The following is a 288,358-nucleotide window of genomic DNA, read 5'->3' as shown; positions in this document are numbered from 1 at the left end:
ATTGAATGGCGGTGGAGGCTCGAAGGGCCGAATGGCCTACTCCTGCACCTAATTTCTATGTCTATGTTTCTATATGTATATAAAGGAAAGCAAGGCATCGATTCTGTAAAGATTGCAATAACAACGACTGTACCAGGACACTCTCTGGATGAAGAGAACACAATTTATAGCAGTACCACTATTTGCTGATACCTTGTGTATAATTACTGAAGTGCAAATATCTAGAGCTCCTGTGAATTTTATGCAAAAAGCTCTGATTGATCATTGTAATTCGAAGTACAAATTCAGAACTTTAATTTCAGTTTAGTTTAGATTATTTTAGTTTATTGTCACGTGTACTGAGGTACAGTGAATTGTTGCGTGCTAACCAGTCAGCAGAAAGACAGTACATGATTACAATTGAGCCATCCACAGTGTACAGATACAGTATAAAGGGAATAATGGGAATAATGTTTAGTGCAAGATAATGCCAGTCAAGTCCGATCAAAGATAATCTGAGGACCTTCAATGACGTCAATACTAGATCAGAACTACTCTCTAGTTATGGTAGGATAGTTCAGTTGCCTGACAATAGCTGGGAAGAAACTGTCCTTGAATCTGAAGGTGTGCATATTCACACTTCTATAAGCGGGAGTGGCCAGTGTGTGACTCGTCCTTGGTGATGCTGCTGGCCTTGCCGAGGCAGCGTGAGGTATAAATGGTGTCAATTCAAGGGAGGTCAGTGTGTAAAATGGTGGTCAGTAAAATATTATTTAAATAATTCACTGTGCATCTGATATCTTTGGAACCTAACTAATTATATTGCTTAGAACGGCATTAAAACTCATTAAATGGTTACATTGTATGGTAAAAATCAATTGGTGTATTCTCCAACCCTGTTTAAAATTGAATCGATATTTACTATCATTCCAGAAATCCTGTAGTTTTGTAAAATCTCAGATTATGTATTCACCGTTTAATAGTAGTGATCATCCAAAATTATAGAGGATTGCATCATTATTTGTAACTAGTTCTTACTAGACTAAGTGGGACCTGTTGGGTCCCATGTTCACACGGGAGGGCTGGTCCCCCAACACAATATTCCACCTCTCCACCAATTCCAATATTGGCAGCCAGTTGGGGGGGGGGGGGTTACCTGAGGGCTGGTATGGACATTGTGGGCCGAATGGATTCTTGGGCTGGCAGCTCAGTCACTGACAACCAAACACACACACACACACACACACACCAACACACACCCACACACACACACAAACACACACACGCACACACACACACACACACACACACACACACATACACACACACACACACACACACACACACATATACACACACACACACACACATAGACACACACACACACACACACACACAGACACACACACACACACACACACACACACACACACACACTCACTGATCTCAAGGATTTTTAAACACTCATAACTTTTTTATTTTTCACCGATGGAAAAAAATCCTTGGAGCCTGCTCAGCGGAGGTGGATTGTGAGTAAGATGGCCAAAAATCATAGCGATATATGGTAGCATTTTTTCTAAAATCAATATACAGCGCAGACAGGAAGTGGTCAAGATGAGACGTTTAATTATATAGATGCACTGATTTGAATCCAATTATCTTGTATTCTAATGTAATCTCAGTTAAGAGGGATACCATTTCTCTTTTTATTTCACAGTTATGCCTAGAAATTAGACATCATCCAATGAGAATTCACTGAATGGGTGCTGAAGCCAAATCTGAAATCTTGACATCCTCACATCCAAGAAATCTTTTTTAAAGTTTACTCCCTCTTGTCCCACTTATGCACCTTTTTCGACCACCTTTGCAGGTCGCCGAAAAATTTCACCATGTTGAAAATCCAGCCGCGACCAGAACAAGGTAAGATTCTTGGGGCGACATGTCGCTGGTAGGTCGCCTGTATGGTCGTGAGTCGTCTCCTCAGTCGCCCAAAGAGTCGTAGCGTCTTTCTGGTCGTTGCTGGATTTTCAACATGTTGAACATTTTCGGCGACCTGCAACGACCTATGATGGGTGCCGGCAGTCGCCGAAAAAGTCGCGCAAGTGGGACAGGCCCATTATGGGCAGAATTTGACGGAACTTAAGACAGAGAAACGTGAGGTGTTGTATTTTGGGAAGTCTAACCAGGGCAGGGATGTGTTGCAGAGCAGAGGGACCAAGCAGTACAGGTATATCTATCTATCTATATATCTATAAAACTCTGGGGCCATCCGACCGACTGCCAACCGGCGCCCTTCCTGCCTTTCGATTCGTGCCCGATACTCGCAGATGTCCAATCGGAATGGCCGATGCTCGCAGATGTCCAATCGGAATGGATTCATTTGCATGTACGGCTGCCGGCTGCATTTCTTCCTTTGATTCATTGCCACGCCCAATCCAGACGCTCAATCTCCGAGATCTTTTCCATTTCGGTAGAGATTTCGCTTTTCTTTCTAAGTATCCGCTCCACATTACATTTTGTCGTGTTGAAGTGCACGTTTTTAATCAAATCCTTCTCCCCCCCCTCCACCCCCAAGTATTTCAAAAAGAAACTGGCTTCTCCATTTACATGCCAGCTTCCAACACACTTCGAAACAAAGTTGCAAGACAGGAACATTCTGAACCTTTCACTGCTGCAGCAGGCAGGGGAGGTGCAATTGGATTTTTTTTTTAATCCACTGCTGAGGGAGGCAGGGCATTGCTGGAATCTTACTTTTGGGAACGGCTTCAGTTCCATTGGAGGAGACGGGTGCATGGTGGAATATTGGGTTGGGGGATCACACCATTGGGGGAGCAGACCCAACGGGTCTGCACTTGGTCTAGTAGTTCATTGAAAATGGCATCACAGGTAGATAGGGTAGTGAAAAACACCTTTGGCACATCAGTCAGAGTATTGAGTATAGAGGTTGAAAGGTTATGTTGCAGTTGTGTAAGATGTTGGTGAGGCCACTTTTAGAGTATTGTGTTCAGTTTTGGTCACCATGTTATAAGAAAGATACTGTCAAGCTGGAAAGAATGCAAGGCTGTTGCCAGGACTCGAGGGCTTGCGCTATAGGGAAAGGTTGAGCAAGCTTATACTTTATTCCTTGGAGGACAGGAGCAAAGATCGTAGAGGGACAAGATAGACCACTCCTTCGAAATTCAATGGGCTGACGTGTAGTACGCAACGGAACGTCACGGCCGCCATTTGTTACAGCGACACTCGACTTCCGGTATTCCACCCGCTGTGATTCAAAGCAAAGATTATAGAGCTCCGCTATAATCTTTGATCCAAAGCAAAGATCCTCAAGTATCTTGTAGCGGGAACAGACCCCTCCTTTGTGTAGTTTCCCTTGCATTGTATTGCTTTAACACACACTGCAAAAAATTAAATTTAACGTATATATATTTAATATATTTATATGAATGTGTGTCTGTGTGTGAGAGGCAAGTTAGAGATAATAGTTTATTCTCATGTATCAGAAACAACTTTGATTTAAATCATCACTATTAATTTATTTGTCTTTTAAGATGATATACATAAACCATAAAGGCAATTATATATATAATTATATAGTAATAATAAATATATGCATATATATATATTTATACACACACATATATACACACACATACACAAATGCACATACATATTGATACGTTTATATGCATACATATATACACATATATAAACATATATATATATATACACATACGTATATACACACATATACATGCATATATACACATACATGCATATATACACATACATATATATTTATATATATTATCATTTTCCAACGATCAATAGATTTACGATCAGCTCCTGTGGATTGGAGGATAGTTAATGCTATCCCACTTTTCAAGAAAGGAGCGTGAGAGAAAACGGAAAATTACAGACCAGTTAGCCCGACTTTGGTGGTGTGAAAGATGCTGGAGTCAATTATTAAAGATGCAATAATGGGGCATTTGGATAGCAGTAAAAGGATCTGTCCAAGTCAACATGGATTTATGAAAGGAAAATCATGTTTGACTAATCTTCTGGATTTTTTTGCCACAAGGCTTGGTGTTGGGGCTGCAACTGTTTACCATATATATTAATGATTTTGAAAAGGGAATTAGGAGCAAAACTAATGCATACATACCTACATATGTACCCATGCGCTGCTGTGACCCGAGCCCCAGAGATTCGGAGGCTCCAACCGCAGGCCTGGCAGACAGTAATATCGGAGCCTGCGGGTCCCTGCTGGGAGACCGCTTTTCGGGGCTTCCGCAACGGCAAATTATTCCGCCCGAGTAGCGGGGGTCGAGGATGACCTGGAGCGGGGCCTTACATCATCGCCCGGCGTGGCTTAAATGGCTGCGGCACTTTTCTAGCGCACGCCGGGGGCTCCAACAACCTCTATGAGGTTCAAGTGACAAATAAATTGTATTGTGTATTGTGTATATTTAAATTAATCTGGCAAGTTGGTCAAATAACATGGGCACCTTCTTGCTTTTTTTGCGACATGGATTTTTTAAATGTGAATGTCTCATATCAACACATTTGTGGGTCAACAGTATTTTGTATCAACCCCCACAATTTCAAATAATTCTCAATTGAACTTCTTAAACAGGAAAACATTTTTTATTTACATTTTTATGTGTGGCTGTCAAGGTAGCTGTGTAGACTGTAATTATGAGACTGCCGGGCAGTATCACTGTGAATGGTGGTGGCTGTGTGTTTTAATGCAAGTGTGAAAAGGAGAGTAAATTTAAAGAGACAATGTGAGAACCATCAGGGTTTCATCCAGGAACCAATTTAAAGGCAAGTTTCCATCAATTACAGTATTTTAATTGAAAATCTTACTCTTAATATTCTTCCTAATTAGGCTTTTTGTGTTCCCTCTTGAACGTTGTGTCTCCCAGAGCCTCTGGGGAGGTTCTGGAGATACAATAACCCAATTTTGAGGCAAATAACCATCTTTAAAAATGCCTTTAATTCTACATTCTCCGAGGATGCTGGATGCCGCGACAATCTCTTGCAACATGTACAGAAAGGCAGTCAGCTGCAAAAAGATCAAAGAGAGGAAAGAGTATGGAAGGGAAAGGCTTTTCAGAATCATAATCAGATTTTATTTTCCAAGTATGTTTTGCAATATACGAGGAATTTCATTGGCCAGGTCAGTCATACAATTAAAAGCAACAGCACTCAAAAACACATTTTAATACGGACATTCACCAAAGTGACTCCTACACATTCCTCACTGTGATGGAAGGCGAAATAAAGTTCAAGTCCCTTCCTTTTGTTCTTCCTCGGTCGGGGGCCTCAAGCCCCCCGTTCAAACTCCGTTCAATGGTGAACTCCTCTTGGTCTCCAGGCCTATAGTGCTGCACAAATCACTGCACCACATGCATCTATTTATTCATTTTTCACATGGTTCATATGCAGCTGGATATTAACTTGCTGACATGGAAAGAGATGCAGTGAGCATTCAATAGTTCAGACTTCTGTGCGAATTAAGGGACTGCTTGATGGGCTGAGGGTAATCGAGATTGGCTGATTGTCATTCTTTTGCAAGAACTGATGGAAGTTCTTATGGAAAAGCTGATGAATTGACTACGGGATGAGCTGGTGGGCTCGAGGATTGCTGGATGAGTGTTTTTAGAAATATAGAAAATAGGTGCAGGAGGAGGCCATTTGGCACTTCGACCCAACACCGCCATTCATTGTGATCATGGCTGATCAGCCCCAATCGATAACCCATGCCTGCCTTCTCCCCATACCCCTTGATTCCACTAGCCCCTAGAGATCTATCTAACTCTCTCTTAAATCCACCCAGTGATTTGGCCTCCACTGCCCTCTGTGGCAGGGAATTCCACAAATTCACAACTCTCTGGGTGAAAAAGTTTTTTCTCACCTCAGTCTTAAATGGCCTCCCCTTTGTTCTAAGACTGTGGCCCCTGGTTCTGGACTCGCCCAACATTGGGAACATTTTTCCTGTATCTAGCTTGTTCAGTCCTTTTATTCATTTAGAGATGTTTCTATAAGATCCCCTTGCATCTAACAAGAGGGTTTTATTGTCATGTAGAACAATTTTCCTGCATCTAGCTTGTCCCAGATAGAACAATTAAATTCTTACTTTCAGCAGCACAACAGAATCTGTAAACATAGTACACTGTAAACAATATGATAAGATCCCCCCTCATCCTTCTAAACTCCAGTGAATACAAGCCTAGTCTTTTAAATCTTTCCTCATGACAGTTCTGTTAGGTTATTTGATGGTTAGGACAGGTTTAGAGGGGTATGGGCCAAATGCAGGCATGTATCGCCATTTGCATTAGTTTTGTGCAGTTAACAAATCACAATTTCACACAATGTACATAAGACGGCAGTTATTTGACAAATACTCTGCAGTTCGGTGCAGGAGATCTTGTCGATGAGTATTCTGGACCCACTGTTGACATCTGAAATTACAGGAGATATCATTTAGGATTAACTAATAAGAAGAAAGATGATCATAACTACATGCCTGAACAATGGATGATATATCACTTAAATGCAATTGTTTTCAGTTGTGTGGAGATCTGTATGTTGAAGATGTATTTTGCCTCTAATATGTCAATTTACCTTAAATGTAGAAGAGCTTATTAAAATCTTCTTACAAAGACCATTAAGTATTTTCTTTCTATCCTCTTTTGGACCCAAGGCATAGCAGAGCTGCCAACTCTCACGAAGAGGTAAGGGAGGGAGAGAGGGAAGGGAGGGAGATCGAGAGAAGAGAGGGAGAGAGAGAGATCGAGAGAAAAGAGGGGAGAGAGAGATCGAAAGAGAGGGGAGACAGAAGAGAGGGAGAAGGGGGAGAGGGAGATGGGGAGAGGGAGATGGGGAGAGGGAGAAGGGGAAAAGGGGGGAGAAAAGGGGGGAGAGGGAGAAGGGGGAGAGGGAGAAGGGGGACAGGGAGATGGGGGAGAGGGAGAAGGGGGAGAGGGAGTGGAACGATAGCACATTATAACGCGCAGCCGTCCCATTCCGACCAAAGATTATAAAGCAGAGCTGCTCTTGTATCTTTGATTGCGGCCGCCGCCGCCTAACCCCCCGACCCACCATTGCACCCAAAGATGATAGAGCAGAGTTGTATAATATTTGAATGGGCGGGCTTGTGATCACGGCGGGCTTGTGATCTTTGCTTGTGATGTCTCGACAATTCGAGGGATATAATAGGTAACAGCCGCCGCATTCTCGGACACGAATCTGAGCTCGAAAAATCCCGTGGCCACTGGGCCTAATGTGTCCGCAGGCCATATTTTGGAAATAAATCCCTTACAAGAACAAAACCTAAAATGTACAGAAGTGTTAAAACTGTCTTTATTATTATGGTAAGTAAAGATCTATTAAACATAAGTCTAATAACTTTATAATGTACCGACAAACCCATTTCCCAATGGCTGTTGATGGGAGAACAGAAAATAACATTTTCACGACAGAATATCGACTGAAAATTATAATAATATATTCTTACCTTTCTTTTTTATTGGGGAACCTAAAGAATGACAGCTCTGGTCGTTTAGATTTACGATTAGAACAGTTGATAGCGGAGCAGTGAGATGTAGATTTAGCTGAGGACGCCATTACAGCCCAATAAATGCTTAACAATATGGCGTCGACGGTCACACACGTCATACTACGCGTTTTTCGAGGAGTGGTCTATCTTGTCCCTCTACGATCTTTGGACAGGAGGGTGAGGTGTGTCTTATAGAACTATACAAAATCATAATTGTGTAAATCCAGAGTCTTCCCAAAGTAGGGGAATCGAGGACCAGGGGACCTAGGCTTGAGGTGAGGGGGGGGGGGAGATTTAATAGGATCCTCAGGGTAGCTTTTTCACACAAAGGGTGGTGGGTGCCTGGAACGCACTGTCGGGAATGGTGGTGGATGCAGATGTAATTACGAGGCTTATAAACTGGTGGCGCAGTGGTAGAGTTCCTGCCTTACAGTGCTTGCAGCGCCGGAGACCCGGGTTCGATCCCAACTACGGGTGCTGTCTGTATGGAGTTTGTAGGCTCTCCCCATGACCGCATGGGTTTTCTTAGAGTTCTTTGGTTTCCTTCACACTGATATAAATGTAAAATTGTCCCTTGTAGGATAGTGTTAATGTGCGGGATTTCTAAACTAAACTAAGATGGGCACATGGACTTGCAGGAAATGGAGAGTTATGGATTTTATGCAGGCAGATGAGATTAGTTTAATGTACCATCATGTTCGGCACAGACATTGTGAGCTGAAGGGCCTGCTCCTGTGCTGTAATGTTCTATATTATTTTTAAAAATTACCTTATGACCTTTCTTCCTCATAGTGAGCAGAGCTATTAAATGAATAGGCTTATGATTCTTGCACTGGCCCGACCAGCTGCCTGATCCTTGAGCAGTTTAAATGGTGAGTGGGTAGGAAGGAACTTCTTCTTATCGAGTCCACATCACTTCTCGGTATCTGCATACAATGGTGTCGTGCTTCTTGTGATTCTTGTGCTTCTTGTGCGTAGTGGTGGAAACAGGGCCGCGACGTGAACGCTCTTTCCTTGGCCCCAGTAAGGAACTGCAGATGCTGGTTTAAACCGAAGTTGGACACAAAAAGCTGGAGTAACTCACCGGGACAGGCAGCATCTATGGGGAGAAGGAACGGGTGATGTTTCGGCTCGAGACCCTTCTTCATACTGGTTAGCAACTTGGGTGGGGGAGGGATAGAGAGAGAGCAAAAGCCGGGGCTACCTGAAGTGAGAGAAATCAACATTCATACCACTGGGCTGTGAGCTGCCCAAGCAAAATATGAGATGCTGATCCTCCAATTTGTGTTCAGCCTCACTCTGACAGTGGAGGAGACTGAGGACAGAAAAATCTGTGTAGGAATGGGAAGGAGAATGAAAGTGTCCAGCAACCGGGAGATCAGGTAGGTGATACTGTATGGAACATGTGACAAAGGCCAACACTGGGTTTGTGGCTGTGAAGAGTTCAAGTCAAGTCAAGTCAAGTTTATTTGTCACATACACATACGAGATGTGCAGTGAAATGAAAGTGGCAATGCTCGCGGACTTTTGTGCAAAAGACAAACAACAAAACAACCAAACAAATTATAAACACAATCATAACACACATATTCCTTTACATAATAAATAATGGAAGGAAAAACGTTCAGTAGAGTTAGTCCCTGGTGAGAAAGGCGTTTACAGTCCGAGAGTTCTTTGGAATTCTGAGATATTTACTAATTATTAAAATGGAGCATATTTAAAATATTTGAAATGATAAGTGAACTAAAATGCCTAAAATAATCAATTAAAAGGATTAGAGCAGGGCAAATTATATACAAAAAGTAGCATAGCTTTCCCATTGACAACTCCGACAACCTCCTGTTGAATTAGTGAAGCCATGGACTCTACAACATGCCTGACTTGGTGCAGGAGGATGCAAGAAGGATTCCCCCATGTGGAGGAGTCAACTTTCAGAATCTGTCAGGTAGATCCAGTTGTGTGTCTGTATGCAACTCCCTGGCATATTGTCACAATAGGAAATTGTATATTTTTATGTATGAGAAAAAAAAAGGATTCTACTGTCATTACAGGCAATTGAACCATCCTACAACATCCTGAGAGCAGTCCGGACCTGCTATCTACCTCATCGAGGATCCTCCGACTATCTTTGATCGGACTTTACTGGGTTTACCTTGCACTAAACGTTATTCCCTTCTCATGTACAGACACAAAAAGCTGAAGTAACTCAGCGGGTCAAACAGCATCTCTGGAGAAAAGGAATAGGTGACGTTTCGGGTCGAGACACCACCACCTATTCCTTTTCCCCAGATGCTGCCTGACCCGCTGAGTTACTCCAGCCTTTTGTGTCTATCTTTGGTTTAAACCAAGAATCTGTAGTTCCTTCCTACACAACCCTTATCATGTATCTATATCGTGAATGGCTCGGTTGTAATTATATACCATATTTCCGCTGATTGGTTAGCTCGCAACAAATCCTTTTCACTGTACCTCGGTGCACGTGACAATAATCCTCGTCGTGGCGATCCCTTGAGGTCGACGATGATGGTCTACTTTCTGTTGTTTTTATGGACTCTCACGTGGCTCATGAGTCCAATTCTGGCTTTGCCGCTCACAGAACGAAGACGCCTGTGCGTGTGTTTGTTTAACGTGTACTTGATGTCGCACTCCAAGAAGCACACGGTCCTTCACAAAATCAATCAACTCATTCCAATGGCAAGGGAACCAAGACGATTGGAGCTGATAGATCTGTTGCAGCCTTCATCCGCCTTCACAGCCATTGAGTTCAAGATAACTTTGTCCACCGTTGAGGTCTTGTAGGTTGGATTGTTCTTAGTCTGGACCCTCGTCCTCGACCTTACCGCCATGGGTGGCCCTACCAGAAGCTGGTGCTTCCGACGGCATCGCTTTCAGAATCACAGGTTCACCACGGCAAGGTAAACAATCTGAAGAGGACTGAATAATATACACATGTTCAATGTATATAAAGTGCATGTGAATTTGTTTTGATGGAAATGTGTAAAATGTGCATGCAAGCAGTTATAATTAGCATGACATTAGTAAGTTTAGCTTTTTCTAAACACCTGGCATCTTTCTTGTTCCTGTTTAACTTAAACAAAGGCAGGCACCAAAGTTCATTTATAATTTAATCAGTTGAACTTCTCTTGTTGCAGGAAATGTCAGGATACACGTGACGGCAAGAATCAAATAATTCCCAACTCCTATTGCATCAGTTCTGGCCTCTGGTGATTTGGCTGGAAGTTAGTTGACTTGTGTGTTTAATATGTTTTTGCTCCCAGTTTTTGCTTGATGGCTCTCTATCTCTGTAAAATCCTCTCCAAGAGCATGGTATGAATCTTAATGAAACATGGGGATCATAGGCTGGCTCAACAGTAGGTCTGCTGTCACCGTTGTGGACGTTGCAGACTCAATGTATGTATATGGACAGTAGGCTGATCTCATGGTGACCATATAAGTTCATAAGTGATAGGAGTAGAATTAGGCCATTCCACCCATCAAGTCTACTCCACCATTCAATCATGGCAGATCTATCTCTCCCTCCAAACCCCATGCTCCTGCCTTCTCCCCATAACCCCTGACACCCGTACTGATCAAGAATCTACCCATCACTGCCTTAACAATATCCATCGACGGCCTCTGCAGCCTCCTGTGGCAAAGAATTCCACAGATTCACCACCCTGTGACTAAAGAAATTCCCAAAAATGCACTCATGTTTAGGCACAGCTGTTTTTGCTAAATCAATTGCTGTTCACGTTGCCAATCCACTCAGCATACTTTTACTGGGCTAGTGGGGTGTTGGCTATGGACAAGTTAACAGGCTTTCCAATGTGGCTGCTGGTAGGACTTGTAAATACATGCACCCTTGCTCAATTATAAACACCACAGTGCCAACGTTTATGGCCTCGGTCCTTATTGCACCATTTATTGAATGGGGCTGGGGCATGATGACTCTGCATGGCTCTCCAGAAGAGGGTCTATTACATGCGTGTATAGTAGATTTGACTGGATATAACAGACAATAGACAATAGGTGCAGGAGTAGGCCATTTGGCCCTTTGAGCCAGCACCAGCCATTCACTGTGATCATGGCTGATCATCCTCAATCAGTATCCCGTTCCTGCCTTCTCTCCATGTCTCTTGACTCCAGTATCTTTAAGAGCTCTATCTAACTCTCTCTTGAAAGCATCCAGAGAATTGGTCTCCACTGCCTTCTGAGGCAGAGAATTCCACAGATTCACAACACTCTGGGTGAAAAAGATTTCCCTCATCTTGAGATGCCGAAGCAGTTCACTATATCTCAGTACACATGACATTAAATAAACGAAACTCAGAATAATTGAACAAATAATTCATCAAAGTAATTGATTCATAATGTTTAATAAGCAGATTCAAAGCAACTGAAGAGAGGTTTCGACCCGAAACATCACCTATTCCTTTATTCATTTTTTTGTGTCTATATTCACAGCAATTTTGTGTGTGTTCCAAAGAAGGGTCTTTGTGTAGCTGTCCTTATAAAATTGAAGAGTTATGTATCTTAGTAGCTTATTACATTTGTCAAGTCAATACAGTATAGAATCAGGAATAAATAATGACATCCACTTTCTAAATGCAACAAAATAATGATGCATGTAATTTTTAAATTATTTTCCTGTCCTGTTTATAAGACTAAACAAAGGTTAATGTTTGAAAAAACAGGATACAGAAAATTCTGACTTAAATTGATGAACCAGATTAAGCTCCATCTGCTGCTTTTGACAGAATACGCACAGCATTTAGCAAGCGAAGAATTCAGTTTCCAATTCCATTTAATCTTTCCCACTCAGGAAGTTATTCTTGTGTGTATGTTTCCACAAATATTGCTATCTGTAAAACTTCATAGTTTGAACAATGCCGTTTAATTTGACTTGTTTCCTTTCCACAATCCCAAAGTCTGAAAAAACAAAGATGACAATGTTACGGGAACTCCCTCCATTGGAGCCTATACTGGGCTGGCTGATTCCTGACATGATGTTCAGTAATGCTCTGGCCCCTTCTGTATCACAAATGCCACCGTTATTGGGAGGAAATGAGTATTTTGTGGAATTGTTTCATTTTCTTTGTCGGATCAGAAAAATTACCGGTTTGCCTGCACAAGAAAGTTAGAAGTGAATTAACCACTTATACTTTCAGTAACACCCACAATTCATAATTTCGAATGTACAGAAATTTGAAGACGCAAGGATAGGACAGGTTTGGAGGGATATTGACCGAACGCGGGCAGGTGGGACTAGTGTAGCTGGGACATGTTGGCCAGTGTGGGCAACTTGGGCCGAAGGGCCTGTTTGCATGTTGTAACACTCTATGACTCTATATACATTTCTATATATTAAAACTCTGTGTGTGTGTGTGTGTGTGTTTGTGGGTGTCAGATTGGCCTTTGATTCCTTGGTCCACCAAACCCACATATTGAAACTCCGTGCTTTCTTCCATTTCGCTAGCTAATTCACTTTTACATTCACTCATGCACTCCTCAAAACACTTGGACATTTTTATGTACAAGTTTTTTAAATATAATACTCCACCCCCCCCCCGGCGTGTCAGAAGCGCCGAGGATGCGAGGCCTCCCAGTTTGTGATGGGGCCGCTTTCACAGACTTTACCGTCAGCGGCACGGACAACTTTGGATCCAGCAGCAGAGTCGCTCCGTTATGCATTCATTCCACAGTGAGTTCAGTTCGGTAACAATACGCCCCCCTCCCCCCCAATAGAGACCACAGGGGCAACTTTCACTCAGAGAGTTGTCTATATCTGGAATGAGCTGCCAGTGGAAGCTATAGAGGCGAATACAATTCCCATTTGCATAAGGTCATAAGTGATATGAGCAGGATTAGGCCATTCACCCATTAAGTCTACACCATTCTATCTCTCCCTCCTAACCCCATTCTCCTGATTTCTCCCCATAATCCTTGCCACCCATACTAGTCAAGAATCTATCTATCTCTTTCTTAAAATTATCCATTGACTTTGCCTCCACGCCTTCTGTGGCAATGAGTTCCACAGATTTACCACCCTCTGACCAAATAAAATCCTCCTCATCTCCTTCCTAAAGGAATGTCCTTTAATTCTGAGGCTATGACTTCTAGTCCTAGAGTTTCCCACTGGTGGAAACATCCTCTCCACATCCACTCTATCCAAGCCTAATATCCAAGCTTTGTTTAAAAAGATATTTGGACAAATATCGATGGGTTTAGAGGGATGTAGGTCAAAATGCAGGAAATGGGATTAGCCCAATATGATCAGCATAGACAGAGACGGCCCAATGATCTGATTCCATGCTCTACTGCTCTATGACAATGTAACGAGGAGGACACACAAAGATGACTTGTGTGACTGGGTAATCATAGAACATTAAACAGTACAGCACATGAACAAGCCCTTCGGCCCATAATGAATGAATGAATGAATGAATACGTTTAAAAGGAATTTGCCTTGGTGCTCCGCTCGCAAGTAACAACACGACATACAGTAAACAATTAAGAATAAAACACAAAATATTAAAACATTAAGGATAAAACATTATAGTTTAAACATGTGAATTAAATAAATTTCCAGAGCAAAAGGAGGCTACAGACTTTTGGTTATTGAGTAGAGCTACTGCTCGTGGAAAAAAGCTGTTTTTATGTCCGGCTGTGGCAGCTTTGACAGTCCGGAGTTGCCTTCCAGAGGGAAGTGATTCAAAGAGTTTGTGGCCAGGGTGAGAGGAGTCAGAGATGATCGTACCTGCTCGTTTCTGTCCTAAACATGATGCCAACACCAACTTTTATCTGCCTGCACATAATCCATATCCCTTCATTCCCTGCATATCCAAGTGCTTGTCCAAAAGTCTCTTAAATGCCACTGTTGAATCTGCATCTATCACCACCCCTGAAGGTGCGTTCCAGGCACTCACCACCATCTGTGTAAAAAAAACACGCCCTCCATATATCTCCTTTAAACTTTGCCCCGCTCACTTTAAAGCCAAGCCCTCTCATTTAATTCTTGAAAAAACTTCTCTGGGAGTCTACCCTATCTATCTTCTACTTTAGTTTAAAGATACAGTGCGGAAACAGGCCCTTCGGTCAAACCGAGTCCGCACCGACCAGCGATCCCTGCACATTAACACCATCCTACACACACTAGTGACAATTTTACATTTACACCAAGCCAATTCACCTACAAACCTGTACGTCTTTGGAGTGTGGGAGGAAACCAAAGATCTCTGAGAAAACCCACGGAGTCACGGGGAGAGGGTACAAACTCCGTACAGACAGCACCCTTGGTCGGGATCGAACCCGGGTCTCTGATGCCGCGAGGCAGCAACTCTGCCTCTTTGAAAGCGCTAAAAGTGTTTGCCATGTTGGTTGTTGTGAGTGGATACACTTATTCATTCCATTGACTTTTATTTCCACTACAGCATGAGGAAATGTGGTTAAACTGCTTCCACTTGTCATGTTGTGCTCTACAAATGGCGCCTGGTGAAACAACAAAGCAGCCTGTTGCCAGAGAATAGCATTTTGCCAATTCATTAGGTGAAGCAGAGCCAACATCGAATGTTTAACCTGGTCACCTTTGAGTAGTGTTGTAACAAGTTCAAAATAAGGTCCTTTGGAGGACCATTGATTTTGCAAAATGATATTTAATCTCCAATTTATTTTCAGGATAAAAATAACTTTCTCCACCCTGGGAAGCAAGTTGCTTCTGAAAGTCAGCAGTAGGAAACACCTGGTTTATTTTCCTTTCAGATTTCATCATATAGTGATTTTTTTCTATTATATAATGTGAGTTACCAGTTCTTGTGGTGTGATTTCCCCACCCTCACCAACCCTGCCCAAACCCTCCAGTCTCCAAATAAGCTCTGAACTACGTAGACTTGGACATCGGTTTTGGCTTTTTGCACTATTATTGTTTGTTTGACTTTTATGTGTACGTATGTGTGTAGATATATATCTATATTACTAAAAGTCTGTTCTTGACCGGTTTTGGCCATCTGTGCTGTGATTTCCGAGAGAACGCCGCCACCTACGGCCGTCATTTTTGGCCACCTTGCTCAGAGCCCCCCTCCGCCATATGTGTGCCAAGGAGTTTTCCCGTCGATGAAAAATGACAGAGATATTAATGATTTTACAAAATTTCCCATTCTCTCTGCTGCCCCTGCTGCTCAACTCAATGTAAGTGTGCCTTAGTGGTACTAAAAACGTTTGCAGAATATGTTCTTTCTTGGTTCTAAAATGTTTTGCAAAAAGTAAGTCTCCTTTGTGGTTCTAACAATGTTTGCAGAATGTGTATTTTTGGTTGCTAAAAGTGTCTTTTTGGTTCTACCCCCTTGCAGATGTCTCTCTCTCCCCCTAAAATGTTTTTTTATTCCCCCTCTCCTCCCCCCCTCTCCCCTCCCCCCTGCTCTCCCCCCCTCTCCTCTCCTCCCCCCCCCCCTCCCCCCTCCCCTCCCCTCCTCCTCTCCCCCCCTTTCCTCTCCCCCTCTTTCCTCTCCCCCCCCCTCTCTCCTCCCCCCCCTCTCCTCTCCTCTCCTCCTCCCCTCTCCCTCTCCTTTTCTCTCCATCCTCCTCATATCTCCCCTCTCCTCTCCCACTCCCCCTCTCCTCCCCCCTCCCCCTCTCTCTCTCTCTCCCTCTCCCTCTCTCCCCCCTCCTCTCCCCCCCTCCCTCCCCCTCTCTCTCTCTCCCCTCTTTCCCCCCCCCTCCCCCTCCCCTCCATCCGCTCTCCCCCACCATTCCTCCCCTAAATCCCCTCCCCTCCACACACACCCCTACCTCCTTCCCACCCTCCTCTCCCCCCCTCCCTGCTCCCCACCTCTCCCCCTCTCCCCTCTTAGCACACCCCTCTCTCTCCCCCTCTTTCCTCTCTCTCCCCCCTCTCTCTCTCTCTCTCTCCTCTCTCTCCCTCTCTCTCTCCCCCCTCTCCCCCTCTCTCTCCCCCCTCTCCCTCCCCCTCCCCCCCCCTCCCTCCCCCCCCCCCCCCCTCTCCTTTCTTCCCTTATCCCCTTCTCTCTCCCGGCTCCCCACCCTCCCTCCCTCCCCTAAACCCCCTCCCCTCCACCCTCCCCCCTCCCTCCCCCTCCCCCTGCTCCCCACCTCACTCCCCCTATCAGCCCCCCCTCTCTCTCCCCCTCACTCTCACCCCCTCTCTCCTCCTCCCCCCCTCACCCACCCTCCCTCTTATCCTCCTCTCCTCCCCCCCTATCCCTCTTGTCCCTCTCTCTGGGTCTCTGTCTCTGTCTCTGTCTCTTTCTCTGTCTCTGTCTCTGTCTCTGTCTCTGTCTCTGTCTCTGTCTCTGTCTCTGTCTCTGCCCCTTCTATCCCTCTCTGCCCTCACTCTGGGTCTCCCTCCCTGTCCCCCCCCCCCCCCCCCCCCCTCCCCCCCCCCCCCCCCCCCCCCCCCCCCCCCCCCCCCCCCCCCCCCCCCCCCCCCCCCCCCCCCCACTCTCTAGATGTGACTGCAAGTTGGGGGCTATGCGTCAGTAGATAGGGTGGTTATGGGGTAAAAGGAGCAAATTAATAATATTAATATAATATCAAGGGGGTAATTAGCGTGAGTGCGGGGGGGATAGTTAGTGTGTGTGTTGTTTACAGTGTACTATGTTTACATATTCCGTTGTGCTTCTGTCATTGTTCTATCTGGGACATATCACAATAAAACCATTTTTTGTGCCTTCCACCACAGTGATGAATGCTGTGGTGGATTCACTGGGAAACGTCTTTTCATTTTGCACTGTACTTGTTGCTTGCAAGATGACAATAAAGGTTGATTGATTGATTGATTGATTGATTGGATGTTTGTGTAAATCAGTTTTTTTTTAAAATTGTGTATAGTGTGTTATTTTTTATTGTACCGCTGCTGGCAAATTCATTTCAGTGACGAATAAAACTTGATTGATTGAAAATACTCTTGACTCTTGTCTCGTGACACTTGAGTCAAATGCTCTGCTTCTTGTCAAGTCCCCCACCATTCAGTGGCCCAGGTAGACCGGCAATTTTCATCTGAGTTGGATCCCTGCCAGCAGAGGTTGCCCACCAGTGTGTGAGCCAGCAGAAATGTCTCTTTGAGGCTGGCCAAGGAACCAGCGGCTGGGTTTGGTAGTTGTGGGCTCTGTCAGTGGTGAGCGACTCGGCTGGAGTGGCCACCCTCCGATCTGAAGTGAAGGCCAAGAGTGGGCCGGCCATGTGGCAGTAATTGCCATCAGCAGGTCAGACACTCCAACCCAATCCAGCCGTCAACTAGTCAAGATGCAGCAGATGTCTGAAAGGGAATTGCTTCCGGGAAAGCAGCAAGGAAAAGCCAGATCAATCCAGAAATACCAAAAGCAGGATGAGGGTCCTTGCAAACAGCATCCATGGATATCTCTGACCCCGATAAGAATAAAAGCACATGCCCCGGGATCTAAAAAAATGCAAAGGTAACAATTGCAGCAAAAGTAAGAAGTATCTTGGCTGAGAATTCTCAGCAACCTTGCAGCAGAGTTGCTGGGGGAATTGGATTTGAATGTATCGGATGCACCATTTCTATTGTAAGCTGTTGGTCCACACTGTTAGTTGTTTTGGTTCAAGTGGCATTCATAATCCACCCCTTTGCTTTTGATTCAGGGTAGCACAGTGGCACAGCGGCACAATGGCACAACCGGTGGAGCTGCTGCCTCACAGCGCCCGAGTCCCAGGTTCAACCCTGACCTCAAGTACCGTCTGTATGGAGTTTGAGCATTCTCCCTGTGACCATGTGGGTTCCCATCAGGTTCCCTGGTTTTCTCGCGCATCCCAGAGACGTGCGGGTTAATTCTCCGGTTCGTATGCTGTATGTTTCAACCAGGTTTGTGTGACTTTTGTATTTAATTCTGGTGCTCCACATCTGCCTCCTGCTTCCCGTCGAGCCCAGGCTGCACCAGAAGATGAGGAGGAACAATTACTGCTGGAGATTTGTTATAACATGGTAGGTTCAGTCACTGACGAGGTACAGTTTAGATGTGACACTTTTAAACTCCGGAAGGTAGCCGGTTCGAATCCCGCTTGGAGTGCATACTGTCGTTGTGTCCTTGGGGCAAGACACTTCATCCACCTTTGCCTGTGTGTAAATGTAATGTAATTATGTGAAGCACTTTGGGGTCAATGCAAGTTGACTAAAAATGTGCTATATAAATAAGATTATTATTAATATTATTATTATTATTATTATTATTATAACATGTAAAATAATTGAAAACTCGTGTAAAATAAACACATTCTTGTATAAAATGGATTGTTAAAGTCATAGGCCAGGAGCAACATAGATAATAAAGTACACACCACATTTCTATATCTCAGCCTGATTTTCTTCAGGCATCTGATGAAATGCCAAATGACACTTTTGTTGTCCACCGTCATTTTGTGGAATGTGAACACACTTGAGGTTCTTTCTCAACATCAGTAGAATTTTCACACCACACATGCAACTCCTGGTAGCATGCACAATAAAATTGCACTTTGTATCATCTCTCGTGATGTCAAAGAGTCATGCAGCACAGAGCAGGCTCTTCACCCAACTTGGCCTTTCCAACCAAGATGTCCCATCTGAGCTAGTCCCATTTGCCCGCATTTGGTCCTTATCCCTCTAAACCTTTCCTATCCATGTGCCTGTCCAAGTGTCTTTTAAATATTGTTATTGGGCCTATCTTACCTACCTCCTCTGGCAGCTCATCTCATATAAAGGGATCTCATATAAAGTGGCTAAGGGGCTTTACATCTCATATAAAGTGGCTAAAGGGATCAGGGGGTATGGAGAGAAGGCAGGTACAGGATACTGAGTTGGATGATCAGCCATGATCATATTGAATGGTGGTGCAGGCTCGAAGGGCCGAATGGCCTACTCCTGCACCTAATTTCAATGTTTCTATGTTTCTATACCCACCATCCTCTGTATTAAAAAGTTGCCTATTAAAATTCCTATTAAATCTTTGTCCTCTCACTACTACTACTACTACTACTGTGAGTTCCAAAACTCTGTGCATTCACCCTAACTATTCGCCTTGTGATTTTATACGTCTTTATAAGATCACCCCTGGGCCTCCAGAGTTCCAAGGAATAAAGTCCTAGCCTGGCCAACCTCTCCTCTTAGCTCAGCCCCTCATGTTCTGCCAACTACCTCGTAAATCTTCTCTGCGCCCTTTTCAGCCTAATGACATTGGCCTTTAGTTTTTTAATTAATTGATAAGATATGAGCACCATTTGCAAGGCCAACATTTATTGTCTATCTCTTACTGTCATCATTATCAAGACCATTTTTGTATTCAAAATGGGTTAAGTTATGTTGTTGGATGATTAGTTCAAAGTTTTGAATTAACTATCCGGTAATATAACCATTGTTAAATTCATCAAACAGCGTTAGCCACGGGAAGATTGTGAGCTTCTTGGTACATATTGTTCAGGATCACATTAATGTACAGGTCGTGCTTTCAGGTATTGTGCTGCAGAGGAACATTTGGCTTAATTTATCATTTAGCTGGTTAAATGCTAACAGCAGAGGTATTTTAATTCCCGTGCTTTTTCCAGAACCCTATTTAGTTCATCAATACTGCAATCAGCAAAGACCAGAAGATCCTAGAGTCAGTTCCAAACAAGTTGGCTGATTGTAGCAGCAGTAGCAAGGCAAGAATCTAGAATGCCTCTTTGTCGGGTACGTTGAACAATCCTTGTTCAATACGTACCAGGGCCCCATCCCCGACCTCTATCTCCGTTACATTGACGACTGCTTTGGGGCCACGTCCTGCACCTACACACAACTGACTGACTTCATCCACTTCACCACCAACTTCCATCCGGCACTCCAATACACCTGGACCATTTCCGACACTTCCCTACCATTCCTTGACCTCACCATCTCCATCACAGGGGACAGACTCCTGACCGACATACATTACAAACCCACTGACTCACATGGCTATCTGGACTACACGTCTTCCCACCCTGCCCCCTGTAAAGACTCCATCCCCTACTCCCAATTCCTCCGCCTACAACGCATCTGTTCCCAGGATGAGACGTTCCATACCAGGGCATCGGAAATGTCCTCGTTCTTCAGGGAACGGGGATTCCCCTCCGCCACCATAGATGAGGCTCGCACCAGGGTCTCATCCATACCCCGCAACACTGCTCTCTCTCCCCATCCCTGCACTCGCAACAAGGGCAGAGTCCCCCTGGTCCTCACCTTTCACCCCACCAGCCGGCAAATACAACACATAATCCTCCGCCATTTCCGCCACCTCCAACGTGACCCCACCACTCGCCACATCTTCCCATCTCCCCCCATGTCTGCCTTCCGCAAAGACCGCTCCCTCCGCAACTCCCTTGTCAATTCTTCCCTTCCCTCCCGTACCACCCCCTCCCCGGGCACTTTCCGTTGCAACCGCAAGAAATGCAACACCTGTCCCTTCACCTCCCCCCTCGACTCCATTCAAGGACCCAAGCAGTCGTTCCAGGTGCGACAAAGGTTCACCTGTATCTCCTCCAACCTCATCTACTGCATCCGCTGCTCTAGGTGTCAGCTGATTTACATCGGGGAGACTAAGCGTAGGTTGGGCGATCGTTTCGCCGAACACCTCCGCTCAGTCCGCAATAACCTACCTGACCTCCCGGTGGCTCAGCACTTCAACTCCCCCTCCCATTCCCAATCCGACCTCTCTGTCCTGGGTCTCCTCCATTGCCAGAGTGAGCAACACCGGAAATTGGAGGAACAGCACCTCATATTCCGCCTGGGGACCTTGCGTCCGGATGGCATTAACATTGAATTCTCCCAATTTTGCTAGCCCTTGCTGTCTCCTCCCCTTCCTTAACCCTCTAGCTGTCTCCTCCCACCCTCCCATCCGCCCGCCCTCGGGCTCCTCCTCCTCCCTTTTTCCTTCCTTCTCCCCCCCACCCCCCATTAGTCTGAAGAAGGGTTTTGGCCCGAAACGTTGCCTATTTCCTTCGCTCCATAGATGCTGCTGCACCCGCTGAGTTTCTCCAGCAATTTTGTGTACTTTCGATCTTCCAGCATCTGCAGTTCCTTCTTGAACACAAGAATCCAGAGTGTTTTGTTGTCATGTGTCCCAGATAGAACAATGAAATTCTTACTTGCTGCAGCACAACAGAATATGTAAATGTAGTACACTGTAAACAATATAATAAAAGAGAGAGGAAATAAAGTTTAGTGTGTGTATATATTCACGTACTCACAAATACACAAAAAACATCAATATTTCGGTAAAATGTCCTATTTGCAGTCACTGCTTCAGCACAAATAAAGCATCGACATCAGTGAGCGACTGGGACGAAGGGAATTGATGACTAATCTTGAGTCACTGCCTTAAAGAAGGGAAGGGTACATTTAAAATAAGTAAACTTAGAAATAAAAGTTTCCAATGTGCTAATTGGACAATGTCTTAATGTGTCGTTCAACCCATCAGAAGGAACTTAAAGTACTGACCCGACATTAGGTCAATGTTTGTGGTGACAATCAGTGGAAGATACATCAGCATCTTTTCAAACCATTGATCCACATTACACACAAAGAGTTCTTGTTCTGCATCTTTTCTTGCATTTCATTGTTTGCACAGATATACCCTGCTGTGTAGCCAGCAATATTAGAACCTGTCAAAAGATTATGATCACAATGAACAAACAGTTTCAGAGCTCACTGTTAGTTATTAGGTGTGGAGATTGCTGTGATATCTCTGTTTTAATGGTGTTGTATCTGGTATCCGAGATTACTCCAGTCATTATTTCACCTTGTTGTATATAATGGGCCTATTATGAACTGCCTCCACCCACACTAAAGACTTATACGCTGTGTAACTACTCCCTTTATTTAATACCTCTTCTGTACTTTATATGGCAGTAACTCTTTCAGATTACACATGAAGTACTGCACCTGGTGTCCTTCAACTTCCTGCAAGATTAAAAATTAAAAAGAACAAGAGTCAATAGGTTTCTCTAGCTGCTGATTTGAAGACAGAATAAAAGGGCTAGTTGACAAGAGTACGTTACTAAGATAGCAAGTAAACGACAGATAACGCATATCAGTTAATGTTGGAAAGAAATTGCTTCCATTTATTGTAGGGGGCAGCAAATTCATAAAAATAATATTCCTTTTGCATGGCAAAGTTCAAGATTTATGTTTACATGTGCACCAGTCTGAAAATATAGGGCAGAAGAAACATGATGAAAATTCTGAACTGTATCAAAATAAGTCAAACCTTGTATTTGCCGGCCACAGAAAACTAGGTTCTGTGGTGAGCTGCTTATAGATGGGTTGCAATAATAGTTTTTGTTTGCTTTTTACAAGATACAAGATACAAGATACAATTTATTTGTCATTTGGACCCCTTGAGGTCCAAACGAAATGACGTTTCTGCAGCCATACATTACAAACAAATAGACCCAGGACACAACATAATTTACATAAACATCCATCACATTGCTGTGATGGAGGGGCAAAAAAACTTATCTCTCCACTGCACTCCCCCCCCCCTCCCCCCCCCGATGTCAGAGTCAAAGTCAAAGCCCCCGGCTGGCGATGGCGATTGTCCCGCGGTCATTAAAGCCACGCCGGGTGATGCAAGGTCGCACACCGGGTTCTTGATGTTAGAGCCCCCGGCGTGCGCTTGCAGAGTCCCGCGGCCATTCCAAGCTGCGCGGGGCGGTTCTGTAAGGCCCCGCTCCAGGAGCTCTTCGACCCTGCAACTCGGGCGGGAGAAGTTGCCGTTGCGGGAGCCCTGAAAAGCGGTCTCCCTCCAGGGACCCGCGGGCTCCCGGTGCCGCCGTCCGCCAGACCCGCAGTTGCAGCCTCCGAATCTCCGGAGGTCGGGCCGCAGCAGCGCTCCACCACCGCTCCACCCGCTCTGGACTCGGCCAGCTCCGCGACGGTGAGGTGAGTCGTCGGCACCAGAGCCCCCGGTCTTCCTGTTGGAGGCCGCTCCTCGTTGCAGCCCCAACGACAACAGAGACCCGACAAAGAAAAGGTCGGGTCTCCCGTGCAGGGAGAGATTTAAAAGTTACCCCCTCTCTCCCACCCCACGCCCGCCCCCCCCAACAAAAAATAACAAAAACTACATAAAAACATAAACAAAAAATAATTAAAACGCAGACGGGCTGCAGAGGCCGCTGCTGACGAGAGTCGCGCCGCCTACCTACATTTTAATTTATTTGAAAATGTTCACTTATATTTCACTACACTAGGCAAGCTAAATGCTTTCAGTCTGTTTATCTGTCCACTTCCCTTTTAAAACTAAATAACTTTATCACCAAAAGCCAACATACCTGTTTATTTTAGGTCAAACAATGCTCTAAACAGTGAACATAACATCATTTAGCGGTAATGGCTTAAATACTAACAGAACATAATTTTTTAAATGCTTAGTTTTAAAAGCACCACATCCCTCATTGTTTATCTAATAGAACCTTATCAGTTAATAACTTCACAAAACGCAACAACATTTTGTGTGTTGTGAAAAAAGTAACTGTTAATTGCAACACTTCAAACGTTTAAAGTTGATTATCTCTTACAGATACACATATGGCTTGCTATTTCCTGTAACAACTGTGTTGAAAAATGTTTAGATTCCAGTGACTTAGGATTTCACAATAGTGTTCAAACGTTTGAAGGGCCACTGTGTTGCGCAGCACATACTGTAGATGTGTGGCCGGCTTTGCTCTTCACCCAGTCAGCCTTCAGCACTCCAAACAATGAGTCCTAGCCTGCCCAACCTCTCCCTATAGCTCAGGCCCTCAAATTCTGGCCACATCTTCGTAAATCTTCCCTGCACTCTTTCCAGCTTCAAGCCATCCTTATTATACTTCTCTCTCAACTTTGTCTCCAGTTATCAGTTGTAGCTCAGTGTTATGCCCCTGTCCCACTTAGGAAACCTGAACGGAAACCTCTGGAGACTGCGCCCCACCCAAGGTTTCCGTACGGTTCCCGGAGGTTTTTGTCAGTCTCCCTACCTGCTTCCACTACCTGCAACCTCCGGCAACCTCCGGGAACCGCACGGAAACCTAGGGCGGGGCGCAAAGTCTCCAGAGTTTTCCGTTCAGGTTTCCTAAGTGGCACAGGGGCACTAGCCCTCAATCAGAGGTTGTGAGTTCAAGGTGCACTCCAGAGAGAGATGAGCATAGAATCAAAGCAGATAAATAAGCCCAGTAGCATCATGGGGATAGCTACCGTGCCAAAGATGCCGCCCTTTGGGTGAAACGTTGAACTGGACCAGATGTAAAAACAATCCATGGCACTGTTTTGAAGAAGAACATGGTAGTTCACCACGATGGCTCAGTGTCTTTGCTCAATCCTTATCTCACAATAAACATCACTAAGAAAGGAATATGGGAATATTAGTGGGGCAGCACAGCTGCTAGAGCCAATACTAATGCTAAATGCATTTCGTTGTCTCTGTACTGTACACTGACAATGACAATTAAAATTGAATCTGAATCTGAATCTGAATCTGAATCTGAATACTGCTTCATTGACCCAGGTTCAGCTTTGAATTTGGGTGCTGTCTATGTGGAGTTTTCAAACTTGCCCTGTGAACGCACGGGCCTCCAATGGGCTGCTCTGGCTTCCTTCCATATACCAATGATGTGTGTACCGGTAAGTTAATTGATCAATGTAAAAGTGGTAGAAGTCTTGGAGAGGGATAGGTTGCAGGGAACATTATTGGGGGAATGAGATTGCTCTGCTAGCTGGTATTGGCCATGGGCTGAACTGCCTCCTTCTACATCATAAGAAAATATGGAAATATGAGGAGCAGCCTAGTTACCATCACTAATCTGTTTGCCATTATTATATAATCACACACACTATATTTCCAGTTCCATTTGCCAGCCCTGTCTACATACCCTTCCTGAGTCATAAGTGAAGGTGACAAGGTCCCTCGTAAAAAGACACAAAATGCTGGAGTAACTCAGTGGGTCAGACAGCATCTCTGGAGAAAATAAATAGGTGATGTTTCGGTTCAAGACCCCTCTGAAACACGTCTGAAGAAGGGTCTCGACCCGAAACGTCACCTATTCCTTCTCTCCAGAGATGCTGCCTGTCCTGCTGAGCTACTCCAGCATTTTGTGTCTATCATCGGTTTAAACTAACATCTCCCGTTCCTTCCTTCACACAAGGTCCTTCGTAACGTACTGTACGTAGATTGACGTCTTCTGATGTCTTTGGGCAGAGATGGTTATTCTAGTGAATACCAACAGGAGAGAGGGGATGCATCAGCTTTATCAATGACAGGAGAGAAATGCATCTGGAACTCAGAAGGAGCCATCGACATTTCATTTTAATTTTTCTGTGGGCCTTGAGGAAAGGGGTACTGAGTCTTAGCTCCATATTTGAGTTTAGGTGCCATTATTTTACTCGGGGCCACACGTTCAGTGATATTAGTTGTTTTCAAACGTTTTCTGTCATATTTACATTTTTTTAGAGTGTACCTTTGCTGTTCAGTATCTCACCATGTAATGACATAATCTCAGGACATTATGAAAGCAGTGAATTGTCACATGTACCTAGGGTATGTTGGGACAGTGAGAAGTGTTGTTTTGCATACATCCTAGGCAGTACACAAGTGGCAACACATGTTGGTGCTGACATAGTTACAAACGTACAGAACAGCCGCCACATGTGGAAGTACCACCCTTCCCCCCCCCCCCCCCCCCCCCCCCCGCGCCAGTTCCTCCTTTGTTCTCAACGTCCCCCTACATGCTGGGTCCCCCATTGTTATCGGTAACCCTCAGTCCAGTCCCCCCATTGCTCTCGTCTACCTTATGCCCCCGTCCCACTTAGGAAACCTGAACGGAAACCTCTGGAGACTTTGCGCCCCACCCAAGGTTTCCGTGCGGTTCCCGGAGGTTTTTGTCAGTCTCCCTACCTGCTTCCACTACCTGCAACCTCCGGCAACCACCTGCAACTTCCGGGAACCGCACGGAAACCTTGGGTGGGGTGCAAATTGTCCAGAGGTGTCCGTTCAGGTTTCCTAAGTGGGACAGGGGCATAACTCTCAGTCCCACCTCGCTCTCGATGGCACAATGGCCGTTGGCGCAGGTGGCTCGGGGCCAACTTGGAGTCGGCGGTGGGTGAACGGGGCCTGTCGGGTGGGTCCTCAATCATCATCATGTTTGACCTCGTTGGGTTAGCCGGGCCTGTTTACCTTGAGAGGGCCTGCCCGCTGTTTGCCTGGAGTACCTTGCTCAGTTTAGTTTAGTTTAGAGATACAGCTTGGAAACAAGCCCTGCGGCCCACCAAGTCCACACCGATCAGTGATCACCTGTTTTAAAAATACCAAATGACTTGTCTTCCACCGCCATCTGTGTCAATGAATTCCACAGATTCACCACCCACTGGCTGAAGAAATTCCTCCTCATCTTCTGTCTAAAGGTACGTCCTTTTATTCTGAGGCTGTGCCCTCTGGTCGGGGATATCCCACAAGTGGAAACATCCTCTCCACATCACACTACCACTATCCTGCACTCTCGGTACAATTTATAATCTCTACTGAAGCCAATTAACCTACAAGTACGCCTTTGGATTGTGGGAGGTAAGCAGAGTACCCAGGAAAAAACCACGCAGTCACGGGAGACGTACAAACTCCGTACAGACAAGCACCCGTAGTCAAGATCCAACCCAGGTGCCTGGCTCTGTAAGGTAGCAACTCTGCCGTTGTGCCACCGTGCCACCTAAAAGCTCCCCTGAGCAAGACACTTGACCTTATGTAGGCACAACATGCTGGAGAAACTCAGCGGGTGAGGCAGCATCTATGGAGAGAAGGAATTGGCGATGTTTCTGGTTGAGAACCTTCTTCTGACTGATGTCAGGGGAGGGGGGAGGACAAAGAAAGAAAGTGGGCAGAGGGAGTGGGGACGAGTGGGAGGACTGGGAATGGAGAGGGGAAGGAGGAAGGGCTATCTGAAGTTAGAAAAGTCAATGTTCAAACTGCTGGGGTGTAAACTACCCATGAAAAATATGAGGTGCTGTTCCTCCAATTTGCGCTGGGCCTCACTCTGGCAATGGAGGAGGCCCAGGACAGAAAGGTCAGATTGGAAATGGGAGGGGGGGGGTTGAAGTACTGAGCCACCGGGAGATCAGCTTAATTAAGACGGACTGAGCGGAGGTGTTCAGCGAAACGATCGCCAAGCCTGCGCTTGGTCTCGCCGATGTAGAGAAGTTGACACCTGGAACAGCGGATGCAGTAGATGAGGTTGGTGGAGGTGCAAGTGAATCTCTGCCTCACCCAGTAAAGGTGAGGCAGAAGTCCTCTTGCACCTCCTCCAACTTCATCTACTGCCCCTCATGTCCATTCCTAACCTTATACCTCAGTCTTGCTTCCCTTCATTAATCCACTGTCATTTGCTTAGTGGCATCGAAGTAACAATTTACTTATTTCATCTGCCTTCAGATTTTTAATGATGGAGAGGAACGGTGCCACATTATCCCACACTAATGATGAATGTAATTTATATCTGTGACTTTGTGGTCCCAGCCTGCTCCGAGCCGAAGATCAGCTAATTTGATCGAACCTGACCCAGGTTGCTCACCAGCCCAAACAAGCCTGATTCATCAGCATGACATGTTTGCACTGTATATTGTTTGCTGTATTCATTAAAACTTATGCAATACTTGGGGAAATGAATCAACTTAATGAGAACATCTAAACGAGCCTGTTCCGAGTTAATGAATTTGTGACTGAACTTGTACAAACAATGAAGAACTTGGCACTGGGGAAATCCATTGCTGATTTTAATGAATACTAGACCAAGTGCAGACCCGTTGGGTCTGTTCCTCCAACGCAAGGTTGCGGGGGGGGGGGGGGGGGGGGGGTGAGGGGCGGCATCACAAGCACTAACCACCCCTTCACATGCTAACCACCCCCCTTGATATTATATTAATATTATTAATTTGCTCCTTTTACAGCATAACCGCCCTATCCACTGACGCATAGCCCCCAACTCACAGGCACGTCTTTTACCCCATAGAACCGGCCTATCTACTGAAGCATAGCCCTCAACTCGCAGGCGCATCTAGAGAGGGGAAGGGAGGGGGGGGGGTAGAGAGTGAGGGCAAATAGAGAAGGGGGGAGAGAGGAGAGAGAGAGAGGGAGAGAGAGAGGGAGGAGAGAGAGAGAGAGAGAGAGAGAGAGAGAGGGGAGAGAGAGGAGGGGAGGGAGAGCGGGGGAGAGGGGGGAGGGAGAGGAGAGGAGGGGAGGGAGGGGGAGAGGAAGGGGGAGAGGTAAGGGGGAGAGGGTGGGGTAGAGGGAGGGAGGGAGGGAGGGAGGGAGGGAGGGAGGGAGGGAGGGAGGGGATGGAGGGATAGGAAGGGGGGAGAGGGGGGAGAGAGGGAGGAGGGAGAGGGAGGAGGGGGGGGACAGGGAGGGGGGAACAGAGAGGGGGGAGCATGGAGGGGGACACAGGGGGGGGGACAGGGGGGGGGGAGGGGGGGAGGGGGAGGGGGGACAGGGAGGGGGGGACAGGAATGGAGGGAACAGGGGGAGGGGGGGAACGGCCTCGCTGGGCTGGTCCCGACATCGCGCGGGGCTCCAAAAATCTTGCACATGCGCATTGAGGGTGTACACAGCATCTCGACGGGCGTACGGAGCGTCTTGATGTCGTACGCCTAGCGCATGGCATTGCGCGATGACGTCACCGCCCGACGCCGTGCGACAACTAAATTCAGGCGGCCCGCCTCCTGCCCAGCTGATTGGTGAGTATGATGTCGGGACCATACGCCTTTGCGGTTCGAAGTGGGACCGGCCTCGAGCGGCCGTACGCCTCAAGCGACCACGTTTGGTCGTGAGTGGGCGGGCGGGCGTGGGAGCTGCTGGAGGCGTGGCGCAAGCGTGCTTCGAGCGGGAGGGGGGGGGGAATGGAGGAGAACTGGACTGCCAAATGAAGAGAGAGAGAGAAGCAGCTTGGATTGGTCGGCATGTGGGCATTGTGACATCAGAGCTGGTAAGAGCCATTCAGATCTTAAAATTTGAGTTTTGTTTGAGTTTTTTGATCAATTTTACTCAAAATCTGGGGAAATAATTGACCAAGGAGTGGATGTGCGAATGTAAACGTAAAATCGCTAGTGAAATGGTAAAAATGTCGGCGTTTCTGCGTGTGGTTTTGGCGGAATGACGAATCAAATGCAAAACGCCGTACAACCACACACCCACATAGTTTTAAAAGTATATAGATGTGATAAGATACATTGAAATAATTTCAGCTGTTGAAGGGAAAACAATGCTACATCACCCTTGCCTTACTTGCCTGAAACCCTGGCTCCTTCACATTATTTCCAGTTTTATTAATATTGTTATGACCTTTGCTCCTATTAATATTTTTAACTTGCTTTTCCCAAACTGCAAATGCAGGGAAATGCAATGCAATGGCGATCCCTGTCACATAGTGATCCCCCAGTGTCAGGATCCTGCACGCTAATCATACATTAGGATTATTATTTCACTGATTTACGTTAATTAGGAGGTATGGGAAAAGTCAGTTAATCCACAGCCTGATTACAGTAAACCCTCGTTATTGCAGACCTCTTCATACCGTTTTTTGGTTATAGGGACTGAATCTTTTCAGAACGCAGGCTGCTAATTAAGGGCCTGTCCCACTATAAAAGTTTACCCAAGAGCTCTCCCGAGTTTAAAAAAAAATCAAACTCGTGGTAAGTACGTAGAATGTAGGTATTGGGTACGTCAGAGCTCGGGACGTCTCTTAGCGGCTTGTAATGCTAACGGCAGGTACTCGAGAAACGCGGTAAGCTCGTGAAGTTTTTTCAACATGTTGAAAAACGTCCACGAGAGCCCCGAGTACCTACGAGCGGCTATTACCGTAATTCTCCGAGTTTGAATCAGGGGAAACTTGAATTACTTCGTACAGTGGGACAGGCCCTTTACACTGCAGAGACCATTGAAATTGACAAGGCATTGATATTGACAAGGTGTTGATAATGACAAGGCACTGAAATTGACAAGGCGTTGATATTGACAAGCTTTTGAAATTTACAAGGCCATTAAAATTGACTAGCAATTCCTTCGATCGGCATTATTAAACAATGTAATAAACAGCCTTTACTATTTTTAGCTTGCAGGTTCGTGTCTTTGGAAGGTGAAACGGCGTTAATGTTTAAGGTCGATATCCGTTCACCCTGAACTCCGGATGGGCAGTTGGTTGTGGGAATCTCACTTACAGTGGGACAGGGTTTCCTCACGCCATTACACCACCACCACAACCTCAAAGACCTCCTGCTTTGCTCTCAGTCTCTGACTGCAAGAATCGGCAGCAGGGGCAGTGGTTATTGCCGTTCTCTGGGTGCTCTGGACAAGCTGTTGCCGGGTGACCATCTGGTACTGCCACGCTCCTCGTGGTGAGGGAGGTCCCACTGGGCTCACAGTGGGACCTCCCTTACTGATGGTTACTGATGGGGGAGCAACCCCTTACTCGGTTATAGCAGATATAACGGCAATAATGGACAGCATCCCACCCCCCTCGCCCCCCCCCCCCGTGGCCCGTTATAACGAGGCTCACTGTTTTTGGAAGTGCTGATGGTTTGACACTTGCTCGCGAGATGCTGTTTAACAGGCTCCTTTTAAAATCTGACTCCCATCCCCACTCCCCCACCACCTCCCTGTTTCTATGCTTCCTCAAACTTCACAGGTGCATCATCACTACTAAAGTCCTGAGTATGCTGGATTATCGATTTGTTACTGTACTCCCAACATGTGATTGCTTTGCCTCAAAGGGCCTACAGTCCCTCTGTATTATTGGGGCCAAATACTCAAATGGTCGGTGATGTTTAAAAATAAAATGAGTACTTTTATTCTTTGCTCACTATTTGCCATTCCCACAGGCATCTACTCATATCCACTACCCAGTATTCCATACCTTCTGATGGAAACCTAACTGGTACACAAGCCATTTAGATTCATAGAGTGTGGAAACAGGCCTTTCGGCCCAACTTGACACATGTCCCAGCTATACTAGTCCCACCTGTCAGCATTTGGTCCATATCCCTCCAAACCTGTCTATCCATGTACCTGTCTAACTGCTTCTTAAATGTGGGGATAGTCCCAGCCTCAACTACCTCCTCTGGCAGCTTGTTCTATAAATCCACCACCCTCAGATCCCTATTATATATTTTCCCTGCTAGATAGAAACATAGACATAGAAACATAGAAATTAGGTGCAGGAGTAGGCCATTCGGCCCTTCGAGCCTGCACCACCATTCAATATGATCATGGCAGTATAGACACATTTGCCAAATCGCAGGTGATGCTCAATAATAATATAAATGAACAGATCAGACCTTGCTGATGTGTGAGTCTTCTTATGTGTCCATTCATGCAGTAGCTTGCATAATGTACAGCCACTGGGCAGTGGACACCTAATTGGCCCCATGCCATTATATATTTTCTCTGCATGCACATGTTGCTGAAACCAACACAATGCCACTCCCATTCTAAGCTATTCTTCCGCTGAGCCTGTAAATCTGCGGAACTATTTATTTACCCTCCAATCTGCCCACAGTTTAACCAGCGCTTCGTGATAAATCCACCTTCCCTTCTCTTTCTCAAAAATAATTTTGTCAAAGATCTCATTAAAATTGTCCTTAAAAGTTTCTCCCCTCACTCTTCCTGTTAGTAGCACACTCGCCTCAAAATCAGAGGATTCTAGGTTCAATTCTTACTCCAGAAACATTGGTACAAATGTGCAGACTGACACTTTGGTGTGGTAGAAATGTGTCGGAAGGAACTGCAGATGCTGGTTTACACCAAAGATAGACACAAAATGCTGGAATAACTCAGCGGGACAGGTAGCATCTCTAGATAAAAGGAATGGGTGATGTTTCGGGTCAAAACCCTTGTTCTGAAGAAGGGTCTTGACCCGAAACGTCACCCATTCCTTCTATCCAGAGATGCTGCCTGTCCCGCTGAGTTACTCCAGCGTTTTGTGTCTAAGTTCAGTGCAGTACTTGGGAACAGCTGCATTGTTGGAAGGGTCATCGTTGGGGAAACATTTACACAAGGCTCTTCACATTTCTAAAGTGTACAACACTACACTCTGTGGATGTGCATGGTATCCCTAATGGCAGAGTCAACGTTACAGTGTTTTAATGCCCATGTGTCGATGTCAGGAGATCCCAGAGGCTATTGTTGGAGAATTTGACTGTATAGACTCTGCCGGAGTCACAGAAACCTGGCCCAATGTACTCCCGAATAAATATACAGCACTGATCTTTTACAATCAAGGTTTATGATCTAGTGTGCACTTTCTTGTGAGAATTTCTTTCATTTAAGCAATACCAACTGCCAGGTTATGGTGTCGGCATAACTTGATAAACTACAGTATGTTGCATTGCAATCTACACTTCATGCGAGAGCCTTGTATTCCTTCCAGTAAATTTCCACTAGCATTTTGTTTTGAGTTGAAATGCACTTTGAATGATTTCTTTTTTCTTCATTCCAAAAGGATTGGGATAATTTAGTTAGTGCTTTTTATTAAGTTTCATGACTTGTTTTGGATTTGTTCACAAGAAAAAATATTTGTAATCTGTAAATTTAATTTTCTTTAATAAAAATGTTCTGGATATTGTGCAATCTTTCAGTGTAAGCTTCAACCGCCAGCATCGGTATACTCAATTAAATCATAACCACATTCTCATGGTTTAGTTTAGTTTAGAGATGGTGGTGGAGAATTTGTGTGGTGGCTGGTGACGAGGTGCATTCAAACCGGAATCTCCTTGCATGATTAAAAATAAAGTGCTTAAACAGCAGAGGAAATTGTTCTGAGTGTACAGTATATAATTCAGTAGACAACCAGGCTGATTAATAAAAGTGTAGAGCAGATGTGAAAAGGAAATAAAAGGCACAAATAAGGTGTAAATTAGCAAATTACCTAAAGAGGAATAAAAGTTATTTCGCAAATATTTACAAGTTTGATGGGTTCAGTCACACATGCAACCTGATAGTTTTGGAACATTAACAAACATGAATACACTGCTCTCATCTAAACCATTGGTATAGTCTGGAAATACCCCAGCTGTCCACACACATCCTCATGGTATCCTCCTCCTCCTCTTTCTTCTTAATAGTCCGTCAGGATCAAGCATGACTTGGTTCCACTCTGGCTATTGCCCAGGCCCATGTGGGAACTGCAGATGAGGCAGAATATGCCTGATAGGCGGGGAGATGAGTAGTTTGTGAGGTGGTGCGCACTTTCGGCCTTTTACATGAACCTGAGATCCCGAATGCCATCTCGGATGTTGCTTCTCCACTTTGAGCACTGATACGCCAGAGATTCTGAGGAGTCAGCCGAAGCCATGTTTTTCAAGGAGGATTGTGCACATCTTAGAATTATTTCCCTCTATTAGCCTGGTATCCACTTCCCCATACCATTTCAAGCAAGGTGAAACCACCACAAAACCACACAAAACACCACATACAGTTCAGTAGACATTCAGTGTGTTCAGTTGATTCACAGCTCAGTTGTGACCTCTCCCTCCCCCATTATACAGAGACTGAGCCACACCCACACTTCCGGGTTTTATAATTCCTCCCCCTTCCACTGGAAAAGGTATGGCCTTCATGGTGTGATTGACAGGAGAGAGATTCTCAACATTTTTAAAACACTAACAACCATTAGCAGTGCATTTTTACTTCAATAGCAGTGCATTTTTACTTCAATAGCAGTGCATTTTTCTTCAAACCAACCTTATTTTCATTTTCAAACAACATTAAGGGCACTCACAGTCGAGTAGACATGCGTTCAGTGTTATTCAGAGCTCAGAGAGACGTGATGGCTTCCTCCATCTTGCAGAGACTGAGCGAGGCACACCACTTTCTGGTTTTATAGTCCCTCCCCCTCCCTCCAGCAGGGGCAGCAGAGAGAATGGCAAATTATTTAAAACCATTAATATCTCTCTGATTTTTCATCGATGGGAAAAATCCTCTGGTCCCGGAAGGCAGAGGGGCGCTCTGAGCGGTGTGGCCAAAAATGACGACCGTAGGTGGCGACGTTCTCTCGGAAATCGCAGCACAGCGAGCCAAAAGTGGTCAAGATCAGACTTTTAGTAATATAGATTCCTCTATGCCATTGCTATTTAAGTACCTGTCCAAATTCCTTTTTTATCATCTCCTTTGGCAGCTTGTTCAAGGTAACCATCGCTCTCCATGGATAACAAAATGGATAACATCCTCCATGTACTTGCCCACGCATTCAACGTGTCTATGTTGCATGGAGCTTCTCTGCATCCACCTCGTAACTCACAATCGCACTATGTTTTGTGTTTTTTTTTAATTTTATAGATACAGCACTGAATCAGGCCCTTCGGCCCACCGAGTCTGTGCTGACCAGTGATCCCCATACACCAACACTATCCTACACACACGATGGACAATTTACAATTTTACCAAGCCAATTAACCTACAAACCTGGACATCTTTGTAGCGTGGGAGGTAGATTTGCCAAACACAATTTCCCTTTCATAAACCTATGTTGACTTTGTCTAATCCTGTGTATATTTCCAAAGTCTTCTGCTATTGCATCCTTTATAAAAAAAACATCCCTTTAAATAGCATTTTCCTCACTGCTGATGTTAGGTTAACCAGTCTGTAATTCCAATCTCCTTCCTTTTGTACATAATAACGCTACATTTGTTACTCCAATCTGCAGGAATTGTTCCAAAATCTACAGATCCAATATGTCTATGGCCACTCCTTGTCATATCTGAGATGTAGAATATCAGGCTCTGGGGATTTACCAGCTTTCAGTGTCATTAATTTCTCTGGAATTTTTCTTTTACTATTAATAATTTCCTTTCGTTAGTTTCTGGTTTCCTGGAATGTCTGGAAATGTAGTTACGTTCTTTTCTGTGAACACAGAACAAAAGTACTTGTTTAATTGCTCAGTCAATTCTTTGTTCCTCATTGTGCATTCTGCATCTGACTCCAAGGAATCTATTGGATAGGAAGGAACTGCAGATGCTGGTTTACACCGTAGATAGACACAAAATGCTGGGACAGGCAGCATCTCTGGAGGGAAAGAATGGGTCGAGTCGCCTGAAGAAACATCTCGACCTGAAACATCACCCATTCCTTCTCGCCAGAGATGCTGCCTGTCCCACTGAGTTACTCCAACATTTTGTTTTCTATCCTCTGTTTGACTGCACTATATATTTTCTTTTTACCTACTGATAGAAGCTTTTTGATCCAATTATACGTTCTTTACAGGTTGCCCCTCATACACCCTGCTCACAATCAAACCCTTTTGCTGAATCTTATAAACTGCTCCCTATTCTCAGTCCTGCAACTTCTCTGGCAACATCATTTGCTTCCTCTTTGGACTTAAAAACATGCAGAATTTATTTTGCAAGGGGGTTTCTTTACACATGTTTGACCCGATCTATGGAACTTCAGTCACCAATGATAACTTAAAAAGCAAATTCCAAACTAATGCATCCCTCTGTAGCCACCTCTTGTAAAATATAAGGTAGTTCTTTCTTAAACATCTTTTAAAATATAGGTGTGTCTGAATATAATAAATGGAAACGCAAGATCAGGCATTCAATAAGATCTTGGCTCAACTTTTCCCTTGGTGCCATTTTCCTGCACAAGCTTCATATTTGTTCTCACATATTTAACAATAATTATATATCTGAGCCTCCATAGCTCTCTTGTGTGCCATGAAATTCAAAGATTAACCAGCCTCATGGCGAAGACATTTCAACAAAGGTGGACCTGGCGTGAGGATACTGTGTAACTCTGGGTGCCCTTTTTGTGGTGACTATTTGCTTACCGCGGGTATAAATGCAAGCAAAGAATTTCACGGTGACTTGTCACATGTTACAATGAAGTATTCATTCATTCAATCATTCATTCAATCATCCATTCATTCATTCATTCATTCATTCATTCATTCATTCATTCATTCGATCATTCATTCATGCATTCATTCATTCAATCATACATTCATGCATACATTCATTCATTCATTCATGCATTCATTCAATCAGCCATTCATTCATTCATTCAATCATTGATTCATGCATTCAATCATTCATTCATTCATTCATTCATTCATTCATTCATCATTCATTCATTCATTCATTTGATACATTCAAGCAATCAATCATACATTCATTCATTCATTCATTCATTCATACATTCATTCATTCATTCATTCATTCATACATTCATTCATTCATTCATTCATTTATACATTCAAGCAATCAATCATACATTCATTCATTTATACATTCATTCATTTAATCATGCATTAATTAATTCATTCATTCATTCATTCATTTATACATTCAATCAATCAATCATTAATTCATTCATTTATACATTCATTCATTTAATCATCATTCATTCATGCATTCAATCATACATTCATTCATTCATGCATTCATTCATTCATTTAGCTCTGTTTTGAATGAAGAAAACTACAATCTGGATTCACCACCTCTATCCTGTCAAGCACCTTAAAAACATTACACGTTTCAATACCATCTCTCATTCTTCTGAACAGGTGAGAGTGGAGCCTTAACGGCCTGTCCCACTTGGCCGCCATTTGAGCGTAATTTACGCAACATCATTTACGCGTCACGACTTATGACGCGTGTGTCATGACATGCACGTGATGTGCGCATGATGCGCATTACGTGTACATGGAGCGTGGTGACATAGGCAGTGATGCGCGATCGCCCGCGGCTCCCCAGGATTTTGGGATCTACAAAATCTTCGCGCGCCATCTACGTGACACGCAAATGAGGCCCAAGTGGGACAGGCCCTTTAGTCTGTTGACTCTCTCCTCATATGCCAAACCCAAAAACCAGGAATGGACCTTGTAAGGCAACACCGGAGATTGCAGATACTATAATCTGAAACAGAAAGCAACGAACTTCTGGAGGAACGCAACACATCAGGCAGCATCTGTGAGGATGGAAGGGCAGTCGGTGTTTAGGACGGTGACCATGAATCAGGACTACTTCTCTAGTCCATCCACATAAATAAAGCAGCTCATCCCAGAGTGATTTTGCTACATCTCTACCCCACTCACTCCAAATCCTTCATATTTTTCGGAATGTATGGTATCCCGAACTGGACACACTTTTTCCAATTAGGTTAAATTTGGTTTACTTTAGTTTAGTTTATTATCGTCACATGTACCAAGGTACGGAGAAGAGCCTTATTGTTGCGTGCTATCTGGTCAGCGAAAAGATTGCAATCAAGCCGTCCACAGTGTACAGATATAGGATAAAGACAATAACGTCTAGTACAACATAGTCCAATACAGTCTGATTAAAGATTGTGCAAAGGCTGATGCGAGTCTGGACCGCTCTCTAACTGGTGAGAGGATGGTTCAGTTGCCTGATAACAGCTGGAAAGGAACTGTCCCTGAATCTGGAGGCATGTGTTTGCAAACTTCTGTACCTCTTGCCTGAAGGAAGAAGGGAGAAGAGGGAGAGACTGGTCCTTGATTATGCTGCTGGCCTTCAAAATAAAATGGCAACATAAAATGTAGATGGAATCGACGGAAGGGAGGATGGTTCGTGTGATGATCTCAGCTACATCTACAGTTCTCTACAATTTCTTGTGGTCTTGGATGGGGCTGTTCCCAAACCAGGCTGTGATGCTTCCTGATCAATTGTAGAAGTTAGAGAAAGTTCTTGGGGATATGCTTAACCTCCTAACCTTTGTAAGGAATTAGAGATATTGGTCTGCTTTCTTGGCCATGCTTCGATGGCTGGTCCAGGACAAATAGCTGGAGATAGTTATTTTTAAGAATTTGAAGCTTTCAACCATCTCCACTTTGGCACCGTCAATGTATGTGTGAGTACTGCTTTGCTTCCCAAAATCAATCACTGTCTCCTTAGTCTTTCTGACATTGAGCAAGAGGTTGGTGTCTTGGCACCAGGTTACGAGTTTCCCGATCTCCTTCCTGTACTCCATATCATCATTATTTTCAAGAGAGAGCTAGATAGGACTCTTAAAGATAGCGGAGTCAGGGGATATGGGGAGAAGGCAGGAATGGGGTACTGATTGTGGATGATCATCCATGATCACAGTGAATGGCGATGCTGGCTCGAAGGGCTGAATGGCCTACTCCTGCACCTATTGTAAAACAAATGTTTTGATCTCTGACCCACTATAATGGTGTTGTCTGCAAATTTGTAAATTGAGTTGGATTGGCTGCACAGAAATGAGTGTATAATAATGTTCTATAATGATTCATCACATCTGCGTGTAAGTTGAGAGAATTAATTTAAATGGATGAACTAGAGAAGCAGTCCTGATGCAGGGTCTCAGCCTGAAACGTCGACCATTCTTTTGCCTCCACTGCAACAAAGATTTGTTTTAGTTCAGATTGGTAAAACGTATACCTAATAAATCTGCCTGGAGATAAAACCAAATCTGGTTTATACTGTAATATACTGTAGTTTCGATATAATAATAATAATAATAATAATAAATTTTATTCATGGGTGCCTTTCAAGAGTCTCAAGGACACCTTACAAAAAATTTAGCAGGTAGAGGAAAAACATGTAAGGGGAATGAAATAAATAGTAGAGACATGACTATAGAGACAAAGATATACTGTGCTTTGCCCAATCTGGATGATGAAACACACAATCAGGAAGTTGTGTTTAAGTTGTATCCCATGTAGATTTAGGGAATGATACAATTATACAATTTATTTGTTGTCATTTGAACCTCATTGAGATTCAAACAAAATTTGGTTTCTGCAGTCATGCACACAAGAAAAAGAACCAAGACACAACACAATTTACACAAACATCCATCACAGTGAATCTCCTCCTCACTGTGATGGAAGGCAGTGCCGGATTTACGTATAAGCTAAACAAGCTATAGCTTAGGGCCCCCACTTTCTAGGGGGCCCCCCGAAAAAATTGATGGGCCTCGAGGTCTAGGGGGGCCTCCGGCCAAGGCAGAACACCTACCGTTCAACTCTGGGCGGCCCCCCTCTCTATCTCTCTCTCTCCATCTCCCCCCGCTATCCGTGTCCGGGCCGCCGGGCTCCGCTCGCTCCTCATCCGCCGGCACGGCAGGCAGCCTTGCACATGCGCACAACCACGGCCAGCACATCATCGGCCGCCCTGCGCATGCGCACTGCAACGGCAACTGGTCGGCGCTGGGCACTTTCTCCCTCGCTTTGAATTGTGGGAGATTTGGCCGCCATGGCTGGCCGGTCGTTGGGGGCCTCACAAGTGGAACAGCTTACGGCCTCTCTTCATCTAAATCTGGCACTGATGGAAGGCAAAGTCTTATCTCTTCCCCGCACTCCTCATTCTCCTCCCGATGTCAAAGTCAAAGCCCCCGGCGGGCGATGGTAAATAAGCCCCCGCGCCGGACGATGCAAGGTCTCGCTCCGGGTCTTGATGTTAAAGCCCCCTGCGGGAATAAAGAACCAAATCCACGCTAGTCCGGCATACCTCAGGGAATTAAAGTTCACAAACAGTTCAGAAACTGATTAACCATCAAAACCTGCAAGGAAATCAGGAAGACTCCAGAAAAGGGGTTACAAACGCAAGTTTATAGTTGTTGTTCATCAAATGTTTTCATCAATCAGTCTCGAACCGAAACATCACCTATTGCTTCGCTCCAGAGATGCTGCCTTGCCCACTGAGTTTCTCCAGCCTATCCAAGTCACCTTGCAGTCTCCTAGCTGTGAGGAGGATGCTAGGAGACTGCAAGGTGACTTGGATAGGCTGGGTGAGTGGGCAAATGTTTGGCAGATGCAGTATAATGTGGATAAATGTGAGGTTATCCATTTGGTGGCAAAAACAGGAAAGCAGACTATTATCTAAATGGTGGCCGACTAGGAAAAGGGGAGATGCAGCGAGACCTGGGTGTCATGGTACACCAGTCATTGAAAGTAGGCATGCAGGTGCAGCAGGCAGTGAAGAAAGTGAATGGTATGTTAGCTTTCATAGCAAAATGATTTGAGTATAGGAGCAGGGAGGTTCTACTGCAGTTGTACAGGGTCTTGGTGAGACCACACCTGGAGTATTGCGTACAGTTTTGGTCTCCAAATCTGAGGAAGGACATTATTGCCGTAGAGGGAGTGCAGAGACGGTTCACCAGACTGATTCCTGGGATGTCAGTACTGTCTTATGAAGAAAGACTGGATAGACTTGGTTTATACTCTCTAGAATTTAGGAGATTGAGAGGGGATCTTATAGAAACGTACAAAATTCTTAAGGGGTTGGACTGGCTAGATGCAAGAAGATTGCTCCCGATGTTGGGGAAGTCCAGGACAAGGGGTCACAGCTTAAGGATAAGGGGGAAATCCTTTAAAACCGAGATGAGAAGAACTTTTTTCACACAGAGAGTGGTGAATCTCTGGAACTCTCTGCCGCAGAGGGTAGTCGAGGCCAGTTCATTGGCTATATTTAAGAGGGAGTTAGATGTAGCCCTTGTGGCTAAGGGGATCAGGGGGTATGGAGAGAAGGCAGGTACGGGGTACTGAGTTGGATGATCAGCCATGATCATATTGAATGGCGGTGCAGGCTCGAAGGGCCGAATGGCCTACTCCTGCACCTAATTTCTATGTTTCTATGTTTCCAGCATTTTTGTCTATCATCAATGAGTAAGTTACTTATATTTCACGGTTACTTTAAAATAAATGCAAGCAGTATAGTGTGTCCATGGACACAGTTTTCTCTGTGCTTCTTTGGGTGTTCTATTGTAATCCCAATTAGACAAGACGGATGTGTCATGTGTCTGCTTTTCATTCAAGGTAGTAATGCCACTTAAGATGCATACAGTATCAAATATTTCATGAATCAATGTCTTACTCTCATAGGTCAAGGCATTGAGTATAAGTCATGAAGTAGCTTTCGAGGACTTTGGGCAGGCCACATTTTGCGTATTGCAAGCAGTTCTGGTCACCCCATTATGTGTAGGATGTAGAGGCTGTGGAAAGTTAGGAAATACACAATGAATGGTAGATATGGAGCTGGGTAGAGCATGAGAGAGAGGGACCTTGGTGTCCACAAATCTTTTGTTCAGTGGATAATGTAGTTAATGTGCCATGAAGATTATTCCCCTTTAATAAAGAGGTATAGAATGTGAGAGCAGGGAGATTTGATTCTCAGTCATAGAGTGATACAGTGTGGAAACAGGCCCGTTGGCCCAACCTGCCCACACTGGCCAACAAGGTTGTGCTGGAGTTGTATGAAATGTCACTTAAACAGTTAGAATATCTCTTCTTCCCGCTCTCCATCCCTCCTCCACCCGTCAATGTAGCAGCTTCAAAGCCATCTTGTTGAGTCTCATTGTCTATAACTCATTTTCACCCAGCTCACAGCTAACAATGGCTCTTTTCCTTCATCATCGTTAATTTTTTACATATCTTTCATCCATTTGTTCTATATCGCTCTAGACCACCCTTATATCTCTTGTTTCCCTTTCCCCTGACTCTCAGTCTGAAGAAGGGTCTTGACCCAAATCGTCACCCATTCCTTTTCTCCAGTGATGCTGTCATGACCCGCTGAGTTACTCCAGCTTTTTGTGTCTATCTTCAGTTAGAATATCGTACTTCAGAGAGGATGTGATAACACTATTCATTATTAGGAGCATTTGGCTCGGTTAAGATAGTGTACTTTGAAACAAAAGAGATTATACGGTGCATTAAATGTGGTGTATGCATTTATGTTGGACATGGGAAGAGTGAATCAGGAAGATCTGTATCAACAACCAGTGTGATAAATAATGAAGTGGTAAAGATTTAAACAAATTAGTTGAAAGGGAGTCGAGAACAATAGTTTTCAGTGTAAGTGTGGTGAATGCAGAACCCTTCATTGTGTAAAACATATCAGCATAAGCTCCAGATGTGTTGGAAACTATACTGTGAGCGATAGAGAGCTGGGAAAGTGATCCGAATAAATACTTTTTGGCCAAATAAAGAGAATGGGTCTCCTTCAGACTGATGGAGTAAAGGGCCTGTCCCACTTACGCGACCTTTACAGGCGACTGCTGGCACCCGTGATAGGTCGCCGAGATTTTCAACATGTTGAAAATTCAGCGGCGACCAGAAAGACTCTGGAGACCTCTGATGACCATAGGAGACCTCTCACAACTGTACAGGCTGTGTGGTTCTGAGAGGTCTCCTACAGTCATGAGAGGTCACCTGCGACATGTCTCCAGGGGTCGGTCGCCTGAATGGTCCTGAGAGGTCTCCTATGGTTGAGAGAGGTCTCCAAAGAGTCGTAGCGTCTTTCTGGTTGCCACTGAACTTTCAACATGTTGAAAATTTCGGCGACCTATCACAGGTGCCGGCAGTCGCCTGTAAAGGTTGTGTGAGTGGGTCAGGCCCTTAAGGGGTAGAAAGGGGGGGGGGGGGGGAGAGGGTTGAATGGCAGATGCGCAGTGACAAAGGCTAGAGAGGAAAAGGTGAAAGAATGATTGGCAGATGCGCAGTGACAAAGGCTAGTCAAGAGGCTCATCTCCCATTCCCCCATTTCCCTTTTACCTCCTCTTTCCCTTCCCCCAAAGAAGATGCATATCCTCTAGAATGTCAGGTAAGTACACCTCACTCTTTAACCCCGCCGCACCTTGGCGTGCACCCACTTCTCCCACGTCTCTAGTCAATCTGCTTCTTTCCCCTCCTCCATTTGCTCATCTCCCATTCCCCCATATTTCCCTTTTACCTCCTCTCTTTCCCTTCCCCCATCCTTTTCCGCACATATTCCTCCCTCTGGCATATCCTCTATATCCTCTATATCCACCCCTCTCCTCATCCATATCCACCTCTCATATATATTCACCCTCTCCTCATTCATATCCACCTCTCCTCATGTATATCCATCCCTCTCCTCCCCTATATCCACCCCTCTCCACATATATCCACCCATTACTTGCCAGGCTTTACGCCACCTCTTTTCCAGCTTTCTGTTCGTTAAACCATCAGTGTGAAGAAGGGTGCCAACCCAAAATGCCATCTGTCCATAGCCTCCACAGGCAGCACGCCAGACCTACTGAGTTCCCCCAGCTTTTCGTTGTTTACTCAATATTCCAGCATCTATAGTTTCATCTATCTCCGTGATGGTCATAAATTTCCACAATAGAACAAACTCTCCCCTGCTCAAACACGCCTTTGTATGCTACTGCATATTCCCCAAAGCCCTCGCCACAGATAGGAACTACTTTTCCTTAACCTTTCACTCTCTTCGCTATCCCTCCTCCTCCACAGATGACCTTCTGTAGAACCATTCCCTGGAACCAAGTTTGTTTCACTTTTCATAATGAGTTTCTTTCTCACATTTTTCCCCTGTTGGGCTTCCATGAAACGCTTGGGACATTTCACTACATTAAAGATATTTTATAAATGTTTGCCTCCAAGAGATAGGAGAGGTGTAGGGGCTAAGGGGATCAGAGGGTATGGAGAGAAGGCAGGTACGGGATACTGAGTTGGATGATCAGCCATGATCATATTGAATGGCGGTGCAGGCTCGAAGGGCCGAATGGCCTACTCCTGCACCTAATTTCTATGTTTCTATGTTTCTATGTGTATGGCTTCCTTACAGCATTGCAATCTGATATCAGAGTTAATTGATATAAACTGAAAGATATATAGTTGGGGCCGGGGTAGAACCATTTATTAATTGTTTAGTCACCTACTATCTTTCTTAGCAGACAGTTTATGTTGGCAAGAAATGTGCTGTCCTTTTCCTGTGAATGATAAACACTGAGAGAAACCTGTTGTGTTTCACAAATTACTAATCCATTCAACTCTTGGCAGGAAGCTCTGGCCATGTAAAGGCCAACAAACTTCAAAGAAGAGCAACTTTGAGCAATCTTTGTTGTTACACGGCAGGCATTCTGTGAACACTGTACGTGTGTTAATGAGCCAAGTTGAAGGGACTTTGTCTGTTTTTAACACTCACTATTGAATGCGTGTTTCCTGATTGAAAGAAAACTTGATTTACCACATTAGTTTCTACATAGGTTGACAATAACGTTTTTTTTTAAACCACGGTCAGGTCAACTTATCTGAAATACATAGACAACCTTGTTAAAAATAAGAGAATTGCATCTTTCCCATGTCATTTACAACCTGCTAACTATGAGAATATGATTTGAAATACGTAGTTGAAAAATAAACGCTTTAATTTTAGTTTTAGATACAGCTCAGAAACAGGCCCTTCGGCCCACCGGGTCCGCGCCGTCCGGCGATCCCTGTACTTTAACACTATCCTACACCCACTAAGGGCAATTTTTTACATTTACCAAGCCAATTAACCTCCAAACCTGGACATCTTTGGAGTGTGGGAGAAAACCGAAGATCTCGGGGAAAACCGAGATTTTCGGCAGCAACTCTACCGCTGCACCACCGTGACCGCAAAATTTAGGCCCTATTTTAAGGCCTAAATCTGCTGCCATTTCATACCACTCTTCACAGTGTTCTACTGGGTTATTAAAACAAAATGCAACCACATCCCAACTTATTTGTGTTATCTGAGTATTTTATCCTACATTGTTTGTTATCCTACATGATAACTTTTAAAATATACTGTTCAGTTTAGTTTCAAGAGACGGCGCGGAAACAGGCCCTTCGGCCCACCGAGTCCGCACTGACCAGCGATCCCAACACACTAACACTATCTTACACACATCAGGGACAATTTTACATTTATGTCAAGCCAATTAACCTACAAACCTGTACGTCTTTGGGGAATGGGAGGAGACCAAAGATCCTGGAGAAAACACACGCATTTCAAGGGGAGAACGTACAAATACCGTACAGACAAGCACCTAGGTGACAAGTGGTGACTCTGAATCTCTTCACCAGAATGAGCTTGGGTGAATTAGGGCTGGGCCAGTCAGTTCTCCACAGTATGAATGAATACAAATAACAAATGAATTAAGACTTGTTGCTTTTGAGTTAGAGACAGGGTAAGGTATTTGTCTGGGCTTGCAGCAAACAGTTGATGATACTCCTAACAATGGCTGTTTATTCAAAACACAGTATTAAAATTGCAAAAGAAACTGAACTCAAGGGCAAGGGCAAGATTGCTTTACCAAAGGGACACGAGGGACATAGACATAGAAACATAGAAAATTGGTGCAGGAGTAGGCCATTCGGCCCTTCGAGCCTGCACCGCCATTCAATATGATCATGGCTGATCATCAAACTCAGTATCCTGTACCTGCCTTCTCTCCATACCCCCTGATCCCTTTAGCCACAAGGGCCACATATAACTCCCTCTTAAATATAGCCAATGAACTGGCCTCAACTACCTGCTGTGGCAGAGAATTCCAGAGATTCACCACTCTCTGTGTGAAAAATGTTTTCCTCATCTCGGTCCTAAACGGTTTCCCCCTTATCCTTAAACTGTGGCTAATGTGTGCTTGGTTTCACCGAGACATGGTGTACCCCCAGCTCTCCAGACTTGGCCCTCCACCCTGATGGTTACTTCATCTATTACATGGGCTTCACAGCAACGTTCAGAAAAGGGAGAGGCAGCATCATCTGCCTCATGATAAACTCATGAGTGTAGTTCCCATAGTGCATTCAGTTGAACGCACTACTCTCTGCAGAGTCTTCTTGTCCTGGGCAGAGCAGTTCCCAAACCAGATTGTGATGTTTCCGGACAAGATGCTTTCTACAGCCGCTGAGTAGAAGTATTGAAGGATCCTCAGAGAGACTCTCAATTTACTCAGCTGCCTGAGGTGGTAAAGGCGCTGCCTTGCCTTTCTTACCAGTGTGGCAGCGAGTGATGTCCATGTCAGATCCTCTGTGATGTAGACGCCCAATGAAGTGCTGTCCCTTCTACCTCCCAGGGAATTCACCCCCATCATCATGATGGCAGTGTACATCACACCCAGGCATGTATTTGACTAACATTTGAGGAACCATGTGCCCACCATGTCAGCCCGGGTCTTCAATAAGGTTAGCTTGAAGCCGACACTTACAAACTACCATCAATGTGTGTTGTGCAGCACCAGAGGATAAACATTCCCCGCTACTGCCATTATACCATCGAGAGATGTTTATCACTTCACTCCCCACCCACACTTTGGTGAATCAGACCTGCTGGCTGTGCTTACTCCTGTGAATGGGCAGAAACTGAGGAGTGCAACTCCAGCAAAGGAGATTGTACTGAGCTGGTCAAGTGAGGCAGAGGTGTAACATGGCGACAGATTGGACTCTGTGGACTGGACAATGTTCAAGGACTCAGCAACAGACCTGAACAAAAATGCTATGGTTGTTACTGACTTCACAAGGAAACGTGTGGAGGAGAGTGTTACAACCAATACCATCTGAGTGTTCATTGACCAGAAAGTTTGGATCAGCTGCGAGATCCACAATCTACTGAGGACCAGATCTCGCATGTTCAAGTCTTGTGCTCCAGACCCATGCAAGAAGTCCAGAATGACCTCCAGAATCCATCACGGGAACAAAAGACACATGGTCTAAACCAGAAGCTCAAGTGGACACTCGGGTACTGTGGCATTGTGGCACTGTGGCACTGTGGCACTGTGGCACTGTGGCACTGTTGCACTGTGGCACTGTTGCACTGTGGCACTGTGGTACTATTGGACTGTGGCACTGTGGTACTATTGGACTGTGGCACTGTGGCACTGTTGCACTGTGGCACTGTTGCACTGTGGCACTGTGGTACTATTGGACTGTGGCACTGTTGTACTGTTGCACTGTGGCACTATTGGACTGTGGCACTGTTGCACTGTTGCACTGTTGCACTGTGGCACTGTTGGACTGTGGCACTGTGGCACTGTGGCACTGTTGCACTGTGGTACTGTTGCACTGTTGCACTGTTGCACTGTGGTACTGACTGTGGCACTGTTGCACTGTTGCACTGTTGCACTGTTGCACTGTGGCACTGTTGCACTGTGGCACTGTGGCACTGTTGCACTGTGGCACTGTGGTACTGTTGCACTGTGGCACTGTGGCACTGTGGCACTGTTGCACTGTGGCACTGCACTGTTGCACTGTTGCACTGTGGCACTGTGGCACTGTGGCACTGTTGCACTGTGGCACTGTGGTACTGTTGCACTGTGGCACTGTGGTACACTGTGGCACTGTTGCACTGTGGCACTGTTGCACTGTGGCACTGTGGCACTGTTGCACTGTTGCACTGTGGCACTGTTGCACTGTGGCACTGTGGTGGCACTGCACTGTGGCACTGTGGCACTGTGGCACTGTTGCACTGTTGCACTGTGGCACTGTTGCACTGTGCACTGTGGCACTGTTGCACTGTGGCACTGTTGCACTGTGGCACTGTGGCACTGTTGCACTGTGGCACTGTTGCACTGTGGCACTGTGGCACTGTTGCACTGTGGCACTGTGGCACTGTGGCACTGTTGCACTGTTGCACTGTGGCACTGTTGCACTGTGGCACTGTGGCACTGTTGCACTGTGGCACTGTTGCACTGTGGCACACTGTTGCACTGTGGCACTGTGGCACTGTTGCACTGTGGCACTGTGGCACTGTTGCACTGTGGCACTGTGGTACTGTTGCACTGTGGCACTGTTGCACTGTGGCACTGTGGCACTGTTGCACTGTGGCACTGTTGCACTGTGGCACTGTTGCACTGTGGCACTGTTGCACTGTGGCACTGTTGCACTGTGGCACTGTTGCACTGTGGTACTATTGCACTGTGGCACTGTTGCACTGTGGCACTGTTGCACTGTGGCACTGTTGCACTGTTGCACTGTGGCACTGTTGTACTGTTGCACTGTGGTACTATTGCACTGTGGCACTGTTGCACTGTTGCACTGTTGCACTGTGGCACTGTTGCACTGTGGCACTGTTGCACTGTGGCACTGTTGCACTGTGGCACTGTTGTACTGTTGCACTGTGGTACTATTGGACTGTGGCACTGTTGCACTGTTGTACTGTTGCACTGTGGCACTGTTGCACTGTGGCACTGTTGCACTGTGGCACTGTTGCACTGCACTGTGGCACTGTTGTACTGTTGCACTGTGGCACTGTTGCACTGTGGCACTGTGGCACTGTTGCACTGTGGCACTGTTGCACTGTGGCACTGTTGCACTGTGGCACTGTTGCACTGTGGCACTGTTGCACTGTGGCACTGTTGCACTGTGGCACTGTTGCACTGTGGCACTGTTGCACTGTGGCACTGTTGCACTGTGGCACTGTGGCACTGTTGCACTGTGGTACACTGTGGCACTGTTGCACTGTGGCACTGTGGCACTGTTGCACTGTGGCACTGTTGCACTGTGGCACTGTTGCACTGTGGCACACTGCACTGTGGCACTGTGGCACTGTTGCACTGTGGCACTGTGGCACTGTTGCACTGTTGCACTGTGGTACTGTGCACTGTGGCACTGCACTGTGGCACTGTGGCACTGTGGCACTGTGGCACTGTGGCACTGTGGCACTGTTGCACTGTGGCACTGTGGCACTGTTGCACTGTTGCACTGTGGCACTGTTGCACACTGTGGCACTGTGGCACTGTTGCACTGTGGCACTGTGGCACTGTGGCACTGTGGCACTGTGGCACTGTGGCACTGTTGCACTGTGGCACTGTGGCACTGTTGCACTGTGGCACTGTGGCACTGTTGCACTGTTGCACTGTGGCACTGTGGCACTGTGGCACTGTGGCACTGTTGCACTGTGGCACTGTGGCTGTTGCACTGTGGCACTGTTGTACTGTTGCACTGTGGCACTGTGGCACTGTTGCACTGTTGCACTGTGGCACTGTTGCACTGTGGCACTGTTGCACTGTGGCACTGTGGCACTGTGGCACTGTTGCACTGTGGCACTGTTGCACTGTGGCACTGTGGCACTGTGGCACTGTGGCACTGTGGCACTGTTGCACTGTGGCACTGTGGCACTGTGGCACTGTTGCACTGTGGCACTGTTGCACTGTGGCACTGTTGCACTGTGGCAGGGGTTAAATGATGTACACCATCATTTCCTACAAGGTGAAATTGAGTGGCTTATGCGACAGTGACACATCACTCCCAGAGGAACTCAATGCTTTCTACAGTCACCGATGTACCTTCACTAACCTCCACAGCCCATGATGAACATGTAATCTCAATCACCAACATCAGAAAATCCTTCCTGAGAGTGAACCCTTGGAAAGCGTGCGGCCCTGATGGTGCATCTCACTGCGTTCTCAGAATCAGCTCAGACCAACTGGCTGGTGTTTCCATAGATATCTTCAACCTCTCACAAAGGCGGTCTGAAGTGCCCACCTGTTTTGAAAGGACATCCATAAAACCAGTGCCCAAGAGGAGCAAGGTGACATGCCCGCCCCAATGACTGCTGTTGGTGGCACTCACGTGCAATATGAAGCAGTGCTTGGAGAAACCGGCTATAATTATCATCAACTTGTGGCAAAAACGGGAAAGCAGAATATTATCTAAATGGTGGCCGATTGGGAAAGGGGGAGATGCAGCGAGACCTGGGTGTCATGGTACACCAGTCATTGAAGGTAGGCATGCAGGTGCAGCAGGCAGTAAAGAAAGCGAATGGTATGTTAGCTTTCATTGCAAAAGGATTTGAGTATAGGAGCAGGGAAGTTCTACTGCAGTTGTACAGGATCTTGGTGAGACCACACCTGGAGTATTGCGTACAGTTTTGGTCTCCAAATCTGAGGAAAGACATTATTGCCATAGAGGGAGTGCAGAGACAGTTCACCAGACTGATTCCTGGGATGTCAGGACTGTCTTATAAAGAAAGACTGGATAGACTTGGTTTATACTCTCTAGAATTTAGAAGATTGAGAGGGGATCTTATAGAAACTTACAAAATTCTTAAGGGGTTGGACAGGCTAGATGCAGGAAGATTGTTCCCGATGTTGGGGAAGTCCAGGACAAGGGGTCACAGCTTAAGGATAAGGGGGAAATCCTTTAAAACCGAGATGAGAAGAACTTTTTTCACACAGAGAGTGGTGAATCTCTGGAACTCTCTGCCACAGAGGGTAGTTGAGGCCAGTTCATTGGCTATATTTAAGAGGGAGTTAGATGTGGCCCTTGTGGCCAAGGGGATCAGAGGGTATGGAGAGAAGGCAGGTACGGGATACTGAGTTGGATGATCAGCCATGATCATACTGAATGGCGGTGCAGGCTCGAAGGGCCGAATGGCCTACTCCTGCACCTAATTTCTATGTTTCTATGTAACCTCTCCCTCAGAACTGACCTGGACCCATTTCAATTGACCTGCCGTCACAATGGGTCAACGGTGTACTTGCATTGGCTGGCTCTTCATCCAGGCTGTTGTTCTTTGACTTCATCTCCGCATTCAACACAATCAACCTCTCCAAACTCATCGTCCAACTTTGTTGTATTTAATTTTTTTATTATTGGAGATAGGTACATGATCTATTACATCTATTACATCATTATTACATCATTTTTAAACTTTGTAAACTTCCTCCATGTGCGCGGGGCACTTGGCTTTGTTATTGCAGAAGTCAATCAGTACATAATGGCCACAACACCTGGTCATCGCTGACCATTAGCATATGGGCATCAAGTGCACGTGGCCTGTGTGCTCTGTCCCTGCTCTACTCGCTCTGTACACACGACTGTATCAGAATTCACAACTCCAATGCCATCATTGCATTCATGCTGAGTACTGTTTGCACTTGGGATGATACCACTGTCGTTGAAGGGAGGAACATCAATAATGCACTTTGGTTTGTTTTATGTGGGGGGAGGGGGACGGGGAATCGCTTACCTTCCCGGAGATGTGATTGATTTTCGGATCACATTCTCCGGACTCTGCGGCCTACCATCACTGGGGCAGGAAGCCTCACCGCGGGGCGCAGACTTAACATCGGAGCGGATCCCTTGCCTGGGATCGCTCCCACCGCGGCCTGCGGACTTACCATCAAGGGCTCGTACACGGGAGAGGCTAGTCGGGAGCTCCAACGCCGCAGAAGGTTCAACCAGTGCTGACGCGAGGTTCAATCGCCCGGCGCGGGGGAGCTGACAATCCCCTGATGCGGGAGCTGAACGCCTCGACGTGGAGGGCCCGAACGCCGCCGGCCACGGGAGTTAAGACCGTCCCGTCAACGGAGGGCTCGAGGCCCATGACCGAGGGAGAACAAAATAACTTTATTTCGCCTTCCATCACAGTGAGGAATGTGTAGGAGTCACTGTGGTGGATGTTCATGTTAAAATGTGTTTTTGAGTCTTGTTGCTTTTAATTGTATGACTGACCTGGCCAATACAATTCCTCGTATGTTGCAAAACATACTTGGCAAATTAAATCTGATTCTGATTCTGATTCTGATCTTCTTGTGTCACAGTCTGCCCTCTCCTCATTCTCATCCACTTCACCTCCCAGTACTTTTCCACTGGTCCCTCCTTCTCCTCACCTGCCTGCTTGCCACTCCCCTATCATCAGCCCAACTCTCCTCACCTGTTGCACTCAGTTGCCTCTGATCACCAATTAACCCGGTATATAGACTCTCCTCACCGTTCACACAGTGCCAGATTGTTCTCAGCATTCATGCAAGACTCTCCAGCGATTTCCCGACTGCCTACATGGATTCGAACCTGCCTGCCCCTGACCATTCCGTCCTGTCGTCTTCCCGGATATCACCTCAGCCTTCTGTCCCTGACCACGGCCTTCGTCCCGTACCTCCTGGTTTCTGTCTGCCTCTCTCCTGGGCTGTTTGGTGTATCCCTGCAATGGCTCCTCGACTTCCTGCCTGGCAGCGACTCTCCCTTCGTCTGTCCCTCGCTGGTTTGTTTGCATCGTGTGTTGGATCTCCTGGTTACCGGACCTTCCGTTACCCTGACTACGTCTCCTGCCTACCCCTCTTCGGAACCCTCGCTCAATCCTGAGCCTCTGTGTGAGTACGGTGTACCCATTCCTGTGTTACTACTCTGTGTTACGGTATCGTAATTAAGTTCATTACCAATTATACCTGCCTGATTCTGTGCTGCTATTGGGTCCAAGCTGTGTCCGTTACATCTTGACTAACATCAGAACAATAATCTTGCTTTCAACGTTCATGAGATCAAGGAGCTGATTGTTGACTCCAGCGACTCCAAATGCTGAAGGATCCTCTTTGGTGAGAGTCAATAGCTACAGGTTGCTGGCATATGCATCTCCACCAATCTGTTCCGGACCCAGCACAATGATACAATCACAAAGATAGCTCACCGACACAGAGTAGACGATGGGCCGAATGGCCTAATTCTACTCCTACCCCTTATGACACCTCTACTTCCTCAGACATTGGAGGAGATTCAGCATCTTACTGCATACTATTAAGCTTCTATAAGTGTACAATGAAGAGCATTGCGACTCGTTGCATCGCTGCCCCATCCAGAAACTTAAATACTCAAGGACAAAGGCAGCTGCAAAGTGTGGTGGACATTGCCCAGTCCATCACAGGTATTGACTTCCCCTTCATTGAAGTGATCTACAGGCAGCGCTGCTTCAAAAAGACGGCTAATAGCAACAAAGACCCACACCACCCTGGCCATGCTGTCTACTCCTTGCTACCACCAAGAAGGTGACAGAGAACGTTTACCTCCAGGTTCAAGAACAGTTTATTCCCATCCAGCACCAGGTATCATGAACACTCCACACAACTGCAACCAGAGCCCAACCTCAACCATGGCAACTCTACTGAATGACAGCAGATTTTGCACTACTATTAGTGTTGCCAACTTTCTCACTCCCAAATAGGAACAAAAGGTCAAAATAAAGGACAAAATCCCGACGGCAATTCGTTGACCGACTCGGCCGTGGCTGGGTGAATGATGAGTTGGCCCGGGTGCTGGACTGCACGCAAAGCCCAGCCAGCGGGCCAGCTGAGGAGTTTTGGCCTGGGCCGTGGGACGTCATGCGCAAAGACCGGCGCCCCGTCCAACTCGTGAACCGATGATCGGCCATGAGAAGGAGGGGTGGTGGTGTCGGCGGTAAGCGAAGGTTCGAAGGTCAGACAGCTGGCTGGGCTGCCGGCCAACGGGGCCACGGGCGAGGTGCTGCTGCTGCACTCCATGGGCTGCACAACGTCGGGACGGGGGAGGAGGGGCTGGACGCGATGCTGTGATCCGACAATCCCCTCGACCCGAGTAGTAGCAGTCAAATATGGGACAAGGGCGGTCATGTATGGGACAAACCAATTTCAAGTCAAGTCAAGTTTTATTCATCACATTGCACATAAAGTACAGTGATATGAATTTGCCAGCAGCGGTACAATAAGAAAAAGAACACACAATAAAAATTTAACATAATCATCCACCACAGCATTCATCACTGTGGTGGAAGGCACAAAGTTTGGTCAGTTCTCCTCCATTTTCCCACGTGGTTGGGACCACAACCCTCTGCAGTCACCGCTGCAGGCATCCACGGCTCCAAGGTGGTGTAGGCCGCAGGCATGTGGTCGAAGATCTAAAGTCCCCACCGCGCCGCAGCTAGAGGCACCGCAGACGGCAGGGCCGGCGGTCGGAGCTCTTCTCCAGGGATCCCCAGCAAGGGACCCCGCTCCGGATGGTAAGTCCCCGCCGCACCCGTGGTTAGAAATAGGCCGCTGGCCAGCGGTCGGAGCTCTTCTCCAGGGATCCCCAGCAAGGGATCCCGCTCCGGTTGGTAAGTCCCCGCCGCACCCCTGGCCGGCGGTCGGAGCTCTTCTCCTCCGGGGTCCCCAACGAGGGATCCCAGGCTCCGGAAGCCATGCCAGCTGGAGCTCCGCAGACCGCGGCTTCAGGCTCACCCGCTCCGCAATGACAGAGTCCGCGCTGCGCCAGCTGCTGATGCCCTGGGCGCGTCTCCGGGAAAGGCCGCACCGATCCTCTATGTTAGCCCACTTTAGTCCAATATACGGGATGTCTGGGCTAATACGGGACACTTGGCAACCCGAGCCACTATAGTTGGTTTCTGCACCTTGGTGATCTTTTACTGTTTACTTAGAATAACTGATAATCCATTGTACATTGATTTGTTGCTGTTGTCATCGCATGTGCCCATAAAGCTTCAGCAAGTATGAATATCTGATACATACCCGATGCATTCGACAAATAAACACTTCTGTCTTGTGACCTGATAAAAGAAATGGCAGAAACATCCACCAATGTAACCAGATTAGTTTTGTCTGTAAAACTGGGGTTTGAGAATTGCTGCATCTAAATGTTGAGGATCATTTCCATCCAGATTACGTGTGGTCAACAGGTTTGAATAGTCATGAAATTACTCATTCAAGCTTCCTCTGTCTTGCAATTGTATCTTCTGTACACGTTGTCTTTAATGACATGCCTCCTTACCAAAATTGCTGCTCCCTTCCAACTAAAGATTGCTTCATTCGTCATTCGACCGAATTCTATAAACTCACTTGGTGGCTTGTGAGGATCATGTGACATAAATGTACTTTGACACAATCAGTTCCACAGGAAAGGGCAAGGCTATTGTATAAGCATGTCTTGTTTACGAGTGATGCCATTGAGAATGATACACATGATTGTTGCTGTTTCACAAACCAACATGCACCGGCGGGCCAGAGCTGTCACCTCACCCGAGTTCCAGGCTCAGCACCAGGCCTGCAGCATCCACGCTGCAGACTCCATCACCATGTGGTCTGACTCTCCTGGGTTCTACTGCTCCCCCCCCCCCCCCCCCACCTCCTACAGGAAACCTCAGTAATAATCCCACTGGGTCTTGCCCTTCCCCCACGTTTAACTCTATTATCCCTTCTGCTCCTCACTCATATACTCCTTCTCAGCTCCCCCCCCCTCTCTGAATTCCCATCATCGCCCCACAATACCTTGCCTAGACCTCCGTCCACCCCTCTGACCCCAACGCTCACCCTTGTCTTGTTTTAGCCATCCCTCAACCTCACTTTCTCCAACTTAGAATGGTCTGTCCTCAACAGAGGCCTCATCTTTCTTCCCCTCCGCCTCCACCTCAAGGAGATGTGGACTAGCCGTGGCATGGAGCTTTTCTTCTGTCACCTCCGCCTCTGTGCCTTTCTCTCTGGGTAGGAGTCCTCACCACCCAGTGCTGACCCCTTCTCCCGTCTCCTCTGGCCCTCCTCCTCTTGGACTCCCCAGACGGCCTTCTACCCTCTTTAGACCTTTTCTTCTTCTTCTTGCTTATGTTGTGCACAACCTAATAGGGCTGTCCCACTGTACAAGCTAATTCAAGAGTTCTCCTGAGTTTCCCCTAATTCGAACTCGGAGAATTACGGTAATAGCTGCTCGTAGGTACTCTTCACGAGTCTTCCTGAGCTTACCACGTTTCCCGAGTACCTGCCGTTAGCATTACAAGCCGCTAAGAGACGTCCCGAGCTCCGATGTACCGCTACATACATTCTACGTGCTTCCACAAGTTTGATTTTTTTTTAACTCGGGGGAGCTCTTGAATTACCTCGTACAGTGGGACAGCCCCATAAAGTTGTAGGACAACTTGTTCTATTTGATTGTGCACGTCAGGTTGATTGCATTCGTCGAAACAGGGCGGACCACGTGAAGGTTGCAATCTCCCACCCCTATAGACCTTTTCTTTTAACTATTCCAAAGAGTTCCGACCCAAAATGTCCCCTATTTTTTTTCTTTCTCCAGTGACCCTCCCTGGCCGGCTGAATTACTCCAGCATTTTGTGCCTATCTTCACATTAATAGCCGCAGGATTGCCTGTTTAAACAGGCACACGGTGCATGGTTGTAGATCATCAAGGACATTGGTGGAGAAGTCAGTGATATTTATAGTTCTAGGCTGTGCTACAGGAATGTTTTAAAAACAAAATAGATCTTCTGAGCAAAAGACTGTGTTCTACTGACTAATGATGACAATGTTGGGTACTCTTTGATCTCCCAGCTTATTGATGAATCTCTGCATATGATGCCGTATCGCCCTATTAAGTCCAACAATTTAAAAAAAACATGCATCAGACAAGCAATACAACAAAAGTATAGGAAATGCCAAATAAGGAACAAAAGTGATCTTGTTCAAGCTCAAAGGTTTCATTCTTACTTGGAGCACAGATGTTTGAAATCTACCCTCAGCGTTTGCCATGGTAGTAGATGATTTCAAGTTGTTTTATATATAAAATAAAATATCAACAAAATCATGAAATCAAGGGATACTAGAACGTTTAGCCCATCAGGGGTTTTGGATTTTTAATCTTTTTAGTGAGAAAATACAGTGACAATAATAATGGGTGAATGGTGTGTTTAATAGAACAGACTTGTCCCTTTCAAGTGTTGCTGCAATCACAAGTTTAGGATGTGTTATCACAGGCAGCCTGTGCAGGAAACTCTGTCTATCATTTCCTCCCAGTTGCATTTGCTTTGGGACACAAAGAAGCACCATTAGATTATTATCTGAAAACATACCTCTGTGCAGTCAGCTCATCAAAGCTCCTTGCTTCTAGTAGAACCAGAATATGGGATTGCAACCATGTCATTATATTTACGATCAGAAAAAGACTAAATGGAAGGAGACTGGTTTATTCCACTGTTATTACTGTGGCATACAAAATGATACACATGTGGTGCCACCCGGTGGGTAGGCCACTTACTATGTGAACCCTCGGCAGTCGGGGGTAGGGTCACGTGACTGGGTAATGGCGGGAAGGAGTTGTCACGAGGTTTAGGGGTGTGCCCTAGTATAAGTATAGAGCCCTGGGTCAGCCTTCCCCCATTCGTGTGTGTGTGTGTTGTTCTCTTCACTTCGACAATAAAGACCTCTTTGATTCCCCACACGTGGCTCGCTTATTCTCCCGCCATACACCAAAGAATATTAAACAAACCAACAAATAACAGTATAGCTCGGCATCCGTTCTGTCCCTGAAGATGGGTCCCAACCAGAAACATCACCTATCCATGTTCTCCAGAGATGCTGCCTGACCTGCTGAGTTACTCCAGCACTTTGTTGGTAAATCGGCATCTGCAGTTCTTTGTTTCTACTATTCAAACGTTAGTCAGCTAACTACGTTAAAATATGAGAAATATCCTTTGATAATGGCCATGACCATGGCCAGTGGTTCAAATTTCCCATTGGCTAAATCATCTGACCAAAACGAGTGGTCCATATGAAAAAAATCCATGTTAAAAATTCCACCTTCTAAAGTGCAACTAAAGCAGCAAACAGTTTGAAGAAGGGTCCCAACCCAAAATATCACCCCCCCTTTTCCCCCCAGAGGTGCTGCCTGGCCTGCTGAGTTATTCCAGCACTTTGTGTCTATCTTCGGTATAAACCAGCATCTACAGTTGCTTTCTACACATCAACAAGTTTCATATAAGTTACAACTAAAGCCTGCTTTATCTTAGACATAACTCAGTAAATAATCCAAAGAACAAAAGTTGTGATATGAAAAAAATAACAATGTGTCGGAAGGAACTGCAGATGCTGGTTTACACCAAAGATAGACATGAAATGCTGGAGTAACTCAGCGGGACAGGCAGCATCTCTGGATAGAAGGAATGAGCGATGTTTCGGGTCAAGACCCTTCTTCAGACTCTTCAGATTTCTTCAGAGCCTGAAGAAGTCTCGACCCAAGACATCATCCATTCCTTCTCTCCAGAGATGCTGCCTGTCCCGCTGAGTTACTCCAGCATTGTGTGTCTATCTTCACAATTGACACATTACCACAAAACTTACCAATGAGCTCAGACGTTCCATTTCCAACATGTTCAACAACATTCACCCACACAGGATTCCCAAGTACCCCAGTGATGACTTTTGTTTCATCCCATGAGATTGGGGTCATGTTATCTGTGCCTAGAAACATGAGACATTGCAACACAATTACAACTCCTCGAAGATCCTTGTCCTCACACTCCGTTAAGGTGATCATCCTACTACAAGGTGTGAAGGTTTGTTGAGTAACAACGTTATTAGATTTGAAAGAGACACCTCCTTTCACATTCTGAGTGGAGGCCAATTCAACTGGTGAAAGACCTGCCAACAATGTACGATCACAAACTGAAACAATTTACAAATATAACACAAATAATGATAAGGAAATGTCATTATCGCATCATTAACACATCAATGATATTATTTGCTCCAAGGAATCCAAATACAAGGTTAGTCTACTGAGAAGTACAATTGAAAACGCAGGCAGCAAGATAAATTGTCCACTTCTCCAATTGAGGGATGAATATCCCATTAACTAGTTCTCTGTGGATTTCAAAATTCACCAAGAATGAATATTTGGCACATTTATTTTAGTTTAGTTTATTTTATGAGACACAGCGTGGAAACAGGCCATTTGGCCCACTGTGTCCATTTCAAAGAGCATTCCCCGCACACTAACACTGTCCTACACACAATAGGAACAATTTACAATTTACATTTATACCAAGCCAACTAGCTTAAAAACCTGTACGTCTTTGGAGTGTGGGAGGAAACCAGAGATCCCGGAGAAAACCAACGCAGGTCACGGGGAGAACGTACAAACTCCGTACAGACAAGCACCCATAGTTAGGATCGAACCCGGATCTCTGGCGCTGTCAGGTGGAAACTCTACCACTGCGCCACCGTGCCACCCTTATGTCGCCCACATGCTGTTGAAAACCTCTGAACCTAGTATTTTTATTTTGAATGCAGGCCTTAGGTCAGCATGCATGGAGTCTCTGAGTGAAAACTGTCCCATAGGTGGAATTACTGAATATTAGATTTAATTAAAATGGCAGATTTTGGCAAATTTCTGTGAGTTATTTACTGAATAAGAATAAGCGAATATACCAATACAAGTTTCTATCATCTGTTCTGAACTAAGTCATAACGTTTAATCATTCGAAACAAGATTTTAAACTTGATTGAAGATATTATTTCTTGTTGGTTGTCAAACAATCTATTACCCAATAATGCCTGTCACAAATTGTGTACATAATTAATGGCGTTTTTGCATGTACCAATACTTAAACTGCGAGAAATAACTCATCGTACTTTGCAAAAGATGCTGAGCCCCAGGAATGACCTTGGACACTAACTCTTGCTTCCCCTATAATCCCCCATAACCGTCATTAATAGGAATCTGCATCAACCCTGCACTGAAACTGCACTGAAACAGCTGATAATTCCACCACCCCACGAAAAACCAGGTCAAAAAAGCTGCCCAATAAAAGTTTGAGAATGACATCATTCCCTATTATTTTTCCATTTACAACCATATTACAACATAAATATTAAAAAAACAAAGTGCATCCAAATGAAATGTAAAGTCTTGGACAAAGACTGATGTTCCCAATTTGCCACTAACTGTCACCAAGCTGTGTCTGAAGGTTAATTTTGTTCTAATGCATTTTATGAGTCGCTGATAAAACACTCACTCTAGACACAGGGGGAAAGCACCAGCCACTTTTAACTTGCTAATAACTGATGTCTTTGTTTTGGGGGCAGGTATATGGAATAGATTGCTGCACATTTAGCTCCATGTGAGATAGAGAAGTCTCATATAAATCTCAGAAGGCTTTCCTTCTCCTTGTTTAACAGCTTATTTTTGACATAGCCCAGCTATAAAACGAGTCCTTTAAGCAATCAATGCATTGTGGCAGAAAATCCCTCAATTACCATAACTCAAAGTAAAGTTAAACATTTTAGCTCGGAACCAACCCCTAATCCAGTGGAACCTATTCCTTACTTAATACAATTCTATTGCCAACAAACAGATGTTTGAGAACTCACTAAAGCAGGAGAAGTATTGTATAACTATCCGTAAGGGCCCATAAATATTGTCTGGATCGCATTAGCACTTTGAATGATTTTATGGTTAAATATTTGTTAGGCGCTTCCTAGTATCACAAGGCAATTAAAATGATTGAATTCTCTGATTCCTGTCCAACTCCTCTTTCAGACTTAGTGTTTTCCTTTTTGCAGATGCCATCTATAATTTGAAACAAAACTATCTTCCTTGTTTCTATTGAATGGATTTGACAGTTCACAGTGATGCAGTAAATTGCAGAGACAATTAGAAGCTTTTAAACATAGTGAAGGAAAGCCCTTTGAGATTTATATGAAACCTCTCAATTTCACTATAGACCTAATCAATTTAGAGTTTGCTTTAAATGCATCAAGTGGTCTTTGAATGTCAAATTGTTTTTGAAATTGGATTGATACATTTTAAATGCTTTGGATTCTAAAGAATGCAACTTTTTACCCCGTACTTAATTTCTATAAGAAAGAGGCAATGTTACTGGAACTGCTCAGGTAAACTGGAGTTTATTGTCATATGCACACGTAAAATGAGGTTAGGGTTGCCAACTTTCTCACCCCCAAATAAGGGACAAAAGGTCAAAATCAGGGACAGCAATTCGTTGACCAACTCGGCGGTTGCTGGGTGAATGATGAGTTGGCCTGGATGCTGGACTGCACACAAAGCCCAGCCGACAGGTAGGAGTTTTGACCCGGGCACCGGACTTTGCTCACTACAACGTCCAGCGTCGCACACAAAGTCCAGCGCCCCTTCCAAATCATGAACCGATGATCGACCATGAGAAGGAGCAGTGGTGGTGTCGGCGGTAAGCGAAGGTCCGAAGATCGGCCAGCTGGCCAGGCTGCCCACCAACGGTGCCACGGGCGAGGCTCTGCTGCTGCACTCCATGGGCTGCACTACGTCGGGCCGGGTGCGGCGCTCCGACCCGACAGTGCCCTCGACCCGAGTGGTAGCAGTCAAATACGGGACAAGGGCGGTCCCGTACGGGGCAAACCAATTTAGCCCAATATACGGGATGTCCCGGCTAATACGGGGCAGTTGTCAACCCTAGATGAGGTACATGTCCAGAATCACAAGCACATAGACTCAGACAATACATAGAAACATACATCATACGTAAATGCTACACGGCAGTGAGAAGAAAAAGACAATGAAAGAATCAGAACACATGGGTAACAAGGTAGACACCAAATGCAGGAGTAAGTCAGTGGGACAGGCAGCATCTCTGGAGAGAAGGAATGGGTGACATCTGCAGAGTTCTGTTGTTTGGGTAGGATTAGGGTAGTGCAGGTCAATTCAAGAACCTCAAGCTCCTGTACTTTTGTACAGGCCCTTGTATTGTACTTCCGGTGGCGCTGGTGCCAGCAGCCTCCACCTACAGCCCGGTATCTTTTTGTTTTTTTGTTTATTTAGTTATGTTGATGTGTGTTTTTTGGTGTTTATATGTGGGGGAAGAGGGCACGGTGCACCGTCCTTCAGCCGCTTCTGGTTAGGCATTGCCTCAGTCGCGCCCCCCCCCCCCCCCTCCCCCCACAGCGGCCTACCTACCTGGATTGGCGCGGATCCTGCCGGGATCGACCGGAGCTAGCAGCGGCGGCGGGACAGCGCTGGAACATCGCGGGGCTGGCGATGCCTTACCGGAGGTCGCCGTCTGGAGCCCGGAATGCTGGACCTGCTGCACCAACATCCTGGAGCTGCGGTTTGCGGAGCTCCCAACGCGGGCGGCGCTGATGGACAGCGCGGGGTCCTGTGACTCTGCCCAGCTCGGCCTGCGGACTCAGGAGCTGCAGACTCCGGCAGCGGGAGGCGGCTGATCAGGAGGTCCGGGCCGCTGAGGAGGAGGATGCTCACCGTCGGGGTTCGGCGTCGGCATTCCACCAGCCCGGCATGAGGGCCTGAACATCGGGCCACCCGGGGCGGCGACTACGGGTGCTCGGAAGGCCCCAACCACGGATGAACACGAAGGGGAGGCTGGCTGGACTATGGTGCCTTCCTCACCTGGGTGCCATTTATGTTATGTTGTGTTGTGGACTTTCTGTGTTTGTGCTTTTTTTATAATTTAATTTCAATTTTATTTTTAATATGTTTTATTATTATTTATTTATTATTTATTTATTCTTTTTTATGATTTTATGATACTGCCTGTAAGGGAAATTCATTTCGTTGTCTCAAATTGAGACAATGACAATAAATTTGAATACAATACAATACAATACAATACAATCCTGTATCTCCTGCCTTGCCCCAGATGGTGAGTATCATTCATGTCAGATGCCACTTTCTTTAGGCAGTGCCTCATGTAGATCATTTAATAACTGTGCATGTAAGGAACCAGTCTAAGTCACCACTCTCTGCTTCCTCTTAGATTCCTGTTTATTGGCATTGCTGTTCCAGGCCATGAGGCAACTATGGTTCTATATATATATATGGCAAATATAAGGTTCTATATCTCTCCACATCACCGTCTCTCTCTCTCATTTCCCTTTCCTCTGACTCTAGTCTGAAGAAGGGTCTCAACCCAAAACGTCACTCATTCCTTCTCTCCAGAGATGCTACCTGTTCCACTGAGTTACTCCAGCATTTTGTGTCCATCTTCAGTTTAAACCAGTATCTGCAGTTCCTTCCTACACATGATTCAATTAATGTTAATTTAAAACCCGCGTTGGTTTCTTCATTGTGTTAGAATCTGAAGATTGGTTCAGAAACATTTTTTGAAGCAGGTCTCAGTTTTTGCAAATATATATATATATACTTACAAGGCTGTCTGATTAGTCAATTCAAAAGCAGAAAGTCACCGTTTGAATCTCGAAGGGTGTTAATCACTCAAGGAAATTGTTCACTTTGGGGGTGAATCTCATATCAGTTCCTCATTTAATGCAGAAACAAAGGTTGGCAGCAAGAGGAAGACGCTCTGACATAAATTCAACTGACAAGTATGAATCACACCCTTGCTAGCTAAATTTATACCATAAAACAACATTGGAGAAATTTGGTGGATTATGCAGTATATGTGGATGGAAATGCACAGTCAACATTTCAGGTTGACACCCTACCTTTGGATTGACACAAAATATTATGTATTTGCTCCAGAATCCAGCATTGGCAGTCCCTGTGCAGCCAGATATATATCTTTGACATCAGCTTTACGGAAAGCTGTGGTTTGCTTTAAGTAATTCTCTGCAGTTGAAGAGGATGTATAACATAATGTGACAAATGGCAGGCAGCTTACAATATAAAAGTGCATAAGAAGGTCCAAATATAATACTTTGCCTACAATGATGTACATCACAGGGACATTGATGCAACCACCTGTGTTTATTTAAATCAAGCACCATTTTCCTTTGCATTTTCTTAGACTGTCGTAATTGTAATTAATCTATTAGCCAAATATGTAAAAACATACAAGGAATTTGATTAGCCATTCGGTCATACCAAAAAAGCAACAAGACCACACACAACGACGTAAAAATTAACATAAACATCCACCACCCACCCCTCACATAACACAAAACTAACGATACACTAAAACATACATTTAACAGCAGACTAAAAACAACTAAAGAAGAAAAGGACCAGACAGACTATTGGCGAGGCTGCCATCGTACGACGCCATCCATTCACGTAATGTATCCTGCAGCATATCATCAACTATGCCATCATATTACACCCAGCTTTAATGCATGGACAAAACCTCGGATATTAGTGACGGGATGCACAGTCAAACATATCAGTGTCACACTTGATTCTACTGAACACACCTTTCATTTACGTGAAGAAAACACCTCACAATTGTCAGCTGGGTTCAGTTGGGCACAGCCTGGCCTCTGTATCGGAGGTTTATGGACTCGGGCTCAAATCCCATTCCTTAGTCCAATACTGAGGTAATGCTCTTCTATAGGTTCTGCTGTTTCTGAGATGTTTAACTTGGATCATTTTTTCCTTTCAACTGACAATAAAAAATTCCAATGTACTTCCTTATGAGCAATTCTTTGATTACCATTACCAGAAAAACTAGCCGTTAATCTCATTCTTATGTGAGAACTTCCTTTAGCAAATTACCTCCTAATATGTCTACAAAATGTTACTTCCAGCAAAATGCTTTGCATCATTTTCACACTTAAGTGCCAATATAGGTAACATTGGTAAGTGTAAGGCTGAGTCTTGACCCAAGAACCTGCTAACTTAGAAGCATAAGACAAAATATTTAAGGCAATTGATGAAACTGATGCAGATTTAACACATTCAAGCAATGAAGAGAGATTTCGGGACTTAATATGAAAAAGAATCATCAGCAAGAGAGATATTATTAAAGTATCTCTTTAAGCTTTAAATTGATAGTTAAATTGCTTGCGAAAAATATACTTGAGCCGACCCCAAAATCTAGAGTCATGGAACATGATTGAAAGAAGAAAGAAGGATAGAATAGGGGGTGCACTCATCACTTCCCACCTAAAGCACCCACTCCTCGGGTACTTTCCTCTGCAGCTGCAGGAGATGTACCACCTGTGCCTATACATCCTTCCTCACATCCATTCATGGACCCCAGCAGTCCTTCCAGGTGAGACAGCATCCATGTACACATCCTCAAACCTCATCTACTGCATCCGGTGCTCCTGATGTGGCCTCCTTTACATCGGCGAAACCAAGTCTCGACTCAGTGAACATTTTGCCGGACACTTGCGCTCAGTCTGCCACAAGTGACGTGCGGTGAGGTCGATGGCTGGGGAGGCATTGGCTAGTATCTGTGGCCCGGCCCTCCCTGTATTGATCACCGCGTCTCCCCGAAGAGAGGGAGAGGTGGAGCCATGGCTGGGTGGGTGGGAGAGAGAAAGGAGAGAGAGAGGAGAGAGAGAAGAGAGAGAGAGAAGGGAGAGAGGAACGACGGCACGTTATAACCCGCAGCCGTCCCATTCTGACCGCCGCCGAACCCCCCACCGCACCATTGCACCCTTCTTCATGGTGGCCCAGTGATGTCTCGGCTCTGACAATTCGAGGGACCTAACCAGTAACAACACTAAGAGCAGCCCCGGGCCGCCACGTTCCCTGACTCGAATCTGAGCTTGAAAGATCTCGTGATGGGCCTGATGTGTCCCGCGGGCCATATTTTGGAAACTCCTGCCTTACAAGAACAAAAGCAGAAACGTACAGAATATACAAAAATCAATCAATCAATCAATCAAAAATCAATCAATCAAAAATCAATCAATCAATCACTTTATGTGCAAGTGAAATGAATTTGCCAGCAGTGGTACAATGAAAAAAGAACACACAAAACCACAATAAAAATTTAACACAAACATCCACCACAGCATTCATCACTGTGGTGGAAGGCACAAAATTTGGCCAGTCATCCTCCATTTTCCCCCGTGGTAGGACCTCAACCCTCCGCAGCCATCGTTTTGGGCGTCCAGATGAGTAGACAAGGTAAAAAGTCCAGGTAAGTCCAGAATCAGCTCTTCCCCACCGGAGACCGCGGCTTCAGGTTGGTGTAGGCCGCAGGCCGGCAGTCGAAGATTTAAAGTTTCCGCCGTGCCGCAGGCCGCAGGGCCGGCGGTCAAAGCTCCCCTCCAGGGATCCCCGCCGTTGTAAGTCCCCGCCGCGCCCGCAGTAGAAGTTGGCTGCGGGCCGGTGGTTGGAGCTTCTTCTTCTCCCGGGTCCCCAACGAGGGATCCCAGGCTGCGGACGCCACGCCAGCTGGAGCTCTGCAGACCGCGGCTTCAGGCTGCCACGGGCCAGAGAACGGAGCGCTCCCCTCCGGCAAGCCCCGGTGACGGCTCGCCCGCTCCATACCGAGAGTCCACGCTGCGCCCGCCGCTGAAGCCCCGGGCGCGTCTCCGGGAAAGGCCGCTCCGATCCTTGTTGTTAGTCCACGGGGGAGGCGACATGGAAAAAGTTGCCTCTCCATTGAGGAGGCGACCGAAGCGATTTCCCCCTTACCCCCCCACACCACCCCCCACCACACAGGGAAACATTAAAAACATACATTTGAACACTAAAAAATTAAAAAAGCAGAACAAAACTGACACGCTGCTGGCAGGGCTTGCAGCGCCCCCCACCGATCTATGATGACTTTATTATTGTGATAAGTATAGATCTATTTTTTAAAAATCTAATAACTTTCTAATGTACCGATAAAGCCTACCTTCCCAATGACCGTTTAATTGCCGATGGCGTATCGTGCTCTGCTCTATGATCTTTGGTCAGCGCTGCCAGCGTTGGAATGCAGTGGTGCGCCGCCGCTGCTGAAGCTGGCTAACGTGGAGGGAGAGTGAGGTAGCATCAATTACGTGGGCTGAGCCTACGTAATTGACGCTCGCTCTTCCTCCACTGGGCTCAAAACACGCCCCCTTGTGAGGCAGATGTGATCGCTGCCTCCCCTGGTGCTTTTTCATTGCAGTTTTATGTGAGACCAGCGAACCTAAATCTAATATATTTATATGTGAAATAAGTTACCTGGAGTATGGAAGGTGAGGACATGTAATGAAGGGGTTTACAAACATTACATTGGTGACATACATAGAGATAGTAACAGGCACACACTTATTGCCCGCGCTTTATGCAGTTTCTGAGGGGTTGCGCAATCAGAGGGGAGGCTCAGCTCGTAATTGCCTCACCTCTTATTTCTCCCTGTATTTGCAGTGGAGCTGCCCAAATTTGGCGATTTTGACTATAAAAAATGATTAGATTCATATAGAAATGACATTTATAACACAGATCAGGGGAAAAATCTTAATATGTATTTTATTTTATTATTATTTTTTAAAAAACTTTTCTCAACAGCTATTTTCATTGGGGGTTTGACAGATGAGGCTCTACCTCCCCTGACCGCACGTCCCTGGTCTGCCAAGGCCTGCTGGATCTCGGGGTTGTCAACCATTTTAATTCCCCTTCCCATTCCCATACTGACCTTTCTGTCCTGGGCCTCCTCCATTGCCAGAGTGATGTCACACACAAACTGGAAGAACAACACCTCATATCCCGCTTACAACCTAATGGTATGAATATTAAGTGGGAAGGAAAGAAGGGTCTCGACCCGAAACATCACCAATTCCTTCTCTCCAGAGTGGTAAGGGAGTGACTGAGGGTAGGGGATAGGAGATGGAGGGAGAGGTGAGGCAGGGAGTGGAGGAGGAGAGGGGAGAGAAGAGGGAGGGTGAAGAGGAAGGGAAGGGAGTGTTGGGGGGTGAGGGGAAATGAGCCGCGCCTGCGCAGTTGTGGGCTATGGGTGAGTGGTGCAATATTGCGTTGGGGGAACGGGTTGTGTTGGGGAATGGGTGAGTGGTGGAATATTGCGTTGGGTGAACGCGGCCTAACGGGTCCCACTTGGTGTAGTATGACAATAAAACACTCTTGACTCATGAATGATTCTGCGCAGAGAGTGAGGAATACATGTGATGATTTACATACGGAAACAGTAAAACAGATACTGTAAGCAGTTCATAGCAGATGTCTGAGATATTGGGCAATAGCGGGCTGATCATTTTTAAGTTCAATTCATATCCAAGTCTGAAAAAGGGTCTCGACCCGAAACGTCACATATTCCTTCTCTCCAGAAATGCTGCCTGTCCCGTGGAGTTTTTGTCTATCTTCGGTTTACACCAGCATCTGCAGTTCCTTTCTACACATGTATTTTGATACTATGTTTTCCAAAGTTCATGTCTGAGACCATGATTACTGTCTGTGCCAGAGCTGGAGAAATGAGCACCTGGAAGTATTAAACATTTTCCCTTTCAAAAGTGACTTTTACCAGCATCAATAAATCAATTGTTCAATGTTGCAAATTTATATTTAGAAACGTGGTCTGCACAAATTGATTACATTACATTTCTTCCTACATTAGTCAGTGAAAAAAACAAATTCTTGGTAATCCTGAGATTGTGAACGTGGCTAGTTACTTCCATCATGTTCTTTAAAAATATTAGTAAAGGAAATACTACCAATGAATTCAGGTTAGGTTTAGATATCCTCCTGAACTAATATTTAATTACAGCGCCATCTGCTGCAATGGGCAGAGCATCTCAGAAGTGTTGTAAGACTTATTGGAACATAAAAAATATTGAGTTCCTTGTTTGCAAGGTGCCAATTAGTTTGTGTGTTTGATAATGACTCCAGACGTAAATAAATATATAGGATTTGCTACATCACGAGGGGGGAGCCAGATCAAACTTCCTAATCTTTCCAGTGACAAGGAACACAATGAGTTCTGCTCTAAACCCATTCAAGTACGACAGGAGCCGCTCAATACTATTCTGATAATCAAATGTCTTTCATTCACTTTTGATCATAGCCCAAGATTTGTCCAGCAGAGGCTTTTAGCAAGCACAGAGTGGCTCCAACATGCCTATGTTTACATAACTCGCACACCAATGTATGGTTAGTCCAAGGATTTTGTTAGACAAGTAAAACCTGTCAGAGACAGCAAATAAACACTGTGGATGTTCTTTCTTTGTTTGGTAAGTAATAGTGCTTTATGCTGTGTTAAGTAGACTTTTAACTGCCAATTAGAGGTCAGCTGATCATGACTTTGTTGCAGTTTTGATACCAGAAAAGACAAAACTTTAGCAATTATGACATATTAATAATCATTCTGTACTATTGAAAATTAACTGGTTTAAGTAATAAACACTTTTAGCATTGAACTGTAACAGACGCAAAAATGATCAAAACATTGTGGCTTTGTCTCACTGCACCATTTATGAAACCAGTGTAGGAAGGAACTGTAGATGCTGGTGGACACATGAAGATAGACACAAAATGCTGGAGTTATTCTGTGGACTGAAGAAGGGTCTCGACCTGAAACATCTCCCGTTCCTTCTATTCAGAGATGCTGCCTGTCCCGTTGAGTTACTCCAGAATTTTGTGTCGATCTTCATATTTATGAAACCAGACTTCCTCACATGGCATCAGATGATGCTTTTGTATAAACAAAGTCATATTTTGGTGCCACATAACAGTCACCTATAATATAATAATGGCAGCTCAGTCACTTAGGGCTGGTGGGCTGGCAGCTCAGTCACTCAGGCCTGGTAGGCTGGCAGATCAATCACTCAGGCCTGGTGGGCTGGCAGCTCACTTACTCAGGCCTAGGGCTGGTGGGCTGGCAGCTCAGTCACTCAGGGCTGGTGGGCTGGCAGCTCAGTCACTCAGGGCTGGTGGGCTGGCAGATCAGTCGCTCAGGGCTGGTGGGCTGGCAGTTCACTCACGGCTTTTCCTTGGAATTCCATTTCAAGCAGAATGCAGGCCACCAAATTCAATTTCATAGCATTTCAAGCAAGGTGCAGGCCACAAAATTCAATTTCATAGCATTTCAAACAGAGTTCAGGCCAGCAAATTCAATTTCATAGCATTTCAAGCAAAGTGCAGGACAGCAACTTCAATTTCATAGCATTTCAAGCAGAATGCAGGCCACCAAATTCAATTTCAAAGCATTTCAAGCAGAGTGCAGGCGAGCAAATTCAATTTCATAGCATTTAAAGCAGAGTGCAGGCCACCAAATTGCCAAACAAATAATTGCATTGTCATTAAGGGATAACAAATCATTTATTGCAAGTACATTGCAGACTCAAAGTTCAGTAGATTCACAGCTTAGAATCACAGTTGTGTAGTCTCCCTCGCGATCTTCCAGAGTGACCGACTCACGTCCAGGCATCCGGGGTTTTATAATCCGCTGATCTCAAGATTTTTTAAACACTCATAACTTTTTTTATTATTCATCGATCGGAGAAATTCTCGGGGCTGCCTCAGCGGAGGAGAACTGTGAGTAAGATGGCCAAAAATCCCAGCGATACAGGGTAGCTTTTTTTCTAAAATCAATATACAGCGCAGACAGGAAGTGGTCAAGATGAGACTTTTAGTTATATTGATGTGCAACAGAATGTATTTCGTTTTGTGAAGAGAGGATGGGTGATATTCCTGGCCACATCCCTGTAAATCTTCCCTGCACTCTTTTCAGCTTAATGTCATCTTTCCTATAGTAGGATGACCAAAACTGAACACAATCTCCAATTGCAGCCTCAGCAACATAACATAATGTCCCAACTATAGTCAAGTCAAGTCAAGTCACATTTATTTATATAGCACATTTAAAAAACAACTCTCGTTGTCCAAAGTGCTTTACATTTGTTATAAGAATAGTATAAACAAACAAACTACATACATATATACATATAGCCCTCGCTCAGTGGATGTCAGGAAAGGCTTGGGAGTATAGATAAGTTTTTAGTCTTGACTTAAAGGAGTCGATGGAGGGGGCAGTTCTGATGGGAAAGGGGATGCTGTTCCACAGTCTAGGAGCTGCAACCACAAAGGCGCGGTCGCCCCTGAGCTTATGCCCAGACCGCGGGATATTCAGCAGCCCCAAGTCGGCCGATCTGAGGGACCTGGAGGTGGAGTGGTGGGTGAGAAGACTTTTAATGTAGGAGGGGGAAAGCCCATTGAGGGCTTTGTAGACATAGAGGAGGGTCTTGAAATGTATACGGAACCGCACAGGGAGCCAGTGGAGAGAGGCCAGGATCGGGGTGATGTGGTCCCTTTGTCGGGTGCCCGTCAGGAGTCTCGCTGCGGCGTTTTGGACCAGTTGCAGGCGGGACAGGGAAGATTGGCTGATGCCAGTGTAAAGAGAGTTGCAGTAATCTAGGCGGGAGGAGATAAATGTGTGGATGATCTTTTCGAGGTCATCAAAGTGGAGGAACTGCTTTATTTTAGCTATCATCTGAAGCTGAAAGAAGCTAGCTTTTACCACGGCATTGACTTGTTTGTCAATTTCAATGCTGAGTCAAATATCACGCCAAGATTTTTGACGTGAGGTTTGAGTAGTGGGGTAAAGCTTCCAAGGCTGCCAGTTATCATTTTGATTGAGTCCGAGGGGCCGATAGAGGCGGTGGTGTGCCTTCCTACTGTTCACTGTGAAACTCCTGCACTGATAGTGCCCTGACCAGCTATAAAGGCCAGCTTGCCAAAGGCCTTCTTCACCTCCCTATCCACCTATGTGGATAAATGTGAGGTTATCCATTTTGGTGGCAAAAACGGGAAAGCAGATTATTATCTAAATGGTGGCCGATTGGGAAAGGGGGAGATGCAGTGAGACCTGGGTGTCATGGTACACCAGTCATTGAAGGTAGGCATGCAGGTGCAGCAGGCAGTAAAGAAAGCGAATGGCATGTTGGCTTTCATAGCAAGAGGATTTGAGTATAGGAGCAGGGAGGTTCTACTGCAGTTGTACAGGGTCTTGGTGAGACCACACCTGGAGTATTGCGTGCAGTTTTGGTCTCCAAATCTGAGGAAGGACATTATTGCCATAGAGGGAGTGCAGAGAAGGTTCACCAGACTGATTCCTGGGATGTCAGGACTGTCTTATGAAGAAAGACTGGATAGACTTGGTTTATACTCTCTAGAATTTAGGAGATTGAGAGGGGATCTTATAGAAACGTACAAAATTCTTAAGGGGTTGGACAGGCTAGATGCAGGAAGATTGTTCCCGATGTTAGGGAAGTCCAGGTCAAGGGGTCACAGCTTAAGGATAAGGGGGAAATCCTTTAAAACCGAGATGAGAAGAACTTTTTTCACACAGAGAGTGGTGAATCTCTGGAACTCTCTGCCACAGAGGGGTAGTTGAGGCCAGTTCATTGGCTATATTTAGAGGGAGTTAGATGTGGCCCTTGTGGCTAAGGGGATCAGGGGGTATGGAGAGAAGGCAGGTACGGGATACTGAGTTGGATGATCAGCCATGATCATATTGAATGGCGGTGCAGGCTCGAAGGGCCGAATGGCCTACTCCTGCACCTAATTTCTATGTTTCTATGTTTCTATGTTTCTATGTTTCTTTGTTTCTATGATGCCACATTCAAGGAACTATAGTATGTAGTTGTTGCCCTAAGTGCCTCTGTTCTACAACACCTCCCCGTGCTCTAATTGAGTTTGAGTCTGAGTTTGAGCTGAGCTTAGTTTATTGTCATTACAATGAAATGAGGTACGGTGAAAACGTTTGTTGCGTGCTAAGCAGTCAGCGGAAACACAAAACATGATTACAATCGAGCAATCCACAGTGTACAGATAGATGATAAAGGGAATAACATGAATAACATTTAGTACAAGAGAAGGGTTTCGGCCCGAAACGTCGCCTATTTCCTTCGCTCCATAGATGCTGCTGCACCCGCTGAGTTTCTCCAGCATTTTTGTGTACCTTAGTACAAGATAAAGTTCTGTTAAGCCAAGTAGGGTCTGGGGATCTCCAATGAGGTATATAGTAGCTCTGGACTGCTCTCTAGTTGTTGGTAGGATGGTTCAATTGCCTGATAAAAGCTGGGAAGAAACTGTCCCCGAATCTGGAGGTGTTCGTTTTCACACGTCCATACCTCTTGCCTGATGGGACAGGTCAGACGAGGGAGTGGCCAGGGTGTGACATCCTTGATTATGCTGCTGGCCTTGCCGAGGCATTGTGAGGTGTAAAGAATGTTAATGCAAGGGAGGTTTGTTTGTGTGATGGTCTGGGCTACGTCCACAATTCTCTGCAAATTATTGTGGGCTTGGGTGGAACTGTTCCCAAACCAACGATGCATCCCGATTAAATGCTTTCTACGATGCATCTGTAGAAGTTGGTGAGAGTTGTTGGGGACATGCCAAACTTCCGAATCCTTCTAAGGAAGTAGAGGTGATGGTGTGCCTTCCTGCTGTTCACTGTGAAACTCCGATAGTGATTTGCCTTCTAAAAGTGCAATACGTCACCTTTCTGCAAATGTTACTCCATTTGCCATACCGAGCTGATCAATATCCCGTTGTAATTCTTCACAGCTTTCTTCACTGTCTGTAATACCACCTATTTTAGTGTTCTTAAACTGTATTTAGTTTGGCTTAGTTTAATTTAGATTAGTATAGTTTAGATTAGATTAGTTTAGTTTAGTTTAGTTTAGTTTAGAGTTTAGTTACACAGCATGGAAACAGGCCCTTCGGCCTATGAGGCCACCGATCACCCGTTCATTCTAATTCAATGCTATCCCACTTTCACATCCACTCCTTACACACTAGGGGCAAATTAGAAAGGCCAATTAACATTCAGACCTGCATGTCTTTGGGATATGGAAGGAAACTGGAGCACCTGGTTGAATCCTTAACCATGTGTCAAGAGGACTGTGAGCATCTACCGTCAATATCTTGCACACCTTCTATTCTCCAAAAAAAAGGTCTCAGCCCATCCAACTTTTCCCTTTAACTCTAGCCTGCAAGCCCAGATAACAAACTGGTGAATTTCTTTTGTACCCTTCCCGACTTATTAACGTCCTTCCTATGGACAGGCGGCCAAAACTGCACACAGTGGTACCAAATGTGGTTTCACCAGTGAATGGTACAGCTGCATCATGATGTCCCAATTTTTGTATTCACGACCTTTCCCAATGGAAGGCAAGCATACCAAATGCCTTCTTCACCGCACTACCGCCCTGACTTCCAACATTTAGGGAGCATGTACCTATACTCCCAGATCTCTCTGCTCTTCAACACTCTCCAGGGCTCTACCATTTACTGTGCAGCACATACCAAATGCAAAACCTCGGAGTGGCTGGGCTTGTATACTCTGGAGTTTAGAAGGATGAGAGGGCATCTTATTGAAACGTATAAGATTTTTTAGGGTTTGGACACGCTAGAGGCTGGAAACATGTTCCCGATGTTGGGGGAGTCCAGAACCAGGGGCCACAGTTTAAGAATAAGGGGTGAGCCATTTAGAACGGAGTCGAGGAAACACTTATTCTTACAGAGAGTTGTGAGTCTGTGAAATTCTCTGCCTCAGAGGGCGGTGGAGGCCGATTCTTTGGATGCTTTCAATAGAGAGATAGAATTAGCTCTTAAAGATAGCGGAGTCAGGGGATATGGGGAGAAGGCAGGAACGGGGGAAGGGGGAGAGGGAGAGAGGGAGGGAGGGAGAGAGGGAGAGGGAGAGAGAGGGAGAGGGAGAGGGAGAGAGGGAGAGGGAGAGAGGGAGAGGGAGAGGGAGAGGGTAGAGGGAGGGAGGGAGGGAGGGAGAGAGAGAGGGAGGGGGGGAGAGAGGAGGGAGAGGGAGAGGGAGAGAGTGGGAGAGAGGGAGGGAGAGGGAGAGAGAGATCCCTGCTAGCTGTGTTGAGGGAGTCGGAGAGTTTCAAGGGAGACAGAGACTGGAAGAGTTAACCAAGACTAGGCTGACGGGAAGAAGCCCCAGCAGCCAGCACCTTGACCGAGTGGCCTTTGCAAGCCTGAGATACCAGCACCTTTTCTTGCCCACAGACAACGAGGGACAACACTTACACACAGAGGAAAGACTTACGCAGAGATAACACAGTATAACGCAGAGACTGCCAGCACCTTTTCTTCAAGCCCAAGGGAGTGTCGTCAGGATAAGCCTGAGACTGCCAGCGCCTCCTCTTGGGGCAAGGATGGACTACAGGGAGAATCCTGAGATCACCACATGTCCTCCTTTAAGACTAGGACTGAGCTGCGGAGACAAGCCCAAGACCGGCAGTGCCACCACACATGCACCCTGATGATGAGGCACAGCGCCCCCATGTGGTCCAGGGCTTTCTTCTCTCTGCAAATATAAAGTACCACCTGAGTTGAACCTGACTGGGCTTATATATTCACTGGAATTTAGAAGGATGAGACAAAGTCGTATAGAAACATATAGGATTCTTAAGGGGTTGGACAGGGTAGATGCAGGGAAAATGTTCCCGATGTTGGCGGAGTCCAGAACCAGGTGTCACAGTTTAAGAATAAGGGGTGAGATTTAGGACTTTTCCACCCAGAGAGTTGTGAATCCGTGGAATTCTCTGCCACAGAAGGCAGTGGAGGCCGATTCACTGGATGTTTTCAAGAGAGAGTTAGATATAGCCTTTAAGGCAAACGGCACTCAAGGGATATGGGGAGACAGCATAGATGGTGTACTGATTTTGGATGATCAGCCATGATCAAATTGAATGGCTCAAATGGCTTACTCCTGCACATATTTTCCGTGTTTTTAATTCCATGAGTTCACCCTACTGAGAGTGCCGGTGTGCACACAGCCGAATCCGGTACTGTTCCCAGTGTCACAGCAGCAAGAGGTTAACAATGTTCAGCCACGGACTCAACAGTGACAAGTAAATTTGTATCTAAATGCCAAGATCCAGCAAGAGAGTCTAATTAACTACTTTTTAAATTCAATCCTTATGGGCCTGCCCCACGTAGGCGACTTTTTAGGCGACTGTAGTCGCCACATGTTCGCGGGTGGTTGCCGGGGAGTCGCCTTCATGGTCGTGAGGAGTTCCCGCATTCTGGGAACTAGTCGCGGCCTCATTATGGTCGCCGTGAATTTTTCAACATGTTGTGAAATTAGCGGTGACTAAAACGAAGCCGCCATGGAGAGTAGCGAGAATTATCGTACTGTAGGTGGATCGGCAGGAGGTCGAAGGTTCTCGTAGGTTGTAGCCGGTGCTGACCAGTGAATTTCATTGGCTCATTGGGAAAATAAAGGTAAGCAGTAGTTTTCAGAACCAAGGGTAACCGACTGGTAATCTTAATGAGAATGAGATACACAGCCGTGTATCTTTGACTTCTTTAAAGTTGTCTCCACTCCTTCTCCCCCCCTCCTCGCCCCCCCCCTCTTTTATAGGACTTATGTGACCCTTCCCGTACACTGTGCTTTCACCGTCTTAATTACAGCGCCAACCTTCCTGTTCATCGCGGTGTGTGTCTGTATCACATTGGGTTTACATCGTGTGAATTTCACTGAGACAGCGCTCCCCCCGCTTGCCCTGTCCCCCGCCTGCATAACGGGTCTGGTGAAGGAAGCGTGTGTGTGTGTGTGTGTGTGTGTGTGTGTGTGTGTGTGTGTGTGTGTGTGTGTGTGTGTGTGTGTGTGTGTGTGTGTGTGTGTGTGTGTGTGTGTGTGTGTGTGTGTGTGTGACAGTCACCAGTGTGTTCACTCTGACAGCAGTCGCCTGAAAACCCACCTAAGTGGGACACGCCCATTAGTTAACTTTGGTTTAAAGATCAGTGAAATTCGGCCCATCGAGTCCATGCTGACCAGCGATCCCTGTACACTAGCACTATGCCACACAATAGAGACAATTTACAATTTTTACCAAAGCCAATTAACCTACAAACCTGTACGTCTTTGAAGTGCAGGAGGAAACGGAGATCCCGGGGAAAACCCATACGGTCACGGGGAGAACGTACAAACTCCGTACAAATAGCACCTGTAGTCAGGATCGAACCTGGGTCTGTGGCACTGTAAGGCGGCAACTCTGGCCCTGTTGCGTCCCTCTTTCTCTTTGCCATCAATGATGTAGATAGAGTGACAGAGAAGCCGTAATGTATGCGAGCCTTCATCAGTCTGCGCATGAAGTATTAAAGGCAGGAAGTTGTGTTGCAGCTTTATAACATTTTGGTTTGGCCTCATTTGGAGCATTGCATGGTGTTCTGGTTACCATATGACAGCAAGGATGCGGAGGCTTTGAGGAGGGTGAGAGGTTCACCAGGACACTGCCTAGATTAGATGATCTCTGCAGAAGGCTGAGAGGGGTGGAGATGGAAAACTGTGACTAGTGGTGGGATCCCGTTGGAAGTGGCGAAAAGTGTCGGAGGATAATATGTTGTATGTGACGGCTGAAGGGGTGGAAGGGGAGGACTAGGGGGACTGTCCCTGTGGCGACTAGGGGCAGATGGAGCAAGGGCGGAGCTGCAAAGTACCAAGGAGACACGTGTGAGGGCCTTATCTGTGATGGAACAAGGTGCGACCATTCCCCTCAGCAACTCACTGTCAACTCATCCCTTCCCATCCAAACTACCCCCTCCTCAGGGACCTCCTCCCCAGGTACCTCCTCCCTCGACTCTATCCCGGGAGCCCGAGTCAACGTGAGGCAGAGGTTCACTTGAACCTCCTCCAACCTCATCTGATGTATCTGATGTTCAAGATGTGGACTCTTATACATCGGTGAGACCAAACGTAGACTGGATGATCATTTCGCTGAACACCTTCGCTCAGTCCGCCTGGACTTACCTGTTCACCCGGTTGCTAAACACTTCTTTCCCATTCCCACACTGACTTTTCTGTCCTAGGCCTCCTCCATTGTCAGTGAGAGGCTTAAGACAAATTTGAGGAACAGCATCTCATATTTCGCTTGGGCAGCTTACAACCCACTTTTGATTTCTCTAACTTCAAGTAACCCCTGCATTCCCACTCTCTCCATCCCTCCCCCACCAGCTTTTCTCTCTCACCGACCTAAAAGCCTGTTCCCTTTATTATTGTTACTTTTTTGCATATCTTTCATTCATTTGTCCTATATCTCTCTACATCACCTTCATATCTCTTGTTTCCCTTTCCTGTGACTTTCAGTATGAAGATGGGTCTCGACCCGAAACATCACCCATTCCTTCTCTCCAGAGATGCTGCCTGTCCCGCTGAGCTACTCCAGCATGTTGTGCCTATCCTCGGATTAAACCAGCATCTGCAGTTTCTTCCAGCACAGGTCCCAAGGGTCTCATCTGCATTGGACATAAATGGTAAGTTTAGATTTATAACACCCAAAGCTAATTTAAGACTGGTGCCTGTGGTGAGCCAATGACCTGTACGTTTCAATAGTAGGGTACAAAGCTGTGATCCTTGTCATTTTACTTTCTTGATCGGCCCCATTGACCAAAGCATTTTTCTTACATTTCACTTAATTAAAGTAGGGCTGGCTGCCAATCCTTTGAATGATAGCACTTTATAATACCAGATACAATCTGCTTGGTTAAAAGCCAGACAAAACCTGGACTTCTTGATGGCATAAACTATTGTGATATGTGTTATCGTGTGGCAATTCTTGTGGTTGGTACTTCTTTCATGATATTAATGAAATACTATTTGAATGCAGACTGAGTGATTTTCAATGATAAACTGTTGCCTTATTAATGTAAGGGATCAAGGGAACAAAGTGAATTTAAGGAGAGTATCAAATCCTGTAGGGGATTGTGATTACAACTATAAAGGTCTGTTTGCACTTCCTCGCTATTACTCTGGTAAAATAACTAAACAGGTAAGTATTTGGATTTGGTATAGATTATCCAATTACGACAAAAATTGGAATAGTTGCAATTAAGAGGCAGTATAGTACAAAACAAACCCACTAGAAAATCCTGACACAGGGAGAACGTGAAAACTCCACACAGACAGCAGCTGTAGTCAGGATCAAACCCAGGGCACAGGCTCAGTAATGGGCCTGTCCCACTTAGGTGATTTTTTAGGCGACTACAGGCGACTAGGCTGTTGCCACATGGTCGCCGGGGTGTCGCCTGTACGGTCGTGAGTCTTCTCTCTCCTCAGTCGCCCAAAGAGTCGTAGCGTCTTTCTGGTTGCCGCTGGATTTTCAACATGTTGAAACATTTTCGGAGACAGTCGGCGACAGTGGGTTTGACGCCAATGAGCGTAGCTTGACTTCTCCTGTCGTAGTTGTCGCCAAGTTAACGTAGGTTGTCGCCAGTTGCTGACTTCGTTTTTTTTTTGTTGGTAAAGAAATGATTCTATTTCAAATTTTATGTCGAAGGGGGGGTCCAGTCGTCAGTTTTTCAGCGACCTGCTATGACTATGACAGTCGTCCGCAGTCGCCTAAAAATAGCCTAAGTGGGACAGTCCCATTAGGCAGCAACTCTACCACTGCACCACTGTGGTGCCCAAATGTAGTCATGTAGAATAAACAGCAGATACATTACATAGTCCATCAGCCCACCGACAGCAATGTGATGATGAGTTGAAGGTCTATTTTAGTGAAGTTGAGATTGCTAGGGGTAATTGCCCTCCACTTTATTGTGATGATGTTGTGGAATACTTATACATCTCTTCAAGACTTACCATTATTAGCCAAACATCTCTCGGTCTTTACCATCAGAGGTTTGATGATTCTACCACAATGAATGAACAAATAATCCATGTAGACAATATGACAATAGACAATAGGTGTAGGAGTAGGCCATTTGGCCCTTCGAGCCAGCACCGCCATTTAAAGTGATCATGACTGATCATCCACAATCAGTACCCCGTTCCTGCCTTCTCCCCACATCCCCTGACTCCGCTATTTTTAAGAGCCCTATCTAGTTCTCTCTTGAAAGCATCCAGAGAACCCACCTCCACTGCCCTCGGAGGCAGAGAATTCCACAGACTCACCACTTTCTGTGAGAAAAAGTGTTTCCTTGTCTCTGTTCCAAATGGCTTACTCCTTATTCTTAAACTGGTGCCCCAGGTTCTGGACTCCCCCAACATCGGGATCATGTTTCCTGCCTCTAGCGTGTCCAAACCCTTAACAATCTTATATGTTTCAATGAGATCCCCTCTCATCCTAAACTCCAGAGTGTACAAGCCCAGCTGCTGCATTCTCTCAGCATATGACAGTCCCGCCATCCTGGGAATTAACCTTGTAAACCTACGCTGCACTCCCTCAATAGCAAGAATGTCCTTCCTCAAATTAGGGGACCAAAACTGTACACAATATTCCAGGTGTGGTCTCACTAGGGCTCTGTACAACTGCAGAAGGACCTCTTTGCTCCTTTTTTTTTTAAATTTATTGTTTGGATTTTTGTATGTAATTTATGCGCCTCGTGTTAGTTGTATGTTCTGTTGTTCTGCCTGTTTTATGATGTCTTGCTTGTTTTCGTTTTTTTCTGTACAGCACTTTGGTCAGCTTTGGTTGTTTTTAAGGTGCTTAACAAATAAAGTTATTATTATTATTATTATTATTATTATATTCTATTCCTCTTGTTATAAAGGCCAACATGCCATTCGCTTTCTTCACTGCCTGCTGTACCTGCATGCTTACTTTCATAGACTGATGTACAAGGACGCCCAGATCCCGTTTTACTTCCCCTTTTCCCAACTTGACGCCATTTAGATAGTAATGTACTCCTGGATGGCTGATCTGATCAGTTGGGTTACCATGCAGAACAAAGTTTTTCACTGTACCTTGGTGCATGTGGCAATGATAAACATAAACATACCATTGCTGGGGAACATTTAAAGTTGTTGAATTAAAGGTGTGTGCTCCTTCACCAATCCAGTTGATGAAATCAAAGATGTTTGTAACATCATGCTTAGTTCCTGGCGCTCCTTGTGCATCATGGTGCTCCTTGCATTTCTCTTGGAGTTGTTGCACTGTGAAGATCATGTCCACAGTGCCTCTAGATGGATGAAATCCACTTTGTGTTTCGGAGAACAACCCTGAGGAGCAGTTTTGTGGACACCCGTGATGACTGTCACCAATACACAGAGCAGACAATCCCTCTGTGCAACAACAGTTGATTTGGAATTTGTTTTGCATGAATCTCTGTAGCCTCCTGTGGTCATATTTTGCTATACATCCTCAAAGATTCTTAATTTGTAATGAAGTGCCTTGGGATATGTTGTGGACACCTATTCCTTTGAGCACAGGATGATGAGAGGTGATCTTATAGAGGTGTATAAAAACACGAGGGGAATAGATTGGGTAAATACACAGAGTCTCTTGCCCAGAGTAGGTGAATTGAGGTCATAGGTTTAAAGTGCAGAGGAAAAGATTCAATAACAATCTGAGAGGTAACTTTAATAGGAATCTGAGAGGTAACCTTTTCACAAAAAGGGTGGTGAGTGTATAGAGCAAGTTTCTAGAGGAAGTAGTTGAGGGAGGGACTATCCCAATGTTTAACAAACAGTTTGACAGATACAAGGATTGGGCAGGTTTGGAGGGATATGGGCCAAACTTGGGCAGATGGGCCCAGTGTAGCTGGGACATGTTGGCCAGTGTGGGCAAGTTGGGCCTGTTTCCATACTGTATCACTCTATGATTCTATGACACAAATAATGTGCTGTGTAAAGATAAGATCTTTAATTCTCCTGTTTCTTTTTTATTTTTTTTATTTTTATTTGAAGTACAATAATTTACAGTCATACACACCACATATATCTTATTACATTTGTTGTACCCCTTCATTTTTTGAGCGTTAAGAAAGAGAAATAAAAGAAGTGAGAAAGAGTCGTGAAAGTGCAGGAAAGTGTTGGAAAAAGAAAGCCCATTAGAGAGAGAGAGTTAGAGAAGAAAGTTAAGAAATAGACCCTAGAAAAGAAAGAAAGAAAGAGAAACATCGCTCTATTATAAAAAAACTCTGCAAAAAGGGATATACCAACCATATTTTTCATCCCCCGTTACCAGATCCTGGCACTATTTATTTTTTAAATTATTGTTACACCTTATGCTTATAATAAGCTCATAAATGCAGACCACGTCTTTTGGAAGTGGTCTGCTTTGCCTCCTAGGAGGAGTCTCATATCTTCCAGGTGTAGTGTTTTGAATATGTTTGATATCCACATTTTTATTGTTGGTATTGGAGCGTTTTTCCAGAATTTGAGTACAGGTGCACAACCTTTCATCCGACGATCCAAATAACGAAAACCTCCGAATAGCAACATTTTTTCGGTCCTTGAAGAAAGGTCCTTGAAAACGTTCACCGAGGGCGGCCCGCAGAGGTGACAGCGGAACCTCCGGTCGGTCCTCGAAGAAAGGGGAACTAAATCCCCATTCATAAAAGAGGTGAGGGTATATTGCGCGGGAGGGTTAATAATTGACAATATGCTGCTACCTGCCCGCTGAGTTAAAAAGTTCCCACGGTAGACACGATACACAGTGTATCGTGAGTCTTGCGTGGGAACATTTTAACTCAGCGTGCAGGCAGCAGCAAATTGTCGCTCCCTTCAGTTTCACCCCACCTACACCCCTCTGCTTCCCGGCCATGTGTGTGACCCCTTCCCTCCCCTCTCCAGCACCCTGCTCATTGCACTGGCGTGGGGGCTTTGTACTGTCTTCACGACGGCGATGGCTGCAGGTCAGTGCAGTCACCGGAGACGTCAGGACCAATTGGACGTCGACCACCAGGCCCACCGCAAGCACAGAGATCCCAGAGACCCACAGCCAGCAGCAGCCCAGCCCAGCCCCGCTCCAACTTCTTCTGCCGGGATCAAGGCGCAAACTCGCGACCTTGCGGATATGAGCCGAGCACTCTACCACTGAGCCAGCCATTAAAATCTACGCAAAAAAAATTCCATTCCGAAGACCGACAAATTCTGAATTACGAAAGGTGTCTGGTCCCAAGGCTTTCGGATAAAAGGTTGTGCACCTGTATAAGCTTTTTTCCCGTTATTAGCCCGTAATTAAATACATTCTTTTGAAACACGTTTAGTTCAGGGCTACCTTCCGTTATTCCAAAAATAATCCATTCTGCTTTCGGTATCAGTTTTATTTTAAATAATTTTGTGAAAATTTCAAATATTTCGTTCCAGAATTTTGGGATTTTTATACAAAAAACAAAAGAGTGCGCTATGGTAGCTTCTTGAGACATTTATCACAAATGGGTGAGATGTTAGGGAAAAGTTTATTTATTTTGGTTTTTGAATAGTATAGTCTATGTAATGTTTTGAATTGAATTAGAGTATGTCTTATGTTGATCGAGCAATTCTGTTTCATGCCATAATTACCTATTGTCTTATAATTTAGCTTCCCTGCTTCAGTTTTTACCCCCAGTCCACTGCCTCACTGCTGACTTACTCTGCCCTACATTCACTTCTCATTTGTTTGCTGTTGTCCTCATTCCCATCTCTGCCCCTTCATTCATATATGTCTCACTCTTTTTCCCACTGACTCTTCATTTCTCATGCTCGCCCTCATGAGCTTTTATATTTCATCTGTCACATTGTCATTCCAGGGAGCTGAAGTGGAAAGTGTGGGCATCCAAGGATGTACTTCAATGCAATGGAAAGAGTATACAAGCCGTGAACCCATTCAACAGGCAACAGTGGTAAGGGGTGAGGTGGCCTATGCTCCAGACATGAAGTTGGACAAATATTGATTTACTCTCTGTGAGCAAGTGGGCAGACCAGAGAGCATTTGGGATGCATAATGAGCAAACTAAGCTATAAAATCCTTAGAGCCTGGCTGAGCATGCAGCAACACAAGTCACAAAGGACTAAAAGGTACTCATTGTGGTAGGCAGGTGTTAGCCAAATGAACTTGGAGGTATTTGCGGGCAGTTCAGACTAACAGCTCGGCAGAGGAGCATACATGCAGTTAGGTTTAGGAAGGATATAGGTCGGGTGCGGGCAAGTGGAACTAGCTCAGTTAGGCAACTGTGTTAGGATGGATGGGTTGGGCCGGGCCTACAGGTCTGGAGAGCTCTAAGACCATAACTGAGTGAAAAGATGACCAAGAGCAGAATCAAGAAGGCATGCAAATGGCAAGGGGAAAGCACTAAGGCTGGATAGAGAAAATCAGTTCAGTTCAGTTTAGTTTATTGCCACTTGTACCGAAGTACAGTGAAAAGCTTTTGTTGCATGCTACCCAATGCATGATTACAATCGAGCCATTCACAGTGTACAGATACATGATAAGGGAATAACGTTTAGTGCAAGGTAAAGACAGCAATGTCTGATCAAAGATAGTCCGAGGGTCACTAATGAGGTAGATAGTAGTTCAGAACGGCTCTCTACTTGTGGTAGGATGGTTCAGTTGCCTGGTAACAGCTGGGAAGGAATTGTCAGGTGCGTGTTTTAACACTTCTATACCTTTTGCTCGATTGGGGAGGGAAGAAGAGGGAGTGGCCAGGGTGCGACTCATCCTTGATTATGCTGCTGGCCTTGCCGAGGCAGCGTGATGTATAAATGGAGTCAATGGAAGGGAGATCGGTTTGTGTGATGGTGTGGTCTTCTTGACCAGACCACTGCTAAGCAAAGATTGCAAGAGGAGCAGGAATTCTAAATGTTAGATGAGTTGGAATATAAGCAGATAGCCAAAACTCACTAGGTTCATGTTCTCTAGTGCACTGGATATCTCACACATAAACACAACAAGTATGTTGAACATCATGGTAGTTGAGGAAACCAAGAAATGAGACAGGGTCTGGGTTGAAACTCAGTAATGATATGCATATTCTAGACTGGGAAGAGAGAGGTCTGTATGGTTGGGAGGTGGTTGTAGTGATTAAATAATGGCTGAAAAATTCAAAGTTCTTCATAAGGGTAGAGCACGGCAGATAGGTTGTAAAGTGTATGTGAATGGGCAAGGCTAAACTGCTGCTGTAAGGGCAGGGAAATAACAGGGGACATTGGGGAATAAAGAACAGATTGGGTCGGACGGCTTAGGTGAAATTGTAGTTCAGTTCAAACCTGCCACTGTTAACTGAGAAAATAACAGAAGAATCACTCGCTTAATGGTTCTGGCAGCTGAAGAACTCTAAACCAAATTTAAACTGTGGTTCCAACAAAACAGGAAAATGGCAATCACCAACGAATATGAACAATATTCCAACTGAGGGTTAGTCAATCAGTTCAGTTCACATCCTGTCTGATGAATCAGCAGAAAGTTCAGGAAGTCAAAATACATTGTTCTGCTCCCAGCTCAGCAGCTTTCTTAGAGAATGTTTGCTGCCGTGGAAGTCACGTAAGAGGCTAAACGTGCACAGCTCTTTCATTTGGTTCACTAGATTTTCATTTTGTCGCTGACAACAATTAATGTCAAAGGAGAAGAAAATGTTGCAGAATTAAAAAAACAAAAAAAGTAGCTCTCTTTTGCTCTGCAATCCATTGCTCGTGCTATTTTTCACTCCACAACTGATAGCTCGTGTTATTTTTTCAATCCTCAGTGAAAAGTCATAAAAAAGTAATGAGTCATGTAGTATAGAGCATAGAACAGCATTGCACAGGAACAGGCACTTTGGCCCACAATGTGCATGCTGAACATAACGGCAAGTTAATCTAATCTCCTCTGCGGGTGAGGATGTTGTTTGTAGATTTTAGTTCTGCATTCAATACCATCATCCCTAGCAGAATGGTGGACAAACTGTCTGACCTGGGTGTTAATGCCAACACATGCAGACGGATCAAGGACTTCTTAACAGATCGTCCACGGACTGTCAGGATGGGGTCCAATCACTCCCCATTCCTGACGCTCAGCACAGGAGCGCCACAAGGTTGTGTGCTGAGTCCTATCTTATACACAATATACACCCATGACTGCACACCAATACACTGCACAAACTGGATCATCAAGTTTGCAGATGACACGACTGTGGTGGGACTGATAAATAACAACGACGAGTCTGCCTACAGAGATGAAGTCCAAAAACTGACTGTCTGGTGCACCAACAATAACCTGGTACTCAACCCAACCAAAACAAAAGAACTGGTTGTTGACTTCAGGAGGAGGAGAGAGGAACCTGCTCCTCTCTACATTAAAGGAGACATGGTGGAGAGTCACTGACTGAATATACATCTCCCAGGCCCTCAAATGGACAATGAACACAGTCACTCTCGTGAAGAAGTCACAGCAGCCGCTGTATTTCCTGAGGTAAAAATAGTTTTTCTACCCATGTGCGATAAAAGAACTTAACTCTAACAGAGAACACTGGGGGAAGCACAATATAATTTGGGGTGCAAGATAATGCACAATATTCTTTTAAAATATTTTTAATACATATTTATTATTTTCTTTACTGATCTTGTGTATATGTGAGTCAATGGCTGTTGTGATTTGTTCTTTTAAAATCTTTTATCCTGTGTCTTCTATGTACACACCGAAGGAGATGTAATGGAATTTCGTTGTACAGTTGTTGTGCAATGACAATAAACATATTCTATTCTATTGCATTTGATCTATATCCGTTCATTTTCTGCATATCCATTGGTCTATCTAAAAGCCTCTGAAATGCCACTGTCGTATCTGTTTCACTCTCACCCCACTGGAAGTGTGTTACACACCACACGCACTGTGTACAGAAACTTGTCCAGCACACCTCCATTAAACTTTGCCCCTCTCACCTTAAAGCTATGGCCTCTAGTCATTGACATTTCCATACTGGGAAATAGGTTCTGGCTGTCCACCCTATTAATGTCTCTTATATATTCATATAGTTCTATTAAGTCTCCTCTCAACCTGCAACGTTCTAGTGAAATAATCAATATTTGTCCAACTTCTCCCTATAGCCTATACCCTTTAACCCAGGCAAGATTCTAGTAAACCCTTTATGTACCCTCTCCAAAGCCTCCGTATCCTTCCTGTAATGGGCAACCAGAACTGCATGTAATACTCCAAATGTGGTCCAAGTCCTCTAAAGCTGCAGTATTATTTTCCTGACTCTTATACACAATGCCCCAGCCAGTGAATGCAAGCATACCATATTCCTTCTTTATCATTCTATTCACTGGTGTTGCCACTTTGAAGGACGTATGGACTTGGAGCCCAAGATCCCTCTTTACATCAATGCTGTGAAGGGTCTTGCTATTAACTGTCACATTACATTCGACCACCCAAAGTTCAATATCTCACAACTGCTCACATTAACATTCCTCCATCCATTTCTGTAGCCTACCCCTTAATTATATCCAACTGTGCAGGTTGATGTCTTGTCTCGCTGTCCGCAACTCCACCAATTTTGGTGTTGGCTGCAAACTTACAAACTTTTGCAACATTTGAATTAGGAGCAGGGTTAACCATTTGGCCCGTTGAGCCTGCTCCACTATTCAATAAGTGGGACTTATTGTCATCTCAACGTTGCATTCCTGCCTACTTCAGGGAACCTATTGCCCTTTTGCTTATCAACAATGCCTAATGTAGCCTTACAACTATTCAATTAACCTGTTTTCTCTACCTTTTGAGAAAGAGAGTTCAAAGATTCAAAAGCCTCTCGAACATAAAAATTGGTTTCATATCTGTCTTAAATTGATGACTGCTTATTTTCAAAAATCACCCCCTAATTCTTGATTTTCTCAGTGCAATATGGGTTGCAGCAGACTGTATACAAAGAAATGTTGGATTGGCTATAATTAGTCAAATTACATTTCCATTTAGCATGAACCTTTTGATCAGTGCTGAATATGGATTCTGAGTTATATGCCTATCAGAAGGAACCCAATCCCATAGTCAATTCAACATTTTCTTACTTATTTTGAAAAGAAGTTGAAATATAATAACATCGCTGCCAATATGGGTCAATTCTGCAGAAGAGCATACTTTGGAGCAAGGCAATTCTGCAGATGTTGGTAGTTTTAGTGAAAAATCAACTGCTGAAGAATCAAAGAAGAATCTTTGACTTATCTAATCTCTTGATTGTTCCCAGTTAGGTGCGTTGCATGACTTTCCTTGAAAGGAAATCAGACATTGCATTTAATATATCTATAACACTTAATTTTCCTTCCTGACATATGATAAACATATGATACATGTTCCACCAAGAAGCAGTATCGAACACCACAGGAGATCCTTCTTCCCTGTGGTTATCAAACTGTACAACTCCTCCCCCATCGGTCATTGGGTAGACTGACTCCCCTCCCCACCCGTCTCCAATCTTCGCACATCCCCAATCTTTTCTACTTGTCACTTCAATTTCATGTGTCATGTATTTTGTGTTTTATGACTGTGAGAACAATTTCCCTCCTGGGATAAATAAAGTTTTATTGTATCATCTCGTATCGTATCGCTCAGCTTCTTTTTTTAATGATGTCAGCAGACTGTTTTTCATATCTTTAATATCACCTTACAGGGGGGGGGGAAAGCTTATTATGTAAATATTTTTCAATTTTGCAGTATGGGTATTTCATTTGTTCTTTCAATTCAGTTGGAGTCAAGGACCAGACACATGATAGAAGCAATGGGAAAGGTGCAGGAAAAACATAGAAACATAGAAACATAGAAATTAGGTGCAGGAGTAGGCCATTCGGCCCTTCGAACCTGCACCGCCATTCAATATGATCATGGCTGATCATCCAACTCAGTATCCTGTACCTGCCTTCTCTCCATACCCCCTGATCCCTTTAGCCACAAGGGCCACATCTAACTCCCTCCCTAAGGAAGTTACCAAGAATTCAGTCCCACATATAAATTAAGGACCACATGTATTTGTATAAAACCAGAGATCTTTGCAACATGAGGAGGCCACAATAAAGTGCAAGTCATAAAACTGTAGATGGTAGAAATCTGAAATATTAACAGATAATGTTGGAATCCCTCAACAGGTCAGGCAGCAAATGTAGAAATAGAAAAATAATTGTATGTTTCAGGTCAAAGTCAGAAATAAGAATGTCCATTGTCCCCAACTAATGCACACAGAATATGTAACTTTTCTCATCCCTATTTTCTCTCTCTTTGCGTGAATGATCTGCATGACGTGGAAGACTTGTATCAGGGGTGCTGATCTCTCCCCCATTCTGGCATGCAATCAAGCAGTGGCAGATGATGTACTATTACCCCAAATCCCAGATCTGTTCTTTTCCTGGCACAACTCGATGTTGGAAATCATGCTGTCTTCACAGTTCAAGAGTTGATGGTAGGCATCTTGCCACATAAACATAAGGGGCATAGATAAGGGGAATAGCCACAATCTTAAATCAATAAAACTGGAGGAGTAAGGTTTAAAATGAAAGGGGAAGTAATTTAAAAGGCACTTGGAGGAACTTTTTCACACAGAGGGTGTTGCATAGATGGAATAAATTGCCAGAGGAAGTGGTACAGACAAATTCACTTGGACAAGTAAATGAATAGGAAAGGTTTAAGAGGAACATGCAGGCTGGGTACAGGCACAAAAAGCTGGAGAAACTCAGCGGGTTAAGCAACTTGGAGCGAAGGAAAACAATGTTTCGCCGATGTTGGGGAAGGGTTTCGGCCCGGCCTATTTCCTTCGCTCCATAGATGCTGCTGGTTTTCCACTGTGTAACCAAGAAGGAAAGGGTAGAGGAATTTTAAGACTGAGATGAGGTTAGCTCATTTAGGTTTGGTCAACAATGTTCTAGAGAGTTGTGAATCTGTGGAATTACTCTAAGAATAAGGGGAAGGCCATTTAGGGAGGCCTTTTCACCCGAGAGTTGTGAATCTTTTGGAATTCTCTGCATCAGAGAGTGGAGATTCAGCTCTTAGAGCTAAAGGAATCAGCTCTTAAGGGATCAAGGGGCTTTGGGGGAGAAAAGCAGAAACAGGGTACTAATTTTAGATGATTAGCCATGATCATATTGAATGGCGGTGCTGGCTCGAAGGGTGGAATAGCCTTCTCCAGCACCTATTTTTCGATGTTTTCTATGTTTTCTAACATGGATGAGTTGGGCTGAAGGGCCTGTTTCAATGCTGTTAAACCCTATGTCAAACAAGGTGGATTGGTGGAGAACCTGTGAGAGTCCTAAGATATGAGAGGTCAGGATGCAGCAAGTTGACACAATTAGGTGAAAAAGAGGAATAATCCTATTATACAATATTTCCTATATTTGATGTGTAGTGAAGATGCCAGCAATTTTAAGACAATCTCATCTTTCATCGGCACTGCCCTTGGCTTTGGGTGTCCTCAAAAGACTGGAAACAATTAAGCAGGAGCTGGACAAAGTAATGGTGATCCTAATATTGGTATCTGTTACACTCACAAATATACACCATTATCATGAGCATTATTGAAAACAAGACCTGTCAAAGGGCGGTGCCTTACAATGCTATGTAAGGTGATGAAGTGTGGATGGCCGTTGGCTCGCTAGGAGCTCATCCGCCCTTTGACAGGTCTTGTTTTTGGTCCTTTACACCATTAACAACCTACAATCCATCATCTTACATAGAAACATAGAAATTAGGTGCAGGAGTAGGCCATTCGGCCCTTCGAGCCTGCACCGCCATTCAATATGATCATGGCTGATCATCCAACTCAGTATCCCGTACCTGCCTGCTCTCCATACCCTCTGATCCCCTTAGCCACAAGGGCCACATCTAACTCCCTCTTAAATATAGCCAATGAACTGGCATCGACTACCCTCTGCGGCAGAGAGTTCCAGAGATTCACCACTCTCTGTGTGAAAAAAGTTCTTCTCATCTCGGTTTTAAAGGATTTCCCCCTTATCCTTAAGCTGTGACCCCTTGTCCTGGACTTCCCCAGTCCAGACTTCTCAGAAATAATCATTAGGTGAAAGAACAATGATTGGAGATTGAGCATTTACGGACCCGGGCCGAAACCCTTGACCCCTGGTTACTTATTGTTCTTATTGTTTGCATTTACAAGTCATGCACAGAATTTGGAAACACAACACTCCAATTTAGGATGAATGTACATAATGAAGATCAGCAGTTGGTCTGTGGATTCATTTTTACAACAGTTAGTATAAACAAGACTAGATGAGAGAATTTATCATGCTCTAAGTAGAACATCACATAAGGATGCAGGGCAATTTTGCTCTGCTCCTGTTAACGTGTTTTCCTGGTTCCGACATGATTCCAAACATCTCCTTCATTTTTCATTGCGGTTCCTCAGTTATAATCAATGTCTTTCACTTGTCATAGAACACACAAAAGTACAGTGCTGGAACAGGCCCTTTGGAACACAATGTCTCCACCGAAAATGATACCAATTTGCACCTTGATACTCACATGGGTCTTATCTTTTGTTGCATGCTTTCCCTTTACATTTGACCTCCCAAAGTACAACACCTCACAGGTCCTGTTTAACCTCTATCTACCATTTCTTCTCCCATATTTCCAACTGATCTACATCCTGCTGTATCTTTTGACAACATTCCTCGCTATCCATAACTCCATCAATTTCTGATTTATTTGGAAACTTAGGAACAACCTACCTATATAATCCTTCAAATTACTTATGAATGTTGCAAACAACATTGGTTACAGCACTGATCCCTCCAGGATACCACTGGTCACAAACCTCCAGTCAAAAAACACTCTTCTCCACCACTACCCTCTGATTTCTATGGCCAAGCTCATTTTGAATCTAATGCTGCCACATTCTTCTGTAGGAATAGAAAAGTCTTTGAACAAAGTTAAAAAATGGTTCAAGCTTTTTATGAATCTATTTTATCGTCTGCACCTTAGAATAATGTGCAGAGATTGCACCATGCTGAGTACCAAGAATCATTACAGTATCAATGACCAAAGATTGGGCAGCGGTAGCATTGCTGCCGTTTAGCATCAGAGACCTTGGTTCGATCCTGACTATGGGTGCTGTCTGTACGGAGTTTGTACGTTCTCCCCATGACCTGCTTGGGTTTTCTCCGGGTGCTCCAGTTTCCTCTCACACTCCAAAGACATATAGGCTTTTAGGTAACTTGACGATATAAATGTAAAATTGTCTCTAGTTTGTGTAGGATAGTGTTAATGCATGGGGATCGCTGGTCGGTGCGGACTCGGGCCGAAGGGCCTGTTTCCGCGCTGTATCTCTAAACTAAACTAAAGTAGACCAGCCCACTGAGTTTCTGCTGCGTTTTAATGTGAGTCACTTGGTTACAAAAGCTGAATATTGTTTCCATACGATAAGAAGAAAAATCCTCCTAGCACTAGATTTTTCCAAAAAGTTATGTGGTTTTGTTTTCTCCATCTGTTAAATAAACTTTCTGAGTGAACTGACTTTGTTTGGTCAACACTTAACAATTCCCCTGCCCCCCTCCAACTGGTGCAGTGTTGTAAGTTAGATGCTCTGATTCTTTAATATTAGAACATTATTTTCTGGTTGATAAACATTTAGCAAATGTTGAACCCTTCAATATGCTATATGTGTGGCAGTGGCAGATTTGTTTCTTCATCAGAAAGAATGTAGTTAATGCTAAATATATAATTAACACATCTAGCACTTTGTCCTACTTCCTGAAGGAAGTATACTAGTTTAGAAAAGTTTGCATTTTACACGGTGGATTTTGGAATTTAGAAGATTATTGCTTTGCGTGATTGCCAATAAATATGTTGCAACAATCTTAGGTCCCTGTGTTGCAAAATGAGGTGGTGGAGGGGTGTAGTTCATCATTGTGATTCTGTTAACGGATACTCTTTAAGCTGTTTTCCAATTCTTTGGCTGCTGTGTGTCTGTAGATAAGTGTAAGCTGGGGAAAAGGTCAGCAAAACTCTGCAAACGGGAACAGCATTAACACAATATACGACTGCAACTAACAGATATCAGTGTGTTCCTTATTCTGAAGAATAAATCAAAAGAACTAAGTGCTTCCTTTACACGGCCTATTGTTAATAGTGTTAACTTTGACAGTTCCTGTATGAGTTTTTATGAAATGAGTTGTCATTGAATTTGCATTGCATTATCGGGGTTTTCAGATAAATTGTTGAGTTTGTTAAGTATAGACTGCTAGATTGTTAATTAAAGTGGTATTGGTTTTCAACAAAATCCAGATAGCAGGGTGCCAAATGGACAAGAAAAGCTAAGTGTCGTATCCAAATATTTTTTTTAAATTTATATATATATTTTTTTAAAGCTGTCAAAAAAGTAGGGTGTAATTCTTTGTTTTATTTTTATGTGTTCCCTTGGACAAAGGAAGACAAGTTTCTATTCTGCATCTGTAGACTCTGAAGGAGCAGATGAATCCTGTGTGGAGAAACTGAGTCTATTTCACAGATGCAGGAGGTGAATGGTGAAATGGGCAAGTAGGAAGTTTGGGAGGTGGAGACCTTATTTTCGCCATTTAAACTGACCTTCTGTGCTAATGTACAGACGCAATGTTCTCAAAGCCATCCCAAATACTTATCTTCTTCTTTCTGTGGAATCATAGAACATAGAACAGCACAAGAACAGGCCCTTCAGCCCACAATGTCCATGCCCAACATGGTGCAAAGTGAAACTAATCTTCTCTGCTTGCACATGATCTATATTCTTTAATTCCCTGCATATTCATGTGCCTAGCTAAAAGCATTTTAAATGCCACTATTGTATCTGACCCCCCCACATACACACACTGCTGGCAGTGCAATCCAGGCAACCACCATTTTGGGTGTAAAAACAAATACCCCATGCATCTCCTTTAAACTTTGCTTCCCTCATCTTAAAACCATGTCCTTCATCCACAACACACTGCATGCAAAAACTTGTCCTGCATATCTATACAACTAAAAGTCTCATCTTGACCACTTCCTGTATGCGCTGTATATTGATTTTAGAAAATAACGCTACCATATATCACTATGATTTTTGGCCATCTTACACACAGTCCTCTGAGGCAACCCCGAGAATTTTTCAGATCGATGAAAAATAAAAAAGTTATGAGTGTTTAAAAAATCTTGGAATCGGCTCTTGCCTGTCAATCACCACAATAAAAGGAGCGCCCCTTCCGGGGGGGGCAGGACTATAATACCCCAGATGCCTGTATGTGAGTCAGTCACTCTGGAAGATTGCAAGGGAGACTACACAACTGTGATTCTAAGCTGTGAATCAACTGAACTGTGAGTCCGCAATGTACTTGCAATAAATGATTTGTTAGCCCTTAATGACAATGCAATGAGTTATTTGGCAATTTGGTGGCCTGCACTCTGCTTGAAATGCTATGAAATTGAATTTGGTGGCCTGCACTCTGCTTGAAATGCAATTAAATTGAATTTGCTGGCCTGCACTCTGCTTGAAATGCTATGATATTGAATTTGGTGGCTTACACTCCGCTTGAAATGCTATTAAATTGAATTTTCTGGCCTGCATTCTGCTTGAAATGCTATGAAACTGAATTTGCGCTACCATTTTTGCGCAATATAAAAACAAAGCAAACCGGAAGAAGACAAGATGATAGTTATAGTTAGATAAATATAGATAGATAGATGGTTGGACAAAGGCCTGAGGTGAAAAGACACAATGTGTAAGATAAGGATAGAAGATTTACAAATTGTGGTGCTGGAGGAAGGAATATAGGTGAAAGGAGACAGGACAGGGAGAAGGGAGCAATTGGTGTAAATCCAGTTGGTGCATAGGTTCAAGTTCAAGTCAGTTTATTGTCATGTGTCCCTGATCGGACAATGAAATTCTTGCTTTGCTTCAGCACAACAGAACATAAAAGGCATTTACAAAACACATGAATAAATAAACGGAATAAATAAACTGAATAAATAAACTAGGGAAGAGAGGATATAGGAAACTAAATAAGAGGAGTCAAAGGAGAAGTTGTTGAGGGTGAGGACCAGCTCCACTAGGCGGAGTAGAGTGTTAGTAGAGGGAAATTGGATCGTTCTGTGGTCGAGGAAAAAAAAGAGGGCTTTAAGGCGGGAAAAGGAGATGTAGAGTGACTGAACATCCATTATAGAGATGATGGAATGGAGGCTCGGAAAGCGGAAGTCATTAAAGAGACGAAGGGCATGTGAGGTATCTTGGACATAGGTCGGGAGAGATTGGACCAAGGGGGATAGGATGGAGTCGAGATACGTGGAAATCATTTCCATGGGACAGGACCACCTGGCAATATGTAAAGTTTTGTTCAAAAACGTTGAGAGCTGGGTGAGAGGAATATTTATTTACTAGACTAAGTCGGACCCGTTGGGTCCCATGTTCACCTGGGAGGGCTGGTCCCCCATCGCAATATTCCACCTCTCCATCAATTCCAATATTGGTGGCCAGTGGGGAGGGGGGGGGGTGCTTTCTGGAGCGCTGGCTTGGATGTTGTGGGTCGAAGGGAATGGTTTCCAGAGGGATAGTATGGACATTGGGGGCTGATGGATTATTGGGCTGGCAGCTCAGTCACTCAGGCCTGGTGGGCTGGCAGCTCAGTCACTCAGGGCTGGTGGGCTGGCAGCTCAGTCACTCAGGGCTGGTGGGCTGGCAGCTCAGTCACTCAGGGCTGGTAGGCTGGCTGTTCACTCACGGCTAGTCCTTGAAATTCCATTTCAAGCAGAGTACATGCTACCACATTCAATTTAATAGTATTTCAAGCAGTGCAGGCCACTACATTAAATTTCATATCATTTCAAGCAAAATGCAGGCCACCGCATTCAGTTTCATATCATTTCAAGCAAAATGCAGGCCACCGCATTCAGTTTCGTAGCATTTCAGGCAGAGTGCAGGCCACCACATTCGGTTTTGTAGCATTTCAGGCAGAGTGCAGGCCATCACATTCAGTTTCATAGCATTTCAGGCAGAGTGCAGGTCACCACATTCACTTTCATAGCGTTTCAGGCATAGTGCAGGCCACCACATTCACTTTCATAGCATTTCAGGCAGTGCTGGCCACCACATTCAGTTTCATAGCGTTTCAAGAAGAGTGTAGGCCACCACATTCAATTTCATAGCGTTTCAAGCAGAGTGCAGGCCACCACATTCAATTTCATAGCATTTCAAGCAGAGTGCAGGCCACCACATTCAATTTCATAGCATTTCAAGCAGAGTGCAGGCCACCAAATTGCCAAACAACTCATTGCATTGTCATTAAGGGCTAACAAATCATTTATTGCAAGTAGATTGCAGACTCGCAGTTCAGTTGATTCATAGTTCAAATTTAAGCAAAATTTAAGCAAGACGGCTCTTAGCGAGCGGCAGTGAGTGAGTGGCCTTGTGAGGGAAGTGCCCTGTGAGTAAAGTGTGAGTCTTTGGCTCGAGAGTCTTTGGCTCGAGAGTCTTCAGCGAGGAGGCTGAGGAGAAGAGACCACACAATAAGCTTGAGAGGTAGAGACGAAAGAAGGAGATGTCAGGCAAGCTGATTCAGTGTGATGCTTGCAGTATGTGGGAGGTCACGGACACCGAGATACAGCACGGTAACCAGCTTCTTGACCCACCATTTTTGAGCCAGTCATCAATCGCCCATTTTACACAAATCCAACATTATCCCTAGCTTTTATTTAAATTACATTGTAATCAACTCCCTCGCCCCCCCCCCCCCCCCCCCCCCACCCCCACCCCCACCCCCACACCACCCACCCAGATTCTACTCCCCCCTTTCACAAACTAAGGCAAAAATGTGTTGGAAGGAGCTGCAGATGCTGGTTTAAACTGAAGATAGACACAAAAAGCTGGAGTAACTCAGCAGGTCAGTCAGCATCTCTGGAGGAAAGGATTAGGTGACGTTGCGGGTCGAGATTCTTCTTCAGACCTCAGACCCTATTCCTTTTCCTTTCCCATTCCCTATTCCTTTTTTCCTGAGATGCGGCCTGACCCGCTGAGTTACTCCAGCTTTTTGTGTCTATCTACAAACTAAAGTATTCATTCAGCGGGCAATTGATCTGGAATGCCGCAGATCTCTGGGATGTGGTAGAAACCCCACGCAGTCACAGAAAGAATATGCAAATTCCACACACTCTGCATCCATGAACAGGTTTGAACCCAAGGCACCAACTCTACTGGCTGCGTCATTTGCCTTTCGGGATTGCCCTCTTTGCTCAGTGATGGTACTAGCGTGCTAATTTCAGTGACCATTGAACTTTCCCACCCACAGTATGTTCTGCGGCTTTGATACCCTTAATGTTTCTTGCAAATGGCGTGCAGCAGCATTGAGGAGAGCATTCATCAGCTGGGAGGAGGGGAAGGAAGGCAGAGTCCGCAGGAGATTTTCTTGCCTTGATGTTTCATCGAGTCTGTATGGAGAACTTCTGGGAGACACTCTGTCCCAAACATAACCGGTGCCAATTATACTATGCCGAATATACCCGGGATTGTGAACGAGAACATTGACTGAAGGGTATAATGATGTGACTATGATCATTCAAGACAGCTGCGTGACTAGTCTGCAGGATAGCTCTCCCTGTTACAGCATGTCCGCAGATACTTGTGAGATGGTCTTTGCATGGTTGATTAAACTGATGTGCATTTGTTGAATGTTATAATTTGTGTTAGGAAAACGTAATTGTCAATTGTTTTAATGAAATATGGAACTGGCTAAATGGATGCATGGTCTCACTTGCTTTAATTGTTATGATCAAGACCTACTTCAAGTACTCGAGCCCTAAGTCTGGACTGTTAACAGCTACTAATACAGAACTGTGCTGTCAAAAAGGCCACCTTCCAGATGAAATGTGAAACCAAACTTGACTCTGCTATTCTGTCAGCTGCGGAAAATGCCACAGATTAAAAGTCCATTACGACGTTGTTATTTGTGGGATCTTAAGCGCAAATTGGCTGCAGCAGTTCTTACACTACAAAAGTACTTAATTTTTCTGAAGAGGTTTGAACTTCCTGACGCTCTATTTCACAGCAAATATTTTTTAGGTTGACACATAGCCCACAATAATTGAGACGTCGTGCTTTCCATTTGGCACAATTTCAGCTTTGGCTCTGGGTCTTCTATTCTCCAACACATGGCTTGGAATTTCCCGCAAACTTAATACGTGAAAAGAATAGTGTTACAAAACTCGATAGTGATGGTGAAAGTTAAATCGCTGGCTGTTTTCTACGCCAAAAGTGTATTTTTTTCGGAGAAATTCTCTTAATCGCTATTTTGGACACTATTCGGGAGCTTTCGATATAATTTATTGATACTTCGCTGTTCAAGAAAACAATTAACAATATTTAATTTCGGAAGAAAGTGCAAGTTGTTTGGTTGCATTGTAAAAGGTTAATCAGATGGAGTGTGAAATATGATAGTCTTTAAATAACTACGCTAAAAATAAGTAATCCACAGCCACCTCTTGCTGATGAGATGATCGATTGCAACAATTGCTCCTCTCTCTCTCTCTCTCCCGCATAGAAGAACCATGACGATGAGTTTCGCTGTTTCGTGCACCACCTTTTTTTGTTGATGGCTTCTGTTGGATCAGAGATAAAATCACCGGGACCGCAGCCGTTTAGAACGATGACCCAGCCAACTAGATCAGTTCTCTCCAACTCTCCGAAGGACGAAAATCAAATTTATGAAAATGTGTTTTCGGAGATCGAAATACTGGAATTGCCTCTTGGCACAAGTTTGCGGTAGGTAACGTGATTATTATTGTTAAAACCGTTTGGCAGTGTTTGGTATTGGGTAAAGGCATGCAAAGTATGTCGACCCACTCTAACACTAGACTTGCATTACACTGCAATGTTATTCCAAATGTGAAAGTCTAAATTTGTCCAGTTTAGCAGTCGCGTGACATCTAAATTAAATTCTCACTTACACAATAAGAAGTAGGAAAGTGTTTATTAAACAACGTCGTGGTTCCAAAATCGTTTGCGAATCGATATATCTTTTAAGTGGATAATGATTGTACATATGTGTTGGTTAATAGTGGATCCCGTGATCTAACGGCGGCCAAATTTGATCGAACTGTTCCAAGATAACCATCTGATGTCTCAACATCTGGAGAACAATTCTCATTTCAAACGTTTTCCTTCACATTCCCCCTTTGTGATATTTGTCTAGTTTATTTGTTGAGTTTTGAGTTTATACTGATTGTACCCATGTGTTTCACTCGCGTCACTATATGCGATATCCAGTAGGAGAGTACCTTCAAGACTTGGACAATAAATAAGTTAATATATTAATTCAACGATATCCCCGTATGAGCCCAAGTCCCCACGAGAAGTTCAAGTTGTTGATTTCAATATGACGACCAATCCTAGAGGAAATTTGGTCATTTGCCTAACAGTTTTGCTACAATCCTCTTGGATGTAAAATGTTGAGTTTCATAGATATTTATCTGTATGCGAAATTAAATAAAAGCTCCTCTGTTTCATTGTATATTAGATATTTGACAACTATATTTGATTAAAAAAATAACAATCCGGTTTGGATTTCAACCAAATTGCAGACGCGAAAAGATAGTCTCTTGGTCATTGCAGTATTCGTTCTCCGATGTTATCTCCCAGGACCACGTTTAAACTTAAAGATGGAAAATATAAGTTTCCACTTATTCAGTATCCCGTTTAGCAAATATGACCCATTTTAATTAAAAATAATAAACCGCTGGAAGCACACAAGTGGCAGAGAATCACGTGTGTGTTTTAAAGTCGCAAAAGAGGGAGAGGATAGAATTTGTGAGAGGATGCTGATCAAAGATAGTGGGTAGCAATTGCTTTTATAAAAAGGCAGAGGCGTTGAAAGATGGAAGAATGGTACAGGACAAGGGGTCACAGCTTAAGGATTAGGGGGAAATCCTTTAAAACCGAGATGAGAAGAACCTTTTTCACACAGAGAGTGGTGAATCTCTGGAACTCTCTGCCACAGAGGGTAGTCGAGGCCAGTTCATTGGCTATATTTAAGAGGGAGTTAGATGTGGCCCTTGTGGCTAAGGGGCTCAGAGGGTATGGAGAGAAGGCAGGTACGGGATACTGAGTTGGATGATCAGCCATGATCATATTGAATGGCGGTGCAGGCTCGAAGGGCCAAATGGCCTACTCTTGCACCTAATTTCTATGTTTCTATGTTAACAAAGGCTAGTAGTTGGGTGACATGGTCAATCTCAATATTAAGTCCAGAGGGTTACAATGTATGAACTTCATACATTGTAAATAGAGACCACTTTCCTTGGGTACTGGAGAAATGCTGGACGCCAATAGTAGAGGGTCCATGATAGGAAAGGGATGGAGAATTGATGACAGTTGGAAGCATAGGGTTGTCCTTGTGGGCTGAATGGGGTGTTCTGAAAAGTGGGCATCCACTTTGCATTTTTTTGTCTGCAATGTGGAGGAGATAACATTGTGAATACAGAATGGAATACATAAATTGGATGAACTGTGGGTGAATTTTTGCATTGTCTCAATGGACAGTTTAGATGGCCAAATGATGCAAAGAGAATAGGTAAAAGGGCAGTTGTTGAATCTCCTGCAGTTGCATGGGAGAGTGCCATGGGAATGTGGTTCTTGGAGGCAAGTGGACTAGAGCTATGCAGAGAGAATGGTCTTGGAATTTTGAAAGGAGATGAGAGGATGTGTTTGAAATCTCATTACAGGTGGAAACATCGATGGATAATGATATTTTCATTATGGAAGCTAGTGGTGTAGAGGCGACTTGATCCTTGTTCTGACTGGGAATAGAGGGTGAGAAAATGAGCCTTGTCAACCGTGGTAGAGGGAAGCTACAATAAAGGAGGTTTGCTATTATTCTGAATGTCACTGACTTCATTACCTCAGGAGACTTTATTTCTTCCTGCTTTGACTATTCTTTCTTTGTTCGTCCCTTCTCGCATGCATCCGTACACCTGAGGAGCTCCGCCATCTTGACTATTTCCTGCATCCGACTGGTTTGTTTTCCAAATGGATGCCTGGTCCTTTTGTACTTCCATGCCACATCTGGTTCTGGCATTAGAGGTCTTGTCATTAAAGTAGATTTGATGGAGAGATTGGGGGATTGGAATTTGAGTCCTTGAAGTTTGATGGGAGGAGATGTGGTTAAAATAGTTGAGATTTGATTCCTTATAGTGGGTATTGGTGCTAATCTATCCCTTGAGATACAATAATGGTGTTTGAGGCTTTTGGGTAGGCACATGGATATGGAGGGATCATAGGCAAGCAGATGAGATTTACACAAAATACCAGAGTAACTCAGCGGGGCAGGCAGCATCTCTAGATAGAAGGAATGGGTGATGTTTTGCATCACGGGCCTTCTTCTGAAGAAGGATCTCGACCCAAAACGTCACCCATTCTGTCTCTGCTCCCACTCTTTCTCTGCTGTGATGCTGCTGTCCTGAGTTACTCCAGCATTTTGTGTCTATCTTCGGTTTAAACCAGCATCTGCAGTTCCTTCCTACACAGATGAGATTCATCTTGGCATCGTGTTCAGAAGGGCCTGTTCCTGTGCCATACTTTCTATGTTTTGTTGCAGAATAAGGACGAGTCTGATATATACCAGCTAAATGTGAGAATGGTTGGAATTGTCAGCCAATTGAGTTACAATTGAGTTTTGTATGAATGAAGCAAGGACTACGAATGCAGTTGATTAATGTAATGGTGAAAGTTTAGTAGGGGGCTTAAAGACTGAGACAAGACCTCTCTGATGAAGAGACACTTGTAGCTTTACCCTTATGAGTTCCCAAAGTTACACCCCTGATTTGTAGAAGGTGAATGGAGTTGAAGTATCTCAATAGAAGAATAAACTCAACAGGGTGTGTTCAAGAAAAGTTAAAGGCTTTTGGATTATCTTGAAATGGCATGCGGATATAGAGGGAATAGACATTCACTGTGAAGATAAGCCAGCTGGGAACAGGAGACCATTAGAAGTAGAGGGTATTGGATGTGTATTAGAATAGTCAATAGAGAAATAAACACGTTTTGTAGAGTACAAGCAATTTGAAAGGGGCGTACCATGACATGAATGCTAGATGTCACCAGTCCACTCCCTGTGGTCCATTATAACAAGGGTTTACTGTTAAAAAGGTGAGGCTATGTGTGAAGTATTGGGACCAATCTTTCATTACACCACAAGCTAATTTATGATCTTGACAGTTATTGAGAAAAGTGCTAATCAGATGCCAGGATTTTACTTTTCACGGATAAATCCTTTGAAGAGGATTATCTGGGCCCACTTGAATGCATCACTGCTTATTCAATAGAATAGATGCCATATTAACAAAAATACTGAAATGCGGTTTCATCAAGAAGAATGAGAGTGTTCATGATTTAACTACATCTGCAGTTAGGCTTATACGGTGCTAATATCTGATTCATCATATTAGCACTGGCGAACACGGATAGGTGACATCAGGACCCTTCTTCAGACTGATTCAGCCTAATGTGTTACTCCAGCACTTTGCAGCTGTTGTTGTGGCTCATGTTGTAGCTCCTGACAGTGCTTTTTTCAGGCCGCTGCCAATGATAAGACGTGCTTGGTCACCATGTGGCACCAGCCCCTCGAACCAGCTGCCACTTCCAAGGTGGAGTATGTCGGCGAATCCAGGGGAGAAGTTGGAGGGGAGGGGCTCAGAGGACAGAGTTATGAGAGGAGGTGGTGGCTGCTATGGTCGAGCAGGGAGCGGACAAAGCAACAGCTGACAGGCAGAAGCACCGAGTGTGTCCTGTCGGTGGCGGCGGCCTGAAGATAGCGCTGTTGGTCAGTGGCTACAACGTGAGCTGCAACACTAGCCACATCAACCAGACCATTAACTCAACCATAGAAACAAAGAACTGCAGGTGCTGGTTTATACCACAGATAGACACAAAGTGCTGGAGTAACTCAACAGGACAGGCAGCATCTCTGAAGAGAAAGAATGGGTGACATTTAGAGTTGGGTCCCAACCCAAAACGTCGCACAACATTTTTCTCCAGAGGTGCTCCCTGTCCCGTTGAGTTACTCCAGCACTTTGTGTCTATCTGTGGTATAAACCAGCACCTGCAGCTCTTTGTTTCTATAGTTTAGTTGGTGTTTGTAGTTTTTAAGAGCCTGATGGTTGTTGGGAAGAAGCTGTTCCTGAACCTGTAGGTCATGGTTTCAGACACCTACAGTATATCATTTTCCTGATGGCAGGAGTGAAATAGAGCATGGCTGGAGTAGTGTGGGTCCATGATGATTCAGATTCAGATTCAGATTCAATTTAATGTCATTGTCAGTGTACAGTACAGAGACAACGAAATGCATTTAGCATCTCCCTTGAAGAGCGACATAGCAAACGATTTGAATAAATAATAATAAGTGTCCGGGGGGTGGGGGGGGGGGGGGTGATTGGCAGTCACCGAGGCACGTTGTTGAGTAGAGTGACAGCCGCCGGAAAGAAGCTGTTCCTCAACCTGCTGGTTCGGCAACGGAGAGACCTGTAGCGCCTCCCGGATGGTAGGAGGGTAAACAGTCCATGGTTGGGGTGAGAGCATCATGATGATGCTGGCTGCCTTTTGTAGGCAGAGCTTCCGAAAGAACCCTTTGATTGCGGGGAGATCAGAATCTGTGATGGACCAAATGGTGTCCTCCACATTTTGTAATCTCCTTAGTTCCTGGGTGCTCGAGTTGCCAAACCAGGCCATGATGCAGCCAGTCAATAAGCTCTCTAACATGCACCTGTAGAGAAGTTCGCTTTCGAAAGTTGACTTTCTTTGTGATTGGATCATTATGTAGGCCCAAGACTGATCTTTAGAGATGTGAACGCACAGGAACTTGAAGTTGTTGACTCTCTCCATCGCCGACTTGTTGACGAGGACAGGCTCGTGGATTCTCAGCCTTCTTCTTGTGAAGATAGTCACAGTGACTATCAAATGTGTCTTTTGGAGAAACTCCTGGCACACCTCAGCTCTGTTTTCAAGGGCTGCTACCTCTTCGACAAAATTCTTAAGGGGTTGGACAGGCTAGATGCAGGGAGATTATTCCCGATGTTGGGGAAGTCCAGAACTAGGGGTCACAGTTTAAGGATAAGAGGGAAGTCTTTTAGGACCGAGATGAGAAAATCATTTTTTACACAAAGAGTGGTGAATCTGTGGAAATCTCTGCCACAGTAGGTAGTTGAGGCCAGTTCATTGGCTATATTTAAGAGGGAGTTAGATGTGGCCCTTGTGGCTAAAGGGATCAGGGGGTATGGAGAGAAGGCAGGGATGGGATACTGAGTTGGATGATCAGCCATGATCATATCGAATGGCGGTGCAGGCTCGAAGGGCCGAATGGCCTACTCCTACACCTATTTTCTATGTTTCTATGTTTCTATAAATCTGAATAAATTTTCATAATATCATAACTGCTGCAATTCACTGCAATGGTTATAAGAAAAACTGAAGCAGAATTGATGGATAATTATTTGTTTCAAATTTAAAGGCAATAAACATGTTAGTAATTCAAGTTGTATGCACTGTGTATGCCTGATTCACCATATGATGTCAAGACGTTGGGTTACATCTGGATTGCCTCCTCCGCTGAGAGAGTGTGAGGCCCAAACCAAATTGGAGGAACAGCACCACATATTCTACTTGGGCAACTTACACCCCAGCGATATGAATATTGATTTAGACGATCAGTCCAAAGGTAACATATTGAATGGCGGTGCAGGGCCGAATGGCCTACACCTGCACCTATTTTTTATGTTTCTATGTTTGTATGTAACCAAGCTGCCTTTCCACCATGTGGTAGACACAAAATGCTTGAGTAACTCAGCGGGACAGGCAGCATTTCTGGAGAGAAAGAATGGGTAATGTTTCGGGTTGAGAGCCTTCTTCAGACTGAGAGTCGGGGAGAGGGAGACTAGAGAAATGCAAGGTGTGAAAACGTCTGATCAAAGCAGAGGTTGTTCAAGGAAATGTAGAATGGTTCATTGGAAGCTGAGGGGATGGTGACAAGGAGGCATACAATCAGTAAAATTAACCGGGAGGACAGGTGAAAATAGTCAGAGAACTATGGTTAGTGGGGAGGGATGGAGAGAGAGGGAAAGTAAGGGTTACATGAGGCTAGAGTAGTCAATAATCATTGCGCTGGGGTGCAAGCTTCCCTAGCGAAATATGAGGTGCTGTTCCTCCAATTTATGTTGGGCCTCACACACTGACAGGACAGGAAGGTCAGTCAGTGTCTCTTTCCACCAGGTGACACGCATGTTAAGTATTATTTATATTCCGTGCATGTGTGGATTCGTATGCAACGTGGAGGATGACCATCGCGCCACCGAGCGGCGACAGAGGAACAAAAAAAAAACAACTAGACCGAAGAGGAAAACCCCCCCCCCCGAGATATTTGATGTTGCTGCAGGTTGCAGCAATGAGGGAAGTGCGAGCGCGTGGGCGGGGCGGGGGTTACGCGCATTGTCGGGAGCGAGCTGTGGTGGGGGCGTGCACGCGCATTGTCGGGAGCGGTGGGGGCGTGCACGCGCATTGTCGGGAGCGAGCGGTGGTGGAGCGTGCACGCGCATTGTCGGGAGCGAGCGGTGGTGGGGGCGTGCGCGCGCATTGTCGGGAGCGAGCGGTGGTGGGGGCGTGCACGCGCTGCGCGGGGTGGGCGCGGGCAGGAGAGTGAACGCGCCCGAGGTCCCGTAACCAGAGGGGGCGTCTCCTCGGTGACGGCGGCCGGGGAAGGCAGGCAGACAGGGCAGGGAGGCAGGGCCGGCGTGAGCCGTTAGGTGCGGTTCCCCGCCCAGCACCAGCACCAGCCCCAGCCCCAGCCCAGCTGCAAGATGGCAGAGGGCGAGGGGCCGGAGACGACCACGGAACACGAGCGGATCCTGCAGGAGATCGAGAGCACGGACGCGGCCTGTGTGGGCCCCACACTCAGGCAAGTGACGGCGCTGCAGGTGGCGGGGCCAGAGTAGCGGCCCACACACCACACACACACCAGGCCCCGGCCCCGGTCCCTGTCCCTGTTGCCGGCACCGGCTCTGCGCCCACACACACCACACACACACCACACACACCAGGCCCCGGCCCCTGTCCCTGTTGCCGGCACCGACTCTGCGCCCACACACACCGCTCTACATGTTCCAATATTTCACCGTTTGAAGGCCGCTCGGTGGCCACTTGCACTCGTAGTGAGTGAGTGTAAACATCGACTCGCAAGGTGACTGTCACACAAGCCTGCCTCTAACAGGATGTCGGACACTGCGCTATACCCATTAATGTAGGCTGACACTACATCACCACACAATAGGACTTCATCCACTCGCCTAGTGTCACCGGCAAGTTGAAATAAATACAGTCAATGCTGGAAATTCTCAGCAGGTCGGATAGCCTGTGGGTAGGTGTGAGGGCTGTGGATGCTGGGGAGAAGGAGAGATTCGTTGTGTTTCAGTTCTATGACCTCTTCAGAATAAATATTTCCTGCTTTTTGTGCTTTTCAAATTTCCAGCGATTTTTCCTACACAGGCTTCCTACAATGTCAATGTTCCGATGAAGGGTCTCGACTCGAAACATCACATATTCCTATTCTCCAGAGATGCTTGCTGACACGCTGAGTTCCAACATTTTGTGTCTATCTTCAGTGTAAGCCTGCATCTGCAGTTCCTTTTTACACAATGTGGCACTCCATAGTGCAAATGTCCCAGGTTACAAGTAAAATTAACCTACAATTGTGCACTATCTTTTGATAGTACACAATTGATGGAGAAACACTGGGTTTGTTTGCAGTTCCATCTCAAGTCGTTTTGAGGAATTAATGGTTGGTACTTTTCTATGATGGGACTTTGAGCCCAACCTGTTTGTTCTTGTAGCAGTGTTTGAGGTTTATCTGGGCAAGTGTGAGGTGTTGCAAGGGGAATGTGACAGTTAATGACAGGACACATAACAGAATATGTCTGTAGCTGAGATGGACATTTCTGTGGCAACACAAGTAGGTAGTGATCAAGAATGCGCATGAGAGGCTTGCCTTCATCGGTTGGAGAATTGAGTATAAGAATCAAACTAAGTTGAAGCTTTATAGAATTTTGATTAGTTTGCATTTGAGTATTGTGTAGGACGGAACTGCAGATGCTGGTTTAAACTGAAGATAGACACACAAAGCTGGAGTAACTCAGCAGGTCAGACAGTATATCTGGAGAAAAGGAATAGGTGAAGAAGGGTCTTGAGCTTAAATGTCACCTATTCTTTTTCTCCAGAGGTGCTGTCTGATCTGACAATAGACAATAGGTGCAGGAGTAGGCCATTCAGCCCTTCGAGACAGCACCGTCATTCAATGCGATCATGGCTGATCATCCCCAATCAGTACCCCGTTCCTGCCTTTTCCCCATATCCCCTGACTCCGCTATTTTTAAGAGCCCTATCGAGCTCTCTCTTGAAAGCATCCAGAGAACCTGCCTCCACCGCCCTCAGAGGCAGAGAATTCCACAGACTCGCCACTCTCTGTGAGAAGAAGTGTTTCCTCGTCTCCGTTCTAAATGGCTTACTCCTTATTCTCCTTACTCCAGTATCTCCTCTGCTGAGATATTCCAGCTTTGTGTGTCTATTTTGACTATTGTGTACAGTTCAGTGGTGCCACATTACAGAAAGATGTGTAAGCGTTGGAAAGGGTGTGGAAGAGGTTATCAGGATGCTGCCTGAATTAGAGGGCGTTAGCTATAAGGTGAATAGAAACCAAGAACTACCGATGCTGGTTTATACCACAGATAGACACAAAGTGCTTGAGTTTTGGGATGGGACTCTTCAGACTGCTGGTCTGAAAGAGAGGTTGGACAAACTTGAATTGTGTTCTCTGGAGCATCAGAGGCTGAAGGAAGACCTGATAGAAGAATATAAAACAAAGAGAAGCATAGGTCGGTTAGATAATAGGATCATTTTTTCTGAGGGTGGAAAAGTAAATAACTAAAGGGCATAATGTTTAATGGAGATGTGTGGGGCAAGTTTTTTTATAATTGTAGGTGTCTGGGATGCAATGTCATGGGTGTTGGTAGAATTAGATTAAGTACTGTAGCAGGCTTTCAGATTGGCACATGAATAAGCAGAGAATGGAGAGAGTTAAAGAGGGAACTGCAGATGCTGGAGAATCGAAGGTTACACAGAAAAGCTGGAGAAACTCAGCGGGTGCAGCAGCATCTATGGAGCGAAGGAAATAGGCAACGTTTCGGGCCGAAACCCTTCTTCAGACTGATCAGGGGTGGGGGTGGGTGGGGACAAGAAAGGGAAAAGGAGGAGTAGCCGGAAGGCTGGAGGGTGGGAGGAGACAGCAGGGGAGCTGAGGAAGGGGAGGAGACAGCAACGACTAACAGAATTGGGAGAAGTCGATGTTCATGCCCCCGGGGTGCAGACTCCCCAAACGGAATATGAGGTGCTGTTCCTCCAATTTCCGGTGCTGCTCGCTGTGGCCATGGAGGAGACCCAGGACAGAGAGGTCGGAGACGGAGTGGGAGGGGGAGTTGAAGTGCTGAGCCACCGGGAGGTCAGCTAGGTTATTGCGGACCGAGCGGAGGTGTTCGGCGAAACGATCGCCCAACCTCCGCTTGGTCTCACCGATATAGATCTGCTGACATCTAGAGCAGCGGACGCAATAGATGAGGTTGGAAGAGATGCAGGTAAACCTCTGTCGCACCTGGAACGATTGCTTGGGTCCCTGAAAGGAGTTGAGGGGGGAGGTAAAGGGACAAGTGTTGCATCTGCTGCGGCCGCAAGGGAAAGTGCCCGGGGAGGGGGTGGACCGAGAGGGAAGGGAAGAATTGACAAGGGAGTTATGGAGGGAGCGGTCTTTGCGGAAGGCAGATAGGGGGGGAGATGGGAAGATGTGGCCAGTAGTGGGGTCACGTTGGAGGTGGCGAAACTGACGGAGGATTATTTTTTGTATGTGATGGCTGGTGGGGTGAAAGGTGAGGACTAGGGGGACTCGGCCCTTGTTGCGAGTGCGGGGATGGGGAGAGAGAGCAGTGTTGCGGGGTATGGAAGAGACCCTGGTGCGAGCCTCATTTATGGTGGAGGAGGGGAACCCCCGTTCCCTGAATAGTGAGGACATTTCAGATGTCCTGGTGTGGAACGCCTCATCCGTGGAGCAGATACGGCGTAGACGGAGGAATTGGGAGTAGGGGATGGAGTCCTTACAGGAAGCAGGGTGGGAAGAAGTGTAGTCCAGATAGCCATGGAGAATGGAGAGATATGGAGCATGTGCAGACAGAAGGAGTTGGTTTCATTTAGAATAGTTCAATACATGCATTTGGCTGAAGGGCTTGTTCTGCATTGTACTGCTGCCTGTCCTGCTGTTGTATTATCTTCTGCATTGTACTGCTGCCTGTCCCGCTGAGTTACTCCAGCATTTTGTGTTTACCTGCGTTGTACTATGTTCATTCAGGGTCACACCGGAAGTCTCCTATCTACAGTCAGAGTAGCAGGGTGGGTGTTACATAATGTGGCATTATCCATCTTTCACACAGTCTGTTATCCAGCAGATAGATATTGTTTGCTGCGTACTTTCAACAAGGCTGTGCATTTTCTCCCAGTTGTGCAGGATGACACGTGTCTAGCACATGAGACGACATGAGAAATTGGATATGCCACACAAATGTGTTAAAGGGAATTATGATTTTAACTCTATATGTGGGTGTTGTATCATGTTTCAAAGGAGTATCTTGTGTCATTAATACTAATTTTTGAGCTTTTTTGAGGGTAGTTTAATTATAGAATCTGGTGATACATAATTGCTGCAAGAATATTGAATATTAATGACTTTTTACTATAAAGTGTACACAGTAATGTAATAGATCAGCATACTAAACCTTCATGTCGATTATTACTGTTCCAATTCTCGTGCTATTTAACGTCTACAAACCAAAAATCTGCAATATCATGACAGATTCAAATGAGTGTACACCAGGGTCCAATGAAATTCCTTGAGCACTTAACTCGGTGTAAACAGTATACATATAGTAGTGATAAATACATGATATCTGAAAACATCATCATGGTCTTGATATCACAAAAAATGCCATTTTCTTTAATGGAACTGATTGCATTTTTTCTATTTCTAATTTGTATGTAAGAGTCAGTGATTTGGTCCTCTGCAATCTGTACTTTGAAGAAATTTCAGCTGCAATATGGGAAAAAATGAGTGAATTACTGAAAACAGGATGTTTGTAAACATGCTGTAAAATACTTTAAATGTATTGCAGGTGACCCAAGTGTTACAGCTGTTTGGTTTATGGAAGTTCCTCCTTGCACAATTCGTAAGTCATAGCGTCATACAGTGTGGAAATAGGCCCTTAGGCCCAACGCCACACCGACCAACATATCCCATCTCTTCTAATCCGACCTGCCTGCATTTGGCTCGTATCCCTCTAAAGTGATCTTTCAATTTAATGTCCTTGGAAGAGTATACTCTATGGGCTGAATGGCCTAATTCTACTCTTATAACTTGTGAACTAGTGTACAGTTATCCAATCGAAGTGCCTGCCCAAATGTTTCTTGAATATTGTGATAGTACCTGCCGCAACTACCACCTCTGGTTATTCGTCCCATATATTATACCTACAATCTTTTGTGTAAAACAAAAGATGTGCATCTGGGTTTTATTGAATATTTCTTTCCACCACCCCCGCCCCTCCTCCTACTTCTCCTCACCTTAAACCTAAGTTCTCTGGTTGTAATTCTCCTATTCTGGGTAAAAGGCTCTGTGCATTTACAATATCCCTCTCTTTATCTTGTACACCTCTAAGATCACCCCTCATCCTTGTACGTTCCAAGGAATAAAGTCCTAGCCTGCTAAACATTTCCCTATAGCTCAGGCTCTAACATCCTGGCAACATACTTGTGAATCTTCAATATCAGGAATAGGGTCTCGACCCAAAACGTTGCCTATTTCCTTCGCTCCATAGATGCTGCCTCACCCGCTGAGTTTCTCCAGCATTTTTGTCTATCTTCGATTTTCCAGCATCTACAGTTCCTTCTTAAACGTGAATCTTCTCTGCACTCTTTCCATGACATTAATGACAGGATTAATGCACGTAAGGCTGCTGGCCCTGACTGCATCTCCGGGCGCGTCCTCAGGGCCTGTGCTGCGCAGCTGACAGACGTCTGGGCCGACATCTTCAACCTGTCACTTGCTCAAGCAGTTGTCCCCACGTGCCTTAAAACCACCTCCATCGTGCCAGTGCAAAAACACTCCACTGCGGCAAGCCACAACGACTTCCGCCCGGTTGCACTTACTCCCATCATCACCAAGTGCTTCAAGAGGCTGGTCCTGGCACACCTCAAAGGCTGACGGGGGGGGGGGGGGGGGGGGGGGGAGGAACAAGAAAGGAAAAAGGAGGAGGAGGGGCCCGAAGGCTGGGGGATGGGAGGAGACAGCAGGAGGGCAGAGGAAGGGGAGGAGACGGCAAGGACTAACAAAATTGGGAGAATTCAATGTTCATGCCCCCAGGATGCAGACTCTCCAAGCGGAATATGAGGCGCTGTTCCTCCAATTGGTGTCTCTCCCCTTCCTCAGCCCTCCTGCTGTCTCCTCCCATCCCCCAGCCTTCGGGCTCTGCCTCCTTTTTCCTTTCTTCTCCCCACCCCAACCCCCCATCAGTCTGAAGAAGGGTTTCGGCCCGAAACGTTGCCTATTTCCTTCGCTCCATAGATGCTGCTGCACCCGCTGAGTTTCTCCAGCTTTTATGTGTACCTTTGATTTTCCAGCATCTGCAGTTCCTTCCTAAACACCTCAAAGGCTGCCTACCTCCCACACTGGACCCCTATCAGTTAGCCGACTGCAAAAACAGGAGTATGGAGGATGCCATCTCAACGGCACTTCACTCCGCCCTCTCCCACCTCGACAACAGAGACACCTACGTGAGAATGCTGTTCATCGATAAAAGCTCAGCATTTAACACCATTATCCCCTCAAAACTGATCACCAAACTCAGCGACCTGGGCATCGACCCCTCCCTCTGCAACTGGATACTGGACTTTCTAACTAACAGACCCCAGTCTGTTAGGTCAGACAACCACACTTCTTCAACCCTCACCCTGAACACTGTGTGCTGAGCCCCCTCCTCTACTCCCTCTTCACCTACGACTGCACACCTGTACATGGTACTAACACCATCATCAAGTATGCAGATGATACAACGGTGATTGGCCTCATCAGCGACAACGATGATTCGGCCTATAGAGAGGAGGTCCAGCTCCTAGCTGCATGGTGCGCTGACAACAACCTGGCCCTTAACTCCTAGAAGACCAAGGAGCTCATTGTGGACTTCAGAAGGTCCAGGGGCGGCACGCACACCCCCATCCATATTAACGGGATGGAGGTGGAACGTGTTTCCAGCTTCAGGTTTCAGGGGGTCAACATCTCTGATGACCTCTCTTGGACCCACAATACCTCAGCACTGGTCAAGAAGGCTCACCAGCGTCTCTTCTTCCTGAGGAGACTAAAGAAGGTCCATCTGTCTCCTCAGATTCTGGTGAACTTCTACTGCTGCACCATCGAGAGCATCCTTACCAACTGTATCACAGTGTGGTATGGCAACTGCCCTGTCTCCAACCGGAAGGCATTGCAGAGGGTGGTGAAAATTGCCCAACGCATCACCGGCTCCTCACTCCCCTCCATTGAGTCTGTCCAAAGCAAGCGTTGTCTGCGAAGGGCGCGCAGCATCGTCAAGGACTGCTCTCACCCCAACCACAGACTGTTTACCCTCCTCCCATCCGGGAGGCGGTACAGGTCTCTCCATTGCCGGACCAGCAGGTTCAGGAACAGCTTCTTCCCTGCGGCTGTTACACTACTTAACTCTGCACCTTGGTGATTGCCAGTTAACCCCCCCCCCCCCCGGACCCCCCCCCCTCCTTCCCTACTGTTTGTACATATATATATTTTACTGTTCATTATTCTATGTTCGTTCTTCTGGGTGAGATGCTTACTGCATTTTGTTGTTTCTGTATTGTACACTGCACAATGACAATAAAGATTGAATCTGAATCTGATCATTATTAAATAAATTTGAGATGCAGAATAAAATTTGCCCCTGTGTAATTTTTGTGGGGAGAAATAAACCATCAGGTTATATTTTTCAACTCTCATTTCTTGATGCATGCGCAGGCGATGTGGTTTTGCATTACAGTAAAAGCGATGTGGTCTGTTCTTTGAAATGCAAACTACTCCTGTGGGGATTACCTGTACATTAGATCGGACTATTCAGTGGTGTACTAGGCACATTATGTGGGTTAGTGAACACTGTTGCATTTAGCTAATGTTTAGGTAGATTGTAATTTCTTCAGTGCTTCAAGATATTATGGGCATTAAGTCTTGGTACACAAGATCATTTTACATTCTACAATGTTTAATATGTTAGCCTCTTTCCTCTTATTTTTAATTGATACATTTTGTTAAAATCTCTCAATCAAATTTTTTCTCCAAAGATAGATATAAGAAGCTGGAGTAACTCGGCAGGACAGACAGCATCTTTGGAGAGAAGGAATAGGATTTATTTCCTCCATATTGTTTTTTGCATGTGAATCAGAGTATCGCATTCATTAATGCTGCTTCAACCCAATTTGGTTCAGGAGATAGATAGTTGTGTGTGCCCCTGTTCATCCAGCATCCAACTGTCCATTGGGAATACTTTAATGTAGTTGTCTAGTCAACACAGCAAGAGTGTCTCTGCCATGTGCTTGGAATCTTAGATAGAGCTCTTCAAGATAGCGGAGTCAAGGGATATGGGGAGAAGGCAGGAACGGGGTACTGATTGTGGATGATCAGCCATGATCACAGTGAATGGCATTGCTGGCTCGAAGGGTCGAATGGCCTACCCCGCACCTATTGTCTATTGAACTGATGTCTTACTGTGCCAGAACACAAGCAATCCATATTTTCGTTGGATTTTTGAGGGCCTCTTTCTTGGAGGTTGGTGGCAAGTGCTGTTACTTTGCAGTTGTTTTCAAAGATACCATGTTGATGGGACTAGGGGAGATTATGTGTTCGGCACGGACTAGAAGGGTTGAGATGGCCTGTTTCCGTGCTGTAATTGTTATATGGTTATATGGTTATATATATGGTTGATGAACATATCCATGTTCTCCAGATATGCCATGTTCTCCAGCAGCCTAATCCGCTGAGATACTCCAGTATTTCGTATCTCAGCTATTGTTTTAAATTCGTTGGTTCATCTTATTTCCAAAGATGCAAAAGCTGAAGGCTGGAAATTAAATTGAAAGGTTTATAATGCCAATGGTGAACTATCGAGCAGTAATTCAAGCTGGTAACAATGAAACTGCCCTTTAATGTTGGGATTTGCACATCCTGGATCAGGCTCTGCAATGTGTAGGAAAGAACTGCAGATGCTGGTTTAAATTGAAGGTAGACACAAAATGCTGGAGTAACTCAGCGGGACAGGCAGCATCCCTGGAGAGAAGGAATGGGTGACATTTTGGGTCTGTCTGAAGAAGGGTCTCGACCCAAAACGTCACGCATTCTTTCTCTCTAGGGATGCTGCCTGTCCCGCTGAGTTACTCCAGCATTTTGTGTCTACCTTCAGTCTGCAATGTTCACCATTGTTCATATTCATAAACTCTGTTTGGTTCAAGAGATGCAGATGCATGCCTTGTACAAACAGAAGTTCAATGAGCTGCAGAGGAAACTGTTCTTTTGATTTGCAAAGTCCAACTCAATTGCGCATGATAAATCTGCAGGATAGGAAAAGTGCACTAACTGGTTCACTGCTTACATTAAATTGGGACATGAAGTAATCTCACTGTGTGTTTTGGGATAAACTACAACAGACAATGAGCACAATTGGGCCAGATCTTTCTAGACCTAGCCCTGCCACTTGCAAGTGTCGCCTCCCTCCCTAGATGTGGCAGTATGCCCCTCCATCTTATGCAATTGGGTAGCAATTGCTTGTGCCTTGGTTTTAAACAGCAAGCTGCTTGAGCCACTATTCTTGGCTGACCCCAACAGAGTGTGACAGAGGCAAAGCTGGGGGCAGACCAAAGTTTATATCAAAGCATCAATTCATTTTTGTTTTTTAAATGTTTCTGATATTTGGAGATGTTAAAATATGGACAAGGTTTTAAACAAAATATTGCTATGCCTTTATAAATTATTGTAGCAAAACATATTCTAACAATGTTAATTTCTTAGATAAAACATTGCTTTATAATTTGCAGACTGGGAATGTAAAATTAATCCAATCCCATGCTATGATGGACATAATGCAGCATAATAGAGAATTCTTTTATACAACCCACCATTCATTCCTTATGTAAGAATAATGGGGATTACACTTTTGGATATTTGTCAACAACTTGGGACATTGAGGTCAGCAATTGTGTTTGCAAAATTAAATTTGTACACCCTACTCACACAGGACTATAAATGAGTTGCCCTGTGACTGATTCAACATGATATTAAAGGATATTAAAAGATTTTCTGGCTTTTTTCAAAGCAACTCTGGCACACCCACATTCTTGCCCACACCAGGTTGCATCTAGATTTCTTCTACCATTTGTTCATTTTCTTAAAACAGGCTTACAGCCTTTCCCTTCCAGGGTATACTCAAACAGGTTTGCATTGTTGCAATGTTGATAGTGTGGCAGTAAATTTAGATTCTCAGAAAAAGTCATGTGGTAATGACCAAATAATCTATGTTAATAATAAGCTTAGCAAAATCACTGTCCTGCTTGTCTTTGAAGAAATGGAAGCTGTATATATCTTTTTTATTACCGTGAAAAGAACTGCTGAGGCCTCCATCGATGTTTTGATGAGAAGGTGCCATTTTTGACAATCAGTGTTCCAATGTTATTCAGCAGCCCAAATGTTGTCATTGGAGTGCCAGCGGCACAGAAGTACAACTGTGCATAGATCAGGTGCTGATGCAGCTGATCTTTGTTCTGGTTGTTAGACTTGGCACAATTCTGGGGATTGGAGACCAGTCTTGCTGAGCTGAGGGCCTGAATATTTGTTGTCATCGCTTTAAACCAACCAAGGCAATTGAATGGGTTCCCTTTTATTGTACTTTTAAATTAAAAAATCTCAGCTGTATTTAAATGTCTCTGATTATCAGCCAATTTAAAGGAGCTGAAACTGTTTTGTCTCCTGAGGTGTAATCATCATCTGACTGCCATACCATTTTGAGGGTGGCTGCAGCAAAAAGGCCTCAAATTTGATTAGACCTAAAGGGACGTGAACATTTTGTCAAATTGCATGGGTGTCATGAGGGTTGAACAGGCTGGCTCATTGAAAGGTTATCCAGAAAAGGATAAGTAAACGTAGCTTCACCACAGACTCTTTTCTTAAACCAATCTGGATTTTAACAGTACGTGCAATATTACCTGTTTATCTGCCTTTAGCACTTGCACCCCCTCCTCTTGTTTGCTGACCCAGCTTCCCCAGCCTGATTCTAGATACTGCCTGTGTTTCTAAATTCCAACCATCTGGGTCACTTAATTTTCTTCCACTAAAGCTGTTCACCTTTTCTACCTGGCCTATTTTTATTTGATGTTGTTAATGGCTTTTGGCCCTGTGGTAACATTCCTTCCCATTTTTAAGTTTGCCATCCTTGTGCTGCTTAAAATATTCCCTCAACCCCATGTCCTTGCAAATGATAGCCCAGCTCCAATCTTTCTTGCTTCGAGGACTTTAAAAAAGAATGCAATTGCCCCCTTCCCCTCCTGTTCAGCTAAAAACCTGCTGGAAGGACTGAGTGTTCCTCGATTGCAACTTTGCAAGCTGGGCCAGCAAGGGTTTTAGCTGCTAAATTTTTCTTAAACTTGAATTTCTAAAGTTAAACATTATGAATAACTTGTAAAATATAACATCAATCTGAACGAAATGTGACACAAACGACCACAGGACAATGGTAAGTAAGGTGGTACAAGAGTTTTAACTCTATCACGTATCGTTTTAGCGTAGGTCACACACATATACGCGCTTAGGTAGATCGAAACAAACAAGATGAGAGTTTTAGTAATATACCACACTAACCCGTGGGGGACCACGGGGGGTGGGGTGGTAGGAGAGGAAATGTGCATGTGGGCTGGAGGGGTTTGTGTGGGGGGGGGGGGGGAGGAGGAGGGATGTGGGGGGGGGGGGGTGGTTTGGGCGGGGTGTGTGAGAGGGAGTGAGATTTTGGGAGGGGGTGGTTTGGGGGAGGGGTGGGTGTAGGGGGTGTAGAGTGGGGTGGAGGCGTGGGCAGGGGGGGTTGTGGGGGAGGGGTTTGTGTGGGGGGGGGGGGAGGTTGTGTGTGGGGGTTGTGGGGGAGAGGGGTTGGGGAGGGGGGTGTGTGGGCATTGTGGGTGGTGGGGGGGGGGAGGGCTATGTGGCATTATGGGGGGGAGGCGCATGTGTGGGAGGGTTGTAGGGGGGTGTGGGTGGGGGGGGGATTGTGTTTGGCAGGGGGGATCGGGGGTTGTGTGGGCAGGGGAGGGGAGGAGAGGGTGGTGTGGGCAAGGTAGGGATTGTGGGAGGGGGGTATGTGTGGACGGGAGGGGTGGGGGAAGGGGTGTGTGGGGGGTGTGTTTGGCAGGGGGGTTTTGGGGATAGGGGTGTGTGTGGGCAGGGGGAGGGGTGTGTGGAAGAGGGGTGTGTGTGGGTGGGGGACGGGTGTGGGGGTGGTGGGAGGGGTGGAGGGGGCAGGGGGAGGGGTGAGGGGGCAGGGGGGAGAGAGCTCGGAGAAAAGACGGGGAAGAGCCATGGGGGCGAGGGGAGTATCACGGGGAGGGGGGCAGGAGCCAGCGAGGGGGACCAGAGGGGAAGGGGTTGGGGGTGCGATGTGGACTCACAGTGGGCTCTGGTCGCTTCGCTGGTCGTTCTCCGCCGAGAATCTCCACTTTCAGTTTGGCGACATCGGCGCCATCTCCGGTGCTGTGTGGGCTGGGTCGGGACGGGGCGGGCCAGCTCATCCAGAGCTTTTCGCAGCTGCAGTAAAGACACTGGGGGTGGGGGGGGAGGGGGGAGAGCTCGGGGTGTGTGTGGGCAGGGGGAGGGTTGTGAGGGGTGTGTGGAAGGGAGGGGTGTGGGAGCGATGGGTGTGTGGGGGGGAGAAACCTTGGAGAAAGGACGGGCGAAGAGCCTTGGGGAGAGTGCGGTATTACTGGGGAGGGGGGCAGGAGCCCGTGAGGGGGACCAGAGGGGAAGTGGTTGGGGGGAGCAATTGGGACTCGCATCTGGCGCTGGTCATTCTTCTCCACACGGCTTGTGGACTCCCGGTGATTAACAGCAAAGATAACTAGCGGGTGTCGGAAGCGGAGTTACCTTCATGATGACTGACAGGCGAGAAGACCAATCTGTTGATCTCACGATTTTTTAAACCTACATAACTTTAGTAATCTTCCACTGATCGGAACAAAACTTGGTGGCTTGGAGCAGAGGAGAATGGCGAGTAATCCTAGCAATATAGTGTAGCGTTTTTGCGCACATTTATATACAACGCAGACGGGCGCTCACTACTTTTTCTCTGTTGCCAGCCGGGTAACCTTGGCAGCTTTTTAGGCTGCCAAATGACAGTTTAGGTTGTCATTTAAGACGGCTTGCATGACGCGTGTGATAATGTGCTCTGACGAAGTGCGTAGTTACCAGTCGGAATTATGCTCAATGAAGCATTCGCATATTATTTCTGCTTCAGATAAAGTCACAAACTAAACATATTCACCAATCAAGACATGATATATACCACAATGCCATGCAGCAAAATTATAATATAGTATATACATTATCTCAACTCGTCTTACACGTTGCAATGAATGCAATTTCTATTATTTCTTTCCACTTCCAAACAAAAATGTGGTTGGATTATTCAGCGTATGATTAACCTCGGTAAGACCAAGGTTGGCACAACACCTCCACTCAGTTCGCAATAACCAACCTGATCTCCCGGTGGCTCAGCACTTCAACTCCCCCTCCCATTCCGAATCAGACCTTTCTGTCCTGGGCCACCTCCATGGCCAGCATAAGGCCCACTGTAAATTGGAGGAACAGTACCTCATATTTCGCTTGGCTAGTTTACACCCCAGCGGTATGAACATTGGCTTCTCCAATTTCAGGTAGTCCCTGCTTTCTCATCGCCTTCCCAGCTCTCCCTCAGCCCACTGTCTCCGCCTCTTCCTCACTTCTTCCCGCCCCCCCCCCACCCTGAAGAAGGGTCTCGACCCAAAACGTCGCCTATTTCCTTCGCTCCATAGATGCTGCCTCATCCGCTGAGTTTCTCCAGCATTTTTATCTACCTATTCACACAAGTTCTGTTATCCCACTTTCCTCACCCACTCCCTACACATGAGGGGCAATTTTACAGAGACAAGTTAACCTACAAAGCCAATGCATCTTTGGGATGTGGGAGGAAACCCACACGCTTGCAGGGAGAATGTGCAAATTCAACACAGACAGTGCCCGAGGACAGGATCGAACACAGATCTCTGGCGTGTGAGGCAGCAAGTCCACCATCTATGCCACTATATTTTGTTTTCCAACACACAAAAAATTATACGTTGATAACTTTGGTTACTAAAAAAAAAGAAACTATCCATTTTCAGTCTTAAATCACTAAGTGACGCTATGCCCCCCTTTACAGCTACTGTATGTTTTAATTCAGTTCAAGACTATGGGACAGTACATTGGCCATAAAGTTGCTGCCTAAAAGTGACAGAGACCCGGAATTGATCCTGAATATGGGTGCTGTCTGTATGGAGTTTGCTCCTTTTCCCTTTGATCGCATGGTTTTTCTCCGGGTGCTCTTGTTTCCTTCCACATTCAAAACTAAATATTTTCCTTTTGTCCAGAGATTCTGTCTGACCTGTTGAGTTACTCCAGCTTTTTGTGTCTATCTTCGGTTTAAAGCAGCATCTACAGTTCCTTCCTACACGCACACGCACTTATATATTCATATTTAAATATACACTGTTTTGTTTTCTCGTTCATAATATTGTTTACAGAGTACCATGCTTACAAATTCTGTTGCGCTGCTGCAAGTAAGGATTTCATTGTCCTAACTGGGACGTGAGAGAATAAAACACTCTTGACTCTTGACTTGCGTCACTAATGTGTGGGATAGAACTAGTGTACGGGTGATTGGTGGTCGGCATGGACTCTGTGGGCCGAAGGGCCTGTTTCCACACTGTATCTTTAAATTAAACTAAAAACACTAAAACCAGAGGAAATCTAAAGAAGGGTCTCTACCAGAAACGTCACCCAATTTCTTCTATCCAGAGATGCTGGCTGCTCCATGGAGTTCCCCTATACAATTAAAGCATAGAATAGTATCTTCACCCTCCCATAATTACCCAACCAGATGCAACTAAATTTAAGATAGCTCTTTTTTTCCAATAACCCTTTTTTGCTTAATTCCAAGTCAAAAGAGTTTTATTGTCATGTGTTCCACATAGGACAATGAAATTCTTATTTGCTGCAGCAGAACAGAATATATAAACATAATACAGAACAGGAGATAAAAGTTCAGTGTGTCTATATACCACAGACCTTATATATACACAATAAATAAACAGATAAAGTGCAATATGCTGTTATTTTTCAGAGTTTGGTGGTGGAGGGTCCACCGGTTTAAATTCCATTTGGAATATTTTTGGAGGACCAGGAAACCAAGAAGCAAGAGTTACTCCAGGAAGTTGCTCCAGGGAGTTATTCTGTGTTGGATTTCAGCGGTCGTGGCGAGGCGGCGACTGGACAGCAACGGCGGCCAGATCTCCCACAATGCAAAGGAAGGGAGAAAGACCAGTTGCCGTGGCAGTGCGCGTGTGCAGGGTGGCACATACGCACAGTCATGGCAGATGATGTGCTGGCCATGGTTGTGCGCATGTACAGGGAGAGGATGTACAGGCAGTGCACATGTGCAAGGTGGCCGGCCGTGCCGGCGGATGAGGAGCGGGCGGAGAGCAGAGAATGGAGAACCGGCGGCCCGGACATAGATACGGATGGCGGGCGGAGACGGAGAGTGACAGAGAGAGAGATAGAGAGGAGGGTCCGCTTAGAGTTGAATGATAGGTGTCCCGGGTGCTTGCCAAGCTGGGCAAAATGGCACAGCTTCTAGGTGACCATTGGCACCTGGGCAACTGTTAATTTTGAGTCCTGAAGGTGAGAGTTTTAGTAATAGTATAGATAGATATACTAGACCAAGTGGCCCATTGGGTCCCTGTCATACGGGAGGCCTGGTCTCCCAATGCAATATTCCACCACTCACCCATAGCCCCCACAGGAGGCCTGATCCCCCAACGTAACCCGTTCCCCAACGCAATTTTCCACCACTCACCGATAGTCCCCACGGGACGCCGGATCCCCAAACGCAAACCCGTTCTCCAAGGCAATATTCCACCACTCACCCATTTCCCAAACGCAACCAGTTTCCCCAACGCGATATTCAATCACTCACCCATAGCCCCCAACTGCACAGGAGCTGCTCATTTCGCCTTATTCACCCTCCCTCATTTTTAAACTTAAAAAAAAATGCAATTGCACTTGGTAGCCAGCAGAACTCAAGTGCACTGACTTTAAAAAAAAAATGCATTTGCACTTGCTAGAGCTAGCAGGACTTGTGTACTTGCATAGCAACAATGTTGCAAGCAGGGCTACAATCCCATTGTGACGTCATAGCTGTAAGCACAGGGAGGACATTTTTCTCAAATTGGGGTTTTGTAAATCTAAAAATGTCAATAACGTGAAATATAACATTAATCTGAATAATAGTTGACACAAACAACCACAGGACAATTGTGATTAAGGTGGTGCAAAAATGTTACTGCTATAATTTTGGCGTAATTTCAGGATCACATGGGATCACATAGATAGATAGAAACAAGCAAGACGAGAGTTTTAGTAATATACTAGACCAAATGGGACCCATTGGGCCCCTGTCACACGGGGAGGCCTGGTCCCCCAACGTAACCCGTTCCCTAACGCAATATTCCACCACTCGCCCATAGCCGACAACTGCGCAGGGGCTGCTCATTTTGCCTTATTCACATTCCCTCACTTTTAAACTTAAAAAATACAATTGCACTTGCTGGTTTTTTTTTTTATATATTTTTTTGTAGTATGTTTTAAAGTATGTTTTTAATGTTCCTCTGTGCGTTTTGTGTAGGGGGGTGGTGTGGGGGGGTAAGGGGGAAACCGCTTCGGTCGCCTCCTCCATGGAGAGGCGACTTTTTCCAGGTCGCCTCCCCCGTGGCCTAACAACAAGGATCGGCGCGGCCTTTCCCGGAGACGCGCCCGGGGCTTCAGCGGCGGGCGCAGCGCGGACTCTCGGCATGGATGGGGGAGCCCTCGCTGGGGCTCGCCGGAGGGAAGCGCTCCGTTTTGCTGGCCCGCGGCAGCCTGAAGCCGCGGTCTGCAGAGCTCCAGCTGGCGCAGCGTCTGCAGCCCGGGATCTCACGTTGGGGACCCGGGCAGTAGAAGAAGCTTCCACCGCCGGCTCGCGGCCAACTTCTACCGCGTGCGTGGTGGCGACTTACCATCAGGAGCGGGGTCCCTCGCCGAGGATCCCTGGGGGGGAGCTTCGTCTTTCACTTGCACTTTATAAAACCGTGTTGTATTGTATGGTATTGTAGCTAGCAGAACTCAGTGTACTGTGACTTTAACAAAAAAAGCATTTGCACTTGCTAGGAGTAGCAGGACTCGGGGTACTTGGATAGCAACAATGTTGCGAGCAGGGCTACAATCCCATTGTGACGTCACAGCTGTAAGCACAAGGAATAAGCCCCCCCAATTTTTTGACATTTTTGAACATTTTGATTAACTTAAAAAAATATTGCATGAATTTTTCAGATAAGACGATTTCGGAGTCCACAGGATAAATCTCTACATAAAAATAGGTGCAGGAGTAGGCCATTCGGCCCTTCGAGCCTGCACCGCCATTCAATATGATTATGGCTGATCATCCAACTCGGTATCCTGTACCTGCCTTCTCTCCATACCCCCTGATCCCTTTAGCCACAAGAGCCACATCTAACTCCCTCTTAAATATAGCCAATGAACTGGCCTCAACTACCTTCTGTGGCAGAGATTTCCAGAGATTCACCACTCTCTGTGTGAAAAATGTTTTTCTCATCTCGGTCCTAAAATATTTCCCCCTTATCGTTAAACTGTGATTCGATTATTTTCAAGAGTCAAGAGTTTTATTGTCCTGTGTCCCAGATAGGACAATAAAATTCTTGCTTGCTGCAGCGCAACAGAATATGTAAACTTAATACAGAACAGGAGATAAAGTTCAGTGTGTCTATATACCATATATATACACCATAATAAACAGATAAAGTGTAATAGGCTGTTATTGTCCAGAGTTTGTTTGATGGCGAGTTTAATAGCCTGATGACTGTGGGCAAGATGCTGTTCCTGAACCTGGATGTTCCAGATTTCAAGCTCCTGTACCTTCTTCCCGATGGCAACAGAGAGATGTGTGGCCAGGATGGTGTGGGTCTTTGATGATGTTGGCAGGCTTTTTGAGGCAGCGACTGCGATAGGTCCCATCGATGGTGGGGAGGTCAGAGCCGATGATGAACTGGGCAGTGGTCACAACTTTCTTCTGCAATCTTTTCCGCTCCTGGATGTTCAAGTTACCGAACCAAGCCACGATGCAACCAGTCAGTATGCTCTCTACCGTGCACTTGTAGAAGTTCGAGAGAGTCCTCCTTGACATACCGACTCTCTGTAATCTTCTCAGGAAGTAGAGACGTTGATGTGCCTTCTTTATAATTGCATCAGTGTGCTGGGACCATGAAAGATCTTCGGAAATATGTATGCCCAGGAATTTGAGGTTCTTGAATTTGAATTTGAAGATGGATGATTCCTGTGTAGTTTTTACAGTATAAAATGTCTGTACAAACAAAATATTTCTGCAATGGATACTTGAGGCATAACATTATTATGGTACTCTTTTAAGATAAATGCTGTCCTGACATAGCTATTTCCAACTCTGTGTGAAGAAGGATTCCAATCGATTTACTCCACAAATGCTGCCAGACCAGCTGTCCTACTCCAGCACTTTGTTTTGCTGAAGATTCCAGCATCTGCAGTCCCTCGTATCTCCAGAACTATTTACACTTTGATTACTACCCTCTAAGGCCCAAAAATCAAATCTCTCAATGGGGATGGGATTATGTTTCTCATTCAGCTGTATTTAAATTGTTGTTTTAGCATGTGAATTATTCACATGAAAGTACCCTTTGTTTCATGTAGTGAAAAAAAGAAGCTTTGTGCATTAAAAAAAAAACTAGACTTGGAGAGATGGCAATGTGCAGAGAACAATACGTAGGTAATGTTTCACTAACTCTAACCAGGACATAAATGGAGCTGTTTTGAAGTTAGCAGAAATGAGAGGGCATATTCTAACTTTTTTTTACGCTTTTTCATTTATTTTAGTAATTGCATGTATACAACACTCTGAGCAGTTTACTGGCTCATGTTATATGATTATTCAGTGTTTGCACAAGGCACGAAATATAACCTCATTTTCATGTACTTGAGAATGGGGCTCATTGTGTTCATTTTATCATTGTTGATATTCAGTGGTGTAATGAAGTGCTTTTAAAATAAACTACCCTTTGTATTTACAAAGAATGGAGGTTGCAACCATTCTCAAAGATGACATGTTCTTTTTTAACTGGAAGGCTAATAATGTAAGTGTAATTTATCTTGCATCACCTTTGAGCTGTTCTTTGAAGAAATTCTACTGTGAAATTCACCAACAATACAATTTGTGGATTATGCATAGTAGAGGTGCACGAATAAAAAACAGGAAGTCATTTTTTCCCTCTAACAAATTTAGCAATATGCAGGGCACAATATGTATTGCTTTCCTTGAGAATGCAGAGGTTTAGTATGAGATTGAATTAATGGATTGTTAGTTACAAAGAACAGACATTCTTGCATTTTACCTTTTAGAGGAATTTCAATATTTTGCCGTACCCTAATTTCCCAAATACAGTTTTGCAATTTTTTTTACTTATAATGCTTTCTACACCTTTTTTTAATAGTTAAAATGAAACATGAGAATTATTTGCCACAAAGCTTTTTGTTTTATTGTCAGTCTGCAATTAAACAACTATTGTAAACATGAGGCCATCTCTTCCATAAATTCAGTGACCTGTAGCTCTTGGAAGTCCTTCACAGACTAAATACAGGAGTTAAAAGACTTTAAGCCCAATTCAAGCCCTATGCAGAAAATACCTTACTTAAAAATAAATGGCAACAATCTGTTTTTTAAATTACTACAAGATTTGTTCAAGAGGCACTATATTCAAAATACCTTTTCCATAACTCCTTGCAAAAAGCAGGTCATTTTGGTTCACCAAGTCTATACCACCTCAAAAGCAATCCCATTCCTCCAATCCTTTATCACCTGTAATCTATTCTCCTCACATGCCCTCCATTCAACTCCCTTCTGATACTGCTATTCAGCTATATGCTCGGGGCAACTTACAGTGGCTAATGAACTTACTAACCTGGATGTCTTTGGGACGATACTGGAGGAAATGTATATGGTCACAGCATGCGTGGTGCTGGAGGACAGCATTGAACCTGACTTGCTGAATCGAAGCCACGGCTTGACAAATTGTATCACTGCTGCTCATTTGATTACTCAATGTAAACAGAAACAAACATTTGTTTGAATTTGCCTTTGTCTCAATGATTTGAATGCTTAATTTAGCAATGTTACAAAATTTTGAGATTTAAAAAATCAAGTCTGCAATTTATCACATCAGATAAAGCATAACAATAAGTTTAATTTCACACCTAATTCACTTTCATATCTCAAGTAATAAAAAAGTTATGGCCATTTTCATACTCGGAAATTAGCATCTTGTTCCCTATTGATTTTCTATGGACATAACAAAAAAGCTGTGATCGTGGACAGTCAAAAGCCCATAACCTTCTTAAAAATTAAGAGAACTGAATGAAATTTTCAGTTATCATAGATTGAAGCATTCTGAAACAAATATAAAATAATCTTACTTGGATGACCTGAAATGAAAGCATATAATTAGTTAGTTACCCAATTGTAGCTAATTTCAAACTTCAATTACTAGATCTAAACATCTATCCATTTCTTAATAAATGATTAACATTTTTAAATAGCCCAAGTGTCCAAATAATATTCACAAATAATTCACAATAAAACATGATTTTTAAATCTCATTTACATCAATTTATAGGCCAAATGGAAGGAATTTAGTGTTCATTTGCTGTAAATTAAAGTCAATTTAAATCGGCTTTCTAGTGGGTTCCTGTGAACGCGCTGGTTTAGAACGTTCATATTGCGCTGGATTTGTGCCCTCAAGTGCCCAGAAAAATACTGCGGGATATAAAGAGCCCAAAATGAACTACTCGCTATAGAAAACATAATATACAGGGTTATATACAAGCCCCATTTAATGTAAAAATAAGGTACATACCTTTAATTGTTTGCTTTATAAAACCCTGGGGCTGCGAGAGGTTGCGGGTTGAGAGTGTGATTTTTAAACTACTATAACTATTATACAAGGCCATAAAAACTAATAATACCTTTTGCGACGGGGTCTTTCAGCGATTTTCCGTTAATGATTTACTAGGCTGAACATTTTCGATTGCAACAGCCTAGTAAAAATCGTGTTTTAAACCCGCCCCCTCTAAACAGCGCCAAAATCGCGCACACGGGGTAGGGCAGATGCTCAGCCACGATTCAGGTAGGTTTTGTAACATACCTACTTAATTTAGTTTTTAAGTTTCCCTTTTACTTTGCTCTTTGAGTTTTGAACCTCCTAAGGTTGCTTCTAAAATAACATGCCTCGGGACTAAAATTCCAGGTTTCTTTAATACTCAATATATCTATACTTGCGGCTCTTCGTTTGAACTGCCAACTGTATTGAAATGACTTTACATGAGGACACCTATATTCAAGATACTTTCTGACCAGAAAAGTGTAACCTGGGATTTATAATATGATTCTGGATTGTACAGTGTTTTCATTAACTCTAACTCAAAATTGGATGTTTCTGCTATCGACACAGCTAGGCTGCAGGGTCTTTCAACTTTAGTCATTTCAACACTTGCCTAGTATTTAATCTTATTCTATATCTGGTATTTTACGCTTTTTATTAAAATTCATCTTCCTTGGTCTTGTTCTTTCAAATTTTGACCAACTATTTACACCCAGGTCCTCTTGCTTTTGCACCTCCAGACACTATAATTTTTTAATTGGTCTGGTTCTAGCTTTGCCACAGAATCATGGCCACCATTTTCATTGTAGCACTGAGGATGTTTTGCTTTGAGATCTGCAGATTTTCAGATGAGTCAGTATTTTCCTTTGTTTTAAGATAAGATCACAAGATATTTAATCATAGCGCAGCAATACAACATTTGTCAATACTGCTTTGGTTATCTCTCCTCAATGTTGAATAAGTTGTTCACCCAAGATCTTGTGCTTGTGAATTTATGTTGTTAGATATTTAAGTTGCTGCAGATGCTGGTTTAAATCAAAGGTAGCCATAAAATGCTGGAGTAACTCAGCGGGACAGGCAGCCTCTCTGGAGAGAAGGAATGGGCGACGTTTCGGTTCGAGACCCTTCTTCAGACTGATGTCAGGGGAGTGGGCGGGATAAAGATAATTTTGAAAGCAATTTTTTTTTTCCCGGACTTCAACTATATTTATGTCAAAGCCTTAAGCCTCTGTATGAAGAGCTGTGCCTTCAAAAGTACTTTGTTGGTATAACAGTTATTTGGAATGTCCTGAAAGGCAGTAAGTACATTTTGTTTTTCTCCAATTATTTTCCCCAATTTTTATTTTTGTGCTGCCAATTTAGATTAAAGTCGTAATGGGATAATTCATCAAAGTAACAAGTAGATATGAAGAAACTAGCGTCTAATCACAAACTTCTTTGAACCGAATCCAGCCCTTCAATACAATCGTGTAGTACATTTGTCAGATTGTTCAAATATTTTATCAAATTGAATACATTAGTCTACCTTTTATACTTTACTGGACTTCAATATGTTTATCTCTTTGTGGCATCTTGTCATGGTCCTAGCATTCAAAATAAAATTGTGCTGGCGGAAACTCAACTACTTTAAAAATGTGTTTTGTGAAAAGTAGAGGAAGATTATCGTGCACTACAATTCTCCATCTGCACCATGGCTTAAGTAAGCAACAAGTAATAAGAAAAAAATACAGAGAAACGGGAGATCAGGCAGTATCTGTGGATAAATAAACATTTAATATTTCCGGTTTGAGACCTTTTGTCAGATTGTAGGTACTTTTCTAATCTTTTCTGATTTGGGTTTCATTATTTTCCCGCTATTGATCACATGTCTAATGATCCTCTATAACTTGATCAGTTTCTAATCCCTTTCTAAATATAGGTAATGTTTGCAAGCACCAATCTTGCAAACTAATACCCAACAAAACTTTCATTGATCCAACCAATATCTGGCAGATTTCCTTTATGAAATCCTTCAGCAAAGTGGCATATTTGTTTTGAGATGTTGATGTGAATTCATGTTATGACATATAATTCAGTATATAATTTGGACAGTCACATTTGAGAGTTCCAAGAAATAGGAAAGAGAACGAGGAAGGAATAAAGATTGGAATAGAAATCGAAATAGTAGAACATGTTCATTTTGATAAGAGAACACAGAAGAAAAGACACAAAGTAACTCAGTGGATCAGGCAGCATCTCTGGAGAACATGGCTAGGTGATGTTTTGGGTCAGGATCCTTCTTCAAACTGATTGTGGGGGTGGGAGAGAAAGGGGGGGGGGGGGGGGGGGGGGGGGGGGGGGAGGACCAACCTGGCAGGTAATAGGCTGATACAGGTGAGGAGGGTTTTTTGGTATAACCATATAACAATTACAGCACGGAAACAGGCTATCTCGGCCCTACAAGTCCGTGCCGAACAATTATTTTCCCTTAGTCCCACCTGCCTGCACTCATACCATAACCCTCCATTCCCTTCTCATCCATATGCCATCCAATTTATTTTTAAATGATACCAACGAACCAGCCTCCACCACTTCCACTGGAAACTCATTCCACACCGCTACCACTCTCTGAGTAAAGAAGTTCCCCCTCATGTTACCCCTAAACTTCTGTCCCTTAATTCTGAAGTCATGTCCTTTTGTTTGAATCTTCCCTATTCTCAAAGGGAAAAGCTTATCCACATCAACTCTGTCTGTCCCTCTCATCATTTTAAAGACCTCTATCGTCCCCCCTTAACCTTCTGCGCTCCAGAGAATAAAGACCTAACTTATTCAACCTTTCTCTGTAACTTAGTTGTTGAAATCCAGGCAACATTCTAGTAAATCTCTTCTGTACTCTCTCTATTTTGTTGACATCCTTCCTATAATTGGGCGACCAAAATTGTACACCATACTCCAGATTTGGTCTCACCAATGCCTTGTACAATTTTAACATTACATCCCAGCTTCTATACTCAATGCTCTGATTTATAAAGGCTAGCATACCAAAAGCTTTCTTTACCACCCTATCTATATGAGATTCCACCTTCAAGGAACTATGCATCCAAGATCCCTCTGTTCAACTGCATTCTTCATTTCCCTACCATTTACCATGTACGTCCTATTTTGATTTGTCCTGCCAAGGTGTAGCACCTCACATTTATCAGCATTAAACTCCATCTGCCATCTTTCAGCCCATTCTTCCAAATGGCCTAAATCACTCTGTAGACTTTGGAAATCCTCTTCATTATCCACAACACCCCCTATCTTGGTATCATCTGCATACTTACTAATCCAATTTACCACACCTTCATCCAGATCATTGATGTACATGACAAACAACAAAGGACCCAACACAGATCCCTGAGGCACCCCACTAGTCACCTGCCTCCAACCCGACAAACAGCCATCCACCATTACCCTCTGGCGTCTCCCATTCAGCCACTGTTGAATCCATCTTGCTACTCCTGCATTTATACCCAACAGTTGAACCTTCTTAACCAACCTTCCATGAGGAACCTTGTCAAAGGCCTTACTAAAGTCCATATAGACAACATCCACTGCTTTACCCTCGTCAATTTCCCTAGTAACCTCTTAAAAAAAATTCAAGAAGATTAGTCAAACATGACCTTCCAGGCACAAATCCATGTTGACTGTTCCTAATCAGACCCTGTTTATCCAGATGCTTATATATATATTATCTCTAAGTATCTTTTCCATTAATTTGCCCACCACTGAAGTCAAACTAACAGGTCTATAATTGCTAGGTTTACTCTTAGAACCCTTTTTAAACAATGGACCAACATGTGCAGTACGCCAATCCTCGGGGACTATTCCCGTTTCTAATGACATTTGAAATATTTCTGTCATAGCCCCGGCTATTTCTACACTAACTTCCCTCAATGTCCTAGGGAATATCCTGTCAGGACCTGGAGACTTATCCACTTTTATATTTTTCAAAAGTGTCAGTACTTCTTTTACTTTAAAACTCATAGTATCCATAGCTACTCTACTAGTTTCCCTTACCTCACATAATTCAATATCCTTCTCCTTGGTGAATACCGAAGAAAAGAAATTGTTCAATATCTCCCCCATCTCTTTTGGCTCTGCAGATAGCTGTCCACTCTGTCTCTCCAATGGACCAATTTTATCCCTCGTTATCCAAACATTGCCTATTTGATAGGCAGATGTTTTGACAAAGGCCAGAGATAGATAGACAGAAGGTGTGAGACAAAAGGATTGAACTGTTGCAAATTGTGAAGTTAGAGGAAAGAATGTAGGTGGAAGGGGAGGGGAGAAATAAGTGCGAACTCAGGTGTGGCGCAAGGGAGAAGCACGGTGGAAAGAAGGGAGGGGGTTTATATCAGAGAAGGAGGGGGAGGGTGATGTAGTTACTAAAATTGGAGAATGTAATGTTCTAAGAGTCAATTTAATTGTCATTTGGACCCCTGGAGGTCCAAACGAAATGCCGTTTCTGCAGCCATACATTACACACAAATAGACCCCAGACACAACATAATTACATTTAACATAAACATCCATCACATAACTGTGATGGAAGGCCAAAAAAACTTATCTCTCCACTGCACTCTCCCCCCGCCGATGTCAGAGTCAAAGTCAAAGCCCCCGGCTGGCGATGGCGATTGTCCCGCGGCCATTGAAGCCACGCCGGGTGGTGCGAGGTCGCACACCGGGTCTTGGTGTTGGAGCCCCCGGTGTGTGCTCGCAAAGTCCCGCGGCCGTTCCAGCCGCGCGGGGCAATGGTGTTAGGCCCCGCTCCAGGAGCTCTTCGACCCCACAACACGGGCGGGAGAAGTCGCCGTTGCAGGAGCCCCGAAAAGCAGTCTCCCTCCAGGGAGCCGCGCGGGGTCGTCCGAGCCGTCCGCAGACCCGCAGTAGCAGCCTCCGACTCAGCAGCAGCAGCGGCATCGGCAGCAGCAGCAGCAGCAGCGGCAGCGGCAGCGCTCCTCCACCGCTCCACCCGCTCCGGTCTCGGCCAGCTCCGCGACGGCAACGGTAAGTCGGCACCAGAGTCCCCGGCTTCTTCCCGTTGGAGGCCGCTCCTCGTTGCGGCCTCAACGACACCTGAGACCCGACGAGAAAAGGTCGGGTCTCCAGTGCAGGGAGAGATTCAAAAGTTTCCCCCCCCCTCCCACCCCACCCCCATCCCCCCCCACACACACACACCCCAACATAAAATAACAAAAACTACATAAAAACACAGACAAAAAATAATAAAAACGCGGACAGGCTGCAGAGGCCGCTGCTGGCCAGAGCCGCGCCGCCGAAACGTTGCCTATTTCCTTCGCTCCATAGATGCTGCTGCACCTGCTGAGTTTCTCAAACATTTTTGTGTAATGTTCATACTGTTGGTTGTAGGCTATCCACATGGAATATGAGGTTGGGTTCCTCCAGTTTGCTTGTGGCCTTGTTTTGCCAGATTGAGGAAGCACAGGCCAGAAAGGTTGGTATGGGAATGGGAAAAAGAGATAAAATGGTTAGAAGGTGGGAGATCCAGTATAAGGAGGTTGCCATGCCTTCATTTGACTTTGCCAATGTACAGGAACATATCGGGAACACCAGAAGCAGTAGATGCGTTTAGACATGGGGCACGTGAATGTGTCTCGCTTAGAAGGACTACTGGGGTCCCTGGATGGAAGCGAGAGAGGAGAGGAATAGGGACATCTGTTACATCTCCTGCAGTTGCAGGAGAAAATACATGGGGAAGGGATGATTTGGGTGGGAAGGGATGAGTGAACCAAGGTGTTGTGAAGGGAACAGTCTCTGCAGAATACAGAAAGGAGTGGGGATGGAAAGATGTGACTGGTAGTGGGATCACTGAAGTGACCGCATGTTGGAGGATGAAGTGTTAGATGCGGTGGCTGGTGGTGTGAAAGGTGAGGTCCAGTTAAACTCTACCCTTGTTCCATCTGTCCTTGTTCTTTTTTAGTTTGGTGTTAAAGCATGGAACTGGGTCCCTAGCCCCAGCTGCTCCATGCCGACCTGCGATTACCCATACACTAGTTTTATCCCACCCACTAGGGACAATCTAAAGAAGCCAATTGACCTACAAACCTGCATGTGTTTTGAATATGGGGAGAAACCAGAGCCCCTGGAGAAAACCTATGTGGTCACAGGGAGAATGTGGAAACTCTATTCAGACAGCGCCTGTAGTGAAGATCGAACCCTTGGGCGGATATCCTGGTGGGGGACAATCCCCCCCCATGTTTTGTGAAACATGTATTTATACGTTACCCGCAGCAGCCATAAGCAAACCGCAATCAGTTCCCATCCGACCGTGCGCTGTGGAGTTGCGGCCACATGCATGGCCAGCTCGCTCAGACTCTGAAAATAATTAAACATAGGAACATAGAAACATAGAAATTAGGTGCAGGAGTAGGCCATTCGGCCCTTCGAGCCTGCACCGCCATTCAATATGATCATGGCTGATCATCCAACTCAGTATGGAAGTTAGATGGGAGTTAGATGGGAGTCAGTAAGGGAGTTAGATGTGGCCCTTGTGGCCAAGGGGATCAGAGGGTATGGAGAGAAGGCAGGTACGGGATACTGAGTTGGATGATCAGCCATGATCATATTGAATGGCGGTGCAGGCTCGAAGGGCCGAATGGCCTACTCCTGCACCTAATTTCTATGTTTCTATGTTTCTAAGTATCCCGTACCTGCCTTCTCGCCATACCTCCTGATCCCCTTAGCCACAAGGGCCACATCTAACTCCCTCTTAAATATAGCCAATGAACTGGCCTCAACCTCTGTGGCAGAGAGTTCCAGAGATTCACCACTCTCTGTGTGAAAAACGTTCTTCTCATCTCGGTTTTAAAGGATTTCCCCCTTATCCTTAAGCTGTGACCCCTTGTCCTGGACTTCCCTAACATCGGGAACAATCTTCCTGCATCTAGCCTGTCCAACCCCTTAAGAATTTTGTAAGTTTCTATAAGATCCCCTCTCAATCTCCTAAACTCTAGAGAGTATAAACCAAGTCTATCCAGTCTTTCTTCATAAGAAAGTCCTGACATCCCAGGAATCAGTCTGGTGAACCGTCTCTGCACTCCCTCTATGGCAATAATGTCCTTCCTCAGATTTGGAGACCAAAACTGTACGCAATACTCCAGGTGTGGTCTAACCAAGACCCTGTACAACTGCAGTAGAACCTCCCTGCTCCTATACTCAAATCCTTTTGCTATGAAAGCTAACATACCATTCGCTTTCTTTACTGCCTGCTGCACCTGCATGCCTACCTTCAATGACTGGTGTACCATGACACCCAGGTCTCGCTGCATCTCCCCCTTTCCCAATCGGCCACCATTTAGATAATAGTCTGCTTTTCCGTTTTTGCCACCAAAATGGATAACCTCACATTTATCCACATTATACTGCATCTGCCAAACATTTGCCCACTCACCCAGCCTATCCAAGTCACCTTGCAGTCTCCTAGCATCCTCCTCACAGCTAACACTGCCCCCCAGCTTAGTGTCATCCGCAAACTTGGAGATATTGCCTTCAATTCCCTCATCCAGATCATTAATATATATTGTAAATAGCTGGGGTCCCAGCACTGAGCCTTGCGGTACCCCACTAGTCACTGCAATGCCGTGCTGGGTGATGAAAGGCCCCGTGAACGGGCTGATTCAAGCCCCATGATTTGGGGCGGAAGAAGCTGCTGTTGTTGCTGGAGCTCCCGAAAGTCGGTCACCAACCAGGGACCTGCGAGCTCCCGATGTCTCCATCCCCAGGCTCTGTGATTGGAGCCCTCAAGGTCAATTCCGGTTGGAGGCCGCCAGCTCCTAGATGTTAGGCCTCAGCGCAAATATATATCTGTTAATTTACACCACTTTTGGCCTTCTTTCACAGTCTCTCAAGTTTTTCTCAGGCACCAGGATCGTTATAGTAAGATGCGTGTGTGTGGTGTGTGTGTGTGGGAGGAGATAAAAATTGTTAGTTGTCATGCACACTTATCATCGGGCCACCAGGAAATTGCGTGTCCCACCCCGGCCCCATGATTTCAAAGCGATTTCCGCACATGCCTGTGTGCTGTTTTACAGTAATATCTGATGCTCTTTATATCTTTCCAGATTATTTTGAGTTGGCTGCAGGAAGGGTAGGTGGTAATTATGGCCAATTTAGATTTATTCTGTTTTATTCAGGCTGGTCACAGCTGGGTAATTAATGTTTGGGTAGAGATCTGCGCTGAAATGGTTTAAGTGGCCATGGCTAGTTTTAGAACACATTTTTCGGTAGTACAAACAGAATGTTATTTACTTCAAGCACCTTCTGTGTAGTTCTTAGCCATTCCTTAATATTGGTTACTGGTCAGTATGATAATGAGGAAATACAGAGGCTGACATTGTTCAATCATCAGTCCCTCAAACTGTAATTGCTTGTATCTTTCTCATTTTGTACTCATTTGTTGGAATTAACCATTGCTGAGGTACTTTCATGTGTTATTAGCTCTTTTTGTTGGCTACCAGAGTTGATGAGTATGTGGGTGGACTATAAAGCTTTCAACTTATTGGTCATGGAATTACTTGACTCCTTTTTAATGGCTCCTTCTGGTCTAGTTCCAGCAGGTTGGTGTTTTTGGCTACTTTTGGTCCTAACTTTGGCAGCTATTCAATATACTCTTTTTGAACCATGGTTAGAGCTCTAATTTGGCTGAAAGAGAAGACAGTGAGATCAGTGTGGGGAATATCAGTTTAGTTTTTAGTTTTGATATTGCCATGTCCTCCAAGCTACAGTGAAAAGCTTTTGTTAATACTCGGTTGCTGAGAAAGTCGAGAGGAGATTGCAAGGGCCTTGACAAATCTTTGTGTCCTCTCCAGCTAGAGGATGTATAGGCAATATTATTATTTTGTTTAAGAATGGAAGTAGAGATATTCCATGAAATTATTGAAGCTAATGGCGAACATTCTTTGATTTGTGATTTACTCTCATTTGAATGAAAATAAGCTAATTAAGGGCTATGAAAATGGTTTTGTTCATGCCTTATGAACTTGATTGAGTTTTCTGAGGAGAGACAAAGGTAATTGATGGGGGTAGGGCAGTGGATGTTTTCTACATCGACCTCTGTGCTGGAGTTGCGGACAGTGAATAAGGATGTCAAAATTTACAGTGGGATAAAGATCAGCTGTAGAAGAGGGTGGAGAAATAACAGATGGAGCTTGTTCTGAGCAAGGGTGAGGTGTTTTTGACTTTGGAATGTCGATTATAAAGAAAAAGTATAGTTAATGCATTAACGGCATACTGAAAGTAGCAACACAAGTAGATAGACGGGTAAAGGGGGTTAATGGTGTACATGCCTTCATCTGTGGGGTATTGTGTATAAAAGTCAAGGAGGCAATATTGCAGCTTTATAGGACTTTGATTCGGCCACATTGAGAGTATTGTGTGCAGATATGATCACCCTATTACAGGAAGGATGAGAAAGTCTTTGGTGGTGGCATGGAGGAGATTTGCTACAGAGGAGGTTGGATGCACTTAAATTGTGGAATGTTAAAGGCTGCGGGGTGACCTGGTAGGAATATATATAATTGAGAAGGAGCGTTCTGGGTAGATTGTTAGAAACCTTTTCCTGGGGTGGGAATGTCAATAACTGGAGAGCATAGCTTTAAGATGAGAGGGTCAAAATGTAAAGATGTGCGGGGCAAATGTTTGTTATTGGTGTGTACTTGGAACATGCTGCTAGGGGTGGTGGTCCTGGAGGAGGCAGATGATGGTGGTGTTTTAGGAGGCATTTAGATAGGCACATGGGTATGCAGGGAATGGAGGGATATGGATCGTGCAAGCAGGGGAGATTAGTTTGACCTGGCATCATGTTTGGAAAGGACATTGAGAGTTTAAGGACCTGTTTCTGTTATGTACCGGTCTGCTCTATGATCAGTCGGGACAAGAGCTACAGATTGTGGTGGAATATGGAGCTGCACGCCGTGGTTAAAAAATACCAGACGGAGTATCTCATGCCTTTCTCATGATGTCTCAGTCTTTTAACAAAGCCAACCTGAAGAAATCGCTCCCTAACTACCAGCGGTACGTGTCCTGCAGCACCAGAGGATCAAACACCCTCGACCACTGTTATTCCACCATCAGAGGGATGCCTATCTTTCCAACCCTTGGCTTTACGTTGGAAAATCTAACCACTTGGCTGTGCTCCGTCCTGCTTATAGGCAGCGACTCAACAGCGTACCCCCACTGAGTTGGTCAGGAGAGGAAGAGGAACAACTCCGAGACTGCTTGGAGCCAGTAGATTGGACAATCATCAATGACCTGAATGAATACGCCGCAGTTGTTGCTGACTTCTTCTGAGAACCAGTTCTCGGGCATTCATCTCTGGCGACACAGATTTGTACAAGAGGTCCAGGTATGATGTTGATAAGACCATCAAAAGAGCCAGAAGGGATTTGTGCTCTAAACTCCAGGAGATGGACATTTGGCAGCTGTGGCAGGGTTACCTCGTCATCACTTCCTACAAGGCAAAACAAGAGGGCAGCTTAAGAAATGGCGAAACATCACTCCCAGATGAGACAAACGCTCTACAAACGCTTTGATAAGGATAACACAAATGTGCCTTCAAGGGCCCCTACTGCCTGCCCCTTGCATTACAATCTTAGTCACAAAAGCCAACGTCATAAGCACAGGAACGAAGAAGATCACAAAAAGTGATGAATACTGCCAATTCCATCACAGGCATTTACACCCTCCCCCCTCCCCCCCCTACCAGCCAAGGGATCTATAGGAGTTACTGCCTCAAAAAGCAGCCAGCATCATCAGAGACCCACTCTACCCTAGCTACACTGATTTTGCACCAGCAATTGGGAGGAAGGTATAGGAACCTGAAACCTGCAATGCCCAGGAGCAGCTTCATCCCAACAGCCATCAGACTATCAAACACTGCAACCTTCAACTATACTCTGAACTACATAGACTTGGGGACATTGTTTTTGTCTTTGCACTATTATTATTTTTGTTTTTTTACATACTGAACAACTTTGTTGTAATGTTTAAGAAAGAACTGCTGAAGCTGGAAAAATAGAAGGTAGACAAAAAAAAGCTGGACTAACTCAGCAGGTGAGGCAGCATCTACGGAGTGAAGGAATAGGTGACGTTTCAGGTCGCCTGAAGAAGGATCTTGACCGAAACGTCGCCTATTCCTTTGCTCCATAGATGCTGCCTCACCCGCTGGGTTTCTCCAGAGTTTGCGTATGTTGCTGCAAGTAAAAATTTAATTGATCAGTTTTGGGACATATGACAATGAAACACTCTTGACTCTTACATTTTGTTGACGGCTCGTATCCAGTTTTGAGCTGGTTGGTCTGAAAAATGTTATTTATCACATTTGTATATCACGTAGCATGAAGAGTAGTCAGGCCTATAAACATTATAGAAGTCCGATGCACCTGCAGGTAGTTTTCAGGATGAAATATAGGTATGTTCCTCAATTACCGATACTTCCTGAAATCAACAAAATTATTGGTTAGGGTATGAGCAGCTACCTTTACTATCGTACGGGTGAAGAGATAATTGATAAACATAATACAAGTTATAAAAACATTAACAGTATCCTATTTTGAAACATTGTTCCTCCAACTTAAAATGAACATTGCCCCCTGGTTCATTAGTTTGTCTTTGAGAAAGGAAATCTGACTCCTTACTTAGGGTGACCCTAAGCAATATAGCAAGTAACCACCATTTAAAATTATACCAAATATTAAATATAAACTTAAGAATCAACATCAACAGACATAAGCATCTGGATATTTCTGCCAAATCCAAGTCTCACAGACGTCAAGCAGCAAGCTGACAAAATCACACGCTCAGTGCAATTCCATTGGATAGACATTGTAAACAACTCCTTCACAACCCCGAGTTTTGCACTGACAGATATAAATAATGGCTGCAGCTGAGAAGGGAAGTGGCCTGAACCCCTCACTGTTGCACTCCCAAGATTCTCCCAATTACATTTGGCTGCTTTTTTTTCTCCTCTTAATGCATTTTCCCCGTATACCACACTTTGAAGCAGTACAGGATGGCAAGGACATAAAATGTACCGTATGTAGATAACTTTAGTTTCTATCACCAAGAGTCGGTTAGCAGAACCACCAGTGGTAAGCACCCACCAAATTGCTGCTGGACTGAGGTGTTGAACTAATGTCAAATTGTTCATTGATGATGGCGAGCAACCACTGGTTTAAGAGTAGAATTCTACTTTCCCTCATCATGTTTTCCCCTCTTGGCTGTACGTGTTGCATTAAGGCTATTCTACAGATGCACCATAGAAAGCATACTGTTGCGTTGCATCAATTTGGTTTGGCAACAGCTCTGCCTGAGACTGCAATAAATTGTAGAGTTCTAGATGTAGTCCAACCCAGCACACAGACAAGACTTTCCACCATTGATTCCATCTACACTTTATGCCGTTTTTTTTAAAATCTTTGATCCCATTAGGCAAAAGGTATAGATTGTTGAAAGCTTGCACCACCAGACTTGAACATCTTCTTCTCTGTTCCTAGGCTTTTAAATGATCCTTCCATAAGCTAAGGTATTGTCCAATTCACCTCTACCCCATTGTATACATTGGACTTTGTCAATGGAACGGATGAGCTACAATTCTCAGAACTATATTCTACACTCTCTGCATGTTCCTCTTTGCTCTCCCAATTGTTCAAGTTTAAATTGATTGTATTTATGTATAGCACTAACTGATGCAAAAAAAAGGTTTTGGATGGTACATCAGTACACATGACACTAATAAACCTAAACCTAGACCTTCTTGCTATTCTAAAATCATTTGGTGTGGGATTAAATAAGTTTTTGGGCACTGTACATTAAAAGCTAATCCCCGTAAAACAACTGGGGAAGATATACTGATTAACTGGCCAACTTGGGTGACATTTGGAAACTTCCAGACTAAAGATTTGCATAGTTGTTAATAGATTAACACAGCTAATTACTTTAAAAATAAACATATGAAAACTTGCATATTTTTAGATTAGAACTGTGGAGTCCACGCTGACCAGCGATCACCTTGTACACTAACACTATCCTACACACTCGGGACAATTAGAATTTTTACTGAAGCCAATTAACTTATAAACCTGTACGCCTTTGGAGTGTGGGAGGAAAGTGGAGCATCCAGAGAAAACCTACGTGGCCACGGAGACTTTTCTTCTCTGCTTCCAAGCTCCACTCCCAAATCCCCAACCCCAGTAATTTGTTTTCAGTTTTTAGTTAATCAACTGTGACCACAGTGACACCACCAGAAACATTTTGAGTTTCTAGTCACAATATTAATGTCTGATCTTTTATGAATTTGTTTGTCTGATATGTTGTCGGCATAATCTCCATTGCAAACATTAGCCCTGTGGTTTGTAAATTTACAAATCAATTGAAAGCAAAAAGGACCACTATAAAAACACAGGATAGCTTCTAGTATCTAACTAACCCAAGGCAAATCTCTTGCCCCAACATAACACTAGTAAGTTTGCAGTTGCAAAGAACAGGTTAGGATATTGATTGACTGTGTAAAATAAAGTAATGAAGTTCCTTTTTCATGGAAATCAACCAGGTATTTCAGCAGGATAACTCTCTGGCTACCTGAATGAGGTTTCTGCTGATCTTTCAGTGACTGCAGTTCTCCCTGTTTCACCACAACTGCTTGCCACTTCCTCACCAGCAGAAATACCAAGAAGCATCTGCGGCGCCATGTTTCTTCATAGAAGCACAAGTTGATGATCTTTTCATAATTCCAAATGTGGTGGCAATTATCAGTCTTCTCTTGAGACCAGAGCTTCATAAAATGTGCATAACGTATTTGAGAAAATTACTTTTGGCCTAATTACTAACTTTGGAATAACATGCATTCTTATAACGGTCCCTCCTTGATTTGAAATGTTTACAGTCACCATACTTGAATGCTAAGGGAGCCCTCTAGTGGCATGGAATTATGAAGCATACACTTTGAAAGTTACAGATCTTGACTTATGAACAGCTTGGGCATACAAAGGAGTGTTTGGGATATGGGCAGGATGGATTTGCCAGTTGCTGTGAATCTGCAGGCATCCTTTCACATGTAGAAACAATTTTTCAGAGCCGCATTTCTGATTTGCAGTTACAAACCATTTCACAGGAATGAAAGCCTGCAGGAACCTGGCAATCAATACCTGTACTTCAGACTGGTAGTAGGGATTGGTATTTTAAAATTGCATATGCACTTCTTTGCTGTGTATCTCTGACTAAAACATGTTATTTTTTCCTGCCATTGATGGTGGTGCTGTACAGTAGTGTTAAAAATAAAATGTAATTAGAAAATGTTCAAGCTTTTAATGTCCGATTTGAAGAGATTAATTAAGACGTGCTCCTAATTGTCATTAAAATATGTTGAGTGTACCATTACTGTTGGTTGATGGTTCTGCAACATTATCTCCTTGTGTTCCGATTGTAAAACTTTGTAAATCCTCATTAATCATGGTACATTTGAACTTCTCCACTCCCTGTTGGCACAGTGCAAACTTCTTGTTCCATCAAAGAATGGTGATCCCTATTCGTCACCTTTGCTCCAGAATGCATTGTCCCTTTTCGTTATTACTTTCTACTTTACTTGTCTTTACCTGACCCTGCATTCTACACCTGTAGCTCTTCCTTTATCCTGTTCCATAATGTCATTACCCTTGCCTTTCTCATAGTCTCTGTCACTTAGCAGAACAAATGAGGAGGCAGTTATGACCAGAGAAAGACACAAGTTGGAGTTAAAAATGAATAATCTTTCATGGGCGTGGAATGTGAGCGCCAGTGTTGGCTTTTTTTTTTTTTTTTAAATTCAATTTATTCTCATTGCACTTTTCAGTGCAACAAAATGGTTTAGCCTGCAGTCATAACATAGAATAAATAACAAACACTCAACACAGTTTAAGTCCCAAAGTCATTGTCTATTCCCTCCTTGCTCTCCCTCTGCGCTGAGGCAATCCAAGCCTCCGATGTTGTGACCCCGCCGGGTGATGGTAGGCAAGTCCCGTGGCTGAATCCGTGCTCCGCAAACGGGCCGGTTCAAACTCCGCGGCCCGGGGTGGTCGAAGCTGCCGAAGCTGCCGCCCTCCAGTCCAGCGGACGCAGCTGTAGTTGTGGGAGCTCCGGAAAACAGAACTCGAGCTCCCGATGATGTCGTCCACTGGCCCGCGGCCGAGCCTCCGAGGCTCGGAAGTTGGGTCGCACCGCAACCACAGCCCGTTGGTAAGTCCTGGCCGAAGTCGGTCGCAGTTGGAGGCCAGCTGCGCGATAGGCCTCAGCGCAGACGGACACAGAGACGGGGGATACGGCAAGAGAGGTCACATCCCCACCCCCCCCGGAAGGAAGAGTCAAGAAACATGTTACACCCACCCCCCCCCCCACACTTACACAACTAAATAAACCGAAATAAACTGTAAAAACGGGACAAGAGAAAACAAAAAACAGAAAAGACAAACCGACTGCAGGCGAGCCGTAGCTGCAAGGCAGCTGGGTGTGCAAATGGAAAAATGTGTAGGAAAATGTAAGTTGAGAAAATACAAATGGTTGGGCTCGCTAATGGACAGAAGAAACCAGGTGAGGATAAAATTGGAATTAATTTTAAGTGGTGTGCATGACATTCAGAACAGGCAGAGGGCGCTAACAAATCATGTATGAGAAGTGTTGCTGCATTAGATTGTTGGCAGGTCCGTAAGACAGTTGTGAAGAAAGAATAATGTGCAGATGGAATGAACTTGAGCAGAGAGAGAGAGAAGAGAGAAGAGAGAGAGAGAGAGAGCAGGGTAGTTCTATTATAAGTATTGATTCTTAACTGTTTGTTAAACATTGCATTTCAAATCTTGCAAAGGTCATTCAACCCATTCAGGCAGAACTTCAAAATTTATATTCCATCATTGTCAAAAGATCTTCAGTTCTGTAAGTTAATCAAAAATAATGCACTTAACAAATTGATACTATTTGTCTCTTGTTAGCCCAAACTTTTTGGGCGTCACTGATTTCAACCCTATTTCAAGTTTACTTTCAGCTCGTTATCCATTAATAATGTTCCTCCATTTTTCTTGGATTCATAACAACGATATTCTTCGATCTATTTGAGCTGTTTTGAGCTTGGCATTAGATTTGTGCATTTTCAAATGTGCACTGAACATTATTCATAAGCAACTGCTCCATGTTCTGAAGGAGAGTCTCAGTCCGAAACGTCACCTATGCATGTGTATGATGTAACTGCGGATGCTGGTTTAAACCGAAGATAGACCCAAAATGCTGGAGTACCTCAGCGGACAGACAGCATCTCTGGAGACCCGAAAGATCACCAATTCCTTCTCTCCAGAGATGCTGCCTGTCCCGCTGAGTTACTCAAGCACTTTGTGCCTAACGTCACCTGTACATATTCACCAGAGATGATGCCTGACCTTCTGAGTTACTCCAACACTGTGTCCTTTTGCTCTGTGTCAAGTTGTTTTGTTTCATTCTGATAATAACTGATGCAACAGAATCAGGCTATTTTATTAGTACTAATCTACGTTCATTCAATTTATTGGTTTGCAAGAAGATTATTAAGGTTGAGATTTTGATGGGTTTTAACAGCAGTTCAATGGCAAGCCATGAACATTTACCCATGAAAGTGCTAGAAAACCTGGAATAAGTAATGTGCATGTGAATGTCATGAACTTGCCGCATTACATGGGGTGATTATGTTCATAGACAAAGGTGCAATCACAGTAATGTGAGGCCGTGTAATCTGCATGAATCAAGAAATGCGAGTAGAAGGAAAAAAATGTGTGAGAAAGAACTGCAGATGCTGGTTTACATTAAAAGTAGACACAAAATGCTGGAGTAACTCAGCGGGTGAGGCAGCATCTTTGGAGAACAAAAATGGTGTATAAATTCTGAGAATTTCAGAGAACCTATTTGTTTTAGTGTAGACTTAGCATCTTAAGGGAGAAATTTATGATCAAGCAAAAGTTGTATTTTGTTGCAAACATTTTTAGAATTTCATTTTAGGTCATCTGAAATGCTTTAAATTTTAATATCCTTGACTTTTAATGTATAGAGGATACTAGGCCGTTTTGATATAATGCAAAGCTGGTCTATGGACTTTGCCTTCTGTCAATTGTCCTCTTGGCCAGAGGAAATTATAAATTAATTAGTTGCAGGACTACAGGGAAACAATGTGAGGGAGAATAGTTTTGATAGGATTGCGTACCTTGGAGTTGGCACAGGCTCGATGAGTTGAATTAGTGTTCTGTGTTGTAATAAATATGTTACAGTATGTTATATTTTGTAGGCTTTTACTTGCACATCCACATCCAGTGCCTTATCAGTTGGTGTACGCTTCTCTTAGCCAGTTTTGATTTGGAGAAACATGCGTGTAAGTGTTAGAGTGCTTTCCTTGGCAGCATGAGTGGGTCATTCACCTGAAAGAATAAAACACAAGGAGATTTAATCGGCACTAAAGCACTACACAAAAAAGAAGATTTTTGAATATTTATATTTTTCGATCGATGTTTGTAAATGGTCAATGCATATATGTAAAGAGTGGCTATTGTAATAATAATGGAAAGGACTCATGCCATGTAAATGAATGAGTAGTGGCCAATTTCCTTGCTGTGCCACTGCTATCATTAACATTTTTCACTAGATGGAGCCATGAACATAACCTGCCTAATTTTCTGGTGGTGATTCTTGAGATAAGTACCAGTAAATTTACTCAAACTTATTTTTCATTGTTAGCCAAAAAAAAAAATTTGTTCAGTGTGAAGAAGCATCCTGACCCGAAAAGGCACTCATCATTTTTCTACAGAGATGCTGCCTGAGCCGCTGGGTTACTCCAGCACTGTGTCTATCTTCGGTATTATAGCAGCATCTGCAGTTCCTTACTACAGAAAATTGTTTGTGATTGGCGTACATTTTTGTTTTGATAGATCTGTATATGATGACCAGCCCAACGCACATAAACGGTTTATGGAAAAACTTGAAGCCCGCATTCGGAATCACGACCGGGAAATTGAAAAAATGTGCAACTTTCACCATCAGGGTTTTGTTGATGCTATAACAGAACTGCTTAAAGTGAGGTCAGATGCAGGAAAACTCAAGGTATGTTTTTAAAAAAAAATCATTGAGTGAGAAAGAACAATTGAACTTCAAATACATTTTTCTGACTGTAAACAATGCTGCAAATCTTTTATGTAACATTATATATCACATTATAATTGTGACCGTGACTGCTACAATTGCACCTTTAACACTTGCCATCATAAACTCTTCCAAAGTTCAAAGTGTGATCCTTCTTTCTTGCTTGCTACTGCTCCCTCACAATTCATAGAAACATAGAAAATAGGTGCAGGAGTAGGCCATTCGGCCCTTCGAGCCTGCACCGCCATTCAATATGATCATGGCTGATCATCCAACTCAGTATCCTGTACCTGCCTTCTCTCCATACCCCCTAATCCTTTTAGCCACAAAGCCACAATTCCATCTGCAAAATACCTAATATCCATGGGTATCTTTCCTGAAATGTTATGTTTGAATTACTCCAATCAGACTTCACCCTCTGCAATCAAAGTTAGTTGCCATCCTTCAAAGCGGCCATTTTCCCCCAGGATGTCGTCTGCACACCAAAGCTCGCGTTTGGCGCCAAACTTGACCCGAAACGACCCACGGTCAACCCAGGTCTGTACTACTGTCGCGGCTGCCTCCTCCCCGGAGACCGGGGAGACACTTAAACATCTGTAAATCATTGCTTAAATGTTAGTCAGTTAGTTTGGAGGGCTTTTATGTGAAGGGGGGGTGAAGGGGTAAACTTTAATTCTTAGTCCCCTACCTGGTCGGAGAGGCGGGGAGCGGTCAATGCCTTACCGGGTCGCCGTGCAGTAAGCTCCGCAGCGCTGTGGCCGCCAACTCCAAGCTGGGGCTGCGGGCGGCGCCGGTTGTAGCTCCGATCCCGGCAACTCTACCCCTGGCTGCACAGCGCTCCAAATCCACCGCCGCCCGCGGCCGGACGCCCGCAGCCCCAGCTCCGCGAATGTTGGGAGTCGGCGGCGTCGCAGCGCTGGGATACCAGCGGGGAGCGGGCAATGCCTTACCGGGTCGCCGTGCGGTAAGCTCCGGAGCGCTGTAGCCGCCGACTCCCAACATTCGTGGAGCTGGGACTGCGGGCATCCGGCCGCGGGCGGCGCTGGATTTGGAGCGCCGCGCAGACAAGGGTAGAGTTGCCGGGGTCGGAGCTCCAACCGGCGCCGCCCGCGGCCGGACGGAGCCCCCAGCTCCGCGATGTTGGGAGTCGCTGACCAGGTAGGGGACTAAGAATTAAAGTTTCCCCCTTCACACCCCACCACCACCCCATAAAATCCCTCCAAACTAACTGACTAACATTTATGCAATGATTTACAATGATTCCCCGGTCTCCGGGGAGGAGGCAGCAGCTCCAGACTTTTCAGGCCGCCCGCGCTACCTACCTAATCTACGGTAAAAATCTTCAATTCGGAAATCCGAAAATGTCCGAAATCCGACAAGTGTCTGGTCCCAAGGCTTTCGGATAAAAGGTTGTGCACCTGTACTAGCATCACTCTCTATCCTTCCACTATCTCTAAATTGCCAGACTACTTCTCTGAAAACCATTGCTGAATATTAAGAGAAGCAGTTGGAACCTTCACAAATTGTTCCTTAATCATTCTCCTCTCTGGCAATATTTTAACACTGACTGTTCACAACCTTGGTACCACATTTGAAATTGAAGTTCAAACAATGTGTGTCATCTAAAACATTACTATTTTTTCCCCAGCATGCATCAAAAATCTTACTTTCCCGTCATTTAAAATCCACCCATGTCCTTGAATTTGTCTATCCCTGCAATCTTTCAAATATCTTGCATTTTAATTTGAACCTTTAACATCCTCATTTACATTTAACACAGTATTGTCAATTGATGGCCAAATCTTAATATCTTTAACCTAGCAAAACAAAAAAGTATTTTGATTTTCTAATGCACATAATTTTGAAACTGATATGAAACGTTGGATCTTATTCAGTGTTTAATTTCTAGATGTTATTTTTTTAGGTTCAGGTCACTGATACTAATCGACGGCTTCAAGATGCAGGAAAAGATGTAAGCATGAATATTAGTATTTTTCTGTGAGTATTTTTCACTAGTTTTAAAAATGTACCGGTAATGTGGAATATGGTAATTGTTATTTTTAAGGTGATTAACCAAAGTGAAGAGGTAATTCGATGTAGAGTACATCAGAGGAACATTGCCATTACAGTCGAGAAGCTTCAACTTTGTCTTCCTGGTGAGTAAGGCTAATTGCAAAATGCAGTGAATTTTAATAAAAGAGGAATACATAGGCTTGACATATGTGGAGTCTTTTCGAAAATAGCCAAACATGGTACTGAATTTGAAAAGAAAAATAGTTATAAATTAAAAGTCAGTATTCTCACCTGTTCAAATTGAAGTTTGGTTACATCCTATTATGCAACAGTTATTTTCATTTAGAAATTTGACTTGTAGCAGAGGTGAAGGAAGCCAATTTAAAACAATTCCATTTAAGTGTGTATATATTGAGAATTGTGTACCAGATTTGTAAATTATTCCTGCATTACAATATATAATAATCATGCATCATAAAAAGTATTATTAAATGCTTCAGTGTATATTTCATCCAGCTGTTTTCTCCCTTTTTGGTTTCTGCAGATTCAGTTGTATCGCATCTTTGAGGACATTCAATTAAAAGGAATCTGGGAGATGCATAGGGTTAGGAAACCATGCGTAAACTTGAGACATTGTTAGAAAATGATCGTTAAACCTTGGGTGATATGATTTGGTTTTTTTTTGGTTTTGAAGCAGATGGAATGTGGTTCATTTGGAGCTGAATTAGGCCATTCGGCCCTTCAGGCCTACTCTGCCATTCAATCATAGCTGATCTATCTTTTCCTCTCAACCCCATTCTCCCGCCTTTGCCCCATAACCCCTCACACCAATGTTTTCTGGATTTTAGGGGTGGGTGCATCATCAGTTGCCGGAAAATCGGTGTTCAACCTGTTTTGCCCATATCCTCGTCCTGTAGTTTCATGAGTGTTTCGGTTTGCACCTGAAATAATGTTTGTGGCATTCTAATATGAAGATGTATGGGAGAAAGCAAATGTATTGGAAAATGTGAAGTTCACACTTTCACTGAGTTAAACGATTTGATTTTTAAAGGGCCTGGTGCCACTGGCATACATTTACAATGAGATTTCTGAAAATTGGAATGGGCCCACCTGGCAGGGAGAAGACTCCAGTCAAAAGTGGCTATGGACGTGAAGATGTGAAATGGAGCTTGATATGTTGTGCTGATCCCAGTTCATTGTATTAAGACATGCAGGGGAATGGGCTGTGGTTGAAGACTAAACCTTTGAGATTTGAATGCTCTGGCAAAGAGAAAATGTGCTCTGAGTGGATTGAAAATACATCAAGGACTAAATTTGGAAGGAGAAAAGGGTTCAAAGGAAAGTGAAGGAGAAGTAAAGATTGGAATTGTTGATATTAAAAGTTGCTAAAGCTTGGTATCCTTACACCAAATTTGGTTGTGGTTCTACGATAAATGAATACAATGTGCTGGTGTTGCCTGTTTATCATCAGTTTATTTTTATATATTAAACATTTACAGTCAGACAGAGGAATGGGTGCAAAATTTAGCAGTTGGTGGATACCTGAAATAAAAGTGGAAAATTCAGTCCAGACAGACTCCGGAATTCCTGCTTAATAACTCTTTGTCAGAAGAGCAAATGGTAAACTCCATATCCTAAATATTGAAGTACAGTTCTAAGAATTGTTGAATTCTGTTTTGGCCAAATTGTGTCCAGTTCAGTTCAATTAAACAAAAGGTTCATTAAAAAAACTCCACCATATTTACCTTATCAATTTTGTCTGAAAAATGGTACCTTTAAGTCTCCTCTTGGTGTTACCATTATAATTGGTATTAAAATTGTGTGATAATGGGAAGAGAAATGCAGAAAATTACAACAAAACTACATTGCAAAAGTGAGAAGAGGGCATAGACTCCAACTCCAGGGTGAATTTGTGATTAATAACAAATTCTTCTCACAGTAATCAATACATTGAATGAATTGTTGGATGGAATACAAGAAATTAAAAGCATGATCAATTTATAAACATTTATCCTCCATCAAGCTTTAAAATAAAAGTTCAATATCCTTTCTAACTTCATTTCTAGCTTCCAGTGAAGGTGGTGGAGGCAGGTTTGTTTTTATCATTTAAAAATAAATTGGATAGTTATATGGACGGGAAAGGAATTGAGGGTTTTGGTCTGAACGCAGGTATATGGGACTAGGGGAGAATACGTGTTCGGCACGGACCAGAAGGGTCGAGATGCCCTGTTTCCGTGCTGTAATTGTTATCTTTGAATATCTTTCTATTTAGAAAAAAATAATAATCTGGGCTATTTCACTTTCTGCATCAAAATTGACCTGATCCTGGAAAATGGTGTCATTGTGAAAACAAGTAAACGGTTGCTAATTTAATTGTAGATTTCATCTAAATTTAAGATTCTGGACCACAATTTAATCGTTATTTGAAATTGCAGTTACTTTACTGTCTACCCTGATATGATTCATGCATATTCAGTATTTTACAAGAATTAGAGATCTGTTTGGCTTTTTAGTCCATTCTTTATTTTACTGCAGCCCCAAATTTTTTTTCAACTGTGAACTATCCACACTTGCAACGTCTTCCCAACAACCATCAGGCTCTTGAAAACTAAAAACACCAACAAAACTACCAACTGTTTTGGTTGCACTAGGGATTTCAGGCTTTTATTTGGCACTTATTTAAAATGTATTGAACATATTTTGTTTATTGTGTTTTCTATGAGTATTGTGTTTAAAGACCTGTATTGCTGCTGCTAGCAAGAATTTCATTGTTCCCCTTGTGGAACGTATGTCAATTAAACACCAAACACCAAATAAATACAAATGTGCCCTTATGCAGTGTCATTTTCCTGGAAAACTAGCTGAATTTCTGATGGCAACACCATTAGCAGCTTCTGGGAAAGACTTGGTAACCATTTTAACTCTTCCCATTCCCATACTGACCCTTCTGTCCTGGCCTCCTCAATGGCCAGAGTGAGGCCACACACAATCTGGAGGAACATTTTGCAATTTGATTGGGTAACTTACAACCCAGTGGTATGAATATTGAATTCTCCAATTTTAGGTAACTACATATTCCACCCCCACACTCTCTTTCCCCTCCCCTTTGGCCCAGCCAGGCATGCACCTAAATATCCCCTCCCCTTCCAGCTTCACTATTCACAACTCTTCAATTTTTTTATCTCGTACCTGTCTTTTCATCCAGTGTGTAGGAAGGAATTGTAGATGCTGGGTTAAACCGAAGATAGACACAAAAATCTGGAGAAACTCAGTGGATCAGACAGCATCTCTGAAGAAAAGGAAAAGGTTGAGACCCATCTTCAAACAATGCCTTTGTCCAACCATCTGCCTATCAAAAATCTCACCACTCCTGTATCAATCAAATACCTCATTCCTTCCAGCTCTACCCCCCCCCCACACTACAATCGTCTGAAGAAGAGTCCTAACCTGAAACATAACCTGTCCATGTTCTCGCAAAATGGCGGTTTACCTGCTGAGTTACTCGACGCACTTTGTCTTTTTTTGTAAACCAGCAGTTAGGTCCAAACTTGATTGCTGATTATTCCATGTGCTTAACAATTAATTCATAATTACATCTCTGGTCTTTCATTTATTGACCAATTTGTAGAACAAGCACATACATGTAGAAAGAAAAAATTGCAACGCCATCATGAGCTATTTGATAACGCTTTCACAGTTTCAGGTGTCTAATTTATGGCTGTTTGTGGCATGCCCTTTCCTAATTCAATACCTGCATGGACATTAGAATGGATTGCAACTAGAATTTTAATAGTTGCCATTATCTTTCCCTTTTAATATTCACAGGCTTCCATTTTATTTTTAAGCTGCCGTCCAATAAATCTTCATGAAAAGGTGCAACGGTTGCACTTTCAATGCAATTTATTTGAGATGATTCTAAATATACCAACATCTGTTTTTCTTTTCCTGGTTCCTGCTAATAACAGTTAAGAACCAGGTGTGAAGCGCAAAGGTCAGCAATGAAAATATACAAGCTACTTGGAAATGTTGACCACTCCCAAGAAAAGGGGGGCAAAAAACATTCAAAATAAATCTTGCAACTTCCTTAAGGGGGTAAATTGTTTGCCATCTGTGCATTTGTGTTTTGCTGCAAGAATCTTTGACCTGTTAATTTTCAAAATCTGTACTTGCCTTTTTGTAAAGGAACATTTTGTAAAGCAAAATATTTGATGGAAAGAATAGAAATATAATTTTAAGCAAAATTGTATAGATTACTGATATGCTTTTTCTTTGCAGGTTGTACGTTGGCCATTTTTATTAACTATTCTTCAACAATCATTTTCTATTTGAATATTTTGTCCAGTTTCAGGATATCTGACACAAATTTTCATACATCTCATACAAATGGGCTGCTCTTGCCCTTATTAACATGTTTGTAAATCAGATTTTCCAATTATTTTTCAAAAAGGGACGTAAAAATTCATCTAACCTGTGCAGTAATAATAATAATAATAATAATAATAACTTTATTAATCCCCTTTTTAGGGGAAATTCAGACGTCCTTGCAGCACACTAATAAAAATGCAACATAACATTAAGGAAGAAATTTAACATTAAAAACATAAAAACATTCCCCCACAATGGTTCCCACTGTGGGGGAAGGCACAAAGTCCAGTCCCCATCCTCTTGTCCACCTATAGTTGGGCCTATTGAGGCATCCGCAGTTGCCGCTCCGTTGGCCCAGTGTCCCAGGCCCACTCACCGGGTGATGGCGCCCCGTCGTCGGGAGAACCCTCTCAGCAGCTCGGGATACCTGGAACGGCCGCTTCCTTACCGGAGACCGCGGCTTTCTAAGCCAACAGGCTGTGCTGGACAGAGCTCCACCACTGGCGATCTCAGCGAGAGATCCCAGGCTCCCGATGTAAAGTTCAGCGCTGCCACCCACGGCTGGCTGTTCCACAGACCGCAGCTCCGCGATGTTCAATCGGCAGGTCCCAGTTCCAGCGCGGCAAGGCATCGCCCGCTCCGCGATAGCGCTCCAGCGCTGTGCCGCCACGAAGCCGAGGTTCTGGCCGGTCCCCTCAGGAAACGCCGCTCCAGGCCCCGCTGGTAGGCCGCGAGGACCGGTCGAAGGTGCTGCTTGGAGGAAAGCAGCCTCTCCGACCAGGTAGGGACTTAGAAAAGCAGTTTCCCCTTCCCCCCCCCCCCCCCCCCCCCCACCTCTACACATAAAAAGATTAGACCCCCAAGTAACACACTTTTAACGTTCTAAAACAATTTAAAAAAGTGAAAAAAACGGACAGCTGCAGGACAGGCAGCCATACAGGACATAAGCCATACAGTAACTTGACCTAGTGTCATCCAAATAAATCTTCCACTGTTACAATTTGCAATTCAAAAAAGTATCAAATAGTAATCTCACTCACCCGCTGAGTTTCGCCAGCATTTTTATCCACCTTCGATTTTCCAGCATCTGCAGTTACTTCTTAAACAAATACTAATAATTAGTTGGTTACACAAAAAAGCTTCCAGCAGGTGCAGCAGCATCTATGGAGCGATTCAAAAAAGTTTCGGCCCGAAACGTTGCCTATTAATCATCATGCTGCTGCCCGCTGAGTTTCGCCAGCATTTTTGTCCACCTTCGATTTTCCAGCATCTGCAGTTACTTCTTAAACAAATACTAATAATTAGTTGCTTTTTTCACTAAGGCCAAGGTTGGCTGAAGATGCATGTTGTTTTCCATGGATCATGAAGGACTGCAGATGTTAGAATTTTGAGCAAAAAAAATGGCGTTGTAGTAACTAAACAGTCCCAACCTGAAACATCACCTATCGATTCCCTCCACAGATGCTTCCTGACTTGGTGTGTTACTCCAGTGCTTTGTGCTTTGCTCGTGCATTTAATTGCCTTGTCTTGGTCCTCTTTTGCTGTAGTTGCAATGCATTTGAAAGCCAAATTAATGAGTGTTATTATGAGTATAACTTTTTCATCATGTGGCCTTTTGGATTTGAAATATTCAAATTTAGCGAGCAGCGTGATATTTGCTGCAGAGAAAAAACGTGTTCTTGTAATGTGGAGATTCCTCAATGGCCCTCATACATTGGAAAGACTTAATATCATGTGTTCTGATACTTGTTGTTTTGTATAGTTTGAACATTTTTGTTCTGAACTGGTTATTATGTTAAGAAATATTAACTTATTCTTCATCTCTCTGCTTTTTAGTGCTAGAAATGTACAGCAAAGTGAGAGAACAGATGAAGTCCAAAAGGTAGTTTGTATGTCTATGCACTATATCATTTTACAGTTCACCTCCCTATCATCTGTTTCTTTCTGATTCCATGTTTGAACAATAAGATTTTGTTTGAACTATTAATTTGCTGCATATTTTTTTTGTAAATATGGTTTGTTTCTCCCAAGTGCACATTTGTGTTTAGTTGTCATGGGACTCTTTTAGTGTGCAGATTTTAAAGATTGTTGAGTGGTTATCCTTGGGTGATGTTTTTTATATGCGGCATCTTAAGTTGCCATGAATGATGAATTAGGTCCACCACTTTTCCTGAATATCCAATGCTATTATCTGAGCAATATAGCCCTTGATCAATGCTAATACTAAATGTAGGAATAAAAGATGTTTCTCACATTAGCAACGTGATCAATGGCGATTGGTACTCGAGTTCCAATTATTTATAATATCAACAATTTGACTGGAGACCAAATTACATATTTCCAAGTTTACTGCTAATAGCAAAACTAACCAGGATTGAAAATGGTGAAGTTGATGCAAACTTCTTCCCCAAGGGGGATAATAGGAAGCTAAGCGGGTGGGTGAGAATGACTGATGAAATATTAGGAACATTCAAGGTCATCCAGTTCGGTGTCCCAAATAGAAGAGAAGAATATTGGAATCTTTAAATATTGGCATACTAGGAAAATGCTGATGTTCAAACTTGGGTGTTCTGGTGTTGGCCTTTATTACAGGAGGAATACTGTAAAAAGGCCACATTACAATTAGAAAGGGCCTTAATGAGACTGCAACAAGAGTACGGTGCCTTAAAGCCATGTGGTGTGCAATGAAAATTCACAAGACTGATTCCTAGGATGGTGCGTTAGCTTTGGGAGGAGAGAGTGAGTAGACATGGCCCGTACCTCTTGAGTTTAGAAGAATGAGAAGTTATCGCATTGAAACGTACAAAATTCCTACAGGTCTCGACAGGGTGGATGTTGCGGATGTTTCTTCCTGGCTGTAGAGTTGTAAAACTAGGTATGGGGTGAGGAGAAGTTTCTTCATGCAGAGGGTGGTGAAGCGTGGATTTCTACCCCCAGAGTGCCTCAAAGACTCTGTCACTATGTTATTTTCGAGGAGAGAGATATTTGCGGGTATTAAATAAATCATTGTATATAAGGCTAGAGCAGCATAAAGAGTTCAAGTAGTAGATCAGTCATGATTTTGATAAATGTAAGAAGTTTTGAAGAGCCATGTGACATGCTTAGTAATGTTCATAAGTGATATGCCTGGATTAAAAGTGGCCAGTAAATGGTGACTAAGGTTGCGAGTAAACTTGCATTCTTTGAGGCTCATTTTTTAAATCTGATTAATCAAATTTCAAGGTACTTTCACATGGTGTTGAAGCAAGTCGTAAGATTAGAAACCACTTCATGCCTCTGGCTCACAGTGTCAAACTTTGTTGACCAATTACAAATTGATTGATAACAATATAAAGCAGGCAATTATGGTGGATCATAATGAAATAAGAACTCTGTCATAACGATGGAAAAACACGTTACATCGTGGAACTTGCTACTGTCAAATATTTCTATCTGCTTGAAGAAGATTGCTGTACTGCCTAATCAGTGCTTTGTAAAACCATTTCCTGAATAGTGAGCATGGTTGTAAACCTTGACAACATTAATAATTGTAAGTAATTATTTCATGAGTTTGGTCCTTGGCTGACTGTGTCAGAGACATTTGCTGACCAACTCACTGGCACTTGCAGTAGTCCTCTTTTAGCAACATGGTATTAACAGTTTACCTTTGTATCTATTGATGACAAGTCTCTGATGGACTTTTGTTTTTATCTGAGAAAGTATACCAAGTGCCTGGCAAAGGTGGAATAAACATTAGGCGGGAATGATATGGAACTCTGGCAATATAACCCACATTATGATGTGTATCAGTAGAATCCTTTATAAAAATTTGAAGTGGTTTACTGCCATACAAAACATGCTGTTCTTTCAACCGCCCCCCCCCCCCCACTATCCCAGAGGTGTGGAAAATTGGGTACGATTCAAATTGATTAGTCTCGTTTTAGTATATTCATACCGTTTTTATGTTGCGTAGTGGACAAACACGCAATTACAAGATGCAAATGTATAATTGTTGTATAAATCAAACGGCAAAATTGATAGTGCAAATTGAATGCCTGAATCATTAATTCATTGCTGTAAGAAACCATCCATATGAACTTGAGAATAATGTTTATCTGCGATGGTTTTTCTCTTCATTATCCCAACCCAAGTGTAAAGGTCGTTATGGAGGTTCCTTGCAATGCCAGATTCTGTCAGAAATCTGAATTATTTATAAACCAGAATGTTAAAGAAAAATCACTACCTCGTTCACACCTTTCCAATTTTTTTTTATTGTCTCATTAATTGTTTCATATTAATCATAGTGACAAAATCAGTATGGCTTTAAAATGTGTTTCATTTCAGCATTTTCTATTAATGCTACTTAGGATATCTGAATTGAGTTTTATTTTAGTTAACAAAGGCTGAAGGACTTTGTAATTTCTTAACTAAATAAACCTTCAATTTGCTTTGGTCTTTTCAAATTAAAGCTAGTTTTATTTAATTTCATATGTAACACTGGAAGGCAAGACTTCAATGCAACTGGGTTTTTTATTAGTTTTGATGCATGTTAAGAATAAGCTTTACTTTGCAATTTTGCATTTGAACCTGTGTTCAAAAATCCTTTTACGCAAAGTATTAAGAAATAATGCACTGCAAATAATGTATAAAACGTCACGTTTCATGATGCTAGAATATATTTTGGTCTATGCTTTTTCAATGACACTTTAATCAATATTTAAGACTTGGATGACAATATTGGTTTACATTAAAATATCAAGTTTGACTTAATGTCAGTGAAGTCTGTCACAATTTTGACATTCTGAGTGGGTCTAAAATGTATTGAATCGTGCCCTCCCCCAATGTTGCTTTGCCTCTTTCATTCCTACTTTTTTGGGTATTCATTTAGTTTCATTGTGCTAAACACACGTAAAATTTTCAAATTCATTTTAATGCCTAGCCTGCAGTTTACAAAGTAAAAATAAACCGGCGGGACCATTCAGAACCATTGGGTTATTACCTACTTGCGAAAAAAGGACACTTCTGTAATGATTTACAAAGTATCCTGAATATCATTAGAATCACAAGGCCATATGGGTTATTTTTCGTTGACTGATCAATCAGAGCACATTATAAACTAATTTTAAAATTAAACAGGTGTTCTCCCTCGTCACATTACAAATGTTTCTGCATTCATTAATATACCGAGTTCCGTATAATGCATGCTATACTAAATGACACAGCTGCGCTTCACTAATAGATCAAACTACATGATTTAATGAGACCACAATTCAGTATATTAAGCAATGATCATGTAATAATTTTCTGCGATATTAATCACCATGATTGCCTTTTGAAACATTGCAACAAACATCATATTGTTTTGTTGGTTTTGTTGAATTGAAACTCCACATTGAATTATAGGAAACTGCTTCATCCCCATCTTGTGTGTACAGCAGCAAATAACAAAATTACTTCAACAGCATTTACCATGCTGCTAGAAGGACAATCGGGGGGGTGTCAGCTCCCCCGCGCCGGGGGCGATCGAACCTCGCGTTGGGGCTGGTCGATACTTCCGCAACGTTGGAGCTTCCCGACTAGCCTCCTCCGAGACTGCAAGCTTTTGATGGTAAGTCCGCGGTGGCTGCGGTGGGAGCGATCCCAGTCAAGGGATCAACTCGGATGATAAATCCGCGCCCCGCGATAGGGCTCAAAGTCAGTCCGAGGAGGCTTCCAGCTCTATTGATGGAAGGCCGCAGAGCGCGTCGGAGAATGTGATCCGAAAATTAATCGCATCTCCGGCAAGGTAAGAACTTGAAAAAAAGTTTCCTCCGATCCCCTCCCCCCCCACCTCCACATAAAACAAACCGAAGAACATTAAAACAAACTTTTAACACACTAAAAAATAACAAAAATAATGAAAAAAGGAACAGACTGCCGGTAGGGCAGCCATCACCCCGCCAACAATACTTCTTGTTGCTACTTTGAGAGCAATTTGCATGGACATCAAATGCTAAACATGCTAACAAAAAAGTGCAACTTTCAGACACTGGAAACTATATTTGGAAAGCTGGGCTTCTGTGGAAATATCTTGGTTTTCTGCATATTCTTATGGAACATGTCTGATTTAAATGGTCTACTTTCTAATGTGATTGTTACATTTGTGCTTGTGTTTAAACATGTATTTATCTAATGTGCCCAGAAAATGTGCATTGTCCTGAAAGCAGTGTAGTTCAGGCCACTCTGTTCGCTCATTTTGAGTTGTAAAATTAAAGCTTTTCTGAAAATTTTTTTGAGAGGACGGGAATAATATGGAGATGGTAAAAGGTGCTGAAAAGATAAATCTATGTTTAAAAAAAAAAAAAAATTAAGTTTCAAGAGTAAGTTAAGAAACAAGTTTGAATTTTAGACACAACATAAACATGTGTCTCTCGGGAAGGATTTTGGAATCATTGACCTTTTGGAGGCATTTTCCATTCTAATGAATTGACCAAATAACATGACATTATTGTTCTGATTAACAGTCACCTATTGTAGACTGACAATGTTCTGAAGACTTGATTACAAATTTTATATTTAAAGTTAGAGGTGAACTTTTTAAACTGGCGTGAAACTGCTGCAGAATGGAGATTATATTCACTGAGGTGGCCAGATGAATTGGTGAACAGGATAGCGAGAAGGATTTAGATTTGTCGTTTTCTCCCTATTCTATCTCTGTTCTCACCACCATGTATCGGTTCGGAATGTTTGAGTCTTTCTGATAGCAAGGTTGACCAACGCTGTTTTTTAAAAGCTCTACAGGTCGTTTACTTAAGGTCTAGTCAGGAGGAGTAGTTGCCTGCTGCATCCAATTTCATGTGGGCACTGCACATTGGATTTAAAAGCCATGACTTCAATGGAGTGTGTTTATCGCCAAGTTGCTGCACCTTTGCTTTTTTTGTGGTGGTTCAAATCAGATTCGTACAGAATTGTTGTAATTTATTGAACGATTCTCGGCAATAATGTGATATGTCTGGTCATGCACAAAATGAACATTGGAAAGTGGGGAATTCCTTTTGGCTGTTCCACATCTCCAGTGGAAGTAGCTGTCAAACTGGCTTGCATGCATTTAGTGATACCTTGCACTGTGGAGAAGCCTGCAATCCATGTGACATTTGCTGCTGCTGCTGGACAGTAGGGAATGAAACTTTGTCATCTAACTAGGAACATAATCCATAAATAACCTTGCATGTGCTGCAGTGCAAAAACATTGCTAATATCTTCAGAACCACCCTGAAGGATTGCAACGGCCAAAAAAATCATGTCCCCTAAACCTTATTGGCAAACTAATCCTTGCTTTGCTAAAAATAAATGACAAGCTCTAGAGTGGATATTATTTCTGAAGGGCATTTGCTCTTATGATGTTTCTTGCTAAAAAGTTCTTAAAAGAATAATCTACATTGTATGAATTGCTGCTTCTTTAGAAGCATCTATATGAAGAGTCGGAAGTGTTTAACCGTTATATTTACCAACAACAGAACAATGAAATTCATTCTGGCTGCAGCTTAACAGGCCTGTAAACCCAATAACATACTATATAGTAAAAAATACAATAAATTAGTAATAATACGAGGCAACCATAATAGTGCAAAAAAAAGTCTTGCCTAGCCCATTTTCCTCCTAGCTTACTTATCCTGTTCTCTTTCTTCTAGCTTATTCCCTTATTCCTCCTCTTTGCCTCCGTCTGCATACATTCTGTCATACATGACTCACTGTGAAAAATGTCTCGTGGGACATTGTGGCCTCAGAACAACTGTGTTCAGACGCTTCAAGTCGAGATGGTTTTTCAGCACCTGGCACACCAGACTTTGTAAACTTTAGCAGCTTTCAAGAACTCTAGAAAGTACCAAATCCTTTTAGAATCATAACAACAGTTAGTAGAAATCAATCATCACAAGACTGCAAGTAGTTGAAAATCCTTTTATAAATATTGCTGCTGGGGTGGGATGCTGCTGCTGCCATTGTGACTCTGTTCAGCTGTGCACAATAATAAGAAAACATGAGCTTTGAGCTCCAATTTAGTAGCAGTGGTATTATATAAGCACTGTATGGTGATTGATGTAACAATCTCCCGATTCTGCATGTTCCCGGTGGCCGTTAGCAGAGAAAACTATTCTAAATATGGTGGGTACACAATTTATTACACAAACTCTAAACACATGCGTCAATTACCACAAGACCAATTTAGCAGTACATTGTCCAAAAATAGGCTGCATTAAAGTTCAAATTTGTGGCCCCAATATAAATGCTGATGCCATTAACTACTATTACTCATTTATACGTGTGGCTTCTCCAAAAAAAAGTAACAAGGTCAATAATATTCTAAAACCTTGTAGCCCAATGGGAGCCTATTACGACTCACATTAATGAAGTACATTCATTTAAAATAAAACCTGTAAGTGAGCAATATATAAACTTGTCAGTCATTAAAAAGTCATTATGAAGCTGACATAAAGATTTAGTAACATCAGGTTAGAGAGTCACTTGGGTTAATGGTTTATGATAAAATATATGAATTATTCATAACAAATGCTGAACTCAAGCAGTGGAGTTAACAAAGTGATGAATCCTCTTTAGAAAGAACTGGTACTGTTTTTTTCAATTGGATTAATTGGTTAGTTTTATACAAATATATCAATTCTAAAAATGTATCATGGATGAACGGATTAGAAAACATTTTGTTTTGGTTTCAATGTCCACAGGATGGAAACTTGATCGTTTTTGATTCGTGCATGTCCATCTTTATTGTATCATCTTCAGTCTTGAGTAGCATTAATCTTAAGATTAAAGTGCATGTACAATGACCTGAATTTTGTTTGAGTAAAAGCTGCACATGAATCACCCAAGGTATATTGAGTATCTATATTAAATCATTGTTCATAGTTTTTCTAGATAAAATGATTGTGATGAATGTCTTTGGCAACAATAAATACATGAACATTTGTGGAGGGTATTATTTTGGCATAGCTCGAACTGAGAGCTTTATGCTGGGCTTTGGATTTTCTGTGCCAAAAAAAATGACTATTTATTTTGAACCTTTGGACTGCAGTTGACCTCTAAATGAAAAAGGCCTCAATATTTTATGAGAACAAATGTTAAAAGGCCAAGGTCTTGTTCTACAGACACATACTGTAATTAGAGAGGGGTTGCCGAATGGATTTGAATGGATTATACATGAACGTTGATCTCAAAGTCTGGCCTTTCCAGATGATCTAACTGCAAAGATAAGCTGATAAATATAATTTCAATAAAACTGTTTATTTGACTTTGATGCTATTATAAATATATCTTCTTAAAACTGTATTGTGTTGCAATTTAGGCTTTGCATATTTAAAAATGTGATAAGGGCATAACCTGATAAACCGCCCTTATCACATTTTCTATTCATATTAGACAAAATAAGCTGCCTCAAAGTACATGAGATCCAGTACCATAAGGGATACAAATTCCTCATTTGAACTCAAAGCCTAGGCTTATGATCATCATATCATAAAGGCTACTATTATAAGTAAGTCCAAGCTGTTCAAAAGTACTGTACTGGCATACAGGTTTACTGAATATTCTGAATGTGAAACGCTGCTTGCATATTATTGCACTGTTAGCATAGAAGAGAAGTGTTTATTTAACTGTTTTCACCATGGCTTGCTCTTTTTTTTTTATAAACAAAATATCAAAATACTTTTAAAAGAAAGCCTAAATGTACTGTGTATTGTCGGGGAGAATGGAAAGAAATAATTAAATGCCATTTTGAGGTTTCTTAAAATGTTGCAACATTCTTACATCCATATAGTAGCAATGTTACAAAATTTTGAGATTTAAAAAATCAAGTCTGCAATTTATCCCATCAGATAAAGCATAAAAAGAAGTTTAATTTGACATCTAATTCACTTTCATATCTCAAGTATTTAAAAAGTTATGGCCATTTTCATACTCGGAAATTAGCATCTTGTTCCCTATTGATTTTCTATGGACATAACAAAAAAGCTGTGATCGTGGACAGTCAAAAGCACATAACTTTCTTAAAAATTAAGAGAACTGAATGAAATTTTCAGTTATCATAGATTGAAGCATTCTGAAACAAATATGAAATAATCTTACTTGGATGACCTGAAATAGTAAGATTAAACGAGTACTTACCAGTACGAAGTTTGATCTGTATTTTATGAGGAGTTACGGTGAGGGATTAAGTGAAGACCCCAGCTCCAGTGCGCAGGTGCGGCATACTTCGAAGCAGCGGTGTGAAATCACAGAATAGACACAATATTTGAAGTAAGATAGTAAAGATCACGAGACATCAATTTACTAGTTCGATCTGTATAATGAGGGTGGGAGCGGCGGGCACTTAATCCCTCACCGTAACTCCTCATAAAATACAGATCAAACTTCGTACTGGTAAGTACTCGTTTAATCTTACTATTTTACTTCGGAGTCACGTGAGTGATTCCGTGAAGACTTCAAAGGTCTGTGATTTCAAACCGTGTAACAGTTTTTATTTCACTCACTGCCGAAGTTTATGAGGGAGGAAGTGTTATCGTAATCTACCAGTGGATCTGCTTTCAAAAGAAACAGAAAGGTATTTGTTAACAATAACAACATAAAAGAGCTCCTCTGAGCTTAAATTAATATTGCAGTTTGTAATATTCTCCTGCAATTAAATCAGGTTTATCAACGGTTTATAATAAAAAATGTTCTGAACGCGGTTCCCTTGACCATTCTGCTGTATTGAAAATGTGGTCAACCGGGATGTCCATTCGTTCAGCCGCTGATACCAATGCTGCCCTAGTGGAATGGGATTAAATGTATTATTATCTATTCCGGCAGCTTTCAGTACCTGTTTGAGCCACCTTGGAGTGGTTTGGCTCGTACCCCGTCTTGGGTTACTGTGGTTGACCCATAGGCTTTCCTCTCCCTCTAAGATAGTGGGTTGTGTCTATATATAGTAGTAAATGGGTCACCACACTCAACCTGGACTCTGGTGGGTGGGCCCGGAATCCCACCAGTGAATCGGGCGTTCCTGGTCCATATAGCCATATAACGATTACAGCACGGAAAACACAGGCGATCTCGACCCTGCTAGTTCGTGCCGAATCCATATACCTGCGAGTTAGATTTTACCAGACCTAAATATGAACTTGATGCGTCTGGGGTAATCACCATGTATCCAGTCTAGTTTATGGAGTGACCGGACTCTTTGAGCGTGTACGAGAGCCATAAGCATGAGCCTTTTTTTAAAACATAGATAAGCAAGCTGAGGGATCTGGCTGGTGCCATTCTCTGAGGTATGTCAATATCACACCAAGATCCCATACATGGGTATATACCTGGGTGTTTGGGGCTTATATTATAGTTGCCCTTCATAAGTTTACCTTCAGTGGATGGGATCCCATGCTCTGCTGACATGCGGTTTTAGATAAGCAGATAAGGCGCTCCATGCTGTATTTACGGCACTGTAACTCACCTTTTAGTCATGGTGTAGATGTTCCAGGAACTCCAATACGTCAGTGGTTGAATAGTTCGTTGTCCCTGCGTCGTATTTTACCCATGTTAGCTTTTAGTGACTGTTCGCAGGGATGCCGACATGGTGGTAATGGTTCCTTTGGATAATCCCAGTCCCTGGTTAGGTCTATTCAAACCTGCACCCAGGAGTTTGATGTTCCCCTGGCATGGGTGGCTTATGCCTGATACTGGGTTGAGTCAGCAACCATGGTCCACTAGGGAAATCCATAGGTGACTCGCCCACCGTGTCGTGATGAACTGGGAACCATGGCTGTAGGCCGGTCGGGCACGTTCAATATCTCGGAGACAGATCCCATCTGTACTGCGAAGTGCCCGACTGATGAGGCAGAAGGGAGGAAGGCAAAGCAGAAATTCCCCCTTCCACCGTATAGGCATCTATCGCTGCCTCTAATCTGGTTCCTAAGTCACATACATGGGTTACTGGTGATTCCGTCTTGTGCAACCAAATTGATATCTGGCTTTCAAACTGCTTAATAAACTTAGCAGATATTTTGGGTTATGACATCTATTCAATGTAATCATAAATTTTACCCCGTGACATGGTGTCTCCCACTGTGTTCTAGCTTCCTAGGACATAGGCAGCTGATAGTTAAAATGTCTTTTGACACACCATTGCCAGATTTGTTTGACCAATTTGTTGCACAATAATGATTATTATGCTCCCCATATGGTTGATATAAGCCACCACCATAGTATTATCAATCCGTAACCACATATGTACGTGCTGCATTTGAAATGCATATGCTTTTTAGCCCAATAGGCGATCACCAATCCCAAGAAGTTGATGCCCGGTATGTGTAGTAACGATGTTTGTGAATTGGTCCATCTGTTACCTGTGCTGGATATGGAGTTTAGTTGCTCCCCAGCCTAAAGTACTGGCATTGGTTTTTAAAATAACCAAGTTGGGATTGGTGATGATAATAGGGCTGAAAACTATGCCAAATATATGTCTGCCCACCACCTTAATTGTGATATAGCTTCAGTGGGTACATTCATGATTTGATTATAGTGACCCAAGTATCTTGGCAAAGTAACAATCATGTGGACGGAATTATTATTGAAGCCCAGATACTCCTTGGTAGTAACGCTTCAATACTGGTTTATCTGGGCGTGGGATGAACCTCAGCTTTAGGGAGCTGTTTCGTAGCTAGAACTGCTCCACAGCTAATTCCTTTGTATCCCCTAATATGAGGATATCATCCAATGTGTGCCATTATTATATTTGTTTTTCTTAATATTTTCATGGCCATTTATAATAGTTTAGGGCTGAGGTTTAGACCATATGAAATGCTATATGCTCCCATGGTTGCCCTAACCGGATATCCATGATCCAGGTAAATATATTTAGGTATCTATAATGATCCTAGTGTAATGGTATAAGATAGTTAGCATCTCCCATATCAATGCTCCCCATAGGTATCCTAGGGAGATTAGATGTCTGGCAGTTTGAAAAACTCCACCTCCATCTTAAAGTGGATATACTCAACAGATTTATTTAGTGATATTAGATCAATGATGATGCTACATTCATCATCTTTTATAGTTTTGGTGAATATATTCGATACAAATTCCAATCCGTTTAGTAATGTGCCTGTTTAGTTCAGCTTGCCTTCTCACTTCTCTTTTCTTAGAGGGAGAAACAGCCCTTTGGGCGCATTGCTGAACTGGCAGTAAAATGCCCAATTTGAATTCGTTTTTATCCTCTAATGCTGTTGAGTATATTTTGGTTATTTGTGACAGCATCCCATGCTTAGCCCACTCCCCATGCAGTTAGTAGAACACCCTTGTTTTAGTGTAAACTGGGAGGAACCAGACTACCTACCTCCATGCTTGTTGTTTTTCATGAAGGCGTAGTTTGCTGGTATGCTGGTGCTGTCGGTGGGGCGGCGCATCTTCCCACGGCTCCGCTCTGGGCCCCGTCTAAAAAGAACTATGGGGGATCTGCAGCGGTCACCAGGCTTTCACCAGTCCTTGTTTGATATTGCTGGTGGATGCTGAGGGGTGCTGCCAGCTGGGTGTTGGATGTGATGTCCTGCTCGTCCCATAGCCTGCTCCCTCTTCCCCGCAGCAGCGGTTTGCATAGCCCCATATATTCGGGGTTGCGGGCAGGTCTATATGCACCATCGTTCAGTCGAGTATCCCAAATATGGGAACATCTTAGGCGTCAGCACCAAAGGCGAGCAAAAGGTGGTAACATCTTGACCTTCTGTAGAATTCGCTGCTTGTCTGTGAGTCTACGAGACCCAGCTGCCTGCGGATTTGCCTCTGGAAAGGCCTGTTCCTGCAGGGCTTTTGTTGGGAAGATGGTCGCGTGGAGGAGCCATGTAGTGGCCCACGACACCCAGTGGCTCTTCCTGATCCTGCTCCCCTGGCATACTGCTGTTCTCGTCCGCCTGCCCAGCGCTTAAGCCAGCCCAGCCCTGGCCTCCTTAGCCCATAAAAAAGGAGCATAAAGGATGCGCTAAATGGGAGGAGGCAAAGCACTCCACTCCGCTGTTGCATCAATCCCTCGACAAGGGAGATGGCTAGTGCAATAGCACTGGGGTAGGAGTCAGCTCCCTTGGCATTCAGCCAGTGCCCCTTTACACCGGCGGCACAGGGAGCGGCTCGGTGTCGAGTGAGCGGGAGCATTGAAATAGCTCCACCGCTACCGGTGGCTGCCTCCCAGATAAGGACCCTCGTGTGGAGTTGGGCAGGCAGTCCTTCTCCTGGAGGTGAACTTCATGACCTCCTCTGGCTTGGGGAGACAGACATACTTATTTTTGCCTTCTCCAACCTGTTCCAGCTTGGAGGAAGATGGCTCCTGTAGAACCTGTAAATTGGTAAGATTTTTGTCTTACCTGTATGTAGAGGCTGCCTGCCGTTTTCCAGGCGGCGTTGTGGCGGTTCCCGGGCGGCGATTCTCCTGGTCAGGAGTCTGCAGGGCTGCCGGTCGGGTTTTTTTTTTTTTTTTTTTTTTTAATTTCCCGCCGGTCCGCGGCTGTACGGAACAGCTGTTCAGCGGACCGGCATAGCGCAGCTCCTAGCAGCGGTCCGCAGCGTTAGCGGTCCGGGTGGCACCTTTTCCCCGTCACTGTCGGCCCCACGCTGGAGTCGAAACGGGGCCCGCTCACCATGCCTCACTTTGCTCCCCCTGGAGCAAAAATCACAAGGCCCGATTAAGGTAAGTACTTACCTCTCGTCCCTGGATGCGGGAGCTAGCCCGACTCCCGCTGGCTGCGTTCTGCACGCTGTGCGTAATGCCGCACCTGCGCACTGGAGCTGGGGTCTTCACGGAATCACTCACGTGACTCCGAAGTAAAATTAAAGCATATAATTAGTTAGTTACCCAATTGTAGCTAATTTCAAACTTTAATTACTAGATCTAAACATCTATCCATTTCTTAATAAATGATTAACATTTTTAAATAGCCTAAGTGTCCAAATAATATTCACAAATAATTCACGATAAAACATGATTTTTAAATCTCATTTACATTAATTTATAGGCCAAATGGAAGGAATTTAGTGTTCAACTGCTGTAAATTAAAGTTCATTTAAATAAACCCTTCTAGTGGGATCCTGTGAACGCGCTGGTTTAGAACGTTCACATTGCGGTAGATTTGTGCCCTCAAATGCCCAGAAAAATACTGCGGGATATAATGGGGCCCAAATTAGCTACTCGCAACATTAAACTTTGTATAAAGGGATCTTAAGAAGCCCTTTTTAATGTATAAATAAACAGCCTACCTTCTGTTGTCTGCTGTATGAGACCCTGCCGGTTGCCGGCGGTCGCGGGTTTAGAGGTTAATTTTTAAACTACTATAATAATTACATAAAAGTAATAATAGCTAATGCGACGGAATCTTCCAGCGATTTTTCGTTAATAATTAACTAGGCTGAACATCCTCGATTTGAACAGCCTAGGGAAAATCGCGTTTTAAACCCGCCCCCCTCTAAACGGCGCCAAAATCGCGCACACGGGCTGGGACAGATTTTCAGCGACGCTTCAGGTAGGCTTTGCAACATACCTACATATAGAAAAACATAGAAACATAGAAAAATAGGTGCAGGAATAGGCCATTCGACCCTTCGAGCCAGCACCGCCATTCAATATGATCATGAATGATCATCTAAAATTAATACCCCGTTCCTGCTTTTTTTCCCCATATCCCTTGATTCCTTTAGCCCCAAGAGCTAAATCTAACTCTACTCAGTTGCCTGAGAAATGGGAAAATGATGATGAAACGCTACAGGAATTGTTCCTGGGGTGCATGCCTACTCTGACTACTACCAGGTAGATGTTACAGCTCCAGGGCACTTCAGAAGACATTATGTATTTATTTTGATGATATTGCCAATGCCCATAGTCAGTCCTGACTGCAACATTCAGAATTCTATCATCAGTGATTGCAAGAAAAGAGACCAATATCTATGGACCCATTAAAAACAAAATCCATTGTACAAAATTGTGCACTTCAAACTCAGTTTCTTAACATATGTGCATCTAAACATAAATAATCATCATGTACATATTATGATTATCTGAGTAGAACTTTAAAAAAAAAACATGATGTCTCAAGAAATTAATTCAAATGTTTATGATTTGAAAGCATGTTCTATTATTCAAGTTTAGTGCTAATTTTCTAATTTTAGGACTGAATATTCTGATAAATCTTGAATGTTGTGTACTAAAGTCAGGGTGAAAGACGGAACTGAAAACAAAAAAGGAAAATTCAAGCCCTATGTACAATGTAATCGATAAACTCATGAAGCGTGCAATGAGTTGAGGACATATTTAAACCTAGTGAAAAAATGTTTTACCATTTCATTATAGAAATGCTATTTGGTGCACCAAACATGAATTTCATACAAACATTTACATATTTGTTTTTATTTCAGATATTATTCTGCTTTGAAAACTATGGAACTGCTAGAAAATACCTATCTTCCCCAAGTTTATCAGTATCGTTTCTGTCAGATCATGACTGAAAATATTCCCAGACTGCGAGAAGAGATCAAGGAAATTTCAATGTCAGATTTGAAAGATTTCTTGGAAAGTATTCGGAAGCACTCTGATAAAATAGGGGAAATGGCCATGAAACAAGTGAGAAATATCAAATTTAGTTTCTTAAGCTGTTTTGAACTAGTACTTACCATATAAACATTCTGTGGCGTGATATGTTATGAATTAACATTCTAACTAAACAGTGAATAACCAGTTCAGAGATGTCAATTTTGATTGAATAGGAATATTTTCCAGGGAAACAATGGAAACACAGACCTCTCAATTTGTAGCTCATCGGTTTTGGGTGGGGTGGGGTGATACTAATTGGGGTTGTGGCTGATGAATTCAATAATTTGTTCTTCTGCATCATGCAGTTATTCTTCTTGTCATACATTTGCTGCCATTAGGTGTTCACTCTTGTGGTTCAGTGCCAGTTAATGTATCCAAAAAATGTCCAACATTATTGGAAAGGAAAATGAAGACTAAATTTATTTGTATTTTTAGATTGTTGACTTGAGCAAGGGTTCAAAACCACAATTCTTGTTTTTGTATTAATGAAAGTTGAGGTCAAGAATTGTTTTTGATCCTTTCCCCCTCTCATCCCACCCTAGATAGACACTTCTCATGAAAAGGGTTGTATTTCTTCCTAGGATGAAGATGTATTTTAAGAAAAAAATGCTTCCTTTTTGGCTGCTTTTGAAAATTCTTTGTTGTAAATAACAGCTCACCCACCTTGATGCAGTCAGTGATGCTGGTCTCCATGGGGTCCTTCATATTGATGTCTAACAACCGACATGAGTAAAGGGAAAATCCGTGCAATACAAAATCACTTGATGGACATTTTTCCTTTACATCAGTGGGCCAGTGAGCACTCCACTGTTTCTCCACTGTGCAAAATCTAGGCCCATGAATTTTAAAGTGTGGGTAAATTGGAATGATTTATAATCTGGAAAGATATTGGATAATATGTGTAGAAAATGTTTTGAGGTATAGATGATGATGATGAATTTTGTTTTCTAAAGCAGTTCTGTTTGGAATATTCAGTTGTGTTTTATTAATGATCCACAGTCACAGCAGCAGAGAATCTTCAATCGTGTTGTGAAGAAGCAAACGCATAATGGCAATGAAAAGTTGTATGCTGCCAGTGGTGCATTTTTAGGACACTTCGATACAGCAACACCAGAGCAGTTACAGGATGAGGAAGAAGAATATGAAGAGGAGGTAATTTTAACAGCCACTCCATGTTTAAATAGTATATTAAATTAATTATTTGACCTACTCTACGTAGTATAATTGTAATGAGAATTGACTTTTTCTTAATTGGTTTGTCGAGCTTAGAAATATGTGAGATAGAGACTCTGACCTCTGGTTTTGCCCAGGGAGAGAAATAAAGGGCAAGTAGTTGGGGAGGGAAAAGAGGAGAAATGTCTTCACTAGGGATACTGTGTCTTTGGAATTCTCTATCCCAGAGTGCTGCGGAGGCTGAATTATCGATGGCATTTAAAGCATAAAATGATCTATTTCTGGAAAAGAAGATTAGGCTCAAGGGGCTGAGGGATGTAGTCTGATTTCTTCTATTACGTTCAGTTTCATTGGACCTATATGAAGTAGTATGTTTAAAAGCTTGGGTTTCTTTTCCTCCTGCAAATTTGGTGAAAAGCCTTGGATAAAGGTTGGTGTAAATGCTTTATTCTGTAACAGTAAGTCACAGAGCTATGTGAATGTCCTAATCTTTGCTTTGATCTGAATATCGTTATCAGAAAGATTTGATTATTTATAAAGTAATATTGTAATGTAATTTGATTGGCGAGCTTTACCTATTGAAAGCTCAGTACTGATCTTTCTGGAGATCTGTGATGAGAAATTGACCAATTTAAAATGATAGTGGATTCTGGAGTCAAGTGTTTGTTTATTATCGGTACCAACAACAGAACAATGAAATTCTTGCTGCAGCTTAACAGGCTCATAAACGCAATAACACATATAATATATAATACAATTGCAATTTTCAAAAAATACAAAAAACATAACCCGTAATACTAGGTAACCAAAATACAATATTTTAAAAGAAAATCAAAAACTAAGTCCATATGAGATCATAATTGCTGAGGTTAGTATTGCATAGTGTTCAATGGTCTGATGGTTGTTGGGGCAAAGCTGTTCTGGAACCTGGTGGTTATGGTTTTCAGGCTCCTGTACCTTCCCGATGGTAGGAGCGAAATGAGAGAGTGACCAGGGTGGCGTGGGGGTCTTTGATATTAGCAGCCTTTTTATGGCTGCATCTTCTATAGATTGCTTTAAATGGTGGAAAGGTCAGTGCCTGTGATGGACCAGGCAGTATCTTTCGCCATTTGTAGTCTCTTGGTTTCTAGGTGTTCAAGTGGCCAAACCAGGCTGTGATGTGATGCAATATGTTCAACATAAATGTTTGATTGTTGATAAATTCTTTGCCATACATGTTCCCTGCAGGTTCTCACTGCCCAAGATCTTGTTGATTTCTCCCCTGTTTACAGATGTCTGCATATATACACCATTTTGGTAAGTGTTTTTGGTTCCCAGTATTTCTGTGTGTAAAGTTAAGTAGACCTTTGTGCATCATCTGAGAATAAAAATTGGTTACACTTGGCTAACATGATGTTCAATTGTAAATCCACATCCTGAACAGTTTTTAAAAAAAAAAAAGACATATGGCGTTTAATCCGAGAAAGTGTGAGTCTCGCACTTTAGGAAGTCGAGTGTAAATGGAAAATATATAGTCAATGACAAGATATTTAACAACATTGATGTACGGTGGGATATTAGGGACCGTCAATAACTCCCTGAAAGTGGCAACACAAGTAGATAGTGATAAAGAAGGCACATAGTATTCTGAAGAAAAGTCTCGACCCGAAAGGTTGCCTATTCCTTCTCTCCGTAGATGCTGCCTCACCCGCTGAGTTTCTCCGGCATTTTTTGTCTACCTTCAATTGTTCCAGCATCTGCAGTTCTTTCATAGTATGCTTGCCTTCGTTGGTTGGGGTATTGAATATGAGAGTTAGGAAGTCGGTGAGAGACGGTGCTCGAGAAGGCCTTCATCAGTAAGGGTATTGAGTATAGAAGTTAGGATGTAATGTTACAGTTGTAGAAGACGTTGGTGTGGCTGCAGTTGGAGTATTCTGTTCAGTTTTGATCGCCCAGCTGTAGGAAGGATGTTGTTAAGCTGGAAAGAGTGCAGAGAATATATTTACAAAGATGTTGCTAGGACTTGATGGCCTGAGCTATAGGGAGAGGTTGGGAAAGCTAAGACTTTATTTCTTGGAGCACAGGAGGAGGAGGGGTGATCTTATAGAGGTGCATAGGATCATGAGGAGAATAGATAGGGTAGAAATAGACTGGGTAAATGCGTGGAGTTTTTCACCCAGAGTTGGGGAATCAACAACCAGAGAATATGGGTTTAAGGTGAGAGGGGAAAGATTTCATCGGAACCTGAGGGACGACCTTTACCACAGAGTGTGGTGGATATATGGAACGAGCTACCAAAGGAGGCAGTTGAGGCTGTAACATTTTATTTGGACAGGTACATGGATAGGAAAGGTTTAGAGGGATATGGGCCAAACATGGGCAGGTGGGACTAGTGTAGATGGGACATCCCGGTCAGTATGAGTAAGTTGGGCCGGATGGCCTGTTTCCTTGCAGTGTGACCCAATGACTCTAAGTGATGCAGCAATTTTATAGTACATCGGTCAGGCTGCATTTGCTATATTGCGAGGAGTTCTGGTCACCGCTTTACAAGTGTGCAGGGACCAGAACAATGCCTGGATTAGTTGGTATTAGGTACAGGGCGTACTTGGATTGTTTTCTCTGGGATGCTTGAAGTTGAGGGGAAACAATATAAAATTATTATGTGAGGCATGGGTAGATGTTGGGTAGGGTCGAAGGGTCAATAGTGGGAACCTACTTCCCAAGAGGGAAATATTAAATACTAACGGGCGTAGCTTTATGGTGAGAGAAGCAGAGTTTTAAGGAGACGTGTACATCGAGTATTTTTAACATAGAGAATGGTGAGTGCCTGGGAAACACTGCCAGGAAAGGTGGTAGAGGCAGATTTGATTGTGTTATTTAATGGCCTTTTGGATAGGCACATTGATATGCAGGAAATGGAAGGATACTGATTATGTGCAGACAGATAAAAGTTGGTCTTGTCATCATGTTCGGCATAGACATTGTGGGCCAAGGGGCGTGTTCCTGTTCTGTACTGTTCAGTGTTTTAAACCAAACTGCCTTGCAAGTAGTCATGATGATCCTAGGTTTATTCAATGCTCATTCTAAATTGATCGTAGTCAGAGTAATGTCGGTCAGAGTGATGATAGATATTGCATTTGGTTGAGGTGTAGTGGAATTGTATGGGAAGGAAAAAGTTTGGAATAAAATTAATTGATGCTGAGAAAAATAGAGCCAGCAACTAATTGCTGGCTTTTATACGAGTCATTCTGTTTGACCAGCTTGTTTGAGTTTTCTTTTCGTTTTTAAAATTTTATAAATGATCATTTACTGCTTATGTATATAAGAATGTGGTCATGAGCTAACATTTGGAACGGATGCAGTATTTCTGGTGATGGTACTGTCACATTGTTGTCAAATATAGTTCAAGATCTGGACCCAGTGGCAATTAAGTCATGAACATGATGGGATGAATCTTGGAAGGGAACATAGCTGTTATTGCGTTTAAGAAAAAACTGCAGATGTGGGAAAATCGAAGCAATTTCCTTCGCTCCATAGATGCTGCTGCACCCACTGAGTTTCTCCAGCATTTTTGTCTACCGTAGCTGTTATTACTGTGTGTCTGCTGACCTTTGGGAGGGTTTATAGAGTAGTCCTACGAGAATAGCATGCAGAATTAATGACTTCAGGTATACGGAGAAACCATAGAGATTTGAGGTTCCTCCTTGCAGTGCAGTTAAAATAAGATTTATTGAGGATTATCAAAGTTGTCAAGTTTTAGCATGTGAGTTAGTAGAAACTGTTTCTAAGGACAAAAGCATTGGGAGCCACAGGATCTAGATTAGATATAAGGTAATTGACACAAAGAAAATATTTATGTAATGAGCTGGTATCTTCCAGTAAACACTACCTGTAGGGGTACATGCAGCAGATAACTAACAGTAGAACATTAAATCAACATTTGAGGTGGAAAGCATGTGAGAAGCAAAACAAGACGAAAGTGATTAAGAGTATAGCTAGTTCAAGTGTGAGCACTACATGCAATATGACCTTCTATGCTATATTAGATTTTGTTTCCTGATGATAATTGATAACAAATAATTTAGTTATAGGATTATCCAGTCCCTTGGGACAGAGTGCTGTTTCCACACCGATTCTGTACATTCTGAGGTGACTGATGTTGTTCGAGACGCAGACTCTATCAATGCTAGGTCAGGTGAAACTTGATTTAGAAAAGGTCAAGGGATAATTGTGAGGCAGCTATTTATACTGGACTTGTGTGTGTTTCTGATGCATGAGTGGGAAAGAACTGTAGATGCTGGTTTAGATTGAAGATAGACACAAAATGCTGGAGCAACTCAGCATCCCTGGAGAGAAGGAACGGGCGACGCTTCGGGTCGAGACCCTTCAGACTGATCTGTCTGAAGATGGGTCTCGACCCGAAGTGTCGCCCGTTTCTTCTTCCCTGGGATGATGCCTGTCCCACATGAACTTAATGTTCTAAATAGAATCCCAAACACTGCAGTTCTGCTTTAGCAGTAATATCCAAGGAGACAGTGGGAATGTTACAATGTTTCAGTGTCTTTGAGTGCATCTATTTATCTTTTTCCTCTTTCTGATACATTATTCCGAGGTGTCACAGGAAGAGTGTATCTGTTTAGACTGAGCATAACTACAATAGAACATGGGAAAATTGGTTTGTGACAATATTAATATTGGTTCACTTATCGCTGCCATTTATTAAGAGTATTTTGCAAAGAACATTTGTGTACAGAAACAAAGAACTGCGGATGCAGGTTAATACACAAAAGGACACAGTGCTGGAGTAACTCAGCAGGACAGGCAGCACCTCTGGAGAACATGGATGGGTAACTTTTCGAGTTAAGACCTTTCTTTAGACTGTCCTTTCAGCATTTGTATACAGTTTGTCCAGTTTGTTGCAAGTACTCCAGGTCCGAGAAGCATACTGGAGGCATGAATTATTGTTGCTAGTAGAGCATGAGGTTTGGCTCTTGGGGTCTTGATCTTTAAACTAAATTCAATATTAACAAATCGGAAATTGCATTAGTAATATGGGTAAATGGGACTAGCTTAGATAAGGCATCTTGGTGGGCATAGCGTATTTTGGCTACAAGGCCTGTTCCTGTGCTGTATCATTATATGACCATATACCAATGTACAAGGAAGTATACAGGGCAGTGTAGTGAATGCACTGTGGACAACACAGTGGCAAAGTTGGTAGAACTGCTGTCTCTCGGCAACAGAAACCTGGGTTTGATCCTGATCTCGGGTGCTGTCTGTGTGAAGTTTGCACGTTCGCCCTGTGACTGTGTTGGATTCCTCCGAGTGCTCCACTTACCTTGCATGTCCAAAAGATATGCAGGTTTGCAGGTTAATTGGCTTCTGTAAAATTGCCCCGAGTGTTTAGGAAATCGATGAGACAGTGGGATAATATAGAACTAATGTGAATGGGTGATCAGTGGTTGACATGGGTCATGTTTTCTGTTTCTGTGCTATATTTCTAAACTACTCAACAATATTCCCCAAAATTCCAATATACCTTCACTGAACAATAGAAAGAGGTTAGGACAAATTATAATTTAACAATTAACATTTTCAGAAAATTTAATATATTAAAATATATAATAATACTAGACTAAGTGGGACCCGTTGGGTCCCAGCATTACACGGGAGGGCTGGTCTCCGATGCAATATTCTACCTCTCCACCAATTCCAATATTGCTCGCCAGTGGGGGGGGGGCTGTCTGTTGAGCTAGTATGGGTGTTGTGGGCCGAAGGTACTGGTTTCCAGTGGGCTAGTATAGACACTGTGGGCCGAATGGATTCTTGGGCTGGCATCCAACTGTTGCAACGATTTTAAAAGCCAAGCCAAGGCAAACTATTGGGCTGCAGCCACCTGACAACCAAAATTCATTTTGTGAACACAAACTTTTTAAAAAGGCGAGGCAAACAATTGGGCTGCAGCCACCCGACAACCAAAATTCATTTTGTGAACACAAACTTTTTAAAAAGGCGAGGCAAACAATTGGGCTACAGCCACCTGCAAAATTCATTTTGTGAACACAATTAAAAAAGGCGAGGCAAACAATTCGGCTGCAGCCACTTTAGAGCCGCATCGAGGGGACTCACCGTGGAGTAGACATGCGTTCAGTGTTATTCGCAGCTCAGAGATCCGTGACCCTCTCGCTTCCTGGGTCTGGCAGAGACTGAGTGAGGCACTACACTTCCGGGTTTTATAGTCCCTCCCCCTGCCGCCAGCGAGGGTAGCAGAGAGAATGGGGAATTTTTTTTAAACAGTAATATCTCTCTGATTTTTCATTGATGGGAAAAATCCTCTGGTCCCGGAAGGCGGAGGGGGGCTCTGAACGAGGTGGCCGAAAATGACGGCCGTTGGTGGCGGCGTTCTCTCAGAAATCGTAGCACAGTGGGCCAAAAGCGGTCAAGATCAGACTTTTAGTAATAATATAGATATTAAATTAATTTTTGAAAATTAAGTTATTTGTAAGTTTTTTTTAATAGGGTGATCGTGAAACTTTTGAAAACTATTACAGAAGACAGCGAAGGAAGCAAGCAGGACTGGTATTACAGCCACAGTCAAATATGGTAATGTTCAGAACAATGGTTAATTAGTTGCACATTCTTTTGTGTTTGATATGGTTAAGACTATTTGCTAAAATATCTGTTCTGTTCTCCTATTTGTACTAGAATGAAACTGTTGAAGGCTACAGAAAGTATTTTAACCAGATTGTTGGGTAAGCCCTTCTGTCCTATTAAGGCTTTATTTATACACTTTCCTCATAGGGCAAGTGACTTCTAAAAAAAAGTAATGCCTTGCGATGTTAAAACAGTCGCAGCTTCTGTATGTAGTCTTGCTATGAAGATAGTTGACACTGTCAAAAATCTTGATATAGCAAGTCACTTTTACAGTACCCATTTTTATAAATGTATATAAAATGTATAAAAATAAGTTTATTCATGTCTAATGTTCTTCAGTAATATTTGTATTACTTTTTGTCCTCTGATTTTAGATTTTTTGTGGTGGAAGATCACATTTTACATGCAACACAAGGGTTGGTGACCAGAGCATTTACTGATGAACTCTGGAACATGGCACTTTCAAAAATAATTGCTGTTTTAAGAACCCATTCAGTAAGTTATTTGCAACGTTTATCGGCACTTTTAATTGATAAAAGTGTATTAATAACCAGGGTCTCGGAAGAAGGGTCATGCAAATTGAGACGCTGTTTGGAATCTCCTGCTCCAAATTCAAAGTCAAGTTGCTTTAGTTTGGACTTAATCGCATCAGTAATTTACATCACTGCATGTATCATTGTTTCTGCAATCATAATTTGGAGATTTAAAATCTTATTGCCATACATAACTTACTTACATACTTACTGCCTATTATGCCTCCTTCCATATGGGGCAGCAACAAAGGTCCTCCACTCCTGTCTGTTCTGGGCTAGCTTCTGGACACTACCCCAGGTCAGGTCCTTTCCTAACATCTGTTGATAGCCCTGGAAGTCCATCACGCCCAGTAGTGTTGATTCCTTCAGTTGCTGTTTCCGTAACATATTTGTTTTATGAGACAGGGTTGTTAGCCCTGTGCTCAAGCTCCAACCTGGAGGACCAGTGGATCGCTCTTCGTCTCGCCTCCACATTATTGGTAATCAATTCAAACAAGATCTTTCAGCATCCCTGAAAGGTTAAACGCATTATTGTGTTTGCCAGCCACATGACGTGTACTACCTTGCACTGAACGCTATTCCCTTATCATGTGTGTGTACACTGAAAATGGCTGAATTGTAATCATGTTTTGTCTTTTTGCTGACTGGTTAGCAGGCAGCAAAAGTTTTTCACTGTACCTTGGTACACGTGACAATACACGAAACTAAAGTATATTTATTCACTGTGTATACCAGCACCTATTTGTCTACAAAAAGGCACTGGTGGGGACATTATGCAGTCATAGTTAATAAAATGCCATATAGTCAATAAAATGCATTGCAAAATATCTGTTGGTCAACATGAAATCACCAAATGAACAGGTTTCTTTATTTTTAAGAAAGAACTGCAGATGCTAGAAAAATTGAAGGTAGACAAAAATGCTGGAGGAACTCAGCGGGTAAGGCAGCATCTATGGAGAGAAGGAATAGGCGACGTTTCAAATAGGCGACTGAAGAAGGGTCTCGACCCGAAACGTCGCCTATTCCTTCTCTCCATAGATGCTGCCTCACCCACTGAGTTCCTTCAGCATTTTTGTCTACCTTGGGTTCTTTATTTAATCTGTCAATTGCAATAAAATATTAGAATCAGATCATTTAACTCACTTGGTTTTGCTACTTAAATTAACATCAACTTCATAATTACAAATTGAGCTATTAATTCTTGAATGAAAATAATTAAGTCATTTGTGCTTGAGCCATGACACGGAATATTGCCAAGAGGCAGGTGAAAAGACTTAGCCAGCTATGTGTATTCAGTGGCTTGAACAAGAGACACAAAATCTAATATCAGATGAAATCTTCACAAACCTGTTGGAACTCAGGAGGTTGCCTCTTTGATTACTGTAATTGACTGCAACTGTAGGAGGGCGATGTGTCCACTATTTGTAGTACCCATGTTCATTGACAAGTATGTGTCAAATAAATGAATGATTATGCCTCCTGTCTTTGACTTTTTTTGTAATTAAAAGTTACTTGTATTTGGGAGAGGGCCTGCCATGCTTTTGTTTATCTCAGCAGAATTGGGATTTAAGTCACAGCTGGGGGCTATTTGCATAATCTTTTAGTGATTTACAATTGACTGGCTTCCAAACATGCTTTTAGTTTGGGAGTTTAGAATATGCAGAGTTAATCTGCTGTTATTGTTACAATCTGTCCTCATTAGTCCTAACTGACCTCTTCATTAGCTCAGATTGAATAGTTCATTAATGAAAGCACGACCAGGAAAGGTTCCTAATTATCATTCTAAACACTCAGTTTCCAAAATACACCCCAACAGCGAAACCAGCAGTGTTCACTTTTTGCAGCACTTTAAGATCTTTTCTTTAGAGACATTATGTAGTCCATAAAAAGCACAAAGTAAAAGACAGATATCTATTGAGGTCAAAATGGTATTTTTAAGTTAAATTAAATGTTTTTTTTTCCTATTTAATATGTCAATTACAATAAAATATTACATCGAATTGGATCATTCATCTTGTCTTGTTTTTGCTATTTCCCATTCTCAAATTAATGCTAACTACAAACTGAGTGATTAATTGTAGAATTAAAATTAATCAAATGAAAATATACCAAATGTTGAAAATATTGAAATTGAATCAAAAAATGCTGGAACGCTCATGAGACAGTTCCAAGAGAGAGCGAAACACACTGGTTGATGCTTTTGTGTAAAATGCCCTTGAAATAAGTGGATTATTCTATAAATATAAAACATATTTTTGGAATAAGTGGATTATTCTATAAATATAAAAAATATTTGAATCGTGAAATGATAATACAATCTGGGGTAACCCACCTTTTCCCCCATTTATTATTGTTAATTTTGAAGTAATCTTGTTCAATTTTACTTTTGTTAAAGTATCATTGTGGTTAGTTATTTTTTATTTTCTGTTATGTTAGAAATAATTAATTATTATGATTTTTATACATATGTATTAAATATTTTAAATAAACTGATGTATGATGTGAAGAAAAATTCCATTTAGAAATGTATTGCTGATAAAAACATAACAGCTGCTATAAATGATATGCACATTTATGTATTTATATTCTCGAGTTAAAATGCACATCTATGCAGATGGCTAATTATAACTATCTTTAACATTGTCGTCCTAGTCCTATTGCACTGATCCTGACCTTGTTTTGGAGTTGAAAAACGTAATTGTCGTTTATGCTGACACTTTACAAGTAGGTATTAGTTTGTTAAGATTAACTTCACCTTCTGTCCTAAATTGTATTAAATTCGTTATCTCTGGACATCACGGTGGCATAACGGTAGAGCTACTGCCTTACAGCACCAGGGACCCGGGTTCTATCCTGACTACGGATGCTGTCTGTACAAAGTTTGTACGTTCTTCCCGTGACCTGCGTGGGTTTTCTGAGATCATCAGTTTCATCCCACACTCCAAAGACGTACAGATTTTAGGTTGATTGGCTTGGTATAAATGTAAAAAAATGTCCCTAATGTGTGTAAGGATGGCATTAGTGTGCGGGGATCGCTGGTCGGCGTGAACTCAGCAGACCAATGGGCCTGTTTCCGTGCTATATCTCTAAAAATAAAAAATAAAACTAAATTAGACAATGAATCTCAATGTATAATGAGAAAACCTTGTGGATTCCAAAAGGATGAAAACAAAAAGTAAATGAGTGTTTCCATGCTAGAACATTCTATATTGGAGTTGTAATAATTGAGAATTACCAGGAATAGAGTCATTATTATTGCAATTTGTCAGCAGAATAATAGTTGACGTGTACATGGTAGAATATCGATAAGGAATACAGGAAAGAAGAGACAAGAAAGTGGTGATGGATGTTGCAACAGGCGAGGGAGCAAATGTTGATACAGGTTAAAGGTGCTAATATTCAAGTTGCATTTTATGCTGCTTAACAGTAGGGCAGACAATTTGAGAGCATCAGAAATGGCAAATAGCATTCAAGTCTGGGGGTAAATCATATGTTGTATATAAAATAAGTTTCTTAATTTAATTTAGTTTTAGATACAGCGCGGAAACAGGCCCTTCGACACACCAAATCCGCCCTGACCCCGCACACTAACACAATCCTACACAGACTGGGGACAATTTACAAATTTACCTAGCCAATTAGCCTACAAACCTATGCATCTTTGGAGTGTGGGAGGAAACCCACGCAGGTCACGGGCACAACTCCATACACACAGCACCCGTAGTCAGGATTGAATCCAAGTCTCTGGCGCTGTAGAGCAGCAACTCTACCACAGCACCACCCATGCCACCGCTGGTGAGGTTTTACAACTGTATTGGTAAAGATATTGGAATCATTTACTTTTTATAGGTTTTTGTACTTTATAATCTTGTGTATACAATTGAGCCAAAATCTCATGCTTACATTAAAACATAACGCTTAACTTTGCTACTTGATACAAAATATCCTATGCTAACTTAAACTGATCAAAGCAAAAATTCACATGGAACTTAAAATACCGGAATGCAAGTACCATCTGTTCTGGCTGTATTGAATATAGAATGTATAGACCCAGTTTCGCAGATAGATAAAAAGAGTAAATTAACTATGAAATATGGTGCTGAATCATGGCTATAATGACTGATTGATTTCTGAATACATTTCTGGAATTACTTTCACCATATAGTTATACATAGGAAGGTGAACAACTATTTTAAAACCCTGGCTTGGGGATCTTACAAACTATTTTTGAGTCATTCATGACTAGAAAGACACGGATTCCAGAAATCTTTCCCAATCGATCTTGCAAAAATACATCCTCATTTTTTCCTGTTAACAATTGCATCCATCTTACTGATATTCTTTTTAGCAAAATGTATCTCTTCGCCCTTTTCAAAGCTAAATGTCATTTATGGTGTCGCAACATATCCAGCAGCGTATTCTCTCATGGCCTAGTGCTGTCCTCTGTAGGGTTGGCAATGATTTTGTGTTTACTGCAAATGTTGTTGGTTCTTGAACATTCAACCCCAAGTTGTTAATTTATATCATGTAAAGAAGTGGTCCAGCTCTGATGTCTTGGCAGCACAGCTGTCTAACTTGTTAGATGACCATTCAGTATGACTATATTTTCTGTCACTAAGTTGATTTCTTATTGTGCTACTACCTTTGGCTTCAGACTTTCTGACTAACCTATTATATGCCACACTTTTATTTGGAAGTCTGTATAGACCATGTCAATAATTATTCATAAGCATGGCTGGACCAAAGCTTGTTTTGTGAACTAGACATAAATGTTATGCCTGTCTTAATTTGTTTGCCATGAGATTGTATTATCCCATTCTTTCAATTCCCTTGGATAAAATGACCTTTCCTTTAATAGAATTCCCTGACAGCCCAAATCTGTCCTCTCATCTTTCAAATGTTTCCAGAGTATGGTTTACCTAAACACAATTGAAAGATTTGTACTCTTGAGAAATGAAGCCAAACTCTTGCCACAGTTTAGCAATGTTCACAAAGTAGAGTTGTATCTTCAAATGCGTTCTCATGATATTTAACCAATTCACGTGAACAAGGGTTTTTGCTACTTTTTGTATGGGTATTCCATTTAATGCAGTTTGCTCCCAATATTGTTGACGTAGCCTCTTTATTCCTGTTCTCACCAGGATTCAGAGGTAGCATAAAAACCAATGAACCTGACGTGACTTCAGCTGTAAACCTATACATAGGGGGAAAAAAAAAAATTTTTTGCAATACAATTTAAATTCCTAAAATTTTGTGAATTTTCTCATGTTTCACTACAACAAAATGAATTTTTTGTTGTTTATTTTTATTAATTTTTATTGTTGCTTCTCAGATAATATTCATGTTCTTGATTTTTTTTTTAGGGTTATGGATTTTCTGTGAGCAGACTTTTTGATCTATTACTTGAAATTCGGGATCAATATAATGAAACTTTATTAAAGAAATGGGCAGTGGTGTTTAGGTTGGTGTTATTTTATGTTAAAAAAATTGTGATCACACGGATGTAAATGGATGTGTTACCATTATTACAAATCCTCAAACTTGAAGGAATAACTGTTTACTTACTATCCCCACAAGATAGAGTTCGAGGCTCTAGTGAATTGCTCAGCTCCTGACACCACAAAGCCTTTCTTCTGTCTGTTAGGCATGATAGGTGCAATGGAATACTCTCCACTTGCTTGAATGAGTGCAGCTCAAAAAACACTCAATGCTCAATAATCAAAGCACCCAACCCGAATACTGCCACATTTACTTGCATCACCTGTACTATACCTGCAAATTACAGGTTATGGAGGCAGTACGCCTGCAAAATGCATTGGAACATGCTCGTAAATCCATGGCTGCCATGTAGCGGAGAAGTTGAAAGAGTATGAGGACACTACCACCTGTAATGCTCTTGCTGAACCTAGGAACTTCATTAAAGACTGCAATAGTTATGTAAGGTGGCTCCTCATCACCTTGTTTAAATCAATTGGGATGGGATCATAATGCTTGTCAGTGAGCCACACGTTCTGTAGATTGATGCTGATATACTTTCTGTAGATTGATGCTGATACAGGAGTTAAAAAAATGGCATCCATTATTTAATCTCCCTTCCCAAATTAAATTGTTACTTTTGATTTTTATAGAAAAACATTGAATTATTCCATTAATCAAATTATGAATGCTGTCAAATTATTCTGTACAGTTTATTCGATCTGAGTGTGATGCTGCTTCACTGGAGTTGTTATCATCTTTTCAACAGAGCAATTTTTGAATCTGACAACTACAGTCCAATTCCTGCAGCAAATGAAGAGGAATACAGAATGATAATTAGTCGATTTCCATTTCATGACACAGAGCTTGAAAAGGTCTGTAACTTTGTTATAATCTTAAAGAGTATCTTATTGATGACAGTGGTTTTATTACGATTTGCTTATTCTGCAAATTTTGCTTTGTGGTATTGTTAACTTTTCATTAAAGTTAAATATTAAATTAAATTAAAGATTCATTAAAGATCACCAGGTGAGATCTTGCACAATTCCAGAAGGAAAATCTGTGATTTTTTGCAATATTGCAACACTTGCATTTAACACTTCTTAGAATGCAATTTACTTTGTTTAACATATCTAACAATGTAATGTGCTGGGTGCCGAATATTTGTGAAATATTTTGAACTGCATTTAATTTAAAGGAATAACTTTATGAAGTAAATTATAATATATTTTCAGGTATCTGCATTCTCCAGTGAGGGTCAGAGTTCCAAATCAATTGTTTTCTGTTTCCTTGCATTCCCATTTTTTTAATTGCTAAATGCATCAGGTTGATTTGGCGATGGGATTTTCCTGTCACTTTTAACTCCTCTGTAAGTTTAATAGTATCCTTCTGAGAAGTTGTGCCTCATTTTACTACAGATACAAATGTAAAATTACGCATCTTTAACTGAAGGAAATATTAAGTTTTTAGGTTGGGTTAATTATATCAAAATTACATCAGACATTTTGTTTGCATTTTGTTCCAACGTTCATGTTCAAGGAATCACTCAATATAAAAGTACTTGCTTTTAATGTTTATAATACCATATGAATCTAAAACATGTGCATTGAATTGTTACAACCATTTTCTCTCTTTTCATAGCAACCTTTTCCAAAGAGGTTTCCAGTATCTATGTCAGTTCCTGAGATCTACAAAGAGTTCAAGGAATTCATTTATGCAAGCCTTAAATTTTCTGAGTCTCTTCATCGCAGGTGATCATAAGATAGCTCAAATGCAAAAGTCATATCTCATAGAAAGTTGAAACAGCTCTTGCAGTTTTAGGTTTGTTATAAATATAAATCACATTCGAATAGGAAATAATTATAATACATGAATTTTTAATGCAAAATACTTCTCTTTCATATGTTTTGTCAATTGCAATTTCAAAGTAGTTACCTCGGCGTTTTTATCACAATACCTATATTTGATATGTTCCGCACAAACCTCCTGCCTCTGGTTGAGAAAGCCGAAAGAGACTTTGACTGCTGGTCAGTTTTACCGTTATCCCTCGCGGCCCGGATAAATCTGGTCGAGATGGTCATCCTACCCAAATTCCTGTACCTTTTCCAGCATGTTCCTATATTTATCAATAAATCTTTTTTTGATAAATTAGAAAGGAGAATATCTAAATTTTTATGGGGTAGCAAACCGGCCAGAATTCGAAAGACGGTACTACAGTCTCCTAAGAGTGACGGCGGTTTGGCACTTCCTGACTTTAGGCGATACTACTGGGCTGCTAACTTGCAAAAAATCCTGTACTGGATGAATGATGATTGCGACCACCTACCGACCTGGGTACACATGGAAAAGGCGAGTTCACATCTCCCGTTGCGGTCTGTCCTATGCTCTCAACTCCCCCTTTCTATAACATCTGCGGGTGCAGGCCCAATTGCGTCCCTCTCGCTCAAGATATGGAGTCAACTTAGGAAAAACTTTGGTTTACAAGGCCCTTCCATCTTGACCCCACTGCTTAAAAATCACATCTTTAAACCTTCAAGTACAGACCACGCATTCAAAACCTGGCATAGCAACGGTACCAGTAGTATCAAAAACCTATACAAGGATGGCATTTTTTCGTCTTTTGCGGAGCTTTCGTCCAACTATAGCCTCCCAAACTCCCACCTTTTTAGTTTTTTCCAGATTAGGGATTTTGTGAAGAAGATATTCCCCCATTTCCCAAATCGTCCCCCTGAAACCCTGACCGATTCCATCCTAGCTCTAGATCCCAACCGGAAGAAATGCATCTCTTTTTTGTACAACTTGTTAGGGTCGGTTATATTGAAACCTCATACCTCATTAAAAGCTGTATGGGAGGGCGAGCTGAATATGAAACTAACAGACCAGCAATGGGACTCTGCCTTGGATTTGATCCATTCTTCCTCCATATGTGCCCGTCATGGCCTAATCCAATGCAAAGTCCTTCACAAAGTCCACTACACAAACGCAAGATTATCTAGAATATACCCCGCTGTTAAAGACACCTGCAACAGATGCAATCAATCCCCTGCCAACCAATTGTCATATGTTTTGGTCTTGCCCTAAGCTAGCAACCTTTTGGAGGAGTGCTTTCGACGTGCTAAGCAGAGCCTATGGCCAGACTATTCCTCCAAACCCACTGTCAGCTATTTTTGGTATTCCTCCCAACACCAACCTCTCTGTTGCGTTGAAGCGGGTCCTGGCTTTTACAACCTTGTTAGCCCGGAGACTGATCTTGCTTAACTGGAGGCTTACCTGTCCCCCGACACACGCCCGCTGGATCAAGGAGGTGCTCTACAACTTAAAGCTTGAAAAACTTTGGTTCTCTCTCAAAGGCTCTACCAAGACATTCCTAGATACATTGAACCCTTTCCTGGAACTTGTTAACTCTCTTAACTTGTTTCTGGACTCGGAAGAGGACTGAGTGCCCTCTATCACTGCTCTGTCTTATTGCAGCTGCTATCCCCTCAACCCCTCCCCCTCCCCCCCCCCACTTTTTTTTTTTTTTTTTTTTTTTTCTTATCGTATTTGTGTGGATGTGTACGTATGTGAGTGTTGTTTGTGCCCGGGTGGCGAGGATGGGTAAGGGCAAGGGTAAGGGTTTTGAGGGTCGTTTACATACTGTTGTACAATTATGTCCTGACTATCACTGTCTGTTATCATTGTATGTATGCAAATTGCTGTTAAATTCAAAATTCAAATAAAAAGATTTAAATTAAAGTAGAATCTTTACATTTTTAAATGTATTCTGAGTACTTATTTAGATTTTTTCCCCCTCGCCCCTCCCCCTCAGTCTGAAGAAGAGAACATGGATGGGCCCACTGTTGCCCATCCAAGTTCTCCAGAGATGCTGCCTGGCCTGCTAAGTTACTCTAGCACTTTTTCTTTGCAAACCTGCACCTGCAGTTCCTTGTGTCTAACTATACAAAATTGTTTACAACACTGCCAACTGTTTATTTTCCTGTATTATATGCACTCATTTACATGAAGGCAGTTGAATGAATCACTTCATTGTTGTACAGAGCAATATGACACAATCTCTACATTGAATCAGTAGAGATGATTATAAATCAAGTGCTCTTTGGATCCCAAACACACTGTTAAGGCACAATATGTCAATGTTTTATCATGAAATTTCTAATGTAACAAATTATTATGAAATCCCTTTCACTTGGCATTTTTTACTGATTATATCTTGCATATATTTTTATTTTGATTCTCAGTTCAACAGAAATAGATGATATGCTCAGAAAATCTACCAATTTACTACTGACTCGAACTTTGAGTGGATGTTTGCAAAACCTGATCAAGAAACAGCACATAGGTTTGACTGAGGTATGTATTTGGCACCTAGAACAACTAGTGTTTGAAAGTGATTCATGTAAAATGGTGTATGCGGACCATGGACATTAAATGAGTGAGGTGAAATAGCATTCACTGGGGTACAGTATAAGTAATAACTGTGCACGTTTAACTCTTACTGGAGCACCTATCCACTTGAAAAATAAACAATGGAACCATAATTAGACACAAAGCTGGAGTAAGTCAGCAGTACAGGCAGCAACTTTGGAGAGGAATGGGTGACATTTCGGGTCGAGACACTTCTTCAAACTGGTTAGGGATAGGGGAAACGAGATGTAGATGGTGTTGTGGAGAGATAAAGAACAATGAATGAAAGATACGCAAAAAAGTAACGATGATAAAGGAAACAGGCCATTGTTAACTGTAGGGTGAAAATGAGAAGCTGGTGTGACTCGGGTGGGGGATGGATAGAGAGAGGGAACTATAATTGGCAGCAGTATTCAGTAAATGACCAAAGAATTAATTCACTACTTCTTAATTTCTAATGACTTCATTCTTAAATGATATGAAGGATCCTTAAAACCCAGCCTACCTCTGCAAATCCTTGGTCTAAACTGGTATCACAAACCAATAACAGGAAGAAATATTAAATTCAGTCAAACACTTGTACAATCCACACTTAAGCCCAGTGGTTGCAAATTTGAGTCTTAATAATTACAATTACTCAAGTCGCATGGAGCTACTAATTCTGTAATTAGCCGGTCCCTGCACTGGTTATCAATTGTACCTTGACATAACATCTTTTCATGGACCAACTGTTTTTGACTGTGCATCTTTGACAATTAAATTCTTAGCAAAGATTTTTTTTTAAATTGCTATTATGTAAAGAGTACTAAATTAACAAAAAACTATTTGTTGAAAATAAGTTTCACCAGCTCTTGTATTCAGTGTTTTGGTGGGGCTGGGTGAGGGGATTTTTAATGTGCAAAAACAATCTAGTGACAGATGGAATATTAAGATGTTTTTTCTTCCATGTCATAGAAAGCCAATTGGGTCTATGCCAACTTTTAGCACAACCTCTCCAATGCTGTTCCCCCAATTATTTCCTGATAAGCTGCCCTCTGTCACATGTGCATCACTCTTCCCTTCCTCCTTGCACTTCAGTTCTCCTGCCACTTACCAGCAATTTACAGTAGCCAATTTCTCGACCAACTGGCACGTCTTTGCAAGAACGGAACTCACTATCAAAACATGGAGGGGACGGGGGACACAATTTTTTGACATGCGCACACTCACACACGCACGCGCGAGGCTTCGGAGGCTCAATCCAGCGCTAAATGCAGCTCAACTGCCTGTCTCACCGGGTTAACCAACAGCCCTGTCTGGACTGACGGGATACCAGCGCTGCTTTTCCACGCTGGCCATATTTCCCGCAAGCCCAGGCAGGTTAACCTGGCGGGGATGTCGCCCATCTCTCAAAACATGGGGGGGGGGGGGGATTATCCCCTATGGCCCCCCCGGGTTTTCCGCCCCTGCGTCTTTGGAATGTGGGAGGAAACTGTAGCACTGCGGGGAAGCTCATGAAGTTATGGGGAGCAAATGTAAGCTCCACACAGCACCTGGGGGCAGGATTGAACCAGGATCCCCAGAGCTCCGAGACAGTTCCTCTAACCTGTCTGCCCCCAAATGTAATTTGTTCTGCAATATCTTAATATCAAATCCTGCATAAGCTCGTAAAACACTAATTTTTGAATGGGTAAAAACCTTGCTTCCACAGTATTCAGAATTAGAGGTTAACAAAAAAAATATGTACTCCAGTTTGAAAATGCTTCGGTGGATCTTTTAATATCAATAAGAGAAAATAACATTATTTCTGCTGTGCACTTCCCCCAGGTCTCATGCATGCCAGATATTGGAGAACCATTCCAAATATTGTTGTGAGACAAATTTGCATTTCCCTGATCAACAGCAATGTTGCCCTCAAAGTACTTTCGGAATGTTACTCATGAGAAGTTAGGAATGAAGTTAGCTTATTTAGCTATGATAGCACTTGCCACTCCAACCTCTTTCTAATCACTTTTAGCATCTCTTATTATCATTCACCTCTGACCACTGGCTGCCATCTCAAGTGATCTTGGATATTGTTGACAAGTAATCTTGGACACACATATTTTTTTTAAATTCATCCTGATAACTTTCTAATGCTCAAAGGATGCAGTTATTAATCTATCTCATGCAAGTAATTGTAGTTCTGTATCAGATACAGCTAGAGTGGAGAAAGCATTGTCTAAGCTCTGCTCTTTTGTGCCAATATTAATTACATCCCGTCCCTTTCACTGCCCTGCCCATGCACCCACACCCTTTTCTGGATTTATTTCCCCTCATACCTTGGAGTGAGGGGAAATAATCTTTTCCATAAAATGTTCTTCCCACTCTCAATCTTACACTCAACCAGCTGACTATCCAACTGCTCTTACTAGCCCCCCCCAATAAAAAACTACCTATTACAAGACCCTTATCTATTCTCCTTTTCCTTCCATAGCTTTTAAATGTAGCATCGCCTTATTGTGCTTTAGTCTTTACAATTTCAAGCTTGAACAAGGACACAGCATTTGATTAAACCAAATCTGTTACAGTTAGCATTATCAGTGACTCTAATCATGGTATCCTATCCCACTTGACACCCTTAACCTATCCGCAGTCTTCACATTCTTGGCATATGCCGCTCCATTGTCCAGCAGAATGAAATTCCAGTCGATTTCCAGCCAGTTCTGGAAAATCTGCCAACAAATCATGAGCCCTGCCTATTGCTAATCTATATGCAGCTCCCTTAAGGGCCTGTCCCACCAGCATGCGACTGCATGCGGTGAGCGCAACCTAACGTGGTCGCTTGAGCCGTACTGCCTCGCGGGGCCGGTCCCACTTCGATCGCCGGAGCCGTATGGAGTTGTGCGGGGCTGGTCCCGACATCGCGCGGGGCTCCGAAAAACTGACACTGTCCAAAAATCCCGCGCGGCAACTGCCTGTTGGCCCGCAGCCGCATTGAGGCCGTACGCAGCGTCTCGAAGCCGTACGCAGCGTCTTGACGGTGTATGCCTTGTGCGAAGTGTTGCGCGATGACGTCGCCGCCCGGCGTGCCGTTGTGTGATGACGTAACCACCCGACGCCGTGCAACGTCCAAATTCAGTCGGCACGCCTCCGGCCCAGCTGATTGGTGAGTATGATGTTGGGACCAGCCCCGCACAACTCCAGACGGCTCCGCGGTTGGAAGTGGGACCGGCCCCGCGAGGCCGTATGCCTCAAGCCACCACGTTTGGTCGCGCTCGTTGCATGCAGTCACATGCTGGTGGGACAGGCCCTTAAGTGCCATCATCTGGGTGCAGGATGTTTGTGATGTTGAGCTCCACCTCACCTTTCACTACTTTCCTGTTTAAGAAGGAACTGCAGATGCTGGAAAATCGAAGGTAGACAAAAATGCTGTTCCAGCGAGCGCATTACAGGTAGTGGTGTCCTCATACTATTCCAACTTCTCCGCTACATGGATTTAAGAGCATGCTGTAAATGCAGCTTCAGCAATTAGTTCCAATGCATTTTGCAGGTGTACTGCCTCCGCAACCTGTACTTTGCCTCACCCGCTGCGTTTCTCCAGCATTTTTGACGACCTTTCTGTTGTTGACCTGCATCTGATAATCCTGTCTCAGATGCGTCTTTATTTTTTCATGTTAATCATTGGGAAGGGTGATGTCAGTTAATTTACTCAATGCACCATTGGCAACTACGCATTTGCTCCAAGCACCAGAATTTCCTCTCTGGTCTGCCCATGCATTCACTTACATCATCTTTCAAATCTGAACAAAGGCCCTAAATAAAGACCAGTTAGAGTCATAGAGTTGTACAACACGGAAACAGACCCTTCAACCTTACTCATCCACGTCACCCAAGATGCCTCATCTGAACTTGTCCCATTTGCCCAGGTTTGCCTATATTCCTGCAAAACCTTTCCTATTCATGTACCTGTCCGAGTGTCTTTTAAATGGTATTATAATACCTACCTCAACTACCTCCTCTGGTAGCTCGTTCCATATACCCACCCTCTGTGGAAAAAGTTGCTGCTCAGGTTTCTAGTAACTCTTTTTCCTCGCAACTTAAACCTATGTTGTTCTTTATTCCCCTACTCTGGGTTAAAGTCTCTGCATTTATCCTATCTATTCTCATTTTTTATACACCTCTATAAGATTGCCCATTAGCCTCCAGGGCTTTATGGACTCAAGGCCTAGGCTGCCCAAACTCTCCCTGGAGCTCAAGCCCTCGAATCCTGGCAACATCCTCATAAATCTTATCTGCACTTTTCCCAGCATGATGGCATCTTTCTTATAGCAGGGTGACCAAAACTGAACATAATACTCCAAATACAGCCACAATATTGTGGTACAATTTGTATTTAAATGTGTATACAATTATCATTTAACAGCAAAACATATGGCAGTTCAGATCCCATCTTCACCATCCATCAAGTACAAGAGAGAATCTTTGAACAGCTATTGTAAATCTATACAAGGAATAACTGAGCCATAAAAATAGGGAAGTTACAATTATTTTCTTGCATTTTAATATCTGGGTCTCTCCAAAATTGCAGTGATTTTTTTTTAAAGTCTATACATTGTGTTTGCTAAGCAGTTAAATAATTGTTGTACATGGGTCTAGTGTGCTGCAATCTAGTAAATGTCTAATAAATAACCCTTGTTATTTGAAATAATAATAATAGTTTGCAAGGCACTTTTATAGAAGTTGCCCAGAATGAAATGCACCAATTTAGGGTAGTGCCAGGAAATGTTAACTACCAAAAGGTGTAAGCAAAGTTTCACTGGAAATATTTTTTGCATGTTGTAGCTTGTACAAATCATCATAAATACAACACATCTGGAGCAGGCCTGTAAATACCTTGAAGACTTTATAACAAATATAACCAATGTTTCCCCTGAAACTGTGCATACCACGCGACTTTATGGCCTATCCACATTCAAGGTATGTGCAGTATGGATGTGTTAAGCAATCCGTATTCAGAAATTGACCCTGTAATTACCGTAGTCATGTATGCAACAGTTATTTTAGTAGCTTCAATAGTTTTGTCTGTGCCTATGCAGTGTAGGATCATTAAAGGAGCTTGATCGGTCTGAACATTCTCTGGCTATATGAAACCTGGTGGAAAAAATATTGATAAATTTGAAAAATCTATTAGGTCATAAACCATTTCATAAACCTTTACGATATTTGATCATTCTATGTCACAGAATTGTAAATAGTTCATATACTATGTTTAAAGATTCAAGATTCAATTTAATTGTCATTTGGACCCCTTGAGGTCCAAATGAAATGCCGTTTCTTATTAGCTTATTTTCTAATTGTAATAGAATCATAAGTATGCTTTGATCCCAAAGATGCATGTATGTGGTAATTAAATTACTTAGGGCTAAATCGTGAGCAGAAAAATTAACTTATTCTTTTCATAGATGCTGTCAGTGTTCAGAATTTCCTGTTTTTATTTCAGATTTACAGCATCTGCAGCTTTTTTTGATTATCATAAAATAGTTTATGTTGTGTTTTGTCTGCGTGTATATTGGAGAAATTTGTATAAAAATAGTTAAAGTTTAGAACATTTTAAATATTTGGATTGAGTAAGCCTTGCGACGGGTAACAAGAAAGTATCAGTTAATTCAAATGATTGTTTAATGCAGGATGCTAGACATGCAGCAGAAGGAGAAATCTATACAAAACTCAACCATAAAATTGACGAATTCATACAACTAGCTGATTATGAATGGACTATGACAGAACCCAATGGTCGAGCCAGTGGTTATTTAATGGATCTTATCAATTTTCTCCGAAGCACTTTTCAAGTTTTTACACATTTGCCTGTGAGTATCAAGTATGTATGGAAATACTAACATGTGTGCATGTTTTTATTGTTTTAAAGTATTTTTTAGGTCCTTAAACTGGCAACATTTCCCTCTATTATTCATGTCTATAGTTTTTAAGACCTTTTGTAGATACTTTTTCATTTCAATGCAATTTTCTTTCCAAGTGGCTTCCTTGTGGGCCTCGATGCACAAGCTGAGAAGCAAACATGCTTCATAACTCCAATTAGTTCTGCAGGTGGCGCTAATCCAGTTTAAAACAAACAAAAAAGATTTTAACAATAGGTCTCAATAAATTGCTCTGGCTTTGACAATCAAACAAAATAACCCTCAAAATAAGAATTCCCTTCTCTTCACAGTGCAGCAGAATTGATGGAATTCAAATGTTGAATTTTGCTATCTAATTTACGGCATAATTCTCTCATAACTAAGTATGATTGGAATATGATTAGTGCACAATTATGACCATTCTTGAAGTGGATTGATGTGGACATTCTATGCTTTTGTAATGTGAAGATGTCCATCCAGCAGCTGATCTTAATAGTAATGGTATGATTTTGCTTTACAAATTAATTTAACTATTATTGGTGTTCACACTTCTCTCTGCGCATGTTTACATTTGATTTTTTTTGTTTTGATTTCCTTGCTGGGTTCCTTCTCAGAATAACGTCAGTCACCACGCAGCAATGTCGGTGAGTAGCTGAAGAAAGCATGCACGTCTGAAGGCTATGAACTGACTAGGATTGTTGCTCAAGTCCAGTAGCCTTCATATCAATTTAATCAGCAACTAAACTTGTCCTTTCCCCAGTAATGGCTGTGCATATTCTGTTTAGAACAAATCAACGGGATTAAAATAGGCAGGAACTGATTAACAGTAACATTCTGTGATAGAATAGTCTTTAATATGCATCACTGACTACTTCAATAGTCATTAGTAGTTTATAACAGAATTAACCCCGCAAAAGATTCTATAATCATTTCATATATTTTTCCGCTTAATGTATCTCAGCAGTGGTTGCCTGCAAAAATTCAGGCAAATTTGAAAATATAATTGCAGTGGAGCCTTTTATTGCTTGGTGATCTCTGTGTAACATCTTCGTTATCATATTTTCATAACACTTGGGAGGTCATTTGGTCCATCAAGTTTATGCTAGCTGTCGGAGCACTCATCAATCCTAATCCAGCACATCTCCCTGCAATTTATTCTGTTTCATGGGCCCCTCAACTCTTGATTCTCCTGCTACAGACCTAGCCCAAGAACAACTTGCAGTAGCTAAAAGACAATGTACATTTATGATGCGACATATCAAGGAGGTGCAATTTTTCGCATTTGTATGTCAATAGAATACCAATGACATTGCATTTATTTTCATTTGAAACATTTATCTTACAAATATGACTGTTCTAATACAGACAAAAAGGCCAGGAATTTGTTGGACTTTACTGCTTTAATATGGAGCTACTGATACTACCCATGTACATGTGTGCGTGTTATGTGAGGCCCATTTAAATGCAAATGCCCCAAGCTTACTGGTCAAGCTCTGCCGGCAATCTCATTGATTCGAACAGCGAAGCAGGAGGTCCTTGCATTTTTGCAGTATGTTCTGGGAATTTACCTTGGTAGACCTATGAATCTAGACATTTGAATCTAGACATTTGAATGAGTTTGTGTAAATACATGGAAGAAAAGTGAGAATTATTATTTAAGTCTTTAAATATTTTATTTGTTGCTGAATATAGAGATCATCTGAAAGGTGGGGTGGGGGGGGGGGGGGGGGGGGGTGAAAGAACTTGACCGCTTTGACACACTGCAAAGATTATAGCAGTTCTTAGACATATGTTAGGCATATCTTAGACAAATGACAAATAAATTGAATTGAATTGAATTGAATATGTTGGTATTTTCTAGACTAGTTTTGTGGATGGAGCTTGTTCTGCTTGTGCCTGCCTGTTTGAGGCCCATTTTGCATTCAAAGCCATGGCACTCTGCTTCCGTTTGGGAAGCAAGATCAGCCCTATGGATCCAAACTTGGCAAGTTTGGCCCTAGTGAAAATGTGGCAATTGTGGATAGCAAGCCTTACCTAACAAAATCAGGGGTGTAATGATATCATCACTTTGTACTGGTGTGATTGAGCAACATATGGTCATCATTCAACACTCCTGTGTTTTAAGATATTAATAAATTCTATTAACTTGGTTGTTGATTTTTATCAATTATTGGTCTGTATATTCTCAGTATTCACAATGTACAGGTTAATAGAAAAATGTTTTTTACAAGTAACAATTTCATTATATTCGAAGAACGTGATGAAGTGGATAGTTCTGTAAATTTATTCCATCTTTTGAAAGAAATTATGTTGTCTTGTAGGTTGTAGATCAGGGGGGGGGGGGGGGGGGGGGGGGGGGGGGGGGGGGGGGTCCTGATCGAAATTTAGAAACTTATGAGAGGCATGGATAGAGTAGGCCTTTTTTCCCAGGCTGAAAATGTCAAATAAAGGAAGGCATAGCTATAAGGATACAAGGGAAAAGTTTAACGGAGATGTTTTGTTTTTACACAGAATAGTGGATCCCTGGAATGTGGTGGTTAATAGGGATGTTTAAGAGATGAATGGAGGGATATGGAACTCGTGTGGATACAATGCATTAGTTTAAGTTGGATCCTGTTCGGCTGAGGGACCTATTCCTGCACTGTACTGTTTGATTTATTCCCATCGGAATTCTGAATAAAAAGTAAATACTTGTATTCAAGATGCACCTCTTTTTCAATGCTTCCCTGAATCTTTTCCAAACTTCACGGCCCTTCAATGTTTTGGACCTAATGATCGAATGAGAATACCTTCGATCAAAGTCAATTGAAGATTTTGTGCCTTCCATGCTTTATGCTCATCCCATGTTTGGTTGTTATGCTTCTGTTTGCTTCATTTTTCTCCTGTTCTCCCCACTTTCCCCCATTTTGCAAACTGTTTTATTTGGCTATATTATTATAAAAAAATATTATTTGACTGCTGCGTGCGACATGACTAAAATGCCTTTTCACATAATAATGAAATTTGGAGAACTTGCACAAAATGTAAAACATCAGTTTAGAGCAAATATCTGTGATGAAGAATAAATTGAAAAAATGTGCTGGTCTTGGAATCAATTATCAGTAGAACTGTGGGAGGAGGACAACAGTGCTTTCGTGAATTAGAAGAGGGGGATTGCGTTCCATGAATCAGAAGAGGGGAAATTGATGTTGGAGGCTGGTCAAATTGAGAACATCTGTTGTATAGATTTTCAGCCAGAATTACACCCTTGTACCACAATGTCTTCAATGCCTACGCCAGTTCTGAATCCAAACAACCATTGTGCATCCCATGCAGCTTAATCTTGTGGCTCAGCCTACCATGAGGAACATTATGGAATGCTTTACAAAAATCCATGTGCACACCATCCACTGCTTTCCACTCATTGATCAACTTCTGAACATTAAAAAAAACAAGTTCGTAAAACACAAATTTTTGACTATTTATGCCCTCTTCACAGAAGGGTCTTTGATGGCTTCAGTTTTTCTTATTCCCAATTTGAGAATATAACGTAATCTTGAAAACTATTTATCTGAAACATTCAAGTGAGGTGAAATGTATTTTGATCATGGCTAGGTCAATTGAAAATACAAACTTATTTTTTGGTTATGGTGTAACTATTTAAAGCATTTTAAGATAATCTTGTAGGCAACATTATTAAATGCAAATCTTTGAAAGTTAACTGACTTGATGAGAAATGGTTGTGAATTATGCTGTCATTCATTCATGGTGAATCCTGTCCAGCAGATACCTTTTTGTACAAGAAACATGGTTTTTCCATTAGAAAAGCAGCAACTGCCATTTAGTTAATATGGAGACACCCTAAAGTTATTGCTTGATATTGAGTATATGAGTAAGTTGGCAGGGAAAAAGATTTCATTTTGTAATTTTTTTTTCTCTAAGAGCATTACTAGTTCCACTACAAAAGATGCAACAAAGATAGATAAATGAAGCAAAGCTAACGCAACTGATAGGAATGGATCTGCATAGCAATGTCTATTGTGTTATTTGAATTCTTGTAGTAAAATAAGATTTGAAGTAATATGTTGCTTGATGGTCTACTTTAGCAAATTAGACAACCAAGTATGCAGTAACATGAGAGAATTCAGAAATCGTTCGTTAGACACAACGGGACAGACAGGCAGCATCTCTGGAGAGAAGGAATGGGTGACGTTTCGTGTCGAGACTCTTCTTCAGATTGAGAGTCGGGGGAGAGGGAAATTGGAGGTACAAAGAGAATGTACGGTATAAAAACGACAGGTCAAGGCAGACGATGGTCAAGGAAATGTAGAATGGTTCATTGTTGGCTGAGGGCAACGTGACAACGAGGTATACAAACATTAAAATTAATAACGTGGACAGTGAAGCTAGTGAAAGAACTAGGGTGGGGGAGGGATGGAGAGAGGTAGGTAATTATCAAAGCAAGGTTACTTGAAGTTAAATAAATCAAAATTCATACTGCTGGTTTGTGAGCTGTCCATGCGAAATATGAGGTGCTGTTCCTCCAATTTGCGTTTGGCTTCTCTCTGACAGTGGAGGAGGCCCAGGATAGAAAGGTCTGTATGGGAAGGGGAGTTAAAGTCTATCTTCGGTGTAAACCAGCAATTGCAGTTCCTTCCTACACAAGAAATCTTTGTTTTCACAAATCTTAGCATACCAATAATTCAGCCTTGTTAATAGACTGACGCGAGGGAGGGGTAAGGTTTACATTGTAACCCTAACTTGTATATAAAGCGATGTTTGATCAGATTTCATTTGCCAATTTGTATGACTGGGATGGTGTGTAAACACATTGTCAGAAATCTCTTGAAATTCAGGTCAAGTGTGAATTGTGCATAAATTGTTTCCCCACCCCTAAACTCCCACCACCATTTCTCATACAAACTAGTGAAAAGTAAACAGTGCGTGCCGATTGAAATTAACTTCTTTAATGTTTTAGGACGAGAGTTGCCTTTCATAGTCTGTTGTCAGTTATAACAATCCTAATGCGCAGTTCACGTTGGTAAATATCATAAAAATGAGTAACATTGTAAATTTTAATTCAGGTAGCTAATTATAAAAACTTTTTGTTGGTAGCTAATCCAGGATACCTTAAAGTACCTGCAACAGAATGTACTGGAAGCTGGTTTTGCAGACTTTTTAGTTTAAAAATAAAAAGCCTGATTACATATTAAATTGAAACTAGTAGACTATTTAAAGAAAAACTTGTGACACCTGTAATGCTATTAACAGATACTTTTTATAGTTATAAGTGCAATACATAAGTTGTATTAATTCCACCTGACTGATGCATAAAATAAAATAAATAGCTGCCATTTATATTCAGCAGTACTAGAACCGAAATGCAGTAGAAATAGTGAATAGGAACATGTTAATCTGATCAATTACAGATTAATGAAATTAAAGATTGTGGTTGTGCTTGCGCTGGTGCTCTTTTTAAGGGATGAGAATCACTACAGTTTCTTTGTTCGTTTCTTCTGAATGCACAGTTGATAGGAAGACATGAAGCAACACTTACCATTTTGCCTCCAAAGACTGTCACTCAATGGCCCACATGGGTTGGCAGGAGAATGGGCTTTGTTACTAATTGTACCAAATGTCATGTCATGCAGTTTTTGAGTGGCACTTCATGGCAGGGAGGATAGATGCATTTGTCTTTGGCTAGTTAATTGTATCCCTTGTCTTATCCTGACACTGGGCCTTTGACTCGTAAGTGGTTCGATGCAAAGCAAATTAGTAGATTATAGTCATATTTCCAATTTGGTAAGCACCAACTTTGGGGATGGAAGCTCATAAATCATAATGCCTAACACTAAATGGAACGATGAAAGCTGTTTTTCAGATGGCTAATGCAGATGAGGTATTCAAAGCTGGTGATCTGCTGTGCAAAGATGTGTACACCAAACCCAAAGGGAATCTTAAAGCAATTTTGTAGCAACTATTCTTAAGAAATCTGTACATGTAAGCATCTGTGTCTACTAAAAGATACTGAGTTAATTACTTTTATTCTAACAGTTTTGCAATTCAGTTGTGATTCAGCAGTACATTTTCATTGAATGCAGAAAATTGTCCTGTCATTCAATTTGCCTTTGACCTGGTCATTTGATTAGTTGATGAATTGAGAAACTATGATGAGATTATTTTTTAACAATTTCTCAATTACCAACCTAATTTCTTGGCAAATGGATACTTTGATGTGGTGAATTGTTGTTGTAGTAACCAGTCATTATTCTAAGTTAAAATTCCTAATTTTTTTGTTACCAAGTTGTTATTGATGGCTTCTCTTTGAATCATTCTGTCATGGTTGGAACATTCTTTTGTGAGTAAGGAAGCACTATGAATTTAGCCGTAAAATGATATTCAAGGTAAACCTAAATATTTGTTTTGTTCCTCATGTGTTAATTGCTAATGATTTAGGTTGAGCATTTAGTTTAAATCATTTGACTACCCACCACTTCAGGAAAGCTATTTTCCTGGATCAACCAGTTTTATTTTGGTAAAAACTTTTTGTTGGTAGCTAATCCAGGATACCTTAAGTACCTGCAACAGAATGTACTGGAACCTGGTTTTGCAGACTTTTTAGTTTAAAAATAAAAAGCCTGATTACATATTAAATTGAAACTAGTAGACTATTTAAAGAAAAACTTGTGACATCTGTAATGCTATTAACAGATACTTTTTACAGTTATAAGTGCAATACATAAGTTGTATTAATTCCACCTGACTGATGCATAAAATAAAATAAATAGCTGCCATTTATATTCAGCAGTACTAGAACCGAAATGCAGTAGAAATAGTGAATAGGAACATGTTAATCTGATCAATTACAGATTAATGAAATTAAAGATTGTGGTTGTGCTTGTGCTGGTGCTCTTTTTAAGGGATGAGAATCACTACAGTTTCTTTGTTCGTTTCTTCTGAATGCACAGTTGATAGGAAGACATGAAGCAACACTTACCATTTTGCCTCCAAAGACTGTCACTCAATAGCCCACATGGGTTGGCAGGAGAATGGGCTTTGTTACTAATTGTACCAAATGTCACGTCATGCAGTTTTTGAGTGGCACTTCATGGCAGGGAGGATAGATGCATTTGTCTTTGGCTAGTTAATTGTATCCCTTGTCTTATCCTGACACGGGCCTTTGACTCGTAAGTGGTTCGATGCAAAGCAAATTAGTAGATTATAGTCATATTTCCAATTTGGTAAGCACCAACTTTGGGGATGGAAGCTCATAAATCATAATGCCTAACACTAAATGGAACGATGAAAGCTGTTTTTCAGATGGCTAATGCAGATGAGGTATTCAAAGCTGGTGATCTGCTGTGCAAAGATGTGTACACCAAACCCAAAGGGAATCTTAAAGCAATTTTGTAGCAACTATTCTTAAGAAATCTGTACATGTAAGCATCTGTGTCTACTAAAAGATACTGAGTTAATTACTTTTATTCTAACAGTTTTGCAATTCAGTTGTGATTCAGCAGTACATTTTCATTGAATGCAGAAAATTGTCCTGTCATTCAATTTGCTTTTGACCTGGTCATTTGATTAGTTGATGAATTGAGAAACTATGATGAGATTATTTTTTAACAATTTCTCAATTACCAACCTAATTTCTTGGCAAATGGATACTTTGATGTGGTGAATTGTTGTTGTAGTAACCAGTCATTATTCTAAGTTAAAATTCCTAATTTTTTTGTTACCAAGTTGTTATTGATGGCTTCTCTTTGAATCATTCTGTCATGGTTGGAACATTCTTTTGTGAGTAAGGAAGCACTATGAATTTAGCCGTAAAATGATATTCAAGGTAAACCTAAATATTTGTTTTGTTCCTCATGTGTTAATTGCTAATGATTTAGGTTGAGCATTTAGTTTAAATCATTTGACTACCCACCACTTCAGGAAAGCTATTTTCCTGGATCAACCAGTTTTAATTTTGGCTTACAAATGATCTTCCAATTAATAAATTTAAATATTAATGCTACTTAAACAATGATAACAGCTTTGAAAATGGACAATGAACACAATGCTATTCTATATAAAACAGAATTATTTTATAATTCCTTGATTCCTTGTGCATTCTAATTTTGAGTTTTATTCGTTTTATTGGATATAGATGTCATGGGTTTATTGCTATTCCCTAATTGCCCTCAAGAAGGGGGTGGTGAGCCACCATCATTATCAATATAGTTCAATGTATACTTCCAAATGCTCTTTATTAGAATAGTGTAGGGATTTTTTTTTTGTTGCATTAAACTTTGATCTTTCCAATCTTAACAAATAGTTTAACTCTAAACGTATCACATATTATACTCTTCCACCTGGACTTAATTTGTTGATATGTTTGCATCTGAACCTAACCGCTACAGAGCAAAACATATTTAATGTAACATTTTATTTAATTACACAAAGGTGAGACTTCATGGAATTTACTTACCTGATCCCTTTTTGAGGTGTTTGGAAATATTTTTCGACACCAGTGTTCTGAATTAGACTTGGGCCCCTTTGCTGGGATTGTGAAAGGAGAACTGATCAGAAAATGGTTCTTGGGTTCCACTTTGGAGCTCCCTCTGAAATGACCACAATAAGTAATGGGCTGACAGTTTATGGCCTTGCAGGCTCTTTCTGGCATGAGTATGTAATGTGAGATACTTAGAGAAAGTCTTGGTTTGTTTAATTTTTATCTGTAGAGTAGCCACCTGCTTGGAGTATGCGTTTGGGTTTTTCAGTCTATAAAAAGTAAATCTAAATAGATGCAGCAACAAGATTCCTACATATTGAACAGTTGTATTGATTAAATATCTTTTGTAATAAATGGGCCAACATATTTTATGTTGGAACCTGGGGCTAATCTTGTTTCATGGCATACCAGTTTTAAATCAATTGAAGATTGTTTATTCCCATAATAAAATGCATATTACTTTGAAAATCTAGCTTTCTGCTATTGCATACAAATGTTATGTCAGAAATACATGAGAGGAAAATAGTTTTTGGTTTCTACTTTGGAGTTTCTTCTGAAGTGAAATGTGTTATTGGGATTGTCACAAAGCGTTTCAACTTTATATTATGTGCATGTTCTGCTTGCAGTATGTGATCATCGGAGAGATTTTCAAGCTGGGACGCCGTGCAATAGTTTTTGTTTTCTTTTGTCCACATTATTAAACTAATGCTGGTGCCTTTCATGCAGCTTGTAGCATCTTTATAATTAAGATTGACACTGTTTGACTGCTTCTGTGGCCTCCCATTATTCATGTTTTTTTCACCCCTAACAATGTCTTGCTTACTACAGCAAGAATCAACTGCAGTGCCTTTCTCTCAGCTTTAACTTATTTTTTGCATGGGATCATGTGCATCATGTCCATGTTTCTGCAAATCGCTACCTGAATCTGTTCAATCAATTTTCCATTCCAGACAAGCACAAAAATAGCATCATCCAATGTCATGAAAACCATTGTCTGGAGGTCTTTCTTCATACCCTGTCTGGTTCTCGGAGTTCTCCTTAAAGCCTATAATTTTAAGCAAGCCTTTAGCCACCTATCTTAATCTTTTTGCTTTTACTCGCAGCATGGTCGACACAAGGTCCTAGGAGGTCTTTGTAAGTCTCCTTCATGCTCGAGAGTAGTCCCCGCGTACTCAAGGCCTCAGCTAGGTCGCGGCGTATTTTTCAACATGTTGAAAAATCCCCGAGAGTAAAAAAAGGTCGCCATAGGTTTAGACGAAGTAGGTTTAGACAAAGTAGGTCGTAGTAGGTCGGCATGTTATTCGTAGGTAATCGAGGGTAGTCGAAGGTAATCAAAGGTAGTTATTGCTAGTCTTCATCGTCGAAGGAGGTCTTCAACATGACACTTTTTCAAACTCTCCTAAACTCTTCTAAACTCGCCAATTAGGTCGCCGCAGTGGGACAGCCCCTTTACCGTACACTGTGCTAGCTGTCTTAATTACAGCGCCAACCTTCCTGTTCATCAGTCTGTAGAAGGGTCTCGACCCGAAATGTCAACCATTCCTTCGCTCCATAGATGATGCCTTACCCACTGAGTTTCTCCAGCATTTTTGTCTACCTTCCTGTTCATCGCGGTCACCTTGGCTTTGCACCGTGTGAATTTCAGACAGCGCTCCTCCCGCTTGCCCTGGCCCCCGCCTTTGGTGTGTGTGTGTGTGTGTGTGTGTGTGTGTGTGTGTGTGTGTGTGTGTGTGTGTGTGTGTGTGTGTGTGTGTGTGTGTGTGTGTGTGTGTGTGTGTGTGTGTGTGTGTGTGTGTGTGTGTGTGTGTGTGTGTGTGTGTGTGTGTGTGTGTGGTGTGTGTGTGTGTGTGTGTGTGTGTGTGTGTGTGTGTGTGTGTGTGTGTGTGTGTGTGTGTGTTCCACTCTGACAGTCGCCATTCCAGTTCCCGCTTTTCCAGGCGACTGCTGCCAACTTGACAGTCCGCTGAAAATCGCCTAAGTGGGACACACCCATAAGTGTGCGGGGATCGTTGGTCAGCGTGGACTCGGTGTGCTGAAGGGCCTGTTTCAGCGCTGTATCTCTAAACTGAACTAAATAAAGGTTGCATGGTAAGATTAATTATCTACCTGATGTGGCACAGTTTCCAGGAGCCCGCATTTATGTCTGGGATTAAAAGCAACATGAATGGAATAGACGGTTTTTGCTTTAGCAGGATGGCATGCCTGCCGTGATCGCATCTGGATGTGAAAACAGTGAGACGGTGTTTCTTTTCTCTTCCTTTTTGTGCTTTACGATATCATCGATACGTTCTTTGCCTTTAAAAACTCATGGAATTCCATGTGGAATCTCTTTGCTGCTGAATGTGCTGAGACAATATTGGACTTAAAACATTAGTCCTTCAATGAATCTCACCACCAACTTCCTGCCAATGTGATCTGGCTGAGATTGTATATCCTAATATATTGATCTGATTAGTCTGAATCTTACTGCAATGTTGAACAGTGAGCCAAAGTAAAAGCTTTTAATCTCTAGTACCATTTGTAGAATGGAGCTCTTGAGAAAGTATATTTTGTGAGTTCAGAGCGCATTCTATTTCCTAATGAATGGAACCTCGCTTAGCATTCTGTAGCGAGTATATGTAAATTAATTAACCTTTGCTTCAAGTATTTAAATATTATAAATAATATAGTTGAAGCTGCAAAATAGCACAATTGAATATTATGCATTTTCTCAGCTTCTTTGGTTGCTGTTGCTTTTGAGACAGAGTGTGGAATGTGAGGAGGACCTCTTAGTTTAGCTGGGGAATGAGATTGAGCTTCAATGATGGTGGAATGACTAAAAAGGACAGGCAGCATCTGTGGAGAACGTGGATAGTTGATGTTTCGAGACCCTTCTACCTTGGGAGAATGTCTGATGTTTTCAAAGGTTTCAAAGGTCTTTATTGTCACATGTACCAATACAGTGATACACGATGATTCAAAAATTGGCTATGTGGTTTACGGGGAGGAAGAAGACTGAATATCAAGAAGGTGTAGATGGTGTGCTCATTTGGGCAAATGTAGTGAATGAAATTTAATCCAGAAAGATTTTACATCGAGAAAATGTATCAAGGACAAGGAATATATACATTAAATGGTGGGATATTGAGAAGCGTGAAAGAACATGTGGCTCTTGGGGTGTATGTCCACAGATATGTGAAGATATAGGAGAAGGAAAATTAGTAAAAAGGAATACATATCAGTTCAGGCATAGTATGTCAGAACTCATTTACAATGCTTGTAAGACTATTGGGTATTGTGCAGAGTCCTGGAAACACATTACAAGAAAGATGTGACTCGGGTGGAAAGGGTGCAGGGGAGATTTGCATTGTTGATGGGACACAACTTTAAAACAATAATTGTGAGGAATGAGTAGCTGAGGGAACAATTTATTGATTTGTTCAAAATTAAGGCTTAGAATAAACAAATGGGAAGGAAATATTTCTCTCAGCACAGATGTCAAAAACAAGCGTGGAGACTCCATGTTGTGTAATCAGGCCAAAAGTTTGTTTTTTGTGACTCTTCCTTTTGTTCTCTTTGGACACCAGTTTTTTCCTTTTTGCTAAATTGTGCAGCACATGCAATGGGGTCTCCATGTCTGTTTGACGTACTACATTGCACCCGTGGTTGATGTTGACAACGTCTCATTTTCAGGAATCCAACAACATTCTCCACATCTATACTCGTACCTTCATCGCTATAATTTAATGGCCTGGGATGTTTGGGGCATGAACAAAAGTATATGGGAGTTCCCTTGAGGCAATATAGAAGACTGAACTCTAAGAATGAATGTGATGTAGGGGTTGCATTTACAGTGGCTTGCAAAAGTTTTCATACCCCTGGAACTTTTCCACATTTTATCACGTTACAACCACAAACGTAAATGTATTTTATTGGGATTTTATGTGATAGACCAACACAAAGTGGCGCATAATTGTGAAGTGGAAGGAAAATGATACATGGTTTTCACATTTTTTTACAAATAAAAAACTGAAAAGTGTGGCGTGCAAAAGTATTCAGCCCCCTTTACTCTGATACCCCTAAATAAAATCCAGTGCAACCAATTGCCTTCAGAAGTCACCTAATTAGTAAATAGAGTCCACTTGTGTGTAATCTAATCTCAGTATAAATACAGCTGTTCTGTGAAGGCCTCAGAGGTTTGTTGGAGAAGGAAACAAGGGGTTCCAGAACAAGGGGTCATAGTTTAAGGATAAGGGGGAAATCTTTTGGGACCGAGATGAGGAAAACTTTTTTCACACAGAGAGTGGCGAATCTCTGGAATTCTCTGCCGCAGAAGGTAGTTGAGGCCAGTTCATTGGCTATATTTAAGAGGGAGTTAGATGTGGCCCTTGTGGCTAAAGGGATCAGGGGGTATGGAGAGAAGGCAGGAACAGGATACTGAGTTGGATGATCAGCCATGATCATATTGAATGGCGGTGTAGGCTCGAAGGGCCGAATGGCCTACTCCTGCTTTTCTATGTTTCTATTAGTGAACAAACAGCATCATGAAGTCCAAGGAACACACCAGACAGGTCAGGGATAAAGTTGTGGAGAAGTTTAAAGCAGGGTTAGGTTATAAAAAAATATCCCAAGCTTTGAATATCTCATGGAGCACTGTTCAATCCATCATCCGAAAATGTAAAGAGTATGGCACAACTGCAAACCTACCAAGACATGGCCGTCCACCTAAACTGACAGGCCGGGCAAGGAGAGCATTGATCAGAGAAGCAGCCAAGAGGCCCATGGTAACTCTGGAGGAGCTGCAGAGATCCACAGCTCAGGTGGGAGAATCTGTCCACAGGACAACTATTAGTTGTGCACTCCACAAATCGGTCCTTTATGGAAGAGTGGCAAGAAGAAAGCCATTGTTGAAAAAAAGCCCTAAGTAGTCCCGTTTGCAGTTTGCCACAAGCCATGTGGGGGACGCAGCAAACATGTGGAGGAAGGTGCTCTGGTCAGATGAGACCAAAATTGAAGTTTTTGGTCTAAATGCAAAACGCTATGTGTGGCGGAAAACTAACACTGCACATCACCCTGAACACACCATCCCTACTGTGAAACATGGTGGTGGCAGCATCATGCTGTGGGGATGCTTTTCTTCAGCAGGGACAGGGAAGCTGGTCGGAGTTGATGGGAAGATGGATGGAGCCAATACAGGGCAATCTTGGAAGAAAACCTGTTAGAGTCTGCAAAAGACTTGAGACTGGGGCTGAGGTTCACCTTCCAGCAGGACAACGACCCTAAACATACAGCCAGAGCTACAATGGAATGGTTTAGATCAAAGCATATTCATGTGTTAGAATGGCCCAGTCAAAGTCCAGACCTAAATCCAATTGAGAATCTCTGGCAAGACTTGAAAATTGCTGTTCACAGACGCTCTCCATCCAATCTGACTGAGCTTGAGCTATTTTGCAAAAAAGAATGGGCAAAAATGTCAGTCTCTAGATGTGCAAAGCTGGTAGAGACATACCCCAAAAGACTTGCAGCTGTAATTGCAGCGAAAGGTGGTTCTACAAATTATTGACTGAGGGGGGCTGAATACTTTTACACGCCACACTTTTCAGTTTTTTATTGGTAAAAAAATTTGAAAACCATGTATCATTTTCCTTCCACTTCACAACTATGCACCATTTTGTGTTGGTCTATCACATAAAATCCCAATAAAATACATTTTACGTTTGTAGTTGTAATGTGACAAAATGTGGAAAAGTTCAAGGGGTATGAAAACTTTTGCAAGCCACTGTACATTGCATCCACCAATTGAACAGAGGGCACATGCTCGGCTGCAGATCGTTCCCTACAACCTCAGTTATTACAGTCTTAGGAAGCCAGAGCCTGCAAACATACTGTTCATTCCAAAGGTCCTGTTGCAAGCTGGTATTTCTGAAGACAATGTACACAAGGCCTTTGCAGACAGACGTTTTTGTGCGTTCTTCCGGGAGTCCCAACACTTCCCGAAGCCTCCAGTGTAATCACTGAGGCACATATCTGCAAACAAAGTACTCCCTGATAGTTTGAAGACACATTGTGGACTTTGGAAGTATTTGTGAAGTATTCAGACAGTTTGAAGCTGCCTCGTGAGATGCCGTGAGTTTAAATTGAGGACCCCAAGAACACCACTTAGTTCATTTAGTTTGCCCTATGACTGTTTTCTGGACGAACTACAGTTCATGTTGAAAGAGGCTGAACTGTATATTCCACTATGATTGATCTCATTAGGTGCGCATTTAACTGCAGGAAAATGTAAGATGCACTAACATGGTGCACTAGCATGCCTGGAGGTACCTGGTCCAGAAATTACGGCTAATGCATTTGGAGCAAAGCTAATTTTTGAATCCCGTAGTATTGCTTCCAAAAGAAAAGCTGAACCAACTTTCTAGGCTTTCTTATTGACACTTGGTAGGATTAATTGCCTACCTTCCAAAATAGTGTTGAGTTCTTTGTCTGTCACCCAACAGCATCTTCAACTTGTGTCCCATACCATAACTTGCATTGTCCACTGTACAGTTTTGCCGTGACAAGTTGTGAAGAACAAGATCTTATTCTTTGAAATAAAATATTTTGTTGCTTCCAATGTGCAGTACAATTTTCCCAAATGATAATCATAACAGTGATATTACAATAATTTCAAATAATTCTACATTTTATAAATTGAATGTTGGAATTTTGGTTGACAACCTATTAATCTGCTTATGCAGTTATTACATTACATAGACAGAAAAATAGGACATGGAGCTGATTTGATGGAGCAGTATGTTATACTGAAATGCAGTACTTATTCCATTAAATTAAAATGACATTTCCATTAGGTATCTCAAACCTATTACTCTGTAATTAAATGAAATGCGGCCATTGATTTTTTTTTTCAGCTTCCTTTTCTCGTTCATATTGTTATTGCTTGGGGAGCAGAACTGTTCATCTTCCAATGTGATTAACATGAGGGTTTGAGAACTCCAGGGCATGCTCGTTTCGAATTGTATCTTGTACTTTTGTTTATCAATTTACGTCAAAATGTTTTGTGTTGCCTCTGATATAAAATGACCTCAGCCTAAAAGGAAGTGACATCCCTGATGGAGTCTAGTATTGAAGTGAAATGCATTAAAAGGCACTTAGATTAACTTTTGTGATTTCCTTCACATTAATTGCGTATATAGAGGCTTGTGATTCCAATGTGCATCAAAAAGATTGGCATAAGGGTTTTAAATTGTAACATGACAGATGTGATTAACCAGGTCTGAGAATAAGAGTGAAACGCTTTTAAAAGCTATGACACAATTGGAACCACTTCTCAATAAGGTGGAGTGATGCCTTAAGAAACTAAGGGGGAAATCTTTACAAGGAAGCAATTATAACTATGCAGCTTCATGGCCTTTCATAATCGCATACATATGTTAACTTTTATAACTATGCACTCGTTGCATTTTATAGATTTTCAGCTGTTGTGTGTTGTATGCTTTCACTGCATTTTGATGGCAAAATAAAAATTACAAATGTATTATTTCTCACAAGTCTAGTATCTTGAACTGGGGGGATATGGTATCAGGATAGGGAATCAATTTGTCCTCGAACCTGCCTAAAGTTTCAAAACTGTAGCCTTTCAAATTACGTTATTGTACATTTTAATTTTAATTTTTGAGCAAAATAATATGTACCCTTCTCCACCCACTCAGTAGACCATTGCTGTGCTTTCATGTCTCAAGATTTAGGAGAGAAAAAATGCTTGCTGTTGCCCTGTTTCTGTCCGCTGATTTTTTTGGGGGGTGTTTTATTAATAAAATGGCGTGGGGGAGGGAAATTATTTGCAGTGTGCAAACAACTAATAAAACACTTGGTGTGATATAATTGTTACTCTTGATGCATTAAAATTAATGCAGTAGCTCACTTTTGGCATTGAAACAAAGTAGAAATTTACTTTCCTCTCCATTGCTCCGTATATTCAACCAACTGATTGCTGTAAAATCGTAACAAGCATGGTTTGCTACTGTGAGAAATCCAAGTCTTTTCTGCCTAAATTAGCAAGTTAATTGTTAACTTTGCCACAATGGTTATGCAATTACATAGATGGTGTGTTTCATCTAGAGGGAGTATTTGTGAGGTTTTGAACTATAGAATTATGCATGTTCTAGGGGGTTTGTTCTAAAAAATACATTGATCATGACTACATGTATTTAATTTTAATAAAACAGCATATTGTCTGCATCAGAGCTGGAAGAATTGATAGAAACAAATCCAAAGCTAATTCAGAATAAATATTTTCATTTTTACAAAGTAATTTTAACATCAGGTAATGTTTCTGATTATTTGAGAAGATCATTAGCACTAATTGTTAGTGACGTGAACTACTACTCTTTTTCTCTGTTATTTACACACAACATTGTAGAAGTAGTTATGTTGCCGATTGTAGCAGATTGAACTATAAACCTGGTGTAAAAATCTATTTCATTTGGGGCCAAGAAGAATTCATTCCAGCTCTGCTTTATTTATCCGTGTGGCATTCTGCCTTGTCTCTCCACTTCCCATATTAAGTGGATAGTGTAGTGGTATGACAATGTATTGCATGTTTATAATGACCCCAACGTTATTGTTCATCAATAGTTTATACAGCTGTTACATTAGATATTTTAGAAAATATGCATATGCTCATTGTGGCATTGAGGAAAAGTTCAAAGCTAATTTCATAGTTTAGGAATGTGTGTGCTTTATTTTGTAATTATTAATTCCTCACAAATCTATTACCACAAATATGTTCTAGCAATAGTTGTGAAACTGGTAACAATGTGCAATAGAAAATTAACTTTGATTATAGAATTATTATATTCTATAATTTAGTGGAAATCGTATCTTATTTGTGTGCTTAATAGTAAATGTTAAAGTGCATTCTAAAATTGATAGTACCTGCTTAAATGTATACAGTAAAGTTTTGGTCATATAACATCTTAACACATCAGACGTTCTCAGTCTATGGGGAAAGTAGCATTGCCTTAAGTTGCTATACTTCATGCATATGCATTCAGCCTTGCATTTGCATCTATGTGCATACAGAAACAGTGTGCATTATCACTGCTGCTAACAGTCAAATCATGAACTATCCATGATTTTTACCTTTCCAAACGGGACATAAATCACAATTCAATAATCCACCGAGAACAGGATCCCACCGCTAACTACACCTGCCCATCTCCACCCCTTTCTGCTGTACCACAGAGACCATTCCCTCCACAACTCCCTGGTCAACTCATCCATTCCTAAACAAACCACCCAGGTACTTTCCCCTGTAACCACAGAAGATGCAACTCCTGTCCCTATACCTCCTCCCTCAATGCCATCCAAAGACCTTTGAGGTGAGGAAGAGGTTCAACCTCATCTACTGTATCTGCTCTTCCAGGTGGGGATTCCTATATATCGGTGAGCCCAAGCATAGGCTCGGCAATCGTTTCGCTGAACACCTTTGCTCAGTCCGCATGGGCCTATGCGAACTGCCAGTTGCTAAACACTTTTAACTCACTCTCCCATTCCCACACTGACCTTTCTGTCCTGAGCCACTTCCACTGTCAGGGTGAGGCAGTTATCATGGGTGACTTTAATCTACATATAGATTGGGCCAACCAAATTGGTAGCAGCGCTGAGGAGGGGGATTTCCTGGAATGTATACGGGATGATTTTAAACCAATATGTAGAAGAACTGACTAGACAGGCCATCCTAGACTGGGTATTGTGTAATGAGGAAGGATTAGTTAGCAGTGACAGGATCAGTCAAAGTCAGCATGGATTTATGAAGGTGAAATCATGCTTGACTAATTTTTTGAACTTTTTGAGGAAGTAGCAAGTAGAATGGATAAGGGAGGGCCAGTGGATGTGTATCTGCCTTTGACAAGGTCCCACACAAGAGATTAGTGTGCAAAATTAGAGCACATAGTATTGGAGGTAGAGTATTGACATTGGTAGAGAACTGGTTGGCAGCCAGGAAGCAAAGAGGAGGAATTAACGGGTCCTTTTCAGAATGGCAGGCAGTGACTAGTGGGGTGCAGCTAGGCTTGGTGCTGGGACCCCAGTTGTTTACAATATATATTAACGATTTAGACAAGGGAATTAAATGTGACATTGTCCAGGTTTGAGGTTGACACAAAGCTGGGTGGCAGTGTGAGCTGCGATGAGGATGCTATGAGGCTGCAGGTTGACTTGGATAGGTTGGGTGAGTGGGCAGATGCAGTATAATGTGGATAAATGGGAGGTTATCGACTTTGGTGGCAAGAACAGGAATTCAGATGGTGTCAGGTGATTGGTGCCAGATTAGGAAAAGGGGAGGTGCAACAACACCTGGGTGTGCTTGTATATCAGTCACTGAAAGTAAGCATGCAGTTACAACAGGCAGTGAAGAAAGCTAATTGGTCTTCATTGCGAGCGGATTTGAGTTTAGGAGCAAGAGGTCCTACTGCAATTGTACAGGGGCCTGGTGAGACCGCACCTGGAGTATTGTGTGCAATTTTTGTCTTCTAATTTGGGGAAGGACATTATTGCTCTTGAGGGAGTGCAGCGTAGTTTCACCAGGTTAATTCCCGGGATGGCGGGTCTGATATATGATGAAACAATGGGTCGACTGGACGTGTATTCACTGGAATTTAGAAGGATTAGAGGGGATAGTGTAGAAACATAAAAAATTCTAAAAGGATTGGACAGGCTAGATGCAGGAAAAATGTTCCCGATGTTAGGGGAGTCCAGAACAAGGCGTCACAGTTCAAGAATAAGGGGTATGCCATTTAGGACTGAGATGAGGAAAAACGTTTTCACCCAGAGAGTTGTGAATCTGGAATTCTCTGCCACAGAAGGCAGTGGTGGCCAATTCAATGGATGTATTCAAGAGCGAGTTAGATTTAGCTCTAAGGGCTAAAGTAATTAAGGGATATGGGGGGGGAAAGCAGGAACGGTTACTGATTTAAGATGATCCTCCATGATCATATTGAATGGTGGTGCAGGCTCAAAGGGCCGAATGGCCTACTCCTGCACGTATTTTTCTCTGTTTCCGAATGCTAATAGGAGGTACAGCACCTCATATTTTGCTTAGGCAGTTGACAACCCAGCGGTATGAATATTGATTTCTCTAACTTCAAGTAACCCTTGCTTTTCCACTCTCTGTCCTTCCCCCACCCTAGTGCTAGTTTCACTGTCCATCTGATTAATTTTACCGATGTATGCCTCGTTGTCACCTTCCCCTCAGCCAACAATGAACCGTTCTACATTTCCTTGAACATTCTCTGCTTTGATCTGCCCTTTTCACCACTTAAATTCACTTTTTGTCCTTCCATATCTTCAGTTTCCCTTTCCTCTAACTGTCTGAAGAAGGTTTTTGACATGGAAAAGTCACCCATGTCTTCTCTCCAGAGATGCTGCCTGTCCCGCTGAGTTACTCCAGCTTTTTGTATCTATCTCCAATTCATTTGTTATTTTGCCAACCCAGCTTATAGATTTAAAGTTTTTGGCCACCACTGGCAATTATCCCCAGCAATGAATTTTTTTTTCAAAATGTAAGTCAATGTTATGTCGGATCTATAACAAAAGCCAATGAGGATATCATGTAAATTAAAGGTATCTGAGCTTGAAGACCCTAAGCATTGTTTATGCAACTGTACTTTGCCTCGTGTTGATTTTGAACAATGTCTTGCTTTTTCCAGGGAAAGGTAGCCCAAACAGCATGCATGTCGGCCTGTAAACACCTATCCACCTCTATGATGCAAATGCTTCTGGATACTGATGTGAAGCAGATAAGCATGGGAGCCATTCAGCAATTCAACCTCGATGTTATTCAATGTGAATGTAAGTAGAACTCCTGGCGTACTTTAAATGAACAAGTAATCTTCACTTTGAAAATCCTATCAAAATTAATTCATGCCAATAATACGAGTACAGGTGTACAACCTTTTATCCGAACGCTTTGGGACCAGACACTTCTCGGATTTTGGAATTTTTCGAATTTCCGAATGGAAGATTTCTAGCATAGATTAGGTAGGTAGCGCGGGTGGCTTGAAAAGTCTGGAGCGGTTGCCTCCTCCCCGGAGACCGGGGAATCATTGTAAATCATTCCTTAAATGTTAGTCAGTTAGTTTGGAGGGATTTTATGTGGTGGGGGGGGGGTGAAGGGGGAAACTTTAATTCTTAGTCCCCTACCTGGTCGGAGAGGTGGGGTGCGGGCAATGCCTTACCGGGTCGCCGTGCAGTAAGCTCCGGAGCGCTGTGGCCGCCGACTCCCAACATCGCTGGGGCTGCGGGCGTCCGGCCGCGGGCGGCGCCGGTTGGAGCTCCGACCCCGGTGAACTCTACCCCTGGCTGCGCGGCGCTCCAAATCCAGCGTCGCCCGCGGCCGGACGCCCGCAGCCCCAGCTCCGCGATGTTGGGAGTCGATCGCAGCGCAGCGCTGGGATACCAGCGGGGAGCGGTCAATGCCTTACCGGGTCGCCGTGCGGTAAGCTCCGGAGCGCTGTGGCCGCCGACACACAACATCGCGGAGCTGGGGCTGCGGGCATCCGGCCGCAGGCCACGCTGGATTTGCAGTGCCGCGCAGCCAGGGGTAGAGTTGCCGGGGCCGGGGTCGGAGCTACAACCGGCGCCGCCCGCGGCCGGACGCCCGCAACCCCCAGCTCCGCGATGTTGGGAGTCGGCGGCCACAGCGCTCCGGAGCTTATTGCTCGGCGACCCGGTAAGGCATTGCCCGCTCCCCGCCTCTCCGACCAGGTAGGGGACTAAGAATTAAAGTGTCCCCCTTCACCCCCCCCTCCCCCCACCACATTAAATCCCTCCAAACTAACTGACTAACATTTAAGCAATGATTTACAATGATTCCCCGGTCTCTGGGGAGGAGGCAGCCGCTTTTCGGTTTCCGGAACTCTGGATAAAAGGTTGAGCACCTGTATATGTGTTAACGTTTACTGCATAGACTCACCAATGACTGAGCATTTGCCATGCTGCAGCATTATTAACCTAAAGTAATGTAATATAGTTTATTCATTTGTTGCAAAACTAAACATTGCTGTAAATGCAGACTACAGTTAGTTTCCTGTATTGGAAAGATTTTCGATTTTGAATAAATAGGACGAGGTTGACGATCGTAATGGAGGGGGGGAAATTAAAAATAATTGTGTGCCCATTCCTGTCTATTTATTCTTGTTTCTCTGCTTTTGAAGACCCTTGTTGATCAATATGTATACCAGAGTTTATCCTTTATTCTGTTTGTATATGAAGTTTTTTATCACACGCTGTAAGCTTCTCCTTGCTCTGTGGATACTGTTCATTTTGCCAGTGTATTTTTGTACTACCAAGTACATATATATTAGTAGCAATTAGCGCAAAGGTTTAAGTTCCAGAAGTAAGTGCTCAGAATGAGGTGTTTTGAATTTGGAATAATTTATTAGTGCCTGCATCCTTGATGACAATGTTGGGATTTGACCCTTTGAATAAGCGCCAGTTCGAAGTCCTAATGTAGCTCGACAGCGAGTTCCGTTATCCAGCATCTCGCCACAACTTTAATGTGTTTATTTGAAACGGAATCACACACAGCATTGAATTTGCCTTCCTTACCTCCGATTTGTCTTGCAAATTAACTTTTTGGGAGTCCTACACCAGCACTCCCAAGTCCTTTTGCACCTCCGATTTCTGGATTCTCTCCATTTATAGAATAATCTGCGCCCTTATTCTTATTACCAAAATGCATGACTATCCACTTTGCTGCACTGAATTTAATCTGCCACTTCTTTGCCCTCTCTCCTAACCGGTACAAGTCCTTCTGCAGAGTCCTTTGTTCCTCTACACAGCCTGCCTCTCCACCTATCTTAGCATCTTCTGCAAACTTGGCCTTATCCCCTTATCCAAATCATTAATATACAACGTGAAGAGAAGTAGCCCCAGCACGACCCTTCCTGAACTCCACTGGTCACTGGCAGCCAACCTGAGAAAGCGCCTTTTATTACAATTCTTTGCTTTCTGCCATCCAGCCAATTCGCTATCCGTGCTAGTATCTTCCCTTTAATATCATGGGCTCTCATCTTCCCTAGCAACCTGATGTGCAGCACCTTATCGAAGGCCTTCTAAAAATCGGGTTGTAAAACCGCCAGGTTTGTAAGTGAAATATGAGGTGCTTAGAAACATATGTGCTCTACTTCCAATTTGCATGTGGCCTCACTCTGACCATGGAGGAGGCCCAAGATGGAAAGGTCTGAATCAAAGACCCTATAGCGAGCAAGATAGATCACTCAATGAAAAAGACGTAGTACGGTCATGGGCAGATTCATGGGTAATTTTCGGCCCCATTTCCGTAACCGGCTTCTGTCTCCGCGCCAAAGATCCCATATTGAAGCAAAGATACTAGTGCGGAGACGGAAGCCAGTAATGGAACCAATCTCGTAAAAATAAAATTTCTTTGGTAAAAATCTTCTCCTCATTTTCAGAATTATAATTTATTAACACAAACTGTTCCCCCGCAACGTTGATTACACTGCGGGTCGGGTTACTGAAATGGATGAAAAAAATGCCCACGTTCTGCTCCGTTTAGTACTACACGTCAGCCCATTGCATTTAGCAAGAGTGGTCCATCTTGCTCCGTATAGGATCTTTGGTCTGAATGGGAATGGGAGTTAAAATGTTAGGCAACCGGGAGTTCACATAGACCAAGGTCGACTGAGTGTCTGTTCAGCGAAACGATCAGCAAGTCTACTCTTGGTCTCGCTGAACGTTCATTTCTCTAATTTCAAGCTTGAACGTTGAATTCTCTAATTTTAAGTAACTCCTGGATTCCTTCCCTCCCCCCCATCTCCGCCCTAAAAGTCCTACTAGTTCCACTGTTCTCATCCTCATATCCCTGTCGTTAACATATCTTCACCAGCCAACAATAGCCCATAATGGACTCCACCCTTTCTGAGGTCATTTGTTACCAGCCCTGTTTTGTTCTGGCCTTCTCTATCTTTCAATATGAAGAAGGGTTCCAACCCTTCATGTCACCGATTTCTTTTCACCAGTGATGCTGTCTGACCCGCTGAGTTACTGTAGCATTTTGTGTCTATCTTTGGTTTAAACCAGCATTTTCAGTTTCTTCATACACATGTGCAGTTCCTACCCACACAAACCAGTGATTCTTTGCAGTGAATTGTGGTCAACGGTGAGGATGTCCTATTCCAAGCTCAGTCATGCTGATCAAAGTTTAAAAGGTTTCTCGTTGGTCATCAGAATCCCCTTGCGCTGCTGATCAGTGAAAACATATAAAACTTGATATCCAGGTGCTCAAAGGTTTCAAAGGTCTTTTATTGACACATGCACCAATTAAGGTACAGTGATATGCGAAATACTATACAGCCATACGGGAGATAAAAAGCAACAAGACACACAACTACATAAAAGTTAACATAAACATCCACCACAGCGAATTCCCCACATTCCTCACTGTGATGGAAGGCAAAAAAGGGCATAACACGAAGGAAGTGTCCACGTTATTATTCTCATCTAGTCCATTCTGCTGACCAAGGAATCATTGTGTTCACCTGTTGGAGCCACTGAGTCATCATTCATTGTGATCTTGAACAAGTAAGGTACATCTAACTACCTGTACTATGACTACTTCAGAGCCCTTATCTCCACTCTGGCCCAAGGTCACTGCAGTGATAAAATGATAGTTACTTCTGGGCCTTTCTACTTCCATGGCTCAATGACTACTGACAGATGGCACTAACATCTGTGGTGAGATTGATTATGGTGCAGATCAACTCCTACCTTAGTACTGACCTTAACCCACCACAATTGCTTTTCCCAGCAATCATCAGGCCATTGAACACTACACAACACTAACGCCCGCAACCATGATCTCTGAATTTTGTCTGTGGTTGCATTTGATATTTAGTCTGCACTATTATGTTTACCAAGCATTACAGTTGTATTACTTTATTGCATTTTTTGATTATTATATATTATCTGTGTTATTGTGTTTACAGGCCTGTTAGGCAAGCAAGAATTTCATAGTTCTGTTGTCAGTGCATCTGTGGACTCTGTGGTCAGACTTTTGAATGTCATGTTATCCTCCTCCTGCACATGGTCTCTGCGTGCTTCTAATATAGAAAAAAATGGAGCTTGGTGCCTTCTCTAATGCCCCTTCTCAATTTTGAGGTGTCACTAGCCTCTAATTCCCATGTGTCGAGCCTTGATGTTGGGCATATTGGACATGGGAATAGACATTAACACTATGGCTTGCCTATCTGGCAAATGGATTTTGAGCATTTTACAACCACCTTATTGTTGATGCATCTCCTCCAGTACTTTGAGATGCTGTTGTAGCTAACTGTGTATCTGAACTATAGACAAGGATTGGAATCACTGCTGCTTGGTACACCATGAGCTCTGTTCCATGATTGATGTCTTGGTCTTCAGGCACGCTCTTTCTGCTGACTGAGGAAAAGTGCATTGGAGGTGGCCAATGAATTTTGTGATTGATGTCTGCCTTTGCTGAAAAGTAGCTTCCAGATTGAGAAAGTGATTCAAATTCTCCCGTTTCTTGTAACCCTTAATTGGCAGTAGTTGGGGCAGTGAGTAGTTGGGGCAGTGTTTGAGGGGGAGGGGAGGGGGGGGGGAGGATACAGATGGTGGAGGAGAGGTCAGCCAGATTTGATAAGGATTCTCCAAAAATGCTTTACATAAAATTATGGTACTTTTAATTTTAAAAATAGCCACATTTGTAACATAGGAAACATGGGGTGAGTGGGCAGATGCATGGCAGATGAAGTTTAATGTGGATAAATGTGAGGTTATCCACTTTGGTATCAAAAACAGGAAGGCAGATTACTATCTAAATGGCGTCAAGTTGGGAAAAGGGGAAATACAACGGGATCTGGGGGTCCTTGGTTATCAGTCTATGAAAGTAAGCATGCAGTTACAGCAGGCAGTGAAGAAAATGAATGACATGTTGGCCTTTATAACAAGAGGAGTCTAATATAGGAGCAAAGAGGTCCTTCTGCAGTTGCACAGGGCCAGTGAGACCACATCTGAAGTATTCTGTGCAGTTTTGGTCCCCTACTTTGAGGAAGGACATTCTTGCTATTGAGGGAGTGAAGCGTAGGTTTACAAGGTTAATTCCCGGGGCGGGACTGTCATATGCTGTGAAAATGGAGCGGCTGGGCTTGTACACTCTGGAGTTTAGAAGGATGAGAGGTGATCTTGTTAAAACGTATAAGATTGTTAAGGGTTTGGACATGCTAGAGGCAGGAAACATGTTCCCGATGTTGGGGGAGTCCAGACCAGGGGCCACAGTTTAAGAATAAGGGGTAAGCCATTTAGAATGGAGACGAGGAAACACTTTTTCTCACAGAGAGTTGTGAGTCTGTGGAATTCTCTGCCTCAGTTGGAGGCAGGTTCTCAAGAGAGAGCTAGATATGGCTCTTAAAGATAGCGGAGTCTGGGGATATGGGGAGAAGGCAGGAACGGGGTACTGATTGGGGATGATCAGCCATCACATTGAATGGTGGTGCTGGCTAGAAGGGCCGAATGGCCTACTCCTGCACCTATTGTCTATTGTCTATTGTCAGACAATCCTATAAAAGCATAAATGAGTTATACTCAATAGTCAACCAAACTTTCTCATTGGTCCTTGATTTGAAAAGACAGCTGCTGGTTTGGTTGTGTGTGTATTTCAGTGCCTGAGCAGCAGTGAGAAATTTCAAAAGGCGTAAGTTGGATTGGTTGAGTGAAGCACCAACATATGAGCTAATTGAGCAGCCAATAAAAAGGCAAAGGGTAGTGGAGCAAATGTGTTGGGGGAGAGGCTGCATGGAGGTGCGGTGCTGTGTGGAGGATTAGTGTGAAGCTTTGGTTCGAGGCTTCATCGAGGAGGTTAAGCAGTGGGTCACGTGAGGTAAAGGTACAGTCTGCTGTTTCTTATGTGTGATTGCTGTGTTTTATTTCTCTTGGGTTTAGTGCAGTGGTGATGGCAGGTAGAATGGTGCAATGTTCCTCCTGCAGGATGTGGGAGGTCAGGGAAACTGCTGGTGTCCCTGATGACGACGTCTGTGGGAACTCTGTGCAGGTGCAGCTCCTTAAAGACCGTGTTAGGAAATTGGAGCTGTGGCTGGATGACCTCAGGATCGTCCAGGAGAATAAGAGCTTCATAGACAGGAGTTATAACGAGGTGGTCACGCCATCTCAACACTAATCTGCCTGAGGCAGTGTTCATCAGATTGAAATCCCTTGGCTGGTTATGCATTTTGAAATATTCTAAAATTCAGAGCCTTTAAAATAATCTGTGTTGATCAGCGAGCCACATTTGGCCCCTATCCTTTTAAACCTTTCATATTCCTGTACCTGTCCAAATCTTTTAAATGTTATAGTTTCTGCTTCAATCACCTCCTCTGGCAACCCATTCCATATACCCACCACCCTCCATGTGTAAAATGTTGCCCCACAGATTTCTATTAAATCTTTCCCCTCTCAGCTTAAACCTATGTCCTCTGGTTCTTGATTCAACTACTATGGTCAAAATACTCAGTACCTCTACCCTATCTATTCCCCTCATTATATTTTACACCTCTATTAGATCACCTCTCATCCTCCTACACTCCAAGGAGTACAGTGCTAGTCAGCGCAACCGCTCCCTGTAACTCAGGCTCTCAAGTCCTGGCAACTGCCTCGTAAATCTCTGCACTTTTTCCAGTTTAATGACATCACTTTTACAGTAGGGTTACCAAATACTCCAACTGTGGCCTCGCCAGTGCCTTTTACAGATGTAACATAGACATCCCACATTCTGTACTTAATACTCTGACCGATGAAGGCAATTGTGCCGAAAGTGTTCTTGACCACCTTATCTACTACTTGTGACACTAGTTTCAAGAAACTATGCACCTGCACTCCTAGATTCCTCTGCTCTACAACACTCCCCAGACGACTTTGGGAACTCCCCCTGCCCATCAGGGATACCCTTGCTCAGCAAGTAAAGCGGCATCTGTGGAGGCAAAAGGTGTGTCAATGTTTTGGGCTGAAATCTTGCCAGAACCAAGAGGAAACAGCAAAGATTGCCAGTACCAACCAATACAAAGGGGAGAGGGAGGGTGGAGAGAGAGGTTGGTATGTGGTGGTGGAGGTCGATGCAGATGAACCAAGTAGGGTGGCGTGGGTGTTATGGAAAGGGATGAACAAATAGAGAAAACAAGGTATACAGGTGTGTGTGTGTGTGTGAGTAGCATAACGGGTTGAGTCACCTGAAAGTACAAAATTCAATTATCACACCCTGGACACAGAGTGCTGGAGTAACTCGGCATGTCAGGAAGCATCTCTGGAGAACGTGGAGAGGTGATGTTTCAGATTCTAATTAATTTATTATACATAATTAAAACATACAAGGAATTCGATTTGCCAACAGCATTACAAAAAAGCAACAGGATACATAACTACATAAATATTAAACATCGACTTAAACAGCCACCACAACGGCTTGTGAGAATCCCCAGGGCACACAGCTTAAGCGGAGACCCACAGCCATCAGTTCAATGTCCTTCACCGCAATGTGACCAGAGTTGTGCCGACCGCTGTCACTACCTCTGTATTCACTGTCCGCCTGAACAGTAAGAAAGCCGTCCACAGTCGCACTAGACTCCGGGATGTCCTCGTGAGCCATGCCCCGCAAACACCGAGATCACTGCACTCACGGCAATCCCTCCGAGTCCTCACCAGTGCAGGCAGCACGTCCATCTTGTTTTTTCGGCGACCTCACATTCCCCACTGTGATGGAAGGCAAATAACACACTTTATTTCCTCCTTTTCTTCTGCGGTCGGGGCAATCAAAACTTCTGCAGTCGGGGCGATCGAAGCTCCCGCAGTCGGCGATCGAAGCTCCCACATCAGGGCGGTCCAAGCTCCTGTGGTTGGAGCTCCTGCAGTCGATCCCTAACAAAGGGACCGCCAGCACCGTGATGTTAAAGCCGCAGTGCAGACGGAGATACGGTGAAAAAGTCACGTCTCCGTCAAGGAAAGAGATAAAAAATGGTTTTCCCCCCCCCCACTCCACCCCCATATAATACAAAAACTAAAGATACTCTGAAAACATACAAGTAAACACAGGCCAAAACAATAAGAGAAGAAAAAGACGAGACAGGATGTTGGCGAGGCTGCCATGTACGTCTCCACCCGGCGCTGTGCAAGGGACTCTTCTTCAGACTCTGTTGGGTTGTAGCTACCCAGGTAGAATATTAGATTTCAAGAGTGTTTAAATTGTCATATGTACTGTAACGGAACAAAAATCCTAAATGCAGCAGCACAACCGGTGTGTAAACACAGATCTCAAAAGATACCATAATAAACAATTGTTTTTAAAGTTCAATAAATTAAAAAAAAACAATAGTGTAAAACTAAATCTCTAGTGCAACCAACATTGTTTGAAGATTAGATGGAGTTCATAGTGTTCAACCAGTTCTGAGAAGGCATATCAGTGTTCTCCTTATCGAAGCGTGCATAGAACGCATTGAGCTCATCCGGGAGTGATGCCTCGCTTTCGCTTGAGCTGCCACTTGGTTTCGCCTTGTAGGAAGCGTGCAAGACTTGTAGCAACTGCTGAATGTCTGTATGAATGTCCAGTTTAGAGCAATAGTCCCTTTTAGCCTTTTTAATAGTCTTACCTGGACGTGGATGAATCTATATTGCCAGACTTGAATGCCCAAAATCTAGTCCACGGCTGATAGTGATCGCCTGGTTCATCCAAGGGTTCTGGTTAGGGAACACTTGGATGGTTTTCGTGGGAACACACTCTTCCACACGTTTCTTATGAAATCGGTAACAACCAAGCTGTATTCATTCAAGTCTGTTGCCGAGTGCTTGAAAATTTCCCAGTTTACTGACTCCAAGCAATTTGTACGTCGTTGCACTGCCTCCCTTGACCAGCTTTTGAGCAGTCCTCTCAGCTGGGACTACGCTCTTCAGTTGCTGCCTTTATGCAGTAAGGTGCACATCCACATAGATGGATTTCCCAAAGTGAGGGCAGGGATGGAGCAAATAGGCATGTTTGAAGATGTGACTGAACCGATTGTGTAGGAGGTACTTTTGCTGAAGGGTACATTTTTATATTCCAGGGATGAAGAGATATGCAAACTGCTGACACTTTTATTTTTAGACTAGATCAGGTGGCCCTGTCACATGGAGGCCTGGTCCCCCAACACAATATTCCACCACTCACCCATAGCCCCCATGGGAAGCCTGGTCCCCCAATGCAAACCGTTCCCCAATGCCATATTCCACCCGTTTTCCCCCAATGCAAGCCGTCCCCCCAACACAATATTCCAGCATTCACTCCAACTACGCAGTCTCCTCTTATTCACCCTCCCTCATTAAACTTTTTTTTTTAATCCTTGCTGGGAGGAATATTTAAAAAAAGAGATTGCAACATTGTAGCTTGCAATTGCACTTGCTAGGGCTGACAGGACTCAGTGTCCTGGGATAGCAACATTGTAGCGAGCAGGGCTGCAATCCCTTTGTGACAACATAGCTGTAAGTGCCAGTGCAGAGGGAAGAATTTTTTTTCTCAAATTAGGGTTTTGTAAATTATAAAATGTGAATAACTTGTGTAATATAACATCAACCTGAACGAAACTTGATACAAACCACCACATGACAATTGTGAGTACGGTGGTATAAAAATTGTAGCGCTATCGTGTACCGTTTTGGCGTAATTTGATGACATCACGGAATCAGAGATCACAGGCACACACGCGCACGCACACATAGATACAAACAAGAGAGAGTTTTAGTATAATAGAAGATAGATAGCTTCAAAACGAATAGACACAAAATGCTGGAGTAATCGGTGGGTCAGGCAGCATCTCTGGAGAAGTTACTGGAGAGTTACTCCAGCATTTCGGTCTATCTTCGGTGTAAACCAGCATCGGCAGTTCCTTCCTGCACATCTCTGGAGAGGTGACGCTTCAGGTCAGGACACTTCTTGAGACTGTTTGTAGCGAGGGAGAACTGGAAGCAAGAAAAGACCAGGGCAGATCAGGGCCGGCAACCTTTGGTCCCGTCTTTTCGTGCATCCAATCTCTCCCCCCCTCCCCTCCCTATAATCTGTCACCTATCAATTTTCTTCAAAGATGCTGCCTGACCTGTTGAGTTACTCCAGCATTTTATGTCTATCCTTGGTATAAACCAGCAGTTCCTTTTTATTACATTCAGAACAAATGTATTTAAATTGTATAAATGTTGCACTACTGCATTGGCAGAAATCTTTTCTAAAGGAAATATATATTGATGTTTTAAGATTTTGAAGAATAGGTTGCAGTAAGTAGAAACTTCAAACAAATCATTAAATTAAAAAATTAGTTATTTGTTTAAAGGAAATATTTCAGTCATAATTTGTAGACATTTAGAAAATACTGAGATGAATTGACTGAATTGTGGATTAAGGCTCGGCACAATAACCAGTTGAAACTTTGTTGTATGTTCATGGCTGCTGTCAGATGCACATTCCAGACGTCACCATGCTGCCTGTGATTTATGTTTGAACTTAACGCCCTCCTCCAGTCTTTGTGTATGATATTTTCAGGATTAATGGCCACAACAGTGACATTTCCATTAGCACCCTGTGTGTGCAAATAACTCACAAGTGGCAGGTAGCTTCCTTTACTGTAATTGATAAATGCGCTGAAGGGTTTAACATGCATGGGAGGAATGGCATCTTCTGAAAGTCAAGTTATGTCTAAATGTCAGCTGGATTCAAAGCTGATACCTTTTTTGTAAACAATTATGACACAAGTCCGCATCAAATGCAAAAGCTTAAACATTGCTTCTTTCATTCCCAGCAACAAATTAAAATTAGTTTTCAGTTCAACGTGTTCCCAACATTGCTAATCGTTAATGATCAACTTGTTATTGCCCAAAAATAATTTCATGAGCGCTGTCGTTTTATGCACTATGCATCAGAAATTATTCAAAAATCTGGCCAAATGCATGATCAACAGGAATTTGGACATCGCCTTCTTTGAATTAGTTAGCGCATATGTGTAAACCACTTGTGCAAAGACAGATTTACACTTGTTTTTAAGGCTGCTGCAGCTTAATGTAAAGAAGATGTAAACCCATCCCATCACCATGGAGTTCGACAGGTAAATTCCCATTAAGATTTTCACATTAATTGCTCACATCCTTCTTGCTGTAGGCCTCCACTATTGAACAACACTTTGACATTATCCTTATTACTGAAACTATTTCCCGCCCCACTCCATCGCCTTGTAGCCAATCATGGCCTTAATATCCACACTTCCCCTTCGAGCGTAATCGTGACTTTGATGTTCCTAATCCCTGCTGCAGCTAATCGTATCCCTGACATTCCATGCCTATGCTGCAGCTGATTTAATCCTAACCCCCCCCCCCCCCCCCCCCCCCCCCCCCTCACCCCCCACCATGCCACTGCAACCTTCCTCCCGCAAATACCAATGTCGTGTTTTATCTACCCGAGTTCATATAAAGCTCCAATTTAAGGCTTCTCTCGCCATTGATTTATTCGCAACCATCCCTGTCACTTTGTTCCAGGACCCAACAAAATCCTCCATTGGCTCTGCAATAGCTTTGTGCGTGGCAGAATATTGCAATAGAGATTCTCTGCAAAAAAAAAGCTGTCCTGTTTTACACACTACAGTCATTAAAGCCATTGTCATTCAGCACAGAAACGGTCCTTGGCCCAACTCATCCATGCTGACTAACTAAACTAGTTCCATATATCCCATGCCATTTTCCAACTGCAAATGACATTTCATGGCCCCTTCTGCTCCTTCTAATCGCCCGCTTGAGTTCTTTCCCACTCGCTTTAAATTCCTCATAAATGATCTGATGCCACCTTCTTAAACCTTTTTTTTCCTGACCAGGTTCACAACCTCCTTGGTTCCTTTACCTTGCCGGCCTCATCCCTCCTCCTCACTGGAACATGCTGATCCTGCACATTGATCAGCTGGCTTGAAGCAACTCCCACATGGCATTTGTGGATTTACCCAATAACAACTGATCCCAATCTACCCTCCCCAGCTCCTGCTTAATGACATTGTGATCTATTATTGATATTCTGGTCAAGACATGTCCATGGTCATATAGAATAGATTGCAGCATTTTCTGGAATTAGGGTATCAGGGGTAGAGATTGTACACCCAAGGCTCAGTCTACCATCTACCTTCTTTATCCTCCTCCTCTTCCCCAAGGATAAGTCGCAACAGAAAACCTCTTTGCGGCTTCTTCACAATCATGGTGGCAGGTAAACAAATTCAGTCTCATAGTTAAAGACATATTTAAATGGTGATATGATTGCAGCCTAGGAGAAACAAGATCAAATCAACAGAGAAATAGTTTTTGACAAATTCTTTGACAAAGTCTCACCTTTAAATTGTCGTTTAACTTCTAAGATTATGTGATTGGCTGAATGGCCTAATTCTACTCCTATCAAGTCTACTCCACCATTCAATCATGGCTGATCTATCTCTCCCTCCGAACCCTATTCTCCTGCCTTCTCCCCATAACCTCTGACACCCATACTAATCAAGAATCTATCGATCTCTGCCTTAAATATATCCACTGACTTTGCCTCCACAGCCTTTTGTGGTAACGAATTCCACAGATTCACCACCCTCTGACCAAAGTGTCTACCTGATCTATTCCCCTCATGATTTTATACATCTCTATATGATCACCCTATCCTCCTGAGCTCCCAGGAATAAAGCCCAACCTCTCCCTATAGCTCAGTCCCTCGAGACCTGGCAACATCCTGCTAAATCATATCTTGACAACATATTTCCTTTAACACTCTACTGTAAATGTGGCTTCACCAATGCCTCAACAACCGTAACATGATCTCCCAACTTCTATACTCATTACTCCTACTGATGAAGGCCATTGTGCTGAAAGCCTTCTTGACCACCCTATCCACCTGTGACAACACATTCAAGGAACTATGCACCTGAACTCCTAGATCCCTCCGCCCCAGACCCCTACCATCACTGTGTCGGTCCTGCCATTATTGGACTTCCCAAAGTGCAACACCTCAGATGTTTGTTTAGTGTAGATTAATTTCTCTGTATTCAATTCCATTAACATTTCATTAGCCCACCGGCCAAACAGATTAAGATCCTATTGTAAACTTTGACAAACATCTTCACGATCTACATCAACATCCACTTTAGTGTCATCTGCAAACTTGCAAATCATGCCATGTATGTTCTCATCCAAATCATTGATATGGATGACAAACAGCAATATGCCCAGTGCCAAATCCTGAGGCATACCACTAGTCAAAGACTTCCAGTCTGAGAAACATCCTTCCACCATCACCCTATGCTTTCTTCCATGAAGCCAATTTTCTATCCATTCAACTATCTCTCCTAGATTCCCATGCGATGTAACCTTCCAGAGCAGCCTGCCATGCGGAACTGAAATCCATATATACAACATCTACAGTTCTGCCCTCTTCAACCTGTTTGGCCAGATCTTAACAAAAAAATCAATCATGTTCGTCATACACGACCTCCCACGTGCCAAATCATACTGACTATCCCGAATCAGCCTTTGTCCATTTAATGCATGTGTACCTAATCCTTTAGAATAAATAATCTCTTGTAACTTTCCGATCACCGATGTTCGGCTCACTGGCCTGTAGTTCCCTGGCTTTTCCCTGCAGCCCTTCTTGAATAGTCGCACAACATTTGCCACCCTCCAGTCTACTGGCATCTCAACTGTATTTAATGACGACTTTTAAATCTCAGCCAGAGCACCTGCAATCTCCTCTCTAGCTTCCCACAGTTTCCTCCGATATATTGGATCAGCCCCAGGTGATTTGTCTACCTTCTACACGTCAGGACCTTCGGCACCTCCTGGACCATAACACTGACTGCTCTTGTGTTTTTCTCCACACTAAAAACCGAGGAGGAAACATGGAGGCCAGGGTCCGCATGTTCCTGGTAGAATGGCAGGATCAGGGAATCCTGGTTGACATGGAATATTGAGGTTCTGTTCAAGAAAAAGCAGGAGGCATATGTCAGATTTTGGCAGCTGGGATCAAGCAAGTGACATGGTGGAGTTTAATGGATATAGGAGTACAGGAAGGACATAGAAAGCTTAGTAACATGGTGTTGAGGTGATGACTTCTCCCTCAATGACAGCAAGGTGAAGGAGCTGGACATTGACTTCCCTCAGCCACTTTGATTCAGCCTCCCCTTACGAAATCTCTCCCCTCCCCCGTATCGGCACAACACAGTGCCTTCGAAAAGCAGACGTGATAATCAAGGACTACTTGTACTGCAATCTTTCCCTCTTAACAAATCTCCTGTCATGCAGAAGATGCAAATGCTTGAAAGTTATTGATTTCAGGAAATGGTGTACACACCCCAGTCAGCATCAGCGGCATTGAAGTGGAGATGGTTGTTCCTGGGCATAAATATCACCAATAATTTGGCCTGGTCCAATCGAGTACATGCTATGCTAAGAAAGCACACCAACGTCTCTGCTTCCTCGGGAGACTAAAGACATTTGATATGTCTCCAAAGACTCTTACTAATTTCTTTAAACGCACTGTAGAAAGCATCCTATGCATCACAACTTGGTTTGCCAACTGCTCTGCCCAAGACCACATGAAATTGCAAAGTTGTAGAATCTATCACACTTTTCCCCACCCCCCCCATCGACACTTCACTTCACACTGCATTGGAAAAGCAGACATCATAATCAAGGATCACTTACCACAGTCATTCCCTCTTCCCCCTTCTCCCAGGCAGGCAGAAGATACAAAAGCTTGAAAGTGCATACCACTAGATTCAGAAAGCTGCTTCTTCCCCACTGCAGTCCCCGATATCCCGGCCTTCTTCATTTTCACCCTCACATTTTATCTGCATTTTCTCTGGAGCTGCAAGACTATAACACTGTAGCACTACATTGTGAACTTTGGTTATTTTTCTTTGTATTACCTGTGTATATGGTTGAAAACGGTGGTTTAGAATAGTAAATCCAGATTGACTCAAACCGGTATAAACCAGCACTTAATTTGACATGAGCAAACTGATCCCACATTTTGAACCCCTTAGCACCTGTGACTGAAGAATCTAAAAGTTGACTGGTCACCCTCAACTGATAATGTACAACACATCTGAATTTCATGCCAATGACAGTATCCTGGTTTTATTTATATCACTAATTCATGCACTCGAATTTTAAATTGCCTTAAAGCTCTTTGGGCACTGGAAAGGAATTACCCTTTCTCATTGAAAATACCAAATCCTGCACAAAGCTGGTAGATGACTTGACGTGTCAAAAATATACAACATTTATTTTACCTATGTAGTAACGCTGGTGGTCTGTTCTATACATTCTACAACTGTTTGCTCTATGCCTATACAATAAATGATTGTGTTTAACAAATTAAGAGAACTATATGGATTAGTCTATGTACTTTCACCAAAATGTGTTTTAAATTAGCAGCAGCAGAAGCCATCTTGCTCTGGCAGCTGGAGTGTCCCTTCACTAAGAAATCCTTTCTCTTCATTGTGATTATCACTTGGCCAGCCTCCAGCAGTGTAGAGAATTTGATTTGTAGAAGAAGGGAAGATTACCTGTTTTGCTGGGGATGCTGTCTTTTTTCTTTCCTCTCGGGCACCTTCCGCACACAAAACCTTCCACCCAGCTGTCCCTCGGATCTTCACGGGAATACAAATAATGGATCTGTCTTTTTCCAAGAAATACCTTGAGGCAAAAGCAAATTGAGCTTCAGGCAAGAGCTCATGTTGAATATAGAGCATCAGTTGGAAGGGTCACTTGGGTGCATCAGTAACATCATGACATCACAAAATATTTTGAGGAAGAGTATCCCTTTGTGTGATTCCTTTCAGCCCATTAGCGAATCCATGTTTTTGTGCAGCCTTAGGAAGTGGGTGGCAGGGAAAAGATCCAATATAGAAATCGTCATCTTTTTAAACGAGTCTAGTTACATATGGCTTAAAATGAATAAAACATTGCTGAAATAGAAGATGCCCTTAATTCAAAGGGGCAAAATATGTATATTTCATCCATAGGCCCCCTTTTTGTAAATTAGTCCCATAGCTTTTATAGAGACAGGTAGGTGTATTTATCACCTTGCATAGATTTTGATGGTGTGAAATGAAAGTGTTTTCGTAACCTTTGTAGGATTTCCAATTGGTCGAGCTTTCATTTTTCTTTCAATCATCTTTTTAACCACTCTTATATTAAATTATCAAAATATCTTGCATGGCAAAAACAGACATTCCAGTCAAGTACAGATTGTAGTGCTTAGAGCATTCCACCTGTTGTCTGCAAGTTAAGCAAGTTTCCACCCTACTGTCTGACTTTAATTGCAGTTTGGCTAGAGGTAGCATTTTTATTGAACAGATGCTATAACAAAGCAGATGTTTAAAAAATATGGTGACAGCCATGGAATTGGTATTTTCTTAAAATGCTTTTGTAGTCATTCACCCTGGAACCAGAAATTGAGGTGAAAAATCTGTCAAGTTACTGCAGCATTATCATATGTTATAAAATTTGCATCTTTGATTGTTAAGGCATGTTATATGCTGAAGCCTGCGCAAATTCATTGAACTGCAGCTAATGTTTAAATTTCTTGTGCATTAGAAATTTGGAACTAAAATTAATATACTTGACTTCAATTGGGTTTATTCCTGTAAGGAAAATAATAGGGACTTGGATATTTGTTTTTATTTGTCATAGATAATGTTTTCTTCTGTTCAAGATTTATATAAAATGTAAATTTGCTTCAAGAATTAACTTTCCACTTTGATATTTGTTTTCAGTGTTTGCTAGCTCTGAACCGGTGCCAGGTTTCCAAGGGGACACCCTGCAGTTAGCATTCATCGACCTCAGACAAGTAAGTCTTTGGGATTATTTTTTATTGATGAGTGATGCAGAAGCCAGAGGTACAACACCGGTCAATGATGTTGATTGTTTGCTTATTTACTCTATTTTTAAAAGTTCTAACCTATTTTTCTGAATCAAAATACTGCGAACCATGACTAAAGTGCCGCCATTGATTGTGATGTGCTGAACAAAAGATTTTGATTCAAATAAACTTTAAAATTAAACTTCATGTAAGAAGTGCTTAGCTTTAATAGTGCTTAAAGCAGTTTGTTCTTTTAGAAAAGCAATCCTTTTGTAAAAAAAATCCTGAGCTAGTAAGTAAGTATATTCTCTTGTCAAATAACACATAATTTCACTAGATCTGAAATGATGTATGGCTACAGGATTTTGTATGTCTTATGTAATGTTCGTACATGTGCAATGGAGTATTAGAAATGTGAAGTTCTCTCCCATAGACATTGTTACTGACAAGAAAAATATCATAGAACCTTTGTCAGATAAATATATCATGAGTGAATTGGTCAAAATTAGGTGAGTGGAATTGAGATAAAGATCATCATAATATATCTAAATAATTGTGGAAACGGCTCATAACTGATTGGTTTTCAATACCAAATTAGTTGTGATATTTAGATAATTGATGCTCGAATCCAAAGATACACATTCCATGGCATTATGAAGCAGGAGTTGAGATTGGTTTCATTAATTTTATGGACCGGATTTGATCCAAAAAACAGGGAAGTGGATTAAGGACATGTGAAGTATTAGAAAGGTAGTTATAAACCGGGAGGAGGCAATTGACTTCATTCATCTTGCAGAGTGATTGCGGTTGGGGAGTTTGGGAACCCAGAAATATCCTATCAATAAAAACAATTTTCAGTGAGGGAAATGACTAAACGGTTAGTTTATCTTACTGGTTCAGGCTCTAATTTGTAATTGCTTGGTCGTGTGGGGATGAGTCCACATTGGTTTTGGGGTTTGGGGGAGAGGTATGGGATGCAGAGACGGGTGTAGTCGTTACTCTGGCTGTATAATTACTGTCAAATACCAAGATATAATTCTGTTATAGGTTGGTAGGAATGACTCTGTGCCATTGCTTGAATTTAAAGAGTTTACTTGAGACCGTAAAGTGGCAGGATAATGGAACTGTATCTGCTCAGATGGCCTTGTGATACTTGTTAAAATACATTTTCAAAGTCTGTGTATTCTAACTTACTTTCGCCGTTGCTCCAGTTAAACGCGCTCAAATTAAGTAAACACATTGCTTTTATCAAATACGCTGAATTGTATTTGATCGTAATATTTCGCTTGCCACTTTATGGTTACATGGGAAACTGCAGATGTGGGAAGTTTGAGCAAAACACAATGCAGGTGGAACTCAGCAGGCCAGTCATCATCTGTGAAGAGAATGGACGGAACCCATTTCTTGAGATAAGGCCCCAGACCCGAAACATTGTCTGTCCGTTCACTCCACAGATGCTGGCTGACCTGCTGGGTTCCTCCAGTACTTTGTACTTTGCTCAAGATTCCTCCAGTAATTAGTATTTTGCCATATTATGGTTACCTCCACTGATGGACTGATAAGCCTGCGACAACAGGGTGTATCCCTTTTCCTTTCGATGTTTCAGTTTTGGTTTGATATACAGCGTGGAAACAGGCCCTTTGGCCCACCGAGTCCGCACCGACCAGCGATCCCCGTACATTAACTCCATCCTACACACGCTAGGGACGAATTACATTTATACCAAGCCAATTAACCTACTAACCTGTACGTCTTTGGAGTGTGGGAGGAAACCAAAGATCTCGGAGTAAACCCACGTGGTCACTGGGAGAATGTACAAACTCCGTATAGACAGTACACCTTCGTCTGGATTAATCCGGGACTCAGGTGCTGCAAGTGCTGTAAGGCAGCAACACTACTGCTGCGCGACCATACCGCCCAGAATATACTGTATTATTTTCAATCTCTTTGTTCTTTTATTGGAAAGCTATGTTGAGAATTTCTGCGATTTCTACCCTTTGCAGTTTGTAGTAATGTATAAAACATCTTGTACAGACCATTTCTAAATGTAACCTTTCACATATCATCTCTTTATTTTTGCCTCATCAAAATCATTAGTACCTGCTTTGGCACCATTTGTATTTATTATACCTTGCACCTCTTTGTAGTCGCTAATCAACTTGCTATTTTACAACCCTCTTTTTATTTGTATATTTATGAAAGCATTCCCTTCAGGTTAGCTTTTAATATTTTTGTAATTGTCTTTTCTCCTTTTTCTTTTGGTTCATTTTATTTTTTAAGCATGGTTCTTTTGTCTATTTGTAGATCCTCCATTGCGGATCCATTTGAAATTTCAATCCACTTTGGTTGGATCTCTTTAACTGGAAAATATTTTACACTTGAGTATTTGGTCATGATTATGTTCTCCAAATGCACCCTGCTGAACCAGACATGATTTCACCTTCATTTCCAGTACAGTTATAATTTTGCTTCCTTGGTGAACTTGGATCGGTTTCTTGTAGAAATTTTGGGAAAGTTTCTCTTTTTTCGGTCTGTGTTAGCAAAATGAAAAACAAAATTCCTTGTGACTGCTGAAGTTCCGTCATCTTTCTGAAATCTTCCTGCTCACATTCTCCTCTATCCCCCTCTAGCAACTTGATGGTAAACCCAGAGGTGTAGTACCTCCTGCATTGTTCCATGATCGTCACCAGGCAGATTCTGCTATTGATCCCTTTGCTACATTATCTATGCCTGGTCTGACGAAAAGCTCTTGAATGAAGAGGATCTATTGTAAATTGATTAGAAACTGAAACTAGAGGCAAAACAAAGATGAGAACAATGGGAAGCCTATAACAAGGGAATGGTTTCACATGAGAAGAGGAGGAATGACATCCAGTATAGGGCTCCTAATTGAATGCCCTTCCTTTCCTTTCATGGGAAAACATCTTGTTGACAAATCCTGTTGAACAATCAGCTTTCCTTCTAATTTTAAGAACTAATCCATTTTAGGCAGGTCCACTGTTACCCACCAAAATTAGCTTTGCCGTCTAACCATTTCTGCATTCACATGGATGGACGTAGTTAATAATAAAATTAAATAGTAAATGGAAGTTTAAGATCTCAGGTGGTTGTTTGCCAAAACAGTGCAATGCTCTGACAACTATAAATGTCAATAATAATGCCACACCTAGGATTCATCTTCACTCTGATTTATAACTTTACCATTCCAAAAACTGATGGTTCTTATTATTTGTAGACCAACCAGCTTTTTCTAACTATACGTCTCATGAAAATGCTATAAACAAGCCACGATGCACACTGTTCACCCTTAATTCTAGACCTTTCTTGTAGTCTAAATGATTTTTCTGAACTCCAAACAGACTTCCAGTGGGAATAGTTTCCACCTAATGTGGTTGGAGGGCATGGAAATAGACCTGCGTGTGAACTCTCAGACCCATGTGGGAGAGACATGGAAGCTAGTTCCCACTGGGATTTGGATTTGATCAAGACCATGGAAAATCTGCTTCCTTGCATGCCATTCAGCCAATCTATGCCACATCATGCAGATTGTTGTTCAAGCTCCAGAATTGAGGAGAGAAGATGTTATCATTTCTTTCAGCCCTAATGTAAAATACCATTGCAGATGTTCCCAAAGCATAAGCATTCATAGACTTATCTTGCATTGTAATACCCTCTGCCTTATAGCAAGCAACCTGCCAGAAAAACCTACCTGCAGGTAGAAGACGTGAAGATCAAACTTGTGCTGTATTCCCCCCCCCCCCCCCCCCCCCCCGCCCGACCCCCTTTCCATAATTGGAGTCAATTCTTGGAGCAGTAGGACTCTCCAGTAGCTGGAAGAATGGTGCTTGTATTGTGCCAGTGTTCCTTTTAAAGACTAGCTCCCAGGATTGCAGCTGCAAATTCTTGCATGAAACTGGTGCAATGGAACTCACTGTCTATCTTTAAGAGACATTGAAAATGGTGATAAAACAATATTTCAAAAACACTCAGCAGTTTAGACAGAATCTGTGGGGAGAGAACAGAATTATGTTTTCAGGTCAATGGCCATGCATCAGAAATGATGAAAGAGACCTGAATTTCTGATCGGCTACGTTTAATGAAATGTCGTCAACCTAAAATGCTTCTGTCTCCACACATCTAACCTAGTATTTACTGTTTTATTTCAAATTTCCAGCATTTGTTGTATTTTGATTTTTTTTTTAAATAAAGAAACTGTATTAGGGTAACATACAACACAGTTTAGGCATCATAAACAGAAGACTATTTTTAACATATTATTTAGTGTCTTTCTCAATTCATTTGTGGTTTTTGCTTCTCAACTTGGTGATTTTATTCTGCATGCCCATCCCTGCTGGAGTGCTGCTTTGTCAGTGGAGCTATTTTCTTTTAGTTGTGCTGTTAGGCCTTGACATCTGCTCCCTCATGTTGATATGAAATATTCTATGTTATTGATTGTTTCAAAGAACAGCAAAGTAATTATCTTTGGTATCCTGACCAGTTTTTATCTCTGAATCAATGTCACTGAAATGATTACCTACTTATTATCATATTGATTGTTGGAATTTCTTAGGAAGGGTCCCGAACAGAAACATCACTTGTCCATTTTTGTCCACAGATGCTGCCTGACCCATTGAGTTTCTCTGGCACTTTGTATTTCATTCAAGATCCTTGTGTCAATTGTAGAATTTTGCCGTGTAGTCATATTTTGCACTTCACAATAACGATTGCGGTTCTCAAGATACTTCATTGGCTGTAAAGTGCTTTTGGACTTTTCATGGTCTCAAAAGGTGCAGTATAAATCCAGGTGTCCGTTTTGCATGCAAACATTCTGAGCAAAGAAAATAGATACATAAATACGTAGATATCTTGGGTGCAAATCTTATTCTCAGTGCATCATTGTGTTAATAACATGCTTTAAACTTTTTCTTTTGTTTGATGTAAAGTAGCTTTAGTACAATGTTCTCATAAGGGATCATATTTTGTTCCATTAATCAACCGGCCTTAAACCTCTTTCAGTATCTCTGCCTTGTGAGTGACGATATATCTGGAATGCAGAAAAACACAAGCACTTGTGTTTATCAGCACTCTCCTGCAGTATGAATAACATGTGCCAATTTCCCTGTCATACAATCCTATGATCCATTTATTTTTTAATGTGATAGATGACATTTCTTTTCAAGCAGTCTGAGGAAACAGTGCCTTTTATAAGGAACTTCTCCATTGGGGCATCTGGCTGTTTCATCTACTGTTCTCCAGTTTGAATTTGATACTCTGCCATGCCTTGGAGGTTCTGAAAGATAAGGAAGTAACTCCAGTGGCCAGGTTTTACCTGCCCACCCTGAGTGTGCCCCAGGGTTAGAATCTTGATATTTGCACCGCTTTACAGAAGAGCTGATGACAGGTAGCGAGTGATACCAAGGAAAGCCTGACCAAATCAAAGCTAAAAGGCAAGAGGCTTGGGATTGGATGAGAAGCTGTGGCTAAACGATGGATCAGTGGGATTGCCCTTTTTAGAAAAGTAAGTGACCCGAGATTGAGAGGTCATGATCCCACTGCCAATCATTAGATCACTAATGGAAGCTGGCTGTCTCAATAGCAGCTCCCTTTCTCCCTTATTTAAAAGATTGTGGATGATTAGGATTAGTTGAGATGTAGGAACAAACTCTGTTTTAAAATCCTGAACTCGACCATATGCAGCGAGATAAAGTTGTCATGTTAAAATCAACACTCAATCAAAGAGTTTCATTAAATTTCATTTCTATTAATGATATGTGGTATTAAGAAAATATTTGGTTATATTTTAGAAGTTAATCTATATGCAGAGCAGTCAAAAATAAAAATGTTAGTTTATTCAGTTCTTTCATCGGCAAGAAAATGTATTTATTGCCTGGGCAAATCTGAACTTTAATGTCCTGCCTTAAATGCAAGGTGATCAATGATCCTGGAGAGTTGTGAGAAACCATTTCAAGTAATGTCAGTCAGTTCTTCCTAACACACATAGTTGTACAATTTATTTAGACTGTATAATCTGATGTCGTGTTTTACATACCATTGATAAAAGGTATTGTTAATAGATGGCAGCGTGTAAGGATTAAGTATTGACAGTGAGACAGTGAAATTAATTTCAGAGGCTCGTGCCGTTTTAAAAAGAACTCCAGAACAATCAAATCCAAGAATTGTAGAAGGTAATGAGTTTCTTTAATGTAAAGTCATCGAAGTGCTGGTGCATGCATATCTTTAGACATAAGAACATTTGAAACCAATAAAGGCCTGTGAATAGGCATTATAACATTTAACGACAATTAAATTGAATATACAGTAAATACTTGCTTTAATGGACCCCTTTATAACTGATTTTGGTTATAGCAGACGGACCTGCCTATGCCACCCCGCTCGCACCGCGTATCCAGCCAGTCTCCTGACACCACCTCGGCTCGCAAAGTGCACCAGCAAGCACTTCTTAACTCGCAGCGTGGTCCGGTTGGCGCGGCTGTTGTTGTGACGTGCGTTGTAGCCCCTGGGACAGCGCTTTCTTCAGGCTGCTGCCAACGACAGGACGTGCTCGGTCACTGTGGGGCTCCTCCTCTCACCAGCTACCGTTCCTCTGCTGTCAGCCCGTCGTTTTGTCTATTCCGTCTAGAGTCATAGAGTGATACAGTATGGAAAAATGTCCCTGGCCCAACTCGCCCACACCGGCCAACAATGTCCCAGCTACACTAGTCCCAATTGCCCACGCTTGGTCCATATCCCTCCAAACCTGACCTATCCATGCACCTGTCTAATTGTTTAATAAACAATGGGATAGTCCCAGCCTCAACTACCTCCACTGGCAGCTTGTTCCATACACCCACCACCCTTTGTGTGGAAAAAGTTACCCCTCGGATTCCTATTAAATCTTTTCCCTTTCACCTTGAACCTATGCCCGCTGGTCCTTGATTCCCCTACTCTGGGCAAAAGACTGCATCAACCCGATCTATTTTTCTCGTGATTTTGTATAACTCTATAAGACCTCCCCTCATCCCCCTCCATGGAATAGAGACCCAGCCTACTCAATCTCTCCCTATAGCTCACACCTTTTAGTCCTGGCAACATCCTCATAAATCTTTTCTGAACCCTATCAAGCTTGACAATATCTTTCCTCGAACATATTGCTCAGAACTGACCACAATATTCTAAATGTGATCTTACCAACGTCTGATGCAACTGCAACATGACCTCCCAACTTCTGTTTCCGCCTCTTTCCATCCACCTCCTCCCCTCCACCGCCACCGCTTTCTCATTTTCCCGTTGCTCTGTCCACTAGGCCTCTTCTTCCCCCAGAGTCTCGGAAGATTTTGGAAGCGGGGTGGACAAAACGACGGCGAACAAGAAGGGGCGGCTGGTGAGTGGGGAGGGAGCCCCGCGGTGACCATGCATGTCCTCTCTGTGGCAGTGGCCTGAAGAAAGTTCTGCCAACCAGAGGCTATAACGTGAGCCACAACAACAGCCGCCTCAACTGGACCATGCAACAGCTCGCGGGTGCAGATCAACGGCATCAGCGCCTAGTTTTAACGTGAAACGACACAATATGCTGGAGTAACTCAGCAGACTGAATCCGTTTGAAAAGGGGTCTTGGCATCACCTATCCATGTTCTCCAGAGATGCTGCCTGACCTGCTGAGGGCCTCCAGTACTTTGTGACCTTTTGTGTATTAACCATCATATGCAGTTCTATGTTTTTACTACTTGCACAATGATAATACTTTACTCGGTTAGAGCAGATAATCGGCAATCACGGACACCATTCCCCACCCCCCCCTTATTGTCTGTTATAATGAGGGTTTAAGATATTATGTTATGGATGCATCTAACATTTTATTATGAAGAAACCCAAGACATAAAAAGAAGAGTTATTAACTAGTGGTGTCCAAATAAATTACAGAAGGTGGATGTGAATGCTGAAGAGATGATATTTCATATGTCAGTAGGAAGTATTTAGTCATAATCCTTCAGCCGCCAGCTGGTCTTTTCTTGCCTGTTATTTCATATTTATTTTTTTAGTGCCATACCTCTAACTTTTTTTGAATTTTGATAGAAAAAAGTGTACATTATGATGATGTTTTGATGGCCATTACTTACTTTATAGTCACTTATGATATGGCAAGATTATTTAAAATGTTAACCCAGGGCTCTTGTAGGAGTGAAAACAGTTTACAGAATCAAGTTCCTTGCGTTCTCATAACTTGATATTAAGATCTTTATACAAGTACCTGTAATATTCCTTGACAATAACCTTTACCCATCAAAGCTGCTGTACTACTGCATCCGCTCATGAACCAAACCTCCTGGTGACCATGGTAAATTTTTTTTAGATAGAGATTATGCTGCTGAAATATTAGTTTCAGCAGTTGTATACAAAAGCTAATAATAAAATGAATTTTTATTTTTATCCATATTTTTCTCCCTAATTCCTGATCCACCGATTTTGCAGTTTGTATTTTCAAACTTTAGGAAAACTAGAGGTACAAGAAACTACAGATGCTGGAATCTGGAGTAAAACACAAAGTGCTGGAGGAACATTATCTGCGGAAGGATTGGATAGGTGATGTTTTTGGGTCGGGACCCTTCAGACTGATTTGAGTAGAGGAATAATAGCTGGAAAAGAGGGGTCTGGGTGGGACAAAACCTGGCAAGTGATAGCTGGATATAGGCGAGGGGATAGGGTTGGATGAGCAGATGATTGGAGTAGGTGACAAAAGCTACAGATGAAAAGGACAAAAGGAGTGAGATAAGGTGAAGGGAAGAGAAGTGAAATATAAACCCCGTGGAAGGAATATGGTACAAAGGGGATGGGGGTTGCACGAGGTGGGGTGAATAAAATGAGATGGGGGTCTCGAGGATGGGCAGTGTGTGTATAAAGGAAGGGAAAGGAACAGGGTGAGGAGGGGTGGGAGATGGTGGCAGAAATGTATGTACACAGTGGTGGGGGGCAGGGCAATGAGACTGGCAAAGGGGAAATATTGCTTGAAATTGCAAAAATAAATGTTCCTGTCGTTGGGTTGTAAACTACGTAAGTAAAATATGACCTGCTGTTCCTCGGGTTTGCGGGTGGCTTCCCTTCAATGAAGAGGAAGCGTAGGGGCAGGTGTCTACTTGTCAACCACATTCTGTGCTCCCAACACGACCTCCTTTATATTGGTGAGACCAAGCAAAAACTAGGTGACAGTTTCACCGAGCAAGGCCTGCTGATCTCCTGGTTTTCAACAATTTTAATGCCCTTCCCATTCTAATGCAGAGCTCTCTGTCATTGGCCTTCTTCATTGCCAGAATGAGGCCATTCACAAATTGGAGGAACCAGCTCGGGTGCTTTACAACCCAACAGTAAGAACATTGGACTCTCCAACTTCAAGAAATACCACCACCCTCCCTTTTTCCCTGCCCATCCCTCACCCAATGCGCACACATTTCTCCCACCGTCCCCCACGATAACCCAGTCACCTTGCACCTTTCCTCACTTTTGCACACTCATCCACGAGTCTCCCATTCCATTCCTCCAAAATCCCACCATCGAGGGTTTAAGTTTCACTCCTCTCCTTATCTGACACCGTCTAGCTTTTATCACTTACTGCACCCATCTTTCCATCGAACCTTCTCCTTCACCCAACGCATTTGTATCCACTTATCACTTGCCGGGCTTTGTCCTACCTCGCCTCTTTTGCAGCTTTCTCATCTCTACTCATTTAGTCTGAAAAAGAGTCCTGACCCAAAACATTGTCTGACCAAATTCTCCAGAGATGTTTGTTACCCAACCAGCTGACTTCCTTCAGCACTTCTTAAAGATAAATTAGGTTCAAAATTGTTGTAAAATGCCATGGGTGTTCAAAGAGTCATACAGCATGGTCCTACCACTCACCGCTATACCAGTGTAATCTTACACAAAACTTTTTTCTATGATGACCAGCTTTTTATTCCTGGACTCCTCTCTTCCCTCCCCATCCCAATTCATCTGCCACTTGCCAGTTAATCTAGCAATCAATATAATGTGTATAATTACAATCTTTATAACATAGGATGGAACCTTGGCGATATCCATTTGGTCACGGGGAGAATATGCAAACTCCACACAGGCAGCACCCAAGATCAGGATCAAACCTGGGCCTCTGGAGATGCCAGGCAGCAGTGATAACTGCTGTGCCATTGTGCTGCTTTCCTAAAGCAGGCTTCTGGAGCATTTGTTTTTAGCAACACAACAGAAACTCTGCCATTTAAAATAAACAAATGAATGCTTGTTTATATAGCACCCACTCTGATGTCTGTATTAAGCATTCATTATGGTCACCAATAACAATTTCAAGCCTATATTGTTCTTTTGACTTGGTAGTGACAGTTTAATCGTATACTCAGAAATGTTTCTAAAATGTAACCACGGCAATTGGTTTTCTTCAAGAGCTCACTTTTTGCCAATATTATTCATTATTTCTCTGCACCTATTTGCTGTTTGATATCCAATGTATCTCTCTAAAATATTTGAGATGCAATATTATATTAAGGGGATTATGCTAATTTGTCTGAAGTTTTAAGGTAGCCCTATCATATGGATTAAGTGACTTTGACCATTATGGAATAGTATATATTTTGGAGTTTTTTTTCGTATGCAATGCTTTGCCACGTTATGGCGCCGTGTGGCATGTTTTAAACGGTGGAATTCCTGTGGTAGTCAAGGAATTACTTTTTGTGCTTAGAAGTGTTAACATGCATATATGTAAATTCCAACTTGGACTTTTTGAATCTTGGGACAGATTATTTCTTCCTTGGAAGAATTCAATTACTTGGATCGTCCAGTTTGCTGTTGTCCCATTTAATAGGTTCTCGCTTGATTCCTTGGTTGCAAATATAGATTTGAAAAGCCTACATTCATCAAGAAGGAAACTTCCAATTAATTGGGCTGTGTAATGGAAACTGTAAGATACGACAAATTGTAGATGCTGGAATCATGAGTAGAACGCAGTGCCGGAGCAACTGAGTGGTCAGGCAGCATCTTTGGAGGGCATGGAAAGATGATGATTTGGGTCGGGGCCCTTCTTCAGACTAATTGTAGTAGGGGCAAGAAAGCTGGAAAAAAGAGGTGGAGCGAGATAAAGCCTGGCAAATGACTGATGGATGCATGTGAGGGGGGTATTTGATTGGCAGATGCATGGACGAAGGTTAGCGATGAAAGGACGCAAAAGGGTGACCATGTAAAAGTAAGGGCAGAGGGATAGGTTGAGGAGGGGGGGGGTGGTGGGATAGTGCTAGAAATGGGGATGCACTGGGTTGGGGAAGGGTGTGGGGGGTAAGGTGGGGTGTCACCTAAGATTGTAGAATGAAATGTTGATACTGTTGGGTTGAAATCCACACAAGCAGTATATGAGGTGCTTTCGTGTGGCCTCACTCTGGCAATGGAGGAGGCCTAGGACAGAGAGGTTGGTATGGGAATGGTAAGGAGAATCAAAATGGTTATAGGGAAATCCAGCAGGCCTGGGCAGACCAAACACAAGTGTTTGGTGACACGGTTGCCTAGTCTGTGTTTAGTGTCACCGTATAAAGGAGGCCACATTGGGCTGTAGATGAGGTTAGAGGAGGTACATGTGAACCACCTCACCTGGAAGGGCTGCTGGGCTCCCTGGATTGATGACATTTATTTTCAAGCAGTCTGAGGGAGGAAGTGTAGGGACAAATGTTGCATCTTCTGCGGTTGGAAGGGAACATAGCTGCCGAGGGGGCAGATTTTGTGGGAAGGGATAAGTAAACCAAGGATTGCAGGTTCACCCATTGCTTCCGACCAAAGCCGCCTACTTCTTCAAACCCTGATCTCGATTCTACGATCTGTGGTCCCTTGGGTCGCTAAAGCAAATATTGTTCTCAATAGGTCTGCATAATATCTTACTTAAAATTCAAAACCACCCTTTATGTCCAAACAGATATATAGTATTGTTCATATTTGCCTATGCCTCCTTCAATTAATACCTTCCCCCAGTCTCCCATTTCGCTCTGTTCTCTCATAAAAATAGTGCCTTCCCTGAAAGGTATCAATGTCATCCACTTGAGTCATGCTATGTGACTGATGGGTCTGCATTCCTAGCACCTTCAGCATAAACAATCCTCTTGCATTATTTTTTATTACTTGGTGGCTCTATTATTTTTAATGCCCTCTTGTTCCAGATAGGTGAAAACAGTTTTTCAATATCGGCCCCATCAAATTTCTTTGTAATTTTAATGACCCCTCTGTGGCTTTTTATTAGTTTATTTCCCAGAGAAAAAGAACTGGAGACCAGTCAATCACTCTTGACAGTGTCATCCTCTCAATTCTGGTAACATTATTATAAATCTGTTTTATGTACTTTCCAGAGTGATTGGTTCTTAAGGGCAGAGATGACCTGAACAGGACACAATACACTAGTTTAAACAAGGTCTCCATAGATTTAACATCACTTGCCCATTTTAGATTTTCTCCAATATTAAACTGCTCTGTGTACATTTGAAGTCTCTCTGCATCCTCCTCACAACTCTCATTCCCGCTCAGTTTGTATTGTCGGTAATCTCAGAAATAATACCTTAAGTTTCCGCATCCAAATCTTTGATATGGTGGGGTCCAAGCACTGATCCCTGCAGAACTTAACTAATTGCTTGCATCACCTTAAAAATGCCACATTTATTCCTACTCTTTTCCTGTCTGGCAACCAATTTTCAATCCATACAACATGCCCCCAATCGTTGGTAATTTAATTTTGCACATTCAACTTCTAACTGAGGACTGGATCAAAGGCCTCCTGAAAATCTAGACGCACCAATTCCACTTATCTGTCTACTAGTTACTTCCTCAAAAAATAACACACCAATAGGTTTGCCAAACACAATTCCCCTTTCATAAATTAGACTTTGTCTTTTGATAGTTAGCCTATTGATATGTCCTGAGTGTTACTTTGTAACAGACTCTAGCACTTTCCCTAGCCTCTAATGATAGGTTAACAGTTTTCTGTCTGCTGCATTTAAAAAATATATTTAAATTACATTTGGAGGAGCTATTATATAATCTGTACAATTTTGGAAGATGACAACCTATATATTTGCTTTTTCAATGCTCTGGTTTGCAGATTATCAGACTGGGGATTTGCTATTTTACTGAGTCTTTAATTTCACCCGCTCTCCTTTACCATTACTAATTTTTTTTAATTCATTTTCATCATGCACTTGCTTCTCTAGCATATCTGGGAAATAATTTTTGGTCACTTTGAAGACAGAACCAAATTATTTTATCTGCAATTTCTTGTTCCCTGCTGTAAATTGTTTTTTTGACTGTAAGATGTTTACATTTGTCTTCACTAACCTTTTCAACTTACATAATTGTGGATTTGAAAAGCAGCCAAAATTGTTAATAGTCTTTAATATTTTGCATGAAGATTAATTCATTTATGTGGCCTTGTGACTCAACTGTTGTTGAATAGGCATAATTTGAATTTAGAATCATTGTTCCACTTGGAGAAGAATAACAGCATTAGGTTAAGTATTGCAACTTAAACTTTAAAAGGAAAATTAAAACTCTAGTTTGTCAGCAAGTTCAACAATTTCCGAATGATTAGAATACCTACAAACAAAAAAGGGTTTTGAGATGCATTTAGCAAATGATACACTGATTAATATTAAGCTTTTATTAGATTTCTGTTTTCCTATCGTTACCCTATTCAAAATAGCTTCATTACTGGCAATTACATGCAACCACAAATTAATTTTGTCCAATTTTTATATTATATTTTCCTTGTTGGTCTAACTATAGTGAAACCTTGCAATGTCTATGTAATCGTATATATGACTTATAGAAAGATTTCTTAATAGATCAAGGAATGCTAATCCTCTATGCTACCCACCCACACTTGTCCAATTAGTCTTTCGTGAGATCAAGATCAACAGAGTCTTTAAATGCTGCTCCCAGGCCAGTAAGGCATTATTCACTTTCCCAAACTTCACCTCCTTACACAAAGCCCAGAGCCACCACTGGGCTGCAGCATTGTTTGATTTCTCCTCCAGGGACTCCCTTCAAGTAGGACATGTTCTCTGATTTTAAATACCTTCCCCAGCTGTGTGCCCAAACTCTCTAATTAAAAAAAATTCTGACTCTCTGCATTCCATAATGCCTTTCCCGTACAAGATCACAAAATGAGCAAATGCGGAGTTTTTGTGAATGAGGTGATCTGTCCCCTTCATCGCAAATGCCTTCAGTTTGGTTAAATTTAAATTTTCCCTTTGCACCTGAAAGTCCTGATTAACTCACATTGGCACCATGGGGTCCATTCAAAGTTGTCACTGAATATACCTCCGAGAGACCCACATTGTCCTGAATCAATTAAGAAATTTAAGCTTCCCAATCAGCACATTCATCCTTCCAAAGATGTTCACCCTGGCAACGGGTCTTCCTTTCCCTGATCTGACCTCAGATTTTTTTTTCTTGCCAGTGAAAGTCCATGGAATATGTTCAATTTTCCATCAGATGAATGTGGTTTTGAGGGAGTTCACACTGTTCATTCCCTTCATACTTTTAAATGGTGTACCTTTGGGAGGTGTCTCTTCCTCAACAAATTTGGGGGAAGAAAATCACCTTGTAATCGATAAATTTTCTATGGTACCTTGAGAAGCTTTCCATATCGTCATTTTAGCATCATTCAGTTCACTTCATTTAAAGAAGAAAGAGGCCCATTTAAATTTTACTTTAAACCAAGGAATTGAATTAAAATAGTGTGGCAACAGAAGATGATTGGTCTATAACATTATGACCGAAGATAAAATCAGACCACCATTTCCAACTGTATCTAGAGATTTCAACTCTCTGAATTAGATTGTTGTGGTCTCTATGGTGGAATATCCAGACAGTCTAGTTCAGTTTAGAAATACGGTGCAGAAACAGGCCCTTCGGCCCGCCGAGTCCATACCGACCAGCGATCCCCGCACACTTAACACTATCCCACACACATTAGGGACAATTTTACATTCATACCAAGCCAATTAACCTGCAAACCTGTATGTCTTCGGAGTGTGGGAAGAAACTGAAGTTCTCAGAGAAAACCCACTCAGAATGCACAAACTCCCTACAGGCAAGCACCTGTAGTCAGGATTGAACCCGGGAGTAGCTCTACCGCTGTGCCATCCTTGGTACTATGGGAGACACTAGATACATAGTGCACTTTAGATGAAAAATTAAAAGGCTTCTGACCATGCTCTCAGGAGAGGATAGATAATGGAAAATGTACTTAATGATAAGTGTGAAAATATACTTAATGGTCTCTATTTGAGATGTTGAATACTCATGTACTGCACCACCACATCAACAGAAGCTCCAGATGACATATTTTTGAATAGTTGGCAGAGGTACAGAAACAAAAGAATATCTACAGACTTGGAATGCTACCTGTCTGTGGATACAGTGATGTATCTTGTCAAGTAGGGAAGCGCAGGACATTTGTGAGAGTTTATCATTATTGTTGGTCACCGTGCTGAGTTGAACTGTGACCTGCACCAGACAAAGGCAGCGAATGAAAACTAGTTGTTGCCACCAAGATTTTGAAAACTGAAATAATTTAAATGTCTGCAGAAAATGTTTTATATAATTTTATCCTATGGAAAATCTCAATTTTGCAGGAATATGATTAAAAATACTGTTGATTAATAAACCAAACAAATGTATGTAATTCAAGACCATTTATTAACCCAGTCTGGTTCTGGAAATTGACTATCTGTCAAAATGAATTACAAAAGTGTATTTGCTGTAATTTTTAAATTAACCTTTATCTTTCTGTAAATTTTAGAGGGCAAATTTGGAGAGAATTTATTTTCCTTGGGTTCGTTTTGAACGATGCTGATTCATAATGAATCTGTAATAATTAAAGTGAGTTCAGAAACAGTGGGATAGCACAACATTCTTTCATATGCTAGCTTGAATCTAGTCCACATTGGGACAAAGGTCGTAGCAGGGTGCCAACCAAATGTTTCCATGTGAAATGAAATCATTTTCACTGTGCTGATCCTTAATCCATTTGGGAATCTACCCAGTAAATAATCAATCTTGCCTAGAATATTGTATCCGCTGTTCCAGGTGTCAACTCCTGTATATCGGCGATACCCAGCGCAGGCTCGGCGATCGTTTTGCTGAACACCTCCGCTCAGTCTGCCTTAACCTACCTGATCACCCGGTTGCTCAGCACTTCAGCCCACCCTCCCATTTCCAATCTGACCTTTCTGTCCTGGGCCTCCTCCATTGTCAGAGTGAGGCCCAGTGCAAATTGGAGGAACAGCACTTCATATTTCCCTTGGGTAGCTTACACCCCAGCAGTATGAACATTGACTTCTCTAACTTCAAATAGCCCTTGCTTTCCCTCTCTCTCCATCCCCTCCCCCTTCCCAGTTCTCCCACCAGTCTTACTGTCTCCGACTACATTCTATCTCTGTCCCGCCCACTCCCCTGACATTAGTCTGATGAAGGGTTTCGACCCGAAATGTCACCCATTCCTTCTCTCTAGAGATGCTGCCTGTCCCGCTGAGTTACTCCAGCATTTTGTGTCTACCTTTGCCTAGAATATTACGAAGAGTGATCAGTGTTAGAAATAGCAGTGTTGCACCAGTCTATTCGTCATTCATGCAGCATACTGGGTTCAAGTCCTGCTCCCGAAGATCTGTGACCAAAAACCTTGTAAATTCTCCCAATTATTGGAAATGCAGCATTGCAATCGTACATTAGATGACACCATGCACATCCTACAACGTTTTTAAAGATCTCTCGGTACTGTTGTACTTCAACCATGGCTTCATGAACCTCATTTCATTCGATTTCACTCAGAACATTGGTTATTGCAGTATAATTTGACATTGTATACATTTGTATGGAAGCATTCTTTCCCCATCTTGCATTCTGCCGTTAAGTCTCTCTTTTGTGTACAAAATGCTATTCCATTGTACATTTTCATCCTGAAAAGTGTTAATTTATTTTAAATATGTATTTTAAATATTTAATTTATTTTATAAACAAAATTTCAAACCTAGAATGTTGTTTGAATTTTGAAATTTGCCCTGACAAGAGTGCTGAGTGATATTAAGTAGCTAAAAAAATTAGAATCAATAGGCTCCATTCTGTAACTACATCTACTCTAAATACAGTAATTATATTGGCAGCTCAAAATTATTTTAATACAAAAGATGACAAACGAAACCACGAAGCTATCTGTACTTTGAAACAAAAACTGTATATATGTTAGTTAAGACTTGCTCGCTTTGATCTCTACTTCATTATAGCCAGTCAAAACATACTTGCTCACGTCGGCAGAAGGAAACCGATTTGATAGAAATTAACATCAAATCCATTCAACTTATCCCTATAGAGAGTTTGTACTATTGCAAGCAAAATCCACAGCTACTAAGGAGCCCAGCTAATTAATACCCTTGTGCGCAGATTATGTTGCCTTTTTCAAGATTCTTCTTTACAGATGGGATGAGTCAATGGGAAGTTGATCACAAGGAACATGTAAAAGAATTTGATAGTATGTTGTGTAATACTCTAACCAATACAAATTAGTGAAATAGGATGTAATTTGTCAGATTGATATATACTATGTAATTGGTAAAATAACTGTTATTAGCATATGTTGTACCTCAGAGTAGTAACTCCACCACACGTGCATGTTATTGTAATCTCGTGGTTGGTTCTTTTTTAATGTTATTGCATGAGCTTTTATTCTCTGCCAACATTAAAATGGTTAAAAACTATGGGAATGATGAATGATGCAGTGTGAGATCTCACATACCCTATCATACATTAGATAAAGGTCAGTTGTTTTTCCTCCTCAAGTGATCCCCTAGGTTCAAAGATTACTCAATTTCACTCCAGCACTGGTTTCTGAGGTGATGGATCAGGCTAATATGAGAATTGCATATTTTTCCAGAATAGGTGCAAGAAGGAACTGCAGATGCTGGCTGATTTAAACCGAAGATAGACACAGGATAGTGGTTGGCATGGCAAATGGGCAGCTCATTTGGTAGATGGTGCACCCCATCCGGTACTCAATGCCATTCCCAAATGCCATTGCCATTGCCATGCCAAACAAAAATGGCATCTGTTTTTAATGCCATTTCCAAGATCTTTCTCTACTTCGATCATAGGGCAGGGATTCTCTGGAATCAGTCAGATGTTGCTTTTTAAAGGAGGTTTGTGGTTTAGTTTAAAGATACAGCATGGAAACAGGCCCCTTGCCCCACTGAGTCCAGGCAGACCAGTGATCACCCTAGTTCTATGTTATCCCATTTTCTCATCCAATCCGTACACATTTGGGACAATTTATTACCCTATGGAGCTCAATTACCCTACAGCCCCCCCCCGCACTTCCTTGGCATGTGGGAGGAAACCGGAGCAACCTGACGAAACCCACATGGTCACAGGGAGAACTTGAAAACTCCACACAGACAGCACCCGGGGTCAGTATCAAACTGGAGTCTCTGATGCTGTGAGGAAGCAGCTCTACCAACTGTGTCACTGGCGCCCCAGGTTTTCCTCATTTTAAGGTTTTTCTTTCACTAGTGGGTAACTCTGTGATAGATTTCAGAATAGAGTGTTTTTAGCAAGTTGGTTTTGTGAACATGTGAACAGCATGACAGCCAATCTATTGCATTTAGGGCCCCTTAAATGGTGGCGTGAGACACGACGCTGACGTGGGTTTGCTTCTTCTGCCAGTGGATTTTGTGGATTTTTCTGGGACTGCATGAATGACCTCATCCCTTCCTTTGGAGTGCCTTGTGAGATGGCCCAAGTTTCCATTTTGTGCAGTTTGTTGGCTTGATCTTCAATTGTCCTTTTCAGTCAACTCGGGCAGTATTAGTGTAATAGTTTTTTTTGCACATTGGAAGTTATACTAACATGATCTATGTGATGGGACCACCATTTCATACTGACATGTATCTAAAATTCTATTTGTGTGAAAGCAATCATATGACGGCATGGTTTTTTATATGTAGAATTTTGCCCATACCATCTTTTGATGGACTATGGTTACGAAACATCTTGAAAGTTGGAAAGCATGTACTTCTGATTTGCACATCTTTTGGGACTTTACTCAAATAACAGTCAACTAGTAGGATAATTTGAGGTTCCCAGTGCTTAGTGTTTGTTTGGGAAGGAACTGCAGATGCTGGTTTAAACTGAAGATACACTAAAAATGCTGGAGTAAGTCCGTGTCGAGTTAACTCAGTAACTCAGCGTTTACCTATTCGTCACCTATTCCTTTTCTCTACAGATGCTGTCTGACTCGCTGAGTTGCTCCAGCTTTTTGTGTCTACCGCTTAGTTTTTAGATTTGTCTTTGGACCTGTGTTAAGTGAGTGTGTCTAAGATTAAAACAGCAGTAGTTCTGTTTGGGCTTGGTTCTGATTATAACAAGACCGGAATTCCCTCAGCATTGCAGCCGGAGGGTATAGTTTTGGGAATTTAAGTTACCCTGGAGAGAATTGGCTGATTGCTGTGAACCCAAAGAACTAATTTCTTCCTCAAACTTTCCAATCTCTCTGTTCCCACTGTTAAAACTTATGAGTTCCTTTCCCTGCATGTTTTGTGTATGAGGAGCCATTTTCAGAAATTACAGTAGCATTTAAATATAACATTAATGATTATAGTGCAAAAACAAACACATCTGTGCATATTTTTCAAGAGGGGAAAGTGTAGTTTTGAAATTGGCTTTGAGGGATGTATTTTACAGGTCTTGGACATATAGCTTGTTTTATATTCCTTTGATGCATGATCCCCCATGAGCAGGCTTTCATTGTGCTACAATCAATCCTGCATTTTACTTGGGGGAAAAAAAACCTGGGATCTATTAGGCAAGTTCTGAAGATTTTTTTACCAATTAGCAGCTGCCTTACCAGCAACAGCAGGTGGCTTTCGTATCCCTCAGAGAAGGCTGTTTGCACCTCTGATCAAAGTGAAAGCAGGTTTAACAAAAAAGTCAAGGATTTTGTGGGATTTTGGTATGTGACGCAAACCCGTGAAGTATAGGTAATTTTTGTAGTTTGGCCATTGAACTGGTAATAAACTGCTGCCATCTCAGGAAGTGTTAGCTTTGTTGTGTGAAAAACACTGTTACGAGTTTGTATACATTCATTTCCTTGATAGCCATTCTCAGTAGGGAATGAGTGGGGATGGGTACTAATAGGGATGAGTAAATATGTCTGGGACCCAGTCAACACCTGATAAAAGAAGCAGCTTAATTCACCTTAATTGAAAGGCCAACTGTGAAAATAATGCTATTTGCATTTTTATATGGCAAATAATCAGTCAATTCCAAGGTAATTGTCAGTAATATTTTGAAGGTTTAGAAGACTTATGGCCAATATCCTAATATATAAGGCATCTAGTGTTAGCAGAGCAGTCACCAAGTTTCTCATGGTTATGCAGCATAGGTATTAAAGTTCCAATTAAAATTTGTTTTTGAACTTTTTCACCCTTTGTGCTCACTTTGATTTTGGGCCTTTTCTGCCGTGGCATTGATGAAAAGCATTTGCAGTACTTGGCTTAAGAAAGGGTACAGAAATAATAGCATAGCAGTCTGCCCTCATTAGCTTGTGTAAGAACTGTATGCACAGTGGCAATGAGTGCAATTGGCCAAGCTATGTGTGACAGCCTGCTTGTTTGGAAATAGGCTAATCTCCTGCTTGGGTTATCCAGAGGTCAGGTGGGTATTTCTTTTTGGGGGGCTCCTTTAGTGCATTAGCTTCTGTGTTTTATAACAGCCCTCTTCTTTAGTAATTGTGCCTGTAGGCTGTCGATGGGCAGCAGTTATCTGTTGAAATAGACTAAGCAGCAAGTGTTCTGACATGTTTATCAGGCAAATTGTACCTGACAAAAAGGTAATTACACTTACAATTGGGTCCAAAGGCAGCTGGATGATTAGGGGTTAATCAACGATGCACAGTAGACATGTCCTGTATTTAAAGCTAATGGTTTAGCCTTGACTGTTAGAAATCCTAAGCACCATAGTTTAAAATGGAGCAATCAAAAAAGTTATCAATTATTTGATGTGTAGGAAGGAACTGCAGATGCTGGTTTAAACCGAAGATGGACACAAAAAGCTGGAGTAACTCATCTGAAGAAGGGTCTCGACCTGAAACGTCACCCATTCCTTCTCTCCAGAGTTGCTGCATGTCCCGCTGAGTTACTCCAGCTTTTTGCCTCTATCAACTATTTGATCATGTATTAATGTTAATACATCATCATATCTAAATTAAAGTAAATCAACATCTGTAGTTCCAGTGTCTACATTTACTGCACTGTAATGTAATGTTACCTTCCATTCAAAAGCTGTTGGAATCCCTTTGGTTGCCAATTTTTAAAACTAGCTGATCTAAAAGGTATGTAATACCACATAATTATTGTAATAATTATTCAGCTTTAGAATTCATATGTTATAGTATTTTTGCACTCTTTGATTATAAGCTTACACTATGGATTTGACTGAACAACTTTGTGGGCAAAAAAGGAATGATTCTCCTCCCCAAAAATGAATCATTTTTGTTTTCTGATGCAGATCTGTATGATATCCTCAAAAATCATATGATGCTAAATTTTCTTATAACAAGCACACTGGTGGTAGTTTATGTTCCAGATGCTTTCCCAAAAATGATTGCGCTAATGGAATTGATACTAAATGGGATGATTATAACATTATACATGTAAGACAGAGCACTGCTGTACATGAAACCTAGCACGAGCTCCGTGTTTTTGCTGCTGTGCCCAGAATCTGGGTGCCAGAGATCAGATGCAAATCCAGAATTGCCCTTGGCTTGGTGTGGAGAAGCTGCCATGTAGGGCTATCAGGTGCGAGGTGCCCCTATACAATCGCCATTACTGGGGGTTTGGAACACCAGCCTGACAACTGTCCAGAGCCTCTGATTACTGTCATGATCACCTTGGTGGAAGCTGCTTTCTCCCCCTTTATGGTGCTGCTCATCTCTCCACACCCCAGAGACTTCATGTATGGTACACACAAAAAGCTGGAGTAACTCAGCGGGTCTATATGGTGGACGTTAGCCAGTCCACACCAACTCATGAGTCCATCATTGCTGCAAATATACCAGAAGAGGGTAGGGATTTGCAACTTATTCCCTCCGTGGCAGCAAAAAGCCCAAGTGAAGGTCTATCTCAAAGTTCAAGGAAGTATGTACCTGTACGTGTGCCAGAGTGAATCAACAAAGCAGGTCTCATTGGGGGACGAGAATGTACTTTGAAAATAGTTTTAAGTGGTGTACAAGCAATCTACTCAATCCAGGCTGTGATATTAGTATTTTATTACATAATTACGTCTTGTAAAGTAATAAAACTTTCATGTCTTACGCATTAGCACTTCAAACCTCTCAATGACTCTGTGAAGCACTCTTTAGAAACAGACTATATGGAATGATACCCAAGATCCTAAAAGTTTCCTAATTATTACCTGGCCACACATATTTTGTTTGATTAGTGGTGGTGAGAAATAGGGGAGTCGTAAGTGGAATTGATTGCTGAGTGGTGGAGGATAAGATAATAGGGAAGGATGAATCATTGCCAGCTGATCTGTATTCTTAACATAATGGATGAGAGTTATGTGGGAATGATGGACAGTATTTCTTGCTCAGCCAATCAGTTGTAAAGGAAAGTATTCATTTTCCCGTACAGAAAGTTGTTAAAAAATAAATGTTAAGAGGAGGGGAAAAGCAAAAGAAAAAGGGACGAAAAAGAGAACTTGAGCAAAGCCAGTTGAAATTAGTTAAATGTATAAAATTGTTGCACATAAGTTTTAAAACATTTGGTCAGTCTGATACTTTTTTTGCCGCCAGTTTACTTTTTTTATTAAAGTTCCTAAATTGTGTTTTAAGTTTTGATTAAAGATTGTGGATTATAAAGGATATTGAAGGTTTGATCAGGACAAAGGAAAATAATGGAAGGCAACTAGGGTTGAGGGCATCTCCAGAGGAATGTAGTGTAGGTAGGAGAGAACACAACAAAATTAGGAAGGCTAAAAAAGGGCAAAGAAATATGCTTGGCAAGTAAGATCAGGGAGAATCCCTAGACATTCGTGGTTCACTTGGGGACCAAAGTGCTAATCTGTGTTGAACAAAGTATGTGGGTGAGGTCCTAAAATGAGGACCTCATCCGTATTCATTGAGAAGAAAGACATGGAAGATGATGACTTCAGGGAGAGGTATGTGGATCATCAGGAGCAGTCCAATAAGAAGGAGAAAATGCTAGATGTCACAGGATGCAAAGGTCTGATAAATACCCAAAGCTGGCTGAGATCTATCCCAAAATACACAGGACAGCAAGGAAGAAAATAGCTGGGGCCCTGACATAATTTTTGCATCTTCATTAACTTTTTGTGAGGTTGTAAAAGACTGAGATGGTTAATATCATTTATATAAGAGGGGCAGAAGGAATAACCCAAATAATTACTGGGGAAAATGTTCAGGGATAGGATTTTTGTTCATTTGGAAAGGCAGATCGGGAATAGTCTGCATTGCTTTGTTTGGGGAGATGCAGCAATCTGGAGGGGAGAAAAACTAACTGCTGGAGGAAGTCTAGTGAAGATGGGTAGAATTGATGCTTCAGGTTGAGAACCTGCATCAGGGTTACACATATAAAGGGGTGGAGGGGACAGGCAGGGGAAGGTTGGAAATCCACCTATCACCTGCCTGGTCCTACTTCCCCCTCGCTTCTACGGGCTATCTCTCCTCTGCACTATATCCTGATGCAGGGTCTAAAACTGAAGCATCTATTCCTCCGTCGCGAATGATGCTGCCAGTTCGGTTGAATTCGTCCAGCAGTTTTTGTGTTTGGGAAATGTGAGTCATTAATTTTAGTCAGTTTTTTAAGATTCAAGATTGATTGATTGATTGATTGATTGGTTGAAAGATACAGCGTGGAAACAAGCCCAATGGACAACTGGGTCCGTGCCAACCATCAATCTCCCGTTCACCCAAGTCTTATGTTATCCCACTTTAGCATCCACTTCCTACAAACTAGGTTAATATACAGAGGGCAATTAAGCTACAAGCCCACACTATTTTGGGATGTGGGAGGAAACCGGAGCACCCGGAAGAAACGCAATCAAGGTCATAGTGAGAAGACGTTTGTTTGCCCTGGAACACAGTGGGCTGAGGGGTGACTTAATAAATAAGAAGCATAGGTAGGGTAGATGTTCAGAATATTTCTCCCCATAATAGGGAATAGGTTGAAGGTGAGCAGAAGGAATATTAAAGGAGATTTGACTAGTTGTCTTTGTATTATGATTCTTTATTGTGATGATGATTGTGATACTTTATTATCATGCTGTTTATATCTGGAACTTGCTACCAGAGGATGTGGTGGAGTCGGATACAATTGCTATATTTGAGAAACATTTTGACAGGCACTTAACCAAGCAAAGTATAGAAGAATAAGGATCTAATATGTAGGTAGTTAGAATTAGCATAGATGGGCAGAAATATCTGCATGGGCCAAAGGATTTGTTTTTGTGCTGTGACTGTGAATTATTTTTGCACCTCTTGCTTGCTGCCACATGAAGAGTCCATGCTTCCTGAACTCGAACTCTGACAGTCCATAAATTCCAGTTGTTCATTGTAATCCAAACCAAGCAGGTAAGTAGAAGGAAAGTCTGTGTTATTTGTAATTCTCAAAGCATGGGCCTATCTGTTCTATGTTCAGCCTGGGGCATGCACGGATAAATAGATGCTAAATTGTGTGCCACTACTGGAGAGATCAGGTTTCTTTGAAGTTGCATGAAGATAAAAATGTTACCTAATGTTGTTGCACATTGCCATCAATAATTCTTTTTTTTTTTAAGTTGTAAGAAATAAAAACTTATTTCTACTCACAAGCGTTTCTTGAGGTCCTCTGAGGGAACGCTGTATGTATTTATTTATTTATGTATGTATTGTTGGTCTATGTACCACTGTTTGTAGCATGTTAGTACCTGCACTAATGTAAAGCACTTTGGTCAACAAGAGTTGTTTTTAAATGGGCTATAGAAATAAAATTGACTTGACTTGTCATATCGAAAGTTGAATATGTCCAACACAAAATATTATAGCATCCATTTTGATATAATTACCAAATGTAGGTGTATAGGCCCAAAGCTTATTAGTGAACAGGATTCAGTAAGTATTTTTTGGACTGTTGAAGCAGTCTTCTAACCAAACAGACTCCAGAGGTTAGATCCACACTTCAGTCAAATTCCTGCGTTCGTTATTGCACTTCTCATAAAATCCTAATTATCCACTTCTCCCATTTCTCACTCTTCATCAGTGTAGGCTGCTGACGATTATGTAAACAGGCCTGGCCTATTCCACAGTTTGAATAATGACTGTGACTGCACAATCAACCACAGGTTTGGGACTTTCAAAAACATTTGGGCTGCTCTGCTACTGATGAAAAGTAGACAACCGAAGAGTAGCAATGTTTCAAAATTTTGAGATTTAAAAAATCAAGTCTGCAATTTATCCCATCAGATAAAGCATAAAAAGAAGTTTCATTTGATACCTAATTCACTTTCATATCTTCAGTATTAAAAAAGTGATGGCCATTTTCATACTCGGAAATTAGCATCTTGTTCCCTATTGCTTTTCCATTGACTTAACACAAAAGCTGTGATCGAGGACAGTCGAAAGCCCGTAACTTTCTTAAAAATTAAGAGAACTGAAAGAAATTTTCAGTTATTATAGATTGAAGCATTCTGAAATAAATATGAAACAATCTTACTTGGATGACCAGAAATTAAAGCATATAATTAGTTAGTTACCCAATTGTAGCTAATTACATAATTCAATTACTAGATCTAAACATCTATCCATTTCTTAAGAAGAGATCAACATTTTTAAATAGCCTAAGTGTCCAAATAACATTCACACTAGAATTCACAATATAACATAATTTTTAAATCTCATTGTCATGGGTTTATAGGCCAAATGGAAGGAATTTAGTGTTTAATACCTGCAAATTAATAGCCATTTAAATCATCTTGCAAGTGGGTTTTTCTGGAACGCGATAATTTGGAACGTTGCGCTTGTGGTGAATTTAAACCCCATATCGGCAGGAAAAATACTGCCGGTTCGTATGGGGAAAAAATCACCGTTTCGCAACGTAAAATGTGAATTAAAGACATCTTAAGGAGCACTTTTATACATAAAATAAACGGCTTTCCTTTACCTGTCCCGTACGTGAAATCCGTCCCCGTTGACGGCTTTAGAAGCTGATTTTTTAATTACTCCAGCGCTGAACTTGTCGGGCGATTTAAAAAAAATAAAAATAAAAAAAATAAAAAGTTCACCAAACGCCCGTCGGAATAATTCTTCATCAAAAGCTTGCACTCCGAGAAAATATAATCCAGGATAGGTAGGTGAAAACCGCATTTTAACTCCACCCCCTCCCCCCCCAAAGGCGCCAAAATCGCGCACACGGCCAGTGGCAGAACTGCAACGCCGCTGAAGGAAAGTTTTGTAACATACCTACTAAGAGCTGGTTGTTATGAGCATGTGTGTAAGATTGATTGGAATGAGCTCTACCCAGCATACAAGAGATTTAAATTGGTAATAAACCATGAAGACTAATTCCTCAAGTGACAAGAAGTTAAGAGCAGGTAATGGTATCTCTGAGAGAAGCAGCATTTCAGCCAGAATATTACCGTTGTGTTCATAATAGTAAACCTTTGCTTTTAAATCAGTGAATGAAGTCATTTATTTTGAATACAACAAAGAAAGACAAGGGGCATAGTATCCAGATTGATGGAACCAAATCTCTAAAGCTATTATAATATATTGAATTTGTATCTGAGTGGATTAATTTGTTTCTGGGGCCAATTTTATATCTTCATCTGAATAATATTCCATGCTGTGATAATGAAATAAATCACTTAAGTAAAAGTGACTACTTGTCATCAAAGTCTTTTGGAGTCGAGGATGACCTGCATCCACTCCAGTTTTGAGGTTATGGATGAGGGAATCTTAAATTCTTCCACAGATGGGACAGTAAGTGCCTGCTGCAGCGAGTTATTTAGTGAGGGGTTTCTCAAATCTCCTTCTGAATGTCCTCCTCCACTTTGTGTGATCATGGTCCAGAGATCATGGCCCAGGAGTCGAAGGGGATATTACTCTTTTTCAGGGAGACTGAGAACATCCATAAACCTTTTCATCTGTTTTATAATCTCTTCCCACGACATACTATATTCCGAGCTCTATTTTTGGGTGTCTGATGTTAAGTGGACAATGGTGTAGTCTGCTCAACAGAGTTTACTGAGTGTAACTGGGGTCTCAACTCTGGGATGTTGGCCTAGGAGAGGACAGTTCACTTATCTATCTCATGCAATTTTGTGGAGTTGGCTCTGGTAATTTTCTGGTAGTTTTAAAGCAGACCAAATCTCTGATGCAGATAGGAAGACGGATATCGCTGCTGCCCATTAGATGTCAAATTTATGTCAGCTTTGATATCTTGGTCTACAAACATCCTTTAGCTCAGTCAACCGCAAACATCCTTATCCTTAGTCAACCAAAAGCGGTGCTGGTGCATTGATGGTAATGGTGAATTTCTTTATTGACATCAATCACTGCCAAAAAGTGGGTTCCAAATCATGGGAAGGAATTCAACTTTCCGGGGGTTTTGTGTGTGCACTTATTATTGTGGAGAAATATTGCAGAGAGGGGCAGATTGGCTGAGGACCATTGTACTCTGAATGTGGCCCATCGTCTTGTGTGCTGTAGCAAGCAAGTCAACTTTGAGTAGGAGCTCAACCTCTGGACGTTATCTTTGTATTGCACCTCATCTACAGTGATCTCAATGCAGCAGTATTCATTCAAAGTAAACTTTTTTGAAATTAATATTCTATTTCCTCTAGTTGCTCTAGAAACATGCCCCTTGGCCCAAGCCATCCATGCTGATGGAGATGCCCCATCTAAGCTAGTCCCATTTTGCATGTGTTTAGCTGGTATCCCTCTGAATCTTTCCTACCCATAGACCTGTCCAAGTGTCTTTTAAATGCGGTTATAGTGTCTGCCACAACAATCTCCTCCAACAGCCCATTCCATATACCCACCACCTGCTGAGTGAAAACATTTCCTCTCGGGTTCCCATTAACTGTTGCATCTCTCACATTAAACCTTTGTCCTCTGTTTCTTGACTCCCCTACCATGTCCATTCAACCTGCAGTGCCCTCCATAATGTTTGGGACAAAGAACCATCATTTATTTATTTGCCTCTGTACTCCACAATTTGAGATTTGTAATAGAAAAAAATCATGTGTAGTTAAAGTGCACATTGCCAGATTTTAATAAAGGGTGTTTTTATACATTTTGTTTTTACCATGTAGAAATTACAGCAGTGTTTATACATAGCCCCCCCCCCCCCCCCCCCCATTTCAGGGCACCATAATGTTTGGGCCACGGCAATGTCATGTAAATGAAATAAGTCATGTTTAGTATTTTGTTGCATATCCTTTGCATGCAATGACTGCTTGAAGTCTGCGATTCATGGACATCACCAGTTGCTGGGTTTCTTCTCTGGTGTTGCTCTGCCAAGCCTGCATTGCAGCCATCTTTAGCTTATGCTTGTTTTGGGGGCTGGTCCCCTTCATTTCTCTCTTCAGCATATAAAAGGCATGCTCAATTGGGGTCAGATCGGGTGATTGACTTGGCCACTCAAGAATTGACCATTTTTTAGCTTTGAAAAATTCCTTTGTTGCTTTAGCAGTATGTTTGGGATCATTGTCTTGCTGTAGAATGAACCACTGGCCAATGTGTTTTGAGGCATTTGTTTGAACTTGAGCAGATAAGATGTGTCTATACACTTCGGAATTAATTATGCTACTACCATCAGCAGTTGTATCATCAATGAAGATGTGAGCCAGTACCTTCAGCAGCCACACATGCCCAGGCCATAACATCCTCACCACTGTGTTTCACAGATAAGGTGGTCTGCTTTGAATCTTGGGCAGTTCCTTCTCTCCTCCATACTTTGCTCTTGCCATCACTCTGATACAAGTTAATCTTCATCTCATCTGTCCACAAGACCTTTTTCAAGAACTGTGGTTGCTCTTTTAAGTACTTCTTGGCAAACTGTAATCCGAACATCCTATTTTTGCGGCTAACCAGCGGTTTGCATCTTGCAGTGTAGCCTCTGTATTTCTGTTCATGAAGTCTTCTGCGGACAGTGGTCCACAAATCCACATCTGACTCCTGAAGAGTATTTCTGATCTGTCGAACCGGTGTATGGGGATTTTTCTTTAGTATAGAGATAATTCTTCTGTCACCAGCTGTGGAGGTCTTCCTTGGCCTGCCAGTCCCTTTGCGATCAGTAAGCTCACCGGTACTCTCTTTCTTCTTAATGATGTTCCAAACAGTTGATTTTGGTAAACCTAAGGTTTGGCTGATGTCTCAAACAGTTTTATTCTTGTTTCTCAGTCTCATGATGGCTTCTTTGACTTTCATTGGCACAACTTTGGTCCTCATGTTGATAAACAGCAATAAATGTTTCCAAAGGTGATGGAAAGACTAGGTGCTGAGAGCTCTCTTATACCTGCATTAAGGAGGTAATTAAACATACCTGAGCAATTACAAACGCCTGTGAAGCCATGTGTCCCAAACATGATGGTGCCCTGAAATGGGGGGACTATGTATAAACACTGCTGTAATTTCAACATGGTGAAACAAAAAGTATAAAAATGGCCTTTAATAAAATCTGACAATGTGTACTTTAACCACATGTGATTATTTTTTCTATTACAAATCTCAAATTGTGGAATACAGAGGCAAATAAATAAATGACGGGTATTTGTCCCAAACATTATGGAGGGCACTGTATCTATTGCCCTATCTGTTTTTTTAATTTATTTTATTTGTTGTTTGTTTATTATGTTATCTTATTAGTACTGAGTTTACAGACTTGTGCTGCTAAGGCAAGTTGGAATTTCATTGTTCCATTTTGCTATACAAGACAATTAAGATTATTTTAACGCTGATACGTACTGAATAAATTGATGTGTGTACAATTATTGCAATTGGGTCTCGATTTTTTTCCTACGTATTAAAAAGATATACATCAGCTGGGTCTTCTGTTCATTAATGGTTCCCCCTGCTGGAAACTATGCATTGATTTCTCGTCTCAGATGCCTTGCACTATCAAGTAGCGTGCCAGTAAGATTCAAGTACTGCTGTAGATTTGGGAGGAGCAACAGCAGCAACAGATTAGCTAGAGATACCACTGATTGGCTCTAGCCCAAGTGTGAGGAGAGGGGTGAAAACAGTTGAAAACTGAGGAATTGGCTGTGTAAATTGGTAAATAGGCAATTTATCAGTCAATTTAAGCAGGACAGCTCTTTGCGAGCGGCAGTGAGTGAGCGGCCTAGTGAGGGAAGTGCCCTGTGAGAAAAGTGTGAGTCTTTGGCTCGAGAGTCTTCGGAGAGGAGACCACGCAATACGCTTGAGAGGCTAAGGATTCTGGGAGAGGCAAAGAGGTTTGCCACGCACTGCAAGGGAGCAGTGGGCCAGACAGGAAGAGCGGACGGAATTACCACTAGACAGCCAACCCAGTAGGTAATTTACGGCTGGGGTGAGTACTTTCCCATTTATAGGAGGTAGGATTATATAAATAAGGGGTGTATCAATACAGTAGGGGATTCTTAAATAGGACCAGTTAATTACTTATATAAGATGGGCGGTCAGGAGATGTGCCAATACTGCGAGATGTGGGAATTTGTCGACACCATTGATGTAGAAGATCCCTACAGCTGCAGTAAGTGTTTGAGGCTAGAGGAACTCCAGCTCCGCATTGATGAGCTGGAGACCCAACTTCATACGCTGCGGTACATCAGGGAGGGGGAGTATTACCTGGATGTTTTGTGCCAGGGGATGGTCACACCGACCAGTTTAACTAATTCAGTAGGCAGTGAGCAAGGAAAGGAAGGTGTGGCCATAAGCGAGGCAGGTAGGGGGAACCAGGAGGAGATGCGGCAGGAGCCACAGCCCTTGTCCCTGACGAGCATGACCGAGGCTCTTACTCAATGTAAGGACGGGATCAGGGGCTGTGGGAGGGATGAGCAACCTGGCTGCAGCACCGTGGATCAGGAGGCCATTCAAGAGGGGGGAGTTAGAAGAAATGCCGTAGTGATAGGGGATAGTATTATTCGGGGGGTAGATAGGGTTCTCTGCGGCCAGCAGAACATGTCCCGAAGGCTGTGTTGCCTACCCGGTGCTAGGGTTAAGGATATCTCTGCGATGCTGGAGAGAAATTTGCAGTGGGAGGGGGAGGATCCAGTGGTCGTGGTCCATGTGGGGACCAATGACATAGGAAGGACGAGGAAGGAGGATCTGCTGAAGGAGTTTGAGCAGTTAGGGAATAAATTAAAAAGCAGAACCTCGAGGGTACTGATCTCCGGATTGCTACCTGAGCCACGGGCCAAATCGGCGAGGATACGTAAAATTAAGAAGCTAAATGCGTGGCTCAAAGACTGGTGTGGGAATAATGGGTTTGGTTTCTTGGGCCACTGGCACCAGTACTGGGACAGGGGGGATCTGTTCTGTAAGGACGGACTTCACCTGAACGGTGCTGGGACTGGGGTCCTGGCAAATCATATAACTAGGGCAGTAGAGAGGTCTTTAAACTAAGTAGCGGGGGGGAGGTATCAAGGGGGGTAATAACGGCAGGGGTAGAGGAAATAGAGCAGGGTATCAGTGGGGAAGCGGAAAGTCAAAATGTGACAGGAGACAGAATGTGTGAAGATAAAGCTTTAGATGTAAAAGGGGCAAAAACGGAAAGGAAGGGTAGTAAAAATCATCTGAAAGTGCTTTATCTAAATGCACGGAGTATTCGTAATAAGATAAATGAATTAACGGTGCAATTAAGTATATATAGTTATGATATCGTGGCCATTACGGAGACATGGCTGCAAGGGGATCAGGACTGGGAGTTAAATATAGAGGGGTACTCGACAATTATGAAAGATAGACAGGAAAGAAAGGGAGGAGGGGTGGCCCTTTTAATAAGGGAGGGAATAACGGCAATAGAGAGGAAGGATATTGCGTTGAAGGATCAGGATAGTGAAACAGCTTGGGTACAGATAGAGAATAATAAGGGGAAAAAAACACTAGTGGGTGTAATTTATAGACCTCCAAATAGCTGTGACGCTGTTAGTCAGAACATAAATCTGCAAATAGTTGACGCATGTAAAAAGGGAACTGCTGTAATCATGGGGGACTTCAATTTTCATATTAATTGGGCAAACCAAACTGGGCAGGGTAGACTAGAGGAAGAGTTTATAGAATATTAGAGACGGGTTCCTAGAACAGTATGTCACAGAACCGACAAGGGGGGAGGCAATCTTGGATCTGGTCCTGTGTAATGAAGCAGGATTAATTAAAAATGTCATAGTTAGGGACTCGTTGGGAACAAGTGACCACAATATGGTCGAATTCCATATTCAAATAGAAGGGGAGCAGGTTGAAACTCAGGCTAGGGTGCTTAGTCTAAATAAGGGGGATTATGAAGGTATGAGGACTGAGCTGATCAAAGTTGACTGGGATAGCAGACTCAAGAATAAGACGGTACATGAGCAGTGGTGTACGTTTAAGGGTATACTGTATAACCTTCAAGAAAAATTTATTCCTATGAAGAAAAAAAGGGGTAAGGGTAAGAACAGTCAGCCATGGCTCAGTAAAACTATAAAGGATAGTATTCGGCTGAAGGCAAGGGCATATAAGGTAGCCAGAGATAGTGGGAGGGTAGAGGATTGGGAAGCATTTCAAGGTCAGCAAAAAATAACTATGAGATTAATTAAGACGGGGAAAATAGACTATGAAAGGAATTTAGCGAACAACATAAAAAACTAATAGTAAGAGTTTTTATAGCTATATAAAAAGAAAAAGGGTGGCTAAGGTGAACGTTGGTCCATTGGAGGGTGAGACTGGAGAGTTGTTGGTGGGGAACATGGAAATGGCAAAGGCATTAAACGAGTATTTTGTATCAGTCTTCACCATAGAAGACACAAAAAATATTCCAACGCTGGATAAACGGGGCGGTAGGAATGGAGGAGCTAAATACTATTAAGATCGCCAAGGAGGTGGTATTAGGGAAATTAATGAGACTGAAGGAGGATAAATCCCCTGGGCCTGATGGATTACATCCAAGGGTCTTGAGGGAGATAGCGGTGGGGATTGTGGATGCATTGGTGATAATTTTCCAAAACTCCCTGGAGGCAGGAACGGTCCCAGTGGATTGGAAAATGGCCAATGTAACACCTATATTTAAAAAAGGAAGTAAACAGAAGGCGGGTAACTATAGACCGGTTAGTCTAACATCGGTGGTGGGTAAAATGTTAGAGATAATTATTAAAGAAACACTAACGGGGCACTTGGATAAACATGACTTCATCGGACAGAACCAACATGGTTTTGTGAAGGGGAAGTCCTGTTTAACGAATCTGCTCGAATTCTTTGAGGAAGTAACAACCCGGGTGGATAAAGGGGAACCGGTGGATGTGGTATACTTGGACTTCCAAAAGGCTTTTGACAAGGTGCCACATAAGAGACTATTGCTAAAAATAAAAAATTATGGGATTGGGGGTAATATATTAGCATGGGTAGAGGATTGGCTAACAAATAGGAAGCAGAGAGTGGGGATAAATGGTTCATACTCGGGATGGCAACCGGTAACTAGCGGGGTTCCGCAAGGGTTGGTGCTGGGACCCCAGTTGTTCACAATATATATAAATGATTTGGAGGAGGGAACCAAGTGTAAGATATCAAAATTTGCGGACGATACAAAAATGGGAGGAAAAGTAGGGGATGAGGAGGATAGGAAGAGTCTGCAAAAGGATATAGATAAGCTAGGTGAGTGGGCAACAACTTGGCAGATGAAATTTAATACTAATAAATGTGAAGTCATTCACTTTGGGAAAAAAAATGATAGGGCAAGTTATTTTCTAAATGAGGAGGAGCTGCGTTGTAATGCAACGCAAAGGGATCTAGGGGTATTAGTACATGAATCACTGAAAGTTAGTATGCAGGTGCAGCAAGCAATCAGGAAGGCCAATGGAGTTTTGGCCTTTATTGCTAGGGGGATTGAGTATAAAAACACGGAGGTCTTGCTGCAGCTGTACACAGTATTAGTGAGACCACATTTGGAATACTGTGTACAGTTCTGGGGTCCATACTTAAGAAAGGATGTACTAGCCCTGGAGGCAGTGCAGCGAAGGTTTACAAGATTAATTCCTGCAATGAGGGGATTGACATATGAGGAAAGGTTAAGTAGGCTGGAACTCTACTCTTTGGAGTTTAGAAGAATGAGAGGCGATCTCATTGAAACATATAAGATCGTGAGGGGCCTTGATCGGGTGGATGCACCGAGGATGTTCCCAATGATCGGGGAAACTAGAACTAGGGGACATAGTTTGCAGAGTAAGGGGGGGCTCTTTTAAAACTGAGATGAGGAAGAACTTCTTCACCCAGAGGGTGGTTAATTTATGGAATTCACTGCCCCAGGGAGCAGTGGAAGCAGAAACTTTAAAATATATTTAAGACTAAAATAGATGGTTTTTTAGCTGCAAAGGGGATAAGGGGCTACGGGGAGAGGGCAGGGATATGGACCTAGGTATGGTTAGTATAGTAAGACCTGAGTGATCTCCTGGACAAGTGTCGATCGCCTACATTGGGGTCGGAGAGGAATTTCCCGGATTTTTTTCCCGAATTGGACCTGGGTTTTTATCCGGTTTTTTGCCTCCCCCAGGAGATCACGAGGTTCTTGGGGTGGAGAGGGGTGATAGCGGTATAAAGGGGAGGGTAGTGTCTTGTGTTCTGTGTCTTGTGTCTACTGTTTGTGGGTAAGTGTGTCTGTTTAGTGTTCAGCCATGAGCGAATGGCGGTGCGGGCTCGATGGACCTGGTGGTCTGCTCTCGCACCTACTTTCTATGTTTCTATGTTAAGATTCAAGATTCATAATGGATCTTGTATGAAAAATAGCCAGTTGATACCGAAGAGCTTCTAATATCTGTGGACCTACATTTGTAGTCAATTAGCATTGTCAAGATGCTGTGCTGGCATCAATACTTATTATAGCATTGGTTTAGTATAATGTAAAGGAAATTATAGTAAGTAACTGTAGAATTAATTGCTGGTTTGTAGATTTCTTATAGTTAGTGCTCTGGATTAATACTTTAAATAGTTTGTATCTAAAATTCTCAGTTCTTTGAAATGATAAATACTTAAAACATAGCAAAGTAATGGTCTATTTTGCCACACTTCAAATAAATGCATGCAAGTTATGGATTTTCTCGTGCATGATATGTAACTTTAGTAATAAACGATAACTGTATCCAATGTAATTGCAGTTCAATGGACATTACAAATGAATGTTTTTTTCAATGGGAAATACTGTTTTTTTTTCTTTTTTCTTAATTTCGATATGGACCATGCATTCTCATATGGTCATGATGTTTGAAGACTCGGGCCATGTATTTCGCCATTACTCCATGAATTTAATAGGTAATGTGTGTCTTGTTCAAAATGAGAGCAAATGGGTGTGATAATTAGTATGGACATGGTGGGCCGAATAGCCTGTTTTCATGCTGTATCTCTGATTCCGAGTGGTCATTTTTTCTCCCCAATTTCCAAAGTACCCCACCTGGTGGTCCAGCCAAGAATAGAATAAGACAAGATGCCATCCACTGGTGAATGCATTTAGAAGGATTCAAACCACTGATTGGGAAATTGTAAAGATCAAATTTCTCTAATCAAAATATTTTTCCGTTCTTTTTCCATTTAGACTAATAACATTAATAAAAACCTTAATCTTATTAGTTACCATTTATCACTACACATGTATTTAAGGAATTTTTCATTTGAATATTATGGGGATGAAATAATTGATCCAAGATGAATTTAAAATAGTGACCTGAATTGTATTTGGTAAATTACCAATAATTCATGACCAATGTATCTTATTTACTCAAATTATTTTCAACTTATATAATCAAATTAAAAGTCAGTTGCTTCATTTTTTTTCTGTTATTCTTCATGTTTAGCCTTTAATATCATTTTGTGGAATATTTTCATTAACAGCTAAATAGTGTAAATGATTTTGTGTTTTTAACATTTTTAAACTTGTTCATTATTAATTCTTGTAATTGTTAATGCAAAATTAATCTAGTGCTGTCTTTGCAGAGTTTAGTAATGTTTAGTTTATAGTGTATCATTTTTTTCCTGAATCTTAAAACGCATTAGTAAAATCCTAAAGTTGAAAGTGTTTTGAATTTTATAACATTTAGGGTAATGTTGCTTTGTACAATTTTTTGTCAAGTATTATGAGTTTAAGATTGCAGGGACATTATTCTCCGTTAAATATTATGTTAAATTGGTGTTTGTAGAAGGGATAGGCAATGTGTGAAAAGCAACACCAAGCATTGATTTACTTGGAAATTCCAAATGTTTCTTCCTTTGATATTTGCTTCTACTGCTAATAGCCCTTTAGATTTTTTTTTTTCTGCTCTAAAAAATGTGGTTTTAAATGGCTTGTGGTTCAGTGACTATGCAGCGTGGCAGGCAATAGAAGAGAAAATTGAGAGGTAGTAGTTGCTATTTTGGAAGTGTAATTTATTTTTAACTTCAGAAAACAGCTAACCCGTGCATTCATTGTCTTAATGCCTCGCATATCCAAAATGCACAAAGCAATGTAAAGTATGCTTTACATTTTAGAAGCTATACTTAAATATATGACTTGGTGTTTCATTCCTCACCTCTCTTACCCTACTAACAACATAATATGAACACTTGAGACCACATAGTCTGTTTCCATTTGAGGAAAGAGTGGTCATGGATGTATGGTGCTCTGTAACAATTGTCAGCACCATTCTTTGATTGTCCATGGGAGCCAAATACTTTCGCCTCTCTTCCTGCAAAAGCTCTCCTCTCCAGCAAGGTGCTTCATCATTTTAATGACATGCCTGTGAATTGACAAAACCCACTGTCAGCTAGTTCAGTCCTTTGTTTGGTTGAAAGACAAGTCCTGCTACAACACTGAAGCTGTTTCATTGTTTGTCAATATCAACTTCTAAAGAAATGTCATTATTGCTCATCTTTTCAGACATTTTTTTTCTTTTTTACAAATTTCAATTTTGTTAGTATTGAAATGATTCGGCCTAGAGCAATAAAATCAAAACAAAGACTGCCTTTTTTTTTCTTTTTTTTCCCCCTTTCAGAACAGCAATAATTTGACATTTGATCATTTTATTGTAATGCGTGGACACATAACAGAACTGATCGGGCCTCTACCTAACATCTCATGCAAAAGGTGGCACCTCCAATTAGTGCTGTGGTGAAATATCAAGCTAGATATTTGTGTTGCAATTGCTTCAGTGGAACTTACTCACAAGTTAACAGCACCAGATGGTATAATCAATGAACAATAAATAGAAAACATATTATTCTGTTTCAAATGATTTCTTTCCAGTTTCCTGATGATTTATACCTTCCTGTCTTTCCCTAAAGTTGCTAACAGCTTGCTTTTTCCATCCATGTTGAATGGACTCCAGTAGTTAATCACCAGTTAGGCCTTATTAAGAATAAGTAAAATCATCATCACCTTCACTTGTATATTCTGCACTCCATTATGAAGTCTACAATTTTATTACCTTGCACCTTAGCGACATGAGATACTACTTTTAAACTCCAGTGAGCGATCTCCAACATTTCTGAGCATATTAACAGCACAGCCATCATGCTCAACACATTTATTGATCAAAAAAGCTAAAATCATCACATAGGCACTGAATTCAATTTGGCACATTTTAGGACACTGTTATTTCTGCTGGTCTTCCAAATCTCTTATTTTCATATTACAAATGGATTTTGACACCACCTTTTCTATGCCTCTATCTGAATCCTTGATCGGCCTAATGCCTAGTAAAACTCCAGTACTCAACTTGATGGGACACCACAAACTACCCAATCACTCTGTAAAGATTTACTGTAACACACGCACACACATTTATTTCTGTTTTGTAATCTCTTAATTTCATGCTCATTAATTTTCCCTAATGGAATCAGTGGTATCTTATGAAAGGATTCCACAAGCCTGTGTACATTACATTGACGATACCTCTTATATTTTAATATGTTACAATCAAAGAGATTTGCTATGCATAATATTTCCTGTTATTACCCCAGATGAATATTATCTTTTTATGTGTAACAAATTTATCCTTAGAAGCTTAATGTTTGACTGCAGATGTTATAATTGTGTTTTAATTATGAATATTATCCCTGAAAGAGCACATGCATAGGATTATTATGTCCATGCTGCAAACTAGTCCCACACAAGTGTGGTGCAACTAGATATATTTCAGTCTACTACCATCAAAATCCCTTAGAAGTGCAAGTATGTCAAGGCCTTCAACTGTAACTTGTATCATGATTTGTACTATGTAGAAGTAAACAATTTCATTTGATATGACAAGCTGCAAGATTGTGTGGTTTGCATTCAACACAGAACAGAATCAAATGACCCACATATTCTCTGAAGTATACAGACTCTAATACCTCAATGGCTTTTAAACGACTAAATAGGTTTACATTGCCATCCAAAAATCTTGGTATCCTCCACCTTGTGAGAACCAATATTGTTTACTGAATTCCCTACATTGCCTAACCTAATCACGAAAGGAAAATTGAAAATTCAATGTTGTGCTGCGTTACCCTGTAAATATGGCATATTAAGAGTTTGAGGATATCACAAAGGTGTGAAATTTGTGTGTGAAAGGAACATGTTGATTACCCATCCAATTTCTCATCTCTAAATGTAGTTAATTTAAAGTAAAATATTCATTTATATTCTTTCATTGTTAACTTGTTTTTAAATCACGACATATGTGAGGGAATAAGTGAACAAGTATTTACAGTGTACTTTGGCAAATTGTACTTCACGTACACTGAATTACTTTGAAGTGCAATAGCTCTTTGTAGGGAGATGCTCTTTTGCACAAAGGATCCTATGAACAGACATGAGATGAATGAACCTCTCATTGTTTTTGAGTTGGAGCATTTTACAACTCACCTTAACGATCAAACAGACATTTCTACCATTGCCTGAGTAAGGCAGTGAAATGTTAGTCTGGATTCTATCTTTCATTCTTTGAGTGGGGCTTCAATTTCAAAGGTGAGAATGCTGCTGACTGCACTAAAGAGGTATTAAAGGTTAGCATTTACTCAGGAATGATACATGATGCTAAACTGAGGATTTGTACATATGTTTTTGTGCGTAAAATGCACTTGCTACAATTTCTGTTAATTGAATATTCAGAATTATGGTAGGGAGTACAGTAAATACCTTATAATAGACCATGGGGAATGTGTCTGTTATTGCCCACTGTCCGCAATAACTGAGTAAGGTATTATCATTGTATGCAGTTGAAATAAAGAATTGCAGATGCTGGTTTATATCAAAGATAGACACCAGATGCTGGAGTAACACAGCAGGTCAGGCAGCATCTCTAGGGAGGATAGGTGACATCGGGATCCTTCCCCAGCCTGATTCAGTTTGCTGAATTACTCTAGCACTTTGTGTCATTTAACCTCAAATCTAGGCGCCGATGCCGCTGGTTTGCACCGGCAAGCCCTTCTTCATCGTTTGACACGGCTACAGTTGTGGCTGGTGTTGTAGCCCCGACAGGACATGCTTTCTTCAGGCCGACCCTACCGTCAGGATGTGCTCAGTCAGCCTGGGGCTCCATCCCCTCCCACCTGCTGCAGCTTCTTCCTTCGCTTTGTCCGCTCGACTGCTCCACTGCTGTCGCTTCTTCCTCCTCCCCCCGCAGTTGCCGACATTGTCTAAGGTGGAATATGTCGTCGACTCTGGGGGAGGAGTGGTGATGGGTAGGGTGGACAAAGTGAAGGAAAAAGTGGCAGCGGAGGGGAGGGAGCCCCACCGTGTCAGTGGTGGCGGCCTGAAGAAATCGCTACTCCCAGGAGCTACAACGTGAGCTGCAACAATAACAGCATCAATCGGACCGTGCGGTGAGTGAAGAAGAGTGAAGAGTGCTGGTCGGGGGTGGTGTCAGAAGCTGGGGGTGTAAGTGGAGGAGAGATGATACCAACTGGGTGCAGTGTGGGCAGATCTCCACAACTGAAATCTGTTATAAAGAGGTCTGTTAAAATGTGGGTTTACTGGACCAACCTGAATTGAGTAAAAATGTGGGAATCAAGTTATGCTTTCGAGCAGTAAATAGATGCATACGGATAAAGTGAAAATGGGTGTGACACTCGCATTTACCATTTAATTGATGCTCACCTACCTGACCATAATGGATCACCAATCTAACATTGTAGGAACCAGAAACTGCAGACGCTGGTTTCCAAAAAAAGACACTAAGTGCTGGCATAACTCAGATGGTCAGGCAATAGCTCTGGAGAACATGGATAGGTGACGATTAGGTTGGGAACCTTCTGAACCTTCTTCAGACTGATTTTTCTTTTGGGGTGGGCAGGGCAAAGCCTGGCAAGTAATCGGTCGACACAGTGGGGGTGGGGTGGGGGGGGTGGTGGATGTTTGATAGACAGATGGTTGGACAATGCCCCAATAGTTGAACAATGCACCAACCCAGAAACAATGAGAAGCCCATGAGCCTTATGTCTGTTTATAAGATCCTTCCCCCCCCCACGTGCACCACCTGGACTCTCACCTATTTCTCCCCTTCCTCACCACTTCCGCCGACATTCCTTCCTCTAGCTTCACTATACACAACTCTTCAATCCTTTTGTCTCATGTCTTCTGCCTTTTCATTTTGTGTCAAGGCTACAGTAATTGTGTGTCTGGCAGCATCTCAGGAGAAAAGGAATAGGTGATGTTTCGGGTCGCGATCCTTCTTTAGATCATCTCTGGCTTTTGTCCAGCCATCTGCCCCCTCAACTCCACCCCCTTGCCTGAATCCACCTTATGCTACCAGGCTCTGTCCTGCCCCACCCTCTTCCAGCTTTCTTTCTCCTCTGACTGCCCCACGATCAATCTGAAGGATCTCCATCCGAAACCTCACCTTTCCATATTCTCCAGTGATGCTGCCTGACCTGAGTTACTCCAGCACTTTGAATCTAAGGCTGGAAATTAGTAGGTACGTGATACGCACAGATCAGATTTGTTCGTTTTTTCTCCTCTGATTTGCTGCACAAAAAAAAGAGCCGCCTAAATGTTTAATAATTTGTATTGTATTCTGATTAAATTCCATTATCAGTTTGAAACTGTGCAGTCAATTTGTATGCCATCTCAACCAGTGCTTATCAGATGTCCTTTAAATTACACAAATAAATTAAAAATAATCTTGTTTTGATAGTTTGAGAGTAAAGGTACTTGGAGCAAAATGATACAATTACATGGACACTTACCAAATATATTGCTGTGTTCTGCTTGTCTTTTGCAGCTACTCGATCTGTTTATGGTGTGGGACTGGTCAACTTATCTAGCTGATTACGGGCAAGCAACATCCAAGTACCTGAGAGTAAATCCCAGCACAGCTCTGATACTTCTTGAGAAGTAAGCAACCTTATTTACAGTTTTACGTGTGTACATAAAGACTGATTTCTACCCAATATAAAATAGCATAGACCATGTAATTATTTTGAATGCATTCTATCCTGAAGGAAACTATTAGTCTGCGAACTTTTTCATGTCTTGGATAGAATTTAAAATAAATATATATATATACGTTTTTTAAATCTATGATTTTTGTAGAACTCTATCGAAATTTCTACTGCTAGTAAGGTATATTGCATTAATGGTAGCATTTGAAATAGAGAATGTTATTCTCAACGCACTATACCAACACTCTCCATGTCGACTGTTAAATATGCACCAACAGCTTTAAGCAGCTATCCTTTCTAATAATTTGAAGTAGCTTCTGACATGCTATCGTCATTGTCATTCCTCTCTTATACAGAATCTACAAAAGGTAAGTAGTTTTCATGTACCAGGTCGTGTCACTCATTCATTGTTGTGAATTGAATGTTCATGCTTTGAAATTTTAGTTTGTGTTAGTGATCACTTTCATGATTAATGTATGCTTCGTTAACATCATAGATTTATGAAGTCTTGACAAACCATATTTGTGATATGCTTGATTTTAACTGCATTGATATTGCATCAGTAAGCCTGTTTGGGAAAACGTTTAACATCTAACTGAATGAGATTGAAAGCTATGCCTTTGGGCAATTTAATGCAGTTTGATTTTCTTATAATCTGAGCACGTTTCTTTGTCAGACAGAAATGAATTATGATTGTTGCCCAAGAGCTTTAAATTTCCGGTGCTGCATTTTGGGAATGGTTCTAACAGTGGCTTCAATGCCAGTGTTCATTATTCATGCACTATGCTAATGAATAAATAATCTCTTTACCCAGCCTGTGTGTCTAACTCATCTTCATAGAATTATAGAATATACCCATCAATAACCATCTGGAGTGAAATGAGTGTATAAATTGTTTATAATAAAAAAAAGTCAAGGAGAATAAACTGTGCAGGTAACGAAGAAATGTTAATGATAGAAAGAACTTGAACTTAAGATTCATTTGTGTTATGAGATTTTGTGTTAATGAGTGAATTTCATTGTAGTTGTGCAGATTTTGCTCGAGCACAATAATTCCACATAAATGCGGTAAAATATTTAACTTAAAAATTTCCATGTGCATTATATACAAGCGTAAACACTAAATGTGAACAGATGACATCTTAGACAATGATTGCTTTCATCATTGCCACCTGAAATTGCATCTCATTCATCTGATTAATAAACATCTAGCTTTGCTGTTTAATGGAGGACAAGAGGGAAATGGGAAATTCTGAAATAAAAATAATGGTCAATAAAGAGAGAAATGGTTATATTCAATGTCTTTCAGCAAAAATAGTAAGATTAAACGACAACTTACCAGTTCGAAGTTTGATCGTTATTTTATGAGGGGTACGTTGAGGGAATACGTGAAGAACCCCGCCAGGACGCATGCGTGTCATTCTTCAAAGCAGCGGTGTGAAATCACAGATAACTGTAATGACTTAAACATAGTAAGATTAGAGAAGAAATACCAGTTGAGTATATGATCATGGGTGGGAGCAGAGGGCACGTATTCCCTCAACGTACTCCTCATAAAATAACGATCAAACTTCGAACTGGTAAGTTCTCGTTTAATCTTACTATTTTACTTCGGAGTCACGTGAGTGACTACGTGAAGATTTCAAAGCTCTGTGATTTCATGCCGTGAAAACGAGTCCATGCATCACATCTGCCTTAATGACTGTAGGAGGAATTGTGTCAACATATTTTAGACATGAATCCGACATTGAAATCCATGAATTGATTAACACAAAATTATAGCCCCTATTTATGGGGTAATTAAATTACAGAACTTAAAATTGTTTCTGCAAATGTTCCAGGTTTAATGACTGGTTTATGATAAAATAGTTGGAATGTTTTTCCCCTGACCATCCTGCTGCCTTGAGGATTTGGTCCATTGGTACATCCAACTGCATAGCTGCCGATGTAGCTGCAGCCCTGGTGGAATGAGATTTAAAAATATTAGTATCCATCCCAGCCTGTATTAGAACCTGTTTCAGCCATCTTGAGATGGTCTGGACCGTCACTCTTTTGTGTGGTTGCTTATGGCTGACTAAAAGTGCCTTCTCATTGCCTCTGATGATTTTCGTGTTCTCCATGTATAACGACAAATGTCTTACTATACAGAGACGATCATCTGTTGGGTAAGACCTAAATTCTATATTGAGGCCTGCTGATCCCTGTCTGTTCTGCTTTACTAATTCATAAATATGAAACGTAATATTTTCAGATGAAGAAGTCATGTTGTCCAGTCTTAATTTATGTAATGACTGTACCCTTTGTGCCGTGACCAATGCCATTAGCATGACTGTTTTTAATGTCAGTCTATGTAGGGACAGAGCTGTTGCTGGAGACCAATTCCTGAGCATCTTCAGGACAATACTTACATCCCATATTTGGGAGTACTTGGTTCTTGGGGGATTGGTATTAAAAATTCCCCTTATAAGTTTTGTTACCAGTGGGTGAGTCCCAACAGAGTGATGCTCTGTTCCTTGCCATAGATAAGTTGATAGGGCACTTCTGGCGCAGTTGATGGCACTATAACTGAGCCCCTCATCATAATGGAGGCCTGCCAGGTATTCCAGAACAGACGGGATGTTCATATCTCTGTAGGTGATGCTGTTTTTGTGACAATACATCCCCCACTTCCTGATATAGACCAGATACTGTTTTTTGGTGGACTGTCTTTGGGCCGCCGAAATCATATTCACTGTTCGGTCCGTCAGTCCCAGCTGTAGTAGTGGTATTTTTAAACTCTACAAATTAATAAATTCAAATAGTTATGGCATGGGTGGCTATCCCTTGTTACGGGATGAACCAATAAGTCTGGTCTATTCGGGATGGTGATACATGGTTCTAATACCATGTTCAGTATCACTGAGAACCATGGTTGAGTAGGCCAATCGGGTACTACCAAAATACCAGACGCAGAGTCTTGCTGTATTTTCCTTAATACCCGACTGATGAGGCAGAAAGGAGGGAATGCATAAATAAACAATTCCCCCCCCCCCCCCCCCCCCCCCCCCCCCCCCAATGCAGCGAAAATGCATCTGTCGCCGCTGCCCCAGGGTCTGGTTCCCACGAAACATAGTTTGATAACTGGTGATTAAGCCTGGATGCGAATAGATCGATATCTGGTGTTCCATATCGTGCTGTAATATCAGCAAATACTTTTTATTCAACATCCATTCGGTGTTTTCATTAAATTTGCGTGACCTGGTGTCTGCCACTAAATTTAGTTTACCTGGTAGGCCAGTAGCTGATATCCAAATATCTCTCTGGATACACCACTGCCAAATTGTATTAGCCAGATTGTCACATGATGTCGATTTGTTTCCACCCATGTGGTTGATATATGCTACCATGGTGGTATTGTCAATCTGTAGTCTAACATGCTGGTGATATGACCCAGTACAATATGACTTTAGACCATGGAATGCACCCAACATTTCCAGGTAGTTTATGCCCAGTGTTAGTAATAATGATGCCTCCTGAGCAGTCCATCTACCTCCACAGCAGGAGATGGAATTGGTGGCACCCCAACCAAGTGCACTGGCATCAGTTTGTAGCACCATAGAAGGGTTGCTGATAATGATTGGATTGAAACAAAGCCAAATGTTATCTATCCACCATTTTAGTTCCATTATAGCTTTGATTGGTAGCTTCATTGGTCTGTCAAAATGACCAGCATTGATTTTGAGTGCTTGTATTTTTGTTCTCTGTAAATTTTGGTAATGTAAAGGTCCAAATTGTGTGGCTGGAAAAGCAGCCACCATTTTGCCAATTACTTTTGCTACCAATCTGATGGACGGTTACTGATGTCAATGAGGTTATTGCAAGCCTCTATTAAATCTATAGCCTTTCCCTTTGGCAAAGTCACCGACATGTGAACTGAGTCAATGGTGAACCCCAAATAGTCCATAGTAGTGGAAGGCGTTAATTTTAACTGGATCGATAATAAACCCCAGTTTTTCAAATAACTGTTTTGTGGCTGTTACAGTTTGTTTGGCCAATTCCAAAGTTTTGCCGACAATAAGTATGTCATCTAGATATGCCATGATCATGTGTTTTCGTTTCCGTAGAAACGCTAGTGCTGGTTTCAAAATTTTAGTGAACAGCCTGGGGGCTGATGTTAACCCATTTGGCAGCGCGCTATACTGCCAATGCTGTCCCATCCAGTTGAATTTTAAGTAACATCTGTGATCACCTCGTATAGGCACTGAATAGTAAGCATTTTTTAATCGATGCTAGCCATGAAGTAACCTTTGGAAATCAATTGTTTAGCAGTAACAAAGGTTTCCATTTTAAAATGAATATATTGTACAAATGTATTCAATTTGGTCAGATCTATGATGATGCAACAACCACAATCTTTTTTGTTTTTGGTAAAGATATTGGACACGAATTTTAGCGGTTCATGTTGGGATTTTTCAATTACACCTTTTGCGTAAAGCCGCTCCAGTTCAGCATGCGCTTCTGATTTTTCTTTACCGGAAAGTACGAAAATTCGGTTCGGTATATGTTGAACTGGAGGGCTGTACTTGTGTATAAATTCTATTGTATATCCCTGGAAACTGCTTAAAATATAAGTATCGGTAGTTAACATACTCCATGCATCCAGAAAGGAGAGTAATCTCCCCCCAACCTCCATGCTCCCTGCAATTTGTAGGGAACCAGACCCACCTACCTCCATCGTTACCAGTGGCAGGTTTACTTCTTTTTGTAAATCCTTCGTTGATGTTGAGGCGTCGGTGTCTGGGTTTGTGGTTTGGTTGATGTTGGAGGTTTGCGTATCTTCCAAGAAGGCCGGTCTGGGCCATGGCCTAAAAAAGACTCATGTTTGGTGTGCCGGACCTTCGAGCTTTCACCAGTCGGTCATGTTCTACTGGTGGGTGCGTAAGGGTGCTGTCTATGGCCGTGTGTTGCAAAGCAGTGCCAGTGCATCCTGTTGGTCCTGCGACATGTCCTTCTCATCCACTGTGCGGGTGAAAGCTGTTATCCCTGCTGTTAGGAGTTTCCATATACAATTATTTACTACAGGAACATTCAGGGATATACAGTTACCCGGTGTCAGGTGTCCTCCAGGTTTTGGCCAGTCTGGTCTGGCTGTATGAAGTTGGACACCATGTCCAGTAGATTTTCACATTCCTGCACCCCCTGCACACTTGATTTCTGTTCTGCAAACCCCTCTTTAGGATCAGCCCAGAACTGACCCCCAGTGCTCCCCTCTGACGAGGGAGAAGCACTGTGCAGCCCTACAAGAGGTGCTGCTGTGGGTTTTACATAGAGCCCACAGTGACTCGACTCCATCTCCCGGAGCCTGTCACGTTGGAGCAAATGCTCCACACACCGCTCCATCCGGCTCCAGCGCTCACGGTCGCTGGCCGCCCACGGCTGCTCAAAGTCGGACTCATCTGAGTCCACGACTTTGATGGTTTTTTGTTTTGCCTTACCGCCCGGCCGCGGAGTGGATCTGGCCGGTGCGGAGGCGACATCGAGCACAGCTGATCCCATTATAGGTGATTCAAGTGCCGCTGGCCGCTGCTGGCCCACCAGCTTTGTCGCAGCCCTCGTTGGTTTCTTCGACTTTTCCATGCTCCCTACCTGTAATCAGCATGGGAAAACACAAAAAGACCGCAGAGTACTTTTACCTGCAGGTCCTAGTTTAAATAGTCGCTACGGGGGAACGTCGTTCCACCCCACCTCCTGCCGTTTTCGACTTGTCAAAGTCGACGGCCCCATTCTGAATAGTCTCCCGCCCGGCCGTGGTGTTCTGGCCGGCGCGGGACCAAAAGTCGGCACAGCTGATCCCACTTACGGGGCTTGTGCCTTCAGTTGCTGCTGGCTCCCGCAACTTCGCGGTCCTCCCCAGCCAGCTTCACTCGCAGCACTTGTGGACACTATTTTGTCCAGCTTGTTCTGTGTAAAAACAGCGCGGGGACAAAAACTACCGCAGAGTAAATCACAAACCTGCAGGTCGCGGTTTCAAACTTACCGCTGCGGGGGAACGCTCCACCCCGCCTGTCGTTTCGCAAGCGTGAAAGCGATATGGCATGCATGCGTCCTGGCGGGGTTCTTCATGTAGTCACTCACGTGACTCCGAAGTAAAATATCCAATTCTTCATCCCAAATTCTTTCTTCCCGAAAGCTGCCCGTTTTGACATTTTCCAATTGCTTTTTAAAGGGTTACAGCCATATTTCATTTGAGGATGCATTGTGCTGCATTTGGTGATGTTCTCCACAGTACCTTGCCTTGACTTCTCCAGTAGTGGCTCCATTGGGTGTACTGTGAAAGCTAAAGGTGAAGGGTTATAGACAGAGTAAACCACAAAGGAGTCGGGAAAGAAGAGCTCATATCCTGATTTTATCATCCCGCAATGTAGAGAGCCATTGCTCCACCTATGAGGAACATTAAATACAAGGAGCCTAATGGAGAATGACATCAGGATCTTCAACAGAACTTGGGCTCTGCACCAAATTGGGGGTATCCTTATATCCCAAGCAAGGCTCAGACACTTTGTCAACGTGGATACTTAATAAGCCGAGGTTTTGATGTTTGCCGAAAAGCATCCAGATGTAGCTAGCCTGCAGACGGTAACTAAGAAGATCTTCTTTTGCCAAGGCATGCTTTGAAGCTCCTCTTGAAGACTGCACCACCAGTGTGATAACTTGGAAAATGATAGGCTACCTTTTTACTGCCAAGCTGTAGGATTCCATGGCCAATGGAAGCATTAGCATTGACTTGGGGTTATCGAAATGATGACCAATGTCACTCTCTGTGCTGTAAACAGTTGCAGAAGTGCAACCTACAAAACACAACCTTGCTAATATCACATCATTGTGATAACTCTGAATTGATCAAAGCCATTAATAAAACAGGCTTCATGCACACCATTTAACCATATGAAGATTCCTTTTAAGATTAACAATCATTATAGAAAAACCTGGCCTCATTAAAAATGTATTGGATAACAAGAATGTTAAGAAATCTGAAACGTCCTAATAGAAGTTTGGTATTTAAACATTTGACTCTCAGTGCAAATTACAATAAAAAGACAATGGAAGTCACTCTTTCAGTTCAGTAACATGATTCAACCACTGCATTATTATGTTTTCTGGTGTGCCATTATAATCCATCGGTGGGTCAGGAAGGCTAGGATTGTACAGCAGAAAAGGGCGCTGTCTATAAATCATTTAATTCTATAGACATGTCCTGGCTTCCACGTTGAACCACTCATTTAATCTTCTCACAGCTGTTGTTATGGCTGAAGCGTGTGCTTATTCAAACTGGAGACCATTATCGCTTCCACATTTTTTCAAATTGAGTATAGAGGATGGGTTGTGAATTAAATAATGGAAACGTTCACTGCAGTTTCAGTCATGATTCCCAGACTTCCAAGTGTGAAGTTGAATGGGTGAGCCAAGGAGGTGGGACTCCCTGTGAGACTGTAATATTCTAGATTCTGGTAATGGTGAGATCAGATCGTTGTTAAATGGAACACTCAACAACTATGTATATTGTGCTTTGATAGACGAGGCATCTAAAAGGGTTGACCACATGTTTGCATTACCTTCACCTTTGGTTTCATTGGCTTCTTCAAGCCTTGCGTGCTCCCAGTGCTCGCCCCATTATCAGGACTAATAGATGCCTCTTCAAACTGGACAAGATTACTTTCCACCTCTCTTCTACAATGGGCTTTGACAAAGGGAAACTGCTGCTTGTGTGTTAACACAAAGCAACGTGTGTTTAATATGAAATCGGGTTCATCACGGATTATTTGTGAGTGTGGGGGTGATTATGAGATGTTAAGATTGGGAAAAGTGGTGAGAGTATAAGCTCTGCAGGGCTACATTTGTCCACCTAGTTTTGAAGTAATGTTTGGAATGTCTTTAGACATTGCAGCAGGGTTTGTAGAGACATTCCTACTACTAATCTCTCCTGCAATTTCCTGCCATTGTTGCTTCATTTCATTTCAATTGTTGTCCACCAAGGTGCACTGGACCCTTATCCCTCACCAATTCAAGCGCTTAACTCAAGTTAAGAACAAAGGAGCTTTTGTTCTTATGAATATATTTTGTGCTTTTCATGACGTTTCAGTGTCCCAAAGTTCCTGATGGCCAATGAAGTTCTGGTGTAATGAAGTAGATACTGCGAAATAGAAAAACAAACAGCTAATTTGCACCCAGCAGGGCTCCATGATAGGTGTTAAATTGATACTTAGATAATTGTTCTCAGTAATTTAATTGAAATTAATCTTAGTTATTTTATTGAGAGAAATATTGAATATAATTGTGCAAGAACTCCTCCACTCTGCTGTGAATAATGTTTTAGTTTTTATTTTAGAGATGCAGCCTGGAAACAGGCCATTTGGCCCACCGAGTCCACACTGACCAGCCACTGAGTACACTAGCTCTATCCTACACTCTAGGCACAATTTATAGAGTCAAGTAAACCTACAAACCTGCTGGTCTTGGAATGTGGGATAAAACCATAGTACCCGGAGGAAACGCATGCAGTCACAGGGAGAATGTACAAACTCCGTACAGACAGCACCAGTAATTGGGATCAAACCCGGGTCTCTGACACTGTAAGGCAGCAACTCTACCAATGCGCCACAGTGCCACTCAACATGTTTTAGAATATTTGTTGCCCATCTGAGTCAGTAAAGGATATCTCCCTAAAAGTACAAAACTCTTCCAACAACACCTCTGAGTGCCTAGTATTCAGAGTCCAATTTATAAACTACCGACAGAATTGAGAAAGACTTTTCATGGGACACATTTCAAGTTTTCCAATTTTGCATTAAAATGTAGCGGGGGGCAATGCATTATGCTGACTGATTACATCAGTGAGAAACTGTACTTGGTATGGATTATGGGGGAGGAGATGTTGAGTTTAACAGATCATTTGGAGGATCAGGCCAGAGTGTTGGGCTTGTGACAGAAGAGGATTGTATCAGAGGCAAATAGGGGGAAGGTAGGTCAAGTCATCAAGTTTATTTGTCACATACACATACGAGATGTGCAGTGAAATGAAAAGTGGCAATGCTCGCGGACTTTGTGCAAAAAGACAAACAAACAAACAACCAAACAAACTATAAACACAATCATAAACACACACATATTCTTTTACATATTAAATATTGTGGCCGGAAGGAAAAACGTTCAGTAAAGTTAGTCCCTGGTGAGATAGGAGTTTACAGTCCGAATGGCCTCTGGGAAGAAACTCCTTCTCAACCTCTCAGTTCTCACAGCATGGCAACGGAGGCGTTTGCCTGAGCGTAGCAGCTTGAACAGTCCGTTGCAGGGATGGAAGGGGTCTCCCATGATTTTATTGGCTCTGGAGTTGCACCTCCTGATGTATAGTTCCTGCAGGGAGGCGAGTGAAGTTCCCATAGTGCGTTCGGCCGAACGCACACTACTCTCTGCAGAGCCTTCTTGTCCTGGGCAGAGCAATTCCCAAACCAGATGGTAATGTTCCCGGACAAGATGCTTTCCACAGCCGCTGAGTAGAAGCACTGGAGGATCCTCGGAGACACTCTGAATTTCCTCAATTGCCTGAGGTGGTAAAGGCGCTGCCTTGCCTTACTCACGAGTGCTGTGGCATGTGATGTCCATGTCATATCCTCAGAGATGTGGACTCCCAGATATTTAAAACAGCTCACCCTATCCACAGTATCCCCATTTATCCTCAATGGTGTGTACGTCCTCGGATGATGTGCCCTCCTAAAGTCCATGATCAGCTCCTTAGTTTTTTTGATGTTCAAGAGGAGGCTGTTATCCTGGCACCAGAGTGCTTAATCAGCCACCTCTTCCCGGTAGGCCTTCTCATCGTTGTCTGAGATCAGGCCCACCACCACAGTGTCATCAGCAAACTTAATTATTGAATTGGAGCTGAACCTAGCCACACAGTCGTGTGTACAGGGAGTACAATAGGGGGCTGAGGACGCAACCCTGGGGCGATCCTGTGCTCAGGGTGAGGGACTTTGATGTATTCCCTCCCATCTTGACTACCTGGGGCCTGGCGGTGAGAAAGTCCAGGGCCCAGGCACACAGGGAGGTGTTGAGCTCTAATTCCAGTAGCTTCTCGGCCAGTCTGGTGGGGACTATCGTGTTGAAGGCTGAACTGAAGTCTACGAACAGCATCCTCACGTAGCCCCCCTTCTGGCTGTCAAGATGGGAGAGAGCGGTGTGCAAGACCTGGGAGACCGCATCGTCCGTGGATCTGTTCGGACGGTATGCGAACTGCAACGGGTCCATGTTCCGAGGGAGGAAGGTGCAGATGTGATTCTTCACCAGCCTCTCAAAGCATTTCATGACTATCGAGGTAAGGGCCACCGGACTGTAGTCATTCAGACAGGCTGGGGAGGCATTTTTTGGTACCAGTAAAATGATGGATTTTTTGAAGCAGGCAGGGACCACGGACTTGTCCAGGGAGAGGTTGAATAATGTAGTGAGCTCTAGAGCTAGCTGCGTAGCACAGGACTTGAGAACTCGCCCCGAGATGCCATCGGGGCCTGCAGCTTTCCTCATGTTCACCCGTGTCAGAGCGCTCCTCACGTCGTGCTCGGACAGCGAGAATGTGGGTACATTCCTCCCTTCAGCTTCGGTAGCCAGCCCGCTGGCGGTATTGTCGATAGTCGGCAGACCTGGGGCGGTGTTGCCCATCTTGAAACGAGCGTAAAAGGAGTTCAGGTCATCAGCTAGGGAGGTGCTGGCACTTGCGGATGTGGGTGGGGTGCTCCGGTAGTTGGTTACAATCCGTAGCCCCTGCCACAGGCTTCTGGTGTCCTGCTGCTCCATCTGTAACTCCATCTTGTCCCTGTACCTCCTTTTTGCGTCCTTCACCGCCCTTCGCAGTCGGTAGGACTCTACCTTGTAGGTCAGGGGGAAGACTGGCCTGGGATCGCAGGTGAATCATTATGGGGATAATAGGCAGGGTTGGGGACTTGGCTGATTATGAGGAGGGGATTGGAAGCTGATATGAACATTCAAAGTCTGTAAGAAACCACCTAAAGGAAATGGTGCTTCAAACCCTGATGGTGTACTAAGTAACGTTAAACATCCATTAAGTAATGCAAAAACTGACCCCTCTTCTCAGGGTAAGGTCTACTTCAATATTCAGACCCAGCCCATGTTGGTGCAGAACAATTTTGCGTAAGGGCTATTAAAATGCAAATTGTTTTCCATTTGACATCGCTGCATGTGCCCAAATGTCTAAATGCATCATATGTACGAAGTTCCATTACCAAGAATCTGTAAACCCGTGGGTGAAACGTTGAGTTCACAACTGAATTGAACACTAAGTTATCTAGATCTGGTACTCAAAGCAACAACATACTTTTACTTTATGCCTTCTATCAGGCACCATTGTTCAGCCAAATGATAAATTAGGCTTTTTGATCAACTGGAATGATGAAATCCTTGGTCATTCTGAGCTATAAATAACAAAATCTATTCTTATCTATTCTTTAGCTTGGCTATCTTAATGTCCTGCTGACCTAATTCAACCTACTCCTCCCCCCACTCCACTTAGTGGCAGCAGGAATATTTTCTGTACAAATCCCATGGTCAACATGCTCTTCTCTTCCCCCACCATCTCCCACTTTCCACCCTCACCATAGGGGCTGGATTTAATCTTCCACAGTGTTAATCCAAATCAAATACTTCAGTTAGAATTATTCATAGTTAATGGAATTACTGTGTAATCTAAAACAAAACAATATATACTCCACAAGATTAAACCATAGATGTGAATAATTAAATGATACAATAATGCATGGAGGTAGATTCCGCATCTGAATGATCGAAAGTTGTGCAGTAAATGTTTGGTAGTTATGTAGGTTTCTGATTTTTCTCGCTTCCATTTCTCCACACAGCAGCCAATGTCATGTATTCCTAATCTGTTCTTTCTCTGTGCTTTACCCAGCCTTGTACATAAATAACAGGTGAACCAGCCTTGAGGGATTTCTTTAAACTGCCTCTAATTCTTAGACATGTATCTGAGTGGAGAGTCTGTGCACAATATAAAAGATGTGGACAACCCGAGAGCATTAAAATTGATTTAAATATCATGAGGAAAAAAAATATCCGGTGGGGGGGGGAGAGAATCTAAAGAAGTCTTGTCCAAAGTTTTAAATCGACAAGATCTAGCTCAAAAGACTATTTTGATTATGCTTGAAATAGCTAACTTTTTCCAAGTCTAAAGAATTAGCACTCCGCACAAGCAAGTAACTTGTTCAAAGTAACAGAATACTCTGGGAAAGAGTGTTAGCTATAATCTACCCTCGCATAATATATATCCATCATATTCCCTATTCTAACAAATACGCTATCAATGAGAACATGGCCCATTTAAAAATTTGAATTGGTTCGTTACCACTTTCATTAATGCGTCTGCAGAGTCATTTCTGAGTAAATGAAGTTTTTAAACACTGGTAATTATTTATGTGACCCTGCTCTGAATCTTTCCATAATTTCTGTATCACCCACCATACAAGGGTACCAAAGCTGAACACAACTTTCATAAAGTACTCTTAAAGTTCTGTACAAAAGTTATTAATACCAGCTAATAGCCCATTTAATTTGGGTTATAATTTCTTGAATATGGGCTGCAGGCCCACTGTGGTTTATTTTAACAAAAGTTAAATTAAGTTTTACAACAAAGTAATTACAAGTCGTGATTAGATATCAGTGCAAATTTAATTACCAATCACAGGTGGACTATCTGAAGTGGAAGTTCATTGAACATCTAATTGGATGGGAATGAAAATTGGTAGAGAATACATTAGAAGATGTGAGACAAAAATGCTGGAGGAACTCAGCGGGTGAGGCAGCATCTGTGGAACAAAGGAATAGGTGATGTTTCGGGTCTGGACCCTTCTTCAGACTGATGGTCTGAAGAAGGGTCTCAGCACTTTAACACCCCCTCCCATTCCGAATCTGACCTCTCTGTCCTGGGCCTCCTCCATGGCCAGAGTGAGTCCCACCGCAAATTGGAGGAGCAGCACCTCATATTTCACTTGGGTAGTTTACACCCCAGCAGTATGAACATTGACTTCTCCAATTTCAGGTAGTCCTTGCTTTCTCCCTCCTTCCCCTCCCCTTCCCAGCTCTCCCACAACCTACTGTCTCCACCACTTCCTTTCTTCTTCCTGCCCACCCTCCCCTCACATCAGTCTGAAGAAGGGTCTCGACCCAAAACATCACCTATTCCTTTGCTCCATAGATGCTGCCTCACATGCTGAGTTTCTCCACCATTTTTGTCTATCTTCGATTTTTCCAGCATTTGCAGTTCTTTCACGGACATTAGAAGATATGGTTGTTCACCAGATAGCATTTAAAAAGAGAGATGAGGAAACCCTGTGCAGAAAGTATTAAGAACTGTTAACTCACAATTTTAAAGTGATCTGATGGTTTCAATATGTCAGTTACATGTGTGTTTATTTACTATTCATCTTTTAACATTCCTGCTTTGGTGAACATGCTGTAATTGAACCTTCCTGCCAGTGGTGTCAGTATACTACCTACAGTTTTTCAATACATTTCTAAGCTTGCCAAAGTCCATATTTTGCTATTAAACTAAGCATTGTAACATAATTAAAAACAATACTAGATGTGTACATGTGGAAAGAGAATTCCACCAGTGCCCTGATTCAGTTACCCACCTTCACAAAGATTATGCATAATTTTAGAAACAAAGAGTGTGATTAATGGTTTATACCAAAGATAGACACAAAGTGCTGGAGCAACTCAGTGGGTCAGGCAGCATCGCTGGAGAAAAAGGATGGGTGACGTTTCAGGTCAAGACCCTTCTTTTGGTTGTTTACATACCATGAGAGAGCGAGTGACTAGTGTGTGTGAGAAGAGCTTTCAAAAGCATCCCAGGTTGTTGCTGTTTGTAAATGGTTGCTTTTAAAGGGTGATTGAGATGAAATGAATGTTTTCCATTGCAGATCCATTGTCATGCTCTTGTAAAATTCCCAATATTTGGACAGAAATGAGAGTAGTACTGATCTTTCTAACCGTATTTAAGAATAAGGAGTAAGCCATTTAGAATGGAGACGAGGAAACATTTTTTCTCACAGAGAGTGGTGAGTCTGTGGAATTCTCTGCAGGTGGAGGCAGGTTCTCTGGATGCTTTCAAGAGAGAGCTAGATAGGGCTCTTAAAAATAGCGAGTCGGGGAATATGGGGAGAAGGCAGGAATGGGGTACTGATTGGGGATGATCAGCCATGACCACATTGAATGGCGGTGCTGGCTAGAAGGGCCGATGGGCTACTCCTGCACCTATTGTCTATTGTCTATTTATTGGCCAATGAGTGAAAGGTGGAGCATAATGTGTTTATTACACCACAATATCAACTTATTCAGGAAAGAGTCTGTTTAAAGAACAGAAGAACCAAAAATCACAATCGACACCAAGGTGAGATCATTTTATCAAAAATATGTGAAAACATAGTGAAGAATAGTTGGATTTGAATTTCATATGTAAAATCGATCCAAGTCAATTGCAGTACTGTGGGCATCAACCTTGATTGACAGAACCAATCACTTTCATTTGTCTGGTCAAAGCATTGTCAATGTAGAAGGTCTTTAAAAGATATTTCAAGTCTTGCGTCATGCATCCCGCAGACGCAAGACGTTTGTCTGCCCTCAAACCACCCTTGTCCCAGCTTCAAAGTGGCATCCAAGAGTAATTAACATATTATTTGCTTGCTGTTTTCCCCTCAACATTAATGCGAGGTTAGATCATCACTGAGCTTACCAATAATTCACAATATTCTCTCTTGGGTAAAGGGTCATCAAACAACCACTTGCTTTTGGTATAGATGCTTAAACATAGCAAAATGTTCCATTGTAATTCTCAGGAGCATTTACAGCCATAACTTGACACCTATGCATGTAAGAAGATATTGCAACAATGTGGTTGTGAGAAATAATGACAGGTTTGCTCAGTAATTGAGGTCCTGTGGTTAACATGATGAATTGGAAATCCTTTGAAATCCACAATGTTCTGAATCCCACCACAATGAAAATATTGTACGGAACAAGCAAGTCAAATCGCTGCCCTATAAATTGACATTGTCATTATGTGATGAGAGATATCATGGAGAGCTTTTCATGTGGCATTTACCTGCCCACCTTGTGGCATGTACCGGCTCATAATGTGTTCAGCTATGCTCGGTGTCGGCTTTTCTGCACCAAGTAGTTCTGATGTCAAATTCAGAGATGAGATGAGAGTGACTGCCCTTAAAAAGAAGCAAGATTTGATCAAATGTAGCATCGACGCACGCTGGTAAAAGTGAAGTCCGGGCATCAGGAGAAAATCTCCATTGGCTGGAGTTATACTTGCATCAAAACAAGTAGTTGTGGTTGCTGGACATCAGTTATCTGAGCCCCGGGACATTACTGGAGCAGTACCAAAGGTCACTCACCTTGGCTTTCCATTCTGTCGGAAGTGAGGTAGGATTACTGATGTTTGTGCAATGTTCAGTTCCATTTCTAACTCATTAGGAAATGAAGCTGTCCATGCCTGCTTGCGGGAAATCTAGATCACTTTTGGGTAGGGGGCTGATGAGTGAATAGTGACATTTTCCATGTGCAATCGTGAGACAAAAGTGCCAGTAAGAAACTGAGCACCTGAACTCCCCAAAGCCTTTTCACCATCCCTAAATCACATGTTGAGAATGTGATGAGGTACTCTCCACTACGCTAGAAAAGTGACAACCCAAAATCACACAGCGCTCTTCATCCAAGGAGACAATGTAATTTGACAGTCGGCCTGCCACCCTAGATGTTCACCAACACCATATCCATAATGTATACTGTGTAGGAAATTGATTCAGTAGCATCTCCCAAATCTGTATCTGTTGAGAATCACGCCAACAATTCCACCTAAGAAAATCGCACAATGTCCTAACATGGAAATATATCTCAATTCCTTCAGTGTTGTGTTGAAATCCTGGAGCCACTTCATCAATACAAATACAAATACAAATTGCCTTTATTGTCATTCAAACCGACAGAGGTTTGAACAAAATTTCGTTCCCTGCAGTCATAACAATAAAATAAACATAACATGCAATTAGTACAGTTTTACACAAACATCCATCACAGTGAATCTCCAAACACCTCCTCACTGTGATGGAAGGCAAAAGTCTTATCTCTTCCCTGTTCTTTATTCTTCTCCTGCGTCGAGGCGAGTGAGGCTCCTGAAGCTAAAGCCTCCGGCGGGCGTTGGTATGTTCCGCGGCTGATTAAGCCGCACCGGGCGATGTAAGGCCCTGCGACGGGCCGATTCAAACACCTCGATTCGGGGCGGACAAAGTTGCCGTTGCGGGAACTCTCGGAAATCGGTCTCACTCCAAGTACCTGCGAGCTCCCGATTTTACGTTCCACGGGGCCTGCAGCCGAGGACTCCGAAGCTACGCAGTCGGGCCGCCGCGCCGCCACAGCCATCGCGCCTGCCAGCTTCACGATGGTAAGGCCTCCGAGGCTCCACGATGTTAGGCCCCAGCAAACGGAGACACAACATGGAAAAGGTTGCGTCTCCATTCAAGGATGAGATTGGAAAGCTAAAAGGTTCCCCTCCATCCCCCATATACACAACTAAAAATAAACCGAAAACATACTCTAAAAAGACAGACGGACTGCAGGTGAGCCGCCGCCACACCATGAGAGCACCCTGATCAGATGGACAGAAGCAATCAAAATGGTTCCAGCGGCACTTAATGAAGAACATACTCATGGTAGAATTCTCAAATTAAAAGTCAGTTGAGGGAGTTCTGGAACTTGGTTACAGCACTGATCTACACTATACAAAGTGTTCTCAATACCAAATGTTAATGGAACTCAGTGTTCAGGCAGCATCTGTGGAGTGAATAGACAGACAATATTTTGGATTGGGATGCTTCTTTAACCCAAAGTGTCACCTATCCATTCCCTCCACAGGTGCTGCCTGATCCGCTGAGTTCTATTAACACTTGGTATTGAGATCACTTTGTATTGTGTAGATCGGTGCTTCTTGTGTGACTAGTGGTCAACACTAAGTGTGAATCAGAGGACAGATATCAGAGCTATCTGACTAAACCTTAGGGAGAGTGAACACTGGGAGGCTGTTCTTTATGCTCCTAACATGACATGCTCCTGCAAACTGTACTTTTGAACATAATTTCTTCTGCATTGGATGCTGTGTTCTTGATGTATTAATGTGGTAACATTTATTTCAATTTATTTAGCAGATATGAAACACTAAAAATGGCATTAATTTATTTTGCAGAATGAAAGATACCAACAAAAAAAACATTATATTTTCTCAGTTCAGAAAAAATGACCGTGATAAACAGAAACTAATCGAGACAGTAGTGAAGCAACTACGCAGTTTGGTGAATGGTATGTCCCAACACACATAGCCTGTTGCCCTGGTTATTTTGTTCCTACCCTTTGATTCTTCTGCCAGCATTTGTGTACAACAGAATGTAAAAGAATGTCAAGTACCAACAGAGCAAACCAATTAGGAATGTAAAGGGTGTACTGGTATAAAATAAAAAGGGGAAATATTTTGTATGGATTTTTCAAATCATGCAGAATTTGGTGTTTTGAGACTTGCTGAACATGTGTAATGGTCTGTACTCCACACTGCAAATGTTCATAGTTAATTTGTTTAAGGACACTGGAAAACTAAATGTACATTAGAAAATCAAATGATGGATGGGCAGTCAATAAGAAGTAAGGTGGGCGTGTTAAAACATTTCACAGATTTGCAAGTTACATTTGCAATATTTTTTAGTTTAGTAGTTGCACTGTAATCTCTAACTTTTGTGGATTGACTGTGACATAACTTTGTAAATAAAAAAGAAAGGCATGATGTTCCAATCTTGTATAGAGTTGGCTGTTGTTTCCTTTTCACATTATTGACCACCGTTTTGTATGTGTTGCCTGCTTTGTTCCGTCTAATTTTGTTTTCACTATTCTTGTTCTGGGGGAGATGTTTGGGAATGTTTTACCTTCACGTTACAGATATGATTGCACGTACATTTGTATTTTTTTTTTAATGTTTTTACTCAGGGCTGTACTATTGTGAATTTTGTTATTTGCTAAAATATTAAAATTAACTAAAAGCAATTCTCACTCATCAGAAGGAATATAACTTTTGGTCTACTTCAACCCACTTCCTCCTTTCAGACACAGTTTTCACCTTGATTCAAAAACAATTGGAGAAAAATGATAGTAGTTTCATTCTGATTTTCAGATTGGTTCCTTCTTTGCACAATCAATAGGAAATATTGTGTATAGCTCCATTATCTTACTGTTTGACCTCCCAGTTTGTTGACTTGTTTATAAGACAGACATTAATGAAGGATATTAAATTCTGTACATTGATGTATTGCAGTACTTTATTTCTACTCTGCAATAAAAGTAACCCTGAGCACTTTTTAATTGTTATTTTCAATGTCTTGATTTTATTTTGCTGGGTAATGTTCATCAACAGCTATAATTTTGCATGAGATTTAGAAATTATTGTTGTATTTTGGAATTATACCATTTCATATTAGTATCTTTCAAGGTACTATCAATATCTATTATTCTAATTTAAGATTTCCCAAAAGGTTACTCATTAATGTTTTAATTTGTATCATTCATT

At 42.6% G+C, this 288,358-nt stretch overlaps 1 protein-coding gene and 1 long non-coding RNA gene across 5 annotated transcripts; one reads left to right on the top strand and one right to left on the bottom strand.

The window, feature by feature from the left end:
- Positions 1-6,378: 6,378 nt before the first annotated feature.
- LOC129703909 (uncharacterized) lies at positions 6,379-7,716 on the bottom strand. Its single transcript, XR_008724647.1, has 2 exons — positions 7,499-7,716; positions 6,379-6,443 (listed from the first exon to the last, which is right to left on the bottom strand). It is a non-coding gene; the product is annotated as an uncharacterized LOC129703909 (long non-coding RNA).
- An 89,473-nt stretch (positions 7,717-97,189) lies between these two features.
- On the top strand, positions 97,190-288,148 carry LOC129703908 (exocyst complex component 6-like). 4 transcript variants are annotated; one of them, XM_055646612.1, is made up of 23 exons: positions 97,190-97,792; positions 143,446-143,617; positions 145,581-145,628; positions 145,722-145,812; positions 151,871-151,916; positions 166,430-166,634; positions 167,604-167,756; positions 169,005-169,073; positions 174,276-174,359; positions 174,462-174,508; positions 174,785-174,905; positions 177,596-177,667; positions 180,307-180,404; positions 181,188-181,293; positions 182,060-182,169; positions 184,657-184,768; positions 189,626-189,760; positions 190,471-190,650; positions 191,313-191,342; positions 210,862-211,003; positions 227,992-228,065; positions 269,532-269,644; positions 286,994-288,148. In XM_055646612.1, exons 1-23 carry the CDS (start codon positions 97,623-97,625, stop codon positions 287,124-287,126), a joined length of 2,511 nt encoding a protein of 836 aa, XP_055502587.1. In that variant the 5' UTR covers positions 97,190-97,622; the 3' UTR covers positions 287,127-288,148. The 4 variants fall into 4 exon arrangements, with proteins under 4 accessions (XP_055502587.1, XP_055502588.1, XP_055502589.1 ...); XM_055646614.1 differs by lacking the exon at positions 97,190-97,792 and adding an exon at positions 104,781-104,969; XM_055646613.1 differs by lacking the exon at positions 191,313-191,342 and having other exon boundaries at positions 97,197-97,792.
- The last annotated feature ends 210 nt before the right edge of the window (positions 288,149-288,358 follow it).

Source organism: Leucoraja erinacea, chromosome 15 (assembly GCF_028641065.1).
Source record: "Leucoraja erinacea ecotype New England chromosome 15, Leri_hhj_1, whole genome shotgun sequence".
Taxonomy (NCBI): domain Eukaryota; kingdom Metazoa; phylum Chordata; class Chondrichthyes; order Rajiformes; family Rajidae; genus Leucoraja; species Leucoraja erinaceus.
The sequence above is the reverse complement of the archived record's forward strand: the minus strand, read 5'-3'. Positions and strand labels throughout refer to the sequence as shown.

Coding starts and splice junctions, on each gene's coding strand:
- LOC129703908 (XM_055646612.1), top strand. CDS start 97,623: ATGGCTTCTGTTGGATCAGAGATAAAATCACCGGGACCGCAGCCGTTT. Junction 184,769..189,625: donor AGCACATAGGTTTGACTGAG/GTATGTATTTGG, acceptor TGCATGTTGTAG/CTTGTACAAATCATCATAAA. Junction 211,004..227,991: donor CGATGTTATTCAATGTGAAT/GTAAGTAGAACT, acceptor ATTTGTTTTCAG/TGTTTGCTAGCTCTGAACCG.